We start from the raw sequence: 288,358 nt of genomic DNA, 5'->3' as shown, positions 1-288,358 counted from the left end.
CACTTCATCATGAGTTTATTCAGCAAGTTGATTTAGAGAACAAATTCACATTAGGAACTGTTGACTAGAAGTGGTTAGGTTGACTTCTTTTGGGCAGCAGAACCTGCACCATCTCAAAATTGTGTATGAAAATATGGTATAGTTTTGCTAACTAGGGTACTTATTGAAGATAAGAAAGTCCCGTGCTTTCCTTGACCCTGTGCTCTTTCACTGTGACTACTGAAAATACGTCTCCAGTGTAATAAGTCATAATTCTGTAAGCTACTTAATATATGTAGTAGCACCTAATGATACAGAAATTCTGAGCCCATTAGAGTAAAAGAGAGTTTTGAAATTAATTTAAATGAAACTAGAATTTCATATGGAGTATCAGTGTCAATGAAAGACATAAGATAATAATAACTATAAATTCTGCTAGAAAGTGGTGAAATCTGAAAATCCGACTCAGTATTTAAGGTAATATGCATTTTTGCCTGAGTATGATTTGCAAGATTTGACTTAAAGAAGCATGTTAGCTTGCAGTGTTGCTGTCGGTATATATTCATGGTCTTACATTATACAATCATATATTTTTCTCTTTAACTTCTTTACATCTTTTGCATATTTTGTATTTGAGCCTATAAAAATATTCCTTCTCTCTTTCCTTTGTCTTTCTTTTCCTTTCTTCTCATCTTCCTTAATCTCATCCTCTCCTTATTCTTCTCTGCTTCCATCTGGTGCTGCTATAACACGCCCACTTGTATGTTAAACCCAGTGCCATTTCCAAAATCTGAGCAACTGCATTGACTCTGAATGGTGAGCTTCTACACAGCTTGGATGTGTTCTGAGAACAGCCACACCTATACAAACCACACTGAGAAATGCAATTTTTTAGACATTGGTTTATCAGTGTCTGTGAAGCCTCAAAGACTGCAAAGCACTGAGCATCTTCTCCAAGTTGCTAGCATTACATAATCCCATCAGTGTTGAAAAAGACACACAGAATATCTGAGTCATCCAAAACTCCCTTCCAGTCCTAATCAGGGTGATGTATGAATTATGAGAATGATGACGCTCTTATCAACTCCAGTAGATCTATCACATTCAAATCATAATGCAACTGTAAATTTCTTTGTATTTGTTTGTTAAAAAAAACTAGTCTGTGAAGTTTGGAGTACTCTTTGTAGGAAATTAAAATGACAGGTGATTTTTGGATATGTTTGATTTCAGTTTAATAATACATGCATATTTTCTTCACCAGTTCTGTTTTATATTCTTCTAACACATTTCACTAGCATTCTTCTGTTTCTCAATCTGGCTCCACAGTGCATTGACAATGAGCACTAAACGCTGAAAGAAGGCTGTGATTACTGCTTGCACAAGTTACATTCAACCAAGACTGATTTTAAAGTGAGAAAGAGGCTTTTAAGATGACAAATAACTACAGCTTGGCCTCTGAACTCTTTGAGTGCTTCCTAGTGTTTTGTGTCATATTTGGAAGTGAAGTAAGGCTGTGAAATGGTATCAATAGCACCACAGGGGCAAGAGGTGAAGGGAATGAGGGTTTCACTTTGTGGCTGGGAAAGGAGATGTATCAACATTGGAATTTCACAGCCAGATTAAAGTTATGAAAGGCAAGTTTTGGGATCAGAAACTTTTGTCCACTGCTTGGGCAAATCAACAAACTCTTTTTAGACAGTTGCAGACAATGACTGAGGATGACAAAACTGTGCACAGTAATGATGAAATTAAACTATTTCATCTGAGCCCTGTCAAATTAAACATAATTTTTGTGGAATAAACATATTTTTGTGGAACCAAGAATACATAGCATAATAAATATCTTTCTAGAGTCTTTGAACTTACTAAAATAAATGAATATCTAAATTTTGGACAGTGTCAGGCAAATTATACCAATATTAGTTTCTGAAGTGCTGATTATATTAGAGTGTAGATTTTCTACTAAGATTAGAACTGAATCCTAGTTTTACTGTTGGGGATCCCAGAAGACACCAAAATAAACATGAATCAGCAAAGTTGCATTGCAGAAAACAAGGGAAATGGTGTCTGGGGCTGCACTAGGAGTGTTGGAGTGTTGCCAGCAGATTGGCAGGGATGATTCTTTCCCTTCATTCAGCCCTGGTAAGGCCACTTTCTGGAAAGCTGTGTCCAGTTTGGACTCCCCAATACAAAAGACAGGTGTGTGCACTGAAGCCCAGCAAAGGGTAACAAAGATGTTCAAGCATTTGGACCACCTTTTCTGTGATGAAAGAGTGAGAAAAATGGGCTTGTGCAGCCTAGAGAAGTCTCATTAATGTGGATAAATATATGAAGGGGATGATGCACAAGAGATGGAGTCCGGCTCTTTCCAGTGGTACCTGTGACAGGACCAGAGGTGAAGGACACACACTGAAACACAGGCAGTTCCCTCTGAACATGGAAGACACACATTTTTACTGTGAGGGTATATCCATCTCCTATTCGAAAAGCCATCTGGACTTGATCCTGAGCCACCAAATTCTAGGTGATCCTGTTTACGGCAGATGTTGGACATAGTAACCTCAAGAGTTCTCTTCCAACCTCAGCCATATTGTGCTTTGATGTGGACTTCCCATAGAGTTCTAATAATTGCATTGGACCTTTACAAGTGAGAGAAGAGCATGAGCTAGTTAAGATACCCATATTTAATTACTCATATCTCATGCCATGCTTGTATTTTTAAGTTTTTGGAAAGAGTTAGCTAAATCATTAGACTCATAGGTGCTGGAGAAAAATATTATAGAATGTTAGAAACACTAAATTGCTCTGCCTTCTTTTCCCTTCTCTCATTTTTTCCAACGATTTTGTGATTGCTGTCTGGATTCTCTCATTACATCATATTTACAGATGAATGGTGAAAACTTTTAAAATTAATTTTGGATTAAGGGCCTATAATGCATGTTTTTTGCAAAAAAACCTTTTGCTGGTGGCTAGCAGGAACTTTGAAAAGTGGTCTAACACATCACAGTGCACTTGCAGAAAACTGCCAGCAGTGGAGTTTTGGGGATTCAATTTTGGTTGAATCTTTTGTTTGAAGAGAAATCATGCTCTTGTCAAAGCCAAGGGTTGGCCAAGTATTTTCAGTCGGGAAAGGCCTGCCCTTTCCTTTACTTGTTACTTTCTGTGCAACTACAGACAAGTAGTTTGGTTTCTCTTCTCCAGAGGGCAAATGAGGAGCTAAATATCTCTGCTGCACAGGTGGGTCATGAAGACCCTTAGTGAAACATATTGTGTAAATACATCCAATTTAATATTTTGTTTTTCCGTATCATGGAAATGCCTGTGACTTGAAACTGAGATCAGAATCTGTTCTACAGAACACAATGATCAAGGCAATCAGTCCTTAGGAACTGAAATAATGAATCTTGATGATTGGTCCTGACTCCTGGCAATACTGTATTCTGCCTCGTCAAGATGAAAAAATCAAACCGCAAGTGCTTGGACGTAGACCAGTTTATCCTGGTCTTCTCCTGAAGAACTTAATGAAAATTTCTTCATATATATAATCAAAAAGACCAACCAATTGAACCAGACAAACAAATTCTTCAGATAAAGGACAGAAAACACATCTTTCTCCTCTCATTTGTATGCTTGCATGGCTTCCTTATGATTACTCAACCTGCTTCCTTTAGGTGAATAACAGTCTTTTATTTGCAAGGGTTTTGCTTGAACATATTCCAGCTCAAGAGGAACATGTTCTTATGCTTCTGGTAAAAAAAAATCCTGAAACCCAAGACTTTAGTGTAGGGACAATCTGTCAATATGCACCAGATGTGTTGACCATAAAGCTGATTTAGTATTCTGCATCCATATTTTCTCATGAGGCAGACTAATGAGAAAGGAATATAGATAAGGGAAATGTCAAGGAGAATTGCAGTGAAAATTCAGATTGTTTTCTAGATAGGTAAATAGAAATGGGGATAAAAAGCAGGAACTTTCATTCTGCCACAATTGCTTCTGTTGTACAATACCAGTTTGAAAAACAGGATTTCAGAACTAAAAAAGCCCTTCATTATAGAAGCCTGGCTGCCTGCATCAAATATGTAGCTAAACATATTTTTACACTATGTCTGACAGGAGAGGTAATCACAGATATGACTTGTAGCCAATAAATGTTATTGCCTAGTATATTCTAGTTCACTTATGAAGAAAGGCATCTGCGAGAACTTGCACAGTTTTAAATATATTGTTGAAGCCAAATTCTGTCTTTTTTAAACACTAATCCTGTAGGAAATGATGCTATCTTCAACGATAGAAAAAAGAAATGTAACATGTGCAGGGTCCTGTATGTTGGCTGATGTCCAAATATCTTTATTAATCATCATTCAAAAGAACTCATCTACTCAGGTTGTGCTGATAGAAGTATTTGTTGTGCCAAGGACACCTATATAATTTATCCCCTGCTTCTTCTTTTCTCTACTTGTTTAAAACTATTTATTTGAAAAAAAATTGTTTTCCACCCTTATTATAAGAAGATGGTGTACAACAAAGGAGAGAGACATGAGCTAGGATGCAGGAGAACTGGTTCTTGTGTTAAGATTTTCCACTAATCTGGTGACCTCTGCCAAGTCAGATGTCCTTTCTTAATCTTTTTTTTTTCTGTTCCAAAGTTGATGATAATAATGCTGGCCTCCTTCTATAAAGTGCCTTAATATTTACTTGCTCAGGGTATGAGCTACATGAAAGTCAGGCATTTCCGCAATTAATGCAAGGCAGAGGGTCTCCTCCTGCTGTATTCTGTACTCTTCCTTATAAATTTAGATAAAAATAGGTGACAGTAGCGGATAAGCAGTTGCCTTCTTCATGCATATATACATAGATAATCTCAACCAGATGGGAACAAGGAACAGATGTTCTCAAACCTATGTGCAAACAAAAAAAAAATTACAAGTGCAAATGTTCATAAGCGATGAATAAAAGTGGAGGAAAGAACAAAGTATGATTTCAGGACTCAAGTATTTGTGAGGCCTGAACTGGGAATTTTCATCTAGTTCTAGAAACAGTGCATTTAAGAAAATGAAAGGATTTAGGGATATTTATTCTTTTCGACACTGAGACATGAAGGCATTAATCTAAGTGTCCTCAGTCTTTTCTGAAGAAGAATATGATGGCTAACTGGATGTTGTGACAGGACATGCATCTGTTTGTATTTAAGCGTCTCTCCATGTGGTTGGATTTGTAATGTAGACAAAGAATTACCTTTCCCTTCCATGTTCTTTCTGTGCTTATGCTAATTTTCTCATGATTCAGTTTCAACGTCCCAGGACTTCTGTATTTGTCAAAGGGAGCATTAAAGTGAGCATTAGCAGTAAGTCTACTGAAAACTGAATTGTTATACTAGTGCTGTATTTACCTTCCTTCTAACAATCTGGCTACATTTCACTTAACTTCCTCTTATCCAAATTTTACATTATTACAACAAAATGCCTATTATTTCAGTGCAGATCTACAGCACATTACAGAAGAAAGCTAAGTTGAAGTAAAACCTCTAATTGTAAAGGTAATTTTCCACTGCCTGACAAGCAACTCATTATCAGGATTACAAATACAAGATAACTTGTTAAGCTTAGATTAAGCATCTAAAGTCTGTTTTCCCTTTTTTTTTTTTTTTTTTTTTTTTTTCTCCTGTAAGTGCAGTTATGTTTTCAGTGTTAGGATGTTGATCTTGTTCAGACCAAGTTCTTTCAGAGATATTGTTGTAGGTTTTTTTTTTCTAGAAATGTAGAAGCAGATATGAAATATGTTGGGGTTTTTTTCAGCATATGCACATCTAAAATGTCATGAAAATATGACTCTTCTTAAAAGCTTTTGGAGATATGGGTGAGAAGTGTGTTAAATGCATATAGTTCTTCAAATCTTCTCACACTATATTTTTTCCATTTGGTTGTAGAAGTCCCAGATTCCATGCCAAATGGAAGATCTACAAGTGTTTTTCTTTGATGTATGCTCTTTTAAAATATATTTCACCCTTGAGGAAATACCCGTATGATCAAGTTTTTATAACAGTAGCAATTCATCTTAGTGAAGATTATTTTCTCTCCTTTGAAATCTTCACATTTATAGATGAAAGCTGCTTCATAAGGTCAAAGACATGAGTTATCTTTTTCATACTAACTTGAGCAAAGCAATGGTGAAAGCTGTAAAATACCTTCAAGCTCGCTTGGCACCTGATCAGCTCTGATTTACAAGGATGTTCATATTCCTGGTATTGAATTAATACATTTGCACTAGCCTGCATTAATTTAGATATGTTTCCAGTCCAGTTAGCTGGAAGAAGCAAATAGTTTTTTAGCATTTAATATATATGATTATCATTTTTATTTCACTTATCAATAAAGCTGAGTAACAAATGATTGCTTCAGCCTCTGAAGTGTTTGGAATTTAAGAAGAGTACTCCTATGCCACACAAGGAAAATATTACATATTCTCAAAGTTTTGATGTCTGTGTGTCTGTGCACACACCTAGTAAAAAAAGATGATGGCAAGATTCTTGCTGTGTAGTCTGCTGGTGTGAATATTCAATGAGAAATATAAGCCAAAAAGAAATTAGCTGAACTTAAGTAACTTTTATGCCTGCAATACTAGGTTGTGTGCAGCGAGTCTCTTATCTGCTCAGGAGGTCTGCACTGTGCCTGTGGGCATCTATTAGAAACAGTCTTTTGTGAAAATTTTCATTTCTATGAATCAGTGAATCACAGAGAAAGCATCTTGTTGAAAAATTCCCAGTCTTTCTGTTTAGGCATTTTGGTGTGTTTTCTTCTTGTGTCTTCCATTCTTTATTCTCTCTCATTTCAGAGCTTATTTTTCAAAAATGGCTGCTTTCAGATAAATCTGTTGAAATTTTAACAACAGTGATTCTTCAGACATCTGTCACAATATCTGGAGTTGAAGTCCTGAGAATAACTAGCATACTCTCTCCTGTCCTCATGATTCATACTTAAAAATCAGAATGGGTATGTAATGTTTTCTCTGCTACCTCTGCTAGTATGTAACTATGAGGATCTCCATAGGAAAAGAGATCTCTTAGAGAAGGTGAGTACACAGGTCTCAAGGGTGTAAAGTGTGGCAAGCAGTAGAACCTGGGATATTGGATCCTGCCTCTGCCTCTTCGGTAGCACAGTTTTCGGCCCTTGCTTTCGCTTCCTTCCTGCTGTCTTGTTCCATCCACTTCTTTCCTGTCTCCACAATTGCAGCTGACTCTTGTGCTTATATTCAGATGCTTTTCAGCACTGATTCCTTAAAGTGGCTTCAAGGCCCTGTTTCTCTTTCTTTCAGCTTCTAATGCTGGGCAGCTACAGGACATGGACAGGACAGTCCAGGTTGCCAGAAGTGCCAAAGCAGAATTTGTCCCAATAGATATTTTTTTATGGTCAATCTGAACTGATGGGGTGCTGGAGTCAAGGCTAGCTCCCAGAACCACACCAAGAGTGGGCTGCTCCCCAAATGCAATTAGGGATACAGCTTAGAATTGATGCTCTATGGCACAGATATAACAGACACAAGTGCAGGCAAGGATGAGGGAGAAATCTTCCATATGGTTCCCAAGCAGCCTTTACTCCAGGGAAGGGTTAGCAACAAAAGACAAGAAACTGGCTGTGCAGGGACTTTTAAACAGGGGAGGTTCTAGGAGAGGGTTCAAATCTTTCACCAATTGGTGATATCCTGGGGAGGAGCAAAAGGCAGGGTTTACATAAGCAAGAACCAATGAGGGAAGAAGGGGGAGGAGAATGAGTCACATGGGCCAATGGGATCTGGAGGTTTAGGAGATTTCCAAAGAGGATGTCCAAGCAAGGGGAGGTACCGGGTGGATTGACATCAGGGGTAGGAGGAACAAGGAACATTCTACAAGAGTAGGAGGGTACAACTCGGGTTAAACCATTAACATAGGGGACAACGGAACAAAGCATTAACAAAACATAAAAACCCAGCACAACACTGAACTAGCTATGCTTTTTTCCCCCAGGCATTTCAGCTCTCTGGCTAGACTGGGTTTTGTATGGTACGCTGTAATGAACTCACTGAAAACTTCAGGCTGGTTCATCATACCTAATTTAGCTAACTTTGCATTCATTACTCTGCAGACAATGCTGCACTGTCCTAAACTGATGATTGCTGCTTTTCTAATCTAAACATTCAAGACTACTTGCATAGAACAAGCAAAATACTTTTCTAAATATCTTTATTATTCTGATTTTGTCTTCAAAATAAGGTGCATGGTTAGCTGAAAGAATACTGTTCATAATTTCTGCAACTTAATTTCTTTATCTGAAATAATCACAAGAATTTCCAATATATTGTCAAAGTTTTTGTGAGTAAATTCAGAAATGGAATATAAGTTTGGTGAGGAGGCAAAGAACAGCACAAATAGAACAAACTGCATCTCTCACAAACTTGAGTGTTGGCCCTTCAGGTTCCATGTACACTCTTCTTCCTAACCTAACCAAGCCCAGAACCTCGTATAGCCAACATGTTACCAGAAGACACTTGCATACAGCTTGTGCATTACCAGCTTGTGCGTCTTAATGGAGGAATATACTTGTGTGTGCATTTTTTGTTGTAATGTACACTGGCTACATCTTGAAAGAGGTATTTCAATGCTGAGCACCCAGCAAAAGTTTTATCTAAGTTTTACCACGCTACTGTAGAGGCCAAAGCCCATTCTGTCAACTAGCTATCTTGAAACCACATTTAAAACATCTTAAGGAAAAGCTGGAATAAGATTTTACTTATTTAGTGAGTAAAATAGACTTCAAAGTTACTAAGGTTTATAAAGTTGCAAGATGTTCAAATAGTTTGGCTTTTTGTTAGTGTTTGTTTGTTTGTTTTTGCTTAGTTTTTTTAAGAAGAGGTCTAACATTTCATCCCACACTCAACTGGCAGAACATATTTTTACAAGCTCTTCATCGAGGATTTATTCTTAAGAACATTTACTACATTCATGAGAGAGGTGTTTGAGCTGGGGACACAGTTTCTTGTTTCTGACCTTCTCAACTGTTACCCCCTCTCATCTAGTTGGAAAACGAAAGGCAAACAAGGGCAAATCATGTCATGCACTTAGTTAAACTATTAATGAGCAGCACCTTAGGGATAAAGCATCCTTGTCAATCTGGTGCAGCAAGGAGCAAGTTCCAGTGAGGAGCCTATCCATATCCTTCATTTTATATTTCACATGAGGGAACTGATAGTCAACTTCTGCACTTATGTGCAAGGCTGACCCATGGTACCATGACACTGCCCATTTGACAAATTTGTTGAAAAGCAGTGTCACACATCCTCCACAGGAAGGACAAAATTTGAAGTTTTCTATGCAGATCTTTAAAAAGATATATCTTTTGAAAAATCTTGTTAGGTCCTGGTGTCTTCTGGCCTCTGATTACTCCTATGTTCATTGCTCCCTTGTACTTTCCCCATGTGATTGCCTGTGAACTATTAGATTTAATTATATTATTGAGGGTAAAATATCTTCACTACTCTTTTTTGCATGATTAATAACCATATCAGAATTCTAGGTACTAACCTACAAGTGTGTAGGGATGTATTTTATCTTGACACCGCAGGTCTGGAAGAAGATGTTCAAATGTGTTCTATTGCATTCCAGCCGTCTCCTGGATGCTGTCTACAGTGGAAAACATGATTTAGAGTTTTGAGATTCCAGTGGCTTTTTAGACACCACGCCGACCCAACCACAAGAGCTCCATGTCCCATTTTTTTTAAGCCATTTGGCCTCAGCAACTCTGTCATCACTCAGTGAAGATATGGTGTGCAGATAAAACACATTAACATAATACCTGTCCCAAATCCCAAGGCAGCTGACACATCTTGCTGGTGTTTATTGCTGAATGGATAGGAGGAGAAAAGGGCATGAATGGAGAATTGTGAGCTGTCCAGATCTCAGAACCAGAGATTTTTAAATCAGTGTTCTAATGTCTTCCTCTGGCTTCTGAAATGCCTACTGACAATGGCAGTGAAAAGAGTATATAGAGACTTGCCATTAATGCATGCTTTATGAAGGTAAAGGAGTTGCCTTAATTAACATAGCAGAAGTGTGACGAAATGTTGCTCTCTCTTGACCTCCTGTAGTTCGCTTGCCTCTGTGTTTTAAATACCTGAGGACCTTTCTGTACTGCACATTGTACTTTATAAAGAAGTAAGCTTCTTCTTAGGCCGTCAGGCCAACTGCTGGTGCCAGGTTCTCTTTGTCAGATGTCACAAGGCTTGTCTTCTCCCTCCATGGAAAGATCAGAGATGATCTGCATGTCTCATCTGCATGGCAATGCCATGCCCCCCTGCTCTGCCACCACTCTGTTCTGTTCCACCACCTGGTGCAATGTGCTAGCTTTGCCCTGGGGCTTAGCAGAAGGCTGGAGTCATGTCCAGTTGAACACTATCTGGGGCTGGGCCCTGCTCCTGCCTTGTGGTTCTTGTGTTTGGTGGCTGCCAGTGGCATCAAGGTGTGCACCTCACAGGTGCACCCCTCAGTCATGGGTGTTATCTCCTCCATGGTCTGCCTCACTGATGCAAGCCCCCTTGCTCCATGCCCCATAGTCTGCAATCCCCATACCTACTACTTCTTCCTAAGCAGTCTTGTGTAGGAAAAATCGTGGATTCCACAGCTGACACTTCATACACTGTTTTTCAGGGTCTTTAAGAAAAAAATAACAGATAAAGGTTGCCTGTTGCTACAGTTTCTCTTTTAATGATGTGCTCCTTTAGTGCCCTCTAATAGTAATCAATGAGTGCTAGCTATTCCTAAGAGAGAAGTAGCATGAAGAGGGGGTGAAAATACCACTGTTTGGTAGCACAGAATTGCTCATTGCTGGAACTGTAAACATGGATCAGTTATTTTTCTTTTTGTTTAATATGGGACCACTTCAGATTTTCTAGAAAATAGGTTGCATTTCCTTTCCCCTTGGATGCATATAGCGTGTGCTGGTCTCAAGCATACTTAAGAAAAACATACTTCTCTTTAGCCTATTGTAATCATCTCATGAGGATAGTCTTCATGCTTGTATTACCAGTTAAAAGGGTTACCCTGAGAAATCCCAAATAGTTTATACATCCCATATCTTAACCCATTTCCAATAATATTCCCTTCAGAACACTTTTGTCTCATTTCAAAAGAGATAAGTTGTCTAAAAATAGGATATTTTTAAAAAAATCTAGTATTTTACTGATAAAATCTATAAGAGCAGAAATGAGAGATGCAGGGCTCTAGGTGGCTCTTTAAAATGCTGTTTATTGTATTCAAATTATATAGCAATTCATGGGTTGTGGGTGACAAGAGCTGAGCCCACAGCCTTCCCAGTCACAGCTGTGGGTTTGTCTGAAGCCAATTTTAATTCTGGGTACAATGCATTATACACTTTTCATTGCAGAGCATCTTAAGACATAACAACCAATCAATACTTTTACTATTACCTATAACTTATCTTAATTACTAACATTGCTGTATTTATGTTACTATTTTCCAGTCACAAAAAAATTAGTATGTTACAGTTTAAGCTAGAAGTTCTTTTTCAGTTTCCTTGCAGTGGAAAATTCTGAGATTTTTTCTCTACTTACAACATTGGCTTTCTTGTTTGGCTGTAAAAATCTTTTTGCTTGATAAAAACATCTTTTGTTTGAGGTGGATTTATCCTCTGCTCATAGTCATAAAAACCCCTTCCAACTCACTCTTTGCCTCCTACTTACCCAATAAGACTGCCTCAGCAATTCTTTTCTTCTATATCAATATTTACTATGTTTCTATTCTTTCTTCAAAATCTACATTCAAAGATCTTTCTGTTATACATTCATATTGTGAGACCTTCCTGTAAAATCCTTATTTTTGCCATCAAAATTCCAGTACATGACAACCTCTGTTTTACTGGGACCTGGTCCTAATGATGAATCCATCAGAACCAGTAGAAGCGACTAATGGATTGGGTCACATTTTTCTCTTGTCTAGCAACATCACCTTATCAGGAATAAACTTGTGCTCAAACACTCTACCAAAATGGAGCTAAAATCAGTGACCCTGTACTTCTCCTATGCTTTGGCCACTCACTGCAATCCTATTGCAGGTTCTGAAAATCTGAAGAGGAGAAGGTGAGGTGAATGTAAAGAATAAACAGCAACAAAGAGCAGAACAAAGTGAGGAGACAGTGAGATTTCAGGTCACGATGTTGGAGGTGGCCTTTCATACCTGGATCTAGAGGGATCTTCAGGCAACTAAACTCAAGCCAGTGGCTAAAGGATCTGCCAAAATGTTTTCAAGGCAGGTTAAGCCCAACTGAAGCATTTCCATACATGTTAATTATGACTGCAGTGAGGATACCTCTTGTAATAAATCCAATTCACATGGCACACAACAAGGCAAGTCCAGATTATCATTATATCTTTTAAAATCCAGTATTGACAATATTGAGTCCCACAATTGCAGTCATAAGGACTGCCCATGCTGAATTAGAGACCGTCTCGCTTAAAAGCCCTTGTACTGAACAAATCAGTAGGAAACAATATGCATATGCTGTGTTCTGTGCTCCTGACAGAAACCAGAGAGCATGTCTTCAAAGTGTAATTAGTACAACATGTACACTGCCTCCTGTGGACCAATAAATATAGTATTGCATAGCAACCAGACCAAACTTACATGTATGCATATATACACTATTTTTTCCACAGTAAAAAATATATTTGTCTGGATATGCTGAAGAAATTCAAACTTTAGGCATTATAACTGCTGGGTTTGTCAAAGTTTTTCTTTCAGTAGGATTGTAGTTTGGTGCTCATATGGCATTTTGTATTTAAATATGTGGAGACCATGAGACCAGATAGTCCCCTAAATTGTATTTTCCTGGAGTATTTCAACCCCTGTCTAATGTTGCACTTAATTTCTCACAGACAGCATAACATATATTAACAGGGCATAGCACTATAGGTGCAAAAAATCAGTTCTATCAGTTCTTATTTTAATTAGAAATTCCTCTGGACATTTAGAAGGGCTCTTAAGAGAGGCTTTGTCTTTTGGGTCTTTTGATGTCAAATCCATTCTTTCATGCTATTTTCAGCTATGGAGAGGAAATCATCCTGGTTTAAACACTGATGGTATGTCAGAGGTATTTCCAGGGAAACATTTGAGATAGCCAAATCTGTTGAAAAGGAATCAAAAGAAAATGGGTAACAAAACAGAAGAAAATAAGTTGAAAGGAACAGAGTCTAAAAATGAGCAAGGAGTAGGATAAAAGGCCAGTTGAAAGATGGCTGAAATACTTTGAAAGACAGAAGAAAAAAAAAAATGAACAAAAATATAGAGGGGAAACAATGCAAAGCATTCAGCAATAAAGAGAATTGAGCAAAATAAAAAAAAAAAAAAGAGGAAGAAGAAAAAACATTAAAGGTAGAAAAGAAGAAATAATTAAAACCATGAGAGAAAGCATATGAATGGATTCACAGGGAAAAGATGATAATAAGAAGTGGATGGTTATAGAAATTTATTTGGAAAGAGATAATGTCAACATTATCATGTGGGCATTATCTGAGTTTTGCTGACAACTTCAAAGTGAGCAAGGGGTAAAAATGAAATACAGATTCTTTATTTGGACATCAAAGATGTATGAATATTTGTGAATAATAAACTGTAGGTAAACCTGTGTGTTTCAGACCTGACAATGTCACTTTTTTGGAATGGGCTTGTGAGATATTGTTTGTGTCAAGTGGAAAATAAATACATTGGCTTTTAGTTTTGATGGAGTGAATCCATACTTCCTGCTGCTCTGATGAGTCAATGCTTATAGTCTTAGCTGGCCTTTCTTTAATAATTTTTTTTAAAAGGAATGAGGTACAAAATCGGTACTGTTTTGAGTATGAGAAGATTTGTGCTTCTTCAAAGGTGCACCTCAAGTAATCCAGGCCTTACTCAGACTCAATGAACCTTAAAAATTAAGCTGGAAAAATTATGTGAAGGCTGAGATCAGTGTACTTATCAGAAAATTTTGTAGCCAATATTAGAGTAGCAAATCTGATGTACAAGATCAGTATTACCCAATATCTCAAGGTGTTTGCATCTTCTGTATCACTCTTCATGAGGTCTGAAAGTCCGTTTGAAATGGCCCTGTGGGTGAACTTCCTTTCATCACAGGACAATCATATTTACCCAGAAAGTTCTGGCACAACTCTTAACAGTGAGTCTAACAAAGGCATGCCACTCCTTGGAAAAGGATATCCTTTCTTGAGGAAGGAAATTCTGAAATTTTAGATGTCAGAGCTCAGTGTCAAACATTTGAAGGTATCTTAAATTAGAAGTGCTGAGTTATTCCTAAATGACTCAGCTTATTTACCTGGTTTAATATATGTCTTATATCTGAATTTTGGTCTTCTTCAGTGTAAATTTAGGCCAAAATTTATCATCAATTCTCCATACTTTCAAAAGTCTATTTAAAATAATGTAAAAAACTTTACAGTATTTATTTTTACACAGTTTATGATGTAAACAAACCATGCTTGTCTACTAAAAAAGAACCATTATCCCCTTTTGGAAAAGTCAGATTTGAGGTTTTGCTGATTTCTGGAGAACAAGAGATGCAAAAAAATATTAATTTTAAAATATAAAAAAATTCCCATTTTCTTAAATCCATAAGGAATGGAATAGAGCATATTTCATTGCCAACATCTTTTAGATTTAATTCTGCCCAGATGGTTCTCTTTCTAGGATATTCTTCAGAGCTCCACTCCTTTTTTAGTCCGTTACCTTCATTTTATCTTTTGTTTGTGCTTTCCTATTACTTCTGCTGCTTGTGTAAGCTACTCTACTAAAAATATTTGTTCTAGAACCTTTTTGTATATGTTCCTGGCATGCACTTCACTGTGGGCCAGAACCTCACATTTTGGAAGCTGCAATTTTTTCCCCATCTTTTTGCAACATTAAAGGATTTCTTATGTTTGTTCCTTTTCAAATGAAGGACACTTGTGCTTTCAGTAGGATTTTAGCAAATTGTGCCAATGCAATAAGGATCACTGTTAAGGGTTACTTGGTCATCTTGCAAGGGGTTCTCTATGAATATTTGTTGCCAGTTTTTCAATAGCTTCTCTCAACTCTTTCTACTGAAAGAATGAGAAAGAAAAGACTGAGCTTTGCAAGGAAGTTGTGAATTAACACTGGTTAAAGCACTGGTCTGGTGGCAGGTAGCATCAGATCAAGAATCAGGTCTCTAAGTCGCTGAATTCTTTCATGCTTCAGCTCACAAGATAAAAATGCAAACAATTGTTTTCTCCTGTTATTTACATTGGCCTTTTAAAGAGTTTGCCTTTCCCATAAACATTTGGGCTGTGTAAACCCTGGTATGTCTTTGGTTATCTTTTGCCCATATCTGAAAGCAAACTTGTCACACACATATCAAGGCCATTCTCCTTGTGCTACTGTAATATAACGATGCAGGATAAAGTTTGGAAGTTACTGAAGGAGAGTGAAGCACTGAGAAGTTCAGGAACAGACATAAGTCTCTTGAGAATATCTCATCTGCCTGCAGTTTACTTAAGAACAGGCATGAGGTAACCTTTCCTGCTAGAGACCTATGTGGAAATGCCACAAAACCAGCCTGTTTCTGACATGTGAGGATTTCAGTTGTTTATGCAGGTTGGAATTCATTGGGAATAAAATGCAATATACCAGTAAAAGAAATAAATCACTAGTGTAACTTAATTCAGTGTTCTACTCTCTACCTACCTTAGAATAGGGTTATTATTTTTACAGTTAATACACTTCAATTAATATTGGGCATATTTGTGCAGTGAATATGTGCTCCATGGCTACCATCACTTTAATGTTTTTATGCTTTTATTTCTATTACAGAGTCATTGTTCTTGTTGAGAAATGGAAAAGAGCTTTATAACGTGTCTGTGCAAAGTACTTAGCTTGTAAGATCTTCAAAATTCTTTTCTCTAAATCTCTACAGCTTTTAAAGGATTCCACATGCTGCTGGATAGGAGAAGTACTGCTTTTTTTTTTTCTTTAAACAGACATTAGCCGTCATACTTTTGAATAACAAGTGGTTGATCATGTACCTTAATTGCAAGAGCAAGTTGAAGAAAATTGTCCTATTCATCAAAATAAATCACATATTAGTTAACTAATGAAAAAGTCATCAGGCAGAAGAAAAATACCAGAGCAGTGTTAGCACACATGGGGGCAAAACATTTAGCTGGTATAAATCAGCATGGCTCTAATCTCTTCAACTGGGTTGTGTCAGAAAATACCAGGTAATTATCTGACCTTTTTTGGGTAAATGTGTGAAGAATTACGCACACTAATTTTCTTTTGAGAAATCAGGGGTGTTACTAATTCGTGCCTTTAGATGTTGCTTTGTATCTGTCCTTTTAGATAAAATAATTATGTTGCTCATATAATGGGAGATTTTGACTTCTCTTCTGGAGAATGTGACTTGCAATTCTCATTTTCCAAGCCATCTTGACATGCTTACACATGGAGATTAAATATCTGGGATCAGAAAGTTCAGTGACTAGGTAAAGAGCTGTGATGCCCCAGATACAGCATTTTCAGATTTAGATTAAAGATGAAAAATCAGAATTAATCAATGTACAAGAGGAAACACATTTCACACATGAGGGTAAAAATTTCTGTTAGGGAGGGAGTGAAATAGCTGTTGAAGGTGCAGTGCTGGCTCTCAGAAACCAGAATGTTTTCTCTAAACACTGTTTTTATTGTGGAGATTTTGTTACTGAGAATCTCTGCTGTGAGTGCTTTCCAGATGTACAAACTTCCCATCCCTCCAAATATTGTCAATGAACAGGGGTCAGAGGAAGGAAGTAACAACATGAATTTTCTAATTGAATCAATACATTTTCCTATAAAGGCAGCAAAGCATAAAAATGATTTTGAAGCAGGGAAAAAGAGCAAGCTTCAAGACAAATTAGTAATGGCCAGCTGATGCAGAGAGGGACTGCAGAAGTGTGTGAGAAGGTAGCTTTTTGATTTGTGATAAAAGGGCAGGAAGAGTTCAAAAATGGGGCAGAGCAGAGGTAATAGGAAGGGCAAGTCTCCTGCTGAAGGGCACTGTCCACATTACTTTAAGAGGACCTACACTGCATTTGACTATAAGAGTATTATATCAGCACTTGCTATGAGATCATTATTTGGAGGGGGGAAAAAAAAGGCTAAGTGATAGATGATTGGGAAATGTCCAATTTCTGGGAGCTGTGTTGCTTTGAGACTGTTCCCCTGTGCTGTCATGCTAGCTATAGTATAATGTAAGGGCCCAGTAAAAAGGGATGGGTAGGAATCATGTGTAGTGTTTAAGGAAACAAAAGCCATTAAATAAAAATACCCTAAATCACTGTTACAGAAGGAAATACAGAGTGAACAAAAAGAATTACTTCATAGGTTGTTCTGAGGGTTTGTCTGACCCAGGACTTTATACATACTAATATATAGAACACTCCCTTCTGTGAATTCTTTAATTTTTCTGTAGGATAAAATGGGCTTCATAAGCTTTTCCTTTTTTTACAGAACCCTTACAGAAGTGTAGCAACTTTGTAAGGGTTAAGAAGAGGGATTAATGGGGAAGAACAGGGAAGAAACTTCTATTCAGCATTCAGATCCCTCATGCATGATCTTTTGTTTAAACAATGGATTTCTTTAAAAAAGATATACTTGGTTGTTCTGATCACTTTTTCTTAAGACCTTCTGATTTCAGTGCATGCCACTGTCAGTGGGTAGCTGTCAATACTTGGTGAACAATATTAACTTGCTTATAAAGGAAATAATCTACAAAAGAACATGAATTTAGGGTGGTTTAGTTTTAGATCTGAGCCAAACCACTGACCAAGTCTTAAAGATGACATTTCCTCTGAAGATCTCCTATATGCCAAATTATTTTGATGTATGTGCAAATGAGTGTCAAATAATTTCAAAGATTGTTCCTGGATGAGTGCTGCATAATTGTGAAAACTTCTACAGGGGAGAAGTAGCAAGCTCATTAAATTATCCTTTTCCCTTTGCTTTATATGTCAAAAAGCCTTGGCTTTGTTTATATAATAATTTTTCTTTTGCAGAAAGGGGAAATATTTTAGATGCTGGTAATAACTGATGCTTATGTGAAGAACAGTTCTGAGGGTGTTTGTCCATCTTGAAATCTCCTTGGTTGTAGGACTTCTCCACTCCTGGAATAGAAACAATACCCTGAGTCTTAGACAATGAATAGACAGCATGAATAATGAGAAATCCCTCAAAGCAGCAGTCAAATTTGCATAAACTATTCATTTAGTTTATTTGAATATCCCCCAAATTAATGAAAATCAAAAAGAATACATGGGTCATTTACAACCAGGAAGGAGGGCTGAAACCATTGGATAGATTACTTCATGGCTCTGTATTTCTAGAACAAAAAGGACAGGTTGGAGCAAAAACTACCAGGAAAGTAGCTTTATCTTGCCCAGCCTGAGAAGGTTTCTTTTCATAAAGGTCCTCAGCATCACACTATTTCTTCCTCTGGCTGTTGTTTTCAAGAGGGTTTGGAGGGAGAGAGAGGAAATCTGAGAACCCCAGCTTGCAACAATGGCTGGGGGGAAAGTGGTTAAAAACATGGTTTTAATTGATTTTTATAAAGAGGAGGACCAGAGGTAAACATTTTCAAGAAATGTTAGTTTCTGGAGATGCCTGTACTAATAATTTTTCTAATGGTATGCTACATGCCTGGGAAAATCAGTTACGTGAGGGTCTTTTGAGATACATTCAAAATAGGACCGTTTTGAAAGAAACTCAGAAAGATGTGTGCTTGAATTCTGTCTGTTCCATTTCTCTTATTTTTCTCTTACTTGTAGAAGGTGCTGACAATCATCTGCTGTGAGTCTATATTCAATTTCAAGAGAGTAAACTCTTCCAGCTGTCATACCTAAGGGCAAAACCTAAAATCAACAAAGAGTTTATCAGGAGGTGCTTTTCACTTCTTTGCTCTTGCCACTGCTCAGGCTTCCTATTTTTTGGGAACCTTTTCTCAGAAAAGAAAAAAAAGCCAAAACATATGCATCATTCAAATGTGGATGAAAATAATTTCATTAGGAAATTCTGTAGTCCTGATGTAGGAACAATTCTGTATAGGATAGAAGATCAAATAATGTGTCTCCTTCAATATTTAAATTAAAGAAGCATGTCTCTGTCTAGTTACTGACTATTGCGCTCTATTTTACAACAAAAAAACTTCCACCTGTTCTTCATAGTTTGGCAATATGATATCAACAGAAATTTCATGCATGCCAAAATAATGACCCAAATTAAAAGATAAATATTTATTGCTTTGGTAACTCCCACAAGTAAGGAGAGAGCACAGTGTACTTTGGTTAAATCAATCCCTATCAGACATGGCTCTACCAGACAGGTTGGTGGTCTATGTCTTTGTGCAATTCTTCAGCCTGGGCTCTTTCAAATGTCAATATTTGACACTCATCATTGCTTTAAGCACATGCTGATGCTCCTGCCAGATGATTCCCTTCTTGCAGGACAGGAATGATCAGTGTGCTGTTCAGAGTCTCCCAGACAGACCCTTTAACTAAAGGCCTGTGTCAGCAGGTTAAACGGATGGTTCTGTTCAACAGCCAGCATCCTGCACAGCAGTCCCTGTGAAGATACTAAGCCTAAGAGCTGACAAAATCTGCCAGTTCCACAGGGAATCCCTTTTGGGAGAGACAGGAAGGAAGAACCTCATTCAGGAAGCAGCTTGCTCACTCCTAGAGCAGTCCAATCTTTTTAGGTCTTCTTCATTGCTTCTACGCTTCTTCTGGCATCTGTTTTATTGGGTGGTTTTTTTCAGGATTATGGATGGAAATACATAATACCTGCTTCTCATGGAGCTTACTTATCCTACAGGGTTTGAAATATAGGTGCTGTGTTAGTTGAATGAAATGTGTCTGTCCTGTTTCATGCTCACAGAAGGGTCCTTATGTTTAGAGTTGTAATTACTCTTCCTCACTGGTTACTGGTTCTTTCTATACCTAAATCTTTGCAGAGTAAGTCCCTGAAATCATTAACTCCTCTTTCCAAAAGAAAACAAACAAACAAACAAACAAACAACAGCTCTTAATATCTTTTGTGTATTATTTTAACAATAGCCATCTGATGCAATGTCTAGTTCCAGGAACACAGAAAGTAGATGGCATAAGATGCACAGATTTCTGATTTTCAGCTTGAAGAGCACAGACCACTTTTGCCTTCTCTGAAGGCAAATCAAAGCCACAGTGACCTAACTGTAATTTCTCTTTTCTTATTTCATTATATTCAGAGAGCAAAAATTGTGCTATCCAAATACCAATTATGCTTTTTATTTTTTAAACTAGATCACAAATTAGCAATTTATTTTTTTCTTTTGTCTTTATACTGAAAAAAAACCTGCTGATGTCTGTCTCTGTTCTGTATGACTTTATTTCTCATACCTGCATTTGTCATGGCTTATCACATGCCTGACTGCTACTTCTGTTGATTTATTGTGCAATTTTACACGATAAATTGTTTTTATATTCTTTGTTCTCCCATCTCTTTCTCAGTTGTCTCAAAGGATTCAACTTCTAAGTGGTTCCTCTCTTAATTGCACCTCCTATAGCAGAAAGACAGAAAGCCTTTGCTTACAATTTGCAGATATGCATGCACTTAAAAAGCTTTACGTCATCAAAAGTGAACTGTCATTTTCATGTATATTTCTTCTCCTTCTGAAGCAGGGGATCTCATCAATCCATCTTCTTTTTTTCCTCCCAGAACTCACAAGTGTTTAAATCAGCAAGGCACAAATGAGAACATTATGGTAGAAATCAACAGGAGAGCAAGAAGAGGAGTATCAGTAAAAGAAATAAAAGTAAATGAGTCACGAGGGGAACGGCAGCTCCAGAGAAGATTCCAATCCCCTGAAGTCATACCCACTTTTTCCTCACAAAGTCTCCCTCCCAGCTGCAGAAGATTGGATTTACAGCTCTCCTCTGTCTTCTCTCCACCAGCTCAGTGCCTACTGAAAAGATCTTAATTAATGCTGGCTTTCTTGCCTACTTTTTAAACTGCAACCTCCCTTGCTGTCTTTACCTTTTATTAATCAGAATTTTCCTGACAAAATTTGTTTTCTTTTGCTGATATATCCATCAGCATCATTGTTTTGCCAGTTTAATATGCCCTGACACTCTATTGCTTGTGAGACCAGTTTGTTTTGATGGAGCTGCTCTCCACATTTTTCAGTGTCTTTCACTGCTTCTGAAGGTCAGACAAACTCAGCCTCCAGCTTCCCTATCAAACCTATCAGTTAGCTTTTAATGGCAATCCTCCAACACTCTCAGCTTGCTTGATTTATCCTTATCAAAGTCAATACTCATGTTAAAAGAAAATAAATGCTTCTGGTTTTAAAGCCAAAGCATTACAGAGTAAAGTACATAGTAAAACACATTGCTACATCAACTATACTCTTCAACTTTTAGCTTCTCATGTGCTCATCACATTCTGATTTAAGTCCTAGAGCTGACAAAATTTGGTGTCTGCATGAAAATTCAGAGAAGCCATAATGATGATAAGACTCTGAATGGCATGTAGAACCACCCCCCTTAGGGCACCAGTATTGCTAAGAAAGGACTGTCCTACTAGTAAATTTAGAAAAGGAATGTAGTCATAATTTTGTGAAGAAATGCTCAGAAATCCAGAATAATGCAAAGAATTTTCACTAATCTTCAGGTTGCTTTCAGATGGACCTGCTCAACACCATGCCTGCCCTTGTTCCAACCTTCCAACTCCTTTTTTAACCACTTCAGTGCATTTTTCTGTGTTCTTGGAAGCTGGACAGATGTTAAAATCACCCAGCTGTATTTGCTCTCTCCCTAGCAAGATATTTATCTGAATCTTTTATAACCATCTGCTACTTCCTCAGACAGGTAATGGAGCAGAACACCAGCAAAAAACCAAACCAAACCAAAACAAAACAAAACAAAACACCCCCAAAAACAACAAAAAACCCCAAAACACCACAAAAGAAAAAGTGCCTAACTTAGAGATTTCAGTTTTATCCTAAGCTTAATGAATAGTATTATAATGTATGATTTTTTTTTTTTTTAGTTTAGCACCATGAGAGCTAAGCCTAAGCTTAATGAATAGTATTATAATGTATGATTTTTTTTTTTAGTTTAGCACCATGAGAGCTAAAGGGCATGCTATCAATGGAGATTTCTTCCCCCTGCTAAAAGTAATACTTCTAAATATTCATGACATCAGTTTATCAAATCCAAAGCTTTTAATTTAGTGCATGTCTCAGTCATGTATCACTTGTAGCCAGAAGCAGCTTTTATTTCTTTTAACATTTGAATCCAGTGTATGCAGAATGGATAGACTGTGAATTTTAAGCTCCACTTCTCTCTCCTCAGATTCTTTAATTTGAAGTATTTGTTTTGATTTCTTAAATAGGTTTTGGTTTTGAGTGACTAATCAGTGCAACTCAACAAGATATAATGGGAAAGCAGTTCCTGACTGTTACTTTCCTTTTTGCACATCTGTAGTGTAATTCATGAAAATAAAATCTCCAGGCTTGAATGATAGTCTGTTTAGGGCATGAGAGAGGTACTCACCTTTGGAGGGAGGAGGGCCCATCACAAGACCTCCCTGGAGAGCTATTCCCTAGATAAGAACTGCTTAGTCATTGTGACTGGGATAAGAGAGCCTTCTCCTGCTTTGGTACCCTGCTTTATCTCCTTGTAAAACTATTGGCCATATTTCCTCAGCCCCAAATCATGATATGAATATGAAGATAGGCAGCCACAGAAACCCCATTACTGTTTTCCCTTGAACCACAATAGCAAAACTTACAAGAATATAGGGGATAGGAATACACTTTTTGTGTCCCATAGACTCCAGCTATGTTTGTCTCAGTTTACTTTTGACTAAATAGTCTGGGAATGTGAAAAGTAGGGACTTTCTAAGAAGAAATTGATGTAACAAGTTAAGGAAGAATAAAACTGGAAGGCGTAATAATCATGAGATTTATTCTCTTTGGAGAATAACAGGAACTCCACTTTCCAGCTGTGTTTTGGTAAGTAGACAAAGGTTAAGAGAAGTATTTAGAGGGGATCTGTGGTATGATGTTATTTGTCTGCTTGCCTAATTTAACATCAATATTACTTGAATACCTTAATCTGAAATCAAGTGCTTAAATGAAGGGATGTCCATTGTCCATTTGTCTAAAAGGACAAGGCAGGAAAATGGAATTAGAAAAGATATATTAATATTACAGATAAAGAACAAAAGCATAGAAGTTGTTGAATTGTGCAGACAAAAGGCCAGACATGGCTTCCAGTGACTGAGAAGTAGAAGCCAAAAGAGACATCGCATGCAAAACAAATTGTGGGGTAGCCACTTATAACACAACTGCTGACCAAGACTGAAATTGTAACACTACCATGTTAAAAACATCAAATAAGAGTGTAAAATCAGCCAAACTGGGCCCATTGGAAAGTCCAAAGAGACACTGGTTGTTTATTAGGAAGGGGGTGAAGGTGGCAAGGGAAAACAGTTTGGGAGGGAACAAAGGTGTAAAAAGAGAATATAAGGGGTAACAAATCTCGTGATCTGATCTGACTGGGATACAATTTTAAGGATTTTAATACTACGAATGTTAGACATTTTTTATTAGATTATGTTTTGTTGCAATTGGTCACTAATCCTTTGTTTCTGTGACAACTGTTTCTATTCTGCAAAATACAGATAAATCTGCATTGCATCAGATCATCAGCGTTGTGTTAGGTCATCAGCATTGCCTCAGACTGCTTTTCATCAGCAGAAATTTTATTTCTTAGTTCTCTAGGATCTTCTTAAAAAAAATTAAGCTATAGCATATGGATTTCTGTATTATTGTTGATGGCTGTTGCTTTCTGTAGTCTGACTCTAGAAATTGCAGTGGTTTTTATTTGGTGAAGTAGTGACAAACATGTTTCAAGATGCCTTGTCCAGTTAGAGAGAGAATGATCCGTCCCACTACCTCAGCTGCTTTCAGGCTTTCTAAGGTTTAACATGTATTCTTGCTGTTGAGTGTGACCTTTCTTTGGCACAGATGCTTTGTCTCCACTTTAAATACAATTGCCTGCTCTTTTGGTAGGGCTGCCATGCAGCGCAAAGACCTCTGAAGTCCCTTTGCAATCCATTTAGAGATTGGTTTATTTACTGTCTGCTATTGATTATGACTTAATCTTAGACTTCTTCTCTCAAGGAAAAGAAAATTATCTTTGTGCAGTTTCAGGTTTGCTCTGTTACCAGAGAGAAGGAAAAGCTCTGATGCAGCTGACTGCAGACTGTTCAGCATTGAATCAAAGTGCAATTATTTTCATTTTCTAGCCAGGTTTCTAGCCAAAAGATTTATCTTGAAAATTGCCATGTTATTGATGTCCCTAGGGGTAACTTATCTTATTTACTTGTAGGGCAGATGCAACCAAGTTAGCCCTGGCACATGTTTCCTAGACCTGTTACTGCAGTTATAAAGAAGACTTGAGCCCCCATTAGAGAATCAGGACCACTGTTGTTGACTGCTCTCCACTAAAGCCATATCTGTGGCTCCCAGGCTGCTATTTTTTTGATTGCCACTTAGTCCTAATGGTAGGGTTGGTGTAAGCAACATGCAAGCCATGCACAGAAGCAACATTTTGTTTTGTCCCACTGAGTTGAACAGCCAATGAATGACACATACACAAAACCCACACCTGTCTGTGTCCTGCACCACTTAAAAAGGAGTGAGAGACCTCAAATAGGAAAGAAATGTCTTTTTAAGCAGCAGGACAAACCTCCCGAACAACAGTCAGGTTAGTTCCTGAGGAGCAAAACTAGGAATGCCAACTTTTCTGTGCCTTTACACACTAACCCTTGTATTCCTACCCACTGCAGGGGATCCTCCCTGTCTTCTTATGGCTCTGCTCTCTCGGTTTACTCTCATGTTCCCTGACCACCCACTGAGGAAGAAAACCTGTAGGTATGGGGTACAGAGCTGAGAGGTTCATATGCTGGCAAGCCACTTAGTAGGTAAACTGCTGCATGGATATTAGGAGGTCACACCCTGATAATGGTTCAGTTCATGCTGAAGCCCTTTTCCTCCTGTGAAGAACTCACTTTGTCTCTTTTCTCAATCCACCCAGACATAATTTTCATAAAATTTTCAGGAACATAATTATTGTTATGGTTTCTGCTACTTTGTCAAATTTGCATTGAGCTAGTGAAGAATAGACAGAGATGGATCAAGTTTTTATATCTTTCAAAAGAGACTTTCAAAAACAACAACAAAAAAATAGAGGGGAAACTAGCCAACTAAAAGTACTGATTTAATTAATTAAGTATACTTTTTGACCAATATTAATTTTTAGCTGCACATCGTATTTAATTATGACAAGGAATTTGAGAAAAGAAATAATTTTAATTATTTCCTATAGATTTTGTACAAAGTTTGTTATCAAACTGTATCTTCTATTCCCAGAGAAAGATAAAAGCAAAGCTTAACAGTGTGATGCAGTATTGTAGTCTCATAAATATGAAAAACTAATCATTACCCATAATTGTGAACTACAATAAAGAATAACAAATATTTCAATTTCTATAGCTGAGGTTTTATTTTTCACAATTTTCTGTGTTGAGGTGTTTAATTTTATTTTATTTTTTTTTTTTTTTAGATAAATGATGGGTCTAAAGGGCTTTTAATCACATACTTTTAACGTACACTAAGAAAGAGCTCCCTTGCATCTAGCAGCATCCCATATAGAGCTGCAAACTTTTAAAGGAGCCTTTCTTTCCTTCCCCAGTCTTTAAGAGGCAAATTTGGTAGACCTTCTATCTGACATTTCTAGAGCTTGAAATCCTTTATTTCCTGACAGAGAGGTCAATCCTCTTATCCTGTCCTGTTTCCATGCCCTCTCCTGGGCAAGTGGGAATTGCAGAAGTGCTTAGTGCTGTCCTAGCTTTGCTCCCTCTAACAGCTAAGAAGGATTGCTGATGTCAAAGGCTGTAGCTGAACTTAACAGTCTCGAAAACCCCATCCCTTACCATCAGCCCTGTATTTCCTGTATGTGTATAGAAGGAAGCAGGGAAATTCTTCTGGCCAGAAGCTCTAATAATATATTACAGCAAAACCCATGTGGATAAAGTTCCAAATATTTCCCCAATCCCGACTAAGGCTTTAACCTCTCCTGGTTTTATTTCAGTTTTATATAGTTGAGGTCATAGGATTTCTGCCAGTGGAAAGTAGAGGGAACTGACCCTGTAGCTCTTGCTGTGGGAGTGATTTGTTGATCAAGACATATGAGCAGCAAACATACCCATTTCCCCTTTAATTCAGTTACTTATTAATATTTGATTCTCTTTCAGTATTGAATATTAATAAGCAAAAAGCTGCAAGACATTTGCCTAGGAAATTCCACCAATGTCCACATCTGCTTTTCTCTGCAAGTTATTAAACATAACTATCAGTAAAAGATTGATAGTGATTCTTTCGTGCAGAATTTACAATCCCTCTCTATTATCCAGATGCACTGCCTTTAGAAGGGTGCTGTGCCTCTGCAGTGGTGCCTGGAACCAGCAGGGCTCTTCTGATATAGCCAGTGAAACCTTCAGCAACATCATGAATTAGGTGCACATTTGAGTAAGAAGTGTATTTACTGCAGTGGAACAAGGACCTGAAGACAGGTCTTTCTTTTCTGCTGGAGTACATGAACTTCAGATGATGTGCTAGAAAAGGAATCATCTGGCTGCTCAACCCATTCCCATCTCCCCCTTTTTTCTCAGTATTCACAGCACCTGTACTTCCAGCTGTAAAAGTGAGTAATTGTGTCAGTCCAGCTAAGATTCTTGTTGGCATTACATGTGTTGTTATTGCATTTCTCTGTTTGTTTTGGGGTTTTTTTTTTGGTGGAGAAGGGGATAGAAAGACAATTTCATGTGTACTTGATTTACAAGTCCTCACTTTTCTTGCAGCAGAGAAGTTTCTAAGCAGATCTTTTTAACCATTTCACTCAGTTTAGCAAGACACTTTCACAGCCATCTCTCCAGCAATGGTACCATGTAATTTTAAATGTGCCTGAACTCTCCGAGTCCCTCGTGCTTAATGTGAATGTTCCTAGGCTTGCTGTGACCCAGCACTGATTTGGGATGTCCTGCTAGGTTGCAGGATAACAGGGAGCCTGATGTGGGAGGCAGCCTCTGAGTGAATAATAATCTGGTTCCACAACACAGCTGGAGCTCTGTGTGCACAGGTGATCTTCTATAAGAAAGGAAGTTCTGGAGACAACTCTCTCTGACTTAAAGCCAGAAAACCTGACAGGAATGTGAAAACCTTCTCTGTCAACCCAACATCCAGGTCAATCCCAAGCAAAAGATGCTGTAATGTAGCATATTAATACACTAATATAGAGCTTAAAGCCTGATTATGCTACTAGTTCCTGTTTTACCCTGTACTCATCTTTTTTGAGAGCAGAGGGTACTACTTAAAATCTCTGTATGCAGTTTTTGTGGTTTGAATGTTAGATATCTAGTTCACTATGTGTAGTGAGGAAGGTGAGAGAGAGCAAAAATCAAGAGTGTAAATGTAGGTGGACTATATCTCAAGATATTCCACCTATATTTAAATTAATGCAAATACTTAAAGTGTCTTGCCAAGTATAGCTCACCTTTTAGATCTACTGACTATGTATAGATACCTCTCAAGCTTAGAGATGTCTAAAATGATGGTAGATCCTTAAATATAGCCATTTGGATCCCACTGTGGATGTTTCTATCTCTGTTCTGGCTTTTGCTTCAGTGATCTAAATTCTAATTTACTGGGATTGGTGAGCAACTCTGCATACCTTTCTTGGGTAAAGCCTTTAGTGGTAAGTATTAGTAGTGCCAATAAGGGTAGAATATCCCTTGAATAATTCAGGTTTAGTCCAGAGAAGCTCCTGTTGGTAGGAGTGATTATATTTCTCATTTAATAAAAATATTCAACTAGCAGTCAAGAAAAAAAACAAACCTGAGTTAAATGTCGTGCACTAGTGCCTCCAGCAGCTACTTGCTTTGTGATCTCAGTTGCATCTCTAACCAGCTCTCCCTCTTAGAACTATTTCTGTCATGATTTTCTTGGAGGGAAAAGGTGGTTTGGGCTTTTCCTCCTATGGGAATCCCTAACCCAAGAGGACCTGCTGAGTTAGGAAGAGGAATTTCTAAAAAGTACCATGAGAAGCACAATGACTAACCAAGGAAAAATGCTCAACATGATAAAGCAAAGAGAGGTTGGGCAAACTTCAAACTCAATAAAAAATGGAGGTCTAAGCACTAGTTAAAGACCCTGTCCAAAGAAAAAAGAGCATTCATTCAAGGAGGAGATCCCTGGTGTATCTCTACTGGGAAATACTGGTTTACAACTCAAAGATAGAAGCAGATTTCTGGACTTCACCCTCTGTTTTCCTGCCAGCTTTTGCTCAGTTAAAGCTCAGAGTGCAGCAAATTTGCGTCCTGTAACAGTTGCTGCATTGTCTTTCCTTATGTTATCTGTCTTCATGAGGCACAAAGAGCTCATTCCTTTTCTCCAGTTAGTTGAAATGTTTGTTGTTGATACCTGGAAAACGGGATTGCATTCAAAAGAGAGCAAATCAAAGGGTTAGGGCAACCTGTTCTTCCCTCCTTTGCTTCTCCAGTATGGATTAGTTAAGGAAAACTATTCCCACATGATTTTGTACCACATAGAACAAGCAGGAAGAGTGATACAGGTTTAGCTTTTGAAGGCATGAGAATAAATGTACTATTCCTCTATGGCAAAAAAGTAGGATAAAGAACATTTTAGCAGTTTGACAGACTGGTACAATACACTTTATTTTCTCCTTTCTTTTGATCCAGTGCAAAAAAAAGAAAAAATTAAGCTGTGTGAGACAGAAGGGGAAGTTCTGACAAAAATCTTCTGAAACTAATCACAAACTGTTCCCCTCATCTTTTCTTCCAGAGTTTATTTAGGAAAAAAATTAAGTTTGCAGTGGCCATAGCATAGAATATCTACTCAAGTTCAGCCAGCTTTACTTTGTATTCTTGTGGCATTTCTGGTGGGAAGCAACTCAAAGATTCCATTTCTTCCCTTTCATTTACTGAGCAGATCCTGCATCTGACAGCCAAATTAATTGTAAACCAACAGACTTTAGGGAGGTTTGATACCATGATCAATGTGTTTTTCAGCAATTCCAGTGCAATGAGTTCTTTTTGCCATCCTAAAAGTTTGTTGTGTTAGTGCAGTACTCAGGACTTGTGCAACTAAAGGGAGTGATATAGGTACTTAAGAGTCATATTAACCATTTTAACTTAATTCAGAGCATGATATATACAGCTGACATCAAAAGCCTTTCATAACTGTTCTTTAATTTGAGTTCCAGTAATTAATATGGATCCAATTATAAGGGAGCTGATACATGATGAAAAGAATTAGCAATACCCCTAATTTTCACACTGAAGTAATGACTGCTATTATAGACTTCTTGATTTTAATCAGATATTCTCAAAAATGATAGTGGATTTGGACTCATAATGCTCAGCTGATGCTGCCAGTCACACTCTCACATTCTCTGTTTCTCTGTATTTAAAAAAAAAAAAAAATACATCATACAAGCATACAAGATTACATCATACAAGCATAGACCAAAAGCTTCTTCCATGTGTTATGTATATTTTTTGCACAACAATGTCTATCTAAGAAGCAGATCATAAACAGCATATCACTGGTTGTGGAGATTTGCAGTAGCAGACCCTGGTACATGAGACAAAAGTTGAGTCAGGGTTATTGTGAGTCTGATACAGTTTTTGAAGGCTGTATGGCACTATCTTCAGATCAGACTAGGAGCTCTTGATTCAAAGAATTTTGTCTTCATGGTATAGAAAGGAATACTGGAGCAACTGCCACAACTTAATATCATGATAATTTCTCCAGTTTTACATCACAATCTACACAGACTGCAGGGGGGGAAATGCCCCTGTGAGTGGTCTTTTTTAGCAAGCGATAATGCACCTCTTTCACAAATACATGGTGAGCTAAACTGGATGAAAGCCTGTCAGTGATACAGGATTACTTTGTGTCTGCTATGTGAAGCTGTGTCAGAAATTGCTCTGTCTCCAGGATTCTCTAACTTCTATTCCTTATGCCAGTAAAAGAGGGAAAAAAAATTGTGTACATGCAATACACGGGGAATGAATCTATTTATGCAGGTTTTAATCTCATCCATCTACCATCATAGTAAGATCTGAGCATGCTTCTGATAATGCCTGTATTGACTGTGCTTTACCTGTGCCTTTCTATAACCATAAAGATTTGGTACTGAAGGAAGCCAAACCAGCAGTTGCCAATGTACATTTTGATATGGGCAACATATTTAGGTAATGATGTGAGGTCTCTTCAATTTGTCTTGCTTTCCTGACATTTTTCAGTTGGTCTGTACCTCAGGGTTCGGTACCTGTGGGAGCAGGTGGGATATGTGGTATCTTTTGTAGAGACACTGGAGAATATTATATTTTCTGAAGCAATAAAGTCAAAGAGTTTAAGTGGAAAATAAAGCTATTTGGAGAAATTGAAAGTGCATTGCTTTGTTGTCACTGAAGAAAAACTTCCCAAACAGACTCACTTTTAATAAGTTCTTGACTGAAACGCAAGCTCAAAATGGGAGCTATTGCTAGTGTATGGAAACAACATCTATAATGCAATATAGATACATCTATCCAAATCTGCTTTGAAAGATACCTTGCATGCAGTTGAGTTGCTAATCCAAGCCTGTATTAATCACACTTTAATCAAGTAGCTTGAGTTAGGAAATTTTATCAGCAATCCTTAAATTGAAAGAGGAATTGCATTCTGCTAAATGGAGGTTTTTTGTTTTGTTTTTTTTTTTTTGGTACAGATTTGGCTCAATTTACGAGCAACTTTGGGATAGGCTGTGTTTATTCCAGTTATGAAGCATATATGGGCTCTTCCTGGAATGTGCTTTCTTCCTCTTAGCAGGTGTTGTACCATATAAATAATGCTGCCTAGCCAGTGTTAGTATTCTTGCTTCTTTCTATATTATTGCTGGAGAAACTCATACAAAGAAGCCTCTGTTTGTTATCTGAGGTGGTGAAGAGATGGCCTGGCATGTGTCTTGGTCCAGAGCTAGCCCTGAAACTATATTACATGTAGAACAGAGGGTAGAAGAGACATGTGGATGTCAGAAAACAAAGTTGGGAAGTGGCAGCTGAATTCTGAAGAAGCGTTAGGAAAGCAAGTATTAAAAGTGTCTTTCTGTTTAATAATACTCATGCATGATCCTACATCTCTGGTACTTAGCAACAATGAGAGTTCTATATGCAATATGTTTGCTGTAATAGACTAATGTAACTTCATCATATCTACTGTTGCCTGAGATACGTATGGGAGAGAAAATATTAAATGAAGTATTTCTGAAAAAGGGCTTGGTTGGGGTTTTCTTATTGGTTGGGTTTTTTTTGTTTTTTTTTTTTTTTTATTTAACAGTGTATACACTTGAGAGCAAAATTTCTGAAAGAAGATAAATCCTTGATATGTGATGATATAAGCCTGTAATGGAAACTCTTAATTCCTTAATATGCTTCCTTACTCTCAGTCCCTTATTTCATACTGCAGTGTGCACAGCAACAATTCAATTGTGTTTCAGTAAGTTTCTACTTAACCACTTCTCAGCTGCTATGAATTCAAAACTTCTTCTTTTTTTTCCAGGAGCTGTTGTCCAGTTCAAAACTGCTTTGTTGTTACTTAAATCATTTGCCTAGAAAATATTAAAATTAAATCTAGGTGGTTCGGGGGGTTTTTGTCCCCAAAGTCCTTGAAGAAAGAATGTTTGAGTATTAATACATTTGAGGGATTTATTTAGCTTGCCAGCAAATTCTCTTAGTTTGTATTTTGCTACTTATTCAAAAAGTAAAAAATCAATGCTGGTTTGAAGAGGTTTAACAAATATTTGGAAAGAGTTAATGAATATTAGTTCATGTTTAAATGCATGAAAATGTAATTAATTTTTGCATTTAAAGGTTTGCATCTCAGGTCTTGTTTATAGCATGATTTATAAATGTATGTTTACATTGTGAGTTGGTGATCTGTTCCTCCTGCCATTGTGACTGCAATGTGTGGGCAGGTCATCTATTACAACTGTTCCAAATATTTAAAAACTTGCTTTCTGTATAAGGAGAAACTCCATAGCCATCATTTTTTAGTAATTTTTCTTGTTCACTATTGGTGGTTCTAGTCTCACCATAATAATTTATTTAGTAACCCAAGACTGCAGGAGAAAAAAAGATAAGTGGATGGAAGCACCAAGATCACAGATGAAAAAGCAGCATTAAAATCCTATCTTAGCCAGGAAGGCTGGGAAGACTGAGAAGCCTGGCTGTGGAACTACCAAATTGGTGAACACATAGAATTAAAAAAGGTTAATATCTATTGCCAATCCATTTCATGCCTAAATCTCTGGCCATTCCTTTTTTAGGCACCTCTGATAGTGCTGGGCTATGACAGGCATTTGATAGTGACTGTATCTCCTGAAATGCCACATCTGAAGTGAGGGACAGAGCTTGTGGCCATTTCCATCATCCCCCCTGTGGTTGCTGTCTCTGAGATACTGTCTGGCTCATAGACCACTACAAACAGACTTGCCAAGACCCAGCTGAGCCCATGTCATATCACCTGAAGCACCAGTAAGTGCACAGTGTAGATGGATAGAAAGATTATATAAAGCCTGCTCTATCAGTTCATGTGGGGCAAACCCTTTACTTGAAAAAATATGTAGAAGGCATTTTCTCTAAAAAAAGGCAAACCAAAAAACCCAAACCCAGACTTGGAATAGATATAAGCAGTAGGAAATGTAAATGCAGACTTGAATAGTTGTACTAGAAATGAGACTTTAGAAGCTGCAAGTACCCATTGTGTGTACACAAATGCTGTGATTCAGGTCAATTTTAGGGGTTTACCCTCAGAACTCATGTAAGAAAGCTCATTGCCCTAGCCTTCATTGAAAGAAAGTGAACTGAGACAAAACAGAATGAGTCTGGGCCTACCAGTTCTATTAGGTCAATCTATCCTGAACTCTTCAACTTGAAAATGTTGTGATCATTGGAGTATTAATATTTGAGCCATTTTTCCAGTGATAATGTCTTCTTTTCTCCTCAGCCAGAGAGAAAAGCAAGACCTTTCTTAGAGGGGTTTTCTACTTTTCCCCTGCTTCTTTTCTCTTCTCCACTCAGCAAATAGAGTGGAGACTGAAGATGGTATTTGTTTCAGATGTGTGCTTTTGAAATGATGATACATGGTTTAATTTTTCTATGATGCAGCCTCACTGAATCCTGAAGAAATTACTTATGGTAGGTAAGTGCAGACCAATAAAGCCTTGCAGGATCAGGGGCTCTCTCTTCTTTAGTCTGAAGGGTTTGTCATTACATTCGTTTTGTGTTACTGATAATTGATCTGCCTCAAAAGTATTTTCTTTTTTGCTTTTAATGTACCAAACATTTATACAAGACCTATTGCTGTGCTTTTCTCTCCTAATGCATAGGAGCCCAGAACATTAGGTTGTATTAAATGTAAGTATTAAATGCTCTAACCAAGCAAATTGGCATTCTGATGGTGTTGCACAATAAGCAATTAAGCTTTGCTGCTGTGCCCAAGCAGGCAGTTCAATTCAAACTTAGCAGGTTTTGTGGTTTCCTGGATCAAGGGCTCCCTGTGAATGCTCTGGTGCAAATTACTGTCCTGTGCCTGCTGGACTAACTGTATTGTATTATTCCTTAACCACTCTCAGCACCTTTCTTGGTCTTTGCAGTTTATCTACACGTTGTCTCTCTCAGGCACTGTCATATGATGTGTCTCTCATGTGGAAGGAGGATGTTTTTCTTAGGTGGAAACTTCTCTGCTCCCTTCTCAGTGAAGAGAAAAAGGGGCTCATTTAAAATACAAGTGTTAAAATGTACTTTATCTGACTTAGTGCTGCATTTAAAGACAATGAAGAAATATATGATCAGATGGTTTCTAAACAAAGGAAATGCTGAAACTGCCAGTAGGCAAATTATGTCAAATGATGATAAGCAGCCGTCCAGTAAGTAAAAACACTGATTTCTTTGGGGCGTAGTAATACTAGGTGTTACAGCAGCAATAAGTTTTGGGGTTTCTTTCATTAAGCAATCTCAATCAAAAATTCATGCCCTCTCTAAGTCAGCTGTATCTAGCTCCAGATTTACTGCTTCAACACAGATGGTAAAAATGAGAATGTAGATATACTGTTCTTTTTCAATTTACTTGTACTTTTAAGGGGTAAAATACTTCAGGCAACAACTAGTTCAGAGGTCTTGGATTTGGATGACTTTGTGGTTGGTTGGTTTGGGGTTTTTTAAGTAGATTATCTTTGAAGTATGCTTCCCTTACTATTAGTGGTACTGCAACTAACAGATATATGGTACAATTATTGAAATGTCCTATAGATAAAACAGAATAATTTCACAGACCCTGTAAAGTAGTAATTGTTTATGCAGACAAATTGCCAGCTAAGAATTTCTTATGAGTATTTTCAATTTTTAATATCATGTAAATGATTCGTACACTAACATACACAGGAAAGCAGGCTCTGATTTTCACAGCCTTTTGAATAACATTTGTTCACATTTGTTTCTTTCCTTCTGTATTTTCATTGTACCACCCAATAGTGCTTTCCCTCTCTTTCCCGCCCTGCTCATCCATTAAGGCTCAGATAATGACCTCCTTGCATTTCTGCGAAATATGCTTATGACTGGGATTCATTATTCTATCATAACAAGGCTATTTTTAGCCTAGACTCCAGATGGAAACTGAGAAGAAACAAAGGAAGGGAAATTGCCTCAGGTGTTATTAATGTTATCTAGTTGACTGTAGTGTCTACAGTTTAATGTGAAGTGTCCTGGAGTGCATGGCTCCAGAATTTTTTTTTTTTTTGTTTTTTTTTTTTTTTTTTTTTTTTGTTATTTCCTTAGCCTAAGAAGAAATATTCCAGTCTAGGGGGGAGAGACATTAAAATAAAATAGAAATTAATACATGGCTTTGAAGAGGAGTACTTCAAAGCTGATCAATAAAGCAGGTAGAAAAACATACAGCAGCCAGAGTTAGGATTAAATTTGTTCCTTTTGAATCATTCACTTTGAGCCTTAGGTATGCTGAGCAGAAGCTAACCTCATGTTGACATGTCCAGAAGGCTGGGGATGTTCGTCTAGAAACTGGTGCTTGTGAGTTACAGATAAAAAACACATTTCCACTTTTGCACAGCACAAAATGTTGAGAGGTTTAAGGACTTACCAGAAAACAAAGACTTCTGGAGCTTTTCCTGCTGGTTTCACTGCGTTGCTGATCATTTTAATGTACTGTCCTATGTGTAGAAAGGAAGTTGAAAAAATTTTCCAACTCCCCTCTCTAGACTGAAGGCTTCAAATGGGCCCATTTAATGTAACAATAAAATATTTCAAGAGGTACTAACTTGTGGAGTAGAAAAAAAGAGTGAAACTTGCTATTCTATGTCTAGTGGTCTTGCCTTCGGGAATGGGATTTTAAGGGAACACTCCAGCTCACATTGCACAGATTTATGCATCAAAATTTACCAGTTTTGATAGAGAAACTAAATGAGTGTGAAACATGAGCTACACTGGAGAGATGACCCTTGGGTTTAAGCAAATATTTTGGAGTGTGGACCATCTTTCATTGCTTAGATGCCAGCACCTAGCTTGGCCTACCACAGTCCAGGACTCCACCTCCTGTGCAAATAGACTTGCATATTTAAGGTTTTATTCTGATTCCATACATTGTTAAGACGATTGATAAAACTGATTTTGAGACAAGTTCAAAATCTCAATTAGAAGAAGTACCTTATTTTCTGCACGTTAATGTGTGGTGCGTGGTGTCTCTGTAAAATATTAATGGAAAGTCATTATTTTACTACAAGCCAAATACAGTTTATGAAAGCATGCTTTAAGTGGAAAGTATATGTGTTGGAAACCTTTACATTAAGACTAGTATATAAAAAATAATTCCTCTTAACTTCACTAGAGCTTGAGGTATAACAACCCCACCCTGATCCTCTTTGTTACCAGACTGAGCTGGTGAGAGCACCTGTTGAAAATCCATAAAACAGCAGTAAGTCTTCATGGAAATAAGCTGTTTGATTCTGGATGAAATTCACCTCTAGATCTTTTAAACAGCTATGGTTGATCCACGTGACTAACTCAATTGATGTGGCTAGAACCTGTGATGGGAGCTACATGCCTTTGGGAACATTATGCTAGCATAAAATGATTTCAAGGCATGTTGTTTAATAAAGGAGAAAGATAAGCTCTTACAAAATGCAACTTTATGCTGCTGAGAGGCATGGCACCCAAGAAATTAAAAAGTGTAGCTAGGGGGTAGAGGGGAGGAGAAGGGAATAGCAAGTTATTTCTGAAAACTGGGATAGCAATGGGATCCATTTTCAATTGCCATTACCAACATTTGTATGTTTAGCTGAGTTAAGCAGAAGTCCATGCTTGGCTTCAGGTGTCATTACTTCGAAGTGATTCTAAAATGACTATAATATTCTCCATTCTATCCTTAATTAAGCATCACAGGACAAAGAAGCTTTGCAAACAAAGAACATTTCTATGTGAATTGCTGTGAAGAGGGAATTGTTGTGCATGACATCCCTTCATGGTTCTGGTAAAGCTTGATGGAAAAAAAACCCTTTTGTTATTTTTGTAATATGTTTAATCAAATTATGAGTTGTGAACCTGTGACTGGAAAATGACTTTACAGTGACTTGAATACTAAGGCGATAATGAAAATAAGTTAAAGAACATAAATATAAAACAACTACTATATGTATAAATCTATTATCTTTGTTCCAGGAATACTAAATCATTGGATTGGTGAAACGTGAACATTTTCTTGCTTTTAAAGCTACTAGAAATCTCATTTAGCACCAGCTGAAGTGAGGGACAAATTATTTTTAAACTTTAGAACATTTAAGAATCACAAGATATTAACTTGGCAAAGAAAACATAAATTAGTGTGATGAATAGAAATATTCTGACTGGCTTGGAAAATAATCCTTTTCTTGAAGACACTTGGAAACCAGTATTTTCATTCAACAGAAAAATCTAATTAAATTAAGCTCAAAATATGTTAGTCTTCAAGTAGCTGAAATGCCACCATATTCTCTGTGCCCTTAAAAAGCTCTCTTCTAAATTACAGTGGCTGCACATCTTCATTCATATTCCTTTGGGTGGCATCCATGATAATAACACCTAGAGATGCCAGCTGAACTGATTCCTTGGTATCAGGCAAGAGGCTTATGCCCAAAATCTGAGGCACCCCATGCTGAAGAACACATGGAATTATGGCACTTGAGAGGCAAAGGACTGAGAGGCATATATAAATGTATGAGAAAGTATAAAGGCAAAGAAGAAATAACAGCACTTCCTGAGCCTAGAATGGATGAAACCTCTCTGAAAATAGAAAAACATCTCATTTTGCAGCTGTGATCATGTGGTCTAAAGGACTCCTGACATGGGATGTTTCTGGAGTGACTAAAAGAGCTAGCTAAAGAAATAGAGGCAGCTAAAAATTTGTGGAAATTCAGCAAACCCCACAGCAATTCCTCCTTCATTTAGAGTTCAAATATTTTTTAGAAATTTAAATAAGAGGGATAAAAATAACAGCACAGTTCTTCAGGGATAAAATAAAAATAAGAAAAAAAATCAGTGGCCTTTGCTAATTCAGAGCAGAGTTCTGTTATTGAAAAAAAATGTTACGACCAACCCCCACAGCTGCAGCTAATAAACAGTTACATTTAACTAGTAAATTTCTACTAAATGAGTGGAATATTACTTATGGAAACCCAACATTTCCAAGTGGTTTGTTTTTCTCAAAAAGGGTTAGAACTGCTTGACACTTTATCTTTGGTTTAAAGCAGGTGAGTGGAGGTATTTGAAGACTGTGTGCATGTAAACACTTGAGGTGAAATCTGTGTGGTCCTGAAGAAGAGCTGCTGAGAGGGCTGTGGTGCAGGGTACTGTATTGATCCCAGGCTGCAGAACAAAACGCAGGCTCTTCTAAGACCTTGTATGGAAGGAAAAACCAGCCAGTTTAATTCATGAAAACTGTGGAACAGTTTAAGCTATGTAGAGGTATGTCCAGCCTGGTTGCAGACACTGACATGAAATTAAAGATATAAGATCAATTTTCACTGACTATTACCATCCTGTGTTGATGCAAGAACTAAGCTAAAAATGGCTGTAGCTCACTGATGGTTTTAGAGATCATTTTTGCATGGTTTTACAATTAGAAGCATTGTTTTTTTCTGAAAATCTTTTAAGCTTTCACTACCTTTAAAAAACACAAGGATATCTCAAAAATAGGAAAATTAGCATCTTTAATTCTGAGGTGTGTGGAACAGCTTGTCCTGCATCACATTTCTGATGTTAGCAGCTGGTATCTTTATGGCAAAGGAGGTCTTTTACAATGCGATGATCTTCTATTTATATTGTGTTGGTTGCCTCTGACTGGACTTTTGTGTCTTGTGTTGTTTTTTCTGTCTCAAAACAGATGAAAATAACTCCAACTCCGTGAGTTTGTCCCAGAAGGAGCTTCCTGTGGTGCCTGCCTCCCAATTGAGTTTTCTCCATTGTTTGCTTAAAATTATTTGCAAGTAGGTCTTAAGAATTAATATATTTTCTGGAATCACTGAGAAAAATGAATGCAACATGCAGCTTGAATAAACTGTCTCTCTTACTTCCATGACTGCTCTGTGCATACGTATTTTTTCCAAATATTCAGGGTGCATAATGTAGCTATTGTGATTGTTTAAGCCCCTAGCAGTTTGTACAGTACGGTAATATTTCAGAAAACCAGTAACTCACATCACAAAGAATAAATATAATTGTTTTTATTCCTCCATTTTTCATTTTTGTCCAGTTGATTGAGTCTCCATGGTTCTTCCTCATTGCAGCAAAGATCAAATGGCAAATAATTGTTTGCTTTTCTTTCCTAGCATTTCTAGCATTTCCTTTCTTCCATTCTGAATGATACCTTGAGGTGTTATAACCAGACTTTTACTATCTAATATCTAATATCTATAATCTAATTAATATAAATATCTAAAGTTTCCTTTGAAAAATTCACAACAACATATATGTATTTTGGAATTATATTTAGTCCATTATATTTAAGGACAGGCTAGGATTAAGGGGAGTGGAGAAAAAGCCATGTTGCAGATCTGCTGCTTTCAAATAACTTCCAGTACACTTTGGTGTAGTTAAGAAGTCTTCTTCCCTTAATAAATCTTAGGTCCTTGCTTTTTTTTTTTTTTTCCTCCCTATTTCATTTCAAATTTGCCTGAATTGAAATGCTGATGCAGCATTTACTGAAGGGGTGGGACTTCTGTTTTGGAGTTCCGGTTTTTTTGGTTTTGTTTAATCAAGGTGACAATACTTGAAATTTTATTTTTCATACCAAAAATAAAATGTTTAAAAGAAAGAAAGAAAATACATATCCTCGTAATATGAAAATTTGAAAATTTCAGTGATAAGTAAGGTGATTTATTGTTGTACCTGACTGTGGGATGAGGAGAACTGTTATATCAGTACCTAATGTACCAGGCACTCATTAATGTGAGTAATGGGCCTTCTGCATAAAGTGCATTTGTTTTGTTCCTATAGTGACAGATGCAAGGAATTAATTGCTCTTAGCAAGAAATGTTCATTGAAGATAAGGCCTGAAATGAACACTGACACACAACTGTGAAATGCCCTGAAACTGTTTCATGGTGACAAATTACTGCCGAGGTATATAGACCTTTCCACAAAAGTCACACCTATTGAATTTATTAGACAGATTATATAGAGAGGACAGAATAATTTTTTGTCCTGTTTGTAGAGCTGACATTTATCAGCTTCTTCAAATGAATTGGATATGGGCTACTGAAAACAAAATTCACATGGTTATGAAATCTCTTGCACTGTGGATCATGCAGCCACTGACGGTGTTTGTGCAGTAGCATTTTTTCTATGGAGGTGGAAAGACTCTGAGTTTCAGGCATAGGTTTTTCCTCTTTTCCTGGGATATTGTTGCAGTCAGAGATGTGAAGCATCAATGAACACATGCAGAGCATTTGTACGTTGCACAAGCTAAGGCTGGATGTGATAACCAGCTTTCAGTAACCGAGGAACCTGAAGGGTTGAAAGTCATGAAGCAGACCTAGTGTCAAAAATCAAATTTCCCAAGTGAAGGAGCCAGTGCAGTGTAGTGCAAGCATTTCAAAGCTTTTTGTAGGGGAATATATGCTTCAGTAAATTTATTTTGTGGATGTTTATCTTTAGAGACTTTTTAAAATACTGTATTTGGTCACCGGTTTGCCTGAATGTGGGCTAATCTTAAATTACGTCACTTCTTTACATGTAGCCAGAGAAAATTTTATCAGTATTTTGCATAATAAACTAATATAATGAGCTCCAGTTTACACAGAGTGAAGCGGAGATGCAGGAAAATGACTGATTTAGTAATTGCCTGTTGACAGAAACAGCAACAAAAGCAGATCTGGAGATCACAACCCTGTCTTGCTTTCTACAGTCCAGTTGATATAGCTACAGCTCATTTTAGTCCCCTAATTTTGTTAGTTTGGGTTTTGAGACCAGATTGCTGAGGCATGGGGAGCAATGGTTGTATCTCCTGTATCAACAGGTCACCAGTCACTCAAGAATCCAGGAGTGTGGCAGTCCATGGGGCTCAGTGTGCAAAGTTCACTGCGTTGGTGTGCATTTAATCCCGCACTTAAAATGCAAGTGAGCAAGCTTGTAACTAAAGACTCCTTTATAATTTGCAAAAGCAGAACTGTAAAGAATTTCCCTGTTGCACCTCCATCTAAATTATTATTCGTGATCTCTTAAGAGCTAAACAGAGAAGTAATCCTTCCTCAAGGTATTCTGAAGGAGAAGAGAATAAAGTATTTTTCAGCAGCTTAGTCTCAAAGCAGCCATGAGGCTTCTCAAAAATAGGCTGTGTTACTGAACATTTACTATAGGTGAGCATCACATGACCTGGCTCCATGTAGTTGTTTCACAAGGCTTCGATCAACCCTTGCCCAGAATGTTGTAAAAACCCAATGCACTGCTTTGATCCTGCTCTGCTCCCTGGTTTGCTGGATGCCAATACACAGCTTACTTTGCCCTAACACCACAGATGAAGATAGAGTGAAAAAAACATTACAAAGAAGTGTAACCCAGCACTTTCTTTCCTTTTGTCCACTACAGGGCTGCCTCTGAAAAGAAATAAACTGCTGATTTTAGTTCAGCATGGGAAGTTTACCTCACTTCCAGGCTTCCAAATGATTCCCCACAAATGTGTAAATGGAGCAAATGTATCTGAGTAGCAGATCCCAGCTCTGTTTGGCCTCATTAATGTGAAGACAATCCAAGGCTATCATGTTTACGTAGTGAAATGTTAAAAGAAATTCTTGACTGTGTTAGCCGAAAACACAAAACAAAAAAAAACCCCAACTCTCATCCTTGTTTTATTCCCTTCGATCCTCCCTTCTCTAATATCAGGGCTCAGCTAGACATTTGACTCTGTCAGTCCTTTCTTTTTGCCTATTCCAAAATACCACCTGCATCAGGGAGTGGCAGAAATCTTTCTCTATATAGCTTTAAAGCTTTCTGAATCCTAGACTTCTCTGTCCCAGAGGAGCGAGCTATGGGGATGTTCTAGCCAATGAATTCTGCACTATTGCACTTCAGCAAGATTGTGCACATAGAGTGTGATATGAAGAAGGAAATTTCAGCCTAGCAATGACAGCCCATAAGTACTTTGGATTTGGGGAAAAATTATTTTGATATTCTGCTATATGTGTGATTATAGTATTTATTTATCCCCAGTGATTTAAATGAATTTGAATCAAATCATTAGGCCCCAGACGGGTATTGAACATAATGACTCATCCCTAAATTAATATTGTCTATCCTGAACAACTCCTGTCTAAATGACTGGACGATTCATGCTTCTCACAAAGTCAACTGCATTCAAATGAGTTCTGCAACTGTTCATTAGATAATGGTGTAATTTATATGTCTAGGTCAGCAAGTGTTTTCTGCTTTGACTTAAATTGGACAGTGCAAGTAACTAAACAGGTGTTCTGCAATTTTTTGTATTTTTCTGAGTGGGGAAAAAGAGGGGTGAAAAAAAAGAATAGCAAGAAGAGCTTGAATCAGGACAAAATGTGTACAGTATTGCAGGTATTTCCAGTTCCTGCCCCATTTCTTCCTTGTACAGAGTGGCATTATAAAATAAATTTCAGCAAATTCTGTCTTAAATTATGTGCTTGACACCAGCACTTGAAAACTTCAATGCTAAAAGGATCTGTTATTCGGAAGAATAAATGTGCATAATTAGTCTGAGTTCAGTGGTAGGTGAAACCTCTGTACAACTGAAGTCAGTCATTCCAGATGCTTCCTGTATGTTGGACATCCTGCCTCCCTGCATCTCTGTGCCAAGTGCTGTATTTCAATCACGGGAGGAGAGACTGGCAACAGCACAGCAAGAGCCTCCTACAAATGCTTTTCTGTGGTTGTGGAGTCCACATGCTAAATGGTCTGCAGGCTATGCATAAGACAATTTATCATCTGAAGGACTTAAATAGCATATCCTTCATGAAACAAATGGAGAATTATTACAGACTTTTTATCAATTGAGCACCAAACCTTGTTTGTTGCTTTTTGTTTTGTTTTGTTTGTTGTTTTTTTAAAACTGATTATCAACTTTGGATAGTTGATAGGGTATGGCATTTCAGATTTAAGTAATCTTGGTCTCCTTAGGGAAAGAATCTGTCAGTTGTTCCCTGTAATGAATGATGGGTTTATGGTATGAGGGACTTCCTGTAGTATTAGTAGCAAAGAGAGCATGGCTGTCTACATTGTACAGTGCTGGTTTCTCGCTATGGTAGTTGCAGTAATGAATTAATAAATTATATGAGTTGACAATATTTTTAAAACATAATATTATTTTTACTTAATTTCTGTGTTACTGTGAACAGCAAAAACTTCCTATTTCATCCCACAAATAACTGGTGATAGAAAATGAGATAATAATTCACCTTCTTTTCCCTTTACTGGCACAAGGTGATTATCTAGCTATTGAATCCTTTAGCATGAGTCTCTTCCAAAGCAATCTTGCAGTGAATTTATATGACTGACCTTGCTGGCATCAGTTACTTTTGTAACCTGAATATGCTGGATGCAGCACATTTATTTCATTGTATTGTTGGGCTTAGAGGAAGTGAAGGAATAATGCTGAAAATGAGTGACCAAGCTTATGGAAATGACATTTGAGATGGCAGTTTGGAAGGGCTCAGAATAATTCAAGTATAATGAGTGTGAATCATACCCACACCAGCAGATTTAATATCTGGAAGGCAGTTTACCAAAACTTTATCGAGTTGTGTCTCTGTAGCTTCCAGGTTGTTGGTGATTGCTCAGTCCCCAGGTGTCTGGGGATGGGCTTACAGACAGCTTTTCAACTGGCTGCTCTAACTGCTCACTATTAGTCATCCCATCTTGCTGCTATCTTTTCCAGGGATTTGAAGCATAGAAATTTCTACCATACCAAGGCACAATCCTGGGGCTATTAGTGACAGTTATTTTTATAATAAATGGAATCTGTAAGCAGTCTAAATCCTTAAAAAATATTTAAAGTAGTTTTTACTGTTTTGGTTCTACTTTTTGCTAAGGTTCCTCCATTTCCTCCTTGTGTTTGGTCTTGTGTTTGCTTTGGATTTACTTTTTTTTTCCCAGAACAAATGTATGGTGGAACTCAAAATGATCAGGAAAAAATTTAAAAGAACATTTTAAATTATGCAATAAAAGGTAGCTTTGTGTATTATCTATCAAAAGTGAAGAATTACTTTTTAAAATTTGTTTTTTACAGGAATTCCTAAACTATATGTGATCAGACAAATTGTTGGGTATATCATAATTAAGTCAGTGACTAAATTTTTAAACAAAACACTGAACAAATTAATTAGTGAAATACTTAACTTTGATTCCATAAAAGTTGTTTTACAATGGTGTAATTTTCTCCTTTGGCAGATTTTCAAAGTTTTCAAAATATCAATTGTTCTGTAATTTTAGTCCCCACAGCTGTGGCATAAAGTTAATTTCCTTACTAGAGAAGCCAATTTGCATAATCAAGATCTGAAACAATGGTACGTTTTCTGCTTTTCCTGTTGAGTGTTTGCCTGAAGAAATTCTTGTCCTACCATAAAATACTTTAAGGAATATAGAGTGTCCCAGTCTGGGGTTTCTCCTTTGCCCCGAGATCACCCCAGAGGGACACGAAGGGTGGTTCAAACCCTGGTTTTCCCCGAAGCCGCCAAAGAGAGACTGCTGGAGACGGTTTTCTCTTTTCCCAAGGATTGTTTATTATTTCTTATCTCTGGGACCTTTTGCCTGGCCAGCAGCGGTCTGCTCAGCCTGGCATCCATGGTGGAATCTGCCTGGTGAAGGCAGGGCTTATCTTATATAGTTAGTACTACGCATTACATGTTTACAAAATTTTACCAATACAATACAATTTTATTAAATGGTCCAGCCCTGACCCCAACCAATCCAAGAGTGCCAACGTGTCACCCAACATAGATGACATGGAGAAGAAGGAGGAAAAGGTGTCCACCCCCCAAATTCTCCATCTTGGCCACGTGTCCCTTATCATAAACATTCAAGAAAACCTATTTATCTACGTTCTAACATTCTAATTTACACTCTAGTCATCATTATTTTCTGTGTCTCTTCTCTCAATGTGGGCAGATTCTCCCAAGGAGCCAAATCCAGCCCCTGCAGCTCCTGGGCAGCACTCGGGGGTCTCTGAGGGGTCTGCCAGGGGGGTTTTTGCACCCCCAAAGGAGCCAGGGAAAAATCCTGGACTCCCACAATAGAGCATAATATGTAACACAGAAGTTTCACATAAAAAATAATGCAGTGAATGATTTAATGCTCCTGCAAAGGGATTGTTAGCCTAAATGTATGTACTTCTAGTGTGACTGGAAGAATAATTTCCAGCCTTCCCACTTTCTGGGGTGCTGTTCTTTATATGTACATTTCTCTTCTGCTTGAAAATCCATGCACCCTTCATTTCCTACAGATGGCCCAAGGAAGACTCCAATTTTCCCAGAGGTGTGGAAAGAATTATATTTATTCAGATGCCCACATAAAGTCTTTTCTAGAATATGTCAAAACAATGACAGTTTAGAGAGCTGAGAGGTGCATGAAGCAGTGAGCCTCTGAGAGGTTTCAAACACGTCAGCTGATGAAAGCTAAGTAGTAACTGGGCAAGAAAAAGCAGGGATAACAAAAGAACTTGAATAATAAATACTCCTGCACATGTGAGTTGCTGTGCAACATCCGTGGGGACTAAAAAGATACAAAGGGTTGGAAAATAAGAGTTTCTGCAGTGTTGCTGACTGCTGGGCAGTCTCTTGCAACATAAGTCAAAGTTTCTCATGCTAAAATTGGTGGGTTTTTCCAACTTACACATTTCATGCTGAACCTTTTGTTCTGTTGCAGGGACCCAATCAGCTCCACCAAAGGAGACTACCACCAGCTCACTGTGGCTTCCTTCTAAGGGAAAAGAGAGAGGATACTGTGCAAATAGGCCATTTGTCCACCACTTACCTTGTCATCAAAATTGAGATCTGTGCCTGTGAGAGGCCTTGTATTTAAGAATATTTTAAGTCATCTCTTATTCCTTAAGAAACAGGCTAAGCTTCTTCCAGTTTATATATCTGTCTAGTGTCACACATCCGATGACATCTGCAAGGATGATGGGAATTACTTAGCCACTCCCTCAAACAACACTTTTAACAACTCCCCTGTTTTGTCTTTAAGTACTAGAGAGCATTGCCAGTTGTGATAAGTCACATGGCTGATCTGCATGTTTATTTCTCAAGAAGCTACAGCAGTCTTAAGAGAAGTTTGCCCCTCTAGACCACTGCTTTGAATTCATACCACACATAGCAAGCCAAGTCTACAAAACAGAAGAGGACCAAAATGCTGGTACTTAGAAGGAAAAGGCACTCTCTTTCAGTGAGAAGAAAAAAATTACTTGAAAAGTAATAGTAATCTCTGTTCATTAAATATAAGTTGGAGGAGTTTGCACACTGGTTATTGGAGCAGAGGGTGGATAAAAACTGAATGGGAGCTCACACTGGTCTTTCAGAGCTCAGTGCTGTACTCTTCTGCCTGCCAACAGCTTCCACGTTGGATTGCAGAAGTTATTGGGGTTTAGGAAATGCTGAGCTTAACATTAAATTATGCATTTATAAGCCTGAATGCCTTACAGAATCAAAGGTCTATCTTTCCTACTGCACAGCTGGGGAAACTGAGTCACAGAGTCCTATTTAAAGAGTGATGGTGAGTCTGTGATAGAATGAAGAGTAGCATTCAGTTCCTCCCTTATCATAATCTAGGGTCTATATCACCCTATAGATGGTAAGGAGCAGTTGAGTGAGCTGGGGTGTTTATCCTGGAGAAAAAGAAGTTGAAGGGAGACCTTCTTGATCTCTACAATTTCCCAAAAGGAGGTTGTAGTGAGGTGGGAGTTGATTTCTTCTCCCAGGTAACAAGTAACAGAATGAGAGAAAATTGCCTCAAGTTGTTTCAGGGAAAGTTTAGTTTAGATATTAGGAAAATTTTCCTCACTGACAGAGTGGTCAGGCACTGGAAGAAGCTGCTTAGGGAAGTAGTGGAATAGCAGTCCCTGGAAGGGTTCAAAAGGAATGTGAATGCAGCACCTAGGGATATGGTTTAGTGGTGAAAACAGTGCTGCAGGGTTAATGGTTAGACTCAACGATCTTAGAGGTCTTTTCAAACCTTTATGATTCTATGTTTCTGTGATGATTTACACTGGATTTTTCCCAAAATGCATCTGGTTCAGAGTCATGCTGACACCCCAGTCCAGTTTTTTCCTTTGTTGTTAATTGTTAAATTACTTTAACTCAGGGATTTTAATTTGGCTTTTTCTCCGTTGAGACTGAGACTTGTTTATTTAATTTAAGAAACTAAGCAAAACAGCCTTCTAACTATTGTTGCCTTTTTAAATAGGCATTAAATCCAAGGACCTCCTTTCCAGTTTTAATTGTTTCTTGTAATTTTATTTCACTTCTGAATGTTCTATTTACTTTTATCAAAGTTTAGGTTTTTCCTTCATGAAGGTATGAAGCTGTGCTACTTGACTTTCAAGTTATTTTAATATATTATTTTAATTGTCCTAACTCATTGAATTGTTTTGCACACAGAAATGCCAATTAATTGGTTAATTTCTGTGAAGATTTTGGGAAAGTTCTATGATAATTGAGATGGAGATAAAACAGTGTTAGTTAGAGATGATAAAAGTTGAAGTCTCTCTCTCTTCTTTCCAAGCCTAATGTGGTTGGAGCATTACTCATTAATTTCAGATTTCTGATGAATTTAAATATTGAGTGTCATGATTTTATCTATATCTCCTGCTGCTCTCTGCTGTCTCACTTCTGAAGCAACAGGGATCAGATAGTGCCACTGTTATCAAGAACAAAATGTGTTTCACTCAGTGAGATACCTTAGCCATTCCTATGAACAAACAAGCAAACTAATGTAGCTGAAGTACTTGGGAATCACTTTACCTTCCAGGAGAACATTCTCCATCCTGCTTACTCTGTTTTTTTCAAGGCTGTAACTCTAAATGGTCTTTCAAGGTTCTTTTAACACAACTTTGTGATTATTTGGACTGTACCTGTCATTCACAGGAAACTAAATTTGCTTAAGTCTCTTAGCATCTCCTGAGAGGCCAGGAAACCTCCTGGAGGCTTTTCTCCTCATGAAGAGTTGATGTCAAAATACAATGCATGGGAAAGAAAGAAAATTTCATTTTGTTAGAAGAGCACTGCTGTCCACACATTTTTTGCAAGAAATGCCATTTGATGAGTTCAGGTCAGGATTCCTATCTGCTGTGCCAACAGTCATGACACTGTCTTTACCTAATCCTCAGAAAACTATGCCTTCACTAAATGTCTGTATAAAACCTGATCTTTAGATGTGATTTCCCAGCTTGGGTGTGCATAAGGGAAGGTTAATGATATATACAAGTATATTACATTAATACTTAAGAGTGATTTTTTTTTAAGCCTCTGTATGTATGTGTGTGTGTGATGTAAGACTGTGAGGATGGCGGTGACCCCTGTTGATGTCATTGGGAAGTTTTGGCATTGGAAAAAGGCATGAGGAAAGGAGGTGATCAGTGGTGGGACCTATTGAGTCAGCCACAAAAACTGAGCTTAGTTGTGATATCCAAGAGTTTTAGATGCTAAACAGATTTGCTGCTGCATAGGGCTGATTTAAAGGAAGAGTATGACAAAACTTTAGAGGTATCCAACTAAAGCTTGACACTGAGCATTGATTCTTGGCTTTTTGGAAGTGAGGGGCTCCAGATGACACCAGTGATTTTGCACATCTAAGAATGAGAGTGCACCTGAGTTGCACATCTGCCCTCTCAGCCCTGCAGCATAGTTTTGTCTTTGAGCATAACGTAGAAAATACGGAGGATCTTGGGCTACAGAAATAGGTCCAAAAACCTGTTGAATGAGCATTTTATTTGGTTGTGGTGCCATGTTCAAATCCCTAAACATGAGTCCCTGCCGGCAGTTTTTACAACCCAGGAGCCTATTCCTGTGAAAAAGCCTGCCCATGGGCTCACAGACCCTCCCTCTCCAGCTCCTCCTGGCCCTGCCCACACTGGCCATCCACTGCACCAGGACGAGGCAGCCTGAGAGGAAGACACTCAGCACCGTGAGCCCTGCTTTCACTTTCTCCTCGCTCCCTCTTCCACACACATTACCGCTGGCCAGGGTCCACCAGCTCCCTTTCCATTTTTCAACGCTGGGTTCTTTCTCTGTCTTCCTTAGTTCCTTAGTTGCTTTTGTGTGTGTGTGTGTGTGTGTGTGTTTGTTTTGTTTTCTTTGGGGGTTTTTTTATTTGTTTGTTTTTTGGGGTTTTGTTTTTGTTTTTGTTTTGTTCCATGAGGTCTTAGGGGTTGGTTAGGAGGCATTAAAACCACTGAAGGGACATGGTAGAGAATCTATGCAGTTTGCCAGCATAAAGCTTTTTGTCTCACTAAAATCACAGCTAAATCACAGGTGTGCTTTCTGTGAGAGAATGAATTTTCCTTCTTTTCCTCCTTTCTCTACCGGTGAGAAAGGAACCACTACTCCTTCTTTTCAGTGCCACTGTAGGATTTTTTTTTTTCTTATTCATAACATTCCCTCTACCTCATTCCATACATCCCAGGAAGCATCAGACCATCACTATACCAATGAAGCTTCAAGTCATGCTGTTTCTTTCATCTTCCACTGCCTGCCTGGCTGTGAAGGCATCCTAACAACTCCCACAGCCTCTGAGTGCAGCAGGACAGGCAGAGCTACTGGCAAGAGCGTGCTTTTAGCTCTCCATGCTGAAGCAATTGACAGATGTTCAGAAGATTTCTTGTCTCGGGACCAACACTTTATCTGTTCCAAGTTATGCAAAACACAAACAGTGGGTTGGCAGGAGTGAAATATGTTCAGAACCAGGATGTCAAAACAGAAATATATTTCTAAAAGACAAGTGTAAAAAAAAAAAAAAATAGAGGGAAGGAGGAAGGTGTTCATGCAGTTTGTAAGAAAATGTATTTAAATAGTTGAGATTTTCTTCTTTTAACCCCTTGAGTTCCCATCTGATGTGCTATTCCACTATGTCTGTTGTGGTTTTCTTGCTTAAATGTTAACAAGGGCATTTTGGGTCATGGGTCCTTGATTTGCTGGTGGATGGATTTACCACATTTGCAAGGAGTTTGGACTACCAGCTAGCAGCATAATTTGTGACCATCGTGTCAAGCATACTGTTGTAAAATGGAAGTGAGATCCTGCAAATGCGTTGGTGGTACTGTTGAACAGAGTGGTGGAAGAGACATTTAGTGGGAAAGTATTCAAAAAAATAGGAGTTGGGCAGAGAGAGAGAGGAGAGCATAAAAGAGGTAAAAGATGGCTCAAATTTAGAGGCAGCTCTGCTTATTTCAATTCATAGTCAGTATAGAAATAAGAGTTTCAGTGTCCTGTAGCAGATACAGCTTGTCTGCAGCTTCCTTTGGCTGCATGTGTATAGTAATACAGGGGTGGTAGCTGACAGCAAAATGAGTCAGCACCAGAGCTCTCTGAAAAGTGCTGTGTTGCTTTGGCTGAGTTACTGACAACAGGGTGTTAGTGACTCCAGTAGCAGGTAGGAAAAGATTCCTCTGCAAAACAGTTGTAATAAAATTTGACAGAAAAGATAGGAAGCAAGTTTTTAAATAGGCAATGGAAACAAAGTCCAAAAACAGAAGAGAAAAGCGAAATTATCTCAGTTATGATTTGTCTTACTTAGCAAAAGAGAGGAAAAATATATTAAAAACCAACAGTCCGAGATTTTTGAAAGTTTTCATGTCCTATCAAAATGGTTTTTGGTCAGCAAGAGATCTGTCACTATTAAAATGAGGGTGTCATAAGATAAGGATATAATCCCATTATTGTTCTGCACTAATAAATCAGCAAAGAGCTGCTTTACTGGCTTTCCCCAGATGGATAAATAATTCTTCCTTCAGCTTTTGATGTTCTAGTTGTAATTCTTGTTGTCAGGACAAAGTCATGCAGTAACATTACCCAATCCAATGATAATATTTGACCTAAAAATTAATCTGTTGCAATGCTTTATTTTGAGAACACTTTGGATGACAGTGGATGCTTGCTGTCTTATTGGTGCTCATTGTCATGACAATGTGCTTGGTAGGAACACTTCAGGGTTTTTAGAAGCTTTCTGTTCTCATGGCAAATTGTACTGATGCTCTGGTATTCTCCATTTTTTTTGACATTTGATGTGAAACTGAAAGCTCCAAATGTACATGCATGGTGGATTTATGAATTCTAGTCTTGAGCTTGCAGAACTTTTATTACCTTTATGACAGTCTGGACTGTGGCTTAGTGCCCATTCCTTTGTCTTTCCAATAGATAGATGGCTGTGTGGCTAGTTAAAAGTGAGGGAACTGCTTTTCTTTTTATATTTGTGCAATTCTGCTTGCTTCAGCCCAGCTGTATCTGACTGATATTAATGCCCATGAAGAAATGAGCAAAATCTTTCTGCTTTCAGTAGATGTTTTACACATTTCTTCCACATCCTTTTTTTTTTTTTTTTTTTTTTTAATGTTAATGTAAGCAGATTTTGTGAATTCTTACTCATGAAGACAGCACAGAGCCAGGGAAGGTGCTGCATTTTTATCTGAAATTAAAATTATTATATTTACCCATGTTAGATTCATAATAAATGTCAGGTTTGATCTGTTTCTGTGCATTTGTGGGTGGACAATACTTAAACATTCATACTTAGGGCACTAAAACACATTGCAAACTATTGCAGCCAAGGGCATTGCGACACCTACCTATCTTGTGCAAGAATCATCAAGTGGGTGTGGAGAGGAAAGGACAGAAAAAGATAAAAAAGCCAGCCTGGGAGATATGTATTTCACATAATTTAATCTAAACAATGATATTCCTTTTTTCTCTCTAACCCCTGGGCTTAAGATGTAATTGCTTTCTGTCTCTGGAGGCATTTTGGCTTGCTGTGTTGTAAATCTGAGGGAGAGATGTTCTGTGACTAGCTAAGCTGCCTGTCTGCTGGATGATCCTAGAAGCATCCTGCTGCCTCCATCTCCTCCTGCTTTTGTTGGTGGACAGTTTTTGAGGCAGACCCAGTAGGCTGAATCCTAGACCTGAGTCCAAGTATGGAATATGAACCCATAATGCTGGGCAAGACTTTTGATTTGGGAAGTCAGAAGACATGCTTACTGTGCAAGGACAGTTAGGAGAGCCCAGATACAAAACCCCTGCTCTGCCATAGACCAGAGACTGGAAGTTTTTAATTTCTGTCTTGATGGCCAGTCGAAAACAGCTGAAAAGTCATGGCCTACACTTAAAAAGCATTCTGATTTGTTTTTGTTTTTGTTTTTGTTTTTGTTTTTGTTTTTGTTTTTGTTTTTGTTTTTGTTTTTGTTTTTGTTTTTGTTTTTGTTTTTGTTTTTGTTGAGGGGGGGGGGGTTTTGTTGGTTTTTTTATGGTATTTTTTTTCTTTTTCTCCCCTTTTCATTCCTTTGTTTTCAGAAGACTTTATTTGAAATTGATTTTGTTGTTAGTGGATCTGCTCAGAGGTAGTGCACGTGTTACATATATTGAGAACTTCACTAGCTGAACTAGACTTCAGCTAGTGTGAATGACAGTTTTAAATTAAGCTGTGCTCCCTCTAACTATATTTTTTTTCTTTATCTCCTCTCCCAGACATAAAAAACCAGGCAGCAGAAGGCAGGTAGTGTTATAAATTGTCAGGCTATACAATTGCTTCATGGTTTGCATTCTTCCCCTGTTATCATCCATTTCTAACTAAAAGTTCATCCATTTGTGATTCTGCCATGAGAAGATGTCAAATAAATTGATATTGTAGTGTTTAAAAAGTATTAAAGAATACAAATATATATCAATACATTGATAATGCTCAGCAACTACAACTGTAGTGTTTTATTACTGACATTTAAAGACCAAGAGAAGTAAAGTCAAATGTAGGGAAGAGTGATTATCTCTCACAGTGTCTAATTTAAAAGTTGAGTGCTGGTTTTACTTCCCAGTAGGCCCATGATCTATTTATTAGTCCTCTGTTTCTCTTATATAGTAGGTGTTCCTCTAATAAAGAGTTTGCTATTTGCTTCTAAAACATCACTATGTCATCCATCCCAGGTCTTCACGGTGGTCCTGCTAAACATTTGCTGTCAGGAATTGTAATGAGATGTGGCCCTCTTGCTTTCCTAAATGCTTAGCCAGAAACACAAGGCACAGTGTCAGCCAGGCAGTCAAGGCAGCTGGTGGGGGCAGCAGCCTCAGAGAGCCTGGCTGCCTCTCTGGGCTTTTTGCATCATGGCATTTAAGGCTGCCTCACTCTATTCCACTCCCCTCTGTCTGGTGCTTGGCTGTATTTCTAGTAGCACCACAACAATGTAAACTGGTATGCATTGCAGTTACTCTCTTAAACATGGCCTCTGCTGTTGTGCAGCGTACAAGGACCAGGTCTGAGTTGCAGAAATGTGCTTACATCATACCTAGAGCTTGTTGCCTCCTCTGGGGCTGTGAGGGGATTGTGACTTCTCAGGGGCACTAATCCCACAGTGCTCCAGGCTGTCACATGCATGCAGAAAAGACTATTCCAGTTCTTCACGTCAGCCCTAAGTTTTTGTCTTAATTTATTAAAACATGGAAGGGTGTGCTTCAGTTCAGCTCAGAGAATTCTTGAAAGAATGAGCAGAGTAATATCTACTCCTGTCTGGACTACGATGGGAATATCTCATTCATGTCTCATAGGTGCAAGAAGACAAAAAGAGCGGCAGGACATGCTGTTGGCCTTAAAGGCCCTAACACATCAACTATACTAATGTCCCAGTTCGTAGGGGAAGGAGACTTTAGGAGAGAAGGTGGGTGGAGATTGCTTCTTGGTTTTCGTGTTTTGTTTTAGTTTTTCTATTTTCTTTAATCCATAGCACTTTCTAAAATGTCTAGTCAGGCACTAGGAAATAAAACCTTATCTGTGTTCCCAGTTTCCTCATCAATTTGAATATTTCCCATTCTGTATAACCTTCAAATGTTATGGAGAACCCCACAGACTATCTGGCTATCAGTTTTAGAGCTGAACTCCCCTCCCATTGTTACTAACATGTAGATGGGGGAGGAGGGCTGCATAAGAAGCAATGACACATGATTTTGTTTTAAAAAATCATACTGACTTGCCAGATAGGTTTCTACTGTTGAGAGCAGACAATGCAATACTTGTGTCTGATTTTTGGAACTCTGGGGAAACCAAAAGTGCTGTGATTGAAAGTTCTCTGCCACTGGTCAACCTCCCTTCCCTTTTCACTCTTCTGGAAACCTTTAGAATTGTATTTTTGACAGTCAGTATCAAAAAAAAAAAAAAAAAAGAAAGAAAAAAAGACATCTACATTCTTCAACCAATTTTTTTGGATTTTTTTTTGTACAGTGCCAATCTAAAAAAAAAAAAAATGCAGTGTTGTTGAGAAAGATCAGAAGGTCTAGAAATTAATAACATCTGGGAGAGGGCATGAGCCATAAACTACTTTTCGTGTTTCTCCTTTTTCTTGTGATTTCAGTGGTTAAATCTTCAGATGGGGTTTTCATAGAAATAGCGACTAAGATAACCAGTTTCAGCAGGAGGATAACAATAAGCTTTATTATATTTATGCTGTCAGCTTCCAGGAGAATACAGGACTGTTTAAGTATATGGTGTGATTCCATGTAAGGAATCACTTGCTGTGAGATATGAACACCAGAGTAACAGCAGTGATGTATTCCAGGCTGAAGACTAATCAGGAGAATAATATGTGTTTGTACAGTTGGTTTTAGTCTTGCAAATTAAGCTGATTATTGACAGATATAGATAGGGATAGGGCAGTGATTTGTTATCTGCTATATCAAATCAGTCTAAAAATAAACATATGACAAAATAAGCACCACAAATCAGGGAAACTTGTTTTTATTTCAGAGAGATAAGAATGTCTTATTTTATCCAAAACTGGAGTCACGCTAATGAGTGGGAGATGATTGTGATATATCGGAAACAGGGACTGGAGGTAGTACTAATATTTGTTTGCTCTGTTTTTTTCTTTGCAAGTAGGAAGCTTTCTAAGAGGGGAACTTGGTGGTAGAATGTAAGTTGGCCTTGGTAAGTGATGCTAGGGATGGAATTGGCAACAGAGTGGGATGAGCCTCGTAGTTTGGGGGTGGAAGGGGGAGCTTGAGTGAGTGAAATATAACTATGGCTTTCCTGGCTGGTAATGCTGCCTTGAAGTTGCTCTCCTCCCTGTATTGTGAAGACATTATCAGTGCAGCTGGAAATGTGTTGCTACTCAACACACAAATCTGAACACTATGAATATAAAACCATTGGCATTTTTAAGAGAAAATATAAAGGCTTTTCATGTGGACTATATTTGTACTTGCAAATAGCTTCTGACGGTGATAAATTTATAAGCAGTGTCATTTCATAAATGAGAGGTTAAAATTCTGAAAGATTTCTCCAAACATGAACCCATGGTCTTTTTTAGGTTCCTGTGAGTGAAAAAGTGTAGCCTGGTTTGACTTGTCATCCAAACATGGACTTATTGATTTCATTGCATATCTTCCTTTTCTTCTGCTTTGAACTGAGGATTTAAAAAAAGAAAAAGAAAAAAAAAAGAAAAAGAAAAAGAAAAAGAAAAAGAAAAAGAAAAAAAGAAAAAAAAAAAGAAAAAAAAAGTTATTTCAGGAAAATACGTCTTTCTTATAAAGACAGGAATTGCTGGACTAGCCATAATGATGCATCTATTCAACTATCTTTAATAAGCTCCTGCTGCCCTGGTTCATTTCTGCCTGCCAGCAATTCAAGGTGGGTGTTAGAAATTAAAGTTGTCTTTCAGAGCTGGACCTGCAAGCCAAAGATAGATGTCATTTCACCAGCATGTTCTGCCAAATGACCCATGATGTGCAGAGGCACCACCTCTGCAGTGGAACCTTATTTCTTTCTACCTTGCTAGACCTCAGTGTCACCTTGCCCCTCATGATTTACAGAAACTCATTCTGTGTTACCAAAACTGGAGTCTATTGCAGTATGTGGACATCTGAAGAGCAATTGGAGATATATGTATTCCTTTTTTTAGTGTTGTTTTCTAGACCTCTCTTTTATGGTGAGACAGGAAAGTCTCATTCCCCCCAAATCATCTTTGAAACCACTCAAACATGTTTTTCCAAGAGATGGAGAATTAACTAGGATTGAAACATGTTTTTGTAAGAGACAGAGAATGAAATAGGATTAAACTAGGCTTGGCTTGAAGTTTTTTTATCTCAGTCAGAATAGCTTTTTTTGTGTGTTCCTTTGTGTCAAGAATATGTGTAAGTAAAGAAAAAAAAGACAGATAAATGTATTCAGATAATGATAGAATTCTGTTTCCTACCAGGCATGTTTCAGATGTACCTTTTCTAGTTAATCTCTAATCATTAGTGTCCCATCCTTTGACATTCTGGCTTTGCTAGCAGCTTGTATCTGTCAAGTGTTGAGACCAGCATCTTTCACTGAGCTTTTTCTCCCTGCTCCCTCTGCTTATCTCTGCTTCCTCTTCTTCTAAGATGGTGCAGTTCAACACACTCCTTCCTCTTGCTGGTAGGGCTGCAGTAGTCATGAAACCAAATGGCAATCTGGGATAGCATCACAGTGCCTGTAGGGAGTAAAACCAAGTGGTCTTTCCCAAAACCTCTGCACCTGCAGCCAGCCTGCCTGTGTGCTGGGTGAGCTGCTTTGTGAATGGGCTGGTGCTGGTGCAGAGCAGGGAGGCTGGATGCGGACGGTGGGATGTGTGTGTGTATGTGTGAAGGAATATCCACTTAGGCACCTGCAAGAGGGATTGTGTGTCCTGATCTCTGCTCATTAGGAATTTTTAATTCTGCTTCTTACCTCAGCTAGGCTCTTGCATCATCCAAGGGCATTTTTGGGTATCTGCTGAATGCCAAGCTGCCATCTGATTTTTTTTTTTTTATAATTTTTAATATTTTCTGTTTGGGGGAAAAACAAGCTGTGTTCAAGCACTGCTTCACATCTCTAAAAATATAAGTTGGCTTTGTAAGTGCACAGCATACTCCCTCCCTTTCTGCCTCTCCATCACCCCCCTCTTCCCTCTCCCTGCTTCTTTCTGCCTGAGAGACTGGGAGGGGGTCATTCTTGGCAACCACTGAAGATGGATTCTGAGTGGTGCACAAGCACACATATAGCAATTTGGCACACAGCAGGGGCTGGGGGCGGGAGGCATTTTGGATTTGTCAGCTCATCAGCACAACTAGATTCTTGTCAAATGGCAGAAGTTGTACAAGTCCCTGGTGACTGAAATGCAATTGGTGAAGCTGTGTTGGTCTGGAAAAGCAAAGATATGAGGTCACAGAATCATTTTCTCCCTCATGCTGCAGCACAGTTGAAAAATTAGCTCATAAACCAGCATTCCTTCCACAACTCCCATTCCCTTTCCTGTCTTGTGTGCTCCAAATTTTATATCAGTTCTGATATCTATTCTTTGCCTCATATCTTAATTTCCTTGTCTTTATGTATCAGCAATTCTGTTAATTTGGATTCAATGAATAGCTCAGAAATTTTAGAGACTTTATTGTGGTCAGCACAAGCTTGTGCCCAGGAAGGATTTTGTCAAGCCTAGGGATTTCTAAAAAGTGATACACATACTGAGGGAGTTACACAAGCTGCTGCAAAGCAGTACCCAATACAGGGCTGAATCAGGGGTTGTTTTTTGCTGATATTGCTGCTGCCACTGATGTGCTATTAATGGCCTGTCAAGAAGTATATAAAAATTGAAAGTGTATTACGTTCCTGGTCTAGGAGCTGAATATAGTCAGCATAGCATGACACAGATTTCCTTTGATGAGATGCCTCACACTTTCCTAAATTCATTTTCTGAGTTAAATTATTCTTTTCACTGTATTTTTGTATGACTCAGAGTTGCCTTTTCTATTTGTACTTGCTAGCAAAAAGCATTGAAGCTTTTTACATCTGTGCTGTTTGGGAGACGTGTTTTCATCTGCAGGTAAATATACAGTGTAGTTTTGAATATGCTTGAGTTCCTTCCTTGACTCTGTCAGTTGCTTCAATACATAGTATCTGAATTTCTTTAAGGTATCTCAGTGAGAGGTCCATGTAACTGTGTGGATTAGGCTCCTGCCTTGACCTCTACTGCCGTCGATGTTGAGCTTTAATGAATGGAGGATGCTGACAAATCCCTGCTTTTGTGTGTTCACAGTCCAACCCCTGGTGCAGCTCTGCACTCTGATATGGTAAGGGGCTGCTTCTCTGTGAGCAGGTGCAATAAGGTCCTCAGAAATTATTTTAGAAAACATTAATCCAATTTGTCACATAAGGCTTGGCCTGGAATTAATCTTGGAGTAACCTGATGATCAATCCACCCTTCCCTGGTGCGGTAGAGACCGTATAATTAGACTTCTGCTAGGAGGTTCTGGAAATCTCATTTTAGGAGCAGTGTAGAGGAGCTGCTGCTCAGCCTTATCTCCCTCAACACAGCCCTGCACATCACACAAACTGTTCTGTACACTGGATGTATATTGCTATTTTTCAGATGAACTGATATTCTTAAAAAACTGAAACAGACAGAAATGTAATGATTATTAAGTGAACAAAGATAAGAGTACATCCAGATCCATGTACATCAAAACATTCATATTTTTGTTTGGGTAATTAAAGGGTGGTTGGACAGAGTTCAAACTAAGCCTCTAGTCTAGTGATCAAGTCATTCTGACAAGTTAAAGTCCTGTTGCAGAAATATGTGACTATTCCCTTGTATAAACAGACAAGCTGGAAACTTGCATATTGCTTTTAGTTTATAAGAATTTATGGTACTTACTCCTCTAGAATAGCAACAGTTTTAAATTGCAGACATCTCCCTCAGAGTGCTTTTGCTTTAGCTTGGTGGGTAGTTTCTCCTAGATGGGGAAAGGGACATAATTTATTTCTTTCATATACTATCACAGCTCTAACTAACAGGTGTTTTTGAAAAAAAAAAAAATCTATGACTTTGATTGGCCTAATTGGCCTAATCCTCAATATAACCTACAGCTCTTCAGTTTTGCTGTGACAAAGTACAAATGAGTAAATTCAATAGCACATATTTGGAACAGTTGTATTGAAAACTTGAGGCAATTCTTAACAATGAAAGAACATTATTCTACCACAACAAGGCAGAAGACAAATGTTTTTTTTTCGGCATCCAGCTCTTGTGCATCTGATTGTATCTATTTTTGTCCTCTTATACCCTTGGGAGTATATTTAAAAATACAGGGATTGGAGGCACTGGACTAAAAACATGCTTTTCTTCTCATTATTGTAATTTTGATTCTTCTGATAATGCATAGCAAGCTAGGTCAGCAACATCACGGGAGACCATACACTCACTAGAAATTCTATGATACCATAAAAAGCAAAAATCAACATATACATGAGAGAGCTCGAAAGAAGGGCAAAATCTCATGTGAGAATTGCATGCAGGCATATCCAGCTCCAACACTAGCCTGCTGACAGTGCCTGAACAGCTTGTTTTGTGTTGTAAGGGCTTGTGCAATATTGAGTGATGACACCAGCTGTGCTCAGGTTCTTGAATTACAGCTCGAAGGATGGTGGCCATCAGGGGACACACTGGGCGTGCAGGAGTAATTGGCTTGCTGCTAGACTGAAAAGCAGAGGGTTGGGAGCTGAGGCTGAGAAAGAAATAAGTAGTTTCCTGAGTCTCTCTGGTTTTTACTATAGTACTGTTGTAGAATATGGCTTTGCATGGCAAATTTTTTGTTCTGCTACGCTTACCTTCTAGCAGTATGTGCCGGCATGTTGTTCTGCAATAGATGGTTGAAGGAAACAGTTACATCCCAATGCTCTCGGAGGTGAGATGTCTCCGACCTGCACTCAAGCTTTGCAGCTAGATTTGGTTTTCATTTGGCTTGAATTATTTGTGATGAGTATTCAAGCTCTTGATTTCGTCAGCTAGGGAAGGAGGAACCTGCTCAGATCATGGCCAGCTTTATATATTACTATCAAAAGCGAGACTTAGCTGCGGAAATGAAACAAGTTTCTTTTCTCCAAAAAGGGAGGGGATCAAAGAGGTTACTCAGAGGATGCAGAAGAAATGTAGGGATTCAGCTGTGTCACATTTTCTCTCTAATTGAGCTATTAGGGAGCCTCCCACATTTTGCAGAAGTGGAAACATTCAGTTTCATTTTATATTTCTCAGACTGCAGCAGCTCTCTTCTTCCGTAGCCAATGTTGCACTATGTTTAGTTTTGGTGTTTGTCTCTTTAATTCTCCTACAGTTTCACAAATGCTTCTGGTGTATTTTTAAATTTTAGCTTATAATCACTTTTTTGGTTTTTTTGGCTTTTTTTTGTTTGTTTGTTTGGTTTTTTGTTTGTTTGTTTTTTGTTTTTGTTTTTTTAAGGCACCATTTGGTTCCTGATATGGTTTAAAATAACAATCTAGCCAGGACACAACAGCAGAAGGACTTTTCACAACCTGGTATGAGAGCTTCCTCACCTGTATTTCTCCACAGGCACTGTCACCATCAGATCCTATTCCCTCTAGACAGGTCTTGCAGAAAGCAGGGTCTTAACAGCTCTTGCTTTTTTTCCCTTTCATCTGGTGCATAGTCATTTCATGGAAACAAAATGGATACACTAGAGAAGCTTACAACTAGGAATGTGGGAGGTCTGCTGTAAACAGCTCAGTCAGAGACTTTGTAGTTGGATCTCATGTTTGCATTTAAGCTGCCCTCTGGTGCTTACCACTTCTGCAGTGCATGCCTTCATTGTGTCCCCTGGTGCCTGGAGACATCTGCAATATCCAGGGGGAAGAGGAAATCAAGCATCACAAAAAATCCTCTTAAAAAAAAAAAAGTGGCCCCATTCTGTAGGTATTTTGTCTTAAGCAGGACATTAATGTGCTATATTATCATTGTAGGTTGTGCTGGGCAGGAAGGGTTTTTAATTTTAATTTTTATGAGTCACAGCATAGTTTATTTTATCTTCTTGCTGTGTGCAGCAGCACATGGTGCTTTCCCAGCAGCCACAAATCAAAGCATGCCACTTAAGTAGAGTGATCGTGTGACTGTCACCCTCAGCACAGCTGAGGCTCAACCTGTTGTTTCTTCTCTGGCTGTTAGAGGACCCGAGGTTATTAATGCCAAGGTAGCTCAGACAATAACTAGATATGAATGTACCTTTTTCTACTTACAACCAGAAATTCTGAAAGGACCTATACCATTGCTGAAGACAAAAGCAGGCTAATATAATGAACGGGAAAGAACCGTGAACAACTCTGGGACTTCTGTGTAGGTTATCTGTCTGGCAGGATATTCACTGGTCTTTTTGGTTTGCTTTCCTATTAACTAAAGGCAAAACTGAACAATTATTTCCCTACGTGTTGCTCTGTGCCTGAATCATGCTCCTGTGCCTACTGCACTCCGTGGTGCTGGCAGCACGGGTGGTTAATATTAGCCACACAGCTGATTGTCCCGCTTGGTGCCCTGCAACAGCTGCGGGACGGCCGCCCATGCTGGAATCCCGCCCGGACCGATGCTGGTGCTGGCACAAGCCCTTCCCATTATATCAGGAAGGACCATGTCCCGTTGCCACGATGCGTCGGCACCCCAGGCTGGCCCCAGCTGTCTGCGGGACGTGGAGCAGAACGACAAACACCCAGTGAGGCTGCTGCAGGAACAAGCACACTGTGATTCCTCTGGAGTGGGAAGACGGGAGATTCCTGGATGGGACTTAGAGCTGTCTCTGTGGGGTAAGGAGAAGGTTTCTGCAGAGCCCCAGGACTGTGTTTTTTTGGCATTGCTCTTAGAGGAGGGACACACAAACGAATAATAGTAAAAATCAAGTATCAGCACTCTGAAATGAGCAAATATGGATTGCATTTGTTCATCATGCTGGCCGTAGTTCCTTTACAGCACAGTACTTTGGGTTTGCACTAATTTTAATTGGCACTCTCTAATTATAGAATACTCCTGTGAAAAGTTACTTTCAATTCCAGTGGTGATTAGATGGTGATGACATGTTTTAATAATAAACATGGGACAGATACTGAAAAATAAAACAAATATGCTGGCTGCACTTCTGGGGAGGGGAAGAAGTACTATTGCTCTGCTCTAAAATTGCCTAATCTGTCTGCTCTCACGTTATATCTTAAAGGCTCCCATCTCTCTTTATTTAATTTTTCTTTTTTTTTTTTTTTAATTTTTTATTCTTTTTTACAACACCTTTTTTCTTTTTTTTTCTTAAACCATAATAGCATCTTTTGGTAAGAACAACAAAATATCTAAGTGATGTTTACGTAGACTAAATGCTGGAGTTGCAAGGTTTTACAGGATCACTTCTAATATCCTGTTCCCTTAATGTGACCCCTCTCCATTGACTGTGTGAACAAAGGCAGAGCTTTCAGGCAGGTCAGAAGGGATCTGTGTGGCAGTATGACTTGGGTGTGCTGGTGCTGTGCCTACATGCATGCTCAGGGATGAAGCCAGCCAGGCTTCCTTAGGGGCTCAAGCAGGCTCTGGCTGCTGTGTGGAAGTCTGCTTTGTGCTAGAAAACAGATGCTGCTGCTACTACTTCTAAATTAAGGAAAAAAGCAAAAATAAAAGAGGGGCTCATCTCTAAATGCAGTGATTTCTGCTCTGAATTAGTCCACAACTCAGGGCAGTAGGTCAGCCTGAAGTAATGCTCCTGGAGACTTCGGCTGATGCAAGAGACTGTAATCAGCGGGAATATCTCCTTTCTATGGTAGGTTTTGGGTCAGCACAGTCCTCACTATTTATATTTCTACGTATGTGTAGCTGTGAAACTACATTTTTAGGGAGTTGTGGAATAAATAAGCTATATCTGGGCCAAATAATTAAAATAGGGAACTGATGAGAAAGGTCCAGCTTCGTAAGTGTTATGTGTCTCTACACACAGTGTAGGTTTAAGTTCCTTCCAGGAGAGGTTTTTGATTGAAGCCATTAAAATTTGGACATTGTTCTGACATGAAAGAGAGAAAATGCTTTTTCTCAATGATGCATGTGGGGTTGTGCCTCAAAGCAGGGGCTCTTTGCTATGGGAACCATAATGTCTTACGGGATTGTGAGATCATTCCTGGACTAGTGCCTCTGGCTGTGTGCTCACACTGCTATTGTAATGCTACTACTGTCCTGCAGCTCCTGACCACTCACAGGCAGCACTGCACTGGAGGTTTGGCGATGAGGACACTATGTAAACTGTGAGAAACCCGTGCATCTCACAGTGCCCTGACTCATGGTTCCAGCGGAACCTTTCTCCAGCTCCCTCTCTATTTCCCACCATCCACCCACACTGGTTTCTATTTGTCTTATTTTGATACGTGAAGCAGCAGAATTTGCTGCACCTCAAACTAGTGCTTCAGCCATGCTGTCGGGGGATTGGGTTTTGTTCTCTTACTGTCCCAGTTTAAAGAATTTTTCCCATTATTTTGCTAAGGGAGCCTGCCAGGTTACTCCCAGGCTCTTCTCAGGACTCTAGAACGAGTAGGTGGGGGCTGCCTGCCGGGGGTGGCTCTCTCATCGGCAAGCTCGGAGGGGAAGGAATTCCGCCTCCAGCCCACGCGATCGGAACCCCGGGGAGCCAGGCTGTCTGCTGTGGGACATTGTTCTGCATCTGCCCCGCTCCAGCCTATCATATCTGAAACCACAGTTGACCACCAGGACCCACACGGTGAGCGAGGAACCGTCCCTCCAGCCGCTCCCCCGTGAGGCACAGCGCGGCCGCAGCCGCCCCCGCCCCTTCGCTCCCGCCCGCTCTCCGCAGCTGCGCGGGCTCTGCCACATCACCGGGAACAGACAGGCCGAGTGTGTCCGCGGCCAAAGGAAGGACTGGAACTGAGTTATCTGTTCTGTTTTGTTGGTAGTTTTAATAACTGCTGTTGTGTCTGCTTGTACGGTTAGATATATTAGTAAAGAGCTGTTACTCCTACCCCCTTATCTCTGTCTGAGAGTTCCTGAGTCAAAAATTATAATACTCGGGAGGGAGAGGACTTGCATTCTCTATTTCAAAAAGGAGCTTCTGCCTTTATTGGCAGACACCTGTCCTTCAAACTAGGACACGTGCCTGAGCAGGAGCTTCTACTGGGATAGGCCAGGGCCAAGCCTTGGTGTTGTGCCGAAGGCACAGGGAAGATACATTACTATGTCCATTTGAAAGGACTCTGTAACTTTGAAACTGCCTCTATAAGCAGCTCACAGAGAAGCCATTTGCAAATTTGATGCCAATTTTTAAGTGCAAGATGAAGGTGGGTTTTGCTGCCACTAAAATCAGCAGCTCCGAGTCCCTCAGGAGAGGTGCAGCAGTCTGTGTAACTGGAGAGCCAGTTACACAGTTAACTGTCGCCTTGCAAAAGATCTTGTATCCAGGTAGGAAAGCATAAACGAACATGTGGATCTCCAGCACTGCTGGGTACAGAACAGCATGTTACTAAAAATGTTATTTATTTTTTAACCGTATGGTAAAAGAGTTGCAGAAGTTTGAGAAGAATGAAATGTTTATCCCACTTTGTACACAAGTTGTTAATCTTGGACAGAAATTAGAGGGCATATCCAAATAATTTTACAACAACCTTTTATAACCAAGTAGGTCATGCAGTCATTAGCATACCTAGAAATTTTTAATATATTTTTTATTAAAATTATTCATCAATTTCATAGAAAACTGACATTATGGGTTTATGGGCTTCTCTATTGCATTAGTAGTACATCTATAATAACTTACCTCCCATCATTCTTCTAATTTCTTGGAAATTTAGCTTATAATTTCACTACAATGTATTCCAAGAAAATCCAGTTACATTTAGAAGTATTATGGGAATCCTCTCTTGTGCTGTAGACACATTACTTGGTCAGATTTATTTAAATTTGCCATTAAGGAAATAGAAGAATATACTCTAATGACCTACTCATCTAGGTAGTGAGAAAAACAATCCCTTTTATTTTTTCAACTATTGCAAACATTTGCCTTTTCCTATGCCCTAAGAGTGTATACACATATATGCATTTGAGAATATCTTTTCTATAATATAAAGAACATATGATAACTACTCAAAAAATTGAACTTGTTAGGGTCCTTACAGCACTGTTGGTGAAGCTGATAGCCAAGCATGCAAGCCAGGTATTATAGACTGGCAATCTTTACTTCTGTGAATTTATAAAGGAACACTTAATTCTTCTTCTGGCGCAGAAAATGGGATGATGGCCTGTTCCCTCCTCACCGAGGTCTAGAGACAAAGAGCAAGGGAGAAAGGATGTTTGGCAGAGAAGAGAAAACTGGGTATTTTCTACTAGATGCCCTCCAGAGCAAAGGCAATATGCAGATGGATTTGTCAACAGCTATAATTGTGTATTATTGAGAAAATGTCACCTCCTAAAAGTCAAAAGAGATAAGGGAAATTACTGGAAATACAGAAAAAGGATGCATGAACAATCTTACTGGAGGCTGCAGAGGTACATCAGTGGAACTACATGATCCATCCCTTAGGGAGGTCTGAGGAGGACATAGCCCTGTGGAGCTGAGTCTGTTGCTGTCCTGTTCTTACCTGACTCTTTATTGACAAACTTCACTAGAAAACTAGGGTAAATGATTACATTTATATGTCTTTGACTTGCATCTAGATCTGTCTCAGATCTATCTAATCATGGTTTTCCTGTTACTTTCCTGGCAAGTTAAGCCACTTCTCCCTGGCTGCTATGATGGTTACTGCATCCTTACTTACTCCTTCATCTCTTCCCTGCTGCAATTAAGAAAGGTTAGGTGAAAATCTGTGTATCCCTAGGCTAAAACTATCCATATGTGTGCAGGAGAGAGCAGTCAGGGACCACAATTATTCACAGGGAAGGAAACCTGCATCCATTTCTCCTTCAAAGAAGAAGGAGGTCAGTTGCTCATGAAGCATGCAGGCAGGTTGGCTTCTATATTAAGAGGAGGTTATAGAAAAGGCTCATAAAGATGCCCTCTCAATCCTTAGCAACATGCTGGCTACTCCAGGCAGGTAAAGTGTTAGGGAAAGAATGAGAAAATGGAAAACAGCAGCAGCCCAGGCCCCTGGCCCCTGCAATGGTGAATCCCTGTGCAGTGCAAAAGCTCAGGGAGGTGACTACCAGTGATGGATGATGTTGAGACCTCAGACAGAAACTGTATGATAAATGGTTGGCCTGACACTGTAGGACATGTTTGCATAGTGAAGTGACGGGTAATAAATAAGATTATGTTGCTATAGGTCCTTCAGGCACTGATGGAGCAAAAATAGTTTCTGATTTTCTTCCTCTAAGGAAAAAAGTACAGAGGCAAGGACCCTTATTTGTAAAAGCCAGGCATGAATAAAACCATGTTTGCTGCATACAGTCGATGTAATCTAAGACTGATGCAGATCCAAGCCAAGTGTTGTTGTAACTGTAGATTCTCAGTTGTCATAGTTAAGGTTACAAAACAACTTCTCTCACAGGCTGTCTAATATCACTGTATGGAGCTAAGGACCCACCACTGTATCCATGGTTAAAACATCATCTTTTGCACTTTTATCAGGGCTGCCACTAATATTGGAACAGTCAGACAGTTTGTCCTAGGCATTGACTTATTATATATGACACAATAATACATAGAGGGATACAGACTCAACTTCTCCCCTGAAATTTCCAGATATTGTTGTTTATTATTTACAATAGCATTTTTCTGGGCAGGTTTTTTTTGGGTTTTACTTGGTTGATTGGCAATTTTTTTGGTAGGAATGTTCCTCTTTTGTTTATTTTTATTTAAAAAGCAAAAACAGACCTCTACTACTGCTGCTGAAGTGGTCCATTAGTTAAGTTCTCTGTGCTAGTTTTTGCTAGGTAGACAAATACTGCCTGGATGCAGTGTTTCCAATTAATAAATAATTTGATTATGAAATCTATTCATTGCTTTAGCTGTCTGGAAGGAATTATGCAAGAAACAGCTCTTGGTTTTGTTTTTTTTCTAATAGGAATGGGGAGACTACACTGGGTATATTTTTATTATTTTGAGCTAGCTTCAACAGTCTTGCCCTCAACTCCCTCAAAATAGTTTAAGAAAGTTTCCTCTCTTCTATTCTGCCTTATAAACACCTAAGGAATGCATAATTTTTATGTTAAAGTTTTCTTTTAGTGTTTATCTGAGGGTTAGTGAGGAGCAAGGGAATGAGAGTACTGAAATGATCTGCCTAGCTGCAATGTTTAAGGTCTCCTATGATGCATTTCAGAATACATTCTGTGGAAAATTTTTGATGGCTTTCTCCCCCTTGAGAATCTTACTTCATGCAATGTCAGCTCTCCTGCTATCCATGTTTAAAAGACAACCATCCTGTGAAAGAAATAAACTCACTAAAAATTAAATTTTACACCATTGAGTTTCAGTTTCCAAAGTTTACCCTGCTGAAACTATGAGTTTTTGTGAGCCACTGATAATTAGTTAGTGAATAAGGACCAGAAAAGTCTGAAGGACTGAAGTTTTTTCATACATTTGTAATTTTAGAAGCTTTGTCATTTCAATACCTTCCTGTGCACCTGATTGCATATCTCCTGTTTTTTCCCTTTTTTTTTCATGATAAGGGTTTCTGGGACTTAGGACTTGGCAGGGTGAGAGGACTATTTTGGAATAGGCATGTAGTGACCTATGTTTTAACTTACAATATTAGTCAAAGACCAAACAGTTGCTGCATAGACCTAGTGAGTGCCAGCATTTGGAAATTGAGATCTGCAAAACAAAACAAAACATTTTTTCCTGAACCTATCCTTTAACTATGGTAATTCAAAGTGACTGGATAGATCCTTGCTCTTTTCTGTGTTTCTGCAGTACACTAAGCCCGAGTTAAATGAATTTCAGGATTACTTGCTGTTCAGTGCAGCATTGACACCACAGGATTGTAAGGCAGGACTTTCCAGCCACTGGAATATGCAATATTAAATCCTGCAATATAGTTTCCATAGTATTGCATTACATTCTCTCCTCATTAGTCCGATGTTCCCTAAACCCTGTGTTTTGAATGACCAAAAAATTTTTCTACTACAGATAACTCTAATAGGGTCAAACCTATTTGGTAAAAAAGACTACATGGCTTTACATAGGTGAAAAATAGGGGTGGAGGAAATAGGTGTGTGGCAAGTTGATAATTATATACAGCACAGATTGGTTCCAACATCATATTTCTCTTAATTATGAGTATGTTTGGAGATAAAGTTTCTCTAGAAACTTTAGAAAGTTCCCTAGCTAAATAACAACAATGGTTTTATCTGGCTGCTCTTTTTATTTGCAGATTTCATATACTTTACAGAATAGTTGTCTATATGGTTATCCCCATTTTACAAATGAGGCATCCAATTTCTTGAAAATGAGAAATGGTAGAGGGCAGCATCAGTTTCCAGCCATGCTGTGTCCTCTTTGACTTTCCAAAGAACGTTTTTACAGTCACCCATAACACTGCTGCCATTGCATGCTCCAAACAGCGCTTGCATGTCTGGGGATTGGATTTCAGCCCTATTGCTCTCTTTGCTGACACTGCAGTAATGAGCTGAAATATAACATTATTCCCAGGGCTATGTGGACATTGCTAATGCCAATGACTAAGTAAAACTTACTTGTTGTGACAAGGTGATACTTGTGTATTACGCCAGATCTTAAGCTGTCAAACAAGAAAATCTCTACTGATTCTCATTTCATACAGGGAATAAATACTGAAGAGGAAAAAAAAAAGAGTCAATATGTTTAAACTGGGAATGTATGTTTATCAGATTTCTAAGAGAGACTATGGAAAAAATACAAAGTCTTACATAATAATTAAGGTTGAATAATTTTTCCTTGGAATTAGAATTGGTTTCCCTTTTCACATTTTCATTATATTGAGAATATAAAAGCAATGTCAAGTCAGTAAGTTTCAGAAGGGTAGGGAGCTGAGCTGTTCATTACCTTCCCAACTGCTTGTCAAGACCCCAACAACATCCTGAACTTAAAGCCCCAGTGGCTGCGTGAGAAGACAATATGCAGAGGGGTAAGAGTTGTTGCTTTGGTTGGCATCAATTGTGATGGTGGTGTTGGCAGGAGACAATGACAAAAGTTTAATGCCCCATCTTGCTGAGATGAGCAAACAGGCATGAACACCATTCAATGACTTCATTGTGAACCAGTAAAATACAGCCATAGTCCTTTGGTAAGACAGACTGCCAACAGATGAGAAGCATAGCTGAAATGATTTTTAGAGAAGGATATGTCTGAGTAAGCGTATATTAGAAGCTCAGGAGTGCTCTGTGGATGTTTGAGCTGTGTTTGATTACAGGACTGATAGGAGATCTTGGCATGGACCCTTCTTTTCCTTTGCTAGCAGCTCAGGAGATGAAGAAGGGCCCTGAGAAGCTGCAGTACTTCAACCATGTGCTGTTAGAGCCTGAACTCAAGTTCCAGGACCATACAGCATATTTGGATTATTAACACTTCTATTACTATTTTTACTTATGTAGCATTATTTACACCATATTCTTGACAAACTGCAGAAGAGATCTCTTTGTCTGTTTTATAGGCAGGCTGATCACTGAGGCAGCTTTAATCTAACTCCTCCTCATAAAGCCGCCTTCTGCATTGCAAGAAGGCTTCAGTGAACATCACAGCTGAGACGAGGATGGTTTTGAATGACAGATTATAGGACAAAATCTTCCAGCCAGAGCTTTCATGAACAGCATGTGGACATCTCCAGATTTGGCTCCCAGAAAGGATGATAAATAAGTCTTAAATGAGCAATTTTATTGACAAATACCTCAGTCTGTGATGTGTGAAAGTATCTGGTGCTTTTCACTGAGTGAAAACTGATCTGTGCCATAGTAGCTAGATGACTCATCACACAGGGATCGGAAAATGCTTTGTGACAAATGGTCAAATGCAGCACAGGACTGATCCCATTGGTGTTCTGGGTATTCTTCTCAAGATAGTTAACTTCTTAAGAGGAGTCTTTGCACTGCTCAGACTCCACCAGCACCACAGCACATATAATTTTTTCTGTTTGTTATGCAGAGGAGGTGGGAGACTACATACTAATCCAGAATGGGATCCTGTGGAGCAACAGGGACCAAACCCTCTTTTCCCTTCTACAGCTCTTCACCTTCAGGCATTGAGAAGTCTAGGAGGGTCTTCCTGAATGGTGTGGCATCCCAGCCATGCTATGTGTTAGATACGTCCTTCATGAATTTGTCTAATCATGGCAAAGGCTTATTTTATTTTTTATGGCCTCTGCAGCATCCTGTGGCAGTGAGTCACAACTTAATTACACCTTGTGTGAACAGGTTCAATGCCTCACTGGAACCAGCAATTAGTACTTGCAAAGAGACATTTTCTGTGTGAAATGTACTTTTCATCAGTGCTACCCTATGAGAGGAGCTGCCTGTTGAAGCTCCCAGGAGATAACAGTTTCAGGGGGAGAAGGGGCCCGTGCCAGCAGTTATGTTACCGATGAGCCAGAGGAGAAAGTCAGGTACTGTCAGTGTGGTGTTACACACCTTGCACTACCCAGCACTGGAACAATTAAAAAACCCATGTTACTTACTGAACCCCACTGCTTATTTGGTTCACTGTGGCCATGGAAACATCTGACCAATTTACACCTTCAGCAGAGTGAGTGGTGGCTGGTGGAAGAGAGGTTGAAAAAGGGGAATGCTTTGAATTTGGATTTTGGAGACTTTTAATTAAGATGGTTTCATACGCATGTGTGCTGGCAAGGGAGAGTCAGATGAACATGGCCTGAGCAGGCCAGGGGTTCCTGCTTTAGTGCAGCATAGAGTGGCGTAGAGTCCTCCTTGAGCAAACATAAATTACCCAGAGCCTCTGCTTTGCATACATAAAATGACACCTACCATTTCCAAAGGTCTTAAGGAAATTTCTTCTTCTGTCACTTTGTCAGCAAAGCACTTTGCACTGTCTCTGCAGCATTCCTTTCTGAAAAGGCCCCAGTAGGTGGGAATCAGCTTGTTCTACCAAGGAAGGAAGGGAGTTAAGCCTCATTCTGCATGAAGCTTGCATGTGCACCTTACAACACTCTCCTTGCCTATTTCTCAGTACAGAAGGGATAATGGGAAAGAGGAAGGTGAAGTCATTTTGGCACATCAGATGGAGCAGGAGACTTCCCTTAGTTTCAGCAGCGGCAGTTACCTAGGCTGCAGATGCCCATGACAAGATAATGCCATGTAAACTATCAGACCAAGGGCAGAGTACACAGACTGAGCCTCCAAATCCTGTTCTTCTGAGGGCATGTATTATTACAAATGAGCATAGTAGCTTTTAGATAGCAGTTACCTGAAATGGTAATTGCTGAAAGGAGATCTAGCTGGAGAGGGAAAATTATTAAACTCTTGGTGTAAAAAAGACTTGTGCAGATACAACATAATCACAGTGAGTATTAAGAATGAAAGGAACTTCAAGACTTTAAAGATCTGTTGGAAAATCTTGAGGAAGAAAGAATGTTCACTTTTCATATTAGTGAGAGAGTGTCTTTAGTTATCCCCAAGACATGCAATTGATAACCATAGCATTAGACCTCAGGAATGCAAATTTGGTAGCTCTTTAAGATGAAAGCTCCTTCTCTGAATGGTTTGTTGTTTGTTTGGTTTTTTATTGCACATTTCAAAACTATTCATATTCTGTCGGGTAGCAGTTTTTTATCCTGAAAGTAAGGGTTAACTGAGGAACAAACTGTGCAAATTGTGTTCTCAAACACCAAAATTAGAGAGAAAATACCATCTGTTTTCTCTACAGCCTACTTTCCCTGGTTCCTGTGATATCTTCTCATGGAAAAACAGTCATGAAGCTAACAACAGGACACATAACAATGCACCATAATGCAATGGTTGGTTTGTGTGGAGGGACCATTGTTCCTCCCTAGAGGAGGCAGCTGGAGGCCCTATTCCCAGCTGAATGGGGAAGATATTCATAGTGCCCTGTGCTGCTGGGCCCCTGCCTGACTTGGCCGGATTCGTCTTCCACAGCGAAGATTTTCAGGTGGCATTCCTGAGAGTTTTCTCCTCGACCTGCAACAGCAAATTGATGGAGCTTTGACAGCAGCTGTGACTCATTTCAGAAAGAAATCCACTTGAGTGCTCATTATCACTTCAGCATAATTTAGATGTTTCCCAATCAGGGTGAATATTTTGTAGTCACAGGGCACAGGCTGTTTCCTTTGTCCTAGGAAGCCCACACAAGCAGACCTTCTACCTGTAATTCTTGCCAGAAACTTTGCAGCTGGATGTCTTTTGTTTCTGTTTTTTTTTTTTTTTCCGTCCTTCTTGTCCTTTGTGGATGAGTTACACAACACTGTTTTTCCTCCTCCAGAATCACTGAGCAAATTTCAAGGCTGCGAAGGAGGGGAAGGAGAGACTGATGCACCAAGCCACCTTTGCCCATCCACTTGTGACTAGAGTATAATAGGTGCAGTTGATTTGAGGCTGCCAAGAGTTTGCTGCCAAATTGAATTTTTCATAAACTGATTACTGCAAAGTGGTCTTGGCAGAAGAAAGTTAACACCTTTCTAACAGTCTCAGCTCAGCATAGCTCATAAAGAGGGATACTGTAATAATAATCCTCTTCTGGATCCTTGGCCAGGATTTTGGATTTTCTGAGAAACTGTTTCCACCCCCTTTCCCTCACACATGAATAAATCCACTTAAGGCTTTTTTTCATAGCTGTTAGTGAAGGCATAGGAAGACTTCTCTGCTGGTGTAAAGCAGCCAACCTCCATTGATTGCAGTGCTCTGAGTTACTTTAGAACTGTGGGGGTGATAGTATGATTCAGACATGGTTGATAAAGTTAATGGTAATCTACCCTAAGTAACTTAAGCTTTTAGCATTTTCAGCTTTTTTTCTCTAAGGAGAACTATGGAGCCAGGGAAAGGCCCTGGCTGAACTACTCAAACAATTTACCTGACAATTTCTGCCTTGTGTTTTCTCCTTGCAAAACACTCCTCCAGAAAGTTTTTTGTTCATAAGGGATTTTATTCTTCATCTTGTGTCAGTGGGTTATAAAATAGGGAGGTAAATTTAATTCCTCAAGTTGCAATGTTGTCCTTGTTGCCAGATGACTGTCACCCCACAGGGCGAGAGGCCACTTCCAAGGAAGAAGGACAGAGTCCTACCTACAGGCAAGAGTACCTTTGCTCATTCAGAGACATTTGCTAAGAGTTCCCCAGAATTTATTTAATTTTCATGAGCATTCACGAAAACTGAAACAGAAAACAGATTTTAAATGCATCAAAGCTGCTATTTGCTATTAGCCCAAATCACATTTAGAGACAAAAAAATACACACCAAGAGTATTATTTTGGACAGACTGCATCCCTTTAGTTTAGCTATTGGAGGCCATGCCCACTCAGTCACAATGTAGGATCTGGTTTGTGGTGGTGCTTTGATGTGAACTCTAGTTAGATATTTCAGTGGGTGGGCAGGGATCCTACAGTGTAAAACATCTGCTTCACGAAACAGATGCTGGGTGTAAGCATGTCTTAAAATAATGATAAAAATAATAATTTCAAATCTCCCACCCCTCAGATGACGTTTCTAGCAGGTGCTCCTAAGTTAAAATAAAATGTGCTTTAGCAGTAGCAACAGGGAGAGAGCATGTCTTTGTTAATTATTCTCATTGCTATGCTTTTCCTCCCTATCTATACGATTTAAACATGGCAGGGCTCCACACTTGCCACTGACATAGATGCAACAGAAAGCTTTTACTACTCAAAAGTGGAAGCATTTATAGAAGTCCAAGGAGTGGACAACAAAGACCCAATGTGTTGCTAGGTCCATCACCAGCAAGAGCTTCTGTGGAATAATCCGTGTAGTGTATGGACCATACGTGGACCACGTGGTTACGATTTAAAGTCATGCAATCTGTTTAGGAGATCTGAATGGTTTTGATCTGCTTTGAAACAAACAAGAAAAAAAGATGTAGGAGTACTGGAGCTTTGATTCTCTTTGGTGGTGTAAACAGGTAAGATGTTTCCAAGACTCCAAGAAGATCTTCTTCTACTTGGTAAGAGGGGTGGCTGTGCTGGACCACGGAGCAGGCAGGGAAAATAGGATCATGTTTACAAAAATTACAAACTCTCAATTTACAAAAATTGAGAGTTAATTTAGGTAATGTAAATATGTTGATATTTATAGTTCAATTTTTTTCCACTGTAGTTTTTTTCAAATATTGCATCACTTAAATAATTTTGTGGACCAAAAATCTACAAAAGCTACAGGTGGATGAAGTCAAGTAAGAGATTATTATTTTTATTTTACTCCAGGAAAATTCCTTTTTGCTACCATTAAATGAAAAGTCATTTTTATTTGGAAAATGAAGCTTTGAAATTAAAAAGAATTTCAGTTAGTATTTTAAATCATGTTAAATATTTACTGAAAATTGCCTAAACCAATGCCAAATCCTCTCAAAAAAATGCTTCCTCAAGTGGCTTGAACTAGCTCCTCTCATCACAGAGACATTATCTATAGCAGTAAGACTTCTGGTGTTAAAACAGAAAGGGCATATAATGAAAAACTGCCATTTCAGCCAGATAATCCATAAATATTAAGGAAAATTTTTTTACATGATAAACTATATTGAAAACCACTATGTGGGAGAGAAAAAATGGCAGCTTTGATTGTGCTATAATTAAATGTCAAAAGAATTTGGTGATATAAAATAATGTATTTGTTGTTTTAATAAGAAAAACTATGTTTTATTGTGGTTTTAACATTTCAGAAATGGACTAGCTTGCCAGTAAGGAAAAGTTTTAAATAAGAATGTCAAAATATTTTTTTTTCTGATTTTTCTCTTTCAATCAGCTAAGGAGTTGAAGGAAAGATGAACTGCAGTTGCAAAGTTCAGTTGCTTTGTTAAAAAAAAAAAAAAAAATTGAAAAATTCCTTTATTTCTTCATAAAACTACTCCTAAAGAGGAGTATATGAAGCTGACCCACAAACACTAGCCCTTTTCTTGCTTCTCTGCAAAACCACTTGTCTCTACAACACAGCTTTAGTGTCTTACAGACACAGTTTAGTGTCTGTCCATCTAAACATCTTTGAGTTGGGATTCTGTTACTTTTGGTGAGTGCTGAACCAGGAAGATTATGGCACATTTTTCTTCTTGTCGTAGCTCCTTCCTAAGTCTTCCATTATTATATATATACTAAATGCATTTTCCTCCAGAAGAGACACCAGTGTCAGGATCTGCCCCTTCTGGTATATATGTGTCATTCAGTTCTTGTGTTGGAGGAGAGACTGATGCCAAAGACCCAGATGCTCTTTCCCTTCACCCACAAAACTCCTTGCAGTGGGGGCATTGCCAGAGCAGGAGACACCAGGTTTGTGAAAGGGAGTGCAACTGCAGCGATTTCTCTCTAACCTCACTGCTGTCTCCCAGCAAGTCTGTTCCCTCACCATCCCCAATAGGAATGGGGGCACAGTACCTCTCTGGATTCACTCAGGCACAAGTCAGGTGTAGCAAGGGCCTTTTGAGTTTTCCTACTCTGCCTCCATTAGGCAGAAGAGAAGACAGTGATTTGTTTCTAGTCCTTTCACCTTTGTTAAAACAGATGCCAGGTTTGGTGGGGTGAAACAATTCTACATTTATTTTACAGAAAAAGCTGAAGTGTTGTTTTGATTCTGAACTGGGAGCTAAAATTCTCTTGTCTTTCTCAAGGCATAGAATTCTAAAAATTCACTTAATGTCCTATTTTACTGGTTTTTCAGTTCTGAATTTGTTTTCTGTGTTTTCCTCTGATATGTCAATAGTGCACAGTGCTAGTTTTCATCTTTCATTTGGTCTTGTTTGCAATAGCTGAAATACTTATTTTAATCTATTCTTTTTTTAAACATTAAGAGCAGCTGCTACTTGGTGTTGACTAACACATCTAAACATGGTAGATAACAGGGTTTCTTTTTCAAATTGTAGTTGAAAATGTTTTTCACTTGGTTTAATCTAGATGTTTAGATACCGTGCTTTTGAATTATTATTTTTTAAAAATAGACTCTTCTTTCCTAATTTGCATGGTATTGTTTGGTTAGACCACGTAATTCAGCATCAGGCACTTATTTGGACACACACCTTGTTCAACTTGGAGACATCAGGCAGAGCCCTTGAACAATTTGTTTCCAGTTGAGAGATATTAATATTTCTGTGTGATAAAATGTTGCTTTCTTCAGTTTCATCTTCCTGTGGCAATAACACTGCAAAGGCAGCAAATGTTGGTAAACAAGCTGCACAAAGAGCTAAACAGCAAACCCGCAGTAGTGAAAGCATAGTGACATGAATTAGAGGCAAGAGCCATATTTTGATCCACTAATACATACTTTGTGTACACATCTAGGTTGCTGTACAGTGCTGTAATTTATTCACTGGCTATATGACAGATGCGGTGTCCTTGTCATGTCTGACCTGTGCCTAAGGAAAATGAGCTTTTAAAGCTATGATCTTGTGTATATATATTGCACAGTTTGCTGCAAGAGAATGTTGCATATATATATGGTATCATCATCTGGTAAACAAATTGTATTTGCAGTTTGGTCAGCATCATTAGTTAATTAGACCCTAGCTGTTTAGGCACCTGGAACAAGCAGAGGGAATTTAAATTCTTCTGATGAAAGTATTTATTTATAATGAGCTTCTCCCCATAATGAGTTCCAGCCAAGGGAGACTGACCATTAGTAGATGTAATGCAGACTCACAGCATTACCATAAGGATCAGAGTCACAAATTCAATTTTATATGGCTTACATGCACTCATCTAGAGCACAGATTCTAAAAACAAGTCTTTTGGCTCCATTTTTTCAATTGTGTCAAATTTGATGCAGTCCTCCTATGCTTGAAAATAAACAGGCAGGATACAGCAGACTATTTATTTTATTTCATTTATTTTATTGCTCTTCCTCTATACAGTTTCAGCAGGAAAAGAAGCTGAGTTTTTAATGTTGTGAGAATGTCCATCCCTTTTCAGCTGGGAGATGTCAGAAGCAGCTGCAGACCTAAATGAAAGGAGCTCATCTCTGAAAATTTGCTATGCTGTAATAAATGCAGGGTTCTGCTGGAGAGCTGTGGATGGCCTTTTAATGTCTTTAACAGTACTCCAAGGCACTGTGGATCCTCCCGATCCCTTCCCCCCCTCCCTGCCCACCCAGGCTCAGGATTTCATTGTGTGAAGGCAAAGATTTCACTGCAACACTCAAGGGCCATGCTGAATTTGAAGAAAGGGGTCATGCCTGGTTTTATCATCCAGCAGCTTCCCCTCAGCACAGATTGATATTTAGTGGCATATTAGCTTTAAACATTTGGCTCCCTGAGTCATGTTCATATAATGGGAATTGTTGGTATGTAGCAACACAGGGGTTGTTATCTATTTATTTTATCTAAGTAACATATGCTGTGCAAGGAAAAATATGGTTTTTTAGCATCCTTGTGACATATTTTCATGATAGTTACAAAGCACAGTTAAATGAAATCGAAAAACTATCTTCCAGCCTCCAGGTCCCTGCTCCTCCTTTGTTAATCTTTAATCATGGGCATCTGCCAGTCTGGAGATGGGAAAAGTGCTAAGAACATGACAGACTCCAAAAAAACCCACTTTTACAGCTGGGAAGTGAGCATAGCATATGTGGATCTTGGTAAAAGGATCTCAGAGTTTGAAGAAGGCACTGGGAAACCATTTGGGCACAGTGTAACCTGAAGTTTAGAAACCTTAGAAAGCCTTTTCTCTTTGAGATTTGAGAGATGTTGAGTCTTATTGTGCTGTATTTGATTGTGGGGTACATGAGGCACAGTACTTTGGTGGGTACAATCCCAAGGAAATGGGAAAGCTGGGCAAACCAAACACTGCTTCGAGCAGCTCTGGGCAGTGTAGACGAGCTACTAGATACTTGTCTTGGTCAAGAGAATAATTTTGAGGCAAATGGGCATATGCAGACAGATGATAAAACCACAGGATAGTTTGGATTATTTGGAGATTATCACAACTGAAGGGCAAGAATACTTTCACTGCTGGGTAGAAATAGGACTAAACTCAGCATAAACCCCAAAACCTCTCTGACAGAAGAAAAGAGGCCAATTGTTGGGATCCTTCTCAGCCTGAGAGGGACATTTCTAGGCATTGATAAACACATGGCTTGAAAAAAAACCACATGGGATTTATGAGACTGTAGCAAATGTGGTGCTTGGAGCCCTGCAGGAGGCACTGAAGCTTGCAGGACTCTCTTTGTGGGTTGTCACCATAGTCACTAAAGCTCCATGGTTAAAGACAGCAGTCCCCACTGCAGCAGGAGTCTGGATGTCATGGTTTCCAGAACAGCAAAGCATATTGTGGCAAAAGCAACTGAAGATTTATAGCAGTCTCCATAATTTGTCCTGACTCAAGAGGGCTTGAGTGAGAACACACTTGGGGGAGAGAGTACCATGTGAATGAATGCCAGCTACAGTACAAAAGAAGCATCAGATAACCCAATGGTGATAATCCCCATTTCCCTCAAGAAAGTAATGCTCTGGTAACCTCTCACCCTGCAATTCAGCCCATGCCTGCATGTCAGACCAAGCAACAACCACTGAAGTCAGAAGTGCTCTCTGGCATCTGGAGGAAAGGACATCAGTGATAAGACCACCCACATCCCCATGGCCAGGAGGTCTAAAGGTGTCTTCTACTTCATGGGAAAAGATGTGCTGGTAAAAAGCTCATTTTGTTTTGTAAGCCTAGAGTCCTAACCTGATCTTACTCAGCACTCAGCTGGCATTTGTAGTGCTATAAGGAAATGAATCAGCAATGATCATTATAATGAAACATCAGTTTTCCATAGCTTGAAATATTGCAGTAAAATAGCACCAGAAAGCAAGTTGCTTTGAGTGACATGGTAAGTATTAACATTGGGAATTTTATTTTTTTTTCCTTAAATTTCCCTCACTTTTTAATTTCAGATGATACTTTTACATTAGTTTGAAGTTTTTTTCAGACATAAATAGTCCATTATATAGACTTTAGCTGTCCCTTTTCTTCTAAAGTTGCTCATTTGTTCTTCCATTGCAGGAAATCTGTTTGTAGCTAGGATATGCCAAGAAAATGAAATGGTCCTTTGCTCCTTTTTCCCAGCATGCTACCCAGTTGTCCCAAAATATCTCTGCTCTGTGATAGTGAATACTTCAAGGCAGAGGAAGATAAACAGAAAGAGACCAAAAGTACCTTTTTATGGGACAGTTTGCCATATGGCATAAGCCTGTGTGAGTCAGAGTTCAGTTGTATTTGTTGATCATAGTTTTGGACTGGATGTTTTAAATTGGATGTTATCTGTTGGAAAAAAAAAAAAAAAGGGTGAAAGAGAGGCAATTTCGCATTTTAAGGTGTCTGTATGCTTTTAAGCTCTTTTCCCCCCCTTTTTGAAATAAACAGCCTAGGAATCTGAGAACATGCGCATTATATTAAATGTATATAGAGACTTGCGAGTTCTAGTTTACCAAATATGTGCAAAATTCAGTATAATTAGTCCCTAATGTTGCAGCCAGGATGAATTAATTCCAGGATTTATAAGGAAGCCTTTAATTCCCTGGTTTGACAAAGACTAGCCATATTATATTAAATATTCAAAGCATTGAGGCTGTGGTTTTTTTTTTTTGCCTAAAGTGCCTCCAGTGCCCCCATTGTTGTCAAGTCATTCCAGTGGCATTGCATGCATGAGCAGCCAACATAGTTCATCCAGCCTAAAATACCACAGCCATTAGCTAATAGTGACAAGTATGAGGGGCGTTTTTTCAGTTGGTTTTGGGGAAGAGGGGATTGTACTCACTTATCCAGTGAACCTACAATTTCAAATTCCTCTGCTTTATAACCTTATTGTGAGAATAAGTCGTAAGTCTGTAAATTGGAAGCTGAGCTATTGGAAAAAAGAAATATTTCAGGGCTGTCTTTATATAGTTTCTTAAGGGAGTAAAGCTGCATTACTCAACTTGTGTGGAAGCATCCTGTGAACCACAGTGGAGTGCAGGGAGGGCAGGTGCAAAGGCGGGTGCTCCCACCTCCACACTGTCCGGGAAGCAAGCACAACACTCTCAAATTTTGTCAGGTGAAGTGCAACTCCCAGCAACCTAAAGTTTCTTACTGGCATAACTCCTCTCCTCCATCGGGGGTCCCATGCAGGTGTATCCCACTTGATCAGAACAAGAATCTGGCTCTCTGTGGCTAAACTGTTTCCAGGTGCAGGCAACAAACTTCATGTTTGTCTCCTCACGCTCTGCCTTCCCCAGAGCATTCTGCAGCAGCTGTCAAAAGGTATTACCAGTCAAAAAAGAAATCCTGTCCTTTTTCATAGCTCATTTTATTTTAGCAGAGATTACAGTTGTTTTTAATTACTACTGAAAAAAAAAAAAACAACCAAAAAACCAAAAAACAAAAAAACCCCAACCACCAAAAAACCATACAAAATGCCCTCAAAAAAATCAACCCTGACCACTGACCTGATTTGGGGTGGAGTTTGTCATGGCTATGGACTGAGATGGGAGCAGAACATCAAATCTATGTTCTGTGTGTGCATTTTCCATGATAGCTTTTCCCTCTGAGAGTGATTCCTAGGTTTTATTTTCAAACTTAGCCTCCAAAGAAAGTATGAGAAATTGAATAGATCATGTATAAAGTGCCCAGATGGTGTGTCACTGGTTTAGGTCTTTCATCCTTTAAAATGTGAAGAATGTTTTGAGTTTCATAAAACCTGAAGGATACATCTGTGTTCCTCCGGCATGGCAATAATAAAATCAGCAAAGGCTGATGCTCCTGAGTGGCTCCATCACTCACAATAAATATTTGAAAGGCATTACAGCTCTACAGTAAATGAAGCTATCAAAGAAGACCACTTCATACTAATTTAGATCATACTAAATTATGGCATGGGAAAAGTACTGCAGATTAGTGGCTCTTTCTTCATTCAGCACTTAATGGCCAGTCTTGAATGGCAGTCAAGGAAAGGGAAGCTGGTGGCATTCAGTGATGTGTTGTCTATGTAAATACAGGGGTGATGTCTTGAACCCGGTTCTGCTGCCTGCCCTGAACCTTTCAAATGCCATGGAGCTTCAGCATCTCTGAGAAGGTTGGCAGCAAGAGCTTGGAGCAGACTCCTGTGAATCTGCACATTGTGCTACCCGCTGCACATTTTCCTACCACTGCACTCTCTTTTTGTGGAGTATTTTCCTCTTCCCTGATGTCACTGAAGCCATTCAGGTTGAAAATGTGTTTGGCTCTCTGTATCTGCAGTACAAACAACATCAATGTCTCCCCACTCTTCATGACTAGAAATAACCCATCCTTGCCTGCCCTGCCTGCCTCTGCCACATACCCACTCTTCCACCAGCTCTCCATGCAGTCTTGGTCAAATCAGCTCCCTCTTTCTGCTTGCAGCAAGCACCAAATGGCACTCTCAATGCTTGTTTCCATTTTTGTGTGGATTAGATGGATAAAAAGCTTTATAGAAGGGGATTAATAATAATTGTGAATTATTAGTATTTACTGTGCCTCTGGCAAACTCTGCCTTTTTAAAGGAAGTACAAATAATTAGTTGTGGTGTTTTAATTAAAAGGAGCTATCTATAATTAACAAAGGGATGCTGCACTTTATATCTTCTACCATTTCTATTAATAAGCAGTACTTCACAGACGTTATATTTTGAATTGTGCGTACTGCTCTTTTGCATATTTTTTCCCTACTTTAAGGTGCACTAATTGAAATATTTTCATCAGGATTTAAAACACAGTCAACCTGACAGGGGGACGCTGTTCATGCCATACTGATGCTTGTGTCAGTGTTGTACAAGTTACTCCACACACTCTTCAGAGAATGTAAATTTAAGTTCTTGTGCTTTAGTTTCAATGCTTTGCTTCTTCCATGGTGTAAGTAAGTCACCTGCTGAACTTAAAGCATATTTAGAATTTAGAAACTTAGTTTCCTACCCAGCTTCTTCTCTTCATATTAGTGGTCATTTCTATTAACTGTGTGGTTAGGTATCATTGTTCAGTATTTAGATAAAAATATCATTGGCCATAGAAAAAATACTTTTCAGTTGTTCTTTTTATTTCTAAAATTTAGCTATGTGGTGAACTCAGACATTCTTCATTCAACATGTATATCCCAAATGGCCAGTTTGACTGTGAAATAGATTTTTTTTCTAGTAAATTATTGTTCCTCATGTGGTCTTTTTTTTTTTTATTTTTTTTATTTTTTTTGTTCTTCATCTGGATAGCTGAAATTGGTATTAAAACCTAGTAAAGACATGGGAATGATACCTGAGCAACTTTCAAAGGGCTTGTATTTTTCTGTATTTTGCTTTGGAGACATATGCATTCAGTTTTAAGTGTCTAGCTGAGAATGACCATAGACATTAATTTCCTACAAGATGTGTATGACCATTCATCAGTTTGTGTGTTCTTTAGAGACATCAAGAGGCACAGTCTCCAGGATTGTATGCTCCTTAAATAGGTTGCTGTGTCGCAAAAGCTGGCAGAAAAATTCCTGAACAGCTTCTCACTGCTGGCATTAGCAGTTAACACCTTTCTTGTATATGACAGGCCATGTGAAAGAGGTGCGTGGTCACCTAAGCTCACAGTGAAAAGCACAGTAAAATGGTTCAGAGCTGTCAGTACTACAAGATTTATATTTATTCCTTGCTGTAATGTTCTGAGTACACTGTGCAACCTCTAAGCTGATAGCCTCCTGATTTTAATTTTCAGGCTACATCCCTTGACATGCTTGCAGTCCTCACAGCTTTGGTGGCAGAGCTGTTTCTGCAAGATGTAGCCTGATCAAAGGATTCTAACTGCAGGTTTCATCTGAATGCTAATGAATGTGGAACTGATGTAGGAGGTGAGGGGGAGGAAGATATTTTCTTTCCAAACAGAGCCAGGTGAAATTGGTGTGATGCCACCAGTTTCCTGCTTACAAGGCTCCTGCTGGGGCTGGCAGAAACGGTAATGTGGCCCGTGCCTTGAAGTGAGGGACACGTACACATGTATTCATCTAGGCTTTGAGTGGGGGCAAAAAGATGAGCTTTTTTCCTCGTTTCTCCCTCCTCTTGTGTCTTTCCTCCCGCCTGAAGCTCTAGGTCTAGAGGTAACCGCTGTTGTTTGTTTTGAAATCATTTAGGAAAGAAAGAAGCTTAGCATATTGCTATCTTGCATCAGTCTTATTTTCCTTATTTATCCTTAAAGATACCTTTTAGAAAGAGTGACCAGGATTTAGGATGCCCAAACTGACTATAAGTTGAATCTTCTCAGATATCCAGTCACTTTTCCTCCTAGCCCTCCTCCTAACTAATGTCTAAAATAAGAGAGACCTTCCTTGAGATGAGAGTTTATCTGTGTTTAGTTAGAGATTTCCTTTTCCAAACAGGAATCATCAAGCGAATCACAGACTTGTAAAAATCCCTGGCAGGGAAATGTTAGTTCTGGGACTTCCAGATGCTTAACCATGCCCTTGTTTTCAATTCCACTAAGAGTGCACGAAAAGACTCATTGCTAGAAATGCTAAGGTTTACATTTATTTATTTATTTATTTATTTATTTTATTTTGGTTATATTCCCATGAACACAAGTTCATGATCTTCTTGAAATGAAAGTTGGAGAATGTTGCTATTTACTAAAATGGAAATGTTTTCTTGTGCCAATGTGTGCATGAGCTAATACAGTTTTCTAGGGACGTGGAGTGAATAACTTGCAGGAGAAAGTCACTCTTCCTTATTGTTGCTGAAGGAAAGGAAGAGGGAAAAGCGCAAAAGATGGAAGGGAAAAGAAAAAGAAAGAATTAAGAAGCTAATAACAGTGAAAGCTCCCTGGCCAGGACATGTCTCTTTCTGTGTTTGAATGATTTTTCTTTGTAGACAGCTTTGTATGGCACTATTTTTAGGATCTCTTTAATAATTGAGCTCTAGTGATTGTACCCAGCAGTTGGAACAGGCAGGAAAAATAGCAACTCAAAGAAAGTGTGCACCAGGGTAATAATTTAAATCAAACTACATTAGGCTATGCTCCCCTTTGTTCCCTCCCCCTGAAAGGTGAAATGCTGCAGAGCACTGAGCACAGGGGAAAAATGAAAATTTGTTAAGTTTACAGCATGTAATAAAATCCATCAAGAGAGTTTATGCTTTAGAGATGGAGCACAGCAAGAGGTGATCTGGTCAGCTGTTAATGAATTGCTGTGATGAGTTTCGTAGTTTACAAGGGGAGCACCTCAAGTTCACACCGTCAGTAGTGAATTAGGAGAGAACAGCATGCCTCTAGGTTGCAAGGAGAGAATTGTCACAGAGGAAAAATACGTGTTAAACCACTCAGAAAGACGCACAAAGCAGAAGTCCAGTGATGTGCAGGAAGCTCTGTGGTACTGTCACTGTTTGGTATGTTTGGTTTTTGCATGTCTGCAAAGCCGTCCATAGCAGTCCTGGCACCCACCACAGAGTGGGTGCCCACTCTGCTCCTACCAGCTGTCTCATACAGGCAGGTTTGCCCATCCTGACTGAAAAGTATTGTCCCTAACACCTCTTCTTCCAAGGAGCAAACTCGGGGCTCCCGTAGGAAAATGGCTGAGGTGTGTACTGTAAATCCACGATCAATAAATCGCTGTCTAACTTATCTTGAAATTACAGAGACAGAAGCAACTATTGAAATTTGTAGATTATTACCACACTTTGATTTTTTGTGAACTCCATTCATCCTAACACTGCTATGTCAAATACCATTTTATAGTATTTTTGTTTTTAATTCCACTGTGATAATGTTTTTTTAATGATATGTCCAGACCTGATGACATCATTAAGTCATCTTTAAGAATTTCAGATATTTACCTTGCAGTTCCATGTTGGTTGCCTTTTTGTAGATTAACATGTTTCATTACTATACAGATTGAAAACATTTTGAAACATAAAAAGAATATGAAGTGTTATGATTAGCACAAAGTAGTGACTGGGTCTAAAGATACAAAAATTAGAAAAATTCTGTTACTGTCTCGCAGTGTAATATTATAACACAGTAAGAACTTATGCTAACTAACGCTAACTAACTTAGAATCAATTTTTTATTAAACCCACATAGACTGGTAACAAATTCATAATTTTAAAACTGAAATCACAAGATTCAAGCTTCTATTCTCTAGAATTTTTGTTTTAATTCCATAGTTGCTTTTGTTTTGTTTGCCTTGTTAAACATACTAGTATGTTATTCGTATCCTCATATCTTTGCCTGAGAGCCCCTTAATTTCAACATTATACTAATTTAGAGGGAGGGAGTTCACTTTCTCCAGTCCAAGGGAGGGCCCTGCCTTCCCTAGGAAACACCTGTCTTTCAAACAAGGACAATTCCCTTTGAAATTCAAGAAGAATATTAAAATTAATTGACTTCTTGCTGTTATCTTTGTTAGCAATTTTGCTTGTAATAAGACTAATTGGCTTTGTTTGTAATAAGACTAATTTTTAAAGAAATTTACTTGCAACTAAATTTTAAGTTCCTTGCTCATGAATTGTATACTAGCTGGAATACTTAGCTTAATCTGCAAGTTGTCAAGCAAAACAAAAAGTATGGAAGTTTATTTCCCATGATAAGTTATTTTTCAATAAACTTGCAGATAAATAGATCCAAATTGTTAGCACTGAAGTGTGTATTGCCTGTCTGCAGGCAAACTAATTAAAAAATTTAAATAAGAATATCACATAATAAATAATAAAGAAATCCTGCATGCCTGTAGAAGGTATTGTGACAAAAACTGGTAGTTTGGAGACCAAGCTGAGACTGTGATCACTGGAGCAACTAGTGCAGGCTTGCCTGGGCTATGACAAGGCAGGAAGAGGCATAGAAGGCCAACGTGTACCTGAAGACAGATTATATATTTTCCAGTTGTGTATAACTGATGACTTTGGTACTGAGAGGTGACTGAGGGACTCTGTGTTAAACATATGATCCATACTTTTCTGACCTGTCATCATGGGAAGATTAGCCTGAGAAACTCTGAGTTCTGCACCCTGTTGGTGTCTGGAGATGAGGTGTGAGCAACATGAGGTGTGGAAAATGCTTAAGACAGTCTGCTGCAGCCTAAAGGATCCACACAGAGAAAGCCCAGGAGGAGTGTGAGCTGTACATGACAGATGTCCAAGGCATCAAGTCCCAGGGCTGAGACTGGGGCTGGTGACTGCACCCTTGGTGGGACAGAATGGGGGGGAAAGGGCAGAAGTGCTTAGGGCCAGTACTCTGATCTCCCTCCCTGGGAGGGCAGATTAGATTTCGACTACAGTACAACCCCTCTTGGAAAACATGCACTAATTTCTCTCCAACAGCACCTGTAATAATCCAAAACAGAAAGATTGAGCCTAAAGTATTTGGTATCACAGCAAATTCCTTAGTCCCTGAAGAACAGAATGCCTTTGCTCGGGATTTCTTCATTGATCCTCTGTTGGCTTGTCTTGTTCCCAAAGTGCCTGCTCTGTCCTCCCTGTGTCCTCTTCTGACATGGAAGAAAGATGTGTTTGGGGCTAGTTGAGAGCTTTCACACACAGTTTGGCTGCTTGGCCACTTCCCAAAATTTCTGGCAACAGACAATGTTTACCTGTGTTTTCCTCAATAAAAATAGTGTTTTGGGATCTGCCTACCTGCCCTTGTCTATAAAATTTGTAGGACCCTAAAAGTCCTCATGAGAGCTCTGTCCCAGTGGCCAGGAGGAATTTCTCAGTTATGTGGGGAGAAGAAAGAGAATGCCACTAGGCAGTGTACAGGCAGTACCATCACTTTATTGAGTTGGTCTCACAAGTACACTGAAAGAGAAGTCTAGCCTTCAGTTTGAAAATAAGCTATTTTAAGTTTTTAATGTCATATGTACGAGAATATTTATAGCATTACCTAAATCCTAAAGAGAGGGACATAGCATTGCCAGTTAGTGGGCTTTTATATGAATGAAAGAAGAATAAAACTTTTATTCAGACACTTATCAACTGATAAGAAAAAGTTACTGATGGAATAACAGAGGGATAGAGCTATATTAATAAGCAATAAAAGATTAATTATATTGTTTTCTTTTCAGCCTCATATTTGATTTTATGCCTACTGATTGTTGGTTTCTATTTATTGGGGAACTTAATGTTGGAGTTATATCAAAATATGAAATAGAAAATTAAAAAACAAAACAAAACAAAACAAAAGTCCAGAAGCATGAATTCCATAGACCAAAAATTCATTGTTTATGGTTTTCAGGTTGGCCGATATGCAAAGAATATGTGTGAAAATATCTCTCTGCAGAGAAGTAGGAATATACATATATATCCGTGATACTGAAAAGGAGCTCAGGTTGGTTTGAAGGGATTAGAGCTACAAAGAATATCCACAGAATGGTGAACTTGGCCTCTCTGAATTATGTGAATCCAACTTCAGAAATTCTAGTTGGAAACTTCATTTGATGGAATTTGCAGTGTGCTGGAGAGCATCAAGTGGACCTGTGGTTCCAGAGATGGTTTTGTGGCTTAAATGTAGTGGACTCTCAGCTCAAACCTGATTCCCCTGAAGCTACTTAGTATTTGAGGGTATTGAGGTGGATTATATGTCAGCTGGAAAGCCTATGAGTCCTAACTGTTCATATAAGCTTGTAACTCTACTTCTGTTCCTCTTAACCTTTTTTTTTTTTTTCTGAACTAGGAGTGATGGGAATTAGTGTTGAATTTAATAATTTTGCTTTCAGTGGTGGGAGAAAAAGAGGAATTTAAAATCTAATTACTCCTAAACTTTTTTTTTATGAGAGAAAGAGCTAATAGTAAAATATCTGGAAAATCCTTCATGCTTCACCTCATTAGCATCTCCAGTGTTCTCTGTATAAATACAAAGACATCTTTCACCATATATTCCTAAGATAATAGTAATGATAGTTCCTGCTTTTGCTGCATCCCAGTGTCCCAGCATTATGGAGATTAAAGTGAGCCCATATCTTCAATAAGAGCTGGGGTGGCTGAAACACCTGTACTGGTAACAGAAATAAAAGCTATCTACTGTAGGGAAGGCACCCGTTTTCTTTTACTGCATGTGACATTCTCATCTCCTCAGTGTTCAGCCATTAAGATGCAATGAACTTCTTAATATGCAATTTGTTTACAGAGACAACTGACAGAGGGATCATTTAATTTGGTCTTCAGTGTATTTTCTTGAAAGTAAAAGCCTATTACTTCTGCTGTTGAGATCTTTTCTATGTGCAGGTAACAAAGGATGCTGTTCTAGAGAGAAAAAGAACTTTTACATGTTCTTAAGATCACTTGATGCACCAGTAGTTTTTTTAATTATGACTGACAGAAATTTCATCAAAGTAGAACTCTAGTCACAGACTCATTGCACCACCTGCACATTTGATAAAAGACATGTTCATTTATGGATATGGTGAAAGGGAGGTAGATGAAGAAATTAAAGACTCCTATATTCATGGACACTAGACTGCAGTACAGTGCAAAGGTGTCCTTGTATATAATTTCTACAAAATTATAAAATCTTGTCATCAGCAGTTTTATTTTTATAACTAAGATTTAACGATAAAATATATAAAAATCTTTTCCACACATAGCTAAATATCTATCTTCCTGCAGAGACTGATGCTTTGTTATTTGCTTGTGTTTTCTCCCCTCTGGAAACTTGAGAGAAGCTCCTGTTTTCACCATAGCATATTCATGCCATTGTTCTTAACCAGATTGTCCTCAGCTAACATGCTATCATTATTCTTTATTAAGAAACCCATTCCAAAATGACCATTTCTTTCTGTGTCAATCTAGAGAGACTGATTACTGCGTGTCTTTTAGTAGTCTCATGGTGAAAAATTAACCCTTAGTAATGGAGAGTAAGGGAAAGCAAATTACCATTACATACTAATCAGGTAGACACAGCAGAAGACATCTGAGTATTAGTTATGTAGAAAACACAAAGCCTGCCCATTGTTACATAATCAAAATCACTAGGGACAAGGCGGCAGGCAATTGTGAGATGCTAAGTTGACTGAAGGATCCATTTCATATGATATATTCATTTAGAAACTAATTAACAAATTTAGTTGTAAACACATGGAAATATTGATTATATTATGAAAGTATAAGTACATCAACATTAAGTGGCTGAGTGCTGTCCTTCTTACATGGCAATGTAGTTAAATCTGTCTGGAGGAGCAAAAGTAATTTCAAACTTAACAAGGGGACATGCACGTTATCTATACATATAAATATATATATTTGCTGAATATATGCTAGTGGTCTATTCTGGTATTTTATGCATTCATTCCTCTATTCTAAAATGTTTTTTTTTGCAATGAGAGTGTTTTAATTAGACTAGTAAGTAATTTAAGGCTTTGCATTACATTTGGGCAAGTATGTATTTCTAACTTATTTATTTTCATTAGATACTGAGATGTATAAATGCACTTACAGCAAACTTACAAAGCTCCCAGGAAGCAAATATTGTCTTACGTTGAAGAAATTTTATGGTACTATTAAGGCTGACTCTAGATAACTGGATAGGAAAGTTTTATGCTATCACTGCACCATTCAAGGTAAAGTGCTAACTTGGCATTATTATGGCTTCTGAAGTTGGGTTTCCTGATAGATATGAGCAGCTGCTTTACAGTATTTATTCATTGATATGTACAGATTTTGTATGCTTTACTGTCATTACTTCAAAAAGGAACCAAAATAAGAGTTTTAAGAGCACTGTAAATATCCAGTGTTGGCATATTACAGTTCTAATACCCTGTAAACCAGATTTTAAAAAATATTTGATGTTCTGCCTGACTTTTTAAATGAACCTAGATTGCAATTTTGTAGTTCAGTCAAACAGCAAAGCTGCAGGTGAAATCCTTCTCCATTTACTATTCTGGGGTGAAAACCAGTTAATGGAACTGAACACAGTATACCACCCCAGCACACTGACCAAAAGCATCACTGTCCAGCCTCGGGATGAGGGAGGAGCATGCAATCATGGAGCACAAGGGCCACTGATGTTTCTTCATTTTGCTAAGATTAAAAGCACCTGTTTCCAAACCCTCAAGGCTGAAGAACAATGACAAATTAGTAAGTTTCAAACATCATATTAAGTATTCGGCTGCAATTGCTTTCTAATTCAGCAGATTCTGGAAGTTTGCAGATTATGAGGCTTTGGACTTCACTGCCATTTTGAAAAAAAAAATCTTTAGACAGTGCTTGAGATAGATCAAGAATATGGCAGGATGGAAGGAAATATAGTAGAAAGACTTCTACATCCCTGAACTAGATTTTTGTCTATATACAAATTCATGGAATATAAGTGGCGAACATGTTTATATTTGCATCACTTTCATCTGCAACAAACAGAAAAAGATAGCAGAAATCAAACTTTTAATATCTGCAACACCTTCTCTAGTACAGCCCTCAAAGCACTGGCCTAAAATGGTCACATCATTTCTTCAGAATCTACATTTCTTGCACCGTGAGGACTACAATCCCTAAAGCTGATGCATGGCCACTGGCATCCAGATACTGCTGTGGGTGGAGCAGGTAGCACAGCCATATACTACCCTTTAAAAAACAACAGCAACTGTAAATAAAACCCTCTCTTATTTCAGTTATTTATAGTTCTACCAAATCCTCTGCCATTCTCTCAACATAGACTTTCCAAAGTGTATGCTTTGGGTTAAATTTCATTGGAATTTCATTCAATGCCATCTAGCTGTTTCTAAGAACAAACCTAGACAAAAGTTATGTCTGGTTTTCCCTTATTAAAGCTAAGCAAGTAGCAGAACCATTCTGACAGACTTTCCTTCAAAGCCTCATTTCCCTGAAGACCTGAATTAGATCTTTCAAAATGGCCATTGTTTTAGAGATGTGCATTTTTATTCTTCCCATGAGTAAAATTACATATTTTATAACTACTGTTCATACATGTGCAGAAGAGATTTCTTTTCATTTCAGTAGAGTTTTTTTTTCTAATTTTCCTCATGTTTTTACAACATTTTAAAAATTCTCCAAAAGGTTGAGTTGTCTGAAGCTTCAGCTGTACAGTGAGTTCAAGCAGCCAGTCTTTGCAGTGTTGTGGATCTGTTTAGGAAATAGCATTGGACTATTTATTTTCCACCCCTTGAATCTGTTTTTTTTTATGTGTAATATGCTGTTCAGAGGTTTTGGCTCACAATGTTAATATCTGACAATATCTGACATGCACAGATCATATGTGCCTCATTTCTCATGAGGACTTTTGGAAGGTCACAGCTTTCTCACTAACATGATATGTGTGTTTTATGAGCTCTTTAGCATGTGGTTCTGCACGTAACATATTTAATTAACCACAGAGATTTGCAGTTGGTCTTAATTTCATTGAAATGGTTGATCAGTCAAGTCACTGACAAGTAAACAGCTGTGTTTACTTCTGTTGGTACTTTGACCAATTTACTTTGAACCCTCTGACAAAGAAAAAGCAATTTATTCTGTTTTATACTCAGCAGAAAATGAGTTTGATATACACAGGCCTCTATCCTAAGTAGAGTTCTGCTTCTGCAGGCAATGGTGAGGAGGGTGGGTTTCAGTCCCATCCTAGTAAAGGTGTGAGGGGAGCTAAGTGGGATTCTCTAAATCACTAGCAGTGACAGAAGGGGAGACAGTGAGGGAGCAGTGTGGATAATAAGAAATCACTCTGCAGGCCAGTCTGAAAACGAGATGTAGAGAAAATAGGAAAAGGCCAGAAAGAACTATATAAATGATATTGGTGTGTGTACCTTAAGAGTAGTCAGGATAAGCTCGCTACACTTGGGTTTTGATGAACATTAGGATACTAAGGAAGAGCAATGGATCTGTGATAAGTCTCAGGTTTGGAGGCTGTGATTAGCTGTGCATGGAGAATGATCATGGAACAAAGAGTGCAAATGAATGAAGGAAGTCAAGGTCACCATCAGGAACTTTCAACAAAGCATGACACTTGAATTCATGCACATGCACTATTTTCAAAACCTGAAGAGGGTCTTCAAGGCCCTTTGATACAAGCTTTGCTTTTTTGAAACTTCTGTGGAGTTCCTCCCATCCCAGCCAAGCGTTTAATCACTTTTAGTGTTGCTGCACCTAACAATAGTAACCTACAAGACTTCCAGTATGAAGTGACAGAATTAGTTTTGCCTGTGTCACTTTAATTAGCCTCTCCCTGCTCTGCACATGAATAATTTACTCTTTGCAAAATAGACTTCAACTGCATGATGAAATTTTTCCCTCTGGACTCATGCTTTGTTCATTGCAAAGAACAGTTGTGCTACAGCAACAAATAAACTGTGCAGTTAAGGATGCTGTATCTCCACTGATGCCTTGAGTTGGAAAACTGGAGACTGTACAGAGGAACTGAAAATAGAGGTAGAACATTATCACAGCGAAATGTTTTCCAGAAAGCTTTTTTTTTCCTTACTCGTGCCATGTTGTTTTGATGCAATATTAAAACCAGAGAAAGACAGTGAAGCTTTTACAAGTCCCACCTGAACAGTATCACAAAATGTTGTACTAAATGTCTCCTTAACAGAGGTTCAGTCACCAACCATGTGAAAGTTACAGTAGTGTGACACTGGTTGCTTCTGTAATGGATTTAAAAGCCTTTTCTATCTTGCAGTGAACAGGAGCCATACTACTCATGTGGCCACTTATTCCCTCTCGGTTAAGGAGCAGTAGCTTCCATGTAAGCTGCAGTAACTGTGAGGGGAGAGGCACAAAGACTGTCAAATTAAACTGCAGCAGCACCTGAAACCATTCTTTCAACTGGGAGCAAAAGGTTCATTTCAACAGAAATTTGAGGGTCTAATCTCTGTGAGCATTTGAAGGACTCAGCATCAAATGAAATCTGGGAGAAATGTATTTTGAATATAAATGATGCCATTGAATACTAGGAACATTCAAACTCTCCAAGCAAGTAGAATGTCTCTTTAGCTTTTTTTTCCAATCTGAGCCTCAATTCATGTAATTTAAAATGGAGGTAGTATAGCTTTTTAACCCCACATATGTTTGAAAAGAAAAAGTAGTATTTTGATAACTGCTTGAATGCTTCAGTGATACATGCCAAAATGTCTGTAAGTAAATTGGTATGTTGAGAGCAAGGTGTAAAGTGTGAAGCTGAACCATTATCGCTGATGAGAAACTAAATACTGAGCAGCTTCTCATAGCATGGATACTATCCATCCCTGGTGCTGTATGGTTTGAGGAACCTGCAAAGCAAACAATGTGCTTAGAAACTCCTTGCTAATGCATTCTCATCAAGGGAGTAAATTGCAGCTGCACTGGCTAATAAAAATAGGAGCTTAGGAGTAGCCTTGAGAGTGAAGTGAGCAATAGGATGGAGTTGAGCATGCTATATACCAGACTGAAGTTTATTGCATGGTTGTCATCATGCAGAATTTTCTGAATTACAGAAGAGTTTTCCATAAAAACAAGTCTCCTTTCATATACGAATGACTGTGATTTATCTTGTTTATAGGTTTTTGTTAATTGGAACTTTTCATGGAGAGTTTTTAATGTGTTTCTTCTCAGCATCACTCATTTTTTTCTAAATGAAATTTACTGTCATATTTGGAAGAGAAATAGTATGAATTTACCTTTCTTCTAAACACAAAGACTAGAACCTGTTCCATCTCTGCTGGAGGCAGTTTTGTAACAAAGTGTTTTAATTACAAGTAGTCTTGCTATCCATTATAAAAATGCGTAATCCTGCTCTACTGTGAGCTGTGACTGATACCTCTGCCTCCTTCTTTCCCTGAATTTGTCTTTCCCTGAACTGCACTTTTGGCAAAAATACTATATATACTTTCATTTAGTCACTTGGATATACTGATCAGCTGGTACTCATTAGAAATAGTTAAGTAATTTATCTAGGGAGTGGGTTTGTTCATTTGGTTTTGGAGTTCGGTTTGCAGGGCAACACAAAGGTACATGCGGTAGGTGGGGGAAAGAAAAATTCATTATGTAAAATAAAAGGCATAAAGTGGAGCAGATGTGCAATGTGGAGGTTCTCCTTTGCCTCCTGTGTCAAGTCAGAGTTAAGAAGACAGTCTTGGAGGATCTGCTACTGACTGGAGAGTAGCCAGATAAACAGATTAATAAATTTATAAAGTGCTTAAGCTGAGGAAGAACTAATTTTCTTCACAGTGTCTGGTGTAGGGCTGTGTTTTGGATTTTTGCTGAACACATGATTGATAATATAGAGAGGTTTAGTTATTGCTGAGCTGGGCTCACACAGAGTCAAGAGGCTTTTCTGCTTTTCCTACTGCCATGCTGGACAGGAGGTTTGGGATGCATGAGAGATTGGGAGGAGACACAGCTAGGGCGGGTAACCCACACTGACCAAAGGGACATTCCAGACCATCTGACATTATGCTCAGTCTATGAAGTAGTGAGAAGAAGGAGGAAGAGGTGGATGTATGGAGTCATGGCATTTGTCTTCCCAAGTCACTGCTGTATGTGATGGGGCTCTGCTCTGCTGGAGATGGCTTAACACCTGCCTGTCCATAGGAAACACTGAATGAATCCCCTGTTTTGCTTTGCTTCTGTGCACAGCTTTTTCTCTCCCTATTAAAAATTCTTTATTTCAATCCATGTGTTTTCTGTCTTTTACTCTTCTATCCTCTCCCTGATCCTGTGGGTAGGAAGGGGAGTGAGTTAGTGGCTGTGTATGGCTGGGTTACTGGCTAGGGTGAAAACATGACAGTTTATCTCCCATTATAAGCTCAAAATCTTGTTTAGCCCCTTTGAACTCTGAAGGGCCCTCTACATTTATTAAACAACAGAAAGCATATTGCAGAATGCTGAGTTTGTATAACCAGATGTGTCTACATTACTATAGTTATTGAGTAATCTAAAGTTTTTGTTTTTCCTAGCAAACAGTAAATCCAAACACATTATAAATCAGTGAACAAAGTTATTCCACATTTTTACATGAAGTTTCTGAATCCTCTCTAATTTCTTTTGTAGAAATACATCTGAACTTAATAAAAAGGCTAGTAGCATTCCAAGTTTGTTTGTGATCTGGGGATATGAGAAAAGAGGGGGTTGATGATGTGTCAGCCCATCCCTTGAAGGATATCTCTCCTACAAGTGAGATATATGTTTGATTTAATTCCCAGCCAAGACCACTTGAGTATTTTCTGCCAGTGGGTCTAGCAATAACAGGGAAAGGCAAACCAGTCAACAAGAAACAGCAGGAACTATATGGGTATCACTGGTAAGCCAAAGCTCCCTCTAGGTGGTTTCTCCCCCGCAATAACTGTCTTTTCTCATGATACAGAAAGTCATCTTTCATCACATGAAGAATGTTTTAGAAGCCAAGCCAAAGAAAGGCAGAGCCAGGGTTTTGCAATGAATTTTTTGGCAACTGAAAACACTTGAGAAGAAAAAAGGATTTAACAAGGAGTATATATATATAAAAGCACTTGTTAAAATTAAGTTGTTTTAGTTTCAATTAGCACACCTTCTGAGAAACTATTTCTTTGCATAAGACCTCGTAGTTTAGATAGTTCAGGTATCTTACACTCTGGTAGTCTGCTATTGCCCATAGTACAATTTTTCATTAATATGATTGCATTTTAATTATGTTTCAAAGTTCATTGTAATCATATTGCGATCATAGACTATCTTGAGTTGGAAAGGACCCACAAGGATCACTGAGTCCGATTCCCTTCTCCTTGAAGGGAGTACCTAAAAGTAAACAAAGAGCAACATCCAAATACTCCTTCAACTATGTAGTACTCATTTATCTTGGAACTAAGGGAGAATGCATGCTAAAGATTCAAAGTGGTCAGTTTAAAAGATACACTTGATTTTTTTCTAGCATATTTTTATAATTTTGATGCTACTAATAGGAGTAAAGTAAAAACAGGAAAACAAACAACCCGTTACTTTTCCATTTTAGTTAAATATCTGAGTAATTTAGACAACAAGTCCTAGTTTCAGTGAACCTAAATTGCTTACCATCATAACAGAATCCAGCATCTCTCATTATGGAGTCACTTTCACAACCAAGCCTGGTTTGAAATGTGGTCTTTCAGCACCTCTCTGAGAGACTCCACATGTGATTGGAAGCAGCGCTTTTTAACAGCAGGAATCCCATACTGCAAAGGAAGTAACAGGATTTGGATTTTCTGTTAAATATCTTTAAAACCTGGCCTTTAGCAATGAGTCCTTATCACAACCTGAGGATAGTCTAGGATCTCTCATTTCTCTGATTTCACAGCCATAGAGGTTGCTATCAATAGCAGACCACAAAATTTGGCTCATTCCCACTCCTTTTGCGTTGGCCCACCCTTCCCTGTCGGCCTCAGATTAGGTCTCTGTATGGCAATACTTGGGAACTCCACTGGAAAACCTGGCCTGTATAGAAGACAGCTTTGGCTTCCCAAAGTAGTAGTGTGAGACAGCAAGCAATTATGATCTGTTAGTGTTTGCAGGCCTTACTTACCAACTGCTGACTGTATTTAGGCTGTCAAGGGCATTCTGCAAGGCACTGAGACAGTTTAGAGCAACAATTTATGTGGAATCACCTTTCATTCTTCATTTTTCCACAATTCAGATAATTTGTTACTTTCTTGGACATTTTCTTGGCAGTGCAATTCACGTGTAGCAAGTTTCCCCCTGCTCTTTTCAACTGGAACAGCATTCAGGGAGGCTGTTCTGTTCTAGAGCATCTTTAATGCTGTCTCCTTTCACATGGGGCTTACTTTTCTTGCCAAGACTGATGAGCTACATCAAGTAACCTTTAGATCACTACTCAAGGCACATTTTTGTCCGTTTCTGTTTTTTTTTCATTGAGAATTTGAAACCAGCATATGTAATTCATGTAGCAAGTGCAATTTCTCATTGTGATTATGCTTCAGTATGGCATGTGGTACTGATCAGTAAATTTAAAAAAAAATATTATACTGGAAATTGAGAGGCCGTGACAAGAAGTAAAAAATATATGGATACACTTAGTTGGTAAGCTGGAAATTAAGTGCTGCAATTGTACACTACTACTGCCATTCACAGTGCGCTCTCTGCTTCATTTTTCCTGTGTATAATGCTTTGAGAGCCATCTTCATCAATTAGAAGTTTAACTGGAACTGGAAAGGTCATGAAATAGAGTTACAAGTTTAAGTTAGTCACAAATGAAAAGACAGGCTTAAAAATAAAAACAAGAAAGTAAGAGAGCATATCACAGCACAAGATGCTTTTTAGTTGCTCAGGGAGATGAACCAGTTTTGTAGTATTAATTAACATTTTAGGGCATGCTATATCTAAAGCAAGAGACTGTGTATATGTGTGGCAGTGTCATTTCACCACAAAAAGATACAAATAAATAAGAAGTGGCCACTTCCTGAAAGTAATACTTTACTTATGTGGTACAATAAAAAGTTAAAGAGCACATTTTTACTATCAAATTAAGAATTTTGGTGTTTTGGCAAAAGCCTAGCACTAAAAATATTGAGGAAAAATATGAAGTGCGCACGCACATTTTCTGAAAAGATTGTGGACAGATGTGATGGCAATATACCATGGAATCTTTTAAATACCTAATTACCCTTCAATGCACAGTTACCACCTCACTACATTTATTTGTATACATCCCTTTCATGTGTGTCCTGGTTTGAATGACAGGTGTCTGCCAACAAAGGCAGAAGCTTCTCTTTCAAATGAAGAATGTAAGCCCCCTCCCTCCTAATTATTGTAATTTTGGATTTAAGAGGCTCTCAGGCAAATATATGGGAATTAGGAATAGCTGTTCTTTACTAGGAAAATTAAAATAGAAATACAGTATTACAAAGAAAAATCCCAACCCTGACAGAGTCAGAATACAACCTGACACCCCGTCAGTCAGGGTGTTGGTAACAGTCCAATTAAATGGTGGCTACAGTCTTCCTGCAGTGGCAGATGAGGTTCAGCTGAAGCAGTGCTCCTGTAGAAGGTGCAGTTTTCCTTTGAAGGTCTAGAGATGAAGTGGAAGGGTCCAGTGTTTTTTTGGAATCCAGTGGAAAGAAGATACCTTGCTGTTCAAAATCTCAGCTTTTATGTAGGTAGGAAAGGCTTTGCTCCTCCCCCTGGCTGGAGCATCTCCCAATAGGATGATGTAATTTTATCAGTCATACAGTGGGAGTTAAAAGCCCAGCAGCGGATGATATCTTCCTGAAGGGAGGATGGCTTGTGGAAAAGATAAAGATGATTGCCCCACCTGGTCTTAAAGATGGCCCATTAGCAGATAATATGTGCCACAGAGATAGGGGTCACTGCCCCACCCGGCTTCAACAGATGATGATAGAATACACATTTCTGACCACATCCTGTATTGCAACCCAATATAATGTGGTTTTGAGCCCTTGTTTTTCATTATGCTGGCACAGTGATTTCCTACATTAAAAAATATTTAGTAGGTGTTTCCTAATTGAGGGTGTTGATATTTTAGCCTCTGGCTGGTGTAATAAGCCCACTGAGGCAAATAAAAGGAATTTAGCACAAACTGGAAAAAAAGCTGTGACTAATAAAACATCAGTAACAATGAACAATTGAAAAAAATTGATAGTAAAGACTTGTAAGGAAATTTGTCCTGCTGGAAAAAAAGAAAAGAATGAAGCTAACTCCCCAGGAAGTATTAGGTAAATATTAAAACTAAATAGTGGATATAATAAGTACTGAATAAAATGCCTGAAGAAAAATCCTGGTATCAGTAGCAATTACATATTAACAATACATTATCTGTAAGGTAATGGAAATTATTAAGACATGGGTCCAGTTTTATATTATGTTTTAAATTAAGCTTATACTTGATATAATTTTTAAACTAGAAGTAGAAATTGAAGAACACAGCAGTATTTTTTTTGTAGAAGCCTATTCTTTGTGCATCTCTGTGGCCAATGTTGTATTGATATCTACAGTTTTGTTATTGAAGAAATCATCAGTCAGTCATTATGATACAATGCTAGATTGTACTTCAGCCTTACATACTGACTACTGATGGCCAAAATATTGAGATTTATTTTCTAAGGTTATGTGTTATACAAGTTAAATAACTCAGCAGTATCCTTAAAGATAGCTTCTTTATATTGTTTTGCTCTCTCAAAGCAAAATGGAAGGGGAGAAAAACCCAGCTGAGATGCACAGTTTCAGAGAGTTTTTCTGCTATTTTCAGGAAATTACCCAGAGAAATGTGTTAAAGGCTGAAATATAGATCTCATCAACTTATCAATTCTTGGCTCTGCCATTTTTTTGTGGTAGATTTGGGTATGAAATAAATTTTTCAGCTTTTCACAATTGTTTAAAAAATAGTTGTAATTTAACTGAAAATATATGCATATGACTATCTATTATAGCTGCATTGGACATATGAAAAAAATAAAGCTTCAAGTCAGATTGCACATTTTAAATTCAGAAATCTGAACACATTTTAATTCTGGAAAGTAAAGGAAGTGGGTTTTGACTTAAGACTGCTTAAAGACAAAGAAGCTTACTGCTTTTTATCTTCTTTTTCTCTTTAGTCAGAGTCAGGATTAAAAGCACAAGAGATGAAATTTTGTGTTTGGACCCAGTTGTTTATTAATTTTTATTTATGTTACAATGAGTGCTACAGTATTTCTAGCTAACAAGCTAAAAATGAAGAAATGGCAGTGTATTTTTTCCTTAGAAGGTCCTTTAAAACTAAACAGTTCACTTAAAAACTAATACCTAAACTATTTTTACTTTTTACCCAATAACCAAACACTTGTGACCTGCTATGTGGCATTTTTTATCCATTTAAAAAGTATTACCTAGACCGAAGAAGAAAGAAAACTGCTGCCCTTAAATCTCCTTATTACTATATTCTAAAATCCCAATTTTTTAATCTTTCACCACGTGACATTACACACTTTTACTCAAACTAGACACCAGTGATTCTAGTTTTATTATTAAATTTTGGAAGCCTTCTCCAAGGCTTCAGATCAAAAGCAGTGTTCTTTTGAGGGTCAGTACCTGGCAGTACCAAAAGTTCAAAACTCCCAGTTTCCAGGATTCCAACATCAGCTAATTTAAAAGATATGAAAAGCTGTTGTCATTATCTTTAACATTTCTGATGTTCTGAACTTTTTACGAATTATGAAAACTAATGCTCTTGTAAAGTTTGACAAATGGCAAATATTTTCTTCAAAAGATAAATAATATATGAGGAGGCTATCAAAAAGCAGACCCAGAAATACTTCTCATCAGCAGACTCAGAACCTAAATCTCATTCCATGTGTGATACACGAACACGTGCTACCCTATATAAGCCTGTGGAATGCTTTCCATTAAAAAAAGAAATAAGACATTTCAGATGGGAGATATTTGTATTACCAACTGCCTTATCTGAAGAATACGTTATAAAATTGATCATATAAATGAGTAGAGATCCACACCAAGTTTTTCTCCTACACTATTTCACATGTTCCTCCAGCCTTAAATGGAGGTTACCTCATACATGATTGCACATGCAAGATTTTAAAATGTCATTTAGCAATTAGTTTTCATGAAATGAAAGCCAGTTAGTGAGAGCTTTCTCACTAACACTCTCCAGAGACAATCAACTTCTTCACTAGAGCTCAATCTTTGACATTAATTCATTTTCCTTCCATCTTTTGTTTTACAAACTGAAACAAAAATTTGAAAAATATAGAAAACTGTAATGTGAAAAAAGTTACAAAGTGAGGAACAGAGCATACAACCAGATTATAGGAAAGGGTATTGACTTCAGGCTAAGAATGTCACTGATTTCTAAATATTCAAAACAAACTGTTTCAAGAAAAGGCCATTTTGGCTTTTTCACTTAAAATTGTGTTTTGTATGAAGGTTAAAGTCAAATCCTACTGCATTATGAACTTTCCTATGTTTGATATTAATGTATATGTACGGTTATATAGACAAAGAAAACATTTGTTCCAAATGTTTGTGTCGAAAATACATTATTTTTGCCTCATAATAAAATAGTAGAAGGTCTGCAAAAAGAGTTCAGCTGTTCTTGAAAAAGAAAATTGCATCTTAATCATCTGCTGGTCTTTATCACAGAAGAGGGAGGGAAAGGAAATCAGAGGGCTTTGCTAGATTCAGGCTATGATCCTCCACAAATGAACTACTTGTCACTGGGAGACTGTGAAGATCCCAAGGAGAGCAGTCAAGATTTTTTTGTGCGAAATGTCCACACTTTCTCTCATGTCTGTTTCTCCTTTTCCTTGAAATATTTGTGAACCTTGGTTTGAAGTAGAGCATTGAAACCTTGGCATTCTTTCAAAAAATGTCTCTTGCTTCCTAGACAGACCTCAGAGGATTTTTGCATTAATACCAGTAAGATGGCAAAAGGGACATGAATATACAGGTTTATTATTACTATACAGACAAGGTGCATTTGTGGCTAAAAATATTAATTATGAATCATTAGGTACTTGTGAACAGTAAAGGCACGTGTTGATATATTGTTATGTGACTCACAAATACTTGGGCACCTGGAGTGACCTGTATAGAACTGTAGGTCACTTTCTTTAAGAGAGCCTTCTATGGGTTTAGAGGGTATTTCAGAAAGGAATAATGACAATGAAAAAAGCAGAGGAAAGCTCTCATATGAAGTGAAAAGTGATTATCTTAGGAATAAGACTCAGATTTGACATAAAAGTACAAAAAGTACTGAGTGCTGGCAAACAGTTGAGCCTCTATTGCAATGCCGGTTCAAATGGGGATGTTTAACACTAGAAAATGAATACTCCTCACCATGGCATCAAAATTCTATGGGGTATTATTAGCAAAATTCTTACACTTGAATCTTGATTATTTGCATGGATAAAGAAAAATATCTCAAGTTTAGTGTGAGGAAAGAGCTTATAAAGAATTATTTCATTATTTATTTAGTGCACTTCAGGATCAGAAGTGGGCTTCTGGTAGAATCAGATCCACTCCACTGACTTCTACACATGTATGTGTGCACATTTCTCAAATGACCCCACCTTTACAGGAAATTTAAGTGCAGTGAAATAAAAAATTCCATCACCTCACCCCTCAACCCTTGCACAGTAAGCCTCAGGAGATATCTTATTTTTGTAGAATTTTATCTAGTGGGAGAAGAAACTTCTCAGGGAATGCATAGCTGAACTTTGTCCTGGAGGGAAGTAGTTAATTCACTCCAGGATGAAGTCATCCTTGCTTCCAGCCCAGCAGAAAAGGGCTTCCTGGTTTTAGTGATGGAAGTGAAGTATGATTCCTTCTATTTCCCAGTTCCTTTGGACAGATAAATAGAAAAAAAAAGGAGATGAAAGTTCATGGCAGGGCCCTTGCAAAATTGAACAGATAGGGGAAAGCTTTCTTATGGCAACTGATATCAAGCACTAACAACAAATCCTTTCAGGAAGGCCTGATACACATGTGGAAAATAGCCAATGTTTCCTCTTACCAAAAAATGTATAGTCTTATACCCCAGTAATATTGTGACCCTCTTAGAGCATTAGAAAGAAGAATATGAGACACAAATATTTCTTTTTTTTTTTTCCTGCAGAATTACATGGAAAATACTAGGATTTCCCACCAATGTGCTTATAGGGGGCACATGAAATTCCAACACATCATTTTTTTTTGTTCTCAAATTGGTCTTTTTTCTCAGCAAATCTTGGGCTAACAACAGTAACTTATCATTCATCTGAAAACACTTTCTAATTTCATTATTGATTTTTTTTGTCTTTGATCAAATTCCATTATTGATTAAATTATATGTTAAAACATACTTTCATGTGGACTTTGTTAATTTTTCCAACTGCCATTCTTGTCTCATCAGCCAGCTGAGGCTATTTTTTATTAGGAATTAATTCTCTCAACACCTATCGCATAGTTAAAAAAGCAATACTAAAGAGAATCTAATTCACTCAAGTAAATAATCCTGGAAGAATACCTACTACTGAGCCCGAATAATATAACAGTATTTCAGAAAAAAGAAAATAAATTAATTTCTTCATTCCTGGCCTCCTGTTTGCAGGACATCACTGGAACAGCTGGGACTCAAAGTTTCTGACTCCATCAAAAACTGGGGTTTGTGTGCAAAACAGACAGTTCTTCCGTTAAAAAAATGATAGCACCTCTTATTCTAGCTGTTGGGTACTGATCTGAGAAAAGCAAATTTTTTTTTTCTCCCAGTCCACCTCCATGGACATTGTGTTGTATCGTTGGAACCCAGCAATAGTTTTGGCCTGTGATCCATTGCTTCTCTTTCTTTTATTTTCCCTTTGGGCTCTGAGAGAGGCCGGCAGAAACATCTGTTAGAATTAAGATACACTGTAACAACTCAGCTGATACGGGAGCCCTGTAGCACCTTGGCTGTGCAGGAGCAAGGAGATAGGCTCTTCTGTCTGCATGATCTATAACACTGTGCAGCTAATTCAAGAAGACTGAACTATTTCTGGTGGTTACCCAATGACTCAGAATAAAGAAACAATCGTATAACAGATGCAAAACTGAACATTCATATTATCTGTCTGTTAAAAAACTGCAAGAAAGCAACCTAAATTTATTTCAGCTGCAGGGAGTAGGTTTCTTTAACAGTATCCAAAGTTAATTTAGAGCATGCTCCTCCTTTGCAATCAAGAGCCACAGATGCTTTAAAAATGAAAAAAACCTTTTATACTCTTCTGAGTTCTAGTGCAAGAGATTTAACCTAGTGTTTGATGTTGACTGCATTGCACCTAGAGTGTTAAATCCCATTATAAAATGCATTTCTTATTAAATGAGTAGTTTAATAGTTTGCTTGTATAGTTGATGGTCAAAACAAGATCAGTAGTGTTTTCACAGAATAGGAAAAATAATAAAAATTATGATGACTGAGTATGTACTAAATATCAGCTCTGTCAGGATCATAGGCTTGAGATATAAATTTTAATATAATATTTCTCAAACCTTATTGATGATCTCTACTTAAAATTCACAGATTTCTCTTATAATGCTTCAGGAACATTGCAAATGTCACTACAAATTCAACACCTGGAAAGTTTTACACTTGATTAAAAAAAAAATTACTGCAATATTTACCCTTAAAAACTGAGACAACCACATAGCCTTAATGTATTATCTGTTTCCTAAGGCAGTGTATTAGATACAGTGCATGAGATTAAGACAGTATATAACAGGAAATAAGCAGTTTTAAAACTTAGCTACTGTTGTATAACCCTCATATAAAGGTGAGTTGTAAAAATTAGGCTCAGGTGAAATCAGTGGCATGAATTCAGTAGAGAATTGATTTCATCCCTGCTGCCAAAATTCTACTTTCTTTAACCAGATCCTGGGCTTAGCGGAAATATTAGTAGTGAAGTGACTCTTACTGTACTGTAAGATAGGGTAACCTGATGTGAACATGCTAAAGGATGGAGTCAGCAGTGATTTATCTTTACATATGGAGCTTTGAGGAGAAAAAAACCCACATACACAGAATGAATAAGAAACATGGGCAGACTGATGGAGGACATACCCTGTTTTGGCCTACATGAGGGCTGTCAGCAAATTAGCACTGGTTGAGTAGACAGGTGGAGTTTTACCTGCTGTGTTGGATTTTTCAGGTTAATATGGTGGAACTCCTTACTGTTTCTGTGCTGAAGGCTGGATGTTAGAGAAAGTAAACCTTGCAGGGCTGTGGGGAAGAGACAGAGCTGTGTCAGCCACTAGAGCCAATCTTAGTGTATGCTTCTTATACTTTTGACACCTACGCACAGAGAAAACTCTGCTTACAAAGAGGAAACAAATTCAGTCCCACTCTGCTTTTTTCTGCTAGGCTCTCCAACTCTAAAGAATGAAAATTAATCTGGAGAAACACTAATTGGGTTTGACACCACAAACACGCAAGTAGCAGGAGCAGGTTTCTCATCTATGCAATCTGATGATCGAACAAGCTATGTCAATGAAAATAGCTAGTTTAAGGTCTTGTGACATTATTAATTAGCTTTCTAACACCAATCTTTACAGTACATTTCCCAATTTGATGTTGTATCTCCTTCTCTAACTATAGGCTCTGTTCTTTTACACCCAAAATAATGCTTCTTGCTAATTCACTGACAATCACCAGCAAACAATTATCATCCCCAGCACTTCACCATTCTCACAATGCTGCTGAGGATGCTTGTTTCACATCAATGTCATTTTACCATCAGTGGCAAGGTGACCAAAGGAGTTGATCAAGGAGGTGTCAGTAAGTATTTATAAATGCATATCTGGGAAATTTGTTAATGCTGAAATTAGTTTTGTGCAAGAGATGGTCAAATACTATTGTGTTTTTAGGAATGGTAAAACTGTGGTAGTGTAATAGTAGATTACCCAGAGAAAGTATCAAAATCCTGTGATTACCCAGTTCTTTGTTCATTTCAGTGCAGGAATTTGAAAAAGGCAAATGGGTGAGAATGTTTGTAATTTCATGAGCTTAGAAAGAAGAAGAAGAAGAGAAAAATATAACTAAGATATATGTCTTTAAATAATACTGGACTGGCATCATTAGGCTAGCAGCAAAGCATCCTCTGTATCTTGTCACACTTTAAAATAATCTACAATTCTCTTTGTACATCCTACATTCTTACTGCTTTCTGTGGTAATTCTTATTAGGGTAAAAAATTCTTTTTATTGAAAGGTGTGTTTTTTTCCATGTCAATCTAAAATAAAGCTAATTTGCTATTATAGAAAAACTGCATTTAACTGAAAAGACAAATATTAGCTTCATTTTCAGGGAAATGCGCTGTTCCATTCCTTAGCTCATCACAAAATTTTATTGGGGAGGGGAAAGTATTTTGTATGCATACATAAAAATCAACAAACACAGTGCATCTAACTATTTGTCTTGGAAGTTTCACATGTTTCTTTTATTATTAATCATAACATGAATGTAAATATCAATTGCAATCTTCCAAAAAGTAGAAAGTTTCAGCTACTATTTTTGGTCACTCACTGTGCAAATAAACACTTTAAATATCATAGAAAAACACTGTTCATAAATGGAGCATTTCTCAGTTTAGAAATATTTTGTTCCAAACTATTTTATTTAGGCTATACCTATAAATAGAAATCAGCTGCTGAGAAATGAGTTTATTATGCTAAATCATTCTGTTTTATTTTGCTATACAGCTACTCCTGGCAAGGCTAAAAAATAGTTAATAGGCAGTCTGTAAGATCTTATAAGATGACATTTGGAAATCCTGCAGTCATATTAGTCATTTGCCATGGCAATATTCTGCTATAAGGCAATGAGTCAGATAATTGATTAGAGAACCAACCTCATCATGATATACCCACCCGCATGAATATGGAGAGAGGGAAAGGAAAATGAGAAAAGGAGAGTCCATGGGACACAGCATAGTAACATGGAGAAATAGAAGGGCAAAGAAAGTCTGAAACAGTTTATTTTTTGGAGACAAAGGGTAATGGAGAAGAGGCAAACAGCATAAATCATGGATCTTGGGGACCCACAAGGTGGGTCATCATAATTTGTGAGTGAAATCCTGTATCACTAGAAAATCTAAATTTTCATCACTCCTGACATGGCATTTTGCTCTAGACATGAGGCAGCTGTTGGCTACCTCCCTTACAGCTGTTCACTAAAGGTCTTGGAGAAGACTGGCATTGAAATGCTGTCTGCTTTTAATTCTGCGTGCTCTCTCAAATGGATGTGTAGATATATATGGCTTTACCAGCTAACAACGTGTGTGCTAAGGAGCATCAGCAAAACAGTCCACAGAAGCTGACAAAAGGCCTACAGGGAACACTGGACAAATACTCACAAATTGAAAAAAAATGTTAGGCACTGCAATTAAAAGGAAAGATCTCTGCTATTTAGGAGTTTGTGATGCTTTTACTGGTGGCCCTACTATGACCCCCCAGCTGCTGTTTTGGAAATTATCACTTTTGGCTGTGATACTCAGCTATGCAAGGCTCAGTACCTGCCCCATCTTTGCAGTCAAGCTTAAAAGCTGCCACTTCTAGTAGGAGGAAGGCACTACACAGAAAATATAGGTTGCCATACAAACTATTGTACAAACAATGAGAATGAGAGATGCATCTAAGTACAGCTAGGGTTTTACTGCAGCACTTATTTTTTAAAATTCATCTCGCTAATGTATGCTATCCTCCATAGCAGGGCATGATTTGCAGTATTTTCAAATGACTGGGCCTGTCTTGGTTTTGTCCTAGGTCCTCAAGTGATGTGCAATTCTATCAAAAATTGGTGAGCATTGTAATTTTACTGCTGCAGATTAAGTACAATTTGTTCAATATAATCATACGATAAACAGTCAGAGGTGCTTGTGCATTCAATGCAGGGGAGCCAACAGTAACATATTCTCCATAAAGGTGCTGCCTTTTATGATGTTCACTGGATTTCCTGGTTTGCTGGGCTAATTTCTTTCCTGAGGCATTTCAGGAAAGAGCTTCCTAGTTTTGTTTATGATTATAGAAAAGATGTTACATTTACAATACAGGGACATGTTGATTTGTTGGGGATTTATTTAGCTTATTTTCTAAGTATTCTGATTTTTATGAAACTACTCCCTTACTACAACTACTTTATAAATAAAAATGAATAATTTATTATTTGTGCTTTTTAAAACAGTGTTAATCAATACAAAACATTTTAAAAGAATGATATTATTGGCAAACAAGATTACTGCCAAGATCAATGTAATAATACCATCATGTTCAACGAGACTGTTTTCAGACAGGGATGTAGGAAGTTACATTTTTGCAGACTGCCATGACAGAAGTTCATCATGACGGATAGTACTTTCCTTGGAATTACAATAGCCAGAAGAAAGATCAGAAGAAGCAGTTGTGAAGAACAAACAAAGGCACCAGGAAATGGTTTTAATTTCTCAAAATGATCAATTCATTAAAAGGTAAAATCAGGATCAGAGCTCTGATTTTTGAAGTCAGTACCTGGTTTCTGCCTAATGATGTTGCTTCGCATGCAGCTTTCTCAGGTGATGCACAGCTCATCTTTTGTGGGTTCATATAGAGATCTTATACAGCATGCAACAATAAAATCAGTTGTAAGAACAAGAAGTAATCTTCTTCAGAAGATTACTCTCCACCGCCACTAATTAGCTTTCATAGTGTCATCTTGCCTTTCTTTCTGCCCTATCCCCACTCTTACACTTCTGTAAGCTGTGAAACTCTCCTGACTTAGACAGAAAAGGCAAATGGGAAGAAAGCTTCATGTCTCACATGCTCATATAAGCAATGGATCACAGGGCCAGGTAACAGAGTTACAGATTTGAAAAAAGATTAATGTTTGCCATGCCTATCTCACTTTCAATTTATTAAATATAATAAATCTTTTCTTCTTCATAAGAAATCTTGAGGGCCTATGTCAAATTCATCTTTGGGGGAATATGGTGATATAAACATATTTAATTATCTTAAACAGCTAGAATTTCATGATGCAAGTATTACAACTTTTGAAATACAAAAAAATTTCAAAAATACTTTTGAAGTACAGCATAAGGATAACGCCATATGCCATTAAAATATATTTATCCTAATTGTCATATTAATTGGTAGATCCTGTGGGCTGTAAATTTATCACAACTTTGGCATGCATTAAGAATGGATGATAAGATTGTAACTGCAGATCCTCATGCCATATCATAGGTAAAATTAGGTGTCCCATTAGTCACAGTTGTGACTAATTTCACCTATTCTGACATTATTATGAACATTATGCAGTAGTTGTAATATTTTTGTATAAAGATTAGCCTAGATGTTTTATTATGTTTGTCTTACTCTGTGATGTCTCATTCCTTTTGTGTAACTGCTATTACTAATAGTACATGAAGGTGTCCAGGGACTACACTCTTTTGAGTACAATTATTCCCGTATAACATTGGAAAACTATGAAGGTGTCTAACATAGAAACTATTTTACATGGAAAAAGTAATCAAGATTAGCAGCTACTGTGGTTCATTAATGCTAAAATTTAAGGAAGATTGTCTGCAATAGAAAACACCAACAAATAAAACAGAAGTTAGGTCACGGTCCAATTTTTCAAGAGCACACAGGACATCTCCTATGCCAATCAAAGACTTTTTGAGTGCATTCTGAAATTTCTTTATGGGTGTGTAAAGGTGACAGGATCATAATTTGGCCCTCTATGACAGCCTCACATTCTCTGCCCAAAATAACAGGAGGTTTTGAATACAAAAGACATATCCTACAGATATCTTAGTCCAGGACTCTTCACTCCAGAGTAAAAAAAATAAGATGAACTGCAAGAGCCACAGAAAGCACACGAATCTTGAGAAACACAGGTTTCTCTTTACACAGAGCAGCTGTACAATATCTGAGGAAAAATAGTGAATCCCTGAATCACATGTTGATTAAAGCTGGAATAGTCACCTTTTTTTTCTGATTGCTAAACAAAATAATTTTATTAGAATCGGAAAACTAATTTTATTCTGAGACCTACTCTCTTTCTGCATCTGTGTCTCTTTCTTCTGATACTTGTTAAATTTCTGCCAGGAGCCTGCCTGCCCTCTAAAGCTCAGCTTCTAGGTATGGATTTTAAGAAAAAAACATGAACGTATTATACTTTTTGCTTCATAATGTACTCCTAATATTTTTTTTTTAACATACACAGCATGCAAAGCAACGTTAAAAAGAATGGAAGGACAGATTTTCAATTAATCTGAATTTGGTTTTTGTTTTTAAACTACAGAACATTCTATGATGTTAGGAAGCTTCATAATTCAAATTGCTGATGAGTAGCAGCATAGAAATGAGAGCTTAAATGAAGATAGTAAGAGGACCATGTAACTTACTCTGTGGACCTTGGATCAGGCTCTGAGAAAATTTCAAGTTATTTGCTGTGTAGGACCATACAGACCAAAGTATAGTTACCATCCCTCAGAGTTTTCACAAGGCTGAAGTTACATTGTATAGTTGTATTGTACTGAACTTCCATGGAATTATTTAATGCAATATGCTTCCTAAGTTTTCCATGACACTATCAAACATTTAAAGTGTATGGTATTAAAAAGAAAACAACCCAAATTTTGGAAAGAAAAGGCTTTTCTCACAACATATCAAATTTTCTTATCTGCAGCAGATTAGCAATAGGGGTTAATATAAAAACAACACATAGGTAAATGGCTCTGACAAGTAAATCTTCATCATTCTAGGTGTCCCATGCTTGCTTTAAATGAGTATGTCATTCATAGCTAGATATCCATGAATTAATTTATGACAGGATGGACTCTTGTCCCATTAGGAACTATATTCCTTGTACGTATTTGCATCAATACTGTCTCCTGCTTTACTAACTTGGGAGAGGTATGAAAGGGAACTTCCTTGGAATGGCAGGAAATAAATTTTTTAAATGTACAGGTTTCCCCCAGTCTTATGGTAGGTATACTAGCCAGCAAATGGAGTAAGAGTTACCACACTTTTTAACTAACCCTTTCTTTCTCCCATCACCTTTGGAGGTGAGAAATTTACCTTTGGCTGCCAGAAACCAATTTCTCTCGGCATTACAGGCATTGAGACGTATGGCTTGTGTAGATTACAGTCTGGATCAGTATTTAGAGAGCTCTGAATTTCATTGCTAGACTGTTCAGTGCCTCCACAATGTCTTTCAAAGTCTTCTAGGCTCTGGTTTATTGTATTACCTTTGGCAGTCTTAAGTGCAATAATTTATATTTGTCACAACTGCCCTCCAACTGGTGCGGTGCTGGTACAACCTTGGGCTTTTTGTCTTGTCTTTTTTTTATCAGTGAGGGAGTCCAGTATTGTAAATAATTAAAACCACATAAATAGCTGATCTTGGTGATACTGCATACCATACTAAATGTCTTACGTAACAAACATGTATTTTTACTTCTACCCTCTCATTTGCTTGAACTGTATTAAAAAAAATCTCATCATGAAAAATTAAAGATGATAAGAATAACCATTATTATCCTGTTTACTACATGCAGCTGATGTAGAGATATTTAGTTTTCTCCTGAGGAATGATTTGATGCATATTTGTTTTCAATTAAATTTGCATATGCATTTTAAAGAGAAAGATATTAATTTATTTCTATTTGCTTTCACTAAGGTGGGAATAAAAGTTCCACACTTCCCTCCCCTTTCCTGCATCACTACAGGAGAGTTCTATATTGTGCATCACAAAGAGATTGGGAAGCTGGGTAATTAATCACAGGCCTTTATGTAATAAAAAGTTTAAAATTCATTAGCTTTATATTGGAGCAAGTGTTATGAGGGAGAGCATGTTGAGAATGAGAGGGAGAGCCTTATAATTAAGAAAGTGTGTAAATAATAATGAAAGTCATTAGTGCCATTCAGTGTCTAAGAATGTCATAATGTAATTGGACCATAAAAGCGAAATTTGCGATGACAAACATTAACAATACAAAAGAGAGAAAATGTGGTTATCTTTAGTTTGACAGATAATGTCAGCTTTCTTGCAAGGCCCAGATGGTGTACAGGAAAATGTTATGAACAGTTTTAATATTTTTATGATGTGATATTTAGGGCTATAATGTCACAAACACACAAGGAGACTTACATTTGTGAACCAATAGTGCCTTTGAGTACAGTCCAATGCTGAAGCAATATACAGGGAAGTCTCATGACTGATGTAAGACTGTTGTTGCAATAAGACTGAGTTGCAGTGTAGCCTGTTATTATGTGGCAGTGAAGTTTTCTGTCTGTCTCTCTCCCTGAATGTGCACTTTAAATCTTTCTCTCCTCTATATTAAAAAGGGGGGAAAAAGAAACAGAAAAGGAGAGAGGGAGGGAGAAAAAGAAGAAAATTATTTAACAATTATGCAGGAAATTATATGATGCTAAAATTCTACCATGTACTTCTCTTTCAATGAAGGAACTTTCTACAGTTATTGCACATTGCAAAGGCTATAATTTTAGGGTGTGAAAAAACGTAGATTCCAAACAAAGGAAATTTTAAAAATGTCTAGTGAATAAGGGAAGGCAAAACAAAAGGAAGGCAGCTGGAGAAAATTTGAGAGAAGAGTATTATTTTAAGGGCAGTGACTTAGAAATAACTATGCTTAAGACTCCAAGACCTGAAAGATCCAGGACCTCGAACTGCTGGAAGCTTAAGCATCTGTCTGTATTCTGTCCATGAAGGACAGTGCTGTGGGATTTCCTACTACCCCCATCAATTTGTGTCAAAAGATCCTAATTTGTATGTAAGCAGTCATTCATTCTTTACCGTGTCTTTTCTGCAGACCAATAGCCAACACAAAAGTTGATTCCAAGTGTTGAAGATGAAGCACTGAAAATTGCCAAATTAATGCTAATTAATCTCAGTTTTAAATTTTAAGAAAAGGAACACTGGTCCAAATGAGTGAGAGTGGAGAGGTGAGGGTGATTACTTCAATAGATTTTAATACATAGCTCCTTGAAAAAACTCTAAGACTTCCAACTGTATGACAAAGGCCACATTTTTTTCACCACTGAAAGAACTTGAAAGGTTTTTTAAATGACATAGCAATAATTATTCTCTGCATACTATACGGCTGCTGCTACTTTTGGGATCTTTGAGTAGGATGGTTCAATGTAGAGTTACACTGACTACCAAATTGTGGTTACATATCTGCCTTTTCTTGTCATTTCTACTGTGGATGAACAAAACCAGTGTGATGATACATAAGCTGTGAAAAGAGGTTGCTTCCAGTAATTTGCAAAGGGTCGATTTTGGAAAGTGTAATTTAGCACTGGTTAGGCTTTTTTGTTCAGTTTGATTCATTTAGTTTAGGTTGTTTTTTTTGTTGTTGTTGCTTTTTTTTTTTTCTTTTGGCACATCTGCACACAGTTTTGCATGGCCTTAAAGGGGGAAGTACTTAATATCATTGTGAGGGGAACTGATATGCCAGAAAATTCTGTAACTCTCCTGACTCTCTCTATTGTGGAGGGCACCCTCACTTCCTCTTGAAAAAGGCTTCTCTCACTGGACAAGTAAAACAAGGTGGCCAGTGTGAGCCTCAGAGCATACACTACAGTGAGGTAGGGTGAGCAGCAGAAAACCAACACATCCAGGATACATAGACACTGTGTCAGCAGGAAAGACACATCCAGGTTACATAGACACTGTGGCCAGGATTCTTTCTAGAGATTCAGATGGGAGAAGATAAATATTATTCTTAAAAATTTTAAAGGAAAACTGAAAAATGGTATCTGATTGAAGAGTGCCAACATGTTAGTGTAGTATCAAATTACTTGTGAAAAATACCTGGCCTCATGTAAATTGGGAGCCTTCAGTTAAACTCTTACATTTAAAACAGAATTTTCCAGACAAGACTAGATATTCTAGAAGCAAAAGTTAAGAGGGCACTATGTTCAGGGGAATTTCAAATTGAGAAGTTGCTATTAGTAAGTATTCAGAATTACATGGGCTGATTGTCATAGCAAATCTTCCTTTTTCACTTCCAAATAATTTGCCAACTTCATTCTCTAGGTTTTCATATGATATCCAATCTATATTTGAGGTGATGGTCTTCTCAAAAATATACATGATTTGAGGTTAAACCAAGACTACAACTCCACAAGTATTTTTTTCTGTTATTCTTAATATTGTTCTGGCAGAATTTCTGTAAGATAAGTGGGGATTCCTGTCAAAATTGTTTTTCTCTTATTTCCCCTCTCTGTAATTACTCAATCCACTTGCTTGCACATGAAGTACCCTGGTCCCTCAGCTTCCCTTCTTCCAGGACACGTTAAGGGCAGATGTAGGTCCGCAATGTTTCAGCAGTGAGAAAGACACCATGTACCTGTGTTGAAAGTTTGTTATTACCTACATCTAATGTGGTAGCTGAAAACTGCCACCAAAACTTGTCTGCTGGTCAAGTGTGCTGGGAGGTAACCTATGCTTTACTTTGCTTTAAGACAAAGAGCAGCAATAAATACTTTTCTTGTTAAGATCTTGATGGGAAGCAGCTTTGTGCCAGTTGAAGTTGTTTGTAACTCTTATGGCTCCTATACCAAGGGCTGGCAGATGCTGTGTTTGTCATATGTCTCTTTAGAGCCACTCGTATTTGTGAGCCAAGCAGTTCCTGGGCTCTTAGGCAACTCTGAGCCATTGGATTGTTAAAGCTCATAAATTCTATTAAAAGAGTTTGGAATTTCCTCAGCCTGATTTCTTCCCTACAGTACTCTAATATGTGTAGATAGTGTACATTCTCTACAATGAATCACAGATCTCAAGATAACCAACTCACTGCATTCCCTGCCTGAGACTCTCCCTCCTCCTCTTTTTCTCACCATTTTATCTCTGGCCCGTTCTAACACCACAGTTCACAACACTCTAGCTGACTCTCTTCTTACTACTCTCTTACTCATCACTTCATGTTTTGTATCTTTGTCCTATCATGCATGCCACACATACATATTATAAAAAGTACTACTATGCTAAGTTTCTGTATCAGAGATGTGTTTCTGTCCAGTGCAACTGAGAGCTGCCCACCATCTGAATATCTCACACTGTCACAGCTCTTTAAATGCTGTCAGCAATGTGACTGAGTCACATTGGATGAGCTCTTTTTGAGGTCACTGGATTACTTTAGAACATCCTTTTTTGAGCTGCCACTCATCAGCTCGTGAAACAGACCACTACCCCTCCTACACTGTGACCTGAAAGTTCGCTAGTCCTCCTGCCTGTAAACATAAAATGAAGCAGAGACTACAACACGAGAGACAATATGCACAAAAGCTAGCTGTCAACTCCAGAGTTAAAATCTTCTGAAAGTCACAGCTGAGCCATGCTGCAGGAGCTAGAATTTCTAGTCTTGGGGGGGATCAGGCGACTTTTTTGTGTGGGTTAAGGAACTCCACACTGTAATATCCTTTTTGAGATACACATCAAACACATCGGGTTTTCTGAAAGAAACTAAGAGGAGATTTGAAATGTCAAATACAAAGAAATGATTCTTTGCTTTCAGTGGGGAAAAAAAAGCTGCCTCAGCCTCTCTAGCAACAGGTTATATTTTTAAAGGGTTTTAAACAGATCTTTCTCCAAAGAAAGAATCTGAGATTGAAGTACCTGATCTTAATCTTAATGCAAAATTCTTAATGAGTTCATTGGGAAGAGAATAAAGCTGCTTTTTTTTTTTTTTTTTTTCTTGTTTTTTTGTCAAATCTGAACTATCAGCACATGCTTTACACAAATTGCTTGGGCAGTTTTCCTTTACTTGAGGTGTTGCAGCTGGAAAATATTTCAGCTCTTCTTGAGAAGTATTTAAAACTGGAGCAATTTGGCTATATTTACATACTGTAAAATGCCATTTTTTACAGATGCATGATATTTTTTAGTGCATCTGCAAATTATGCATTATTAATTTGTTTGTAACACGTAGGACATAAAAGTGGAAAGAAGTTTAAAAATAATTAAAACCCCTGAAACTGATCTCTGTCACATAAGATTATGATAAAGTACGTCAACAATATAGCTTTGTGCCTCAAAATTGAATCATTCCATAACTCCAAAACACAACAGACTTTATGTTAAGAGTTTTTTTTCACTGAGAAATGACTAGAAGCAGCAGAAATGTGCAATCAGTTGTGCAAAATTTTATTAATGTATTTAGTAACACTATGTGCCTTCTCTCACAGGAATTAGTGATTGCAGAACTGCAAGAAGCTCTGTATGTTTTTCTGACATCTCATACTTCCAGTTTGATACTAGGTATCAGCCCAGTAAGGTTTTCTTGATTTCTAAGTGAAATTGAGATATCGTAGCTAGAAAGTATGCTTGCATTGAACAAATAATACAATCTGTTGTCATGCTTTGGACATACCTTGAGCTGAGGTGTTTGGTATTGTCTGTAGGAATTTTGTGTACATAGAGTTCACATGTGCTTCACCTCTACATGTTGGCTCTGTTGCATAAGGGAACTTGGCAATACCAGAGTCCTAGAAAGCATGTGCTGCTGTTTAATTAGATGTTATGCTCAAGAAAGTACTTGGTGAAATAGGTCTTGTGTCTTTTTTTTTTCTCATTACCATCGAAATTTGGTCACATAACAGACAAAAAAAAAAGTGTCAGAGGTCTGAAGAGCTGATCAAGTTCTGTTTCTGCTTAAAAATATAGTTTCTGCTGACTTTCATGAAGATTAAACGGACAATTATCCTTGTCCTTGTTTAGAGATGAGAACAGGGACAGATATCAGCAAATCATTGCCATGGTTTGCCATCTCTTCAATATTATGATCATGCAATGGTTGCGATTTTTCTTTCTACAAAGAAAATTCCTAAAGAAAGGGGTGTAGGCTGCATATTCTGTCAGATTAGTATCTGACTGAGAAGGTCTGAGGTGACTTCTTAACAAAGGAAGGCCTTTTCACTTATTTGCCCATGCTATGTTTGATGCTACTCAACATTCTGAGTTGAAAAACTACATTGTGTACATGCAATACTGGAGTGATACTGGAATTTATTCTGATTATTTCCACTGGTGTTACTGTAGATGGCATTTTTTAGCATTTGGTAACTTGCTCCAGGCACATCCAGCCTCATAGAAGAGGGTGGAATGAACTGCCAGACTACAGCTTGGATTAATTTTTATCTTTTTAGAGATCTGACATATAGTTTTGGCTCTTCCCACACTGAAGAATTCCCACTCTGAAATATCTTAACAGTGGGAGGTAAGCTGTTTTACATGTGCATTGTGTCTAGTGATTGGAGCAAGGTTCCGAAACATTCACTATTTTCATTCCCTTCCCCTCTGGAGGTGAGTTGCAATGCATTCAGTGAAAACTCGAATACTGCTTTTGTGTTCTGGTGTAGTGTGCATTTTCTCTCTTCTCTGGGTACTCTGCTTGGGAGGAATGATGGGCAGCCACCAGGTGAGGCTCTCTCCATTTCACTGTATATTCAGAATAGTTTTGATAACCATCTTGAAAAATTAACTTTGGTCCATTGTTGAGATGGTTGCACCAATAAATGGTGAAAAGAAAAGAACTGGTCCTTGCCCCATCACCAAGTGTAGCAAACAAGTGCCATTTATTGCCTCTCTGCTGGTCCTCTTGCTTTCAGATGGAACCTGTAGCACAGTGTGGGAGTATGTTAGAGAATGAAATTAAAAGCAGATAGAGCCACACGTGACCATCCTAGGAGGAAACCACATCAGGAGGTGCATTAGCAGAACAGTTTTGGTGTGCCTGGCTGAATGCCTCTGATCACTTGAATGTGCACCGAGAGCCGGCTAATGCATACCCTGTTGTGGCTCATAAAAAAACACTGTATTTTTCCAGTCTGATTCCATTCAGCAGTCCTCAGTAAAAGCAAGTGTTTGCTTCTGAGTGGAAAGAGGGGTTCCAGGGATGCAAGGATAACAGCTAGTAAAGCAAACATTTTCCTGCATCTCTCCCCTAGCCTTCTGTACATTTGACCACATTTACTGGTACACAAGTTCTGCTACATTCATTAACCATGGCAAACTGTCTTCTCCAACTAGGGCTTTCTGAAAGCACATCATGAAAGGAGTGCATCTTTAACTGTGTATTTTAAATAAGAATTGTCTGTCTGTGGCAGTTGGGCTATTTGTATCACTGCAGACAGAAATTATCTCTGTACTTCATAGGACCTTGCTGCTTTGTACTTATTGTTTATTTTTCATCCAAGGGATTACTAATTGCAGCTAGTACCAGATGCTTCTGTCTCCTTTCAGGTTATTGTAGTAGAGGGCATTGTACCAGATGCATGGTTATTCACAGACACGCATTTCCAGCAACTGAATTGCTGGATCTGCTCTAAATGATCTATGGCAATTACATTTGGCATTGTACAGCTATAATTTTACTGCATATTAATAGCCACCTAGCAAAGAGGTAAATGCCCTTTTCTTGGCTGGGTGTGGAATGAATGCCTGGATGTATTCAATTGGGTGAAACAAGGTCTGGGTTTTAAATGCATAGCAGCGATTATATGTATTGGAAATGCGTGTATTGGTGAATTGTCTGTTTCCCTCTGCTTTGATGGTGTGTAGCAAGGATCTGAGAGAAATATCATCAAGCCAGATCCTAGACAGAGACATGCTACAGGTAGGGGAGGGGGAAGGGGATCATGTGCCCCATTTTTAATGGCTCATCTGCTACCACCCAAAATCTGCTGCAGTCTTTTTCTTGTATTTTTTTTTTTTTTACTCCTTTCAGGAGCTCAGCCGATCAGCCTGAAGGCTGTCAGGTTTCACCAGCAAAAATAGTAACTAAAACTGCCCTCCCTAGACCTTTCACTTAAAGATGTCCTTAAAGATGGCCCATTTCCTTCCCTCTATTTTTCTTGGGGGTCGTGTGGCGGGGGCGACAGGGAGTGGGTGGGAGCAAATAACAAGGAATCGAAGGGGATTAACGAGCTTTCTAGTTATTAGCTCCGCTCGGGTGCTTTGTCTCTGCTCCTGGCTGAGCGCGGGCTGACGGGGAGGTCTTAAGGGAGGGGGGGAAGCAATATGACTGGAGGGGTCGGCGTGCGGGAAGCCACAGCCACACGGGAGGGCAGGCGGGCAGACAGCTAGACAGACACACAGAGCTACCCCACACCACAGACAGACACCGACCCGGCGGGGCATCTCCGGGCCGCTCGAGGGGCTGGGTGGGGTGCGGGCGGGCAGCGAAATGGCGCCGGGCCCAGCGAGTCCTGTGCGGCAGCCGGGGCAGCGGCAGCCGGAGCAGCGGCGCTGAGCGCAGCAAGCGCGGAGCCGGCGAGCTGCGGAGCTGGAGCGCGGCGCTGCCTGCGGTCCGGGGCGCACCACGCTGCGTGGGCGGGGAGAGAGAGAAAGGCAGAGGGAGAGACTCGCAGACAGACACTGCAGCCCGGGAGTGCGGCAGATAAAGGACGAGGACAGGGAGAGAGAAGCGACCCAGAAAGGGATCCAGACAGGCGCCGAAAGCGAACAGGCAGAGGCGGGCGGAGCGGCGGAGCGGACGGGGCCGGAACAGGAGGCAGCCGGCGGGTCGGGCGGTGCCGCCGCGGCCAGTGCGTTCGGCCAGCATCGCGGCGCGGCGGCGGATCTCCTCCCGCGGCGGAGGCGGAGGAAGAGACGATGTCTTTCAGGAAGACAGTCACTGTACTGTAACAGCAGCGTATCCGCAGCAAAATAAACAAACCGGCAAACCAAAAATACCAAACAAACAAAAATAGCCCGAGCCGCCAAGACGCTGGGGGCAGATCCCGTTTGCAGGCAAGGTAAAAAGAAAAAAAACAAAAACAAAAACAAAATCCAAAAATCAAAACAGCAACAAAAAAAGCCAACAAACCCCAAGGAAGCCAAAGGAGAATCTGTCGACATTTGTGTGGCGTGATGTTCTTTGTTGTCGCGATTTTTTTCTTGTCTATTTTTATTTCTTCCAGCATGTGTGTTCTGTCATTTCGTCGGAGTCTTTCCCCCATCCCTCCCACCCCTCCCTGTGATCTTTTAATTTTTGAGGTCAGGGCGGCTGGAGCATGTGGAGGAGAGAGAGAGGGAAACAGGAGCTGTTTATGGATCCGGGGCTTGCCTTTTATTGCGTGCGATGGGCAATTATTAATATCGGCTGCAGGATTCTGGCTCTAAGATGTGATATTTACTAGAGGGGGAGGGAAAAGAAAAGGAAAAAAAAGGTGTCGCTCGTAGTGCGGTGGGGCAGGATGCTGTCGGTGCTGGAGCCGGCGCCTTTCACGGGACTGCGGAGCGGCAGCGTAGCGGCGATGACAGCCAGGTAGGGCGGGAAGGGCTCGGCGCGGCCGCGGAGCCGCCTGCCCTGCGGAGGGCGGCGGCTTCCTAAAGTTTTGGCCGCCCGCAGGTCATCGCCAGAGGCGCTGCTGGCGGGAGCAGAGGCGGGTCGGGATCGGGTGTGGAGGTGAGGTGGCCGGTGGCCGTGAATCGGACTGGGGCGGCGGAGACGAGCGCCAGGGAGGGGGTCTGCGCGGGGAGATCGTCCTCCTCCTAGCCGTCATTATAGCTAAAATGGATCAAACTCTTAAGAAAATCTCAACTTTTACTCACTGATTTGTGAACAGCATCGCAGGATCCGCTTTCAAAGCCATATTTGCTGGAGGGCAAGCCTGGGCTGTTTGGACATTGCATTGTTCTTAAGGGTGGCTATGTGAGGGCGACAGATTTAATTGATACTTCCTTAGCACCTCTTTTTGCATGAAGTGGAGGAGGATGACAGTCCAGGAGTTACAGCCGTATTGTTAGGTGTCCTGTTTTCACAAAAAGCAGTTCATGTTACTTCTCTTGGTGTATTCTGCCTACTTGCCTGTGCGTCTCAAATGATATCGCTTGTAAATCTAACCCCGACGTGCTCATCTAGCGCAGCCATTGCGTAGCCTGGTTTAATTGCTGTTATTTATTTTGCCATCATTTACCGTGTCAGCTAGCGGGGGAACACGATCAGATTACGGGTGCATTTTTACGTGCTAGGTGTGTTTCTGCACTTCCAGGTGTGTGCGGTTTTGCTTAAAGCTCATCCCGCCGCGTGTGACATCGCTGAAGATGTGCCGGGAGGGGAAACAAAAGCATTAGAGGGCGACACAAGTGTCTGTGTATCACCTGTTTGACTTCTCTGCCGTTGCAATGCTGAGCCAGATGCATGCCCTGTGCGCGTTTTTTAGGCAAGTACAAAGAAATCGGAGCTGAGGATGATGGGGAGGGAGTGAAAAAAAAAAACCAACCAAACCAAAACCATACTGTAAACTGATCTGCAACTTTTAAGTCGCATAATTTAACTGAACGCTGATTTTGTTCTAGCCGTCCTCATCATGGATGGAGGCAAGTTTGTGTGCACAATTGGGTTTACAAATTGTTAATCTCGCACTGACTTTGCCTCTTAGTTTCCAGCTGGGCATGGTTACTTTGAGAGCTGAGGTATCAGCACTGTCAGAGCATGCTCCGGTGGGGAGATCGGGTGTGTTCTATTTTTAATACTATTTAATGAAGATGCTTCTCACTCTGCAATATATGAGGCATAATGGAAGAGCAGAGCGATGATTGGTTATGGATACTGGAAAAGGAAAAATGCAAAGGTAAAAACGGAAATCCCTCAAATAATTCTGTTACATTCATGAAAGAAAATGCAGCTGTGCAGAAAGGTGATTGATTAGCTCATTTTAAGCTGAAGAGTTTTGTGGTGTCGAGAATTTTTTTTTTAAGTTCCTTTAAAAAGTTGCATGGAGCAAACTAGATAGATTATTTTGTGCTATTGGTAAATTCTTTGTGGGAATGCTTAAATTGAAGAATATGCCATTTTATTTTTTTTAAATAGTGAAGTATTTTACAGTGGAGTAGTACTAAGGAACATCTTAAATATGTATTCTTTTTCTTGTGATAACCAATTTTAATCATTAGCTCTATTTACATCGTTATTGGTAGCCTCCTGAAGCAGGAGTTTTGAGTTTTATTCCTTGCAGTTAAGAGGTAATTCAGTTTATATTAAAAATCATTGTTGCATGCAATGCTCACAGAATGCAAGCAGCTGTAAATCTCTTGTGAATTGTAAAGGAAAATACCTATAGATAACTACTAGTTATAGATAACTACCTATAGATAACTACATCTTGCCGCTTGGCAAGATGAATGGGTATACTTTTGAAACTGCCCTGTTGCATTCAGTGTATTTGTAGTCCTAAATGTGTTTATTAGCTATTTGAAAGAATCCACACTTAGAATCACATAGAGAAACTCGCCTTGATAAAAGATGTCTTCTGTAAAACAACTGTATTTTCTCTCTGTTGTCTGCAGTTTTACAGGATGGTGGTCTAAGAAACAGCTGAGTACCCCTCCTGCAAAATCCTTTCTCAAGCAATTATTTCTTTCTGCTATGTGCTAGTCATTTTGACTGCCCCAGGGCTAAGCATGCAAGTGAAGATTGCTCAGATGAGTGTTGCACCACATCGTACCCACAAAGGAAAAATTACGTAATGTTGATAGAGGAAACGCAAAGAAATTTTTAACACAGGCGTAATTATAGTTCTCAGAGAGGGAGAAAACAAGGCAGAAGTAGCTTTGAAACTTCATTCTGTTGCTGTAAAACTGTGGGCCAAATAATATTTTCCTGATGGTGCTTCTTTTCCTGTGGGCTTTACTGGGTTTATTTGCATGATTACAGTAACTGTACTTGGCCTGAAAAATCACTGTTATTAAACAGAATTTCAAGGAGTACATGAAAGAAACCTAAGAAGTTTTAATATCTGCTGTACTCTTAACTTTCTCCAAGGTTATTATTTTGAATAATTATCTTTAAACTTGGAATGAATAGGAGGGAATAAAAGTGTATTAATTCTGAGATGGCATACAGTCTGCCTTGCATCCTGTAGCCATTGGTCTCACTGGAGTCAGTGGGAGCTTTAAAGTTGGTTCCATAGTTTAATCAGTGCTAAAGATGGACACTGGGACAAATTTTCAGCAGCTGTGAATTGATACAGTTTAAAAATAGTCTTAAAAATAGTGTGGACTTAGACCAGCTGATGATAACACCTCTCTGCTTAGAACATACAAGATCTGTAATTTGCATTGAATGGTATTACCAGTTTTGAAGGCATTAATTTCAGAGCAGGAAAATTATTTTGGCAGCCTGGCAAATCCTTGTTTATAGGGACTACTCACAAATGAGTGGCTTGATCCAGTGAGTGCTCCCAGCTTAATTTCCTTGATAAGTTTTAAAGAGAGTTTTTGTAAGCTATGTGATTATTTAAAGGAAATGCTATTCATGTTAAGTAATCCCTTTTCAAAAATATCATTAAAGGGTGGCTAGTTGAGAAGTAATGTAACTATCATGCAATAAACTCACAAAACACATTTGTCCCCTGCTTATTCGTTTATTAGATTTGAAGTTCTGTATTAATGTCCTTAGCAGGTGGTAAGTCAAGCAAATGGGTCCCTTTTTCTTCTAGAATATTGAAACACTCATCAAGCGTAATACACTGTATGTTCCAATGGGAGAGCATTTGGTTCTGAAGATTTAAAATACTGTGTATGAATATCTGTGTGGTAGCATGCATTTCTAGGACACATTCTATTTTGATGACAAACTGCAATCCAGGTAAGTTAGATTTTTCCCTAATTAAGGCTGGGTAAATTGAATTGCAGATAAATTATGCAAACCATGTGAGGTCATGCATCTAGTTTTTGACAGTCATCAAATGAGACCTCTTCTGGTCTCCAGGCTTGTAACTGGGTCACCCCTGGGTTGTAAGTTTCCCTGATTAATTGTTGGTGCTTGTTTTGTTTTCTAATTTTTCCACTTGATACATGAAATGCTGACTTTCAGAAACATGTAGATGTAAATAAGTTTATGTTTTTGTTTGTAACTATCTAAGTATTTAATTTTTACATAGTAATATAATGGTAAGCCCTTCTAACAAGGAAGTAACTTCGAAACAAGTAAAAATAATGACTCATCTCTGGTTTGTTTTGTTTTTAATAAAATAAACCTGCATGTAGACGTACTGCTTACTATTTGTAGACAGAATGTGTTTCTTGGGGTCTTTCTTAAGAAGGAGGCTTAAACCCAAATCGGAGCAATAGCCACTATGGCTTCCATCAGTATGCTCGTGTTCTCACATACAGAAACACACAGTTTATTGGAGAAATGAAAAAGACATTATGCCATGAAACTACAATACTTTCAGTTTTAATTAAAACTGAATTTTTTTAGGAAATAACATCTACCATGGATTATTGCCAAGTCCTCTTGTCACTGAAGGTCTGGATTGCTTAGTTGTAGGAATTTACAGCTGCTTAGATGTTTGAAGTGACTCTAGTTTTAGCCTTCATGCTTTCTCATGTATTGGTTTTACAGCAGGCAAGTGGAGGATGGGTAAATTGAATTTCCTTAGCTTATCTTAGTTTATGAGAACATATAAATTATGTGTATTAGCACTTATTGTGTGACATAGACTGTCCAAAGTTACAAATTGGATTGATTCCAAGGGAAGAGCACTGGAGCTCTCTGTCCCCTTTAGTGAAAATACCCCAAGCAAACACTTGATGATGTCCTGCCGCAGCTGCCCTCTTCTACGTGGTAATAATGTTGCAGGTATTTACTATTTCGTCCTTTTTTCACTGTTGTAGTTTCCAGACTTCCAGGAAATCCACCATCCATACATTTCTTTTTAGTTTCTTGGAAAAAGTTGTGGAAAAGGTTTCCTTTCATTCAGATGTATAATTTTTTAATCACATGGGATCTTTAAACTGTGTTCAATCATTCTAGAATCCTAAATAGGTATTGAGCTGTTATATGAAAATGATGCATAGCAATTTTTTGTCCTTTTTTTTCCCCCCGGCTATTACATGTAAATTCCCTGTTAGTGAGAGAAAAAAGCAGACTAAATACAGAGAGAAATACATAAACAAAAAGTAAGCAAAATTGCTTTTTACAAGAGTGAGTTCATGATGACTGTTTAGATCAACTAATTGCAGCTGTGTTAATCACAGTCAGAAGAAATACTAAATACGTTGTTTGGTTAGTACTGAAGGAAGATGGAAGTGTGAGAGCAATAATGACATATATCATGACTAAACTGAAATGCAGAAGGCATAGTTAGGCAGTGATAGCTGGGAATTTGAAATCTGTGATTTGGATATCCAATGACTTTATGAAGCAAAGGTTTTAGAGTACTTTCTAGTTACTGGCATTGTATGGAGGCAGTAACCATGTAAGGTTGTTTTTAGGGCAGGCATTCATGTAGCATATGCTGATGTATGTAAGGTGAGAAGTGCATTTTTATATGTGAGAGAACATTTTCACAGGGAAATTTGGACACTTACAGATGAGGTCAGATGTCTGATCTTGATCTTTTAAGGCCAAGAGTCACAGATTACAATAAGTAGTACCAGGAAAAAGTAAAGTCATATAAAAGTGTTTTTTGTAATTTAATTATTTATGCTATATTCATAATTTAGTGTTGGACAATACTGATTTATTTATGAGCTGTTTATACAGCAGCTGTATTAAAATTCTAGAAGCTTAGTAACAACTTCTAGCTAATAAAACTGCCTTTTTCCAAAATTGGACGCCTTCAAGTCAAAGGAAAGCTTAAATGGTTGGCAGGATGGTGTGACAAAAAAATAGCAATTAAGAAAAACCCCAGAAAATAATCCCACACCCCCTCCCCCACAATTAAATGCTCTGGGTTTTGATTTCTCAAAGTTTTTGTCTTCTGTTTGCAATGTGTGCTAAAACATAAAAAGCAAATCACCTCCTTTCAAGTTTCTGTTTATCCCAGTTCTTACAGCCATGCAGCAGTGATTTTTACTGGATTCATAAAATCATCAGAGCCAGTTTTATGTTCTAGGATTTGAACTCTGTCATCAAAAGCATGCCTGAACAGCTAATAATTTTGTGAGTAATGAATCCTGTTGCAGTATTTGTATTTTATTGCCTCATGAGTTGAAGTCTTCCTGTGCTTTCAATACAGAAAACATTTTGTAACTTTTCATTATTAAATATCAGTCAGATTGTTCTGCTTTTTTTCACAGGGAGTGCATGCATCTTGGGTTTGGTGACCTACGGAGCGTCTTGTGGTCTAATGCTTTTTTTACTGTGAAGAAAGTTATCTCAATTTGTTCCTGTGAAAAGAGGGATTGCAAAGCTTCTCAGTAGAATGAAGCCAGTGAAGATAAACCACAGATTAGAATAATTTTATAAATATAATTAAATTGTTATTAATTTGCATTAAGTGTTCAACTATATATTTGATTAAATTGGAAGTGTTTCTGGGGAGCAAAACTCAGTGGTGTTGATGCTCCCATGTGAAATAGGTACAGCATGATGGTCTTCTGAAGAATATGCCTACTTTGTACTTTTTGGATGTTTGTGCCATTGAACTTTTTTACTTTGCCTGAAAGTAAATCATAAATTGTGGTTGTAGAAACTGTACCTTGAGGTTTTTCCATTTTAAAGTTACTATTCCAGTTTTAAAGACATTGCCATTGGCTTAACATTTAAAACAGTTTAAATGAGGCTCCTTAATGCATTATAAATTATTTGTCATGGAGACAGAAATGTTTATGGTGTCATAAAAGCTTTAAGGGAAATACATCAGATAAATTGGTCCACTCTGAAAGGTCACTACAGATTTTAACGTAAGCCCAGGAAATGTCTGATAGCTTAATAATTTGTGTTCTTTATAAACCATGATATCTGAAGTGAGAAGGTCTGACTTTCATGCTTGCAGTTTTAGGAACAATTCAGAGCTTTCTTCTACAAAACAAAACACACACACAAAAAAGGAAATTTTGAACTTTGATCTGTAAGGAAAGCCTAATGAGTGACTTGGATCATCTTAAAGTGCCGTATTTCATAATGCATACTACTGTTAGCATCTAGAAATGCTGATGAAACTATGTTTGATCCAGGTATGATTTTTGGGGAAGCTTTAACTCATCAAAAATGAGTATAAGTTGGAAAACACTAGTAATGTATTTACTAGCTTTTTGTGTCTTGATATGCCTTTCTACTGTAGTGTAGCAGTCTGTTCTGCAGCTGACCAGCAAAATGGAGTGAATTCTAGTGACAAGAACTATGGCAGGCAGCATAAGAATCCTGTTAGATATGGAAGACAATGAATTATTACTGAGAGAAAATGCAACTTTTGTTTAATGTATGTACTGTTGAAAATGACTGCATTTGAAATAAGTCCTTGAATGATATGCTTCTTAAAGTAGCCCTCTGTAGTGGTTTTGGTTGGCCAATTTGAGATTTCCTGGCTCATGCACTAATTTATGTTATGGCTTTAGCATTGGCCAAATTGACAGTGCGCCCCCTAGAATTATTTACTCATTTCCTGCTGTGGGATAGGATTAGGAGGACGGCAAAACAGGCTCAAACTTTAAAGGGTACAAAGAAAATCTTTGTTACTATAAACTATTAGAAAAAATAATAAAAATCAGAATAAAACATTCAGAACACTTCTCTCCCACCACAACTTCTTTTCATTGACACTGACAACGTACAGAAACACATCAGTCAGTTTACCATCTCTAAAAATGCTCTTTCACACTCTACTTGGGAGAGGAGACTTCTCTTTAGTCTATAGAGATTTTCTCTACAAGAAACAGTTTTATTGTGGCCTCAATGTCACAGTGAATCAGACGCCCAGGAGAATGGAAATCTCCTTGACTAACAGTCTTTTCACAATTGTTATTGAGGACCACATCAACTTATGGGGTACACTTTAAGGATTTAAACAGGTCAAACAAAAGCTCCCTTCATCTTTGAAAGCAGAGGTCTTCCTTCTCTTCCCTCGGGAGCAGGAGAGATCTTCATCTCTCCTCTTTATTCAAACTTCTCATAGATTCACAACCATTTTTATATCTACTTACTTTAGCACACATGCCTCTGCTCATGTCTACATTTCATCCACCCCACAATGCATTTCTATGAGTTATAGGGAAATATGAGTCTCTTCTCCACAGCTTAGAAAAAGAGAAATTTCAGTCCAAGAATGAGGCCTCTTCATCATTCCTATCTGGGACTCGACTTCTTTTTGTCTGACCTTGGTGCTTTCATGCTGTTTCTGTGCATATCTTCATCTCGATCCTTTTCTTTCACTCAGGAGAGAGAACAAAGTGTCTGCAAGTCTCATTCTACGCACTAAAAGAGTTAATATCTTGCCGGGGCAGCAGCTGGAGCAGTTAGGGTGGATTATTTCAGGCCACACTGGGGGTTGGGCCAGGACAGCAGGGGCCCAGCAAAAAATGGTGGTGGCTGGTCTGGCTGCATGACTGCCCCTGCAACGTTTGCTGCATTCAGCTCCAGCCACAGGTTGATGGTCTTCCCTCCCTCTGCCCATCAGGCAAAAAGCTGGGGGAGCCCTACTGGAACAGGGACTGGCCATCTGTCCCCCAGTGGCCATCTGTCCCCCAGGCTGCGTGAGCTGCAGTGGTGTGGGCCTGGCCACCTAGAGCCACCCCCGGGGCCCTGCGGAGCCCCTGGCTCGGCCGGAAGCAGGGCCACGTTTTAATGTTAACTAGATGTTCTGTCAAGCTGCGGGCTCCCCGGCCCCACCAGTGGCGGGGAAAAGCTTGGATCTTGGCAGCCCTTTCTATTGGGCATCCCAGCCAAAAACGGGGCCCTGTGTCAGAGCCCACCTGCCCCTGACCAGTCCGGCCCAGGAGGGGCCCAGTCTGGTGTTGCCTTCTGAGAGACTGGAAGCAAAATATAGAGCTTCCCAGGGTTTTTTCATCTTTACATGTGTGTTTCACAAAGGTGCATAAATTTTCTTACTGGTATAATAATATGTCAATATTAAAAATCAGATTGGTCCTTGTCAGGTCGAAAGCAAGCTGTCCAGGTCCTGACAGGGAACTGTTTCAGGAAATTTTTACAAACCACCCTCTCAGAACTGGAGGCTGAGATAAGGGAGTGGTAGGGTAAGGCCATAGTGGAGGATTACTGCTAGTAGTACTGATTGTGGTGTGAAATCAGGTTAGGGGGCATCAGAAGCAGGAGGAGAACAAAGGGAGGTAGAACTTCCAGGAGATATTCTCTGAAGATTAAGTAATTGGAATTTTGGACAATGTAGATAAAATATATAGATGTATATCCCCTTTTCAATATTATTTGTTTTCTGATTAAAAAAACCCAAAAAACCAAAAACCAAAACGTTGTACATGTGTTGTGATGTCTGTCTTTGCATAGAGGATCAGGACAAAATGACTACTTCTCTGCACTCACACCTAACTTCACTACATCTGATGTTACAGGGATTGTAAATGGTCAACATCTGCTGATTTTTGCTGTTTGAAAATTGCTCCTCTCTGCCACCTGTCTGGCAGGGGAGAAAGGAAGATAGCAAAATTGTTTCCAAAGTCTGAGGGCAGCTCCACTGCAGTGTTGGCTAAAATGGGACTTTTTAGCTTGGCTTAATGTCAATGTAAGAAACTGGTGGGTGTGTCTTGAGGAGATATGCAAAATCCTGGATTCTCTGAAATGTAGTCGTTTTTCTATGAAAATAAATTGTTTTCTATCTGTGGTACTTCTCTTGGCACAGCACTACCTCATAAGTTAGTCAGGTATTTGCTGGAATAGTGCCCTGTGATTACATAAATCCCTATCTTTCCATAAAGTGCTTTCTGTTAATGGGGAAGGATTGGTAAGAAAGCAAATTGAGACGCAAATCTTGAAGCAGCATTTTAGCTGCCCATGGTTCTGCTCCCAGTTACCCTGTAGGCATGGTTATGGGGATGTGGTTCCACAGCCACCCTGTCCACTTGTTCTTTTGTTGTAATGGTTTCCGCAGTGCAGGAGGAATATGCGGCAGGCACCTACCTCTTTCAAAGCCCACGTATTTCTTTGATGTGTTTGTTATTCCTCAGGGGTTTTTCTGTTTCTGTTTTTGTTTGGTTTTTTTGTAGGTTTTTTTTTTTTTTTGTTTTTTTTTTTTTCTGTATTTTTTTCAGGAGGTACACCAGAGACCATAATTCATACTCATGAGGCTAATTGCAATTTTTTCTCTGCAAATAATTTCTTAGAGAGCTGTGTGTTCAAAAAACTGCTGCTAACTATTTTCTGTGTTTCAGTTATGTTCAATTACCAGGCAGTGAGTGCCGAAATGTAGAGTCTTTTGGCACCTGTTCCTGTTTTGTTTGTTTGATAAGATGCATTTGTGTCACATCCTTATTAATGTTGTCAGTCACGTCAAAGCCATCTGTAATAAAATAGAAGCATGAATAGAAGAGCATGTCAGAAAATGTGGCAGTAAAATATCAGCACTTCTTAACAAAGCTATTTTATTGATTAAACAGCACAATTTCAATATGTGGAAAAATTAAATCAGTTCTAATTATTTAAGAACTTTGAGAGCAACTCCAGTAAGCCCCGAGTCTTTGGCTTGCTTATAAAATGACATCAGACTAAGCAATTTATTGGTATTTTATGAGAAAATTCTATGGCATAGGAATGCATTTGCTAACTTTACCTTGACTGAGATGGTAACAAAAGGGGAGCATAAGTGACCTGTGTACTTCTGGTGCGTAGTTGAATATTCTTTTGGGATCTGTCATTTGTTACCTGTATTCAGTAGCTGGAATGAGGCTGGCATGTGATGTAACATACCAGTGGTCCTCAGAACATCAGCTGCATGTACAAGTAATTTCAATGTCTATTAACTGCCAAACAGATTATTTTGATAAAAGGAATTCAGGGGCTCTGTTTTTGACCTAAGATGGTTTCTTTTGGGACTTGTAATTTGACATACTATTTTATTATAAAATTGGAAAAACAAAGGTAATTTCAAGCAGCTTTGCCAGCTCAGCAGAGAAAATAAAAAATATGGAGGGGAACTAATGTTACATATTTTTGTCAAAGCTGAGTGTGTGAAGTAAAGCATGCTTAAGTTAGGAGACTTACTACAGCCCTAGGTGTAACATAAATAGAAATTTTCCTAAAAAATCAGTCCATGGCCCTGATTCTAAGCTTGCTGAAAGTGCAGGAAGATAAATATTGAAGGAATTCACCACAGTCCAATATAAACTCTTTTCTTGTTCTTCTTCTTGATACACGAATGCCAGCAGTAACTGGCATGGATGTCACTGCCTCTTTTTTGGCCGTTTCAACACTTTGATCAGTTGTCTCTATTTGGCTCCATATATTCTCTGGCCATTTGTCATGCTGAGCCTTTGCTTCTTTTGCAAGTTGTGGCCCTTATGCAAACTTCACTTTGTTAAACTGACCCTTTTGGCTTTTCATGGATTTTCATAATTTGCTCACATTTTCCAGCCTTTTTTTCCTATGTCTGTTACTTGCTCCTGTTCAAAGGAGTTGAAGCCTTTGATTTAATAGTCATATGGTACGGCAATTTTTTAAACAGCCTTTCATAGTAGATTTTTTTGACATTTAGTTTATTATAAACATGTTTTATAAAGCATACTATCATTAATCAGAATATGCCAGTTCCCAGATCTCTTGGACTCTGTTCTGGTATCTCTTAAGGAGAGAGTGCCAACAGGTCTGATTGCATTTGTGAAACCAAAAGTTTTATGCTGAAAGCCAGAAGACCCCATGCTTTTGAACTTGATGTGTGGAGCTCATGTTGATATATCTGGGTCCCTTTGGAGCCTCCATTCAAATTCAGTAGGCTCCACAGAATTGTGTGTGTTTCATACTCCTGGAAAATGTTGTGTCCTGTACTCTCTATCTGTTTATTTAGATGATTTTGGTTTTTGGGGGTTAGTAGTATTTTCAAAAATTTTTTGTCTGTTGCCTAGAAAATAAAACGTAATGGAAATGACCCACACTAAATACCTTTGACAGTATTTATGTTGTCAAAGACTTATGTGTTGGCTCTCTGACCTTTCAGATGGACTTCTATGTTGTGAGCACCACTGCACCTAAAAATATTATGTTGGATGCAATTTACTGTGTTACTGTGTTATACAATGAAAAAAGGGGAAAATGACAGGAGTTTTTACGTATGGAGAATTATTTTCTATTTCATGCCTGTAAACTTGTTGAATAAGCTTCCAAACTGCACCAAAAGTTGGAGGTTATATATTACTCTTGCACCTCTGATTATCATGATGGCATGGCCACAGATCGTGGAGGAAACTGGAGGAAACTGATTGTAAAGGTTGTTACCAACTGAGGTAACAATTTGAGACCTATACTCAATGCTTAATCCATATATATATTTTGTGAAATGCATATGTAATAGCTCCTTCTAAAGACAGAAGTAAAGGAACTGTTGGCTGAATTTTCTCACTGTTGTGTTTGAAGGAACATGGTTTGCTGCCATCATCTGAAAGCAGAAATTAATTTTTTCGTATATTTTGTTTCTTTTTTTTTTCTTGCTGCTGAGATGTAGCAGGAGAATTGCCTGTGTTCAGCTGCCAGTTATGGATTTAATTCAGTTATTTGTTTTTCAGTAATCTGATTGCCACTAATGCCTAGTTCACTAATTGGTCACTGTACTTTGTCAGTTTATTATCAAAGTAACATTCTGAAATGAAACCTAATAGAGAAATGATGGCAACATTCTGAACAGATGATGTATAGTAGTTATGACCTGATTTTTTGTTTCCTTTAATGGGTTAATTTCCAGACTGGTGGGCAGTCAACTCAATTATCTCTCAAGGAGCATGAAGAAATCTCTTACCATTTAAACACAAAATTCTTTTGTGGAGTCATTCCATTTTTTAGAGGGTTGTCATGTTAACATGCTGTTTATTCCACAGAAAATATGCTTTTCTCAATGTCCTTGGTGGTAATTTAATTATTGAATTCAGTTGTTTGCCAGGGAGATGGTTTGTGATTTTTAAAAACATGAGTGCAAATGTCTGTAGTACCAAAGACTTGGGATGCAGAGGAACATTTTTTTTTCCACATAGCCTAAGTTTAAATTGGTTGACCCTTTTTATGGACTTGATTCTCTAATCTTAATCCTTATAAATAAAGGGATTAAAATATTAGCCCATATAACCCTATGGCTGCAACTCAGACAAATATGCAGCAGGATCCTGTTTCTATAGCAGGAAGCTGGTATGGCAGAAGATTCTTCCAAAATATGCATCCACATATTTTGTAGACTCATAATTTCAATATCTAGCATTTATATTTCTGAGCAAACTAAGTTGGAATTTTCCCCAAATGACTGCATTATCAGTCTGTTGCTCAGCTGCCTTTCCAGTGCAGTGGATAGGAAACAACAGTATTGCATTTGGAAAACAGAAGCATAACATTTGCTTTCATCTTTCTGCTAAATTCAGACATTGAAACAGGTGAACTCCTGGTATATGGTAGAGGAAGGTGCTGTAAAAGTAATATTAATTGTGTTAAAAGTTTGTGTTCTTCAGCCCAGTAGAATGACGGTAGATGTAACATTCAGTCTTGACCACCCCCACTCTTGTGCTCACTAGTGTCAATGAAGAAGAACTTTATTGTTGAATTTTTTTTTGCCTTCTGGCATTTCTGATAAAACAAGAAATGTGAAAAACCAGCTAGTAAATTCTCAATCTTAAGACAAGGAAGATGGCACTGGGCTACTGCTGATGCCTGGCTGTGAAGTATGTGCATGTGGAAATGGGCTGGGAGTGGACATAGGCCACTGGATACCTGTTCCTCTGAGTCTTGCATGGGCTATAGGTGATGGGTGTGATGGTCATAAAATGCCTGTTTATTTCAAGAAGCAAAAGGGGACCCTTTTATAAACTGGCTCACTAGTCTTCGAAGAAAGGATGTGTTCACTAAATCCAAAGTGGAAAAACAGGGCTGTGGCCTTTTGAAGTATTTTGTGGTAATGTCAGTGAAATGCTATTACATGTTTGGTGGGGTTTTGTTGGGATTTATTTCAGGAAGGGACAGATTTTCAGTACTTCCAAAATCCTGTCTGAAGGGTTGTTCTTTTGTAGTGAAGGCTTTTAGTAATCTTTATGTCTTTAAAAGGGATCTTTCTGATTGGTGGGAATAGCTGCAAATTCAAATGCTACAGATAGTGTAAGTTGACGAGTTGAATGGTATACTATTGTTCTCAGAAAAAACAGCAGCTTTCCCCAAAAATACATTTTCTAATAGGAAAAGCAGATAAATGGGAGTGTTTTGGGTGAATAGCATGAAGATTTTCCAAGAGGAGAGTGGTCTGCCATGAAACACTAAGTTGGAGAAAGATATGAGAACAATGAAAATTCCTGCTGTTCAAGGTTTTTTTGGTTGATTTTTTTTTTTTTTTGTCCATTTTTTGGGGGGGGCGGGGGGGGTTAGTTTTGGTTTTTTATTGGGGCTTTATTTTTGGTTTGTTTGGTTTGGGGTTTTTTTTGGGCTTGTTTTTTTTTTTTTTTTTTTTTTTTTTTTTTTTTTTTTTTTCTGCTTTTCTTCCAAACTTAGTCCAGAAATCCAGCACTGGATTTCCCTTCTTCGCGTTCAGCTTTAAAAAGCATAGATGTCCCACTGGAAGGAGAATAGGCAACTGGCCATCTGTCATTGTGAAACTTTGTAAGAAAGATTGAGGAGTGAATAGAGGAAGAAAACAATACAAAAGGAACTGCTTTTAAACAAAAGATACCCTTTCCTCATCATTTGCGTTGCTCAATGGAAACTAAGCTATCCAACTTCTGTGATGACCCAAAATGTCTGTACAATATGCTGGCAGCTGTATAATGTGGTAGGCAGCGAGGATAAATCCGGTGGTATAAATGAATAGTCCCAGAAAGGCTTTGGAAAGCACTGGGAATGAGTTGTAAGCTGGGTAATGAAAGCAGATGTGAAGTGAAATTGAACTGCTTGCACTTCCTGATTGCTGTGTTCAGCTTGCATTGATACCCCACAATGTCCTGCAGTAGGGATGTGGCTGAGGTATTCAAGCCTCAAGATACCCCAGAGTAATGCTTCTCCTTGTGAGACATGAAGAGGTGGTTTGAGGAGTGTAGCCATTGCTAATCAGGATAGTAAAAGAAATGTGAAAAATTTGTTGTAAATAGCTAAAATGCCATCACTTTACTGTTTAGATGCTGATGTGGTTACCTGTTTTTCCCTATCTCTATGGTCAGTTTTATGATGCTGGCTTACATGCTGCTGATTTTTAGTTATTTCTCTTAGGAGATAGTGAATCTGAGACATTATCATAAATGGCTTGTAGGTGGTGTTTCAGGCTAGTTAGATTTATAACTAAATGGAGCTATAGACAGAGTTTTGCATAAATAAAATAATTTGTCTTGCTCTTTCACTTTCCTACCTACTATCTTGTAGTAGTAGTTTCTGAAAAAATTTCATCTAGAGGCTCTAGTTAATTCTAAAGTGATTCAGAAGGTCATATGAAAGAAGCACGGAAAGCTTTTCCTGGTTGTTATTACTCTTGTTAAAAATGCTGATGGTCAAGGTTTCTTATGTGCCCTGCATCTTTATGTATATAGGCAAAATAACTTTAAAAAATATTCTTCAGTTTCATTAGTGTGTTATTTTCATGCACAAGCATTCGCTGCCTGACAAAGAAGTGTCTATTACAAAGGGGGCACTGGAGAAGGGAAGGTCCTGGAGCATGATGGCCGTGTATCTGGGAAAAGGGTGCTGGTTACCCATCTAGCTCTTCTTTTGACCAACTTCATTGCTTATTTAACCTCTGTATTCCTCAGTGTCCTCGCCTGGAAGGAAATACTCACTTTTTGTACTTACATTTCCTTGGTTTTTTCCCTCCATGAATTAGAGATGGTGAAATTTTAGAGCCTTTTGTTATAAAGAGGAATAATAGAAATATTCACTTTGCCTCTCTTGAGTTTATATTGGCATATACAATCAAATTATGATACCTTTCATAAGTTAGCTCAGTCACCGTTATTTGTGTGCAGTCCTGCAATCTGCAGCAAATTTGAAGACTCTCACTTTCCTTTGGGTATTACAGACTTTACTTATTGGTTCTTTTCCAGACAAACAATGTGATAGCGTGTTTTTGTTTCAGCAGGTGATGATCTTAAAGAATTTAAACAAGTACAAATAAATATAATTTGACAAATAAAGTCTCAACTATGTGAAAATTTAAGAATTTTAGTACTTGAGACATAGCTTGAAAAAATTAATAGATTTCTTTCTGCTGGTTTATTTTATATTTCAGGTCTGGAAACATGCTTATATATAGTATATATTCAGGAATAGCTCTAGCCAGGATCGATTAATATATATATATATTATATCTATTAATTATATATTAATAAAAACCAGAAAAAACAACACCCATCATTGTTTGAACCTGATGATAAGTATAAGTAATTAGAACACATCCAAAACCACCAGATTTAAGTACTGCAGGCAGCTGTTACTTATGTAGGTGCTTTTTATTTTGCAGGTGAAAGTTCAGTAGACAAAACATTTTGAGGTGGAAGATTTTGAAAAAGTTACAAAGTAAACATGACCTGTTTTGTCCTAGGCATGTGAATCCCCCTCTAGTTCCTTTATTTTTATTTTGTGTAGAATGTATAAAAGATCATCCCCTTTTAGTAAGCAATAATAAAAACCACTAGCTCTTCTGATACAGTTGTGATTCTAAAATAATCAGTATTGAAACTGGAGTCTTTATTTATCTGTTTTATTTTTCAAATGTAAATATTTTTTGCAACAGATTTTTCAGAATATCATGGAAATGTATATTGTAATGGTTGTGTAGGCATGGATAAGAATTTAATTGCCTTCTGCATCTATGTTTGGATTTTGTAACTTTTATTTTGAGACTATTACTTTGCATTAGAAACAATTTTTCACTTGATAGGGTTTTTCAGGAATATAGAAATGACTTTAAACCAGCTGTCATCTGGTTTACTGGCCTCTGTCTGTGAGTGGTCCTGGCTTTTGCCTTTAAACCTTCCACTGACTTCCACTATGGCATCACAGTTTCACTCTTGGATGTTGCCTGGACATCACTGAAGTTTGTGGCTGTGACAACCACTGTCATTGTTACTGACTTGTACATGTAGCTTTTGCTTAAATCAATGGCTTTTAGATAGAAATTTAATTTTGCTTTTTCCTTACTAAAGTTTTTCTATAACTGCTATAACTAGTTTTTCTATAACTGCTCCATGCTATAAGTTTGTCTTTTTTACAATCTTTCTCTCATGCTGCTCTAGGTTGATTCTGAGGAGTACTTGTAGAACAGGTACCCTCCTTTTTGCCAGTTTGCATCCCATTTCCTGCCTATCCAAAGAGGTACCAGCCATGTATGAATGGCTAGGACAAGTGTGTCAAATGTTTTTCCAATTTTGTGCTCAGCATAAAAGGAGGGTTTAATTTAAAACAGCAGTTGCCGTTTTTCTTTTCCAGTTGCCCTGGAGCATTGTGCTTCTCTGATCTCCAAATTTTCTCATGCTACTGGATACTTTACAGTTTCTTCTAGCTGAAGCTAGCTCCAGCCAGTCTTTTTGTTTTCAGTAATACCCTGTTTCTCTGTTCCTGAGTCCCTTTGAATTTTCTGATGCTCTTGATGCCATAAGATTACCTATTTCTCATACCTTTGTGAACCAGGGAGCATCCTTATCCCTGTCTGCACAAGAGCAGCTTTCTGGTTATACAGAGATCTTTGTTCACATCTTTAGTAGTTTCTTATGTTGTTGAAAATGTGTAATGCATTTTGAATTTTGAAAAAAACAGGTTAGCTAGAGGCGTAAATTTCAAAGCTAGATTTGTTAATAAAATAAGCCTATGGTAGCAGTAAACCATTATTGTATTTAGCATTGCTTTGCTCGTTTAGAGGGAAGAATTCCTGATAAAACCTATTACATTGGCCTGAAGAGCTTAAAGACAGTTTTTTCCTACTGTGGTAAAGTATAGATTGAGCTACAGACTGTTGGTCTGTTGATTTATTTTGACAAGAATATATATCCATTGTCTGAGCAATTGAAAATAAACATGCATTCAGTAAATTTATACAGTGCGTCAGAAGCATAAACAGTCTTCCATGTGTGTCACTACCAGTCAGCACAAGTGCTTCTTTGGGACTTCATGCTGCAAAAAAATTTCGGTCTGATCTGTTAAAACAATTGTGAATATTTAAGTGTTAAATTACATGTATTTGTCAGTGCTGAAAGTATGTCACTATTCATTTACCCCAGATGGATGGTATTCACCTGACCTTTGTTTCCACAAAACCATATTAAAATAGATGCAACTCTGGTCTAGGCAAAAAGAAAAGTTGTTTTACCTTGTTTTACTTATACGCAGGTTTCTTGTATGGATACACAAGTATTTTTACACAAGTAAACTTAGCTGTACTTTCCTGCAATTAAAGTTTTGCATTCTTGGTGGTCATGAGTAGTAAAATACAATGAAAAGAGAAGGAAACCATAAAAATGATTAGGTTAAATTTAACCAAATAAACTGATAGCATTTCTATTTCTTAAAATATATGTGTACCCACCAGTTGCAGACATATAATATTACTGTTTACAGAAAAAATCACTCCCCTCCCCCAAAAGAGTGTTGCAATGCCACTTTTCACTTAAAAAGAAGGCCCCAGCAGGTTGTTTCTTTATTTTCTAAAGATAGTCAAAGACTCCAAACTATCAAGTAAACATTCAGTCATTTCACAAAGTCAGAAGTGTCCACATTTTGGAAGAGAAAGAGGTCTGTAAGTTTTATGGTTAATTCTTCTGATCAGGCTTCCCCAAGGGACAGGGAGCACATGAAAAACTGATTCCCTTCAGTTCCCATAGAATCTCCTAAATGACCAAGAAAACAAAAATGTGGTGGTTGTAAGGTTTTTTACCATCCCCAGTTCACATCTGGAACCTATAATCTATAATATAGGAGCAAACCCAGAAACAACAAAAGAAAGCTCCAACCTGAGATACTCTTCTGGGAGGTAATTTTGAGTTTGGAACATGCTCAGAGAAGGGCTTGACAGAAGAACTAAAGATTATTGAAAGAAGTTTTATGTCGTGTATCTTGAATAAATAAATTTAATGTACTTAAATTATCCCTTCAGACCTTAAGGTCTGTATTACTATGTAATTCTTTTCTCTCTCTCTTTTTTTTTTTCCTCCTTATTGTGGATTGCCAGAGATTCCAACTAAGTGTATGAAATTTGTTCTTGTACTGGCTCACATGCTTAGACTGATACAACTATTTATCATATGAAGTCAACAAGCTTTTTTCATAAGGGATTATAGAAACTGAAGAAGTGGATGTTAAGGACAATTATGTGAACGTTTTTACTTTGAGAGAATTCAAAAAAGTTGTTAAAATGCTTTGTTATATTTTGGTTAGTTTTATCAGGTCATTCATGCAAAATCTTCAGTGTTGTTTTTAAATGAGAAGAGCTTTGATTTCAGTAGAAGAAGGTCGAGCATTTTTAGAATAGAAGGAGGTAAGCTGAGGCCCCTAATACAATCTGTGTAATACATGGGTGGAATTACACATACAGCCACACAGGACTGTGGAATGGGAGGATTGCATCAGTAGCTTTGCCAATCACAGATTCAGCTGGAATGCTGTAAATTCTGCTGTGGCAAGGAGTCAGTGCAGTCTGATATTTGAATCGATTGTTACAAGATACTACATGTTCATATAGTGAGAAAATTACTTCCACTGAAATTGAAGCAGGTTCCTCCTGCTGCATTTGAACTCTTGGCAAGCCCCCAGAAAGTGGCTCTCCAGAAGTTAAAAACTTTTGGTATGTTTTTATAGCTTAGAGGGTAATAGTGAGGCATGTTGATAATGAACAGAAGGGAAAAGAATATCCTCTAGAGGAGGTCTTCTAGCAGCTTGTTCTTTACCAATGGTATGCAAGTTATTTTCAAGTGCTCTATGAATGATGCTTGGAGTTCCAATTTATTGTCATTTTCCATGGATTAGGCTATTAATTGCACTAATGCTAGTGGTGGTACTCAAAAAGAAACAGGGGAACTGACTCTCTTAATTATCCCTGCTCTTAGACTTCATGCTTCAAAAGTTTTTTATGCTGAAAAGCCTCTTTAGGAGGAAAACAAGTGTTAGAAATTGTTTTAAAATACTTCTTCTAACCTCCCTTATGAAACGTCCATAAGAGTTATATTTTGCAGTTGTGCTTAGGGTTTACACCAAGATCCAACTCTTCCCTTCTTAGTCCCACGCACTGAAAAAAGGGTCCTTTACATTGATGGGAGGCAAATTGAGAAATAGAGGCAGAGATCCACATTCACGTAGCCAAACAGAGCGTGGGAGGCATGCCTTTGTATCATCAGAGTTTTATTGTTTAAAGAAGGTAAGTTGCATTCTTCCTAACAGTGAGTGAGAAAGCATTTCCCACTGAATGCATGTCTTTGGGTTCATATGGTTTTTAGGAAATTTATGCCTTTGTTATGATATTGATAAACCTAAACATAGTTCATTGATTTTATAGAAAGTTACAGGATTAAAAATACCTTTCAAATGCCTGCTTACTTCGTGTTTTCTTTCCTGATTTGTGTTTTTAATACTGCATAATATTCTTGCCAATACTCTTATTTCTATATATCAAGACTGGTTTTGGGCAGCCATGTAAATAGCAAACCAATGTGTCCTGTTTATGCACATGCAATGTATTGGAATGTCAGCATACTTCACTTCTTAGGCTGTCCTAAGAATGAATATATTTATCTATATGCCATGGCCTTCAAAACAGTAATATTTTTATCATGCTCTGATTATAGCCAGAACATGAGAGATGGAAGATTTTTAGATAGCCAAAAATCAGGCCAGTCCTGATAATGTATGGAAATTTTCATTGTGACCTTCTGGTCTCAAAAACTTGAAAGAGTGTAGAGCAGAATTGCACACAGCAGGCAGAATACTTACTAGTGTTTGGCTTATCTTTCGCTGTTGGTTTTAAAGCCATTGTTGGAAAGATCCGTCATTTACTTTCTTTTGCTGCAGCTGTTCTTTCTTTGATTTTATAAAATCAGCAACAAGCCTCTTGCAGTGAATGAAGTTTGATTTTATTAATATTTTTGGTTAGGTAGAAATATTTTGGGACATGTTGCTTTTCTAGAAGTAGTAGTTGTATTAGTTAAAGGCAGAGGAGGTTTCAGAGGATGGTGTTTTTGCTAGTATAGGATGACTGGATCAGGTTTCACTCAGCTGGCACTCAAGTCCTGCCCAATTTGTTCTGTTTCATTCTGAGTTGTCAAGCCACCAGTATGAATGCTGGAGGCTACTTGTATATCTCAGTGTTTTTCTATTTTGTAAGTAAGTGCCTTGGTATTTTGATCTTGTAGTGTCTTAATGTTTCCCAGAACAAAGATTTCCAAGAAACAATGATCTTTGTTGAACCTAGCAGTTGAAATTGGGCAGTTCTATCAGATAATACAGTTTAGGAGACCTTTAATCTTTCAAATTCTAACCATTGGTTGAATAGGAAAAAATCGACATTAGCCATAAGATCATATGTGAGCAATTAGAATTGGCAATCTTTGCACCTGTCTTTGGCTACAGTCATATACAAATGTAAACAGTCTCAGATTTTTTATTCCTGTATATTCTATCAGACTACAAGCAGACTAAAATTTGTCTGACTTTAAGATGGTAATGGTTAAGATAAGATTTGAAGAAGGCCACAAAGGAAAAAGGGAAAAAATGAAACAGCAGTTAACTTCTTCTCTACTCCTTGTTCTTCAAATACACTTCGAAAATAAAATCATGGATTTTTTTATCCTTTTGTGGCTTTGAAATTTGAATTTTCAGAAGCAATAATGTGTTTGGATACTTCTACAGCAGAAATCAGGCAAAGAAAGAGTAGTCCAATGGCAAGAATTTCTTGCTCTTTAGTAATTGCTCTGTCTCTAAATGGGTGGGAAACTCAGTGTTGGGGGATTAAGTTAAAGATGTAAATACAAAGCTCTTTTTAAACAGGAAGTGTGCGGGGAAACGTGGGTTTGGGGGATTAGCTTGCTTTTTTAATGATAATGATCATCAAAGTTAGAAGTTATGATTATTAGTATTCAGATTTGTAGTACTACTTAAAAGGTTGGTCTAGTCCCACTGGTTTAATTGTTCTGGAGTTTCTCAGGCCTTGTCTGTGTCGAGAAGATGAAGTGGGAATGGGAAAGTAATAAACACACAAACTTAAACCCACAGCAGCAAATGTTTCAAGAATTACAAAATAATGTGGCTTGGTATGTTTTAGGAAGGTGGGTTAGGCCATAGACCTCTTATCTCTCTCTTGGAGATAAAGAAAGAGGGAGCATTGATTCCCTTTAGATTGAATTTCACAGATCACAGAACAAGCTGAGTTAGAAGGGACTCACAAGGATTGTTGAGCCCAACTCCTGACTGTGCACAGGCCTTGTCCATCTTCAGACCCTATTGTCACTTGGTATTTTTTGGGGATCATATTGTTGTAGGTTGAAGAAGACTAGAGAAGATCTGGTTACTCTTAATGAAAAATTTAAGGTCTTTTAGCTGTCCAGCAGTTACAGGCCTTTTCTTGGCTGGCTGCATTCATAACTGAGGACACAAAAAGGGGGATAAATGGTGTTGGTGTTACTGCCCATAGCAGGGTGATACATTCCAGGAATAACAGATTTGCCTGCATGGTGTGTTAAAAGTGGATTAGTTTAAGACCTGATTTTCCTAATAGTTCATGCTCTCAGCTCTTTTTAAATACCAAATTCACCATGGACTTAAATAACTAGAATGCAAAGAAATTACTTGTTCTTGTGCTGTTTCCGCATATCTTTTCCTCCCTCATTTTTGAAGCAAACAGGGAATGAAGTACCAAATCGCCATTAGTGCAACATTGCAGTTGATAATTAAGTTGTCAGGATGGCTTCTTAGGGTTCCTACAATCACAATAACTAGAATAAATTGCATAAAACATAGAATATAGCAATACAGAATGTTTCTTACTGCACATTATGTATGCTGTGGGAATCATCACTTTGAAAATCTTGACTTGTGTCTTTAAAATATCTTTGAAATGTAGCATGAATGTATTTTTTTTCCTTTTGCATGAATTTTTTTTTTTTCTGTGCCCACTGGTGGTAAAAATCAGTCGTATGCCATCCTTATATCCCTGTGAAAGAAACATAACAACCAGGCCTTCCCCTTTATTTAATGAAAACTCTTAAAAGAAGAAATAAATTACAGTATGCAGTGAAATGAGAAGGCTAAACAGTGGGCTCCATTACAGCTTCATTGCATCTCAGTATATTCTTTTAAATTATCTTGGATAAATGTTTTAGAAAAACAGTTTGAAATATTACTTCCTTGGCTTACAGAAAACTGAAGGGATGCTTAAATTGCATTTGTATTCTGTTGACTCACAATTGTCATACCATTTTTCAGTCTAGGAAGCCTTTGATTTTTGTACTGCTGTACAATTAACAGTTACTGTGCCAAGGATGCATCATGTAGATATCAGGATGTCCTTCCTGAGCAGAAGTGAACTCACAGTGATTGATGAAGCTAACCTCTGCAAGGTGCTATGGCAGCACAGCAAGTCTTGCTCTGTTCACTAGTCAGTGAACTAGTCACTTGGGACTCCTGAGCTGTGGTCATCTCCTTTTAGTCTGCTTTTGGTCTCATCCTTCTTTTAATCTGTTTGATTTGGTTCTAATGACTGAATGTTTTAGCTGTCAGACAGTGAAGGTTTCATATATAACTTCCAGGACCAGGAACATGGTTCTGAGACTGGCCATTCTGATTATTTCTGTTTAGTTCAAGAAGACAGCTTCATTTTCAGTGTCAACATTACTGTCATTCTTCAGATTTTCCCCCATCCTCCTCCTCTTATGACTCTCATTTAAATCAAGAGGAGTTTGTATGGAGCAGCAGGATTGTTTATAATCAACAGCAGGGTATTGCATTTACAATCATTTTGTTTAATTTGCTATAATTGGACTTCAAGTGCAGAAATTCTGTTTGTTTTTATCCTATTATTATAAGAAATTGGAAATTTTGTAGGTGTCTGTGATATTTTGGTGTCCAGCTGTCCTTGGAGGTTTATGAAAGTTTAAGTATCTTCATATTTATTGGTATTCGTTATTTTATATTCTGATTAACAGAATCATGATAAGTGTTTTACATTTTTAGTTGAGATTTGGCTTTTCCCCTAAACATCCCTACCACATTCTTGTCTCATTTTGGTAGATTTGCTTCCCATATTATGGTAGCTCCAAGCAGCTCCTGTCAAAATGTGGAGGATTCTGGATAAACACAGTTTAAAAAGTATTTCCCTCATCAAACAGGACTTTAAAAGCACAGTGTTATCTGAAATGCTTTAAAAACAGTTACAACTTTATATGGCTTCACAGGTGTTACCTTTGCAGCTGCTGACAATCTTGAACTGGTGTTGGAAGGTGTACTGTGTGAGTAGAAGCTCTGACAGCCACAGCTTCGAGACTCCTTGTCCATAAGTCAAGATGGGGTTTACTGTTAGTATACCCAACTATTTTATGGTCCTATACTAGCATGGAGGTAGTAACTTATACATTTGTTTTCCGTCAGCTGGCTGTCTAACTCAGAAGCTCTTTTAGGAGAATAAAGACTCAGAAGAGGGGTAGAAAGGAGAAATATTACTGTTCATTGTAGGTTTATCCATTTCATTTTTCTCTGATGCAAGAAGTATCCCTTGGATTCAACAATGAGATCACAGGCCCGAGGTTGGTTCAGGTCTCCATGCATGCAGGAGCTTCTGAGGATCAGGGCTTTTGTGGCCCAATTCTCAGCTTGAATCAAATGTAGCTTTTTGGGTGCTGTTGAGTCTTTAACATATTGGACTGCATGGTGCAACTGCACGAATTGCTGATGGACCTGGGCTTGGTCCCTCCTAAATAATGGATATTTTCTGAAGATGTTACTTTGCTATTTAGTGTATTTATAGTGTGCCCACGAGTCCTCTGACTGGAGACAGCTATGGATCTCATTAAAAATAAATTCCAGAACTGAACTTACTGCTAGATACTTTTTTTAAAGGTATGCAACAGTTTTATTAGTTTTCTTTTCTGTTGGATTTCTAAGGGAAGAAAATTAAACTTGTCAGATTATTATGTGTATATAGTACATGTTGATAAAAGCCAATGCTCATCTGTAAGAGCAGTGAAAAATCACCTGTGCAGCATAGAAGACTAGGCAATAGCAAAAGGAAAAAAAACTTCAGCCCAGTTAATTTTGATCAGCATAGAGAAGATCAGCTGGCAGTTGAAGTGTGAGGTCTTAATGAAAAAAGAGAGATGGTTGCTCAGAGATACAACTATTTTAATTGACTTGTTTTGGAAAATAGCTAAAATACCTAGCAGGTAAAGTTAATATTAAATATATGTTGTAGTAAAATTAGTTTTTCAAGTACTCTCATGTTTGTTTTTTTTTACAATATAGCCATAACTTATATTTCTTATGGTAGTAAATGTTTTGATATTTTAGACTGGGATTTTTCAATTGCCATAATGGAGTGAAAATTTTCACTCAATCATACGGATTTTTTTAAAGTCATGCATTATTGAAAGTTCTGTGATTGTCTAGCAGAGTTTCTAGAGTGTGGTTATTTACACTTTCTTCTGATGGTGTCTGCTAAAATTTGGAATATTGGTGAGCTTGCTTATAGTCAGCGTCTGTATGTAAGAAGCCCCTGGCTGTTTTAACGCTATTTTGAAACAGAGCATATTTATTAGGGATTTGGGACAGAGGGGGAAGGAGGGTGTGTTTGATTATTTATTTATTTGTTTGTTTGTTTGTTGAAAGTAATGCTTATAAACTGGATGTCATAATTGTGTGATCTTGAGGTAGTGTAGCAGTTACAATACTGTTTATAGAATAGTTTATTTGTTTTATTCTTCTGTATGAAACTGCAGTTCTCTTTCTCTCCTCTCAGTGTCTCAAATTGTACAGCAGATAAAGGTTTTTAATCAGTATTTGGTCAGGAAATTTGTTTAGATGTAGAGTGTGTCATAATTAAGCAAAGTATACAGTAAATTGCTTCTGTTGTCTCTCGCATAAAGTTCCCAGGCACATAAATTTTAACATCAGAAGAAAAAGACCTAAATTCTTGTCATTGCACTTTGACATGTTACAATAAAGGATGCAAAGGTTAAAGTCTTTTATTTCTTCAGGAAGAGTGATTGCAAGGATCACAGTTCTGAGGAGAACTGGGTTTACAGCGACAGAAACAGTTATTGACTTGCCCTTTCTCTTAGTTATGTTTCATCAGACTTTGAAAATCTTGAAGGTATTGAAATAAACCTAAGGCTCAAATAACATAGTGTTACATATGAAGAACTAATAAACCATAAAGACGTGTTTTATACAACAGGATGGTTTTAGTTCTTGGAAGGGCAAGGTCAGCTGAGACTCTAAACACAGGTACATAGATGAAGAAGCCTTAATTCACAGGTGAATTTTATAAAATGTTTAGAGGGAGAAAAAAGAGAGTCACTGGATTATGTTGTTCCATGCCACCAAAATATACATAAACAGCCAATATGAAATTTTAGCTAAATAATTTAGGGCAACTGAAGTTCCAAAGTACTCATTAAATTCTGAAATCTTAGAAATACCTTCTTGAATTATTATAAATGTCTTCTTAAAAAAAAAAAAAAACAAAAAAAAAAAAAACAAGAAAAACCGAAAACAATTTTTAAGGGAAAGTCCCATTTAACAGTCTTATTTAAGGGCCAGGCTGGAACTCAAGCCTGGAAATATGTCTTTACTTTAAAGAATTTTTAGTATAGAGTTGTCTCTAATATATATGATAGTGAATTCCTACCACCTACATTTTTCTTCTTCAAATTTCATTCAATCTATTCTCCTTTGTGATTTTGGGGTGTTGCTTGATAATCATATTTTTGTTTTTTCTGTTACTGATCACAACAATGAAAAATTGTGATAATATATTCTGCAGTGGAAGTCAATTGTATTACAGGCTGTAGAGTTTTGGTCCCACACCTCTCTCCTGTAATTTAAAATCTCAGTATTTTTAGGTCATTGATGTAGTTAGTGGTTCCTAGTGCCAAGTAAGACAGATTGGTTCACCACAGGTAAACACAATTTTTGATATTATAGGAGTTTTTTTAAATCATATTTGAACTTCTGGAGACTTCAATCTGTATAACGAGATTTAAAGTACTGGAAGAGCTCACTATTTTTCTGATTTTTTTTTTTTTTAATGTCCTTTTGGATTAAATATATTATTTTTCAGTTTAAATTAAATAGAACATATTCCTTGGAGACATTGCCTTGAATATTTGATTTTTTCTGTGTATTCATTGCTCTTTTATTAGTTTATGGATCATAAAGCTTTCTGGCTGGGTGTATGTGGGGTGGCCAATTATGCTTATAACAAAACTGCTTATCTCTCTCATAAATATGTCATAATATCTTTCCTGAAAGACACAATCAGACATTGAAACACATTTTTTGCCTTTTCTTTTTTTCACAATATTACAGGAAGCCTGGAATTACCCACTGGAAAAGGCAAACATAATGTTGAAACCACAGGGTTTCTGGCAAGATCTTTTCAGAAGCCAAAGCTGCAAATCTATGAACTGACATTGCCTTTTCTCTAAACCTGAGCTTCTGCCTTTTCTCTCTTGACTACTGTAACTGTTTCTGAAGAGGATTTCTTTCTCTTGCTGGCCATAAGGGTGATGTTGTAAATACCTGACTGGTATTTCATAATCTTCCTTTGTTTCTTCAGCAGCTGATTGCAATGTGTGACACCTTGTCCTGATGCTGTTAAGGAGGAAATTTGGTGTTTATCAGTACATATTATGGGATGGGTTTTAATCTCTTTTTCACATGACAGAGGAAGTGACAAAAGTTATAAAGCTTGATTAGCTTGTTATTTCTACAGGTGAGCATAAATTGAGGTTATTTGGCAGTCTGGTACTTGGAGAATTATGCAAAAAAGTGTAATGATTTCATTGGCTTTTATAATGTGTTTAAGCATTAGGCCTTTTGCTTCTAATTTATAATTGGCATTTTTCTTAATTTCATTTTGAAACCATGGCAACATAGAGTATTGAATATAATCCATAGCATACTTAAGGCTTCTTTTTGCAATGTGTTGTATTTATTACTTAATTGTGTTGCTTGAGACCAGACAATATATTTTAATAAAGTACAAATATGCCATATTCAGATAGAAATATATATAGATTAAATATGTAACAATATATTTTCATATAACTATTTATATCTGTTATATGTATTTGTAGTTTCTCTGTAGTATTAAAACAGAAATATAATGCTTCTGCCTTAATTTTCTTTTTCTTCAGAAGGACCTCCAATAATGAAAAAAGGGGCATGTGGATCTCATTTGAAAAAGATAGCCATTCTTTAGAGAATCAGAGTTAAAAACAGGCCATCTCCAGACCTGATTGAAAACTGTGAAAGTCTTGTCCATACATCTTGCTAGATTTTAGACAGATGAGCAGTTTATAGCAGAATGAGTGTACTTGGTAAGACTTTGTCTATGTAAACTGTTCTCAGTCAATGTTTCTCTCCTAAGTCTACTAATGCACAAAAGAAGTCATCAACACAGCATTTGTATTCCAGTATATTCTCTGATAAACACAATCAGAGAAACTTTAGGAATGTTCCATTGTTGGTAAAGAAAAACTAATAAAATTATATATTAAAAAGTATAAAATCATCTGGTTCTGGGAACTCTCATAGGATATACATAGCCTTTGTGGATCTTGATAGAGGAGATGTTTGAAACATGAGCTTAAAAAACTTGTTCAGCATTATAACAAGCTTGATATGAATTGTCTCTAATTTGGAAAGTATAATTGCTTTTTGTGAGCAGCAGAGTATGTGGGGGAATGTCTTATGGTGGTACTTTTCTGACTTTGTTTTATAATCTTTATTGCTTTTGTTTTGTTTTCTGATATGAAGAATTTTACTTCAGATGCAGGCTAGTTTTTTTTCATAAAATGGCCTTAGGAAAGCAGGAATAGCTGCTATGTTTCATTCAGGTAATCAAAAGAGAACTTTCGGAGAAAAAGGAAGTATTTTTTTCTGTCAATTCCTATATTAAAGATTTTGCTGTTTGTCTGCTAAGGCAATTCTAGTTGTTAAGCTCAGGTCTGTTTAATCAGTATAATGCTGCTTTGCTCTTAGCAATTACTTTCTTTCAGGATTTCCCAGTTAAGCTAGTGCTAGTGAAAATGCACCTAATTTGTCAAGAAAGGAAGGATGAAATATAGGGGCTATTATAGAAATTGGGAAAGGAAAAAATCAGAACAAGTACATGTGAAACTCTGTGATACTTGGTCAGTTCCTGATGTATTTTCATCTGTTTATGCCTCCATCTCCTGGTGATGTTGAAAGAAGTATAAAGCAATTGCTCATAAGTTATGGGCTATCTATTTCCTGAGTGTTGCGTATTTTAAAATACTGTGCTAGTAGTAGCAAAATTGTTTGTTTCTTTTGTTTAAAGATGTGGGGTTTTTTCCCCCATTGACTCAACTGCTTTGTGTTTGGTTACTAGTGAATGATGATAGATGGCTTAGCTGGCTGCTTGTTTATTACCTGCAGTCTACTTACACTGAATTCATCAAAAGCATGTATGCTCAAAATGCAGATGCACAGTGCTTGGGTTTTCTAGTCAAATCCTTATGCTTTAGGAGGGTAAGGAAATAAGTTGATACTGGAGTTCTGTGTATAAAGCAAAATGGACGTAATCTGTAGCTACCTAAGTGAAATGGCAAAGAGAAGGTACTGAAGGAAGAAAAAAGTAGGGATGGCTTGACTTAGAGAAACAAGAAATATTTGTAGAACTTCTGCATTAAACTCATATTCTATAAAAATAAAAAATAGTGTAAACTGTATGTTCTGCCAGATTGCATTATGCATAAAAGTGTATCATGACATCACCCCAGCAACTTTAATTATTTTTTTAAACCTGAGCTTGTGCTAGGTATCTATAGCCTCATCAGTTCAGTCCTCAGTGGCTCCCATGCTCTGTTTCTCTGCAGTAGCTGTGATTTGCCCTCAGCACTGCTGAGACCCCTCTGTGGGGAGCCCAGGTTCATTGATAATGTGCTGCTGATCAGGGTTTCATATTGAAATGATAGTATTCTTTCTGGAATGTCCTTGTGTTATTCATTGTCCTTATACTGGTTTTAGATTTTGTGGAAACAGAGCTCCTCTAGTGCATTCACCACTATGTGTTGATGGGTGGAGGAACATCTGTGTCCAGAGTGTAGTCTGGGTGAGAAGTGAGGAAATGATGAAAGCAGGCTGTCAACTGACAAAAAAATACAGACTAGAGGTGGATAGTAATGGAAATAATGCAGATCTGTTTAACTGACAACTAAAAGGAATTGGCTTCTTTAAACCTAACAACAAATGATGAGGTGATTTACAGTTATTTTCTGCAGGAAACCAAAACTATTGTGAAATCAAAAAAGCTAATCAAACTGGAGGGCAGTTATTGGCACAGTAAGAAAAATGTACTAAGTATTTGATGTGTACAGTGGGGTAATGGAGATAATGTCCTGGCAAAGCAGTGACATTCTTGAACACCCTTACAGCAAGATTTCTAAAGCATTCTCCCTAGGCATCTTCTAGTCATAAAATAAAGGCTGTTGGTCTCTAAAGAGGACTTTGTGATATAATTATTTTTGATAACTGAGAAATAGACCTGATTATTGGGGAAGATGAGTTTCAGTCCCTCTTTCCATTTATATTTGCCCATGCTGGCTATTGTTTTAATTAGGGGATTTGAAGAAAATTACTTCGGTGTATTTCATGGAGACGTGTGTGCATTGAGGATGGCTAAGAACCTCGCTATCTTTCTCTTTGGACTCATAAGTGTTGTGCTGTTCTCCACCTCCCAACAGTGAGACCAGCTAATTTAATGACTTTAATTTTAGGGATATTTGTCAGGTTTTGTTGGGTAATGAGAAGATTTGGCATATGCGTTTGAAATGCATGAAGCGATGTTGAAGGCTGTTCTAAAGCAAACAACTCATTCCAGGAGTGCTGATTTGTACATTTGATTAGCTTGTTAAAAGTTTGGGTGTTACTCAGTTCCTACTGAAGTTGTGTGATTGACATTTATTAGCCAGATCACTCAGCCTCATATCAAATGATCATTGTGACAGATAAAAGAGCTTTTTTTTTCCCCCCAAGCCTTTTCTTAAGTATTAAAAAAAAAGCGGACTCTCCCTATAGGTCATCTATATTTATTTTTCTGGGTAAAGTTTCTAGCTTTGCAGAAATATAACAAGCTGGAAGGAACATCATTATTACTTGGCTGAAGACTATGACATTGACATGAGGTCATCTGACAGGGGATTAAAGTGGAAAAATATTTGTGGCAATCAGTTAGAAACAAGAGTATCTCTTTGAAAAAATGAATCAGATGTAAACCACAAAAATCTGACTTGCTTTTGGGATTTTTCTTTGGTTGTTAAACTGTTCTCGAGAATCCTTGCTGTTATTTGTAAATACTGGCTTTCACATGCAGATTGGGATGAAAGCCATTGCCATTACAAGATAGATGTTTCAGCTGGAAGGCTACTCCATGTCATCTAGCTCCCTCTTTTATGAGACAATTGTTTTTTGTATAGGATTTGAAATCTAGTTCAGTGTGTTTCAAGCTGCCCTATTTTCATCAAATTTGGCTACCACTGCCACTGATTTCTGGCCTGTTTAAGCTTGGTCAGGGGTCTCTGCACCATTGTTTGCATGCAGATGCTCATGGTTTTTGAACTCATGGGAAAAAATGGTGTCTGCTGACAGTCTCTGGTTGAGTGCCATCAGTTAATGAGTGTAAATAACCTTTTATTTGCAAAGGTGTTTGGCATCTAGGAGCAGAAAATTTAGGCAAAAGTTATTTTAGTGATGATGAAGAGGTGACAATGTGAGGAGGAGGAGGTGGGAAATAAAATATGGCATCGAAAACTTTGATTAAAATATTTTTCCACTGTTTTTTTAAAGTTTAGTCTTCACTCTTTTCACAACCAATGAGCTTGCAGGATTCCATGCATTTCACAACTTTAAGATTGGGAGGTTTTTTCATTTTGATATGAGAACTGGTATCGACTGTTGTGCTGCTATGCTAATACAGTGCAGCAAGCTTGGATTCCAAGTGTGTTTGTGTATTTCTTTGTGAGATATGGGAGAACAGTAAAAAGGAGCATGCAGCCTAATGATGTGGAGACTGGGACTAGGACTAGTCCTAAAGACTGGAAGATGGACAACTGAGTAGTAGCGTGTTTGATCTAAAACTGCAGGATTTATTTTACTTGCCTTTTTTGTGTTTGGTGATGGTGTTGTTTGGAGTTTTTTGTTGATTTCGTTGCTGGGGTTTTTTGTTTTGTTTTTATTATTAAACAAACGTTTTATATCATGAATGCTTTCTTTGAAGCCTCCAATTAATTGAATTTTTTTTTTCATTACAAAACCTGAGTTTTTCTTTGATTTTCTTAATAAATAGAAACCAGAATATTTTAGTAAATGTCAATTAACAGGAAGTTTACGATTTAGGACATGAGAATCTCGCAAAATTGAGGGTTGTTTCTACTGATAATCTTAGGATAATGCTGCAGTCCATTTCCAGAACTTTCCAGGGGTCTGATGAGTGAGTCAGCAATAATGAGTCAAACCAATCTTGATACATATAAATGAAGTTTGTATCACATAGTGGAAATCTCAACTGACACTCTTCTTCCAGCTCATGGAGTCCTACCTGCAAACCATTCATGAGAGTAGAAAATCATTATGGCATGAGAAGGATCCTGGCTTATAGATACAGCCAGTATCAGCAGATTTTCAGTAGCAGGATCTAGTCAGGCTTTGAAATGACTTTTACCTTTATGCTTGGCAGATTTGTTTGAAAAAACCCCTTGGATTTCACTCTGTCAGAGTTCTGTCCTGTCTGCTGCTGTCTGCTTGCAGTTAAGTGTATGCTCTTTGGCCTTAAAGCCTGCTCATCTCCTCTTTGAGAGTGGGCTTGTGTGATACTGGGAGTATAATGATCTTGAAATACCTGCATCACCATGCATACCTATGAGGTCATCAAAACACCTTATACATAATACAGGAGGGGTTTGCTCACCTGCAGTGGCCTCTGAGGGTTTTGTCAGATGTCTCTCTTGAATTTCACTTGATGGTAAGCTCGCAGGTGCTCTAACATCTAACATCTTTGCTTGCTTTTCTGTTCTGTTTTTTTTTTGACAGATCTTCTTCTGGGTATAGTTTTTAAACTCTTGCATTAAATTAATTGTATTCCTTCCCACAAACTTTTCTTGGAATTTGCGTGGTATGTGTTGTATGTGACCATCCACGCCTTCTTCCATCCCTTTCTCTTCAAACTGACTGTAGCTGTTCAAGCTCAATAGTACCTTCAGCTTCTAAAATGAAAATCCTGTTAAAAGGAAAAGAATTCAAGAAAAAACCTCAGCATTCCTACCCCATGGTGTATGCTGAGCAGTTGGCGTTTATAAATCCTATACAAACAGATTATATTTCCATTAAAGTGGATCTACAAGTGATTTGGTGGATCCCTTTATTTTTCTGTTGTATTGCTGTGTGCAATACTCAAGTTGCTTTGAGGAATTAGGGGCTGAAATTTTGCTGCAAGCTCCTGTAGACTGCTAAGATCCCAACCCTATGAAATTTTGCTCACTTGCATATCAAGAAGGTGCTTTTTGCCTAGCAACAAGCTTTATGGTTTCTACCTGAGGATCAGAAACAGAAATGCGTTTGTTCAGACTTTTGCGTCACTTTGGTACTGACGGTTTTGACAGTCAAATCATCCCTGACATTTTTGTTGATGTGCAAGAAAGAAAATAATCCAGTATGTTTTTCCATAGCAGTGCTGTCATTGCAGCACTGACAATAGTAAAAAGTACATTCATCACTGAGTAACGAGATATCCTGGAAACATACGGGAAAGAGAGACATATTTCCAACAAAAATGTCTCACTTTTAATGGCAATTTTCTGACTGATTTATTTTTACTATTTATACTATCCCTGAAATATTTTATGGAAACCTGAGTCCCACTGAAAACTCACCAACCAACCAAAAGTGTATTTTACGTATTGTAGTAAGTAAATGATTAGTCATCACTAGTAAATTGTTTAATAAAGGAGGAGGAAATCTATATTAAGGGAAGGTGAAGAGCTTGATTTGATTGCTATATGTCTCACTCCTTCTTGTCTTCTTTTTGTTTCCCAGAAGATAATTATGAGGAATTTCTTTAAAAAATCATCCTAACAGACATTGCTCTGTGTTTGAGGATGGTAGCTGTATGTTGTAAGATTATTTTCTACTTGCTTATGTTTTCTTGAAGAAATTAATGGATAGTTTTTTTAATTTTAACTCAAGATTCTGTGGTATTCTTGTACATTGCCTGTGAAAAATTATATTGTCTTCAGAGATCTTAAGTGTAATAGTACGGGAACTCATTTTATAATGGAATTTGTGTTGGGTAAAGGATGATAAGCATCTGTGCACAAGACCAAGTCTTGACAGATCTCTTCACTTGCTGCATATGATGCCCTTTGGTTGGTAGGTTTGTTGTCTGGTTGTTGGTTTGCTCAGTTTGTTTCTTATGAGTAGTTAATTCACAACAAATGGTCACACTGGAGGGTTCTGAAATAAATTTTGTGTGTATTCTGATTTTGGTACAGGTATAGGTGTCTCTGTTAGTTTTGGAGGATTTTGATTACAACAGTCTGTTTCCTGGATGGCTGTTTTCTAGGTGAAACCTTCATGTACTGTACTTCCTTGGGATTTTTAGTTTGTAATTGATTTTGGCTGATTCCCTCTCCTAACCCCTTCCCCCTCTCTCATTTGAAAGTGTGAGTGAAACAGTTAATTGAAGATGGTTATGAGAAAAGGATTTTAAGTCAGTTGTTTATTCACTCTTTGCTTGCTGAGTATTGGCTCCATGAGATACTTTTGCATATGCTTGAGTACTTGGGCATAATTTTCTATAGTGTTCTTTCACTCCCATTGTAAGTGTATGTTTGCAATAAGCTAGAATTTCCAAAAATATCCTGCAAGAAATGAAAAAACCTAGTGGGAAGACCTATTTTGTATTTCTCTTTATAAATTATTAAATGGTTTGAGGAAAATAAATAGTTGTGTTTATAAATTTGCAGGATGATGGTGATAGGTTTCAGAACTGCCTGCTGGTCTCCTCTACCTGCCAGAGCTCCCGGAGAAAGCAAGACTGGAACATTGTGAAAGGCTAAAAGCCACTTCTGGTGCAGCAAATTCAGCTCTTTTCACATGGCAAGTTCCAGTGTGGTGATATGTGCTGTATGCCCATTGCAGCCATGCACAATGTAGAACACACTGGAGAAACTAGGAGTCTAATAAAATAAAAAAAACAGAAAATCATCTCCCTTTATTGTTGCTTAGCTTCCTCCCCCCTCCCCAGTAGAATGATATGTACTTTCTTTTTGCTGGTTTTGTGTGTCTGCACTGACTGCGTCTTGAGAAGAGATGACTGTTTTATCAAGACAGTTCAGCACATGACCATGGCCTGTAAATCAGCCTGATTCATCATAAAATGCTTCTTTTCTGTTAAATCAGCTATTCAGCTGGCAAACGCAACCTAGATGAACAGAAAAAATTGCATTGCTGGGGCAACTCTTTCTTTAGGTTTATTTCTCAAACCATAACCTGGAGATCTCATTTTTTCTTCTCAAATATTGTTTCAGAAGAATTTTTTTGGTGAATGTTTTTCAGGGAATAGGATTTCTTCCTTCTCTTCCTCTTCCCATTCTGGATCATTTCACCTTTTATTCAGCTTATTAAATTACCATCTCAATTCACTACGTGGTAAAGCAGGTCACTTTCTAAAAGCACCCACCTAGCTATTTTTTCCAATAGTGTTTGACTGTTGAAGTTTTAATTGGAGCAGAAGCCATAATTAAAAAGCAGGCAAATCTTTTCTCCTCATACCCTCACTGATTTCTGTTGAAGCAACCAGATGAGCTTATATATAAATATGTATATATGCTTTTTTTTTAATGAAAAGTGTTGGAATTCACTAAAAAAGGTTAAAATTGAAATGAGTAATCTTCAGTGCATAATGCAATTGTTAATTTTAGTTTCTTGCGTAGGAGCTGTTATGACTTGAACAGCCAGCTCTAGCCTTCATTAGAGAAGAAGCAGGCAGTTTTGAGACAGGTGGAGCTGGATCAAGCTGTGAAAGAGACTTGCTGGGAACTGGTCATTAGTGTTAGAAATCTGGTCCTATCTATTGCATCCCTCACTTGTGCCGTGATCACTTGCCAGTGTTATTTATTTTTCATCTTTTCCAGGTTAACTATGATGCATCAAGCTCTCTGAAGGACCAGCATGGAGATTGGCACTCTGAACTGTTAATGGGGACATGGGACTCACGTTGCTGTTGATCATTTACGTGGACTTAACCAGCAAAGGCCAACAGAAGACACTAGAAAGGCAGTTGGAATTTTAGCAAGCAGTTTTTCAGGTAAACGGCTTCTTTGGTGCAGCTGATCCCAGTGTAATCATTTCTGTGAGCACTGTGTAAGCATGTAGATGAGCTGCAGGCTGATCTGCTCCTGACGAGTTTGTGCATGCAGGTGCATTTCTTGATGAAAATCCTTATCAAATTAAGAGTTATTTAACAGACAAGTTAAAGGACTTGCCACTCATCGTATTTTGAATTTTCATCAAAGTGGTTCAAGTTTCAGTTGTAACTGCAGAATAGCCAAAATCATCGGCCTTCTTGGGAAGAGCGGTAGGAGAAAGGAGAGTCACAAATTAGCTCACAGTAAGGCAAGTCAGGCTTCAGGTTAGTTTCATATTCCATTCAGTTTGTTTATGAACCTTATAGCTTGATTTCTTGTGAAATTCACAGTCCTCAAACAGGAAGATTATATAGGAAATTTTATTTGCTTACAGTGAACACAAACAAAAACTGGAAGATGTGTTTATAACTCACTATGCCTTAGATTTTTTCACTTAAAACATGGCTTAAAAAAAAAAAAAAAGATAAGTTGTACTGGTTCTGTTGAACATTTAATTTCAAACTATAAAAGGAAAGATGGCAAAGTGTGATTTTGCTGCTGTTTCACTGTTGAGAAGTGGTCATGTGTTGCAAAAGACCCTTCCTGAAATAACTTCATATTTCAAATACAGTTGTTTCTTTTTGAAGATGCTTAAGTCAAATGGATGGGGAAAGAAAAGTTAAATTATTCATGAGTCTTCTTTGATAATTGATCAGTGGGGGCGTCTTCAGAAGGGAGCTGAGGGCAGAGAAAGAAAGAAAAAATAATAATAGGCTTGAACTCTGAAAGCCTTTAAAGGTTCTGTACAACAACCCCATAGTAAGCTGAGAGTAAATGCAGTTCAGTTGAGATTTCTTTATTAGAATTACCTGCCAAGGGCTTTCTGTACAGTTTGCCTAGTACTGAAGAGTGACATAGGTTTTGGGAAGAGGCTTAAGGTTTTAATGTTGGAGCTGTTGGTTTGATATCTGAAAATGTGACCCTGAAGGCTTTATTGCCAAATTTAAAGTTCATACTTATCTTCAATTATCACCTCTTAAAAATTATATAAATATGTATTTATAGTAGTAGTGAACACCACAGCTTCTGCTATACATAAATCCACGTCTGAATACTTAAAACAGTGTTGTTGCTCATGCTTGGTTTTTATTCTTGTTTGTTTGGCTGTTACTTTTTCTTAAAAGAAAAGAAGAGAAAAGGAAATGGAAATGGAAAATTAGAGGAGGGGAAAATCAAGATGCCAGAGACCTATAATGGGTCTTTTTATCTGGTATGATTGAGCTTTGTTGTAGATAGTCCTTCACTGTCCCTGCCTGACTCCTGGCAGTCCTGGGGCTGGGCTGGAGAGTCACAGAACCTTACCTTAAATCTGCTCTCCACAAAGACTGCTCAGATTTGCTTGCTTAACCTGACACAATTCTGCTGTTACCTAATATTGTTGATTCAGTACATGTCTTCAGCTGGGACATGCATAGTTTTCCACTCCTGAGCTGCAGATTTTGGTTTGTTTATCAAAGGAACTGAAATTGGGAATTAAAAGAAAAAAATAAATTTTACCCCCAATGTTTCTTTTGTGTGTGTATCATGGTATCTTGACTTTTCAGGTCACCAAATCTTGTTATTTTAATTTCTGTCTGGAAGAATGTCTGAGCAAGGTAAATTGAACCAGGAGACAGCAGAGGAAACTGCAAAAGAGCAGGAGACTGCCATCTCTGAAGCCAACCCAGACAACTGTGCTCTTAATAAATCTGAAAGCTCAGAAGTAGAGGAGGAAAAGCTTAGTGATTCCAAGACAGAGCTGCAGGTAAGACAGGAGTAGTGAACGGGCATGTTAAATATCAATCTGATACAATTGCTTTTCCATTTCTGTGAGTTCTTTCATTGTTTACACTTCCCCTATTTTTTCTTATGATTTTGAGACTGTTTCTGCTTTTTCCTTTTAAAATTATTTATTTATTTATTTATTTATTAGGATTCTTTTATTTTACTATAATATAAATGCTATTATTTGTTTTACCTTTCATGCTGTTTAGGCTGCTTTCCTTTTTTTTTTTTTTTTTTTTTTTTGAGAAGTTAATTTCTAGACATCTATTTTAAAGCTTGGTGAGATATTTGACTGTTTTCCCTCTTTGGGAACTTAGAAAATTACCTTGACCTCATGAATTTGCAGGTAATACTAATGAATAATTACTTAATGTGTGGTTTGGTTTGTAGGTGTTACTGCCAACAAAAAGTTGTTATGCAAAGCCTAAGAAGGTAATTTGATAAGCACACTTTATCGGATGAGGGGGTTTTTAGTCCTCTTTGCTCAATCAAATAAAAAAATAAAGGGGGAGACCACAATTTAAGAGGAATTTGGAGAGGGGGAGCATTTACTTAAGTATACCTTTTCTTACATTTTATTATAAGCAAAATTACAGAACATTGTGTAGTTTTTTTCTTGTTTATACCTCTTTGTAAAATGAATGAAAACGAGCAGAGATTATGCTTGGTTTTCCCTGCTTTCCAGACTGGGTTTGGGGAAGTTGCTTTTGCAGTCAGCAACTAATTTAAAACAACAGCTAGAAGTGATTTAGTCTGTTTATTGGTAATGCTCTCATCATGCCCACTGTCCAGTGAAGTGATAAATGCTTCTCTTTTTTTTGCTATACCCAGAAACGAGGTGCAAATCAGCAGAAAAAGAGATCCAAGGTAAGGGCCCATCTCTGTTGGAATTGCATGCCACAATAGGATGAAGAATTTCAGTTAAATGCCTGTCTACAATCAAAATTGCAGTCTTTCTGCACTTACCTGGTTGAGTTTTTTGTTTGTGGTGCAGGTTTTTCTTGCCCCCTACCCCATGGTCCTTTTACACAGGCTTCCTTTTATCCATCATAATTTTGTGCTGCTGGACTTGCTGTGTCCATATGTTGACAGTATGTGTGCTTCTGTGCATCACTGGAAAACGTTCACTCTTTTTGCATTAAAAACTAATGTTTCTGTTGGAATTTTATTTTAATGAAAAAACCTTACCATAATGAAACAGAGATTGACTAGCTCCCTATGGAGGGAATGGGTGAGGACAGATGTGGGAAGGAGCTTCTAGAAACAAATAAAACCCTAAAAAACTTCTTTTAATTTTTCAAGTGCTGATCTGTAATACACACACATTTTATTATCCATGTTTCTTGGCTATAATACTGCTAGAATAAGGGGAGGAACTCCCAGAACAAACAAAAAAAAACCCAAACCAAATGACAAAAGGAGCCCTTTATGTCAAATTACTTTCAGTATTGGACTATCTCTTCTTTGCTGTTACAATTTTTTGGTGTCAGTGAGTGAACTGTAGCTAAAACCTGCCACCTTCCCTGTGTAGCAAATATCTTGCTGCTTAGAATCCGTTTATATCCATGTCCAAGGCAAATGCACTTGGGAGGGTGATAGTTATCTGGGATATTTGGGACCAGCTTATGCAGGCAGTTTATGTGACTTGGAGTCAGTAGTAGTGCTTTCTGTTTTGTTCTCTCTCTCTCTTATTCAGTCAGGAGCTAAGGGAAAACTAGTGCGGAGTCTTGCTGTGTGTGAAGAGTCATCCCCTCGCCCAGGAGCAGAAAATCTTCATGACAACCAGGTACACTTGCAATCATTGCTGTTAGCTGCATGGTTGAGCTCTGTCTTCAGTTGCATGATTGTGTTTCTTAATTGGGCGTTTAACAATGTCTTTCTTGGGGGAAAAATTACATCCGACAATGAACATGTTTTTATGGAACTTCTGGTTTAGCGTGAACTTTAATTTGAAATACTAGTTTTATACTATATCACAGGGTGTTGTTTGCTTTTTTTTCCAGACCCCCTGAAAATTTCAGCAAATGGAAAAGAATTCAAAAGAATTCAGATTTTAAAATTTAAAAAATTAGTAACAATCAAAAAGAATATTAATATGCTCTTTTCTCTGAGGCTATCTCTTTTGAGGCTGGACCAAATACAGTTACAAATATGCTCTGATTTGTGGTTCCTCTAAGACTTCAGTTCATATCAATGTCCCCCTTCACATAAAATTTAAATGTCCTTCACTCTCTAAAATACCTTGGTAGAGCCAAGGATGCCTCCTACTGAGCGGCATTCTTATTTTAAACTCTTGGTGTAAATTAAACTATATCAAAAAGCGTGTATTTGAGCTTGTATTTATCTGTACTGGTAGTGTTGTATTCCCAGCAGCTGGTAGAGTTCTGTCCTCTGCACTCCTCACCTTGGAAAATAACCCTGGTGCCAGTCTTTGTAGACTAACTTCTTAAAGTACTCCAAAAGAAAAATTAAGCCTCAATTACTCCTCTTTGCTAGCCTAGTGAGAGCAAGGCTTAAAAAAACCCAGCTAACTAAACCCGAATGTGATGAACACTGCCTATAATTTATGAGATATTTATGTGCAACTGAAATCAGCCATTGAGAGAGCTAAGTGGCTTCTTGTGAGCTTAGCACAAAAATTAGAAATGGCATTTAAGTGTACTTTCTCACTGTTTCCTCTATTGACTTGAAATGAAACAAATCTGTCTCTCCTCTTAGCTCATAATTAAGGAGAGGTTTTTCTGTTTTTTTTAAAATTATATTGAAAGACCAAAAATGAACTTGCTTAGCAGCAGGACATTTACATGTTCTACTGCTCTACAATGATGCTTATGCAGTAGACGGGCAGGTTATTTATCAGTTGTTCTGTTGTAGGTAGACACTTTCTGCTTCAAAATGCGTGGCTTTTGTTCCCATTTTGTTTGTATTTTCTATTGTTTAATGGAGAATGAAAAGGAGAACAATATAAAGAGATTGTGAACCACCATCGCTGCTGGTTTATAGTGTACGACACAGAACCTGTAGTAAACTACAGAGACACTGGCAGTGTTGAGGCAAAATCTCTATCCTTACACCAGGCAGAGGAGGGGTTCCTGTTTCACATAGCCTTTAGTCTTACCTGACTGACCAGCCTCAGCAAAGATTTCTTTGACCATCTTAAAATATTTATGGGAGATGAAATGTCTCCCATGACTCCAGCATGTTTTCTAAGGAAACAGTTGGCTTGGTGTAATTAATTTGATGAGAATTGCCCTTTCTTGTTGACCTATTACTAATGAATGTGGCTCAACTTTGCCATGGAAAGCTGGACCTGCAGGCTCCTCCCTGGGCTGGCTGAAGGATACAGGAAGTTTTGTGCCAACCAAATTGTTTTGCGCTTACTTCAGAGGAGAAGTAGCTTATTTTTTGTTTGGAGTTATTTTAAAATAATTTTTATTTTATTCTAATGGTTTATAAACCACAGGGAATTAATTATCAGAGAATGTACAGTACTTTGCCAGAACTACTGAGTATGGATTGTACTGCAGACTTGATGTTTGTACGTATATTTGAATACTTGCCTTCATTTTCCTGTATAAGGAAAAAACTTGTTTACCTGTATTACTTGATCTTGAGTGCTTATCCAATGGTTCACTATGTCCTTACTTAAAAGAAATGTTGCCTTTAATGTTATGCTATAGACCAAGAAGTGTATTACTACAATTTGAAAATCTATTTTGTTGTTCACTATACTTGTATTAATGTATTTATTAACATTGTATTTTATTATTGAGAAAAATCAATAAAAATCAAAGAAAATATACAGTAGCTTGCTTTCACGACTCTACAGCCCTTTTGTGTGTTTTTTCTAGTGCAAATACATCAGTATTATGTTACATGTAAAGGAGTATTTACTGTATGTTCACATATGTGCTTTTCTGTGAAGTTCATTTTCATAAGTGCATTTTTAAGAATCACTGTGAAGTTTAGGATTAATAGCCTAGGAACATTACCAGTTACATTTTTCTCCTGTTGAAAAGCTAGCAGCACAGTCACTCTGCTCTGGGCAAGGCAGGAAATCAAGTTATCCTTTGGGTTTATTTGGCAGTGGTTGATCCAAATTTTGTTTGAATGAGAAATCAAACTGCCATTTGAAGTGAAAGAAAGCAGGCACAGCATTAGTTCTCTGAGCACAACTGAGCAATTTAGGAAACATTTCTCAATGTATCCTTACTTCAAATGACCAGGAATTCCCACTCTTTCCCTCTGTAGGTTCAGATTTTGGCTAAGACTGTCAGCCAAAACTAACACAAGTTTTAACAGGGATTAAGGGTGATAGATCAGGTTAAATTTTGGGTCCAGGTCTTTGTTTCTCTTCTACAACACTTTTCATCTTAAGTCTTTTGTGCCACATTCAGATTTCACAAAAAGCCAATAATGATTAAGCTGAGAAGTTATCAATTTCTGTCTTACTGAGGCATGGTTATGCTGATACTTTGTTTTGTTAGGATCTTGTTCTTACATGTCTTGTGATGGCTGATTCATAGTTCTGTAAAGAATTCAGAAACATAGAATTTGTAATAATTACTGGAAACATCTTTTGAATTCATAATGGTTGCTTAAAAACACACTGCTTACTTAAAAGTTTTCTATCGATATTTTGGTATGCTATATTTGAAAAATAGTGAAGGAAGGAAATTTACTAGCATTCAAGAAACTCCAAAATTCTTGAGTGTTGATGAATTAGGTTTTCATTAACACCATGTAAAGAAATTATCGAGCATGCAGGACTCTCTTCTATTAAAGAAAACTTCTTTACCAGGGAGTTTTGTGACAGCTTTCTTCAAATGTGCTTTTTTACACTACTTAAGCATATCGTTTTCTTGGGTGTTTTTGTTTTTTTTTCTTTAAAAGACGAAACACAGAAGTATGCTTTTTTCAATTTTTTCTGATCAGATTAGGATTTCTTGAAATATGTAAATTATGCCATGGTAACTCAAAAAGAAAACAATTTGGGTTTTGTTAAAACAAAGCCAGTATAAAGTAATGTTGTAAGCAGGGAAAGCAAATTCTTTCAAGAATATTATTAAATGCAAACCAGCTTGAATTCACAGTTTTTATTAACTTTTTAAAGCTGAAGTATGTTTCAAAGGGATTCATAGTCTCTGAAATACTGAATTTTTAGGGTAAAATTTGTGGTGCGTTAGAGAAGTTCACTTACTGAAGCTTTTTTTTAGTCAAGGATGTGTTTAGTTCAAGGGTTTGTCTTTGAAAAATCACAGGGCACATTTCTCCCCTTTTCAAAAGACACATCTGCATATGCCTTTAAAGATGAGTTACCTGATAGGTTAGTAAGCCCTCCTGTATACAATGGAGTATAAAATTTGCTGGCACACTTCTATTAGAGCCAGAAAACTCCATCTACCTGATACTGCGCTTATGTGTGCAAAACAATTCATATCAACCTGTAGACTTTCTAGTGGAAGGAAAAGAAGTTTTATTTTTTAGATATCTATCCATTGATCATCATTGAATGTATGCAGAATTAAATTATAGAATTAATTAAGAAAGGCCATATAAAATGTATTTATTTATTCTGTAAAGCCTTAAGGGAGAACTACTCAAGTATAGCATAATATAGCCCCTTTAATAGAGGTAGCCTAAATTTATAATATTCAAAATATTAAAGAAGAAATACCTACTTACCATTAGAATTTGGCCTCTAAGATGTCGTCATTCATCTGGCTAAAAAATGCTATGTTTCAAATGGGAAGAAATGTATCTGGCTTCAACTTGTCTAGCTACACATAGTTAAATGCCAACATCTGCAGGTTGGTAGCTGTGGGAAGTGTACTGAATCTGGCCCATAATTTATCTGTCTTTTTTCCTCAACAGGAATCAATCCAACTACAGCTTTCAAGTTTTCCTAGCTTGCAAGAAGATAAATCTAGTAAAGATGACTCTGAGAAAGAAAAAGAGAAGGATAAAAATAAAGATAAAAACAGTGAAAAAAGCAAGATCAGAATGTTATCAAAAGGTGAACTTAATCTTTAAAAAATTATATTTACCATTGTATAAAGGATTCTACATTTTTACAAGGATTTATTTTTTTTGTTTTTATATATATGTACAGTAGAAGTGTTTTCATACACTGAGAAAATTCAGAACCTAAAATGTATATGCATAAGAATATTTTTCATACAAACATTGGGCTTTAAAGTGAAGAAACCTTCCAAACTGAGGCCTTTGATTATATTTTATTTGTTTTCTTTGATGTAAAATCAATCTTTTGAATGCTTAACTGTGTTGGTATAAACACAAAAATATATATGTGTGGTTGCATAAGTGTATATAGTGCATAAGATATTAATACTATTTTGTCTGTGTTAATATATTGGCATGTAACTTGTGCAGTGTAGGCAGTAGAGAGTGTCATCTTCACTGTTGCTTATCTCTCATGGAGAATTTATCTTAAATGCAGCAAGGAAATTAATCCATGGCATTTAACCTGCATTGTAACCTTCTATTATCACCTATCAAGAATTCTTCAGGAAAGATGTTTTATCTAAATTTGGTTTCGCTTTTTAAAATATCTTTATCAATCCACAGTATAAAGTTGCATTGTAATCTCCCAAAAATAATTATTGCCTACCTGCAGCTGGTGTGAATTGTCATTTGGCTTCAGTGGAGCTCTCACAGTTCACGCCAACTTGAGGATCTATGTGTACATTTGAGTCAGGAGATAATGCTGAAAAAATAATTTTGGCTACTGTCACACATCCTTATTACCTGCCTACTCCCAGGTGTCATAAGATTTCAGCCTTTTAATGCAAATAGAGTTCCCACTGGCATGATTCCTTATTTGTTGAGTGTACAGCATTTATTAAGTGACACAAAGAGACATTGATGAATAAAACTTTTCTTTCCTCATTTTAATTTTTTTAATTATTTAAAGGAAGAACTTGGCAGGTCCTTGAAGGGCATTGAAGGTTTTCTGTGTTTTTAAATGACCAGCAGTTTCTGTCAATATTTAGTTTTGATGCTGTGTTCTCATTGGAGTTGTACAGAGGAACAATGAATGTCCACCTGATGCTTTAGAATGTATATTTTTCTTGGTTGAATTCTGAATGACTATTTTCTTTCAGAGCATATTCTTTCAGATTGTTACTGGAAAATGGATTTTGATTTATAGCATAGTTAATCAGAACCATTGAAAAGACATAAATAAGTAGAGACTGTTTATTTTTATTTTTCAGATTGCAGTCAAGAGTATACAGACTCAACAGGCATAGATTTGCATGAGTTTCTCATCAACACTTTAAAGAATAACCCCAGGTAGGTATTTTCTGTGTTCAGCTGATATTCCTGAAATTATAGTTTGCAGTCTTTGACTTCTTGTAACTGTACACTGTGTTTTATTTGTTCTGGAAATGGCTATGAGGGAAAATGTAAAGGAGGCAGGCTGTTAACTGAGAAAAATGCAATAAAAAAGTCATCAACTTCTACTCTCCCTCCCATCCAGTCACCCATTGCTTAAATTCAATGTCAGTAACATCTGGTCTTTGTCCTTACCTTCTTTTATACAGCTCTACATGGTAATTGCAATAATATATTATAACTGATGTGGTTGGAGATGTGTATTCATGTATATGAATATAAATGTATATGAATATAAAATTAGCTTTCTTTGAGCAATGCTGCACACAATTAAAATCCTGTGCTCAGTGCCAGATTCTGCTCTCAGTATTCCCATAGTTTTCATTTGAAGCTACAAGCCCATCTCATCATTAAATCTGCCTCTAAACATCCAAGGAAAGATCTGTAACATTTTTATACACTGTGATTTTCAATGATATTTCAGTTGGATGTGTTAAATAGGTACTATGTAATTCTGCAATTATTCCCAGGAGAACTGGGAATAATTGGGTTCCCAACAGTTTGCATAACCCCTTGTACAGATTATGGAAGGTCCTTCAAATGCTTTATCTGGGCAGAATGAGAAAGTTCAAAAAAACTAAGGAATGATGGTACTCTGTTCAGTTTAGAAATGTGTGGAAATACACATTTTAACTTTTAACTGTTTTTGACAAGGGAGGAGAGGGAAAAAGAACATCTGAGACATTCCAGTGAAAACCAGAGCATTTTGCCTGAGAAATACTGTGACACTGCCTCCTGGGAGCCAAAGTTCAAAGGTGGTGTTCTCCATTGTGCTCTTTAACTAGATAAGATGTGTCCAGCTTCCTTGCAGCAAATCAATGCCTTGTGGAAAATATGTCTCAGGAAAAATGTTGAAAATTTCTGTGGGTAGCAGCTCTTCTTGTGAAAGGTCTAGCTTAGGTCGAAATCTCATTTTCCATCAAAAAGGGTGAAAAAAAAGATCAGAGCTATCCATAGCAGGGAGAGTCTACGAAATGCATTGATTGCAGCCTGTTGTGGCTGGAAGTGCTCTCAGACCACAGTTGAGCTCATAGAAGAGTGGAATCTGTATGTCAGTGAAAGTGCAGAAAGACAGGCTTCAGTCTTTTGCAGATGATCCAGGGTAAAAAAAACATGTTTCATTTTTAATCAAGATGACAGACAATGCTTGCAAAATAGCCTTACAAACATTGCTATATGAATATTTTCCTCTAAAATGTCTTTTCATAGTTGATGGTGCAAATCCTTGTGTTTCTTTTTGACAGGGACAGAATGATACTCTTGAAAATGGAACAGGAAATTATTGATTTTATTAGTGACAACAAGTAAGTTGAGTTCCACACTTTGTTTATTAAGTCACTTGCATGTGTTCCAGCATGAATTGTGAGAGGGATACACTCATATGGACTGCAGTGCTCCTGAGGGCTGTTACTGGCACAGTGCAAGAGTAGGCTTCTATTTCCAGCTATGTGATGCTCAAAATAAGTAGATGTAAATGAAAACCTTTTGCCTTTCATTGTGCTGCAATTCCACTAGCTCTGCTCATTTAGATCCAGAAGTATAATTAAAGCTTTTAGTGTAGAGGATAATCAAATATGGTATTTCATGGCTTTTCCTTTGTGCTATATTATTCCAATGTGTTGGAAAGTGAAACTGAACTTAGGTGGAGGGATTCTTGCTTCTATGTGGTCTTTATAATAAAATATTCCTGCAGCTTTAAAAATGGAGAATCAGAATAGAAGCTGAGGAAAAAATTATATTGATGGGAAGTAACCATTTTTTCAGTAGTAGAGGCAAAAAGGAGTGTTTGCCAAACTAGATCTTTCCAGAATTGCCCTGAATCTTACCTTTGGAAGAAAGACAGAAAACTGTTGCCAGCGTCTCAGCAAATCTATAGGATTGGTTGTGCAGGGAATGTGAGTGCATGTGGGGGATTGAGGGATGAGTTTCTTCCCAGCACACAGAATGTTGACTAGGTACCGTGAAGTGGTAATTAATTCCTTTTCTTTTTTTCTTTCAGCCTTCTGTAGGAAACTTTTATATGTAAATGCATAACAGAGTTTTCAGTGACATTTTTGTTCACTGAATAGTCAAATGTATTGCTGTTTTCATTTATTTACAGCTTAGATGGAAATTATTAATGCTGTTTGTTTCCTTTGTTTCTAGTAATCACTACAAAAAGTTCCCACAGATGTCATCATATCAGAGGATGCTAGTGCACAGAGTGGCAGCTTATTTTGGAATGGATCACAATGTGGATCAGACTGGAAAATCTGTAATTATCAACAAGACCAGCAATACAAGAATGTAAGTAACAACACTGTTGTGTTTTTATTTGTTCTTTTTCTCAAGACATGAGCTGGTTTGTACCATGACTTCATAGTGTAATTTATATACATATACATATATATATATATAAAAATAAATTTTAATTTGTTTTTGTAGCAGCAGTGAGTGCTGTTTATTGTGTTCTGGGTTGGGAAGGGAGGACAGGGCTCTCATGGTGAGGTTATCTAAGGCTATAAAGATACATGAGGAGAAATCAACCTGATTGGTCTCTTGCAAGAAAGCACAGTATCTTGAAATGTTACTTTTCCTGATTCCTTAGCGCCAGCACTTTGCTACAGAAGTAAGCTTCTTGCTTTACAAGTCACCTGATACCATACAGCTACATCCTAAACAGCCCAAATGTATTTTCTCTTCTCTTGTTCTGGCTCTCGCTGCTTCAAGCGTCATTTTATGTCCAGCCTGATTATTTTGGATTTGGTTTCCCTCTACTGCCTGCCACTATTCGTTCTCTTTTCTTCTCCTCTCATCTTGATTCCACTTCATTTTCCCTTCAAATCTCACTGTTTGACTACAGTATTACTGTGTAATACAAATTTCTTCTGGTGGTTCAAATGCATTGCAAAATTCCTGCTGGGTTAAACCTGTGCTGGTGTAAGTTCTGTGCTTTTCCATGTACTGGTTAAAGCTGTATAAGCTAAAACTGTGTAAAGCTAACCAAAACTTGATATGAGCTGTGGTAATGCTTAATCATGCTTAATCACTATCACTTTTCCTGACAAGTTCCACGTGTATTAAACATAGCCTTCCTTTCTCTCTCTACCTATAAACTACATAATGAAGAGGAAGTAATTACAACTGAGTAATGAAGTTTTGTTATCTGGTATTGGAACAGGAAAGCCCCATTTGAAAATTGTGTACTTCCTGTATTCAATTAGTAGGAGAAATCTAAACATTTGTTTTGATTCATCCATTACAGTTTCATTTATATATCCAGTAGACAGATGATTTATTTATATCCAGCTGCAGAGAGCATTTTTAAAATGTTATTAGCTTCTCCTGTCGAAGGGTGGAAGGACTTGGGAATGGTGCTGTGCAGGACTAGGAGATGGACTCAGTGATCCTCATGAGTCCCTTCCAACTCAACTTATTCTATGATTGCAAAATTTTGCAAGATCAATACACATTGATATTTGCTATTTCACTGAGCCCTAAAAGTCTTCCATGTGAATGTGGTAAATTTAAGATAATGGGCAATTTGTTTTAGAGCCTTTTCCTGGGCTGTCCCTGAGATACTTGGACATCTGTGAAACATCACTTGGCATTAATGTTTTTAAAGGTTTGAGTAAAGCATGTGCTAACAGTTTGGTTTTCAGATGTCAAGGGAATTACAGTAGCTCAATAAAACACTCAGGCTGCAAAGGTTTAGCCCCAGGGTATGATGATGCCTGCCGACTGCAAGGGTTACCTTTGGTTTTGAATAAGAAAAAGCTTGGTATGCAGCAATCTGGTGTTCAGTTTTGTATTGAAAATTAGTCCCTTCTTAAACAAAACACAGTCAATCATATCTGAATTCCCTTTAGCATTCCTCTCTCTTTTACAGTCCTCCCTTTTCCCATCATATCTATGTCACTTGTGTAGTGTACCACCTGCTGCAGATCTTTCCTTGAAGCATTGCCTTCTCCTGGTTGACTTGATAATAGAGTAATACTAACACATTAATATCTGTAAATACCTTGCTCTGTTGTGTGGCTTTTATCTCAGAGATGGGTAGCACTTGGAAATGCTTATGTGATGCTTCTGGAGAGGTCACTGAAACCTTCTCCAACAGTTAGAGATTTATCTGAGTGCTCTGGTGAAGCTGTGGCTTCATGCATGGTGGGACTGAGCAAGCAAGGCCGTTTCCCAAGTAGGAACAGCCCTTCTTGAAAGCTCTGTTGTAGGGATATAACAGATCAAATAGCCTTTTCAGCTGTGGTCTTGCAGACTGGAGGTGAGGCCATTAAATTTGCTGATGGCACAATTCCTGCCTAGATATTCAGAAATAAATGCAGGGCTTTTCCCCTCTGTCGACTATAAGTAAAGCTGTTTTGTAAGCAACACATAAGGCACAAGCTGCTGATTTCTTCCCTCTTCAGTGATGCGGTAGGTAACTGGATTATATGAAGCTCATATTATCTTGTGGTTATTTAAATTATTTTGATATTTGCATAAAGTAAAGCTTTTGTGAAGTGGCTGCTTCATGCTTCTTTTTGTAACTAGAGGAGATGGCGTGTTTTTTTTTAAATGTCCCTGGTTGTGACAGAAAATAGTTTATTATCTAGCATGAATAACGGCTGATGAGATTATATTATGCTCAGCAAATATTGTGTAAGTTCCACATCTGTAAGCATCCAATATGATTTCGTATGTTCTTCATTTCAGTGCTGTCAGAGGAGACAGTTTTGTGCAGCTTCTAATAAACAGCAAATACTGGGAATGTGTTAACTGTATTAATTACTATTTGGACAATATCCAGAATAACAGGGAATCTGAAGAGCATCTGAAATGCTGTTTAATATAGTTATGTTGTGCTGGAAACCTAAGTCTTGATGGCTTTATGTGAATTTATAGAAAGGCCCCACAGATAGATGTTCTGAAGATTTGCATTTTGGCAATAAATTATCTCTTTATGGCATATTGTTTCCCAACTACTTTAGCTACTACTGTGGAGAGAGAAGAATATTCTTGCATATTCATTCTGCACTGGCTGTGACTTCTATCTATGTATGCTTCTTTGAGAGGAGCATATGACATCACAGTGTCGCCCTGTGGGATTGAATAAGCACCTTGTGTTTATTTCTTTGGCTGAGTGAGGGTTCATGTCACATCTCTACTCCCCCTTGCAGGCAATGAGTTCTTCCCTGGCTCCAGGCAGTGACGTGTGTTTATCCTGTTCAGCAGAGACCTCCTGTACTTGCTGCTTGCAGGCGCTTGGAGGTACAGGTGTCAAAAGAATTAATGATTTTGAGATGATAGGGCTGGTTGGAAAACTGTGGTACCAACACTCCTTATGGGTGCCTTGGAAAGGATGTGTCAATCAGGGGATGAGTGTATGAATGGAGCAGATTGGGGCATTTCTGTGCTTTCTTCATTTGGATGTCTTAGGGCAATGTGGATCCATTTTTATGTACCTGTTTTTATGGCTGTAGAGTGCCTACTTTATGTAGGTTTGGAATATGAGAAGGTGTTTATTGAAGAAGTTGTAGCCCATAACAAGGGCTGCAACTTCTCTGTTCATCCATGCTGCTTTACATAGAGGGGAAAAAAGGTGGTAAAAAGTTCCTTAGGATCTGAATCTCTGGGAGTGCAATCCTGCTGCTTTCATGAATTCTCAGTGAAGTCTCTCTCAAAAATGCAGTCAGACAATAATGGCAATTTTTCAGACTGAAGAGTATTTATAATTAAGAGCTTACTCTAGAATCTAAGATGAATTTTTATTTTTTAGTTTTATTGGAATGTTAATGAGGCCTGCTGTTTTCAAGCTTTTTCTTAAGAAATGAAATTTTAAAAGACAGTGAGGACCTCAACCACCTAAGTGTTTGTTGACTTTAATAAAGTTAAGTCTGTATTCTAGCTCTCATTAGAAAATAGTGGATTTTAAAAACCAATTTTCATTTCATATGATTTTTGAAATTAAAAGTTCTTACAAAGCCCTGCCTAATTAAACCTCCAGACTTTGAAATCTTACTCTCAGCAGTATACATGAGAAAAATTGATTAGAAAATGAAGGAGGATTTTGATGTTACTTTGATTCTATAGTCAAAGAACTCAAATACTCCTTAAAATGGAAAGTCTGCCTTGCTCATTATGAAGCTGCTCTTGTGTCACCATTCTAATGTATATTTGTCTGTCATCTGTGTCTGTCTGTCATCTATCTAAAGATACACATAAATGTATGGGGAAGTGAAATACGATATAAAGAAAAGTTTGGGTTTGAGACAATATGTTAGATAGAACATCTGTTGTTTGGAGCCAAAAAATGTGTACATGCCACCTTCTGTTCTGCATATTCCCCATAATTCTTATCAAACAACTGTAAGTACTTCAGGGGTTTTTTGCAGAACTATTCCTATTGTGAGATGTATCAGTTCAATTAGATTCATTGATTTGGTTATCTGTAGCTTGGTGGAGAAATGTAGTGGAAACATGTTTGGTGTGCTTGGTAAATTGAAAGGGTTTTCATTTGGTTGAGATCATCAGCCATGTCACAAGCATGTCTGTACCACAGCCCACACATGCATTCATGTACTTTTCTTATATAAATGTGAGTGGCAGGGCTCATCAGAACCAAGAAGGTAGAATCCTTATGATATATAATGCTGTGTTTAGACATTTTCATATATTCTGAGGGTGTAACATAACTATTATGAACTTCATACCAATTCTCACATCCTCAGTTGGAAGGTGTTTTGGTGCCTTTGAGATACTTCAAAAACTTGAGGCAATATTAAGCCGTTAGGTGCATTACAGGGGGTCCTTATAATCTGGAAATTAACTGTATCAGCAGAAGGAGACATAATGTTCAGGTTGTACTTTGAAAAAGCTTTTGTAGTTTGGCATACAATTTGTGTTATTCTGCCTTCTCTGTGTAAGAGTGATTTGAATCAAAAGCAAGGAAGAAAAGTTCTCATTGGATTTCTATTATGTATTGACTCAGTGATCTTGCTGTAGATAACATCTATATTAGTAGAGGTGTGCTGTGACCATTCCACCATCTTCAGAGTCTGAACTTTTGTACACGATCCTACAGGCATTCTTAAATAGATTCTTAAAATCTGTGTTCAATAAAATAGCATTCACTGAATGGAAATTTCAATGAAGAATAGATTCTAGAATTTCTTTTACCCAAGGCTGAAGTGCCAAGATTTCCTTGAGATATGAAGTGTTAGAGCCTTTAGAGCATGCAGAAAAGTATGCCTTTCCCCTTAAGGTATTCAATGTAAATTACTTTTTTTAAGCCATTTTTTGGAAGGGGCATTTTAGTGATACAGGAGTAGTGACAAACATACCTGAATGGAAAACCCTTTTTTGTAAAATCTCAGTCAAAGCAATTTGATGTTTGCCAGTGCATTGAAGAAAAGATTTGTTACGCTCCCTGTTATAAACCAGAATAGTTGCCTTGCAAATGATTTGCTTCATGGTGTTTTTCCATCTGCATTTAAGTGCCTTATGCTATTCCTAATTATCATATATGTACTGAGAGGACTGATCTCATGAGAGCAGAATTGCTTTTATGAGCCACATGACACATGAAAATGTACATGAACACCCTTATTTCTGGTTTTGTTATTTTCATTGGAGTCTGGCATTATATTTTTTTCTTCAAGGGACTGTGGAGTCAGAGGACCTTTGTTTCCTTTGTAGTTACCTCTTTTCCATCTTTTTTACAGAACCGTTAGTCCTTGGCTACTAAGAAATAAACAGGAACTGGTGATAACCAGATGTCCTCTCTGATTTACAATTGCTGTTGCTCAGTCAGTATTATGACATTCTCTGGTACAAATGTGTAGAGAAATAAAAGGGTGCCTAGTAGATATATGCAACTAAAATGAAGAAACTGTGTAGCTGAGAAATAATACTGTAATTGGCTGACGCATTTTGGTGTAAGATGAACTAATACGTTATGTGACTAATAATTTAGTAAGAACATCAATAAAAGAGTAATATTAAATAAAAATTTTGCGGTTATGTTGCTACATTGTAACATGTATATTTAAATAAGAAATTACATTCGTTTTAATAGATTTTAGGTTTTTTCATGCAAAAATAGTCTGTTGACTTCAGTCAGGGATTCAATTATTAATATTATTAAAAAAACCCTTAATGCTTATTTTTTTAATGATAGTTGAATTAGGACAGCCTTTTATTTTCAGCATGTATTTTGTCATTTAGTCATATTTCTCTTTTGCATGAAAGATACATAGTACAGTTGAAGTTGAGTTGAATTTGACCCTTAAATACTGGCTTCATTCTTTCTCCAGTGTAAGCTGTATATTGAACCCTTAAGAAATTGCTTATTCTGTAAATGAGATGTTAGGGTTAATGAACCATTTCTAATAGCTCCCATATTAAATTTTCGTCTAATGTAATTTATTAAATTAAATTGTTTATAATGAAGGTGGACATGTGCTTTTTACAGCTGTTCTATACTGTTATGAAATACTTGCTGAGTGTTAATCAGAAGATATCCATGGTATTTCTTCTTCTATTCTTTTTTCTTTTAAATCTTTTTAATCCACACCGCTTAATAGTGTAAGTTTTATTAAACCTAGAAGGTTACTGTCACTGCTTTGTAGATGGAAGTTTGCCCAGGAAGAGAGTGCTGTGGAATAGCAAGTAGGTGATTTGGTTGAAGGAAGCTCTTTCTTGCATGAGTAATTAATCTTTGTTTTCATTCAAGCTGTAGTAAGAAAGTGCTCATTAATTGCGATGCTGTTTGGTCACTTATACTTTTTTATCACTGGGGAGACATCTGGAAATTTGTGATCACCCCTGTGCTTTCCTCAGAGGTAACAGTGCATCAGTGATTGGTGCAGTAATGGATTTATGAGCATTTCAGAAATAAGGTGTGAGCAATGTCTGAGCATTTCAGAAATAAGGTGTTAAACTTCGAGGCAGTAAATTTTAGAGATGGTTCAGATTGGTTATATAATTGCCTTTTGCTCTTTTGTTGCCTGCCTCATTTTTAACACAGGAAATAGGACTCATAGAAATGTTAAAAGTATTATGGGTTTTGAGAAGTCTTTGTCCATTGTTTCAGCTTGCTGCTTCCAGGGTGGCCTTGTGAGGCTGTCTCTGACAGTTTATTAAAAACAGACCCTCTTCTTCAGGCCAGTGATTGTTCAGAGTATGACTTCTGATCCATGAGTCTTCCTGCTAGAGATAGCAAAATGCTTGTGGTATGACAAAGAAGTCAGAACACAAACAAGAATTTGTTATGGTCTTAATGTGTATATATGAGGCATTTCAAGAGGACAGGTAGTTTCTTTGTTATCCTGCTAGTTTTTGGTGAACCATCCTCAAATCTTCAGTAGTCTTCAAATCTTAACTTTGCTTCCTTTTTCTCTCCCTCTTACGTGTTAATTTTTGAGCTTCTGAAATAGAAAAGTGTAATTTTAAATATATCGCAGCAGTTATGCAACACTGTAATTTTCAGCCACTTACAGAATATGCCACATCCTTAAAATCAGATATTCATTAATTCCATAATAAACTGTGCTACCATTTTGAGCCTCTATTAGCTGGAAATAAATTGGTGCTGTGCAAGATGTTCCATCTCAATAGACACTCTGAATATCAAGAATTAAATCCAGCTGGGGAGGGAGCAGCAGAAGCAGGTCCCTCAGTAAAGAAATAATCTTAGTTTGAACACAGGAGGACAGCAGAGCATTTTGAAGCTCTTAAAATGCTGCCTGCCTGAGAGAGATGTCGTGCTTCTGCCCCATCTATCAGAAGAGCTGGTTACATATGCTCTTGGCCTGTTGGCTGCTTCTCTGTTAAAAGCCCGTGTTCTGGCCCCAGGATAGTGAACAAAATATTGAAGTTTGTACTCAAGCAGATGCTCAGGGAGCCAAGAGGTACTGTTTTTTGCATCCATGTCTTAAAAGAGAGTGATTTTCTGGAAATAAGTTTTAGGAAAGCTTGTGAGGGTCATGAGTTGTGCAATGGAACCTCAACATTGGATCAGGGTTTTTAAGTACTGTATCTCTGAAATGCCTCAGGATCTGGCCTCCTGCTTGGTCAACACACAGCATGATTTGATGAAAAAGATGAAAAGATGAAATAATAAAACCTCATAGTCACTGAAAGATAAATGCTTCCATGAGGCATTCCTGCCTTTTTTTCAGTCCTGCCAGATTTAATTACAACCCAAATTAGAGAGGAGGAATGCCTGTGAAAATAACTTGTGATTTTCCATATCCCAGTTTAGTAATTGCTGAACATGTTTAGAGGCCGGCTGCTGTTCTGAAAAAAAAAAATAGATAATATATGGTGTCCAAGTTTGGGACAAATTTTAGGAAAAAAGACCTCCAAAGGGTCCCCTCCCCCCCTTACAATTCCTTCCTTCACCAAGCTCGGAAAGAATTTCCTTCAGGGGAAAGTGGAAAAAACTTTTTATTAACAAAATACAAAAGAAACACTTCCCAGCACAGACCCAGATTGAGATGAACTCGGCAGATCTTCGCCGGGAAGGGCAGCAGAGCTTCTTTGGCAGACTTCCAGAGGTGGTCTCCGAAGTTCAGATCCGTTTCCTCTGGAGCCGGTGCAAATCTTAGGGATGGGGGGGGGGGGAAGGGAGAGGGGCAGTTTAGGCAGCCGGGGGGGGGAAAAGCAGATGAAGCAGCGGAGGGGAGGGGGGCAGCAGAAGCAGCGGCAAGCAGCAGCAGCGAAAGCAGCAGCCAAAAAGCAGCGGCAAAAAGCCCCAAAAGCTGAAAAAACACCCGGCTAGATAAAACAGCCCGGGGGAGGGGCTGGCAGCTCCATGGTGGGGGGTAGGGAGAGGAGCTAGTCAAAACATAACCCATAACATTCCACCCCTTATCCCATATCGTGATCATTGACACACGATTTGGATACACACTTACTAGGCACAAACTTTCTCTGACTTGCTCAAAACCTTCAACACTTACACATCTCCTCCTTCTCACTTGCTCAGGCCTTTGTCACTTACACATTTCCTTCTATTCATAAAATCTGGCATACAATGGTAGTGGCACTCAACAATAATATTTGTGTACAACTTTATCCTATAATCAGATCACCCTGAGGTACATAGCAGGTTGTTCCATCCTTCTGCACAATCCACCAAGTACATCCTGGTCCTTGAGCAAAGGCAATCCCACGAATGGGTTTGCCTGTACTCGAGGCAGGATGAATCCATACTGTCTTTCCTAGCAACCCTCTAACATGGGCCACTGGGACTTTGTCTCCGTCTACTACATTAAGGCCTTCAGACTGGGCGGGACCTGCTCGGTTGGTGGAACCTCGAGTGTTAACTAACCAAGTGGCTTTTGCCAGGTGCTGCTCCCAGTTTTTTAGAGATCCCCCACCCAATGCCTTTAATGTGGTCTTCAACAATCCATTGTACCTCTCCACTTTACCTGCAGCTGGTGCATGGTAAGGGATATGGTACACCCACTCAATACCATGTTCCTTAGCCCAGGTGTTGACAAGCTTATTTTTGTAATGAGTCCCATTGTCTGACTCAATTCTCTCAGGGGTACCATGCCTCCAAAGGACCTGCTTTTCCAGGCCCAGGATGGTGTTGCGAGCAGTGGCATGGGGTCTCCAACCATCCGGTGGTGGCTTCTACCATGGTCAGCACATAACGTTTTCCCTGGCGGGTCTGAGGCAGTGTGATGTAATCAATCTGCCAGGCCTCCCCATACTTGTATTTGGACCACCGTCCACTATACAAGAGGGGTTTTACCCGCTTGGCCTGCTTGATGGCAGCGCAAGTGTCACAGTCATGAATGACTTGGGTAATGCTGTCCATGGTAAGATCCACCCCTCGGTCTCGTGCCCACTTATAGGTGGCATCCCTACCCTGATGGCCTGAGGCATCATGGGCCCATCGAGCCAGGAACAACTGTCCCTTATGTTCCCAATCTAAGTCTATCTTTGAGACCTCTATCTGAGCAGCCTGATCTACCTGCTCGTTGTACCTGTGTTCTTCATTAGCCCGACTCTTGGGAACATAGGCATCCACATGACGGACTTTCACGGGGAGCTTCTCTACCCGAGTGGCAATGTCTTTCCACTCATCAGCAGCCCAGATTGGTTTTCCTCTATGTTGCCAGTCAGCCTTTTTCCAGCTTTCAAGCCAACCCCACAGAGCATTGGCTACCATCCACGAATCAGTGTAAAGGTAGAGCTTTGGCCATTTCTCTCTCTCAGCAATGTCCAAGGCCAGCTGAACAGCTTTGAGTTCAGCAAGTTGACTCGATCCACCTTCTCCTTCGGTAGCTTGTGCAGCCTGTTTTGTGGGGCTCCATACGGCACCTTTCCACTTCTGGTTCATCCCCACAATGCGGCAGGAACCATCGGTGAAAAGGGCGTAGCGTGTTTCATCTGCTGGCAGCTGGTTGTACGGTGGAGCTTCTTCAGCCTGGGTCACTTGCTTCTGCTCCTCCTCATCAGCGAGACCAAAATCTTCACCTTCTGGCCAGTTCGTGATTATCTCCAAAATCCCAGGGCGACTCGGGTTACCAATGCGGGCGCGCTGCGTGATGAGGGCAATCCACTTGCTCCATGTGGCGTCGGTGGCATGGTGAGTAGAGGGAACCTTTCCTTTAAACATCCACCCCAGCACTGGCAGTTGAGGTGCCAGAAGTTGTGCTTCTGTGCCAATCACCTCTGAAGCAGCTTGAACTCCTTCATAGGCAGCCAAGATTTCCTTCTCTGTGGGAGTGTAGTTGGCTTCGGACCCTCTGTAGCTTCTGCTCCAGAATCCCAGGGGTCGGCCTCGGGTCTCACCAGGCACCTTCTGCCACAGGCTCCAAGACAAACCATGGCTCCCAGCTGCTGAGTAAAGTATGTTCTTCACATCTGGTCCCCTCCTAACTGGGCCAAGGGCTACTGCATGGGCAATCTCCTGTTTAATCTGAGCAAAGGCTTGCTGCTGTTCAGGGCCCCAATGGAAATCATTCTTCTTGCGGGTAATAAGATAAAGAGGGCTCACAATCTGGCTGTACTCAGGAATGTGCATTCTCCAAAAACCGATGGCACCTAGAAAAGCTTGTGTCTCCTTCTTGTTAGTAGGTGGGGACATAGCTGTAATCTTGTTAATAACATCAGTAGGAATCTGACGCCGTCCATCTTGCCACTTCACTCCTAGGAACTGAATCTCCCGAGTAGGTCCTTTAACTTTACTCTTCTTGATGGCGAAGCCGGCTTCCAGGAGAATTTGAATAATTTTTTTCTCCTTTCTCAAACACTTCCGCTGCTGTGTTTCCCCATACGATGATATCATCAATATATTGTAGATGTTCCGGAGCTTCACCCTTTTCCAGTGCAGTCTGGATCAGTCCATGACAGATGGTAGGACTGTGCTTCCACCCCTGGGGTAGTCGGTTCCAGGTGTACTGCACGCCCCTCCAGGTGAAAGCAAATTGAGGCCTGCACTCTGATGCCAAAGAAATGGAGAAAAATGCATTTGCTATGTCAATGGTGGCATACCACCTTGCTGCCTTGGACTCCAGCTCATACTGGAGTTCCAGCATGTCCGGCACGGCAGCGCTCAGCGGTGGAGTCACTTCATTCAATGCCCAATAGTCCACAGTCAGTCTCCATTCCCCATCAGATTTACGCACAGGCCAAATGGGGCTGTTGAAGGGTGAGTGGGTTTTACTAACCACCCCTTGGCTCTCCAGCTCTCGGATCATCTTATGAATAGGAATCACAGCATCTCGCGTTGTTCTGTACTGCCGGCGGTGTACTATTGAAGTGGCAATTGGTACTCGTTGTTCTTCTCCCTGCAGAAGTCCTACTGTAATTGGATTCTCAGATAGTCCAGGCAAGGTGTTCAATTGTCGAATACGCTCTGCCATCATAGTTGCAATTCCAAATGCCCATCTTAGTCCTTTTGGGTCCTTAAAATACCCACTCCGAAGGTAATCTATGCCCAAAATACATGGGGCCTCTGGACCAGTCACAATAAGATGTTTCTTCCAATCCTTTCCAGTTAAACTTACTTCCGCTTCCACCAGGGTGAAGTCATGCGATCCACCTGTCACACCAGCAATTGAAACAGATTCTGCTCCCATGTGTCTTGATGGAAGTATCATACACTGTGCACCTGTATCCACTAAAGCTTCATATTTCCATGGTTTCGAAGTGCCAGGCCATCGAATCCACACAGTCCAAAAAACACGATTTTCCCTCGCCTCACCCTGGCTAGAGGCAGGGCCCCTCTAAGCCTGTTTCTCCTTCTTTTCTGGGGCATACATCTTAGAAGTTCCCTCAAGAGGATCAGACATGTCATTATCAGTATCACGTTCAGCACTTTGGCTGCGAGAGACAGGAGCGGCTTTCCTTCTGGTGGAACTTCCTCTTTCAATCTTTCCTTCCTTCAAATCCCGCACTCGTTTTGCCAGAGCAGCCGTAGGCTTCCCATCCCATCTTCTCATGTTCTCTCCAGAATCTCGCAAGAAAAACCACAATTCAGCTCGGGGAGTGTACCTCCTCTCCCAACTGGGGGAATGTCTGCGTTGGGTACCAGGATTTCTAATCTGTACAGCTGAAATTTGGAGGAGGTCCTCCTTAATCTCCTCCCTGAGATGCTATGAAGCATGAAAATAATGTTATTGTTTAAATAAATTAGTAATTGGAGGAGACATTTTTCAATTTTTTTTCAAGCTTATTGTCCAAGTTTAGGACAAATTTGGGGAAAAAGAGCTCCAAAGGGCCCCCCCCCCTTTTTTCTTTTTCACAATTCCTTCCTTCACTGAGCTCAGAGAGAATTGTTCTTCAGGTGAAAATGGAAAAAACTTTTTTATTAACAAAAATACAAAAGAAACACTCTCCAACCCAAACCCAGATGAGATGAACCCAGCCGGTCCTCGCCGGGGAGAGCGGCAGAGCCTCCCAAGCCGACCTCCAGCAGCGGCCCCCGAAGTCCAGATCCTCGTCCTCCGGAGTCGGTGCAAATCCCTGGAGCAGGGAGAAGGGAGAGAGAGGGAGGGGCAGCCGGGAGCAGGCCAAAGCAAGCCCAAGACAATCCAAAGCGAGCCCAAGACATGCAAAAGCAAACCCAAGACAAGCCAAAACAGGGGCACCGGCAAAACAGCTGGGGGAAAGGGGAAAAAAACCGGCCAAAGCAGCCAGGGGAGGGGGTTGCAGCTGAGCAGACGGCCAGAGCAAGACACAGCCCACAACCGAAGCGCAGCAAGAGAGAGCCGGAAAACACCAGCCTAGATAAAACAGCCCGAGGGAGGGACCGGCAGCTGCACGGGGGAAGCAAGGAGAGGAGCCAGTCCAAACATCAGCCCATAACACTTATTTTCTCTCTAATAACTTCTTTCCTGAGTTTTGAAATCTAATTAATTTATTTTTCTTTGCATATAATTTATTAGATGCTCAGTAGATCATTTACAGATCTAAATTTTACACTGATGGTGCAGAAATTTTGTTTGTGACTTAAGGATGTAAAACTAGAAAAATAGCAATTCTCAGATAGTCCTGTGAAAGCACAATATTTGAGTGAATGACTTTTCATTTCTGGCTGAGCAGGAGTAGTGCTCATTAATGGGAGCAAAGAGAGCAACCTACCTAGCAATCTATTAATGGGGCTTGGTAGCCTTTCCGTTTATGAGGAAACATAATGAATGACCTATTAGATTATGAACCTACTATGTGGAGAGCCATGGTCCTCTGGGCTTTTCCTAAGCAAGGCTGGTAGGACATCCAGAGAATCTAGTGGCTTGGGCTCTGTAGATATGGATGGTGGTCAGAGATTTCTTCAATTGTCAAAATCTGTGGAAATTGGGATAGTGTGTTTTGTTGCTTTATCACAAAAATGCAAACTGTGAGCAGAAGTAGAAGTGCTCAAAATTCATACAGAAAGAGAGGCGGGATAGCTGGTGTGTCTTGGATTTCTTTTTTAAAAATTTCTTACAGTTTATAACAAATGTTTGCTGTGTATCTGTCAATGAATTGTTATGGACAGCAATTATGGTGTGAATATGTGCTGTATTTTGATTTGAAATTCATAATGCTGTAACAACAAAATGGTTGCCAATTTATGCATCTGATTTAATTTTCTATTGTAGAATAAAATGAAGCTGAGAGGTTTTTCTAAAGTTTGTAGAGGACTCTTATTTGCAAAAGCACTGATTTCTTTAAATTCTGCCTTTTGATTTTTTCACCATTGCTTCTGTTGATGTCAGTGGAAGTTTTGTGGCTTGTTTGTATAGGTATCAGATGTGAGCATCTCCTACCACCACTGCTGATAGCAGCTCTTTCAGCACTGAGCACATGGTTTGTGTTCCCTGAGAAATCTCACAGCATATTGCTGCTTTTAAAACACAGTTTGCGCAATAATAGCCCACTCAGTCAGGTGATAGCAGCATATGAATGTGAGCTCAGTTCTGGAGGCCATTTGTCACCCTGTTGATGTGGTTGGGCTTAGGACACTGCAGGTTTAAAAACTGCAAGCTTACAATATTACCACTCTGGAAGTGCTGCAGGCTGGAGTGTTATTTATTGACAGCTAAGAGGCATTGGCAGTGACCAACTTGGTCACAAAAACTGCTTCTTAAAGTTCTCTTTTTGCACCAGGTGAGGTGATAGAAGATACTGCTTTTTGCACAAGGTGAGAAGATGGAATGGCATCAAACAGCTTATAAACCTGAAAATGTTGAGCTGAAACCCTGGGGTTTGGCTTTTAAAATAAAAAAAATAATAAGAGCTAAAATAGTGAACTAATTGATGATAGTTTTGGAATATTTTTCCTACTTGGTGGTGATGAGATAAAGTTTCATTTAAGCCAAATATCATCAAAACCTTTACTGGTTTTGCATACTAGGAATGAGGAAACTCTTGGGTGCCTGGTTTTGGTTTTGTGGTTTTTGTGATTTCTACCAGTTTTTCCTTGCTTTTCAAGATGGATAGGCTTAACGAAGCAGCAGAGTAGCCAGAGATTCCAGCTAGTGAAGGAAGCAAATTAGCATACAATATGGTAATTTGTTTTCCCTGTCCTTCAGTCTCAGTGAGGAGAGTCTAAATATTTCAGTGACTGAGACTTTGGATTCCCATTCCTTGCTACACAACAACAAAAGCTATTTATAGCAATAACACTGAGCAGCAATACAGCAGACTCAGACAGCTACAGGCACTATCTCACAAATGTTAACTGCTTTTGCACTGAATACTTCTGTGAAAACAAAGAGCACTGAGAAATGAAGATCAAAGCAAAACCAAAAGAAAGATTTTTTTATTGCTATGTTTTACTTTGCTGGCAGACCAGAGCAAAGGTTTTCTGAACATTTAAAAGATGAAAAAGGTGAAGAATCCCAGAAGCGATTTATCTTGAAGCGAGATAACTCTAGTATTGATAAAGAAGACAATCAGGTTGGTTCTTGGTTCGAGAGTTGCTGAAATTTGTTCTGTTTTTGAAGGTGGGCTGACTGATGTTATTGTTGTTCTTTTGTTGTTGCTCTCCTCCTGCCCTGCCCTCTTGCCCCTCCCCGCCTCCTTTGGCACACATGGCATCGAGCCCCAGCGTGGCTGCTTCAGCCGTGGCAGTGTGTGGATTTGCATGGGTGGTTTGCTTGGCACAGGGCTTGCTGCATGCCCACGGGAGGGGGAATGCCGGTGCCTCCAGGCTGCGTTAAAGGCTGTGTCAGTTGCGTTCCTCAATGTCTCGCCTAACTATGGCAGTTGTTAATGCTCCCTGTAGCTTCCTTCCTCCTTTGTAGCCATTCAGAGTTGGATTTCAGTATGGACCAGTGATGAACTGATGTAGCCCAAAAAGGAGAGGGGAGAAAAAAATGTTAAAAAAAAAAAATAAAAAGCCACAAAATTGTGATGGTGATGCCAGATTGATTTTCTTTTTTTTTTTTAATCATCCTAAATTACGTTTTGACCAAAAGTAAATGAGGTTCATCTTTTACTTCCCTTCCTCCTTCTGTGCCCTTACCACCTTTAACTGTCTGTGTAACTTGCTTGTGCATGTATTTTGGCAGATGTTCTCCCCTGTATTGCCTGTGCCATAGTGCCATAACACTTCTTTAACTTAGGTGAGTAGGGGAACACCAGGGAAATGTGTGTATTTGTGCTGCCTTTAAAAGCAGATGTTGTGCTGTTTCAATCCAGTGCAAGCTGTGTATGTGGAATAGATTAACAAAAAAAAAAAAAAAAAAAAAGAAACGGTTATGATGTAATTTACTTTTATGAGAATTCTCACAGGTAAGAGAACAGCATATGCTTTCTTTGCTAGAGTTATGTTTGTGGAGGAACCAGCCAGTGAGTTTCTTGGTGCCACTTCCCTTCATGTTTTCAGTAAAGGGCTGTTTTTTTTCTTTCCTTTTATCACGCTTTTGTCCTTGACTTTCAGTTGTACATGGCAGCCTTGTCAGTTGTGCTGCATTCGAGTTGGCTTTGAAAACAAACCCCAAGCAATTTCACGGTGTGGTGACCATGGGGGTCGATCAAAGGAAGGCAGCATGACCTATCTCACCCAGTGCACTGGTGCAGGGGAGAGAAGGACCAGTCCTTGAAACCCACTTATCAATGAAGCATTTCCCAATGGGGCTCATCTCCTCTGTTCCTTCCCATGGCACAGCAATTTCCCATACTGTCATTTACTAAGATGCAAAAATGGCCCATCTTTTCCCAGCAAAACTTCAGCAGAGGGCTCCATACAGTGTGAAAATTGTTAAAACTGTTGTGCTGAATATCTGGGACTTCTTGCACACACAGACTTTTTGGCCTTCTTCTAGGGTTTATAGTTCAGCTCTTGCAGCCTAGTTATCCTTTTTCTTCCTTGATTTCTCAGGTAGCCCACCACTGCCTGCCCTCCTGCTCCTCACAGCTGGTAGGAGAACCAAGAAATGTTAGCAGTTGACAACAATGACACTTAGACTTGGGGTGAGAGCACACAGTTTTAGGATGGCGGGTCCACAAAAGCTGTACAGAAGGCCTCCTTTTGGCCACCTGCTCTTTGAACCCATATGCAATATCTAACTGGAAATCCTCAAGCACCCAATCTCACAGGGTTCTTTGTGCAGGAACGAGCTATCATTTTCATGTTTCATTTGTTTAAGTGAACATTTATTATTCTCAGCTGACAGTTACTTAATGGCAGTTTTTAACAGCTCAACTTATATAACCCTCCTGGTTTTCTTTCTGCTCAGCAAAACAGAATTCTTCCATTTAGAGATGACAGACGAAGTAAATCAATTGAAGAGAGAGAAGAGGAGTATCAGAGAGTGAGGGAGAGAATATTTGCACAAGATGTGAGTAGTTATTTTAATTGCCTCTTTAGTGCCATACCTTTGCCGGTAGTCAGACAGTTTTGCTCCCTCCTATAACACTGCAGCTGGACTTGCCCTATGGAGCTGGAGGTGACAGCAAAAGCAGATTGTTGGAGAGGGTCTCAGAGGAGCATTAGAGGTGTGGAGGTTGGCTTCTGGAGAGTGAGGTGATGGGAGTTGCAGGGAGAAGGGTAGAGGAGAGATCAGGCCCAGTATGTTGTCTGGGGAGTGCCTATCCTGTTTCTTGGAATGTTCATGTTCACATGGCCTAGATTTGCTTCTTTTTTCCTTGTCTTTTGCTAGCCAAGAGCAGTGATTTAAGTAGACACTCTCAATATTTTCAAATAGCTGTGTTATTTTATATTTCTTTCAAGGTGGATCAAATCTTTATAAGTGTCCTTCTGTAGAGACTCCTCATGGTTTTGGTATTTTGGGCCAGTGCTGCACCATCAAGAGAAACAAAGAAACAAAGAAACAAAGAAACAAAGAAAAGGCAGTGGTTAAACATGGAGTTGAATAATTTTTTTTAAATGACTGATTAAACTGTACTTCTACCAGCAGAAAGAGTCAGTCATGCTGTTGATGATTATATTCTGAAAGGAATAAAATGAAGCAGGCATTAAAATTCTTGCCCTTACCAAAAAAATCAGAATTTGCATGACAAGATATATTGCTAAGGAAAATATTTAAATCTGAAACATCTGTGAGCAATGCCTTATATTCCTGCAAGGAAAAAAAAAAAAAAAAAAAAAAAAAAAAAGGAAGAAAATCACAATTTGCTATAATACTGTATTGATGAGATAATAGAAGGGGGAAAAAAAAAGAAAAAAGTCACCATTTTAATGTTATATCTCATATCTCAGTGGGAGTTTTTCCATTTTGGAGGAATATGAGTATAAACCAAATTAAAACTATTTTTGAATATCATATATGTCCTTTTAAATTAGAACTCTTCTTATGTTTCTGGGCTCATAGTACTATTATCTGGTTTAGGAATTGCATGTGTCCAAGTTGGGTTTTTTTGGCAGAATACGCTGTATAGTTTTAAGATGTCTCACTTCTTAATAAATAGCCTCACTTCTTTCTTGGCTGAGATGATTTCAGTAAAAGCCCTTCAGTTTCTGTTTTTCCTTCAGCATGTTTGTCTGATGTAAATACTGTCACAGGCTCTACATGGTGGAGTTGCCAAATTGTTCAAGAGCTGCAAGAGCCTCTTTGCAACAAGTTTCTTTTAGGACATATATGAGGTTTTTGGTACATATCAAAAGAGCTTGTGCAAAACCAAAAAAATCTTTGGGTTTTGAAGCAGAATTCAAATGGGGCAAAATGCTAAAAATTACCAAAAAAAAGTTATTACCAAATAGTCCAGTTTCTATCACAAGCTGCACCTAGAAATGCCAGGCAGGGAAACAGGTGTGACTGGAAAAGTGTGATGAAAGTGACTCTATGGTGTATTGCTGCTGTTAACTTTAGGTATTTGAGTTCTGAAAACAGGCAAGTGGTGAGGATTTGAATTGCCCACAGCAGGAGGCTGTTATGGTTCATTGAGTTAGCATTTTCAAGTGGCAAGTCCTAACTAAAAGTGTGCTTTGTGGCAGGCATTTTAAATGTAATTGGGAGGGAGCATTTTTAATGATCTGCAATGTTAGGTATCTGTCCCTTTCTCCTATCCACTCCTTTGCTCTCTCTCTTCTATTATAGGTGTTAGTGAGCATCACAGTGCAGTGAATTTCAGCAATCTATGTTTTAGCTGAGCTTTTTTTGGGTGGAACACCCCTTGCCAGATACAAGGTGTTTTTAGTATGATGCCAGTGATTGTGGTGGTGGACAATATTTTTTTTCAAGTTTAGGAAAGAGAGAAACGGCTTTCTTTTAAATAGTCTTATTGTAAGACTGAATTTTTAAGGCCCTCTGCAGTCATTCATTAATCTAATTCTCCCCAGGTTTGTGTGAGGTAAGTACCTAAACCTTGTTAGTCTGCAAATTACAGATATAGGAGAGTTGAAGATGGATTAATCATGTGGTATTTTTATTACCTCTATACTATTTACACTGCTGTAGTCAAGCCTTTATCAGTGCCTTGCTTGTGAATCTTAGCAAATGGATCACATATACATCACTTCTAATTAGAATATGCATGAAGAGAGCTTGCATGGGAGGTCTTCAAAGGACAGCCATAAAAGTCAAGAGTACTGTTGTAACTTGTTGCACCCAGCAACAACCCCCAGTCCCCCCCACACGTTTTAGGTAGCCAAACCCCTTTAGATAACTGCCCAAGAGTCATGAAATTAAATAAAATATATGAGAAAAAGGCAGTCTGGTTGCCAGGACAAAAAAATTCATGCATGTTTCAAGTGCTATGAAAAATGTCTTAACCCAGGCCCCATGTAACAATATAAAGCTTGCCTGTCCATCCTTTGATCTTGCAGGACTCTAGTGCACCACATCACTTCATCTCCAAGTGGGAAAGTTTTAACAAAATAAGTATGTTCATGAGTAATGCCATCTTATGACAGTCTTTATGATGATTAGTCTGGTATTAGTCAGTTTAAATTATACTTTCTCTCAAGTTTTTCCATCTGCTGTGTTGGCTATTACAAATTTTGACAAGGAGAGCTGGAAGTTCTAATGACTCCTGTCTCAGCAAATGGCAGGGATCGAGAAGCATGTTAGTTTTGTATTTTAATAAGAAGGATTGGTGAATAAATAAATAGTTAATAAGCATGATTATTCCAGCTCACTGAAATAAGAACTGCAAAGTGCATCTCAAATTTTTCAGGCAGCTAACAGTAAAAAAGTGCAGACTGAGCTCTGTTATGCTCAAAACTGTTTTCAAGGGGTTTTTTTATTACAAAACAATTTTAAAACAATTTGTGAATTTTACAGCCAAGTACACTGGAGCAGAGGACCTGCACTATTTGGGTCTTCCAGAGAAGTGCCTTGTCTGAACTGCTTTAGTTGTGTTTGGGAAGTTGAAAAGTTAATTGTCCAAGAAAGACAAAGAACAACATACAGGAATAAAAGAGTTGTTATTTCCCTCTGTGTAGATTTAACAGAGAATGCCAAATGCATGCATAAATGATACATGATGTTTGGCTTTTAAACATGCAGAAAATTGATTGTAAAGACTAGCAATCCAATTACCTGGGGGAAATTTCATTCTTCAGGGTTAGAGCAATGTATAACCTCATGAGCCAGAGTCACTCTAGGACCTTTCAGTGTTCATAAATGCATTCTCTGGCAATCATTCTGTATTCATTGAAAAATGTAGATTTTTTTTTTTTTCCTACTTACACAAATGCTAGAATTGCCCATGGTACACATGAAACTTATTACAGGTAATACACCATGTTGTTTATTTTCTGTTGTCAACTGTAGTGTCTATTTTTCACCAAGGAGCGTACTCTAAAGAACCAGATCCTTTAGGTGCAGTAAGTCATGATTCCTGTAGTTAAGAAAACTCAGAGAATGTTTATCTTAATCTCTGACTAAAAGATAAACAAAATAAATATATGTGGACATGGTTTTAGCCTGTTCTATCATTCTAGTATGAAAAGATTAGGAAGAAGAGGGCTTAAAATTAGTAAAAACTAATCAAAGGCACACCTCGTGCTAGCCACCATAAACCTGTAGGTAATAAAATCCTGTACTGGTGTCCAGAGACTTTCTTTGTGGCTGCAGGTCAAATAAGCATTAGTTGGAAGCCTCAGATGTATCACATCTTGTTAACTGACATGAAAATGATTACCTGATAGCATCCACTGAAGGATATTGCTGCATATTAATAGTTATCTGTGTTTGATAATGTAATTAAAAACAGGAGCAGCAACTCCCAGTATATCTAGTGCACTGGCATCACTGACGCACATTTTCCATTTGAGACTTTGGAAGGTTCTTGGAAATTGGAAAAGTGAAATACTAATTTCATAAATAACAATTAGTTATATAGAGCACCCTAATATAAATCTTGCATGCAGAGATCTCCAAGGACACTAACTTGTGGGTATTCTTATATAATTTTTTGATCTGGTAGGTTTGTTGCCAGTATGTTTAAAGGGTAAACAAGAGTCAAGTGTTTTAAGGATTTTTTTTATAACAGCTGTGCTGTGTCTTTAAACTTTCCTAGAGCTTTAAATCGAGCAGCACTGATGCTATACATCAGGAAAGTGAGTCCTTACTTTGTAGTAGCTAAATTTCTACCCAGAGCTGCTTAGCCATTTGATTTTTAACAGTAAGAATAAAATAAAGTGCCTGTCTTCTCTGCCTCTCAGCCTCACACGTGTCTGAAGAATAATTTCCAGGGATTATGTGGCACTGTGCCAACATCATCAACCAAGAAGAAAAATGGAGTTATTATGGACCCAGATTAAAGTCTATAATACACTTGATAGTCGTTCCCATCAAGACACTAAGAAGGAAGCAGACTTTTCTGTTTGCTTGATAAAATAGAAATCCCGGATATTTATTCTCCTTTATGCCCCAGTCTCTTTAAAAACGTTAATAAAATAAAATAAATATAGACATGTGCATTACAGGCCCCTTTGTTTTTGTAACTTTATGGGTACACAGTCCAGTACTCTGGTCTAAGCAAAGGTTTTTATGTAAGAGTAGCTGTAATCCTGTGGTTTGCAATGTGACTGCACAGAAGTCAATGCACAGATGTCCATCATGAAGCTCGAGATGAAGACACGACCCCACAGCTGTGGTTGTACGAGTCCATGGGGTGACTGCAGTATGCTTTTCTGGGGCTTTTTACTTCAGCATAGTTACATTATGCTGAAGTCTGCACATTTGTTAATGAAACCTGGTACCTGAGCAAGGTGCATAAAATGAGAAAAGACACAGTGTTGCAATTGTACAAAGGATCCTAGGATCCTAAAAAGGTGAAACACTCTGTATCTTCTCTCAGCCTGGAGTGAAACTCTAGGTCTGCTATAGCTGGTGGGAATTTGGTTCCTGGCAATGGAAAACTTGCTCCTGATATCCTGAGGCTTGATGTTAAGGAAAAACATACTTGCCCCTGATTCAGCCCAGTGCCTTGAAAATCTAGCAGGAGTGCAGTGTGGGAGCTCACCTGGGAAACCACAGAATGTTAATGTTAAATGTTCCCTAATGTGGATTCTGAGTGGATGAATTGCACTCTAATGAGAAATTGTGTGGCCATCTCAGGGATAAATTTCTTCCTTTTTCAGATTGATGGGGTAGCACTAGCTGTTGTGCCAAGGCATCAGCTGGAACATTAAGAATAAGCAGAGTGTTGCTTCTGGTGTGGGCAGCACTCTTTTGAGTGGGTCATTAGCTCACCCTTTTCAAAACAGAAACATCCAAAATCTCTGCTTATTCCATACTGATTAAATTTGACACAGTTAATGATGGCATTTGGCATTTTATTATTCTTTGGGCTGAGTCCTGTTTTTACAGAAGTAATGGCCATGATCTCTGGTGTCCTCCTCCCTTTGCCTGCCTTTTGTTTAAAGTGCAAGTGCTGACTGTCCTTTCTTCTGCACCTGATTGAGATATAATCCAGTGACAGCTCTGAGGCATTTTGTGTAGTGAACATGAAATAGGAGGGAAATTTAAAAAATCAAAGAGGGACAATTATTCATGGGTAATTGAGTGCAGCTTTATTTCTTTGCATTAAAAAATCAAGAAATTCTGAAAGAATTATACACTTGCCCATAGGATTTATTTCTTCTGAGCTCTTCACCTTTTTTGGGACTCTAAGTCCTCCAGCAGAGAGCTTTTTTGCTATGGTTATTAAGAAGGTTATTATCATTTTATATCTCAATGTTCCCTCTTCAACCATAAAATATGATGTTACACTCTTAAGTACTGCAGTATCTTCTCTCCCTTTGACGAAGCTCATCAATTCTGCATGCTTTCCTTCTGTTTGTCCTTCCTACCTATAGCTTGGTGCTATCCTGCAGTTTTATTTTGAGGTGATAGGCCAGACCAGTGGAACCTTATATTATGCAGGGAAAACATTTTTCCCCTTCAAATTGCCAGTATTTTGCACGTAGTGCCTTCTTCAGATGTCTCAACTGAGAAGTTTCAGTTTGTTCCCAAACTGAGAATCCTCATTGGCAATGTGTTGTAATGCATGGAATTCATTTTACTGGCCTGACCTTATTCTTGACCTTTTTTCCCCTCTTGTCTTCTGCAAATGCAAATGATGCATGAATTGAAATCCCCTTCAGCCTGAGCAGGGGTGGTAATTGTAGAATCAAGGAAGAAATTTGAACAGCAGAACATATCTAGAACATCTGATACAATGCCTTTTTTATTTTTCAGTCAGTTTGCTCCCAGGAAAACCTTTTTGTGGAAAACAGGTAAAAAATAGCTTTATTTTGTGTGTGTGTGTGTTAAACTTAGCTGTTTCTCGGATTTTTTTTTTTTTTTTGTCTATCTGTAGTTCTATAGGCATTTATCCTAATAAATGTAAACAATAAATACTGTTGAACAAATGTGCAGTCCATATTATCTGCAGTGGTTTTGTGCTTTAAGAAGGGATAATAGAGCTTGCCTTGCAGTGTAGTGTTTGACCAGATAAAGTATTACTGCTGCTTTCCTGAGGCTTTTGCGTTTCAGTTTCAAAAGCAGATTGTGGGAGAGAGGGGGAGCCACCTAACCTTTCATTTCAAGTGACCATTCTGTCTCTGGAGTGCCTTTAGAATTTAACTTACGGATTTTTGAAAAGCACTCTAGCAGTGCCTGGATGCCAGTATTTATGAAACAACACACTTGGGTGTCTGTTGTTTAATCTGCTGTTCTGTGGGACTGAGCAGCAGCATTGGCATCACTTGTGCTTGTGAAGGCTTACAAGTTCCATACAAGTTCCTGCTTTACTGCTGCTGTGTAGTAATGCGATGATGATATTTGAGCTCAATGTTACTTTGCATTACTGCATGATAGTTCTTGTGAATGTTATTTTTATTATGTTAAATCCACTCAAAGCAAAACGGAACAGGAAGCTGTATTTGAGATCTACAAAATATGAAGTGTTGGCTCCATAACAGCTGTAAAGTAGCTTAACTCTGTTGAAAATCTTAGAAATTGTGTACCTTTATGGCAGATGAGGATTTTAACCGAAAGTGAGAATTCAATTGGTGTTTGAGCAGTGCCGACCCAAGTCTGTTCTGCACAGGTTTAGAGCTGTTTATGGCTGAGAGGCTCTCTATCACAGTAATTTTGTTCTCTATCCATCCTTAAGTCTGTCAGATGCATTTACGGGTGACGCTTTTCCCATAGAAAATGACTCCACAATAATGGTACAAACCAACTTTTCTGATGGGCATTTCTGTAAGTAGAATGAAGGAAAGCCCTGAGGAGATCATGACCACTGTCATCTGACCACCTCATATTCTGAGGGCCAAGGATATTTCCTCAGCTGCTGCTTCTGTGTAGTGACTACGGAGATATGTTTTATCACAATAAATCAAAACTGCAACAGAGGAACCCATAGAGCAAAAAGCAGATGTTCCCATAAACCTGTTTTCCCTCTCAGGGGAGACTGAGGCATAAAGATGACACCGTTGCTCATATTTCCAAGTCAGCATGGAAAGCACTTGAGGCTGCACTGCTAAGTGTAGGATGCGTACCTTTATGGGATAAATCATTAACTCCATAGCCAGGCCTCCCCTGGTTGATGCATTCAGTCCCATACCTGTGTGAAGGAGAATGTGGTCAGTTCTGGTATTTGCACATGGTTTTCTGTCCTTGAATCTGGGTGCTGATCAGCCCAGTGTGAGGATTGCATACCCAAGTGGAGATCACTAAAAGGCCAGGTTGGAAATTGTACTGCCTGCACTGTTGCTGTCCTGAGGGAGACTTCAGCTGCGTTCTGCAGAACACTGCTTTTTCTTGCTGCATGCCCTACAGCCTTTGATCAGGTGAAGCAATTAAACTTGTACTTAGCTCCATGCACATGAGCTATCTGGTTGATTGGCTATGTTGAAAGTTAGGTGTGTGTTTAAGTGCTTTGCCTTTCTTTTTTGTCAGAGTATCTGAGCATTTCTCTGAGCTGTAAAGACTTCCAAGTGACTTAGCAAATACTTAAAATTACATATGTGGTATTTTACTGGCTTGCAGTTTTTTATCTTCTTGTTAGGTGATTTTTTAATGAATATTCCTTTGGATGTAGATGTATGGTTCCTTAGCTTCTGAGAATTACTTTGCTTGGTAACAGGAAATGCTAAATGGCCCTCAGCCTCCCTGGGTTGAGGGAGGAGGGAGCAATTTTAGCCTTGTTTCATTAAACTGAATCTAGCATAAATTGAAAAATGTATCTAGAAATCAAATAAAACTTTACAAATCAGATAAATTTGAATTACCATGGTTTTTAGCATAATCTTTGTTTTCATTTTTCAGTAGGCTGTTGGAAGACAATAGCATTTGCAATGATATGCATAAGAAAAGACAGCTGTTTAGGTTTGTATGCATTTTATTTAATATTTATTTCCCAATGCATCTCATTTGTGATTCCATCTGTGTCATTTGCAAGGCACACCTTGACATGTGTGTTCGTGTCAATTTTCTGGTTGGAAAGGAGCATGGAGAACAGAGTTCTACCCCACTCTTCCCATGTTCTCTGAATGCAGAGGTAACAACAGAACCCTTTTCTTTGCTTCAGTCCCTCAAGGAACCACATGAGATTTTCAGCTGCCTGGCTGCTCAGACTGTGACTGTGGTGGTAGCTCATTTTTCCTGGAGCGTATATGACAAGCACGTTTCATAGACTTGTGCCCAGATGGACCTTTTTTCTTTTGTTGGTTTGTCAAAAGCTGAAATAAAAGTATATTGAGACAAAACTGATTGAAGTTCCCTTATCTGAAGTATCTGTGTTTTGAAACTTTTTCCTGTTAACTTTGTCTTCCCAACTCCCATTCCTTACACACAGAGAACATTCAGATGCATCCCATATCCCAAAGAGCATCCCAAGCCAACAGGAAATCAGTAACAGTCAGTCCCTATTTTCATGGAGAGCTGTTCTACCAATTGACACACTGGATCAATGGAAGACTGAATCTGGTGGTGGCATTGTTCTTCTGAGAGTTTTAGAAAGGTTGTCTTCCACCACCATCAGTTCTCACACGTTCAGATCAACAAGGCTGTTTTAAAAGTGAGTCAGCTGCCACAAGTCTTAAGCAGAGGAGGCAGAAGGAATGGATGCTTTCAGGAGTGTGCCCTTCATCTGTTGAGGCACATGGACAGCAAGGCAGATATGCTCAGATGTCTGTATGCATTTGGGTTTGTATATGTCACTTCAAACCCATATCATTTATATTATGTAATTTTTCACTACGAGGAGAAATGGATGTGTGTAGAGAAAATTTGATCTCTGATTGCTGAGTCTGTATGTCATCACAGAACCCACAGAGAGGTGAATAGATTGCACCAGATAAGGAGCAGTGCTGGAGCATCTCCTTCTGCACCCCATGACCATAGGCCGCAGGCAAAAAACTTCCTCCTTGCTTTGGATTAGCCTTGATGATCTGTGAGTCTTGGATTGGGCATGCAGTACTTAGAAGATGTCCACACACACACTCTTAATAGCTAATGTCTGTTTGGGTAAAAAAGAAATTTTTTGTAACCCAAAGCCACAGAAAACAGGGATACAATAGCATTCTGTTTCTCTCCCTCTTTTTCATTAGCATATAAATAGAAGATAATTGTTAATTTCTAAGCACAAGAGTACAAAGGAGTCAGTAAATAATATACTTCAGGGATTTTTTTTTTCTTTCTGATTAAATCTTAAAGGATGATTTCTTTTTAAATTGTTTTTCCTTTTTTTTTCTGTTGTTGCTTCTGTGTTGTTTCTCTTCATACTTTCCCACTATGTGGGTCTAGTAATCGTCAACAGGTTTACACTGCTGATCATATCTGAGAGGCTCTGTTACAGGCAAGGAATGCAACAGCCTGATCCCATCTTTGACATGCTTCCTCCTTCATGTTCCAAGAGACACAGCTCTGCAAATTCTCCAAATAAAAAGCAGGAACCAAGTCCACAAAGTAAAAGGGGATAAAAAAAATTAAATAGCTACAGTCCCACCCTTTTTATTTGTAGAAAGAGCTTTGAGTCTGCCAGCTATTTTACTATAATATACAACAGAGAAGTGGAAAATGTCTTTTAAAATCCTTTCAAATACCGTATTATGAGCATCACTTGGGATAACAGTCATAGTGCACTAAGCCATGGTAGTCATTTTGGTTTTGTCATTTTAGCAGTACAGTGTAAGTAGTTTACATAAATAAGCCAAATTCTTCTCCAAATTCTGTGATCAGAATTTACTGTGTTATTATTCACAGTACACTGGGTACTCTGCAACTGTTCAAGGACAGGCAGCCTCTACCCAGAGAATTTCATGGCTATTCTATGCAGAAGGGAAACAAAATAAACTGACTTGTGGGTCTCAAAGTGAAGCATTAGCAGCGAAGAGATTGGTGTCACACTGAGAGGACACATGTTTAGGCAAGGACTTGGATGAGCTCACAAAGCTGATAATCACTGGGAGCAAGCTGCTATAGAAATAAGGACATGAAGACAAAGGTAGAATGCAGGTGAAGTTGGTGAGAAAATCACAGGGGATAGGCAGCAAAGTGAGAAGTGATGCGGGGCTTGCTGAGGGAAGAGAACACAATGAACAACAGAAATGCTACATCAGTGCTGCATAATACTACTGTGTCAGCCCCATCTGGTAAAGTGCTCAGAGGAGATATCCAAAAGGGAAGGGTGGTAAGTGCAGTGCATGTAAAAAGAGTATAGCAGTGGTAACATGCTGAAAACAGATAAATACAGAGATGAAATCCCATTTCAGACTTTCTTTTGTAAAGGCAGAATATTTCCTTGTTCTGTATAAAGGTCGATGTATGATACCTCAAATAGACTCTTCCTTGACATGGTTTTATTTGTGTATAAATCTTTGTTTTATGATATCTGTAGGGGTAACAGAGACAGCATTGGGAAGACATCTAGCAGTCGGCAGAGCAGTACGGAGAATGAATCAAAGTGGGCAGACCACCAGAGGCCATGGAGCAGCACAGACTCGGACAGCTCCAATCGAAATTTGAAGCCAGCCATAACAAAGACAGCTAGTTTTGGTGGGATAACTGTCCTGACAAGAGGAGATAGCTCATCAAGTAACAGAAGTACCGGCAAACTGTCTAAAACAGGTAGCTAGTACTGTATTGGGTTCACAGTGCTTCTTGTTGTGTGATGATAAATGGCTGTGCTGGTGCTGATCTGAGTATGGTCTGGCACAGAGTGGTTTGGGTTGGAAGGAACCTACAGAGACCAAATAGTTTGACCCTCTTCATTGGACTAGATGGCAAAATGCATAAACAGTTGTGTTTCCTGTACACAAGAGATGTTTATGTCCCTGTGTGGATGCTAGTATCTGGGCACCTGCTCTTGAGTTTTAGGAATCAAGAAAAAAATGTGGTGCATGAGGTTTTTAAAATCATAGGAGAGGTAGACTTTCCCTGGAGTATAGTATGTGCACACAATATTTGAACACTGTCTGCACTTGTAGCCTGAAAAGGCAGTACTCCTTTCAGAGAAAGCACAGATTTTACCTTTTTATTAATCTTAATATTTTTGAGTTGTGAATAATTAAATGTCAGATATCTGAGGAGAAATCCAAGAACATTTTTTGTCATTGCTAAAGTGCACTCCATCTGTATTTTGGAGTACAGTCTCTGCCTTGGTGGTAGCAGTTGAGGGTGTGGTGGAAGCAGGCAGACCTGGTGGATTCACAGAAGTTCTACCATCTCTCCATTTTCTTGTTTGTTTCCCATTAAACAAAAGCATTCTTTAAATAGACAATGAATCTGGTTGGAATTCTGCATTTATTTACATTAACTTTATGAGTACATTAATATATGAGTGAGTCACGGGGTCTGGATCTAAGTAACCTCAAGCTATGCCATTTAGGTATTCTATTATACTTCAGATTGAAAGTGCATAATAAATTATGAGGTCATCAGATGATTCCATCAGATTGGTTCATTTGATACTTATAGTACAGGACAAATGGTAATCAATACATAGCACTTAGTGCTCTTCCAGCTTGAGCGTGTTTTATGGATGGTACTTAATTTACACCCAGTTTATCAAACCTGAGTTGGTCAGATTTCACTCCTATTCCCCAAAATTTACAGTAGCTTTTGTGTGGTTCAGGATTCTGGGGAATGGAGTTTTCAGAATAAATAAATAAAACCATTGACATAGTAATTACATTTTAGATCTCTGGATGGCAAATGTAGTTTAAAATTCTAGACAAACATAAAGTCACTTGAGTTGAAAAGACCTTTGAGGTCATCAAGTCCAACCATTAACATAACATGGTCAAGTGCACCCCTAAACCATGTTTCCAAGGTTCACATTTGCATGTGTTTCCAATGCCTGTAGGAATGGGACTCGGCCACTTCCCCTGGACAGTGTTAAAATGCTTAACAATCTTTTCAGTGAAGAAGTTTTTTCCTGGTATTCAGCCTAAGCCTCCTCTCATGAAACTTGAGACCATTACGTCTCATCCTGTTGCATGTTGCCTGGAAGAAGAGAACAACCCCCACTTTGCTACAACCTCCTTTAGGGAGCAAAGAGAACTCTGAGCTAGTTCTCTCAGCCACTCCTCATCAGACTTGTGCTCCAGACCCATCACCAGCTCCATTGCCCTTCTCTAGACATGCTCCAAGCATCTCAGTGTCCTTCCTTTATTGAGGGATCCAGAACTGGACACAGGATTCAAGATACAGCTTCACCACTGCTGAGTGCAAGGGGACAATCACTGCCCTGGTCCTGCTGATCACACTATTGCTAATACAGGCCAGGATGCCATTGGCCTACTTGGCCACTATGCTGACTTATATCCAGCTGGATGATGGCCAACACCTTCAGGTCGTTTTCCACTGGCCATTCTTTCCCAAGTCTATAGCACTAAATGGGATTGTTGTGACACAAGGGTATGATCTGGCACTTTGTCGTATTGTATGACAAAATTAGCCTCAACCCATTGTCCAGATCTCTCTGTAAAGCCTTTTTACCTTCCAGCAGATCAACACTCCCTCCCAGCTTGGTATCATCTGAAGATGATAATGATGATTAATGATGATGCTTGAAGATGCATTTGATCCCCTTGTCTAGATCATTAAACAGGACTAGCCCTAGGGAACATCACTTGTGATCAATTTCCAACTGTGTGTAACTCCATTCACCCCTACTCTGGACCTGGCCATCAGCCAGGGTGAGCTGTATACCCATCTGGGTAATGAGCAGCTAGATTTTCCAGGAAAGTGTTGTAAAAGACAGTGTTGAAAAACAGCTTTTCTAAAGTCTGGGTAGACAACATCCAAAGCCTTTCCCTCGTACTCAAAGTGGGTCACCTTGTCATAGGAGATTGAGTTGGTTTGGTAGAACCTTCTTTTCATAAACTCATGTTGGCTGGGTGCTTTTGCCTTGTTGTCCTGTACATGCCACATAATGGCACTGGAGATTATCTGCTCCGTAAGTTTTCTCATACCAAAGTCAGACTGACAGGCCTTTAGTTCCCAGAGCCTCCTTCCAGCTTTTCTATTGGGTGAGTGTCACATTTGCTAGCTTCCACTAGACTGGGACATCCCACTGGGGATAAATGATGAAAAGTGGCTCAGTGAGCACTTCTACCTCTCCCTCAGAACCCTTGGGAGAATCCCATCTCAGACTTGTGTGTGTCTAAGTGATGTAGCATATCACTAATTTTGTCCTTGGATTGTGGGGGCCTTGTTCTGCTCCCTGTCTCTGTCTTCTGGCTCTGGGGACTGGGTACCCAGAGAACAGGTCTGGATATTACAGACTGAGGCAAAAAGGGCATTAAATACCTCAATCTTTTTCTCAACCTTTGTGACTATGTTTCCCCCTCCAGCAGATAAAGGATGGGGATCATATTTAGCCTTCCTTTTCTTGCTAATGTGTTTATAAAAACATTTTTGTTATCTCTTACAACAGTACCCAAATTAAATTCTAGCTGAGGTTTGGCCTTTCTAATGTTCTCCCTGCTTAACCTTTTTTTTTTTTTTTCCCCTGAGACAGGATGGCTGTGTTCCATGCTAGCTTGTCTTTTAGCACATGGTTGCAATCTGCTCCTGTGCCTTTAAGATTTCCTTCTTGCAGAATATCCAGCATTCTTGGACCCCTTTGTCCTTCAGGACTGCCTCCCAAGCCCAAAATATCCCTCTGAAAGTCCAAGGTAGCTAGACTGCAGACCCCTCTCCCTACTTCTCTGAGAGTTGAAAACTGTCTTTTTGTGATCACTGTGCCAAATAAAACTCTAACCATCACATCACCCTCAAGTCCTTTTCTGTTCACAAAATAAAAACCCAGTGGGGTACCTTCCCTAGCTGGGTCCCTCACCAGCTGCACCTGGAAGTTATCCACACAGTCCGGGAACCTCTTAGACATTTTTCTCACTGCAGTGTTCCATTTCCAGCAGTTATCTGCTAAGTCAAAGTAGTGTACAAGAACAAGGGCCAGTGACTGTGAGACTTCTCCTGTCTCCTTATAGAATATTGCATCTGCTTCTTCATCTTGCCCAGGTGGTCTATAGCAAATTCCCACCATGATGTCTGTTTATTGGCATTTTCTCTGATTTCTACAAATAAATACACAACCCTTTCATCACCACTGTCAAGCTCTAAACAATCAAAACACTCTCTAACATACAAGGTGTATCCCACCATCTATCCTTCTTGGTGTATGCCTTCAGAGGCATTTCCAGCCATCCACTGCAGCACTCCACTTGTGTGATGTTTCCACCATGTGATGGTAACTGTGTCACAGCTATCCTGCCATGCAGTTTACTTCCAGCTCCTCCTGTTTTGTTTCCCATGCTGTGTGCATTCGTGTAGGTGCCCTTAAATTGAGTCACTGATCCTGCCCCCTTTTTGTGGGAAGATGCTGTAATTCCTACTGATTATTCTCAGGCACTTCTGTCATTTCTAACACATTAGTAAACTTTGAGTCTTCACTGCCACATGCATCTCCATTCCCTGCATCCACTAGGTTGTCAGACCAAAGATCCTCACTAGCACACGATCTCTTAAGCACTGGCATGCTGCATTACATCCTTTTCACTTTTCAAATCTAGTTTAAAGACCTGATAACTCCTGTGCAAAGATACTTTTCCCCTTTGAGACAGGTGTAGGCAGACCTGTCTGCCACCAGCAGGTTTGGTCTTCTATAAACCAACCCGTGGTTAAAACCCCAAAAATTCTGTCAATGACACCAGGCTCAGAGTCTGTTCTTAATCTGCTGGCTCTTTCTTCATCAGTCCCTGCAACTGGAAGGGCAGAGGAGAACACTGCTTTTTCTCCTGATCCCTTAACCAATTCTCCCAAGGCCTTGAAGTCTCTTACTTGCCTATGGGTTTCTTGTTGGGACTTCATTGCTGCCTACCTGAAAAATCATTAATAGATAATGATCTGAGAGCTGTATCAGGGTAAAAAGTTTTCACATCTTTAACTCAGGCACCAAGGAGACACCCGCAAGAAGTGAGTCAAATCAGCCCATTGGGCCTTCTGCTCCCTTCAGAAGCAAGTCTCCCGTGACCATGACCCATCCTTTTTTCTTTGTGGAAACAATTTTGATGCAGGGAGCAGTCTGAATTAACCTCCAACCAAGTGAACCGCCATCCTTGCTGTTGTTTGTTTACACTTGCAGAACCTCACATCTGTTATCCCAGGGTGCCTGAGACAGTGAGATAACCACACAGGAGACCTGACTGCTGTGCTGGGCAGGATCTTGTTGCCATTGCCCCTGTCCCTTCATCTCTGTGTTCAGCCAGGTGAAGAGATGACAGAATCCTCCCCATTACGTATTCTGTCTGCCTATGGGGTCTGTCCCAGGGAATGCAAGGTGCAATTTCAGTGTGTATGTAGTGTATACATTCTTATGTAATTTTAATTTGAATATAGACTGAATAGGCTATACAGTGGGGCCTGAAGTATGGAATAGACTATGGTTTCACTTCCAGATTTCTTTGCCTCCCATGAATATTTCCATAGCATCAGAACTGAATTTGATGTGCAAGAATTAAGGAAGAGGCACAGGCTCCTGCTATACTATTTTTTGTATCATTCTACCTTAAGCAGAGTGCAGGTAAATGTATTTCTCTGCAGCATTGTGTTGCAGAGGTGCAGAGCCTTTAAAATGATCAGGGAAGCCCAGTTTGGGGGAGACATCGAATTGCAAGGGCGATATTTTTAAGAAGCCATTTTAGTGTTAAAATCAAGCATAGTAAAAAGGAGGCACCTAGCAAATGTATTAAGGAAGAGACTTGTGAAGCATGCCAATACTTGTAAATGAATCTGCACCCCGTAGGCACCAAACCCCAAATTGCTATCAAATGAAATCTCCTATAAGACATTTTAAAAATATCAGTGATATTAAAATTCTGTGGTCTTTGTAAAATGCTTTGACTTTTTGTAAGGAATGCATTTAAACTGGAGAACTAGCCAAGGCACAGAAAAAGAGAAGTAAGATCAAATGAAGAGGTGGGGAAGAAGAGCAAGACTGGATGTCAAAACAGACACTTTCAAAGCCAGGACACAAACTCAGTCAGCCTGAAAAAAATCATAAGAACTACTATCCTAATCACTATTTCTATTCTTCTCTCTAAAATGCTGTTGAATGGCATTAAAGCAGAAAGCAATAACAATTCAAAAAGCTATGGGAAAATATGTCTTGATAAAGTGTTTTCCCTTTACCAAAAAAATGCTAAGTGAATTCCTGCAGTAGTCAAATACCCCATGTGCTATTTGCATTTTCTAAGGTGCATTAAGTATGCGTGTTTTGCAATACTATATTTATTACTTTCTATTTTGTCATAGGCAGCCCTGGTGTTCTGTAGTTCAGTAGACATTTAGAGGTTGATCATGTTTTTTTTTGGTTGATTTTTTTTTTTCTTGTCTTCACTGCAGTAGTTGAAGTAGAATTACAGAGGTGTTGCTACCCATGCATGCTGCTCTGATAGCGTGGCAGACTCTGCTAAGCACCAATTCTGTCCCAGTTCTTGTACAGAAAGACTTTTCTCTGAATAACTTTATGTTTCACATTAATAAATTCAAAATGTTTTTGTCTTGCATTTGTATCATCATAAATTTGTATGAAATCAGTGTGAAATCATTAGTTGGTCAAAATGTTCTTCATTGGTTAAAGGATGGAAAATATTTATGGTCTCTTTAAATGTGAAAATTATTCTCTCTATATATGGCAGTCATCCAGAAGTATTGTTAAACACTCTTCATGTGCATAGGAGCATTAAAATTGTCAGGATTTTACAGAAAGCTCACAGCTGCCTTCAACAGGGTATACAGTGATGTAATATTAGCATTGTAGCCTCTCTGGATCACTTTTTATATGATTACCAAAATTAAATGTTCTGCCCCTAACCTGTGATACATCTGTAATTAATGGTACATAGCGAACAGTTGGGAACAAAAGCAGAGAAAGATGTTAATTTCCCCTTAGGCTCACAGAGACATCACAGAACATGCTGTTCTCTGCAGTAGAGTCCAGTAGTGTCAATTAGTCTTAGACTTTATTGCATTGAGCTGCACAGGAATTGGAGCTTACAAAGGAATTATGTTACTTCATTTTTGCAAACTTCACAAAAGAGGCTGTTTGAAACCCATTACATTGTTATCTTATTGATTCTGGTAGTTATTTCACCTGTTGATAATTTAGAAAACCTTGTTCTACTGAAAAGCACAGATTGCACACTGGAAATAAAATTTCCTTCTCTGTTATTCTGGTGTTCAGTAGGTACAAAGAGATGTTCTAAGCTATAATTCAATATGAGTTGGGGAATTAATAATTTAACAAATTTCAATCACCTTGCATTCCTGCTACTTAGGACATCATACAAAGTGTTGGTTTGTTCAGCTTTCTAGTAATACAGTAAATTTCCAGGGTTTCCATACCTAAGCATGAAAAGTGAAATAGTTGTCCCATTGTAGGGGCACAATGATGAACATGTTCAGTCTTAACACCCAAAAAGTGAAAATCTAGCGTATCAACAGCCATGTTATTGTCACTGACACATTACAACAGGTTTTATCATGACAGAAGATGTGTTTCAAATAAATGTTCTATGTGCATCTACATATCTAGTTAAATAATTGTTAGGAGGCTTTAAAGTTTTAATTATTGCACGTTTAGCATCTCTTAATGCATTTTCCATTCAGTGGAATGCACATCTGTCAGAGTTTCTTTCTTTCCCCCTTAGCTGGCTGCATTGGGTATTAGATGTGTTGATACAGATCTGTAGGGATCATTAGCTTCCTTGGCAGAGCTCCAGGTAATCAGAGTCGCAGTCTAATCTCTCCTGTTAGGTGCTTAATGCTACTCCCATTGGGAAAGGCATTTCAATATGTTACTGCAGGCGTTTTTCATACATTAAACTTCCTTTGCTGTTTTGTTTGTTTTGTTGTTTAGGTTTTGGGTTTTTTTTTTTTAATAAAGTGTCCTGTATATTATATCTTTTCAGTTTTTGAACTGGATTTCTCCTTCTTTATAATTCACTTGAATCTTGTAAATCCAATAAAAGCTGTCAGAATATTGACTTATGGGCAGCAGGTCATAAGCCAACTGTTTCTAGTCATAATCTTCTCACCAACTGTGCTGAAACACGAGTTTTATTTTTAGAAGTGCAACTTAGAGAGAAATAATAATGTTCACATGAGAACATGCCATTTTCATTACAAAATCGCTAAATATGTCTTTGCATAGAGAAAGGCAAGTGACTCACAAAAGTAGAAAATAAATATTTTTAATCCAAGAACCTATATTCAAGACAAAAATACAATAGCGTCCTATTGTTCCTGAAAATGATGGTCTAGAGCATGCAGTGGTAGTGGATAGATCTTGAGATCATATAAGTTGATAAGAAAGGAGAAATTTGCCTTGGACTTGAAAGGTGAGATGAGCAGAGATATTCAAAGTCATCAGATACTGAATGCTGATCCAAGGAAAATAGAGCAGGACATGTTGCATCTCTCACTAATGCTTAGAGTATTGGAAAATTAATGGTACTTCCACGCTCTCCCTCTGCAAACGCTCTAAGCTATTAAGCATTTTTGGTGGGTTTTTCCTATCTCTTTTTTTTTTACAGCTCTTTGAACTTCTGTATCCTTCAGAATACTTTAAAAATATATTAATGGAAAGTGATGAGAATGTGAAGGTTATTATTGTCTTAACTGAAGCAGCAAGAAAATTACAGAATAATCTAGAAGTATCCATCCTTATATATTGAAAAAAAGAGCTTAGATTGTGTAAGGAGGGCAAAAATCTCATTTAGTCCAAATTCCTTTCAGAAGTCTTTAGCAACACATATTTTAATATGAATCTGAATAAAGTCAGTTTATTTTTCCTCTTTTCTACAGTACTGAATTCATTATAAAATGATTTCCCATTTCAGATTCAGGCAGGATGAAAACAGCTAATCAGAGCAACAAAGACAAGATTAATTGGTTTTAATTTCCAAACATTAGTGTTGGAATTTACTTGGCTTAAAATGATAGAAAATAAGTTACAATCACAGAACTAAATAAAGTAGATCATTCTTATACACTATAAATGGAGGCAAAATTGGTACAGCAGTAACTTCTGGATTTTTTTTTTCTTTTTTCTTTTTAAATTCAAAATATCCTCTGTATGGTTTTGTGATTTATTTGTCTTATTTCAAAGTTACTGACTTGATCTACTGACATGGGAGAACAGATCTCGGATATTTTAAGGCAGACATTTCAAAGCTATCAGCTTGACCAATGTGTGGTGATAGCCTCAAAGTATTTTCCACTGCTTCTATGTGATGAGTCCACCTGAATTAATGTCAGTCCTCTGGCTTTTATTCATTCAGAAGCTAGTGTAGACCAATACATAATTCTGTCATAAAAACAGCAGAAAGAAAAACCAAAACAATTGAATGTCACAGTTGCAATCTTCTTTTGTGCCAATAGTGTTTTGTTGGAATAGTGCAAAAAGTGGAGAGTCTGAACTCAGGCTTGATATTAGTCACACGCTTGAAAATAATGGGAGGTTTAAGAAATCTCATCACCACTACCATCTCCAGGTAGCTTTCTGACCTGTTGAATTTAAAAGGTGAAGGAAAAGAGGAGAAAGTAAAGTGAGAACTCAAAGAAACAACATGAAGTGCATGTAGAAAGGCCACGGAAATACAGCAAAGGACCTTGTAACTGATGTGGAAGGAAAATTGAACTCCAGCATTTACATTTACAATTGCAAGGAAGATGTCAAATACTATTTGCATCTTGATTAGGATGACCTCCAGGACTAACTCTGCAATTTGTAAAAACACAGGAATCTGAAATTATCTAATAAATAAAACTGTTTCTTCAGAAATAATATTTCTAAATTTCTAATCTCAGTCTACAAAGAGAGGAAAAATATAGCAACTAATGCAACTTTGAAATGTATTTAATGAAACTAAAAAATTATTTGGAAATCTCTATTACTTTCTTGATTAGATACTGGAGAAGAAGATGTAGGGTCCAACTGATGGAAAATAGTGCACAGCTCATAGAGAGGACTGTGTCTGTAGTGGTTGCTATATGAATACAAAGTTTGAAGAAGGTGAGTAAAAAATGTTACACAGCAACCTGCTGTGATCTGGATAAAAATCCTCTGTTAAGTAACAGGATGCTGATGTGATTTCTTCAGAAGAAACTTCTTCTGCTCCAATTTCTCTAAATATGAGAAAATAAATTAATTTCAAATGCATTTGACTGAAAATTAATTTGAGGCCCTAAGCAGTCTATTCCAGGGTCCACCTGCAGTATCCCATATCTAAAAGGATGTCATTTGCTTCAAAGGGGTTTGCTAAATCGAAGCCTGAATTCTGTCCTTGCTTTTAGTCTATACCTGCAGATGAACATTGTGGAGTTTAGATGCATAGACAGTGCACTCACGTAAAATGAAAGAAGTTGCAATTAAAAGATACTTTGCTCTGTAAAGCAAGCATCCGTACCATCCTGCTTTAGGGAAGCTGATCACCTGAGACTTACGCTGTCAGAGGTTCTTGTCCTTTTTCTGTGAAGCAAATTAAAATCTAATCATGTAGTAACTCAGAAGTTTGAGAATTATATTTAGGGATTAAAATAATGTGTCTTCCCATTCTTCCAGCACAAATGTGCTTTAGCACAGTTGATTTATCTTGATTGATCAATATTAATAGGTTTGGTGCTGAAAAACAAAAGTGACAAAGTCTTAGGTAGCATTTTAAGTAGCTTTAAATTATTATGGATGTTGAACAGCTATCTTGTGACTAGACTGATAACTCAGTTACTGTTGCTTTTTCCTTACAGAGAATATTTGGTGATTTTTTTTTGTTGTTACATTTTTGTTAGTTTTGCTCATTTTTTTTCATTTATAAACACTATGTTTAGTTTTTATACCTTATGAAATGATACCTTGATATTAGAAATACATGCTGAGGATTTTGTTTTCTTCTTTGGTAAATCTGTTTATTGTCTGGGGGGAAGCCAATGTTGCATGAGGAAAGTGGGCTTTTGGATTGTAAAAATTACCACCATGTGCTGGGTTCAGTGGGGAGTGAAAATCCTGCTTCTACTAGCTGGGCATGGAGTGGTGATGCCTTTGCAGTCTGTGAAGGCTGTCCTTGTGTGTATGCCCTATCTGATGGGAACTGGCATCCCTTGTAACCCCCCCTTCCTGCTGTGGTTGTGTCTCCCTGTTAGGCTCAGAGTCTTCCAGCAGTGCTGGCTCCTCAGGATCACTGTCACGAATACATCAGCCTCTCCAAAGTGCATCTCTTGTCCCTGGGGTAACGGCCAATTCTTCAGGCTGTGTGTCCTACCCTGAGAATGGGATGAGTGGCCAGGTGGCCCCAAACAACACCAGCTATATCATTCTTCCACTTGAAGCTGCAGGGATACCGCCTGGCAGTATCCTTCTCAACCCACACACAGGTCAGTACAGTTCCCTCCTGCCTGATTCTGCTCTTTGGTGTTTCTGAGATCATCTGGTGAATCAGCAAATTTCTTGTTTCTAGACATACTTTTCTGAAGGTGCTTTATGTGCAAATATACCTTGAAATTACATTTGGCAAATTATTGTATTCAAATGTGCAAGCAAAGCTAGATTCAGTTTCTGAGGCTGTTGTAGCATAGCTGGTGGGAAGTGATGCAAGACACTCTTGCTCCATCTCAGACACCATATTCATCATTCAGCAGTCCTGGTGCTCCCTGGCTCTAAGGGAATCCTCAAAGTTCCCATTATCATCAATAAGGACAGATGCTCTTCTATATCAAGCATGCTGAGATATAGTACAAATAAAATATAACATCACATTTTTAGAGATTGTTCTTAAGAGTAGAATTTCAAAAGGCTTAAAAGCTGCATATGAATTTGGGCTTCAGAATTAATTTTATGTGAGCTGTATGATTAGCAGTTGTATTTAAATTGTGAAGTTTGTGATGAGAGAAAGATGTAACTCTTAAATTCCTGATAGTTTTCCTCACTGCAGCTCACAAAAGAGGCACTTGCAAGCATGCAAGTGCTGTGGGCACTTCAGAAACTCTTCAGTTTGAATTTGAGTACTTGATGAAAGCTTAAGGCAATTTGTTACCTCTTTGGTCTGGATCATCTTATGCTGCTACTCCGCAATGTATTGTACTATCAGTGCTAAGAAGATTCAGGGAGTTTGAGACTGTGGTGCTTCTTTGGTAATTTGGACTATTCCAGTGTCCATGACTAGTTGTGCTGTCAAGCTTAGCTGAGTTATGCTGGGTTCAAAACAAGAAAGTCGGTAGTAAAATGTGTCTTCCATTATACTGAGAGAGGACGGTTAAACTCCAAAATATTTTTTTCAAAGTCCTTAAAAGAACATTCAGGAGCTTCCTCTTTGGGGATTTTTGTTTATAACTTGCATTTTATGTGGACCATGTCCCTGTGTTCCACTATTTTGGTGGAAATGCTTAAAGCACTACTAAGAATATTTTTTTGGTCATAGGTCAGTCGAGAAAACTGCAGCATTTAAAAAAATGCAGCCTTGGTAAACTCTTAAGCCAATCTTACCACAGGTATTTATAGATGGTAGTATCTGGGGCTGATCAATATTGTCAGCATATTTAAAATCAAGGAAGAATTCTTATTTGTTTAGATTCAGTAAGTTTGGTAAGTTCTGTCCAGAGAGATGACTTAGTAACTTGCATAAGCCTTTACTCTTCTAAAGCCTTTGCTCTTTGCGTGTACTTTTTTCCAAGCTATTGCATTACTGACATGAGAGCCTAATACTGTCAGCAAGGAAAAGATCCATCACTATAATAATTTGCTTATTTCTGTTCTGGTAGTTGACCGTTCTGTCTGCAATACTGAAATTTTTTGGTCAATACAGAAGACAACATTTTGTGTTCCACCATATGGTCCATTTTCATGCAAAACTCATCAGGCCTGAGCAGGAGTCAACCATAATTCAGGTGACAGGACTGAGAAACAAATGAAAGGAATTGATGCTACTTGGAACCCACAAACAGCTGAGAGATCTTGCTTGTTCCTGGCCAGCCTTGTTCCTTGGCTTGTTCCTGCAGGGACAGAGACTGAAGTTCATCACCTTTGAAAGCCTGAAGAGCCATGTAAAAGGAGCATCTGTCTTTTCAATTTAGCAAATTGCAACAGCTAGTTCATATTTTTGCCTGGTACGTAGATAGTAATTTTTTTTCTGCTAGAGGTATAATGCCTTTCAATACTGTCACCAGGGCACCTTCCCTCCCTGTGAGCCTCTGTCCACAGATGCATCGTTGGGAAACCCATGCATGTTTGTATGTTTAACATTCAGGGAGCAATCATTTTTGTGTATTTATTATTTTGTGTTTCTTTCAAACCTAGTGTTTTGTTTCTATGGCTCCCATGTAAATATATATATTATAAAGTAATGGAGGGAGCAGATTCTTTAAAAACCTAAAATTCTTGTCTCACTTCTAGCTTCATGCTGCTCTCTTGTGCTAGAAGCCAGGCTTAACTTTGACATCTGCTGTGTTTTTCACATGCAGCAAAATACATGCTGCAAAAGTGCCACTCTTTGGGCTCAGAGTTTTTGCATCTTATTAGGGAAACATTACAAAAGAAGCTCCATGGGGAGGAGATTTAGATTGCTCTGTGATTGACTGTCAAAGTGATGGATGCTGTCGGAAACAGAAATGAAGACAGTTGAAAGGAAAGGAAAAAGGATCATTGTTTCTTGTAATGAATAGATTTTCTTTCCCTATGTAATACCATTCTTTAGCTCTTTCTTCTCCTTTTGCAGAGTGGCTACTTCCAGTCCTTTTCTCTCTTCTTATCATAACACTGTGTCCTTTAAAGATCTCTCCTTCCTTTCACACTACATAGTCACTGATTGTATAAGCCTCTAATGACATCCAGAGATGCTGTCAATTTCTTCCTGCCCTAATGATGTCTGCTCCTTCCCAGGTGTTGAGAATCCATGCTTTCTTTTCCATATCTGTAGTTTCCTTTAGTTTCTCTTCTTGCTTTACTCTTCTCCTTCCCCAGATAGTCGAGCTTCTTACTTGCTTTTGCAAAGAACCATGTATATGTCTGTACTCTCCATGTCACTTACTTCATCCCCGTGCTTTACCCTTTAAAGAATTCCTCTTGACACATTCTTCTTTAACCCCTCTGACAATTTAAAAGCATTTACTTTTCATTCATACTACTTGAAATGACATTGCAGTCTTTGCCCTTCTATGAGGGTCACAGTTCATAACTTAAAAATGTCTTCCCTGTTACCTTCTGATCTCTCCTTTTCATTTCTGATTTCAAGATTTCTTCATGAGAAGTCATCTCTTTTTTCATATTTAAAAGTGTTGCTGGGACCTTACACTTTCAATTCTGTCATCTTTCATTAAGCTGCAGGAAATGCTCCTTATTAGTTTGCCTTTAAGCATCTGACACAGGCTTTGGGAGCATGTTAACCCTGCTCACTCAGTCTTCTTAAGTACTTCTGGGCTTGAGATTCCCAAAGTTTGGGACTCCATGCCATAGTCACCCAGCAGGTTCACAGCAAGAATCAGGAAATCAGTAGACAGGATTGCCCCATGCTTCTTTTTCACTCACTCATTACTTTTGTCAGCATGAATGTGGTGTTGAGTTCATCCAGAAACTTGATGCTTTAGAGAGAGAGAAGGCAAGGCTCTTTAGCCAGTGCTCTTCATGCATTTCTGACCATGATTCATTGGAGGGAGAAACTAGAAGGCTGAGGAGTAGAAGAACAGGTAGAGATGCTTTGTAGGGTACAAATTGTTTTTTCACTATTTCTCCAAGTCCCTGAACTCCTCCAGATCTCCCTTTTTATCTCAAATATTCATACTTTAGTTACCTACTTTAAAGGCTATCACATCATTGCTAAAATTGCTCTTCCTTTTCTCATTAAAGCATTTATAACTCCTTTGGTTTACAGATTGATGCTGGAAGTGAAAAGAGAACTGAGGTAATGAAAAATATTTTTCCTACTGAGAAATGTAATTCCTTTTTTGTTTCCAAGACAATTACTTGGGTAAACTTTTTATTTTAAACAAACATTGTTTTTGCAAGGTTATTTCCCCCAGCTTAATTATCTGAAGCAAAATGGGTTCAATAACTTAGTAGAACTCAGAACAGAATTTGTATATAAGATATTCTTAAATATACCTTAGGTGTTGCTTCCTTGAAAATTGGAGTGCTAGCTCCTCTAGGTATATAGGGCACAGCTCTCAAAAGTACAGCTCTGTGTTATTAGAATGTGTAAGTAATTAGTAACAAGTGTGGGTTTGTATTTTTCCCCTTTCCTACAAACTATATTGTAGTGAAGTAGTTGTGCACATTTGACTGCTGTTGTGTGAGAGGAAAATGTAAGGGAACATTCTCTACCTTCAGTGTTCACTCCAAAGTTCAATTTTAATGTTAATTGATTCTTCATTGCATGATTTCAAGTAACCATAGCATTTGAATCATCTTATAGCCATGGTAACTTTCCACCCATTCCTTGGAAAATCTTACTGCTGAAACAAATATCTGCTGTCTTGCCTGAAAGAAAATAAAAGCTGTCTGATACTGTAATTACACTAATGAGATATTGAGAATGATGAACACTTTACTCTTGTAGCAGGTTGGCTAAATAGCGATCAGTTATAGCAAAATTGTTTGCTTTCACACAGAAAACAGTCTGTTCTTAAAAATTTCCAGCAAGAGCCATGTGTTTTATTTCAGGTCAACCATTTGTAAATCCTGATGGAACTCCGGCAATATACAATCCTCCCAGTGGCCAGCAGACAATGAGGAGCCAAGTGGTGGGACAGTCTCAGCAGCAGCCTTCACCCCAGCAGCCTCAACAGGTTCAACAGCCACAGCACCAAATAGCAAGTCATCTTGTCACACAGGTACGTGTGATGTCACTGCAAAAAAGAAGGAGCTCTTTCCTCTTTTCTAGAGAAAAGTAGGGAGAAATGTGGCTAGACCAAATATCAGGATGTTCTTTTCAATATGGATAAAACAGATGGAGAGGGAAGATTACATCTTCAATTTTATCTTAAGGATAATTTCTTTTTCAAAAGTGCTGTTAAGTGTGTTGGTGCATGTCTACATAAAATTAGTTTGCAAAATCCATTCATTAGAGGAAGATGAAGCATTCATTCTCAAACCAGTGCAGTCTGTAATTGTCTCCAAAAAGCTGGGGCATTTCTCTTTTGAGAAAAGTGGGTTCAAGTCAAAGAATAAAGTACAAAAATAACTCTACAAACCCTTTCATATCTGGTTGTATTGGGCCCAATCCATGGATGCTTTCTAAGCACTTTTGCTCCAGATCGGTGGTTTTCTGTGTGCACCAATATTCTGGCCATGATCCTGCTCTGAGCTAGAAGTTCTGGAGCTACAGCAGGAAGAGCAATTTTGTCTGAGCATAGTGCAATGGTATGTTGGCTCTCTGATCCCTGTGCTGGCTGTGGCATATAGCCAGATGTGGCTGAGCATGGGCAGCAGAGTTTGGGTCTGGTTCAAACATAATTTTGTGGATTGCATGCCTGTTCTCCCAGTGCAGAGCAGGCAGAGGCAACTATCCTAGCAAGAATCCTATATACTGCTCAGTCACAGAGCAGCCAAGATCTGCTGTGGTTCTTGTCTAGCTTTATAATTTGGCACAGCTTCATCCCAGGTTACGCAGAAATAGAGTGTTTGAATTCAGTGAAGTTGCTGTGGTTTTGCTGGGTTTGGACTTATATGGTATGGCTCTTATTTCTTGACCTGATCTTTGCAGTTTTAGAAGACAGACATAGTACCAAACTTGCAAGAAGTTATATGAGAGGCTAAAATGAAAGTAGTACTAAAGGTATTCCAAGGTAATAGTGCTGTGAAAAACTGTTTTTTTAACTTTGCTAAACATCTGCTCCAAGCCGATGGCCTGTCTGTTGGTAATTCACAGCCTGTTCTTTGGTTTTTAATTTTTTTAAACTCTTGTGTTCTCCCAAAGCAGCTTTACAATCATTATTTCCTTGCCTGTGACATACTTGGAGTTTAATCAGTCACTAACAGCGAAATTCAAATATACACCTACACTATGCTGCTTTCCATTTTTGTATTTGTAAATTAAATGTAGAATCATAAATTGGCTTTGCCTCACATTACAAGTAAGAAGGTATAGCTGTGGCTATGTTTAATCTAATAGCCATTAAATCCATGAAAAGAGACAGAAATATCAGTAATAAATAATTATTTGGTATAAGGATAAAATGAAGACTAAAATCACAATACTCGACTATTGTACTCAGGCTGGTGATGAGTCACTCGTATTTTCAGATCTGTGTTTGAGATCTTTGTTCACAGTAACAGAGGTGGTGGTGGTGGTGGTGTTATCTTTCTCTGGATATTTATTCTCTTTCTCTTTGCTTGTTTTGCAGCCTGTTCAGACAATGCAGCCATCTTCTCAGTCAGTCCAATATCCAGCAGTTTCTTATCCTCCCCAGCATCTCCTGCCAGTCTCCCCAACGCAGCAGTTTTCTGTGGTACTAAAGATTTCTTATTTCTTTTTCTTTCCTTGAAGTTGGAGGCGTGAATATGTGTGTCTAAAAGCCTCTGGGGAGCACTGCAACAGGTGTCCCACGTGAGAACCTTGTCTAAATACCTGTTCACCTTTATGCTTTGCTACTGACAGGCATTTTGTATGAGCATTCCCACTGATTCTGGTTACCTAACCTGAAGAGTAAAGTTAGAGCAGTGCTCTCTACCTGCTTGGCAGATCCTCCAGAAAAGTATTTTGTTGTGCCTGCTGGTAGGAGCTTATGTCTCCTCACTTAATGCCAAGTGACCTTGAATTGCTAAATTGAATAGTTGAGATTTTGGTTATCCCTCTTTCATGTCCACCAAGATAAAAGAAGAGACATCTAGAAATCATTGTTTTTCATTTTATATTATTTTATCCATGTACTAAATCCACTACCTGGATTTATTCCTTGGTAATATCAGAGGCTTTAGGAAGGAGAGTAGCAGTGAAAGAGCTGCAGAAGGTGTGGTGTGCCTCATAACAATGCACCAATGGATGTATATAATGAAAATAAATAGAGTGTTCTGGAGTCTCATTCTGGCTTGGTGCTTACAGGGCTAGGATTATACTGTTCTAAAATGAAGCTGACATTTTAAAGAGGCACTACAAGATTTTTTTGTTGTTGTTGTTTTTCTCTCTTGCTCTAGTTATCTTGTTTATGATTGATTTTTTTTTCCCCAATGTCACATAGTTATAGTGAGATATGGAAACAAAGCTGAATGGATCCTTGCAGATAAAATAATGTTACTAAAGACTAGTAGATGCTTGATATCATTTAAAGGAAAATAAATATTCTATGCTGAACAAAAATTGCATATCTTAATGCTAATTCTCTTGAACAGTCTGCAGCAGGAATATCAGGTTGCCCTAGTGACAGTCACATGAAGGCTATTATTTTTATTGGTTAATTTAAAAGTGAAACTTCAGCTGAATTACTATCTTCAGTATACATTACATTATACAAATACTATATCGATCGTATGTATTTGAAAATGTTTTTCTCTTTTGTGGAAATCTAGAGGCATTCCTGGTTCAGTTTCTTGTAGAATCTGGTTCAGAAGTTTCTTGTAGAATGTTTGCAGTCATTTGCCATTCTGGTAATGAATATCCTAGCTTTTAAAAGGAAGTGTCACAGAGACAACTCATGTATCTGAATATGAATGTAGGATGATGTTAAAGTTAACAGCATTACTTCTGTATACCATGTGATGGTCTGTCAGTAGTGTTTAAAACGTTGATCCATGACATCTGCTGTCAGTGGTGAGGGTGAGTCTCTAGGTGAGTGTGAGTCCCAGCAGTGCTTTCCACAAGCGAACTTTTTATTTTGTTTTATTTTGCTTCATTTTTAACACATTTTGAAGTTTCTGAACATCAAATGCATTGTGCAGGATGGTTTGGAGAGTAAATACCACAGAGCTGCTAACAATATTAAGAGACTGTCTTGGTTTGAAGGACAGTTATCTGCCAATAAAGGCAGAAGCTTCTCTTTGAAATGGAGAATGTAAACCCCCTCCCTCCAAATTATTATAAATTCGAAATTAAGGGGCTCTCAGGCAAAGATATGGGAATTAGGAATAACAGTTCTTTGCTGGGAAAATTAAAATAGGAAGATAGTATTACAAAAAACAATCCCAACCCTGACAGAGTCAGAATACAACCTGACACCCCGTCAGTCAGGGTGTTGGTAGCAGTCCGATCAAATGGTGGTTATAGTCCCCCTGCAGTGGCAGGTGTGGTTCAGCTGAAGCAGTGCTCCTGTAGAAGGGTGCAGCCTTCTTCCAAAAGTCGTGGGATGATGTAGAAAGGTCTGGCTTCTCCTCTGGAATCCAGTAGAAAGAAGGTAACTTGCTGTCCAAAAGCTCCATTTTTATCTATGTAGGAAAGGCTTGGGTTCTCCCCCTGGCTGGAGCATCTCCCAGTGGGATGATGTAATTTTGTCATTCATACAGTGGGACTTAATGGGCCAGAAGCACATGATATCTTCCTGGAGGGAGGATGGGTTGTGGAAAAGATAAAGATGATTGCCCCATCTTGTCTTAAAGATGGACCATTAGCAAATGGTATGTGCCATGGAGATAAGGAATCACTACCCCACCCACTTATTACAGATGGTGATAGAATACACTTTTCTGGCCACATTAACCCAACACAGAGACTTCTCTTAAAAAATAGTATGAATGTTCTGAGCAAAAAGCATTTTTATGGTCCTTATTTCCTATCTGTAATCGGCATATTAGCACACAATGGAGTTTTATGTTGATTATTTAAAGGTCTCGGAATATGAGCACAAATGAAGATGCCTTGAACCACACCCACACTTGTAAATCTTTGACCTTCACAGAATCAATTGAGAGCATTTATTAGTATGAATCTTTTTTCAAGAACTAACAGACACAGTTGAGAATGCCTCCATTATTACTAGCATGTAATGAAACTTAAGTCCATTCACTTTATATGGTATGTTTATCCTACCACAGATACATGTTTTTTCTTTCCTCCTTCCGTCAAATAGTCAAAAATCTGTTTCTCACCAACACAGAAAAAAACCCCTTGAAATACCTACATTAGGATTAGCTCTTTTTTTTACATTCTCTATGTTTACAACCTTGGTTTTTCAAGCAGTCCAGAAAGGGAAAAATCTGCAGCTGAATCCTACTGAATTCCTCTTGGGATCAATTTGAAACACAGGTGAAATTACCAGCATCTGTTTGGCTGACAAATTCTGTATTTGAGGATATAGGTATCTATAATGTTATTTTAATGTCCTTTATATTTAAAATACCTTCTTTTGAACACTGTAAAGTTCACTTCTCATTTTTAAAGGTGAGGGTGACAGGAGAGAGCCAAAATAATTGGGTTTTTTTTCCAAATGATGACATTCACCTTTCAGTCTAGAAGTCTTTGTCAAAGCATTTATAGTGATTTTCATTTTAATTGCGCTCATTTTGTAGATCTCTTTGCTAAGTTTGGCATAGATTGGAGATTGGAGCTGAGTGATTCCTTCCCCCCCTCATGCTCTGGACCTATTTTATTTTGCTAATTCATGTGCCTGCTGCAGGCATCATGGCTATATCCTCTTCTCCTGCCTTCTGCCCCACAGCGAGATGACATGACAGCACAGTTTAGCCAGATGAGCTTAAGTCGTCAATCATCAGGGGACAACCCCGAGTCGCCTTCTGGCCCCATGTACCCCTCACCGATCCTGCAGCAGCCTGCCCAGCAGACAGGTTACATCATGGCCTCCCCAAACCAGCAGCTTCCCCCAGGAGGCTTCACGGGTTCAGGACCGCCAGTGTCCCAGCAGGTGCTGCAGCCACCACCTCCGCCCCAGGGCTTCGTGCAACAGCCACCACCACCTACTCAGGTAGGCAAAACCTTCCCTGCCACTTTAGCACGGTGCCCTTTATAACATCAGGAAGGGAATATAATATAAATTCCAGATATTTTTTCTTTATTCCCCTGGTAAAAGTTTAGCAGATCTTTAGGTAACAGGATACTTGCAAAACCTCTGTCATTTCCTGTGTTTCATCGTTTCCTTCCCTCTCCTTAAAACATTTTCCAAACATATGTTTGTACTCCATGATGCATCTGCACATGAATATGAAGGAGGAGGGTGAGTAAATGCCCACGCTCCTTTTTTCCTGTGCATGTATCAAAAGAGCAAAATGCACATCAGCCCAGGTAGTTGTTAATCATATTTAATTGACTTGAACATGTGAGGTGTCACAGATCAGTAATTTTAACTGTCTTCCTGGAGAGTGGTTATGTTTTACTGTTCATTACCAAACATCTCTGCTTGTCTCTTGGGTACATTTACAGAATATTGAAAGTGATTACTGTCAAGAAGTAAAATGCACAGATGACTTTCTGGCCAATTTTCAAGGCATACACAATAAAAAGACAAATTTCTTTATCCAATTATAAATAACTTCATTTAAATTCTACTTTAAATGGTATGTATAGCATTTCTCTTGTTTTCATTTATCCTTTGGAAGAAAGATATTTTAGAAAGTACAAAACTTCACCATTTTTTTAATGTGACTATTGTCAACCCTGTTGGAAGTGGTTGTTTGGTTGGTTGGTTTTTGCTTACTGCTTCTCACTGAAAATCTCCATATGTGTTTATTAAAGGAATTTGATATTGACATAGGAATGAAGGATTTTTTTTTACTGTTACAGTGTTCTAAGTGTGCTAAGGATCTAGTTAATTATATCACTAATTAGCAATAAAAGAAATCTGAGGACTACTAGATGCTGACATCTCATAGAGGACTGTGCAATCCATAATTTCTGTGGTTAAAAATGTGCAGCTATTTTTACTGAAAGAGCGCTTGCCAAAAATAAGTTTGAAGAAGCTGAAGTTCACTGAAATGTAATTTATTTTACAAAAAAAATTTAAAATATTGTTAGAAAAGTATTTCACAGTTTGCCAAATGTAGCAGGTTTGGTGTTTTTTAAAATTTGGGAGAAAAAACTTACCTAAAGAGCAGAATTCCTGGATGAATCCATCTTCCCATCTAGTTTGTATCTCCTAAGTAGAGGCTGTCCAGGCTTTAGTCCTCATGTACAATTCTCAGGCGCCCTCAGTTTTTTCCAGCATCATTTAATTCAACCTCACAACACTTCTAGTGAACCAGATAAATGTGAGCACCTCCATTTTACAGGCTGCCACCACAGCAGACACTGACTGATGTTTCCCAGCTCTGCCAGCCAGGGTTTGCTGTGGGAGTGGAGTGAACTGCAGGATGGTGCTGCCTGTTCTGACAGGGACCACGCACCACCTCCTCACCCCCTTGGGTGAGACCAGACATTCAGCTCGCCCTGGAGTCTTCTAGACCCACCGTCGGCTGCTTGGCGTGGGTTTGCCCACTGGCTGAGCCCTGCTGTGGGTGTGCTGAATTTCACCCCTGTGGGCGCAGCAGGGCGCAGGATTTTCACTCAGCATGGTGTAATGTTACTTGGTGAAGGTCTTTTCCAAGTTAATCCTTGTAGTGATACTATTGAGAGGCAGATTAAGTTCTTCACAGGCCAAATGTTGAGAAGGTGCCTTTCCACATACAGGCTGCTGTAGGACCCGTACAGTAGAATTGTGTCTAATGGTCACTGTGTCTCTGTCCATACCCGAACTGCTTTCCTGCTATATTTTAACAAAGTGGAAAGTTAGTGAGAGCAGAAAAATATCTTTTTGCTTAGCAACAATTTCAGTTATTTCACTGGGGTATGGTTTGTCCTTGGTGGGAGGTGTAGAAAGGTGAGAAATTCAGTGATGTTAGCTTCCTCTGATTCTGCAGATAACACCCATCTCCAGCTTTTTGCTGTTACAAAAAATCCTTGTCAGATACCTGGAAGAGGGCAAGGCAGAATTTAGTGTCTATAATATCCCTTGAAAGCATAGTGGCCTTGGTCTGCCAGAAGGGAAAGAGGGCAACAGCTCTCCGCATCTGCATGCACAGATGGAAGGTTTTAATTGACATTTCAAGTTTTAATTCATTCACTAGAAAGTGAAAGTGAAATGAAGTTTTAATTCATCCTAGAAAGTTGTTTGGATACTACATGCAGTACATGTATGGCAAATAGGGGATCCCTCTTATAAAGAAATAAGAGTGAATCCTTGGGAAATAGTAGTTTTTCTGCCCTGAAAGCTTAGTTTTCTGTACACAGCAGATGGATTCCAAATCCTTGTCCTACCTGTGGCACAGCTTCACTGTGGTAGTGGCTATTGTCAGTCTGAGTCAGCTATTATTGCTCTTTGGGGCTTAGATGCAATAGTAAGGCTGCTCTCAGGCACTGTAGCAGGTGGTCTGAGGCAGGCTCTGGGGAAAAAAGAAAGCAATAAAGATGGTAATGGAAGCAAAACATTATGTGATGCATTAATCAATGCAATGCAATCAATTTAAAAGCACTTTTGTATCTTAAATGTTGCTATTGAATTTATACCAGTATAAAAGAGGTATGAGTTTAATGGCTAATTAGTTCCTGTAAATGCACTGCTGATAAGGGTGGATGTGATATCCTGTCTGCTGTTGGAAAACAGCAGTGAAAACTTAGGTGGAGATCCTGTGAGTATGATCATTTCCTTTGGAAGCTGAAAGAAAGAAGTGTTTCAAACCTACACACCCAATGGTACTGCATTTAAATTGCTAGCTTTTCTATTAAAATTCAGTTAAATGTGGCTCTACAGCTGCTCTCCAAGATTCTTTCTCCAAGTCTCTATTAAAGCAGAAGCAGACTGAGTTTGAAGTGACATGCCTATGTAGTGGTGAAAGAAACCTTTGGGTTTCTTTTTGCTTCTTCTTTTATCACAGGTATTCCCCAGCTTGACAACAAAGTCATCATTTAATAAACTGAAAATGAGGATTTCTCTTTATTCAGCCAATTAGAAAAAAAGAAAACAAAACCAGAAAAACCAACCCATATTTTAAATGCTACCTGTGGTTTTCTGAAAGGGATTTTTAGCAGCAAATGCCTATTTGCTTTCTATCATGAATATCAAACATATATATCTTTGCTTCCCTTATTTTCAATTTTCTTCTCTTTCTGATAGTTTTTCTGGACCAGACACTTATGGACCAAACACTTTAACAGAAGTCTACATTCTGCTTTGTAGTGGAAAAAACTTTCCACCATTATTTTATCAATGGCGCTGTCTTTGCAAATAAAGAAGTGGAAAAAATTATTATGTCCATGGGAAAGGATATCCTCCCTTAAAAGTTATTTTCACCTCTGACTCATTTTTCTGGAAGGTATAGTGGCAAAATTATATCCAAAAGTGAGATAGCATGAATTCTTGGAGAGGCCTGGAGATATAATCAACATGTTGAGGGATTTTTTGCCTGAATTAACTTAGTGTCATCATTAATTTTGTGTCATCTTTAATCATCCAACTCTGCAGAAACCCTCTCCTTTAGAGTCTGTAATGACCCTAAGACAAAATTTTTACTCATAGCATATCTCCTCTAGAAAACTTGTTATGAAGAAGGCTGGGGAGTCATTGCAAATGGGCAGGGCTTTTCTTGATGATCTTTGAATATTATATTCGAGGACATCTTACAAGGCATTAATTTATGTTACCTGCTACTGTAATTATTATGGAGGGGGCAGGGATGACTGATCCCTGTCAGTTAGATATTAGGAAGAAATGGCACAGTCATATGTTCATGTATCACTGGGGTTTCTCTTGTCTTCTTCACTCCCATTTATGTGCCTGTATCAGTTGCATTACCAATGTTGTCAGCATCTGGATGAAGTGCTAGTCTAAACCTTTCTGGATATCAGCAGTGTTAAGACAAGGTAGAGTACCAGTCAAATGGCTGAATCAAGTAGGGAGGCAGTTTATGAAAGTAAAATCATCCTGAAATATGTGTAGACTCCTGATCCTGCCATGAGGAAATGAATAATGTCCCAGTGCATTTCATGCTGGAGAGGACCCAGAGAGACACCCAGCCTCATAATGGGTTCCAGACTGTATGTTCACAGAACAAAGCAGAAAGTCCATGCTGCAGTGAGTGTCTGCATATCATCTAGGGACAGAGCACATTAGAAAGAGGAAAATGTAATGTCTGAGTCTTCCGTTTCATGAGTGTTGCTGACATGGCATGCCCAGTCCTGTTACAATTTAAGTTAAAGTGTTGTATTGGAGAAAAAAAAAATAGAATGCAGAGGAATGGTCAGCCTAAAAACAAGGTAATTGTTAAAAATAATACAAAATTTTTTTTTTTTCACAGCATCAAGGATTAAGAACAAAAAAACTGTGCTTTTATACTAAAGAGGGTGGTCTTAGGTGCACTTTTTTCTTTGTAAATTTATTTTATTTTTTGGGTAATTGTATAGCTTCATTGGCATGCTTGTTAGTTCCTCGGTTCCTGGTTCTGTAAATAAAATGTTTTACAAGCAAAAGCTTGAGGGTTGGACTGTCCATTTCACATGGGAATGCAACTCAAGTATAATTTGGCATGTTGGTTGACTGCTACGGTAATCTAAGATTTTTTGTTGAAGAGCACATAAGTAAATATTTTAGTAACGCTGATGTGATGAGAAACTAAAAACTTTTCAGGATCATAGTAGACAATGCGATACTCATTATCTCTGATCCCTCTAATTCCACTATTCACCAAAGTAGAATCAGAAGGGAAAAATAACATTTCAACTACTGACACAGAGATGTTCTCAAGATAAATCAGAATGGATTCTTACAAGCCCCTCAAGCATGTAAGACCTATTTTAGACCATGTCTACATTTTTCACCAAGCCTTTCTTTTAATGTGCGAGCTTTTAAAAGAACTAAACCTGACCTCCCCACCAAACAAAAAATGAACAAGCAAAACCAAAAATAACAACAAAATACACACACATACACAAAATCAAACCACAAAACCAAAAAATCTAAAAGCCAAACCTCTTGTTTTCATGTCATGTGTGCATGATTACTATCTAATTCTTCCATTAATCTTTATAAGTGAATTTTTTTTTACCCTTCTGCTACAAACTTTTTTTTTTCATGCTGATAGACTGCACCCTCATAAACTTTTAAGTGGGTTGCATAACAAATGTACTCCAATGAATTGAGGAAATGAGAGCAAGGGAGACAGCCCTGTGATGAACACTGAGGTTTTATGTGTGTGGTAAAAATAAGAAAGTCTGTACTTCAGTTTATATATTTGTGCTCATCATGTTCAACTATAAACCTGACTTCAAAACTTAGATTCATCAGGTGATGTTTCAAGATTAATACCTACAGAATAATTTCCCAAGGGATGATTCTCATAGTTGTCAAATGCTCATGTATTTTTAAGTATCTAGGGGCTTGTCTACACAGGAAAATTAGAAAGTTGAGGGTAGATCACATGAATCCTTTAACTGAGATTAAGCTGCTGGCAAGATAAGTGAGAGTATTTCCACAGGGGTTTAATACTCTTTAGTTTGTAGAATATGTTAATAGAAAATAAAGAATATTTAAAAGAATGTCTGTTCTGTTCCCCTGACCCAAGGCTGGATCAACTATTTGCATTGACTTGACTTGGAGTGGGTCTCCTCATTTCTTTCAAGCCTCCTGTTGAGTGTTGCTGTGTCAAGAGTGTTCCTGAGAACAATCAGCTGTGCACGGCATGAGTTTATCACCATAAACTTTCCCGATCCAGAGTTTATACTGCTTAAATAATGATTTTGTGCCTTAAATGTGTAGGACCACTTTCCTATTCCTCATGGCTTTTCTTTACAGAGAGACAAATTCATAATGGTGGTGTCCATTCTACAAAGGCATTTTGTTTTTGTTACATTAGTCACTAACAAAACAAATGGCTTGAGGGCAGGCAGTAGCCATTAGGTGTCACTTGGTATTGTCTGGAGGGAGGGTAGTTTACAGCATTTTCCAGTCAAAACCTTGAGTTTTTCTATGAGTTTTTCTCATACTTGTCCGAATCAGGTTGATATAAGCAGAGAGAGGGGGAAAAAATCAATTGGTTGAAAAGAAGATTAATAGAGCTTGAAGAATGAATGAGTGTTCAGCCTCTTGACTGACAGTTATTCATGAAGTTAACTTCACCAACACCACCCAGTCCAGCTTGGTTAATCCTTAATCCTTTTCCCACCACAGTTACACATTCAGTAGGCTTCTACTTGCTTAAGTAGCAATCCATAGCCTAGTCTTGCCAGGACTTTTGTGTCAATGCCATTTTTTCCTGATCTCTCTTATGATATCCTAGCTGTAGTTACCTTTACTCTGTAAACTTTATGGATGATCAAGTTGAATGATCTGTATTAAGAATATTTCTTCCATGCAAATAAAACTGGAAAAAATAGTTCTCGATTTGCAAAAAAAAAAAAAAAAAGCACTTGATCTGACTCTGTTCATATGTCTATGTAGGATTAATACTACACACAAAATGAAAAAAAAGTTCTATGATTTATTAAGAAATGCTGACAACTGTGGCAGAAGTGAGAGAAACAATGTTCTCCCAAGCCTGTGTGCCTCTGCAGTCTGTTCATAACATACATTGCCAAACTCTGTCAGATGCCTACAGTATCCCTGACAGCTGAAAATGAAAATTTTGAGTGCTTTGAACTTGTGAAGGGTCAGTTGAAAACTGTTTAGCTCAAATGTCTCAGTAACAGTGGTGTGGCCTGTATAGGAAAAATCTTTTACTCCAGTCACCCTCAAACATTCATGTTCACCTATGTAATAAGGAGCTGTAGTACACATTTCTATGTAATGAAAGTAATAATAGAAAATAAAGAAGCACATCTAGCAAAACTTGCTGACTTAATGCCTGCCCTCAGCTCCTGCAAGAAAACAGCTATGATTATTTTTTGCACTGTAATTGTTTTCACACCAAGAGCAAAAAAGGCTTTAGAGGGAAATGTTCATATAAGGAGGGATGTACCTGTTAAACAGAAGCATCAATCTGATAATTACCTTACAATTGTTAAGGGTTCATACACTCCATCTGGCTGTCCCCCTTGTTTCTACATATTTGTACTCCAGGCCATTCCTTGCTTTGATGGGACCGTTTTCTACAGAGTTCCTTTAATGGTTCAACATGCTGTCTGTATGTGTTATTTTGATATGGACAGCATTGTTTGCATTCATTTTTCTGCATTTTTTTTTAATATTTTTCTGTGATAAAGATAAAAAGTTACTCTGATTTTGGTATATGCATGTAGCTTTTTATGAATCCTCTGGGTTTTTTCTCTTTCAATTAATTTTTTTCCCTGTTTCCTAAAGTATTTTAAAATAAATATGGGCACTGATAGCCCTTTTCCTAGCACAGCTGAAAGCAAGCAGCAGTTCTTGAAGAGACAGGAGGCAAACCGCTTATCTTGATTGCCAAGATGCTTGCTTAATATGCTTGATTTGAACTCTTGCTCCCCCTCCCTGTTTTGTTCTATTTTATATATTTTGATCTCTAGAGGTTACTGTTCTCTTTCTTGGCAGATGCCAGTGTATTATTACCCATCTGGTCAGTACCCTACCTCAACAACTCAGCAGTACAGACCCATTGCCTCAGTCCAGTACAACACACAGCGGAGTCAACAGATCCCCCAGACTGCCCAGCAAGCAGGTATGTACATCTGGTACTCATTTCTTCAGCTGGTGAAACCTATTGGTTGTGCTCAAATTGAACAGAGGAAAAAGCTGTTGGATGTTCTGTTTGAAAATACAGTAAAAATTACAAATTGAGAAACCTCTTGCTTGGACATCCCAAGCGATGGAAGAGCAGAGGTTGCATCCCCCATCCCTGCTGTCCTGCAGGCAATGCTGCTGTGTCCTCAGTGTCCATGCTCCAAATGGCTGGGCACAGAGGGAGCTGAGAAGGAGCTGGTGTGAGCAGTCATACTGCACGTTCAAGCCAATCATTGTGGTTGTCGTCTGTCATGGAAACTCCTCAAGTGTTTGTATCACCCTATGTGGTAGGCAGGTCTGCAGTGATGCAGAAGGGGCTAATTGTGCTCCACCACCTTGTGCTGTTCCTGGCCCAGAGGAGCAGCAAGGCTGTGTGGTTGGTGGCCATCAGGACCAGCTCCCCACAGCGCTGTGCAGCTGGAAGGGGGGCCGTTACACTGTAAGAGAGTGAGTAGCAGGTCTCACAGTGAACCGGTCTCTTTTCCTGCTGTGTCGTGCCACTCCAGATGATACCAGAGTAAGACGGACAGAGGGACGGCTGGGCTGATGTGTGTTGGGAGAGAGCAGGAACAGTGGTTGTAAAGGAGTCATTGTATTTCAAGGGAATAAGCGATTTTGGTGTTTGAGAATTTTTTTATTTATTTCCTGACTGTTTCTTTAGTGCGCACCTTCCCTCATAGAGTATCTCAAACCGTAACTCCAGGCACAGGGGGAGGAGGTGGAGGGATGGGTTTTGTTCTTCCAGATGTGCCAGGTGGAACAAAGCATTCATTATTCAATCTCAGTTTGGCAGAAGCTCTTTAGAACGACAAAGAAGATTCCTTGCAAAAGCTGTGATATGAAAGTCGTTTAAGCTGCAAGTCAAGAGCCCAGACATGAGATGTGAGCAAGAATTACAGGGTCATCCAGCTTGTCAACCTATTTCTGTAATGTGACTGCTGGCAATTTTGTTCCGCTCTCAGGTACTCAGGGAGACAAAGACAAAGCAAACACAGCTATAACTAAGCAATTCATTACTTTTTTTTGCTTTATGCTGTTCCATGTTCTAATAAAATTGGTGACATTTTGGTCAGTGTCAGCAGAAACTCATTGTATCTGCTTTCATAACTTCATATTATACATTCCTGAGAGAGAAAAGGGTGAACTATTTCACAAAGGTCATCTGTCTCTTCTGGCTTCTCCTCCCAGACAGTCTGGTACCATATTTATTATCTCTGTATAGTGGATCCTTGGAACAAAATGCAAATCAACTTAGATGACATAGATCTACTATGTTGTTATAAAACCATATTTATCAGTTTAATGCTATATCTATAGCGAGTGTTGGTTATGCCAAGTCATATGCATAAGGGATGGTCTGAAGTATGAGTGATGTTCTGGAGAAGATCCAGCTGTGGGAAAGATAGTTTTAAAGATACATTGTAACACAGGAGCTGTTCTGTGTGAGTGCAGACAATGCAGAGATGCAAATGCTAATTTTCTTTCAGTGTTTACTGCATCATTTTCCTTACATGTTGGAAAATCATGAGTCAAGGAGTTTGTGTAAAATCTCTAGCACATCAGTCTTTCCCTGCAATTCACTCTCTCAGTTGCCTGCTCACTTGGAGGCATTATTTCTATCTCTTGTTTAAAAATTAAAACATTTTATCTACAGTTTAGACTCCTGCTGTGGCAATAATTTTAAGTGTTTAGCTATTTTCAGATATTGAGATATGTCTGAGAACAATTTTGCAGTCTGGTTCATCCCTTTGGCCTGTGAAACGTCCTTTCTCCTATTAATGTTCCTAGCGTGTGGGAAGTGTGACAGGAAGCAGATTGCAATTCTCTATAGATCTTGTCTTAGAGGTGGTGTAAGAATCAGATAGTAAATCTCTTAGTATTTGGGAAACAAATAGCTGTGTATGACAAGAAAATAGCAATCCGCAAGCATTTCAGACTTCCGTTTTACTTCCCACATAGACTTAGCTTCAGATCAGCACACGAGGAGCCAGGGATAACAAGGAGCCAGAACAAGAAGATATGGTGGAAAATAGTGTTGGTGAAACAGAGTGTTGGTGTAACAGGAATACTGCAGATGGAAGGGTGAACAGATGAGAAGGAGGCAGGTGAAAAGATGATTTCTGAAATGGTTTCCTCAAAGACCTCACATCACTTGCTACTGCTTTGGAGAGAGGACGGCTGCGGTGCAGGCAGGCCCATGAGAGCCCAGCTGCCTGCCTGGACCTGCCGGCTGACTCCTACAGCAGGATGAGCAAGGAGGCAACCTCAGTCTGGCAGCTCATGAAATATTCTATTAAAATTGAAAGGTTGCCTGCCTGGAGGAGCTTTTGGAAGCTTTCAAAACCAACAACAAGGAGTTTAAATCTTACTTCCTCTACCTTGGGAAGCAGAGGTCAAAGTTTGATTTCATATTAGAAATTTGTTTTTGATAGAAAAGGTCTCTTCAAGATGAAGCAATATCAATGACTTTTACAGCAAACAGCTTAAGTAAAATGTCTGCACAGTATTTGTGGTGGCTGAGAGAGCCTGTACACTCTCATGGCTCTGGAAGGAGAGCAGTGTTGAGTTAAAATGGCTCCAGGGCAGAAAAAAGGATGAGCTCACCCAAAATTAGATTAGAGCTCTGGGATCCATAAATCATTTGGAGAGAAGTCTGAAAACGATTTGTGTGCTTATTTACCTTTCTTATTTTTATTTGCCCACCTAAGTGCTGGCTTATGTGAGAACCTAAGTGACCCATTTCTTGCAGAAGCCTTGTGCAGTGTCCTCTATGAAGATATTTGTAGAAACATCTGCCATTTGAATTATGTTCATTCCTGTTCAAGCCAAAATGTGGTGTAATTGTAAACAGAAATACTTTTGTTTCACTCATGTCATTGTTGCTCTTCTTTATTACGCTTTTTCTGCACCATTTTTGTGTTCGGAGCTCCTCAGTGCAAGTTTTTCAAAGTGTTGCCATTGGGTGGGGCCAGGATTGAGCTGGTGTCTGTTGCACTATGGCACACATAGGATGTCACAGCTGGATTCTTAAGGTGTGTTCAGGCAGGTATTCTCAAAAACAGTATGCTCATTTTTCAAATCATTGAGGGATGTTCCTGCTATCCATTTCTATGCTCTGTAATAGGTGATACTGTGAAGTGCCCATTTTTGTAAGCATGTGGAAGAAAATATTATTTCTATATTTGCATCTAGCAGTACTCAGCAAATTGCATGTCTGGCATCATCAGTATTTCATTCTTTAGTAATTATGTCTATTTTGATAGACTGATCCTAATTACTGTCTAAGTAGAAAAATAGAGATGTGTTGATGATAAATCAGTAATTATTTGCTCATGATAGAAGAAGTCAGCAATGTGTTATTTTATATCTAGGTTCTATTTTCTTCTATTTTAGCAATGCTGAGCAGTTAGAGATTTTTCATCTCTGAAGTTCTTCATAAGTATGAGCTGGATAAATATCTGAGTATTATCCTCAGATTTGCAACTGCTCTTATTGCTGTTTACAAATGAACAAGCTGCAACAAATTGCATGATTTTTTTCCTTCTCTGGCTCATTGTTGTATGTTTGCCTCATATTCTAGATAATTTCAGAGTACAACAGAAATGTTATGGATAAAACAATATCTTCTTGCTTGGGCTTAGTTCTAAGAGGCTGTTATCTTGATTTATCACGCAGATGCAAGGTAAAAGTTTGTGGAGTGTGTTTTGCATCAGCAGTGAAAATAATCTTTTGAGGAGATTAAAGCTAATATCTATAGTACTTTAACAGTAAGTTTTCCTGCCAAATGTTTGCTCTATATTTCCAGACAAGATGCTATTTCACGTAATTTGTTGTTCTGTAATTCTGGAAATTAATGTAATGATTTTAGGATTTCTCATACATTTAAGAACAAACAAATAATGCCCTTATAACCTGTTTCAGGGTCCAGGTGTCCTGAGAAGACTCACAGAGCATAGAAAATCTATTTTTTTTTTCCTAAAATCAATATATTTGTTTGCATACAGTAGGCAAAGAAAGTCCCTATGTGAGAAAGGTATATATCTGAACAGTCTGGATGTACAATCCTTTCTTAATCAGTATTCATGGATCTTCTGTAAACAACAAGTGTTTATCTTGAAGAAAAGGTTCCTGATGGACAACAGTATTATAAACATTTACAATTTACAGTAAAGTACAAGAGGTAATTGTCTCTTTAATGGATCTCTGAAACTAATTTTCAGTGAAGACAAAATGTACCTTAACAGAGGCCATATATTTGTTTAGGTACAAATCAGAGTCAAATGGACAACGAAATACTGAATTTTTGCTTAATTTAATCCTTTCAGTGTCAGCATAATTGACGAGTGTTAACTTCAAGGCTCCTTTATCGTCTTTGTCTTCTGAAAACATTTGTCACTATAAACTGATACTTAGTGGGGAAAAAATGGGGGAAAGGAAATGTACTGCACTAAAAAAAAAAGATGTTTATTACCATGGTCATTAGAGAACCTTATAAAGAAAGATTGCTGCTTTCTACTTTCATTAGCAACCTGACAGGAGCTCATGGTCCATGATGGATTTGTTTGCATAATTCTGTCTATAATTTCACTGCTTATATAAACATAACTTCAATTTTTAAGTATCTAATTATCTGAAGAAAATATTTCTGTAGTAATTGCTTATTGGGCTAAACAGATTTGTATGGAAGGTGTCCATCTGTGTACAATGCTATTTTTTTCAGCAGATACTGCTGCTCCTCAAAAGCATTGCAAGGGGGATGCAGCTTATTTTCACAGAGGCTTGACGGGAATGGGAGGGACAGAGCCTTACTTTACTAGATACTTAAGTGTATTGCCATGCTCATTGGTATTGATGGAAGGCTTTGAAATGTAAAATAATTTTGTGAAACAGTAGGACCAGCTCAAGAAGGAGCTTGCAGGAATTTCAGTTGGACTAAGTTTCAAATTGTGATCTTGAAGTGATCCACACAGATATTATTGGTTTCTGTTCAAGTATTTTATGTTTAAATTGTCCAGAAGCTTAGAGTTTTACCTACAAGCATGCTTCCATTTAGACAGGATGTCTCAGCACATGCTACATGAAGTTCTATCCTTTAGATTTCATTCTTCCTACTGCCTGAGGAGGATGCTGTGACCAAATAGTTAATTCAAGACTTTTTAAGAAGATTTCTGAAAGAGTCAGGACTGGGGCTTAAATTATTTTGAATTTCTAGTCTTAAAAATATTAAATCCTAAATCTTTCTGACATTATGCAATAGTGCTGCACCAGTACTGAACCAGCATTCAACTTTACAGAATATCCGTAATTTAAATTAAAAGCAGAATTAATACTGTCACACTTCCTACAGCATACCTGACTCTGAAAATTAAAAGGTGGAATCACTTTTATCAAAAACCTTTGTTCTTCCTCAAATGACTTGTTTAATTATTCAGCATTAACACCAGAAGAGAGCAAATATTGAGGGAAGAGAACACTGGTAGGTTCAGCAGCTAGAATACTCTAAAGACAGGCACTTATTTCTGGTTTTCTTTCAAGTCACAAGTTGTATTCAACTTCTCTAATACTAATTAGAATTTAAGCCTTTTCTAACAGAATTTCTAGAGTTTGAAAGTAAAATACAAATTTTTTAAATTTTAATTTTGTTCTAGAGAATGTGTTAGTCTCAATAAATGTACAGGAACAACAGAGAGAAGATTTCTAACAGTGTTGTACAATAGACAGAGCTTCAAAATAGGCTGTAAAAATTACAGAGGCCACATGAAAATGAAGGTAACACACTAATGTAATCAACAATATCTACAAATAATCTTTGTATTTCAGTCTTTTCTTTGCCGAAAAGAGTCATACATCATCTCTATTACTAATTCTATGTTGGATCAATGTGCAGCGCTCCCACTTCTTGCAGTGGAATTTTCCAGCATCGAATAATTGAGAGGTTTAAATTGTAGCCCTTGAGAGCAAAGGCAGATTTAATATTTTTGTTTTTATCCTCTTTTTTTTTCCTTTCCTTTTGTTTTGTTTTGTTTTGTTTTTCTGATACCATCCTGCCATTGGTAGAACTAGTGGAGCCCCACCATTGACAGAAATGCTAAAAAGCCTTTCTCGAGAGGCAGAGGCCATCTCCAACTCTGCTTCAGGCTGCTCACAGTAGGTCTGTAGACTTTGGGGCTCAGTTCTCTGTAACTACTCTGCAGATGAAAGCGTGTGACAGAATGCAGAAGTGGAGGAATTTTGGGTCTCAGCTAATTACGGAAAAAATATTCTGAACGTGTACCAGAGATCTGCACTGCGTTTTGCCTCACAGTTGCTATTGATTTAAGAATTGAAGCACACTTCACAGTTGTAAAACTCCATAGAAAAGGACACGTGTTTAGATTGGGATGCAGTAGAATAATTGTGTGTGAGTATGCTGGAGGAAGGGCCCACAGTGTGTGTTCAGTGTTAGGGCAGAGGAATTCAAGAATGATGTCACAGTAACTGAAGCAGTGCTCTGCTAACCAGTCTGTGTCTTTACCTGAATTTTGTTCAGCCTTTGTCACAGGCCTAAACTACCTAGAAGAACAGCATTGTTCTGCAGTTTTTTTTAAAACTCACCAATAGTAGTTATATAGAATGTATGAATTTATATAGGAAGTGTTCATTTGTTTAAAGTTCTCCTTTGTTTGCAAGTGAATTCATGCTGATAGAATGGGTGTGTGAAGGAGGCAGCCCTTGAGTCTTCCCAAAGAAAGCAGCCAGTTTCCTTAGCAACTGGTAAGAATGTGTGATACTCCTCCAAAAAATTCTTCACCTTTTCCCTAGATCCTCCTCTCTTTTGTAGCTCACTCATTATGCACCCGAGCAGAATGCACTCCTGCGGCATGAGCTAATTGTAATGCAAGGTGGCTGGTAGCTGTCATTGGTATTGAACAGAAAATATTAAAAAAATGTAATCTGCTGTCTGAGTGTCTGGTTCTAACAACAGTTTGATTATTTCTGTTATTACTAGTGATACATAGCCCCTGCTGAGGTTTCACTTCCAGTGGCATCTCTGGGATTTGTCATTATGAATGATAAGGATAAACACAGGTTTTCTTGCTGCAGACCCTCGTGAGGCTTTTCATGCCTGATAGAATGTAGATTGACAAAGGAAAGAGGTGTTTATCTGGCCTTGGTTGCCAATCTTAAGACTTGGATGTAAATGCGAGTCATTTTATGTTAATTCACTCCAGAGCAGACAAATAGAGCTGCTGTTTCTGTTTCTGTGTTGGTGGCAAGACATGACTATGGCCAAACCAGGAATTTTGTTTTCAGGATGGAGAGACAAACAAGCAACACTACTCAATATATTGAACTGCAGTTCCTAGTTCCACAGTGCCTATTTTAGAAGTTTGAATCCCCAGTGCTATGAGTAATGGGAAGTTAGATGAGCTTTTACCCCGGTTTCTCTGGGAAGAGCTGAGATTAGAAGTACTTCAACACAGATTTTAATTCTGATTTTTTACATATTGAATTTAGCTTTTCAGTGCAGTTTCCAGGATCTTAGTGCCTTGGTTACCAATGTAGTATTTTGATTACAAAGTTTTTTTTTTTTGCTATCATGTAAATGCTTAAGGACAAGGAAAGGAAACCAACCTGTGAAATAATGATTTTTGTGCCATAATCATACCAAAGTGTCATAGTCATACACAGTCATACATGACTAGCAGCAGCTAGTCTTAAGACACCTCTTTGCTAAGAACTAGGTGTATATATATGAAGAAAGAAGAGAGCTTGCATCCAGGGTTAAAGAGCGTTAAGGTAGCTACCATGGGGCTGTCCGGTTCAGGAACTTTTTTCCACCTCTAAAAAAGTTCCTTAGCTTAGGTAAATCAGAAAAAGAAAGAAAAAGCTTTTGCTGTGGCAGCTGTTTATTCATTCACACCTGTAAAAAGTTGAGCATCCAAAGCTCCCACTGAGTACTGAAAACAGAAAGTGTATTTTTGGTATTGTACATGTAGAATCTCTGAGTGTGTTTTCATAAATATTAGTGTTTGCAATAATTTGTGGATTGGCAACTGTTTGAATTTCTCATTGTCTTCATTCTCAGTGTTCTTTAGATTTGCTTATACAATGAAAACCCACAACCATCATGAGATATGAGTAGGGGATTTTGTCTGTGAATACCAGTAATCTTTTTCTTTTTGCAAATAATTTCTTTCTGAAGGACCTTGGCCCTGTGGCATTGCTTAAGGAAAAACAAAATGAAGAAAAAAGCAAAAAAAGCCACCCATTCATTTCTAAGCAAGCAAATATTTAGGCTGTATATATGTATATGTATGTATATATATGTACATATATGCGTGTATATATATGTATATATGTGTATATATATGTATCCTTGCTCTTTTTTTTCAGTCTGTGTAACCAAAACAATTTGTTATGTTCTTCAGGATTGTCCTCAGGGCTTCCAAGTATCATGCTGGTAAAACAGAACATCTTCAATAGCATCTGCTCAATGGTGCTGCATTTTCAGCTTTGTCTTTCTTGAGAGCTACTTTTCATCAGGTACTAAGTCTGAAGGAGTGCAAAAGACTAGATTTTTACAGGTCCTACAAAGGAAACCCACAAATTGAATTTGTAAGGTTCCCAAGGGACACTTTGTAGAAAAAGAAAAAGAGGGGAAATGTATTAAATTATAAGAAGCAATGTGCTACTTCAAAATGATTGCTGGTATAATAGTTTGTACCAACTGGCAATTTTAATTCTCTCTCAATTGGAGAAATAGAAAGCAATTAATCTTCTGTAGCACATTGAAAAAAATAAGGGCTTATACAGAATCTCAGTGAAGCTGTTCCTTCACTTAACCTTCATCTGAGCAATAAATAATTATAAATGCAGTTACATAGTAAGTCAAAAGTAATTTGGTGAAATAGAATTATCATCTAATGCAGGAATAAGAAATTTGAATTAGATTTCCTGATGTTCTTTGTTCTAGAAAAGTATGAATTTGATTGTGATTTGCTCATGAAAGAGTGGAACTGGGTTTTACAAGACGGATTGTGTACCCAAACTATCACTAGATTATTTATATTGAAGTGTTGACATAGGCTCTTGTGCTCTTTCAGCTATAACTCACATAGGGCCTCTGATGAGAGGACTTGTTTTACAGAGGGAGAAGTTGGTATCTGAGGTGCATGGGTGCATTAACATCTGTCAAATAATTTCCTGCTCTTCAGTAAGGGCACCATACTGTCAGTACTGCTTTCCACAAAATTTTCAGTGTGTCCATCATATAAAGTTTCTGTTCCACTATGGCATACTGCTGAGGAGACTAAGGATACAACTAAGAGCTGCTTCATCCTGAGCTTCTTTCCTGCCCACAGGGCTTTACATGACATCAGCTTTTCCCCTCAGTGCCACACTGTCATTCCTTACAGCTCTCATGAATGCCTTGCAGATCCCAAAGCAGTGCTGTTAACCTCGCTTCACCTTGGGACTTTCAGCCAACTCAGTGGGAACTGGCCAGTGAAAGGATCAATGAAGCATGTATGAATGGGTCATCAGTTCATATCATGGAGCAGTGCACAGGATATTCTGATAAGGACAGGCAAAGGATGTGTGAAAAAAAAATATAGAAGTGATGAGAAGAGCTGTATGTTTTCTACTGCAGAAATATGCCTCAGCATACTGCTCCATTAGAGCAATAGGCAGGAGCTGTTCAAGCCCTGGACAAACTCCATAAAAATGGGTATCTCTGAATTTGTTATGTCAGTTTCTGTTCAGGAAGAAACATTCATAAATATAATAAAACAAATATTATTCTGTTTTTCTTGAACTGCTCATCTCTATTTTCCAGAAATCTGTCTTTACAATATAAGGAACAATAAATTTGTCCCCAGGAAATACAGCTAGCAATGACAATGGATTTGGAGGACGTTGTTGAGTCTGCACACTAATTTCATGGAGATAATATATGTCTGCAGTGAGCCATATTTATATTTCCCTGATGGACACTCCACAATGATAAAGACTCATCTACTTTTACCCATTTTGTCTACGTCTTGATGGTGTGCTGTGAAGCATTTACAAACTAAACTGAATATTTCTTTCTTTTATACAATTTAAATAAATGTGATGTGCAATTGCCTATACATTCTTCATTTCTTTTGTGGAAATTTGAGACTAACCAAATGGCTACAAAGGCTGATGTGAAATGTCAAAAGTTATGGAACTAAAGAAGGTATGGAATAGAAGTTACAGAATTAACATTTGTACTTTCCCTCCCCCCTCCCCACTTTTTTATTTGTTCCATTTATAAGGAAGAATGTAGAAGTGCAAAGCTAATAATTTTTTATTAAGATTTTTTACTCAGACTATGTGTGGTCTTAAATCAATTTGCTGACCAATGTGGAACTTGGAGGAGGGGAACAGTTAGTTCAGTTTCTGTCTGCTCAATCTACTTAGTCCTGACTACTACATTGCATAATTTTAGAGTGGTGTTTAGAATGCATTAGACTGCCATTTTTGCTATAATGTCGCCCATTGTGAATTTAGAAAGGTATGATTTATTGGAGAAACAGGTGTGGGCACATGGAAAAGCAGTCTGTCTTAGAGTTATTTTTTGATGACTAGTATAATGTTGAGTCCAAGTAGGCCATAATTAATCAGCAAGAGCTCTTATACTGAGTTTCTTCCTGTAGGCAAACAGATTCAGGACATCCATCAAATTGAAACTGAGAGAATGAGAGGGGAACCACCTGAATCTCTAGTTAGCAAAGCAATTGTATTTCTTTGAAGTAATTCCAGCAGGGTGCTTTGCTGAGTGATTGCAACATTGGCTTTGAAAACAAATCCCAAATTTCCTATTTCTCATAGGTTTCTTAAAGTTCTAATGTACTTCTGCTGGCTGCTGCATGCCAAGAAGGTGAACAATGGCACAGAAAATGGGCTGATAAACCAAAATCTTTCTCTGATTTCCCCTGAAGTGGCCTCACACCTTTTCTTTCATCTTCTTTTCATTATATTGTGATGTGCAAGTATATCAGTAGTTAATTACTGAGCTCTAATTATGCTGAGCTCACTAAGCACAAAAGTAAATGTCAAAAACTTGTTATTGTGTTTTAAAGCATCTTTGTCACATTGCTTTCAAAAGCCTTAGGTGTGTAGATGTCTGATCTGGAGATGAAACAAGTAGTAGCCTAGTTTTTATGCTATACTGTAGTAATCTGGAAATCTCAATAAGTTTTGTTAACTGCAAATGTGATTTCACTTGATTTATGTCTCTTTTGTGTTGTGAGAGATCTAGAATGTCAAGAGGTAGGACTTTACACTGCATGTTGTGCTGGCCATGGAGCAGGGGTGGATATTGGTGGATATGCCATACAGGTGGTTGATTTTTGATTTTGCTTAGTAGATGCAAGAATATGTCATTCATCTGCTTGTACTGCAGTTTGAGAATTAGAGTCACTTTTTAATACCTAAAAGTCGAAGAACTCCCAGCTATCTTTTGTTTAAGGTAAGGTTCATGGAGCTTAGTGATTAGAGAATCTGCAGGGAAGGTGGAAGCTTTCTGGATGTGGAAAAGGGGGGAAGGTTTGGGTGTCCATGACAGGGATCAGCCCTCAGAAAACCATCTGCTTAATTTGCAAGAGTTGACTTCTTTTCAAAAATGCAAAGACCTTGCTTGAATGAATCCCAGAAGTCCAACAGTTAGGTGATGTCATGTATGTAGTTTCATGATTAGGTTGTGCTGTAAATGAAGAAAAGCTATAATCAAAATTGTTGTTCAGTTACTTAGGTAAAGGTCATGTGTAATATCTTTCCAGTGGTTTTGAAACTAGGTATAACTTTAGATTAATTTTCCAAAAATGCTTGTGAATTGCTTAAGAAATTCGCTTGGTCTTGATGCACAATGAAGGTAGTAAAAGCACTGTTTCAGTATTCAGTATATTAGCTGAATGCTTACCTTTATTCAAAAATTGGCTATCCAAGCATTTTCTACTGCTTTCTAGAGTCTAATGAAGGACAGAATTAAGATGCTGAATGTCTTTTTAAAACACAGTTTATTTGAACATCTGTAATTTCTTCATCTCTCTATATCTGTCCCACTAGAAACATGACCTGTAGTTTGCTGGTGTCCTTGGAAAGAATTGTGCTGGGCCCAAGAGCTATCCTTTATTGCATGAATATTGTTGTCTTCCTAGGCAGAACTGAGTGATTTGTTCCCTTAGAACAGTGAATTCTTCTTGGATCCCAATTGGCCAGCAGCTGATTTTTAACACTTTTAATATGAATGCTTTGCGATGATCCCAAGACAAGCTTGTGTGCAGGTTTTTTTCCAATTTTTTTTCTTCAGTCTGCCTTGTTGTCCATCTGTTTCTCTCCAAAGATGAACCTCTATATATAATTCACAAAAGCCCTACATGTGTGCCTTCTGAGTATGAGGAGAATGTGCTTAGGTACGTCTGTTCTCCCCCATGTGATTAAACAAGGAGGGAAGAAAACTTGTGGCTTCCAGCACCGGTTCTCTCCAGGCAGGAGGTTAACATTTGACAAGATGACTGCCCTTTTGAAGAGTCCCAAGAAAAGCAGATGCAGATTTCATCAAGGCTTGATATTTTGAATTTCACTTTACCTGCTTAGCCTACTTCTCACAGGATTTTTCCCACAGCTCAGAAAGGATCCATCAGGAGAAAACTGATAAACAATGTTTTAGCAGTCCTTCTGTGCTCTCAAATGTCTAGACCTGTGTAAGGGCTGACGTAAAGTCTTTATAAGGTGTCATGCTGAAAATAATTTTAAAGTCCTCCTGTGGTTTGCAACATAGGAAATGTAAAGATTAGAAATTCTGCTGAGGCATTTTTCACATCCATTCCAATTCATCAGCAATTTGTAGGGCAAATTCTGTTGTAGTATATATGATTATTAGGCAATTAAATGCTGCATCTCATTCATATTTGCCTGTGTCACTGGAATGAAGGTTGTAGGGACTATTTCTGCATTGCCTTTTTTCTGATTTCTGAATATTTAACCTTGCTGCCTGGTGCTCTCCAAGGCCATTCAGACACAAATGCATTGACTTGTATTCACATTTTTGAAAGCTGGAAATATGACCTCTAAAGAGAATGCAGCTATAGCCAATCAATGACAAATTTCTTCCAGTTTTCAGTTCTTAGTTTTCATTTCAGGGATCTGTCTCTAGAGTTGTCAATGTGTGTGGTTTGCTGCAAATTTATTTATCAAGCTTTTTTTTTTTACAGTTCTTGCATCCCTAACTTTAGGTATAATGCAGTTCTCTGCTGATGTGTCCTTCAGCAGTGAAACTGCTGTGATCACACTGTGGAAGAGCAGGATTGGTGTGAAGGGAATCTTGGGGAGTGTAAGATTTCTCTTATCCTTGGACCTTTACTTTCTGCTGGTGTGAACTGATGTTTGGACAGGTGCATCTGTTCAGACCATCCTGCACCATCAGAATTCTTATTTGCTTGCAGGGCTGGGAAAGAATGGTGTTGCATACTACTATATGTGTAGGTTTTTCATCCTGGCTACTTCAAACTTTGGTCTTGAAAAGCAGGTTATCTATTGAGTTAGAATTGTATTTGTATTTTGGCAATATGTTAAAATAGAGCCTTAGCAAAGAGACACCAGTTGCCCTTGCCTGAGAAGTAATATTGATTACAAGAAGATGAAGAAGCTTTGGTCTTCTACAAAATATTGTAATATTGATATAAAAGAAACTGAAAAACCAGATATAATATGGTAGGAAGTTTCCTTTTTATTTGAAGGACAACATTGCAAAAAGATGCTTTATACTTACTAGGCTGTAAAAGTATGTGTCAAAATACTCTCAGCTTTTATACTGTATTTACCTTTTATGACAGCTTTCCAGAACCACTGTCTTAGTCTTGGGAATCTGCTACTATTTTCCTTGGACACCTAAGGAATCTGACATGTATGGAGCATTTCTAGTTAAGTTCTTTGTGTTGCTGAGCCCACGAGTAAAGCCATGGCTAGGATATTATTGAATACCTAGTAAAAGGGAAGGGGGTGGTGAGGACAATATACCTCAGCAACTTTCAGAGACCATATTCTCCCCTTTCCTTTTGATCGTGCTTTCTGTGGAATCTTTCCTTGCAAAGATAATAATGAAATCGTAAGTGCATCACACTGTTAAAATATGCTAGGTTCTGTTCTGTAATGAGATCTCAGAGGCCCAGGACACCATTTCTGCTCTCCATTTGGAAGAAAAATGAGCTGCAGCTGCAGCAGCTTCACTGGCTGCTGTGGCCAGAGAGGCTGGGAAGCTCTCAGAGGAGTGGAGATGGAACAATAAGTTTCCAGTAGATTTGGCTTTTGACAAAATAACATCTGTGCCCATGCAGAGAAGTTATCCTTCCAGGGAAGTGTCCTGAAAGATATTTCAAAGACTACAACATATAAATGGGATTTTGGGAAGGAGTTAGATTTGGAACATATTTTAGAGTGAAATCTTCAGGGAAAGGGATAAAGTGAAGGATTTCTTGGTTAGAGAATGTGGGAGAAATATAAATAAATGTTTTCTGGTCACTTTTACTGTGACTACTGGAATGTTGTGAGTGTTATTTCATTGCTTCAGGACAAGAAGTCACAAGCAGTCATGGGACAGGGAGGAGTATTGCTGTTTCTTCTAAATAAAGACAACTGGCCATAGCAATGACTGTTGCCTCCTACCCAATTTACAGCAGAGGGGGAGAATCCTTCCCCTGCTCAGAATAAAGTTTAGCAGAATATTTCTGGTCTTTTGTTAAGGTATAATTTGAGGAATGCTGCAAACATTCCTTTATTTAAAGTGAAAAACATTAATCTGAAAGGTATAGACAGGAAAAAGAATGGGGGAGGGAGTGCATTCCTTATTACATTTTCCATATCCAAGTTGTTGTTGAAGAAACAAAAAGGCTCTCATTCCTCTTCCTTGTTCGAAGTAATCTATTTATGCCCTGTATTTCTATGAAGTGCTGTAGAAAAAAAATCATAATTACACTGTATGAAATTAATTCTTCCATGCTGCATTAAATTTAAAGTAATGTTGAATCCATATATTCATTAACAAGCAATGAAAAAGCTATTAAGACTAAGACCTAACACACAATCAGTTCAATTCCTGCAAATATTTCTGCAGAAGCATGGTACTGCAGAGCTATAAATAAATGGAAGTGATAGCCTGAAATGTGCTGTAGTATATGTACTACCCAAAATGTCAATTCAAGAAAAAATGTTTTTTCTTCTAAGTATTAGATTAGAAATACAGAGGGGGCAAGTTGAAAGAGGTACTGAATTCTTCTTTCCTAGAAAAGAAGAAATTTTTTTAGGAAAATAAGGAAAATTAGTCAAATCACTTTTGGATTATCTCCAAGCTCCTGTCTATAGAGGAAGCATTTAGCTGTCTTACTTTTAAAGTATTAATCTGTGTATAGGTGTTTTATACCATTTCAGTTACAGTGTCACTGGGCCATTTTTCATCCAGAACCTGTAAATACAGAAACAATTCTCAGACATTTACTGGCATCAACTCCATAAGTGTCCAACTTCTACTAAAAAGTTACTCATTCTGTGACTCATTCTGTGAGTATGCCTGAGGTCCTCAAGTTTTGCATTAATGGGTATCATGGAAATAGGATAGATATTCATTATCACTTCCCAAGGGACTGTTTTGGATTAAGTTAAAAATTCCCACCAGGCAGAAAGTCTTTGTTCAATGTGCTTTATTTTTTGCAGATGAGCTCATTACAGTATAACTGCTGATAAACTTATTTTGATTTGTGGCAAGATGTAACTGCTTTGGCCTAGTCATTAATTCAGGACACAAAGTTGTGCTTACTAGTGTGTCAGAATGGGAGGACTGTAATTTTTGGAGGCAGATAGAATTTATTAAACTTTCCCTAGTAATATGAGAAAAGCCTGGCACATGGCTCTTCATAGCACTGCCCAGGGATGTGTGCTCTTCAAAGGACATCCCCTGAAGTACAGGTTGACTCTGAATTCAGTCTTCATCTATGCTAGTACATCAGAGAGCAGAATTTACCCAAAGTGTCTTAAAATACTTTTCCAATGCTTTACATTAGTAAAACCCTGCTGTGGTTTAAGTCACTGTCATCATGCTTTTTCTGTGCTTCTTGTCCAGTGCTGCTCTGAGCCATGGGAAGAGTGTGTCTTTTTCTGTGAGATTGAACTGGTGTGATCAGTGAACAAGTGTGCCCAGTAACTTGATTCCCAAGCAGAAGGGGTGTTGCAGGTGTTGACTGCAATGTCCCCATCCCATTCTGGGTATTAGCAGAGCTAAACCACAGCAGCTCTTGGATCCCTTTGCCCACCATGATGAAACCATTTGGTGGTTGTACTATAGATCCACAGCCTGCAGCTTGCTTCAGTGCTTACAGCTTGGAAACAGCAGGCAATTATTTTCCAGCTTCCACCCAAGAGGTAGCATCTAATTGTGACCTTTTTTTGCCAAATTCTGTTGCAGTGCCAATTTGTAAATTCTTTGTATGTCAGCTTTAGCTGGGAAGTCCCAACCACTCTCATAATTTTAACAATATCTTCCAAAGGGTCAACAGAATACAGCTTTGATGTGTTTCTTTTAGTGCTTAGATGCCATTTCATGTGAGTTATTATCATGAAAACCATATTATCAGAGTAACCCAGGGCCTTCAGGCATCTGATGTCGCCAAATGCCTTCACTTCTAGCTGGTATGTAATTTATCACCAGAGTGGCATACCCTGCTAATATGTGCCATTTGTGGGCATAGACTAAGCTAATATACTTTCAAAGTGTATTTGAATTGCTTCCATAAATCACAGCTGTCACTGTGAGCAGTTTTATCACTTGCCAGAACAATATGTTATGCTCATGCTTGATAGTCTTGGTACTATTCTGAACTTTTATTTGTGTAAATTGGAATGCATCATAATTTATTTTATCAAACAAATTTGAGCAGCCTCAGATTTTTTAATTATTATTCTTTATTTACATGGAAACTCTCTAAAGAAGAGCATTTTTATGAGACATGCTTTATAGTTGCAATTATTACTTTTTATTAGTAATTAGCTCTAAGAACACCTGCAGTTTACTTTCTATTTGTTAATTTTCATTCTTCTAAGAAGTTAATGAAGCTGGGGCAGCCCTGTCTTTGTAGCTCATTTCCTCTCCTACTCTGCTGTGTGGCAGGAAGAGAAGCTACATGGCAGTCATGAGCCATGGAGTTGGAGATGGGGAGGAGGAGCCTCCTTGCCTCATAGATTTTATTTGTTATCTGTGCTGGATATCCACCAAATTAATCAATTGAGTGGATTTAAAATAAAATCCCTTGTGAAATCCAGAAATCACTTGCAGATGAGCCATCCTGAGAAATCAAGGATAGTGTAGCAGCAAGGTCATGAGTAGGCATAAGCCTAAGGCATAATTAATGCCTTCATCTGGGAGTCCTTCCCCTGAATTGTAGAAGGCAGCTGGGAGCATGAACAGCATGAGTATTCAGAGCTGTGTTGCAGTGCCAGGCATGGGCTGGAGAGGAGGACAGTTGTACCTCAGCAGCCAGAGCTAATCACCGGGGCAAGGACCAGCTGTGCTCACACTGCCTGCCCACCCTCTCCCTGTCCCAGTCCCAGGCATATGGAGTGGGGCTGTTCCCATCTGCCAGCTCAGCCTTCCCACCTGGTAACATCACTGAAAACTCTGCACAGACACAAGCTGTGTCCGTCCATCATATTTTTCTTCTGCCATAGTTGTAGATCTGTTTAGGAGTGTGACCTGTGGCTGGTTTAGGACTTCATTGCAATAAAAGACTTCCTCTTCTTTCTCAGAGGAGCTCTGACATTAAATGCACTGTTTCCAGAACAGTCAGTAAAATATCTCCTTTTTTTATAGCCAGGCCTAAAATACCAGTGATTATTTATGAACTAATTTGCCATGGCTTCTACTGTGATGGAGCACCTTTTTTAATTGATGCAATAGCTCATTCCAGAATATGAAAACAAGGTCTATAAAGTAGTCAGTTTTATAATTAGAAAAATTTTATATGCAGCAGATATATTTGCTAAAATATGAAGATTGTAATCCTCTGTTTTTTTAATGTGAGAAATATATGCTAAATGTTGAAAATTGAGCAGTGTCTCTAATGGAATTTTTTTAGGTGTAGATCAAGTTCCTTGTTATGATCAGTAGTCTAAAGGGATGACTTAGGTTTGTACTTTTACAGAAGTTAGTGTTAATTCTCAAGATTTGAACTCTGAATGAGCAGAAGTTGTTAAAGAATGTTCTGCAGATGTGTTTGTAGATCCTGTGATTTTCTCTTTTCAAAAATTTTAGGTACACAAACATTTTCAGCAGATTGGCTAGGCACATCAGCTACCACTTCAGAAATGCATGTTGTAAATTTTACATGAAGAGACAATTTTGGCAGCTGCTTTGTGGTTTGACTTTGAGCAGCCCCAGAAAGGGTATGTGAAATCAGCTACCCCACCCAGACCATGTAAACAAGAAACAAATATTTTAGCCTAAGGATAACTTGGAGGATGGTACTGCATTAAATTCAATGATTGCACATAGAGGAATTAATATATACGTCTGCCCATGTACATAGATTGTTTCATAGGATCAGAGGAACTAAGGGTAGAGGATACTTCTGATTTATGTGGGAAAAAAGCCAAAACAGTAAGAAACCTGGTTTTCCCACAGAAAAAATCTCTACCACCTCAGCTGAGCCCAGGAAGCTGGCAGATGCCTTTTAGAAAACATTGTAAAGCCTCTGTAAACCTTTACAGTTTAATTTGAAAACATCCATTTGTATTGCTTTTCTGACAAATTTCTGATTCACAGAGACCTGTAGTTAAGATTTTGCTTTGGCAGCTGACTCTTACTATGCCCTCTTCCTCACATTCCTGCTAGTATCGACAGACCTAGAGCTCTGGGAATGTGGCCCTACCCTTTGCAGACACTGCCAGATAAAAAAATCCAGATGTCTTTTTTTGGGGTCAAAGAAGCATTTTTTCATATAACTGAAAGTTTTGCAAAGCTCTGTGCATAACTCTTAGCTAATTCAGCACTTAAAGGTCTCTTCTTATTATAGATTATATTGAAGATAGATGTTTTTCCCTTGACTTTACCAACTGAATATATAAGACTGCTCAACTCTGCTGGATTTCAAAATGTTTTATGACGATACCGCCCCTCGAAACAGTATTTTACAGATGAGAAAAGTAATATGCAGAAAGAAGTAGTAATGGACTCAGAGTGTACTAGGTCCCAGCAAGCAAAAAGCTATCAAAATTTATAATGTATGCAAGGAAAAATTCTGCTGGCTCTCAAATCTACCGTGCCAACACACCCAGGTTGATCTTCAGTATTTATGTTGAGTTGAAGACTGCATATATTAATGGTCTTTATTGTGCATTTTCCATCACTCTGATTGCTTAGCTGGCATCCATCAGGAATTCAGACTTTGCAAATACTTTTGGCCATGAAGAATGTAAACACAGCCTTGCTGGGGTTGCAAAATACTAAGTGTGCTGTGTGACAGCAAATGCGCTGTGGCAGGTCTGCCCCAGTGATTTCTGAGGGCAGACATCACCCTGGAGAGACCCACAGCAGACAAACCACAAATATTCGGACTTTCCTACATTTAAATTTGTGCTGTGCTTTGAGGTTTTTTTGTTAATGAAAGGGAATTTTGCATCATTTACAGTTGCACAGTTGCAGATACCTTAAGGGGAGATAAGGGGATGAAGACTAATCCTATGGATTTTGCGGAACAAGTCTGCATAAAATGCTCTTGCTTGGCAGATCAGCTTTCTCAGGTGTTGTTCTGGCTAAGTTAACTAGCATCCTCTTCTGCAGCTATAAAGCTGGACCAGCTATAATGGGAGTTTTCCAACTAATATGCTGTGCAGTGAAAGCTGGGGATGAGCAAGAACATAGAGGGGAGATTTTCTTTCATGTAGATGAACTGAACCATGTTCTGGCTGGACATTTTGACATATGTTGACCACAGCCCTGATTCCAGGCTTTCTCAAGCCTGCAGAAAGACTGCCCCTAGCATGAGTGAGGCAGGGACAGGGGGACTGATGCGTGCCCCTTTCCCAAGCACTGCTGTAAGCCTGTTGTCCAGCTTGGTAGGGGCTTGGGAATTAATGCAGAAAATAAGTGATGTCTTCTGAGGTAATCTTTATCCTCCCTCTCCTTTTCTCTTTCTTCAACTTTCTTTGAGCCAATATTTCTCAGTACACCTGTTCAGAAAAGCTTGCTGCTGACTGTCATATTAATTTCTTTTGTGAATTACACAATGAATTTGTGACTCCAGGTCTCAATCCTCTTGTTTTCAAAAGTGACACTAAACCCTTTCTAGAAAAGGCAAAGGGGAAAGTTCACATCCACAATGCATTCCCTGTTTCCTTTTTTCTTTCTATCTTTTTTTTTTTTGGATGTTTATATTACTCTGCAAACGTTGAAAATGCATTTGCATGGGATGTGGAGATAGGCAGGCTTTGTGAATTTAGCTGCCCGATTCATCTAAAGAGTTTGCAAAACTGTATGAAAATGTTATTTTGCACATTCCTTGGCCAATTGAAACAAAAACTCAAATTCCTGTAAAATGAGACTCATACCCCACACATCCTCTGCACCCAAGGCAAACTAAAAGTTTGCACCCAAGGCAAACTAAAAGTTAAAACAAAATTGCTTATAGATAGTAAATCAAACAAGAAAAAAAGAGTTTTGGAAATTAGTGGTGTTCTATTTGGGATGTCAAAGGGAAATTTTTTTGACTTTTCCAGATGTTTTTTCTTTTACTCGTTTATTTCCTTCTTTTTAAGATCCACAGTTTGGCCACAGGATGGGCACTGGGATGACCACACCTGTAGATTCCACCCTTCACCTCCTTCCAAGAAGAGGCTTTGGCGGGAAGATATGGCTCAGTTGGAGTGCAGTAATCAAATGTATTGCTTCTGTACCTATGTCAGAATTGCAATTAGTGTTTACATTTCTGCAATGGTATGGAATGGATTGGGTGCCCAGAACAGAAACTGATTAAAATTACTTATAGTCACTTTATAGGTCTTTTACCTCATGCTTCAAAGGCTATAGGAAAGGGAGGGTCTCAATCATAGCAATTGCTTTAGCAAAGGTTTAACTCAGTTTCATTAATGGACTTTTAATCAAGAAAGATGGGAAATGTAAACTAGTGTCTGCAGTAAACTAGAAGGGTTGGTAATTGAAAGGCAAACATGAGTGGGAGCTCCCTGTGTGTGTACCACAGAAGTGAAGTAGACTCATCCTTGATTGCCATTTGGTTTATTATTTGCCATTATCTCTTGGTACATAGCCACTGTTTGGTCTAGTGGCTCTTTATTATAGGCACATACAATTGCAAGGGCCAAGCATAAATGCAGGCTCAGTCCCACCTTGCCCCGTTTTTTCTCCTGCAGGTTAAGCAGTGGTTGTGTAGAAGGATTTGAGAAATTAATTTGTTTCATATATTGTATAATTTAATTTTATTGGAACAGACCTCTCTTTCCTTAATTTGATTGCTACCTGCCTGATCAAGTTTCTCAGAAACATTTTAAAGTAATGATAAGAATATAGTGTGAATAAATGTGCCCATATATTTCCCATTGGAGATCTTCTCCTTCAAGGGGTTGAGTTCCCTGGTGCAGAAGTGTATTCAAGCCTGAAAAATCATTGCTCTGAAATGAAGAAATTACTTTACATGCTTAAAAGTTAAGCAAATTCTCAAGGTCACTGGTGTATAGTGGCTGGAGTAATCACTGTGTTGCAGGTGAGTGGTGTAGGTGCTTCTTTTGTGGTACAGAGCTGGTTAAGGTCAATTGCTAACTCCAGTAGTCTTTGGATTGCATTCTGCTTGGGTGCACTTGATGAGATTTTTGCAGTTGGACCCATATGGGCAGACATATGCTCTATCAAAGTCCTGTTGGCTTCAGGATCATCCCTACACCTGTTTGCATCAAGCTGGGGGCTGTAGTCTACAACTTGCTGTGTCCTTATGTTATAGGTAAACAAGCTCTAGGCTTTTTGCTCTGTGATTTGGTGCCAGTAGGTGTACACAGAAGCTGTGGGGAGGAAGAGTGCCATCAGTCAGTGTCTCTGTCTTTGTTGAAGGCAGTATTTACAGCTGATGTTGTGTTTATGAAAACTCTTCCTGAGGCTGAGACACAAAACAAAGCCCAGCTTGAGAAGGTGAAAAAGCAGGATTTGTTATTGATATGGTTCTAGCAGTTGTTTACTCCAGTCTGCCCACAGTAAAATGGAGCATGGTGCAGTGAACAGTATCATCAGAACACTGGAGTCTTCTTCCAATAGAGAGGATGTGGGCAGGGTAGGAACCTGTACCTGGAGATGTGTGGAAAAAAAACAGCCTGGCAGAAGCAGTGAGAGCCTAGGGAGCATCCATCTCTGCAACCATGCTGGTGAGCAGCAGCCTGCCTGAGCAGTCCCTGCTCAGAATAGGGCTCTTAGCAGTCAGTACACATATTTTGGTGTACTTTCCAGAAAATTATTGTGCAGTTGTTCTCCCTTTCTCTGGGCAAATTATTTCCCTTGGGTGCTTATTTTTCTACCTTCAGTTGTCTTTTCTCTTCAGGAATGCATTCATCTTCACTGTAGGGACTACAGCTATTCCTTGAAGTTTGCACATTATCTGGCAGAATCTGGAGATTCACCCTGAGCTTAGATATACCAGTATCAAGAGCTGATGCCAAGATAACAAGCTGATATCATGAGCAAAGTTATAGATAGTTCAATATGCAGAGATTAGCAAGTTTTTTACTCGGGCCTGACATTATTTATTAGGCGTCAGTCCAAAAATTCAAACCAAAACAATCTGCTGAAATTCAATGAATCTATGGTTTGCAGCTGGCACAGAAAATTTGATCCTGCTGGTTTTGTATTTGTGCTCTTTTTGAATCATACTGAATTTTGTTTGGTTAGCTGTCCCATTGCTCAGTTCCTTAGGGATTTACTAAGAAAAACAAGAGATACTGTATATAGCAGTTATTCTATGGCCATGAACTGTTTTATCTAACACAATGTATAGAAACAGGTACATACAGGGAATATTGCAGCTGCTCTTCATCTAATGAGCATGTTGTATGCCAAACGAGTCTTTCTGTCAACACTAATGGGTTCTCAACATTGGGTTTTAGTTGTACATTAGCTATTCAGAAACCTCCTAAAGAGGAATTGCAGCAGACCTCATTAATGTGTCTGTGGCTGCAGTAAGGGCTACTACCAGATTTGATCTGTTTTGGTCTTTAGGCAGTAAATCTCCCTTAAGCATAACCTACATTTTCTCCAAAATTATCTATTTGCCTGCATGGGTCTCGGTTGACTGTCCTTATGGTCGTTGGGATTGATGGGCAAGGGCTGAGAGCAGGATTATTCCTGGATGTTCCTTAGCACTATTTTGGATCTCTGTTGTCATGAGAACTGTGCACCAGCTTGTAATACATGTGTCCAGTGGCTTATCTCTATTGGGATGAGAAGGCTTCACCCCTCTCAGAAAAATGTAGCATACTTCCAGGTCCTGTAGTACCCTCCCTGCAGACACCTCAGCTGGCTTTGGACATCTGCAACACTCCAATGTAAACCCTTACTCATGGTATTGGCCAGAGGGAAATGCTGTCTGAAGCTCATTTCTCCAAAGCTGTTGAGCCCATTCATGTGGCTCCATGGATTAACTTAGTTCAGAAGCATAAAATACTGGTGGGTGCTTTTATTAGGGTTTTTTTTCCCTCAGCCTCTAATAAAATGCAGAAGCCTCAGATTACAAAAACAGCTGCACATGCTTTGGGTTAATGTATTTAAGTCAGGCTTCAGGGCCTGAGCTAGTGCAAAGATTCTGCATCAGCTGTTTTACCAGAATTAGGCTGCTGTAAAGGAGCCCTGCATTATGGTGTTGCAATTATTTTGGATTGCAGCTGGCGCTTCCCTCTATTTTTTTTTACTGAAGTGAGTTGGAAGTATTTGTCTTAAAAACAGAATTTTCTTTTCTGAATCTTACAGAAGCTTTGAGTTATGTGCCATGTCTGTAAGAGGTGTCCCCTGTTTATCTTTAGATTTATCTTAAAGGAGAAGAGCAAGAAATATTTTTCATAGTTTTTGAAGAGTAAGTAGAGTACTAAAAGGTCTGAAAACATAAAATAAATGTGTTTTGGAAAGGAAATAAAATAAGTAAATAAAGTGTCATATAATTACATGCCATTCAGTTCTCAGCAAGAGCAGGTTTGTTTTCAGCATCAAGCCACTTACTAGTAGCAAGTTCTTCTTAAAACTGTCCCTATAATTAGAAAATCCTTTGTATAGGGACGTAAAGGAATGGATCCAGATTTTGACTTGAAGAGGAAACATTTCTCCAGCCCTGAGTCTCCTGTATTTGTATCCATTCAAGCTCTTTGTGATGCCTGTTTATATACATTTCTTGTCAAATAACAGCTCTCTCGGGTTCTCCAAATGATAGCAAAAAGTAAACTGAATGCAATCATTTATCTTTGAACTGTTCAACTGTGCCCTTCTTCATGTTCTTGTTAATAATGCCAGGTCTCCTAGGAGTTCTCTCATGCAATTTCATCACATAAGCTTTTTGCTTGACCTTACCTGCTTTTCCCCTGGAACATAAGGGGGGCAAAAAAAGAGCCAAAATGCTAGCCTGCCTTAATTACAATTCTAGTCTCAGAAGATGTTAGAGTATGTGATTTCATTAGGTATATAATTAAAGTATTTAATCATACCTCTTACTTGTTTGGGCCTTTGTAGTCAATAATGAAGTCACCAAGTTTTAAACCAATTCTGTTCAGGTGTGGAAAAGTAACTGAGGGGTGGAGATGCATCTTTAAGTGATTTATAAAATCAGTTTACCCAGGATTTTGTTTATTTGCTCTGAAGGTAGTTGCTTGGATGACAAAGTAGAAGGCACTAAATAAATGCACCCTTTGCAAAAAAAAAATTTCACCCATGGCACAGAGAGTATGCATAAAAATATTTTTTAAAAGATAATGGTATTCTTCATTTCCAGGTTGGAACTTAGCATCATAGAGAAAAGGTAAAAGAATGGGTAAAAGGTAAAGGATATTTCTTTGACATGTAATAAGTGCTAAATCTTACATTGCGATATGTAGTTACTTCTGTAATTTCTCTTTGCCATAATTTAAATCATCCCAACAGGAGTTTTTGTACCTCCCAGGTGAACTAATTTGTTTTATGCAGTGTTTATTCTCAAGTAAAAGTCTGTGCAAAAAGCAGTCTATCTTGGCTTTTGTAAAAATGTACCTTATTTTAATTTATATAGGAAAAGCAGAGTTTAAAAGTATATTTTTGAGGCTCTGGTCCTGCACAGCTTCTGGACCAGGAGGGTTTGTTTTGCCAGGGAAATTGTGCTATTCTCCTAACTTTTTTTTTCCATTTTGTTTGCAGTGCCATGAAACTATCCATGTTTCAGATGCTCTGTGCTTTGGGTTCTTCCAACCATTGAGGTTGCAAAACAAATAAAAACCAAGGTGTCACAGAGCTTTTTGAGAAAGAATAAATCAAGAGGACAAGATAGGGCAGTTCACCTGGGTAGATCCTGTTCTAGCACTCTAGAGGAACTTGCCACATGGGCAATTTCAGAGCAGTTACCCACAAAAAAAAACAAAACGAAACAAAATGAAACAAAACAAAACAAAGCAAACCACAAAAATAACCAGCTACTGTAGCTCTGGAATAATTCAAAATTGCAGGAAATTTCCCAGTTTTATTTCTTCTTTTAAAGCTGTATAAAGATATTTTTGCAGTTTTGCTTTCATGGGATTTGTAGCTTTGTAAACCAGAGAGAGAAAGAGTGGTGGAGAAGACAGTCTTTTCTTTTATCCAGGATTTTTGTTCTTTCTCTTGTGATAATAAATCTTACTGGCTCATATCTCTGATGCATATACATCTTGTTGAGTTTCTTAATGCAGTTGAACACAGCTTTTTTTTTGTGTGAGTCTGACAACAAATGTGGCTATTGGTCTGTACCAGGTTTAAGAAGCATTAATGTGGTTTTTGCAAAGCTATGGCAATTTTAGGGACTCAGAGTTATGATTCTGGCAGCAATTATCTTTCAAGATTCAGAGTTCAACATCCTGCAGTTTTATAACCTCATCTCTGCAGAGAATTATTCGAGTCACTATCAACTGTAATCACTTTGTGAATACATTTGCTATGTTGTGTGTTTCCAGTGAATGTAGCTGGAGTGCCATTAGCTAAAAATTGTTTTGATCTCACACAACTTAAAAGAATCAATGCCATTAGTTTAAAATTTTGAAAACAATCTAACGTAATAACTCATGGTTTCCCCTGCAAGCTGTACTGCTGGAGTGGGATGTGCTTTTACATTAAATGAAAGAGGCTAAACTGTGAGTCACCTGTGTTAAAAGGCTTTTCTTGGAGGGTCTGAACTTGCTGAGTGCTGTGGGCAAAATGAGTCTGTGTTCTGCTGTGGTTTTTAACATGTGCTGTTTTACGTGCTATCTCATGCCTCTATACTTTTTCTGTTGCTTCTTAAGACTTTCTTATTTCAGGCATAGGTATCTTGTTTGTTTCTCCCCCCCCTTTGTATGTGTGTGATAACTAAATAATTGCATGGTCTTGTGTTTTGAGGGGAAAGGAATGGAATTTTAGCATTCAGCTATCATGTACTTATCCTTCTAGCTCACATGGTGTCCAGTTCACACCCATAAATTATCTGTCATGTCTTCAAGTAGAATATAAACCTCAAATGTCTTGTCAAGACATTTTTATGTGTATTGCAGGGAGAAAGCAGACATGGTAGAAATGGATAGATCAACTGCAGCAGATTTGCTTTGCAGTGTGCTTTGGATTTTAGATCCAAGCTTGAACTATAAAATTGTTTACAAAGTGGTTTGAATTCCAGCTGCACAAGATGCAGTTTAAATCTTCAGATTCACACAGAAAATAACACCAGGAGGGAGCTATTAATGCGCCTTCTGTGGGAATCTTCAAAACTGCAGACACTTTGGGGTGAGGCTAAAATCAAAATTAGCTTAAATTTATAGATTAATTTTACATTCCACAAGAATTTATTGTTTGGAGTGAAACTTGCCAGATAATGGTCAACTGCATAATTAAAAATAAACCCAAACCATTTCCTCAGGTGATTGGGCACCCAATTCTAACACATCACACCTGGACATGAGAATACTGCAAGAACACAGAGCCTTGGAGCAGCACTCCTTTAGAGGAAGCAGTACATAGGGATGGTGTTATGTCCACATAGGAGGTGAAACACCTGGTTGCAGTCCATTTCTTGAGTATCCCACACAAAGTCATGAAGGACTGATGGATCTTGGAACAAGAAGAGTTTTGTTCTGGCTGGCAAAACCCCTTGCCTCAAATTCCTGTTCTAACTTGTGCTCAGAATGGATCTCACTTGTTATGTGGCTTCCACAACTTGGCCAACTGTCCTATGGAAGGTTCCCTAATTAGGCTGCTTTTCCTCCTGCTTTACAGATAACCTGTAGGGCTCATTTGAGAATCAAAAGTTTCTTTAGGGCTTAGGGACGTGGTTTAGTGGTGGATGTGGCACTGTTAGAGCTATGGGTGGACTTGATGATTTTAGAGGTCTTTTTCACACTAAGGAATTCTGTGATTCAATTCTGTAATTCTATTCTGTTATTCTAAGACAGTGTTCGATCTTGCTGAACAGCTTGCTTGAGTTTTTTTCCTCCTTCCAGTTTTGCAAATACTTTGGGATGGATCAGCTCAGAGCTTTTGGTAAAAAAGAAACTTGTCACAAACTTTACCAAATATACTGATGTGTCTTTGAGTGAATTTTAGTTCTACAAGGATGTTTTTTCTTCTCTGATTATAACGTAATCATGGGCATTATAAATTTGTCATTATAAATTAAAAGCTACATCAATCCAGTTTAATACTTTGTCCATAGCTTATTTAAAAATGTAAAGGAAGAATGTAGCCTAGTAAAATTGTGGGAATAGTTACCAACCATATTCTTTAGTCCACGAAGCCTACTGAACACTGCTCCAGCCAGGGCAAAGTAAACTAAAATAGGCCAGAAATATCCCTTAGAATATCCACAGTACACAGGTGAACTCTGTTTGTGGAATGAACTGAGTGGTATTGCTATTGCCAACATATGATTAAAGGGAGGAGTGCCTGGTGAGAGGATCCTATCTCATACACAAAAGAATTGTCCTTTTCCTTGAGAAACAGGACAACTGTTAAGAGCTTACTGGCTAGCATTCCTAAGTATTTCAAATCTGGAATATATAATTTCATGATCTGATTAATACTGGACAATGAGCGCATTCTAATAATTTTTATTATCAGAACTACTTCTTAAATGGATTAATATCTTCTAACAAGATGTCATCCTCATTTTAGAGGTTTTAAGTGATAGAAACATCCTTCCACTAATTGCTTTCAGTAAATTGCCTCCTTGTTGATTAAAGGGTCTGTTTAAACTTCGAATCTGAAAAGTTCTAGGTTTATCTTCCAGACATGTAATTTTTTAATACCCTTTTCTGGTCTGTTCAATAACTATTGTTATGGTTCAACCTCAGCCAGCAACTCAGCCCCATGCAGCTGCTTACTCACTTGCCCCAGCTGCAAAGAGAAGAGAATCAGAAAATTAAAAATGAGCAAACTCATAGGTTGAGACAAACAGTTTAATAGGGAAATCAAAAGCCATATGTGCAAGCAAAGCAAAACAAAGAATCCATTCACCACTTCCCATGGGCAGGCAGGTGTTCAGCCATTCCCAGGAAAGCAGGGCTCCTTTACACCTAAGAGTTACTCAGGAAGAAAAATGCCCACTCTCGGCATTCCCCACTCCCTCCTTGCCTCAGCTTTATATTCTGAGCATGTTGTCATATGGTGTGGGTTATTCCTTTGTTCACCTGTCTCCTCCCAAATTCTTTGCTCACTGACAGAGTCATTGCTGATGGGATGGTGTGAGAAGCAGGAAGTGCTGAGTAAGCCCTTCTTAGCAGTAACTTCCCTGAATTATCAATACTGTTTTCAGCACCAATCCAAAACTTAATCCCATACTAGGTACTAGAAAGGAGTTTAATTCTGTCCTGGCCAAAACCAGCACAACTATCTTATTTGCAGATACTTCATCTTTTGAATAAGTCAAGCAGAGTAAGCTCATTAAGTCTTTCAGAAAGAGGCATGCTTCCCGACTTTGGGTCATGTTTTTAGCTTGCTTCTCAGCTCTTATCAGTTTTGGGGAATCTTCTGCAAATGTAAGCACCTTCTGTGTGCAGAATTTGGTGTTAAAATATTTTCAAAGTCTTCACAGAGTCCATACCAAGAGTTGGTGCTTGTTTTCCTTGGCTTTTCCATGTGAGCTCAAGTGCAATCTCTCCCCAGTGCGCCTGGCAGCTGAGTTGTTGCTGGAGTTGAGCTGGTCTATGCTGGGGGAAGGAGGGGAAAGTAGGAAAGAGAGGGTGGCATATGGCACCAGAAAGGCACTGCACTAGTTGCAGAGCAGTCAGGAGCACGACCAGATTCTGTGTAGCATTCCATCCTGCCCAGTTACCTCTGCTTGAGGTTTCCCTTTTGACTTTTTTTTTGGACTTTGCTTGCCTAAGCCACTGCAGTGTGTTGTTGAGGTACCTGAATTTTAGGTGACACTACACAGAGTAAAGCATAAAGGGAGCAGGCGAGCTCTCAAATAATTTTACATCAGAAGCACTATGAGTTTGTGTTTGCATTGGATGGGCATGTTCAAGTGGAAAGAGTACAATAAAGTTTGCAGTTCAGGGACTATCACCTGCACTTATCAGACACCCTTTGCCACAGTGCTGACAAACATGTTCCAAATGTTGATAACACATGCTTCAAACCTAAACTGAGCAATAAAACAGTCCCTCCCAACATGAATGTGCCATTCATGAAAGATGTATGCTGAGGCCAGGAGAGCAGCAAACATACTCTAATTGCAACTCTGGGTGACACTTTCAGCAGAGGTGTAAAACTGCTGCATTTTGTCTTTTGAGCTGCATAGCCTCATTAGGAAGTTGAAACATTTGTGAATCTTTCATGCATTCTTTCTCCTCTAGGATGTTTAAGTTAGATGACTTTTAGCATGGTGAGGCAGGCTGTAAAAGTTCAGAGAATTACCTTGATGATATGATGACCTCTTTCATTTCAGCTGGAATCCAAGGCTCATCTTTCCTCTGAGGTATTCATTTAAATTCTGTGCATGATTTGTTCCTCTGGTTGTTTAACAATGTCACTCATGTTTGCCCTGATTTAAAAATTCCTCCTTTGTAGCTGCTGCGTAGATAACATAGAGCAGAATGATATAATTGCAGTAAAGAGGCCCTGGAGCTTGCAGTAATAGGATAGTTCATCTGATATATACTGCTATTAGAAAATAGCATATGTATGTATGTTCTCAGGAGACAGTAAAGAGGCTTTTATGGATTACTCTTCATGTAGTATGAAAGCTAATGAGCAAAAGAGCAAGTGCGAAGAAAACTATTGCTGCATAAAAATGTTGCCACTTCCTGTTCTCATTTTCCTTACACCTGTGTGTAGCTCCAAAACATCCACCTCTGCCCAGAAATGCCTGGTTTCTTATGCACTGCATTCAGTTTTCAAGACTTTTGAGAATACAGTATTATTTGCATGCCACTGAAAAATAAATTGCACATGAAAAGCATGGCATAGTTTACGACTGTGCTGTGTGTGTGCAAATTAGGTAATTTTGGTGGAATGACATTCTCTGAAAGTCTGTGCCTGAGGTAACAAAAAACAAAAAACAAACAAACAAAAAAAAGATATATTTTCCCTGATCAGAGTGCAGAAACATACAAAGATATACAAAGATACAGACATACAAAGATATCAACATCCAGTAAACGCTGTTTCAAATATTACATGGAGAATTTGGGCTGCAGTGATAGGAAATTCAGAGCAGCTAGTTTCTGATATTAACAACTTCTTGTCCAAGTGGATTGCCCCTTAGAGTGCCAAATGTTCTACTTTCATCTGTGCTGAAACAGAAGCCATTTAGCAGAGCAGTATTAGCACTTCTTTTTTGTCTCAGCATTTTTCTTCTTGCTTATAAAGCTTGTTGTAAACAAAAAAAAAAAATTCACTTTTTAAAATTCTGTACTTTTTCTATAATGTTGGAATATACTTTTGTCACGTTTTTGTGTTCAATAGAATGAACAAACCTGCATCTTTCTTCATGTATTTAGCATAATAAAGAGTCATGCTTTGCTCTCAGGTGAAATGAAGTGGCTTTATTGAGATCCAGAACCTTGAAGATGCTGGATTTTGACTAAATGCTGTACTGGGTTCTACAGCATGGTCTGACATCCACAGCTTCAATTGATTCCAAAGGCTACTGATTATTTTTTAAAAAGTCCATGAAAATTAAGTAAGTAAGAGATGAAAGCCAGGATCATTGCAAAGATACACACAGGCCAGTAAAATTCTTAAACATTCCCATTTCTACTTACAAGTCAGGGCGTTAAATTTTCTGAACAAAGAAGTTACTTATTTTCCCATAAAGTCTAAGAGGATTCAGGATACAAGCTATTTGCTCCCATCTAATCAAATTGAAAGTATGTTAGCGTGCATGTGAAGTATTTGTGTTGAGGCTTTTCTGTGTGGTCAGAGCATTGTAAAAGACTTACACAAGGAGTAGGGGAAAGGTCTTATTCTCATTTTCAGGGATGTAATTGATGTACTCTGCAGGTTGGGACAGGGGTGAGGGGTGGACATGTCCTGTGGTCAGGAAAAATCGCTAATGTCCTTGGAGAGTGTTAGAATAAGATTGTTAAAATAATAATGCATAGCTCAGTGGACCTCAGCTCTTCAGCCCGTCTCCTTTTCATATTTCTGTACCTAAAACTGGAGTGGTTATGTCATGTACTAAGCTGCGCTTACTAGTACAGAGACGATTTTCAGGGCTGTGTGTTTATGTCTGTGTGTGTCATTGGAAATAGATGGTCTTTAAGGTCTGTTCCTACCAAACTCATTCTGTGACTCAATGTTTTGTACTACCCCAGGTGATCACACCTATATGTCCATTATAAGGACAGCTACTTCAACTTTTCCATGATATTTTTGTTTCAGTTTGATAATCATGTCTGCACTGGGTCATAAATCTGTCATATTTGGAGAATATGGAACACAAAGCTTAGGTGAAGAGACACACAGCAGGGCATTAGTGGTAATCTCACAAAAGCAATGTTAATGCAATCATATCTACTAGAGATAACAGAAGAGCTGCTTTCTGCTTGACCCATCTGGTGTCTGTCTGTCTCTGCGGAGCACCAGTCTGCCACCCTGTGCCAGTGCATTAAAATCCAGTTCTCTGAGCCTAAATCCAGTGTTGGATTACATTCCCCAAAAGTGTAATTTGATCCCTGGCTCACTATCTATCTATGGTTCTTTACACATCTGGGACTTAACTTTACAACCAGAGGTGACAGATGAATTTCCTGTTGCTGCTTCTGCTGCCAGTTGACACCCCTCTACTTAAACTTCCAGTCCTCCTTCCTATCCTTTATACCCTCCCCCCATAATTGGTGTACTGGAGCAGAAGAGGACTTGTAATTTTATTATTGCTGTATCAGTCTTCTGTAAACTCAGTTACAGCAGTTCAGATGTTGTTAATTTTTATGACTAAAAAATATGCTGACAGCATTTGGGCATAGGGAAAGAGCAAATCTCAATGTAAGATAATCTGGTGAGTTTGGGAGATGTTTAGTGCTATATCCCAGCAAAGTTAATCACTCATGGAATTTTTTTTTATTTTTATTTTGCTCAGTTGACTGGAGACATTAATCTCTGGAATGGCATTTTTAATGCCAAATACTCGACCAGAAATCTCAATATTTCCCTTGCATATGAACAATTTTAGAAGGAAAGCTATCAATTGCCAATAGACCAGCAGAAACAGAGACATTTGTATTTCTCTTACATAATGAAGAAATATCCAGATTATGGTTTTCACTTTGTGAAGTATATAGAATCAGGTACTGTATTCATGAATATAAATTGAGCAGACATGAAATGATTTTTTCATAGAAAGATGACATGGAGTTGCTCCTTCTGGTAGCTCTTCTTGTCTGAAATATGCTTCTTGTAAAAACATCACTACAGAGTTGATAGTGCACTGTATAACTGCATGTTTAAAATATGAGTGCTAAAGAACACAGAATGTGTTAAGGAGAAATTATTCATGGATTTATAATACCTATGTCTGGCCACATTTTTCAAGGCCAGAATCTTTCTGCATCTTCCTTTCCTTTTCTGCTTTTTCTGCAAAGTTCTTAATTGCAAAATATCAGCATCCCAGCTGCCCAGTTCAATCTGTCTATTCTCATTCCCAGGCAAAATTGCATTGCTGCTGAGCATATTTTATTTGTGCTTGTTTTCCCATCCACACTGCTGCCTCATTAGTGGCTTGGCTCTCTAGATCATCCAGTCTTTGCCTGATTCTCAATTAGTCCTAAAGGAGCCATCCCAGCAGAAAAACTGCAATTTTATGGTAACTTTGAACAGAGTTAATCACAGGTTAAAATAGAAGCATCAGTTTTTCATCCTTGTGCAGGCACTGGTATGTTAGCAGTGTTCCTACCAAACAATGGGGAGGATACTCCCTAATTTATTATTTTCCTGCTTTGACACACTTGAAAATAGTACTGTGGATAATGACCCTTAATATGCTCTAATTACATTTAAAACCTTGCCAAGTGAGAGCCAGTGTGTATAGAGATGTTTTTGATTAAATAAAGGCTTCTCTGTTTATATCATGCTAAGGAGCTGCATTACAAGGAAGGTAAGAGGGTAAGAAAGAAATTGTCAGGTTAGACCATGAAGGCCAAATGCTGGTATCCTTTAAGTGTTGAGAGTTTTGCATCTGAGGAAACAGCCAAAAGACCTGCACCCTGTGTCTCTTTAGGGCTTTACAGCCCTGTGCTGCAGTCAGACATTCCTCCAGGTGGTCTCCTCCACAGTGTTAAAGAGCATAACAAAGGCATGCTGCCCGCTCAGGTCAGACTGCCAGGGCTGCCAGCTCATGGCACTTGTTCATTGCACTTCAGTTTTTGTTTCCAGTAACATTTCTCCAGGAACAAATAAATTTTTGACTAATGCAGGTATAAATTATGGGATCATTTGCTGTACCTTATAACTGTTGTAATTTTGCCCCTACAAGCAACAGGGCATTTTAAGACCTCTTTCTTCTTCCAGGTTACCAGCCTGTCCTGCCGAACCAGCAGCAGGGGTTCCAGGGTCTCATGGGAATGCAGCAGCCACCCCAAAGCCAGAACCTGATGAATAATCAACAGGGAAATCAGGTGCAAGGCATGATGGTTCAGTATCCAGCCATGTCATCTTATCAGGTATTAAGGAGCTGTAAGGAAAGACTTTTTCCTTGGAGAATGCTTAATTGAATTAAGTTTTTGCATTACACAGTGTTCTTATAACTTCATTTGGATAGTGTGTGGCAGGAAGTCTTCTGATGAGTACACTTCTAAGTCAAATTGGTGTCTTTCCTTCCTATTTACATGGTCAATATTCCTCATTTTCGTTCTGATTTTAGAATGCTTCAGATGGAATATTTATTACAGCCTGCAGTGAGGGTAATGTCACAAAGAACAAAGGAATTAGACCTCTTCCTCTGAAGAAAATTAATTTTAAAAAATATAAGAACATTGTTCATTTCTTCTCTTTTTTTTTTTGCCAGTGCAGTACTGTTTCCTGTAATGAAGTTGAGGGCTTTGCCTGATCCAGTTAAAAATTACTCATCTGTGGAGACTCCTGCCAAGGATCTCACCATGTCTTCTATAGCACGCTGTAGCAAGAATTGTTTATTGGGTTCTGGGGAGAGGGAAGGCAGTGACTTGATTTTTACCAAGTCTGTAAGTTACCCAGACTTATTTCCCCACCTTTATACCTAGTTTCTGTGAGTTATGCCAAGCGCATGTGAGAGATGACCTGTGATTACACTTCCTACTGCTTCCTCTGGAAAGTTAAACTAGATGAAATCTAATTCATTTTAATAGATAGCACTGATTAAGTAGCCATTCCCTCAGCTTCTTTGAAAACACTTCAGCGACACAAATGGAAATGGGGGAATTGCTTATGGGTAAAATTTTCCCCTTACATCTTCAGAATTACTCTATTGAAAATGTGTTTTAAAGGTTAATGATCAAGTTAAAGGTTTAGACCTTTTAGATGGCCTAGATATACCAGGGTTGAGTCTTCTGTTTGCACTGATTCCAGTAAGGTGTATTCTTCTAGGTCATGACAGAGACACTTTCTAGGCCTAAAAGCTGAGGGAATTCTCTTTAAAACCTTCTGTAACAAAAAAATCCTCAGAGATGAGAACAGTTCTGAGCAGCAGAAAATAGCACATTTTGGCAGAACATACAGTATACGCAAATTCAGCTAGAAGGAATATAGGGATACTGAAAGCCTACTTCAACTTACTTAGTAATTGCTATCTTTTTTTCCCTACATCTTTCCATGTTCCTACCTAGGTGCCAATGACCCAGGGTTCTCAAGGATTGCCACAACAATCATATCAACAACCAATCTTGCTACCTAATCAATCAGGTCAAGGAACAATTACAGCCACTGGAATGCCTGTCTACTGTAATGTCATACCTCCTGCCCCACAGAACAACCTCCGGTTGATTGCCCCACACTGCCCCTCCAATAACGTTCCAGTTATTTCTGCCAGCTGCAGGACAAACTGTGCAAGCATCAACAATGCAGGGTGGCAGGTCAAGTACTGACACTGTGGCTTAGATTCATGAGGATAGAGGTGCATTATTTGACAAAAAAATCACGGCCTTCAAATGAAGAGGAACACAAGAGAATAGTCAGTTGAGGACACAAGTAATGACTATGCTGAAGTGATGTGCTGCTGGAAAAATCTGTAAAAAAAAAAACAAAATTAATTTGGAAAAAAAATGTTTGCTGGTTAATGGTGCATATTTTTGTCATGTCTGCTAGGTATGCCTTTATAGCTTAACTAGTGACATGAATTCATTGAGGTAAGATTTTTTCCTACCACTAAACACCACTGTGTAGATTGTAATATCCCCAATTTGGATTAGTTTTGTACTTTGTGTGAGTTTGTGAAGCTAAAAGTATTTAAAAATATGATAAAATTACCAAAGTTGTAATGGAAATGGAAAACAAAAACAAAAACAAAACAAAATAAAGCAAAAAACAAAAAAAATACCCCAAAAAACAAAAAATAAAAAATCAGAAAGAGAATTGCTGAATGGAAGGAATAATTTATATACACTATAGAGTTTTTTTATCGATATATACTGTATTGTAGTGCTTAATCACAATAAAGCTATTTGACCTCATGAAGGAAGGTCATGTTTCTACCACCTGCTTGGTCTCCTCTGTTTCTGAGTGAATTTCCTTTAGTTTCTGCATTATCTTTTTTTCAGGTGAAGGTTATGGGGGAATAGTGCTTAATGGGCTTAGAGGAGTTTGATGAGAAGGCAACGTGACTGTGTCTCAGCATAACAGCTAGGACCACTTTGGAATTGTAGCATAGCCACCCAGCAAGTATTGAGTGAATAACATATGAGTTCACCTTAAACTGAGTTTCCACTTCACCAATTCCTAGGGCCAGGAATGTTGCAAACATTGCAAACCTCTACTAAGTCACACCTCTTCAAGAGACCATGAAACAATCGTACATGAGAAGACGTAGTTGTCCCATGATATTCCATCCACTGATGAAGCAGCCACAATATCCAGGAATTCTGCTACATAGAGATGTTCTACTCAATTATTGGTGTTCCAGCTGTAAAGCCATTTTGACAAAAGAAGATGATCCAAGAATCAGGTCTGTCATTTTCAAGTAAGTGAGGATGAACAATACATTTGATAGGTTCGCTTGTAAAACACAGTGCTTTGCCAGAAAGTTCCAGAAGTTTTTTTAGTTCCTGTGGTGTTTTATTTATTATTTATGTCCATCTTCACTCAAATTCCCATCTTGTTCTGATAAATTGTTCTTGATTCATAAATGCTGAATGGAGTTCTTAATTTTGCTTCAATAATGACAACATTTGAGACAAAAGTCTGAGTAATTTTTCACTTACACTGCATTTTTGATCAATTTTGAGCATCTTTATGATAGTTAAAATTGAGGACTCCAGAATTATTCATACACATGAAAAAAAACAAGATCCTTCTGTGTGTAAAATCTGTATGTGACATATGATTTTAGGTACTCAAGATTACAGCAGCCTACATTGATCAATATTAATCTGAATGTGAAACAGCTTTAATGTTACCTTTAGCATATGTGGCCTTTCCTTTGGTTTCTACTTAGCTGTGGAAACAGGAACTGGGGAGGCTACAATCTGTATTTGAAAGGAACATTTTTCTTTTCTATACAATGAACAGATATCTTTCAGAGTTCAGTCCTTTTTTATATGTGTGTCTTAAAGCGCAGAATCCACTCTTGTGGGATCATAAGAAAGCCAAAAACTGAATTTTATGTAGTGTAATCATGATTAATTTGCTGAGAGACAGTCAAGAACATGAGCAGTTAAATAAACACAATTCACTCATCAGTTAGAGGTGAAATGGCTTGGGAGAGCCTGCTGATTGATTTTTTTTTTTTTTAATCAAGATACTGTATTTTAATTTTGCCTGTGACCCTGAGCTCTCATTTCTGATTCTCTGCATTGTAAGCTTAATTTCCTTTTAGTGTTTCATATACAACAGAGGTTTCTGTCCTAGCATGGTTATAATTACATGTAATTAATGCTGAGTTTGCCACCGTGGCATCACTGATAGCTGAACAAATGGGTGTCCTTCTCTGTCAAGGATTCACAGTCCTGCAGGAAGGTCTCCCTCTGTAGTGACCTTGTGCGGGACAGGTTCACAGGTTGAAGGAGGGGGCAGGGAGGGGCAATCTCTGGAATTAAAAGACCCTTTGGTCATCACAATATTTAAGTCCCATTTCTTCTCTGAAGCACTGCTGTTACCTTATTAATCTTCCCTCTTGTCAGGGAACAATGAATGAATTTCCTGGTAAAAAAAATCTGCCCTCAGCATTATACATTGATGGCAAGCTGGGCTCTAGATGCTCTCAATGGAAATGGGGAAGGGAGTCAAAAAGGAAAGCCTAGGAATCTTGCTTCTGCAGACAGAATTTCCTCATATTCTTAGGCCGCTCTAAGTCATGTCCCCTTGGCAAACAGCATATCCCATGCCTGACCATGGTCATGTTTTCCCATTATTTACCTTTCTGCTAGCACAATGACCAGCCGGTACGAAACACCTACTTAGCTGTGGGAGCAGGGATCCCACTGACTGACTTCTCTGTGGCAGCAGCAGCTACCTGCATATTAATGTACCTTCCAGCTGATATGAGACTTGAAATTTTCACATAAAATTTAGCAGTTTCAGATAAGCAATCACAACCACCAACCCCAAAGTAGCCTACATCCTCTGATTGTCTCACTCCCCAAACAGTTCAAGTTTCCTTAGGCATATGAGGAAACTGAATCTGTTCTCCCTCAGCTATGGAGAATGTCCTAATCATTACAGTATCATGTACGTGGGGGAGTGTCCTGGTTTGAAAGACAGCTATTTGCCAAGAAAGGCCCCTCCCTGAGATAGAAATCCCCCTCCCTGTAATTTATCATGGCGTTAGGAATAACTGCTCTTTACTGGTGTGTGTGGTATGTATGTGTCTGTACATATATATATATATATACAACAAGCCAAACAAAACATCAACAACTATTAAATTAACAACAGACAGAACAGGAAGCCAGTAGCAGTTCTTTGGGCTGTGGACACCATTTCCTTATGGTGCAGTTACCGTCCTAGGTGGCAGGCAGTGCCGACAGTGCCGACCAGCTCCCGGTGAGCAGGGGGAGGTGTGGTGATCCCGCGTAGCTGGAGAGAGGCTGGCAGGGATGGCGTCTGTGTCCCGAATGGAAGGGTGGAGGAGAGACATTGCTTATGGATCTCGGTGCAGTGTCAGTGCCGGTGCTCTAACAGGATGCGTGCAAGTGGAGGTGGGAGGGCGTCTGAGCAGAGGTGTTATAAATTTCTCACCAAAATCTGGTAGGTCAATCAATAAGGCAATTTATTATTTCATTGATAAGGAATAGGTAACGCAGCGCTCGGGACATGGGGTGTCTGTGCTCTGCCAACACATCCACCCTACCCCTGGTCACTGTCCCTTTTATAGGCAGGTTCTTGGTGGGCTGTGACATGCCCACTGTGCTGGGATACAAGTTCAAGCAGACCCAAACCCGTTAGCTAGGGCCCAAGTGGCAATGGCTGGAAGCCCCTACCAGGTCTGGACAAGGCTTGAACATGTTCTCAGGTTACACTCTTACAAAGCATGTAACAGCAGGGACAAGCCTGCTCATGTCCAAACAAGTTCACATTTTCCTTATACATAAAAATGGGTACAATTCATTATTATAGTGAAAAATAATAAAACCAAAAAATTAACAATTTACAACAAAGTGATTTAAACAAATTTAATTAATAATTAAATATTCTTATTATTATTCTTATTAAATATTCTTAAATATTCTTAGGTCCATGCTTTACTTTGGATTCAATATTCTTGTTTATATTGATTCCATCGTGTATTTTCATAATGACACGAATCACTATGTAACATCTCACAGGGGGGTTGTGGGATCTCACTGCCAAAGAAGGCAGCTCCCAGCATCGGTGTGTCAGGGCAAGGTTTTCCAGCAACCATTTTTTCCAAGCTAAACGAGCATGAGAGAGAGAGCACAGCTATCCCTCCTTTACCCCTCCCCTTCTCCCCCCATCCCCCATCACTAGCCATCTTTGCTAGCATGTAGCCAACACCTAAGTTGGCTAGTTTCTTAACATCACAATAGGAAAAATTCCACAGAAAGAAAAGGGAAAATAAAACCAACTCCCAACAGGGAGCCATCTCACATGGTAATGCACTGTATTTGCTTTATGCTGGAAGAATTTATATTTGAAGACAATTAAGTCATTTTTCTATATCAAGTGAAGCAAAAAAATATTCCCTAGTGAAGCAAAAAAATTCCCTAAATTTAATTTTTAATCATACTATATTTTCAAATCTTTATCCTATTTTTGCTCATTAGTAAAATATTCTGAGCTGGGTTGCTTAGCACTTTTTTGCTTTTGAAAAAGAGATGTTTCAGCATTATCAGAAGGAGAGTGAATGAGGAGGAAAAAATAAGTAATGTAAGTACATATAACAAAAATGCAAAATATGGAGCTCAGTGCTTTTTTCTCAGTCCTTTGAAATATTTGTGGGCAATCTCTGTAAAAGGAGTGCTGTTCGATTCATGTGGTCAGATTTAGCAACTCAGGAACTGGTCACCCTGAGTTCAGAGTCCAGCTTACAGTAGTGAAATTATTCACAGGACACATATCTCTCCTATGGGGATGCTCTGTCTTCGTGGCCTTGTTTTTCTCTAGTCTTCCCTTGGAATTTGGCAGACAGCCAGCTGCTCTGTGGCAGCCCTGTTGTGGTGCTAAGGACTGTTTATTGCATTTTCTCTTTGCCTGCTTCATACTTGCCTTGTTAATTGAATATTGCCTTATACTCTTTTTTTATATGCTATAGGTCATGGAAAGTTCTGTCAATGCCCCTTACATATTTAATTTGCCACCTTGTTTTTTTGTTTATCTAATTTGTATTGCAATGAGAAACCAAAAAGGCATATCCTGAATTAAGTTGCATCCATCAGATGACACTGATCAGCCTTTTGGATGGCTCTAATTCATTTGGGCTATAATTTGCAGAGGATGTATAACCTAACAGAAGCCAGATACCATTTGCTATTTTTTTTGCCATTTTTGCTGCCCAATAAGTCAATTATTTCCTTCTAAAACTGCATTCCCTTATGTTTCTGTTTAACTTTGTGTGGAAAACTTCTGGTATTGAAGGAAGACAGCACAAATTATCCCAGTGGCAAGGAATGGGAATGTGCAGGGGGCATGTAGAGTAGCCAAAGAATCTTGTTCTCTGCCCTCTTAGCTGCTTCACAGTGTGAGAACCTGCACTGACATGGCCACTCAATGCTTCAATACAATTGTTTCACTTGGTGTCCCTGAAATGTGCAGAGGTCAATGTTCTTTCAGCCCCTGTTTACCAGTCTGTTGAGTTATGGCCTGTGTTCCCCTTTTGGTCCAGCTGCAGAGAAACAAGTTTCTTCCCTTAATGTTCAGTGAAGAGGCTCTGATGGAGGATGATGCCCAGTCCAGGCTTGGGATTTTGGTATGTTGTCCTTCAGAGCTTTTCTTGACGGGCAAGGGAGATAGAGAGTAGTCCTTAGTTTTCAAAAGTGTCCCACTTGTGCTTAGCCCAGAGACTGTGCTTCAGAAATGCTCACAGCTTCAACACCTGCTTAGCTCATGTTGTCTAAAACCACATTTCTAGTGTAGGACATCATCATAATTTTGGGCAGTGACCAGCTTAGGGCAAAAATTGAGGGAAGCACAGACTGTGCTTCAACAGCAATCTTACAAGCTTCAAGAAAGTTGTAGCAAGGTGGGGGTTGATTGCTTTTCCAAGGTAACAATCTATAGGATAAGAGGAAATGGCCTCAAATTGCACCAAAGTTTAGACTGGATATTAGGAAAAGTTTCTTCATTGAAAGGTCAGTCAGACATTAAAATTGGCTGCCCAGGGAACTGGGGGAATGACAATCCCTAAAAGTATTCAAAAGGCATATGGATATGACCTTAGGAGTAGGATTTAGTGGTGAATATGGTGCTGCTAGATTAATGGTTGGACTCAACAATCTTAAAAGTCTTTTCCAACCTTGATGATCCTATGATTCTTATCTATGTAGCAGGATATAGAAATTCCTTGAGTGTTTTGGAGGAGAAGAAGCCTCACTGAATGCACATTGCGGGCACTTGACACACTGTGAGTGATGCAGCTGTTTGGGGTGTCTCTGCTCCCAAATCAGGGCAAAAGAAGACCATTTGCAGCTGGATTTGTACCCCTGGTTTGCTTTAGGAATTGACTGTATTCCCTGCTGATTCCTTTAATTCTTAAGGAAACTGCTTACAATGACCCTTTGGGGCAGTGGATTGATAGTCAGATATTTAATGCTGTGGGGTGTTTCTGAGGACAATAGGCCCTGCATTTGGAGAGGGATGTGAACTATTGCTGTACTCCTGTATGGTTTGCAGACTTTGGCTTACACAGTCCTGCAAATGCAGCTTTCCAGTACAAACCAGAAGGGGGAATCAACCCCCAGGCTTCTGGCTCTATTTACAATATCTCACCAGCTGTGGAAGGCGATGACTCCTCATCTTCTCTCCTGGTATAAGGACAAGAGGACATAAAAGAAATTTTGCCTACCAGAACTCTCCAAACAAAGGAAAAATGAAAAGAGCTCTTTCTTTCCTGATAGAGTATTTAGGCAGCCTGTGGCATTCCTCACAGTAGGATGCTAGGTGCCATTTCAGAGATGGGTGGACATGGTCAGAAAGTCATGTTGTGCTGAAAGCTGCTAAGTATAGCCAGCCAGTGTTTAGTCCACAGGGGCAGAAATGTCACCATATTATTGCCCTATCTCTAAATCCTTTCTCCAGACACTGTCAGAGATGAATATTAGACTGGGAATGAAGCTTTTCCTGATGGAATGTGTAGTTCCATAAAGCAACATTTGTTGTATTATTATTATTATTTTATTTTTATTTTTATTTGTAGTAATAATAATAATAATAATAATAATAATAATAATAATAATAATAGTTGGCAACCCCTGGCAGAGTCCATCCTGTAACAAAACTAAGGAAGAGAAGGAAGGGATGAGGCTAATCTTAGGTTAATTTTCTTCATTTGTTTAGTGTCATATGGCCCCATATATCCCCATATAGTCACTGCATAAGTGACTAGTCACAGAATTCCAGAATGACTAGGTTGGTAGAGACCTTCAAGACCATCAAGTCCAACTCAAACCCTAACACCTCTACTAGACCATGGCACCAAGTGTCGCATCCAGTCTTTTTTAAATACATCCAGGGGTGGTGACTCCACCACCTCCCTGGGCAGATGATTCCAGTACTTTATCACTCTTTCTGTGCAAAACTTTTTCCTAATATCCAAGCTAATTTTCCCTTGATGCAGCTTGAGACTGTGTTCTCTTGTTCTGTTAGTTGCTCCTTGGAGAAAGAGACTGACCCCCACCTGAATACAGCCATCTTTCTGGAAATTGTAGAGAGTGATAAGATCACCTCTGAGTCTCTTGTTCTCCCCAGCTCCCTTAGCTGTTCCTCATAGGGCTTGTGTTCCAATCCCCTCACCAGGCTTTTTGCCCTTCTTTGGACACACTCAAGCATCTCAATGTCCTTTCTAAATGGAAGGGCCCAGAACTGGACACAGTACTCAAGATGCAGCCTCACCTGTGCCAAATGTAGGAGAATAATGACCTCCCTGCTCCTGCTGGCTACAGTATTACTAATCCAGGCCAGGACGTCATTGGCCTTCTTGGCCACCAGGGCACACTGCTGGCTCATGTTCATTAAGCTGTTGACCAGTACCCTCAGGTCCCTTTCTGCCTGGGTACTGTCCAGCCATACCATTCCCAGAAGGGATGCTATTTTAGGGGGTTATATGCAGGGGGTTATTGTGGCCAAAATGAAGGACTCAGCACTTGGACTTATTAAACTTCATCTTATTGGACTCTGCCCATCCATCTAACCATTCTAGGTCTCTCTGCAGAGCCCTCCTACCTTCCAACATATTGACACATAGTCCCAGCTCAGTGTAGTCTGCAAATTTACTAATGAAAGACTCAATACCCTCGTTCATATCAATAAAAATATTCAACAGAACTGACCCCAGCACATGGACACTACTATGACATAGTTGCATGTTCTGCTCTTCAGAGCAGATGTATTACTACACTGAGCAGGAAATAAAGCTTACAGAGGAAGTGCTTCATGATCTTTTCCCCATCTTTCATTTCTTCTTTGTAGCATATTGTTGTTGAAAATGTTAAGTATTCACAAGCAATGCCTTTGTGCTGAGTGGTGTGCTTCACTTTACAATAATTTTATTTTTTTACGTTTCTTTTGGTATATAATCTCTGAGCATCAGTGTAATTGCTACTAAGAATTGGTTGGACAGTATTTTTTCATTGACTTAAGAGGGCTTAATTAATGTAGGAATTACAGGAAAAAACTGGAAGAGAGTAACTGTGATGAGCTTTCAAGCTGAAGAACAACAGGTGTTCAGCGTAGACTTACGGACTGCTTGTTGAAAAGCAATATTGAATTCTTCCCTGGCTTTCATTTGTAGAGATCAACTGCAAAACTACACTTTATGAAACACTACCTTCCAGTTTATCCTTGTGTTGTTAAGAAACAGTTTTGGAAAATAGATTAAAAAAAATTTGCTTTTTTTGCTATGGGTACAGTTTTACAAAAGGCACTTGAGAAATGGAAATGTAAAACCATGTATGGCATTGTATACCCATTGAATTCTACTAGATATATCCCTAAACAAATGTTTAAAAAAAGATCGTCTCAAAGAGTATTGTGTATCTTCAGATAAAAAACAGGTTTCACAGATTCCAAGCCTACATGATTTTTTTTTCAACCCTAAGGATAAATCATACAGTTGTGAATGAAAACATTTGCCATAGCCAGGCTTTGCTTGCAAATTTGTACCAGATCATCTCTGACACCAGGAAAAACATGAAGTCCTTTGGTATGTCTTTTTTTTTTTTTTTTTTTTTTTTCCCTTAGGCAGTGTATTCTTAGTATGATTGAAAGAACAAGTCAATTGATAGTAAACAAGACTGGAAAATTTCTACTTAGCTCCCATTAACTTTGATCTCACTAGGTGTGCAGGTTTTGCATGGCAGTCATCTAGGAGAAGGACACAAAGGGCACACACACACACAGGGGGTTTTTTCTCTATGAGAACTTCCTCTGTGAATTGCTGGTACCAATTGGAAAGCTGATGTAATAATTGACAGCCTGGGAAACCAATTAAAAAGTTACTTCACCTCCATGAATCATATCAGTAAAAGTGAAAACTTCGCCCTTTGACTTCCAGCTCTTGAGGAGGTAAGGACAGCCAGACCGGACTGGCCCAGACCAGCCCCCTCCCCATAAGGCCTGGCTGGGCAGGGGTGGGGGAGCCACCAAGGTTCTGTAGGAGTTGGTCCGAAGTTTCTCTGATCTGCCTCACGACTATCATCAGAGACTGAGACCCCAGGATCCCACCACTCACTCTGGACCTGAGTTCTGGCCTGCCTGAGGTGGATGCTTGCCAAGGGACTGTTTGTAGGTGTGCCTGGTGCTTGCCACGGTACACTGCTCTCGAGCAGGGTACTGGTTATAGCGCCCTATTCCTGCACCTGTTTGTTGATCTCTACACACAATAGTCCATAAATCTTCCCACCTTTTGCCCAGAGGCCACTCTCTTTGGAAAAGGACTATAAAAAGGGACTTTCTTAAAGAGACTCTGAGATCTCTTTCTCCCCAGATGGAAGACACGTCTATTGTTGGACAACTCGAGGACGACGTCCCTTCTGTTGGTAGCTGTATTCCCCATCCTTTCTCTCTCTCTCTCTCCCCTCTTTTACTTTGTTTCCTTTACCTCTTTCTCTCTCTCTCTCTCTCTCTCTCTCTCTCTCTCTCTCTCTCTCTTTCTCTTCTATCACAAAATTGAATTGTTGTCATGCAATAAACTGCATTGCTGCTTGCTGCTGAATAAAACTGGACTCTCTTGCCTTTTGTCTTTTGCATCCTGGGGTCAAACGAACCATCATGACTCCCGCTAGGGTTGAGCGGATCGTGACATTAAATTGGCATCATGGACAGAATCTGAACCTGTGTGGGGAAAAAAAAGATCCCGAAAGTGGGATCCTTTTAAGAAACGAATGACAAGAGACATAACCGCTGTTCTGGGAACAGGATTGGGAATTTTGAATAGCATTGATTTAGAAGTATTAATGAATAAATTGGCTAACATTTCTTTAGTTCTCTGCTGTATCCAGGCTCAATTGTGGATCCAGTCAGTTGCTGCATCAATTATAAGAGAAGGCGAGGAAGGCACTTTTCCTTCTGAAATTCGGAGAATAATCTGGGATAGACCCACTGATTTTGAAAGAGAATTCCAATCCTGGTGGAAGTTCGTAAATTTTACCTACGGCCCCCAGCACAAACACAGCCACAGCCTTTGTAGTGATCGAATGTAATGCTTCAGTACATTCAATACTCCCTATCATTGCATTAGGGCTGAATCATGACAGAGGCATTCTCTATCCTTTCGAGCATAGAGAATGGGCCCATCAAATTGGTAAAAAGTAACAAACTATTAATTTGGAAGCTTGCATTCTCCGGGAACAAGAAGGGTTTATCTGTGAAAGTAATGCAATCAGAGCTCAAGATATTTGCTTAGACACAGAACAAAATGTCTGTAATTTTGAAATTCATCCAAATGAGATTCCTGAAACAGTACTAGTGTATATAGCAATGGCTGTGCATACTTAAGAACTGCTTGTAATAGTGTTTTTATAGAAGATTTGGTAATTTAAATAATTTGGTAATTTAAATAATTAAAAATTATTTAAATATTCGTAACGAAAATTGCAGGATATGATTTTTACCTCTCATCACTTTCTACAGATCAGCAATCCTCTACATTATGTACATAAATCAGTCACTGATGACATCCCTAAGGTTATTGACACAAGGCGAAATGTATGATTTAAAATAAGATACAACATGGTTTTGATTAAAAATCGTTTATCTTTGTTGTGTCACATCATGAATATTGGTCAAAATTGCTTATTTTTAGTTATCTTATTGATTTAAATTGTTTGTTTTAATTATGCTGCATTTTAAAATGTTGATTCAAATTGCTTATTTTAGTGATGTATTTTAACTAAAAAAATTGATTATCTTTTTGTAATCAGAAATTGAAATTGAAAATTGATTATTAAATTGATTATTTGTTTTGTTTTCTTTCTCCCTTTTACTTTCCCTTATCTTTTTTCTACTTTTCTATTCTGTCCAACTTTCTGTCTCTGTTTATTCTGGGATATGCTACCAACTCGGACAAGTCCTGAGCACTTCACAACAACACGCAAAACTGAATTGTTGGCATGCAATAAACTGCAGCTGCTTGCTGCTGAATAAAACTTGAGTCTCTTGCTTTTTCTCTTTTGCATCCTGGGGTTTCAATGAACCATCACAACTCCCACTCAGATTGAACAGATTGTGACAAGTTCCCCCTGTTTTCAACGGGGGGCCCTGATAACCAGGGGAAAGAGAAACCTTTGCTAAAATCCTAGCTTCTCCCCCCCTCCAGTGTGGCCACAGCTCGACTGGAGCCCTGCTGCCATCTTGGAGCAGCCATGGGGAGGAGAAGCCTCCAGCTGCCCACACAACTTGGGGGAAATGCAGCTGGGCTCTGTTCCAGCTGAGCTCCCTTGCCGCACCCCCCCCCCCCCATTCACTTGCTGGGCTTTGCAGCTTCATGCAGCTTCTCCCACATGTGAAACCCTGGCAAGGCTCCAGCATGGCCTCGCCAGCTCCCTTCACCTTCTGTGTGCAATTTTAACCCTTCCAATGCTCAGATAAGACTGCAGATCTCCTGACCTCCCTTGAATGAGAGGAATAAAGCAGAAAGTATACTAAAGTTAGTGAAGTAAGAGTAAGAGCCAAGTTTCCAGATGGGAAGAAATTGAGGAGACACCGTGAATAGATTAGCTAAAAAACCTTTTTTGTAAGCTATGGGGTGTACTGGATTACACTGAAAATTCGTAGAAATTATGGAGAAATACATGGGGGGGTTTGAGGTGTTTGAGAAAAGGATCCTTTGCCCCAAGGGAATGGGGGCCTCTGTTCTGGAGAATGGAAAGATGAACAGAAATATTTGATGGGAAAAAAAATAAAAAGAAGAGAACTTTTGCCTTTGAACAGCTTGTCCTTAAAAGTAATACCCGATGAATTTGACATGACCCATAACACAGCTCTGGAAAGATTGTGAAGATGGGAGGAGTTTCACAATTTGCAGATATTCCCGGGTGGATGCGAATTGTGAAAGTGAAGACATAAGAGAACTTTATTCTTCTCTTTAAAAAGACTCTATAGCCAAAACAATAAGGAACCCTCTAAAGGCAACTGAAATTATTATTACTTAAATAATGACTGAAATGTCTTTGTATGTCATTAAGAAATGTGCAAGGTGGGGCGTGGGGGAGGGAGTGATCTGGAAATCTTATTCTGAATTTCTTATTTTGTCTGTGTTATTAATAAATTTCTTCTTTATACCCTTTTAAGTTTTAGGCCTGCCTTGTTTTTGCTCCTAAATCCTACCTCAAAGAGAAATTGTGTATATTAAAATTGGCAAACCTAAATTCAACCAAGATACTAGGTCAGAGCCAGGTGGAGACTATAGGGAAAAAAGGGATTCTGTGCATGTATGTGCATGTAAGTAAAAATTTTTGTGATTAAGAAAATGGAATTGTTTGGATTTTTCTAAAGCCTTTCAATTGAAACAATATTTTTAAAAAAATTCTTATGAACTGTGTTCCTGTCTTCCAAGCTAAGTGTTATGGATTCTTTGAGGACATGATTTAGACATGGGACAATGGACATGGACAATGTCAGGAGGTGATTAGTTACAGTATAGTCCTTTTATATGAGATATTTTGTGCAGATGCTAGCAGGAAAAAAATGATCTTATCTAGGAATCAAGGAGGAAACAAATTGACATTGAGATCAAGCCTTAATTAGAAAATATGGTGAAATTCTGCCTTTGAGATAAAATCTTCTAAAATACATTAGAGAATGTATTAGAGAATATCTCCACAGGCTAAAAAAAAAATTCCTTTCAATATCTCAATGCCTATTGTAAAGGCCAGGAAGTCAGACCTTAAAGAAGAATGCTGGATATTTCTCACCTTCCTATAAATAACAGTTTAGAGCAATTTGCACATACATTCTCAGCTAATCTCATTAACAGTAAGTAAAATGGAGGCCAGCAATTATCCAGAATCTCCCTGGCCCAAATATTCAGTGAGGGTCAAGTCTTGGCTACACTTAAGCTTGAGGCAAGGTTTCTTTCATGGGAAACAAGCAGAGTTGTTTTTGCATGAAGCTCACATGTGGCACTTAAACCAAGCTCCTGTGTGTGTTAATGGACAGCTTTTCATTTTGTTTTGTCTCTGCAGATGAAACACTGTGGCTGACAGCATACTATAGTTCAGAACTGCTTCAGGCATCCACACTCCTGCTTCCTACTGGGTGTGTGAGACTGTTGGGCAACATACTCCCATGACTATGGGTTATGCACAGCTTGATGCCTTTTTTATTGGCATGAATACCAGAAAACCACATAGCATGGGGCTTGCTGTCATTTTCCACGAGGCTGAAATTATCAGGGAGTGTTTCAGAAACTACAAAGGGGACCAAATTATATGGAAAACACTTGGGTAAATCTGGATGCATGGATAAATCTGGATCCTGTCCCAGAGATAGACAGGATGATAATAAAAGACTATTTTAAGTATTTATTGAACGTATTATATCTTCCTAGTCCACTGGGATTGAAGATTACATGTAGTTGGCATGAGGTGGAAGGAGGCTACTGTTGATGTGTGAATAAAGATGTTGTAGACATCAGAGCTGTCACACAGCAGTGAAATGAGCTCTGGACATGAAGCATTCATACAGCACAGGAAAAAAAATTGATCTGAATGTTGTTCTATTATTTATTCATGTCCTTCTGTGTTCCCCTGGTCTGGGGCTGTATTTTTTAGAGAGCTGTCTTGCACTGCAGAAGATATTCTATGGTTCAGGGCTAGAAGCATTGCCCCTCTTTGCTTAAGGAAAAACCTGGTGTTTGGATCAATTTTTAGTTTGGTTGGTTTTTGTGGGGCTTTTGTTTGTTTTGCTTGTTTTGGTTTTGTCTCGAGTTTTTAGTGGAGAGGCGAATTTTCTGAACAGATGTAAGTATCTCTTTAGCAAAAAAGGTCTGTTAGTCAGAGTAGCATTGTCCAAATACAAGTATGTAAAGAGAAGCTGCATTTTTTTAAAAACTACCCATCCAATACAGGACCCTGCTGGTATAACACTCTTCTGACCTATAAAGCATGGGATTTTTATAAAAGAGAATGTTTAACTACGAAGTTACCACTGATTTTTAAGCACATTTTTGTGCAAATAAATAAGCTTTTTTGTTATTGTTTTTTGAGAACTGATAATTTATTCTGCATCAGAAATAGCTAACAGCATGCTGCAGTGGCAGGGCCATTTTACTTAGCTCTATGTGATATGCTGTTTGGATGCTGTGAGACAGGTACCACTGTCTAAAACAGAATATTTACCACATTTTTTTTCTCCTTTTCCTTTTTTTGGTGCCCAACTTTGTTCTGGGTAAATAAGCTCATAGTGCTGGGAGCAGGATGTAGTCTCTGAAACATCTTGCAAAGGAAACAAATGGCTTGCCGATTCAGTGAGAGGTGGGATGGCAGCTGTTTTTTTGGGAGCACATGAGGAGGTTCAGAGCAGATACAATGCTGCTGTGTGCTTCACGAATATGAGATAAGGCACTGGAGCTTAGCATGGTGAAGTCTCTGAAGCTGCTGGCCAAAATGAGGAGCCTGCATCCGTGATGGTTGGTGAGGATGCATCAGCACAAGGGTGAGAAACGTGTGTGACCTGATGCCAATGTGGTTTGCAAATGAAGTCATACCATGCCTGCATATGGTTCCCTGTGCATATTGTGGACAGTGTGATAGTGGTCTTTGAACAGCAGAAGCATGAAAAAGCCACCTGTGGCCATACACAAAGTGCCAGTGAAGGCATTTCTAACATCAGCAATATGTATAGTATTATTAGAAAACAGATGCCTAATGCTCTGGCACCCTTGAGATCCAGAGAGGAGATGAAACAGATACTAATAACCACACTACAGAACTGTCCCATGGCAGAGGACTGATCTTTTGAGTTCACAGAGAAATGCAGGCAGAAAAGGCACTATTTGAGATTCCCAAAGTGTGATAGCAACAAAGAATAATCCTTTTGCCGATGCTGCTTTCATTTAAAAGAAGGGTTATTATCCTCAGTTTTTCAGGATAAAGACACATACTTTACAGAGATCTGTGAGGATGCAATGTTCTAGGGTGGCATGAATGTGTAAGTTCCCATTCCTCTCTGTAGGGAAGCCAAGGTAATCAGTGCAGCTTGACATCTAACTCCTAGACAGCAAGATGTGAGGAAAATGATTCCCAGGGCACAGAAATCATTCCAGGTACACCAATGACAACTTCTGGATTGCCAGTGCCCTGTGATGACTGTTGTTAGAATATACACTTCACCACCAACTGGAGCACAGCCTTTCTAAAATGAATTAGTGCAATAGTAGTAGCTGGAGAAAAAGCCTGAAAGTATGGGATACTCTCTTGCAGAAATAGTCACTTCTTCAGAAACAGTAACATCTTGAGCTGAGGAAAGACCAAGGGGAAGTGCCATATGTGATCTTTGCTACTGACAGATAGTGGAGCAAGGGCTTTCCATTCAGTGCTGTGTGTCTGTGAGTCCCACAGCTGCTCTGGCTCTCAGCCTATTACCCACTGTATTTCTTATAAGAGTCATTTATCTGTGTCTGGCTTCTCAGCTGGTACATTTGAGATTGAAATGGTGGCTTGTAAGAGAAATGGGGTCCTGTAGGAGTTAAAACCCTGACAGCAGAGATCTACATTGTTGGTGGCTTTCAGATAACAATGGATATCATCTGCTGGCCCAACTGCCTCAACAGATGCACATTCCTGTCAGTCAGCTTTGATTCACATCCACATTTAGCTTGCCAATTGTGGCTAATGCTGATGGCCCCAGACATGCAGCTATATGACCTTCTGGTCACTTGTGTGGATCAAGTCATCCTGGTATCTGTGAAGCTCAGAGTCACAATAAAACAAGCATCCCACTCAGTAATCTGCTGCCACACCTAGTCCCACGTTTGTTTCTTGCTTATTTACAGCAGCCAAAGTGGCATTAAGAGCACCCTGTGTCAGTGGCACTGGAGTCTGGAACTGGGCTTTGGAAGGCAGCAGTGCTGTCTCCTCCCAGCCAGCACTTAAAACTGGGCAAAGTCCACCACTGAAATGAGCAGATATGACCAGTACAAATATTGCACATGCTCTACTTTTAGGAGAGGAAGAGCACTCCAGGGAATGGAAAGCCAGCTTTGCCAGTGTTATTTTTCCAATCTCAGGCAGGGTAGATGCATTCTCCCCTAAAATGTATATTCTCCTGGAAACTTGAGCAGCATTTTGATGTGTAGGTGGTGGGGCAAGCCTGATAATCTCCTGCACAGGCACACTGCTGGAGTCCAGTCCAGCATCTCTTTGCTTTTAAACATAACCTCAGAACCACCTTTCAGAGAACACTGACTTTACTTCCCCTCAGAAATGTTAGACTCTGAGTTAGGGGGCTAAGAGTGGTGCTGGTACATGCTTGAGTTTAATGCACTGGATGGTACTCTATGAGGTAGCAGATATTTTTATCCTTGTAGATTCCATCAAGATTCTATAGAAAGAGGTAGAACACATGGAATTTGGTTTATTACCAACATTAAATCCTTCTGAAAACCTAGCTAATTAAAATTGTGTTGTGTTCAGTTTTGTTTGGTCTCTGGTACCACATGAGATAATGGCAAACACTGAAAGCAACATAAACAAGTGCAATTAATTAGCTAATTTATTAGTACACTTTAAAGCTTTTTATTTATTCACTGATTTTTATTTGCTCCTTCTGAGTGCTTTCACAGTTGTGTATTTTTCTTAAAATGCCATTTACCATTGCACATTGATTAGAAGAAAAAGGAGGATGCATTTTTAAACATTGCCACCTTCTCTGACCTTCTTGAATTTTGTATATTTTAGATTCACAATCTTCTAAGCTTAATTTTTTATTTTTTCTTTAAAACAGTCTTCATAGCTACAAAATGCTCTAGGAAACAGAATGTGGTATTAAGAGTATAGAAACAGCCAATACACTGAAAATTAGTTTTCCCCATAAAATAGATTATCTTATCTGCTGTTGGCACTCTTGCTAGCTTTCAGCTAAAATATACAATATACCAAATATGATTTTAACTGGCACATCTCTTTAAAAGAACATTCGGGTTGAATGTGTGCAGTGGAGGTCTCCATTACAAAGCAGAGATGGACAGGAAAACTGCCATCTCAAGGACTAGATTTGCAAAGTCCTTACAATTCCGTTTTACCTAAGGTAGTACTAGTGTAAGTGCCGTGAACTTTCACTAAGGTGTCACCGGTTTGCACTTCTGTCACCACCCATTTGCACAGATTCAACCTCTAGTGCCTGCTGGTATCTAGAAATAACAGCAGTGGCAATGATATATAGGAAAATGAGGATAGTTTCAGATGTTGATAATGTGGGGCTTCTTGACTGAAACATGCTTTTTCCTGTTCCCTTGCATTAAAAGTCTTAACATTTCTACCCTCTTTAAAGAGAGGTGTTGATCCTATAAGAAACCCTCTCCAATTGTACCAAACTCTTTATAATTTCCCCCATATGTTTCATTGTATACTCCCTGAGCAAGGATATTAGGTTCATCATTTCTTAGCAGATGGAGCCACTTGGATGAAGGGGTCTGACCAAGATAATGGAGAAAATTAGCCGACAGCAAAGTAAAACAACCAGAAAAAAAAAAAAAGAGTGCAAGAGTTCAAGAGAAACACTAAGTTCCTCCATGTAGCTGAAGTTAAAACTACGAGACATCAGCATGGTAACACTCTAGGCTGTAATGAATTCCTTATCCCCAGTGTTGCAAAGGAAGGTGCAGCGTGAGTCCCAGAGATAGGATTCATGTCCCAAAGGTAGGATTCATGCCTTGCTCATTCAGAGCAGCTTAACTTCAAAGGCAAGGAGTAAAACCTCTGTAGTTCCATCCCTGACTTCTCATACCATTCTTTATCGTTCAGTTCAATTCAGGTGGATAACAAGTGGTTGATATATTGGCAACAGGAAAAATCCAATGTGGGCAGATTATACAACTATAGAATCTGACTTTTCAAGGTGTCAGAGGCATACATATACATATATATATATGTATACACATATTCTTTTGGTTTTCACTGAAATAAAGTTGTCCAAAGTTGGTCACATAGAGGACCTGAGAAAGCTGACAAATCTCAAAAAGAAATGGATAGATTTGATTTTGTTTTTAACTACCAAGCTCTAGTGAAACAAATCAAATACAGCTTTAAAACTACCCTTCCTGAACTTTTCCTCTTCCCCATCCCTCTCCCTGGGGTTTGTTTTAGAGGTCTTGAACTGATTTGTTGAAACAGATCAAAGTATAAGATATTTCTCAGCTGGTCTTATTTCTTTCACTGGATTGTAGTGGCAGGAGACAGACAGCTCATTACAACTGGGAGAATGCTTCTATGAAACCAACTGCATTACAGCTGGTAAGAAAAAAGATTCTGCCGAAGCTATAGTTCAGTCTCACCATCACAGAAAGAAATTGTTTTAGAATACATAAAAAATGTCACACTTCACCTCTTTAAAGTATAAGGTTGTGTAGTAACATGTTAAATACATCTGAACTGTACTGCTTCCATCTAGCATTGTGAAGACTTCAAAGTACATCTTGGGTTTGTCCAATTTTATCATGTTTGCCCTATGCTTATTCAATATCCCCCTCTTCAACAATGCTTCAGTAAACGGGAAGGATGGGAGCAAGTTATGTACCTCAATAGCCTGTCAGCCTTCTCCAGCTGCTGTGTTTAGTAAGACACACAAAATTATTGGGTAAGGGTATGTTTTCAGAGTGCTTTCTGAACACAGATGTGGCTCCTTAATTTTTCCAAGAGTGCATAATATATAAATCATGTAGTGCAGGGCTGTTGCCAGTTTGAGAGCAGCTCAGAACAGGCAGGTTATGAAGCTGCTTCTTTCTACAGATCATGTATGTGATCTGTCTTTTCACAAGCTGTCAGTCAAGGGGCAGGACAAGTTTTCTGCCTTTTTCCTTCTACTCTTGCTGTTGTTATTTCTCCCAGCACACCCTCTTACTTGGTCCCAGCACTACCCCTTAGTAGTCCCAAAAATAGAAGAAAGCCTCATTCTTTTCACCCAGCTCAATGCTGCAGTTTGCTCACAACTATACAGATTTTTTGGGTAAGGCAAGGGAGAATAATGGCTCCATTCAGCAGCAGAGCTGGTTTGTGAAATTATTCCTCAAAAGGATTTTAATCTTAGAAAGAAGTGAAAAGAGGAGAAGAAAGACAAAAGAAACGAACCACCTAAGGCCTTGATTCAATGGCAGGGATAGGAGCAGATTTCAGGGCTCCTGACTCCCTTGAAATCACAGGAATTCTGAATTCATGAAATTCTGAAATGCAATTGAGGTGCACATGGTCAGTTGAGACATGACATGCAGAAAGCAGAAAGGCACTAGCCTAGGACTCTCCACATGAGTGTTTCTGCTTATGTTTATGCTTAAATGCAGCATGGTAGATTGCAGTTGTGATCTGGAGCTTCCCTCCGGCTACTAGAAAGAAGCCCAGAGCCCTGCAGGAAGGAGGTAAAAGAAACAAAAGAGGCTCCTTCTCCCGGTGGTGTTCACAGGTTTATTCCGGATGTGGTGCTGGGAGAAAGAGGAAGTGGGAATGCCTGGACCTTGGATTTTAAACCTCCCGCCAGGGGCAGAGTAAAACCAGAGCCTAGCCAATCAGCTGAGGGGGGAGGGGAAAGGAGAGGGGAACCACAGGACAGGGTACAGGGGCAGTTAGGGAGATACCATTTTCAATGCTACACACTGCAGTATATGAAATGCAACATTAGATGTTGCAGGCTCTTTTGACTTTCTTTCCCTTCACATAAGAGAAAAGAGAGACAGAGAAAGAGATGTTTGTGTAGGAAAGTATAACTATATTACATGTCAGCTGGCTATAATTTTTAGACCAGCAGGACTGGTATTTTGGACAGGTATGGCTGGAGTACAGAAGCACATCCTGGGCAGTGAGGTAAGAGGTGCTAATGCTGGCAGAGGAACTAATCCAACCTGTGGGCATGTGGCTCTGCAGAAAGTTCTCTAGCAGAGTAAAGCCAGATGTGGCATGGAAGTGAGGTCAGATCCAGAGTTTGCTTGCTAAAGGAAAAGGTTGAGTGTGGACAAGAAACAGTAAAATGCTAAGACATATTTCCAAAGCAGGACTTGCTGCCCCTTTTATGGTGTCTGGAGAGTGGGAAAAGAACTGGTGGATCCAAGTCCATGACTCAATAACTTTTTCTCTGTATGCCCCAGTGTTCATCTCAGCAGCAGCCGCTGCCTGGGTTCCTAGTTTTGCAGAAAAAAAAGAAAAAGCAGTCTGTGACTTAACAGGATTGAAAACGAAACATGGCTTCCTGCTTTACCTGTACTGTGTTGGAGATTTTCATAGGCGTACCATAAATGGGGCAATTTTTGGCCTGGTTCTTGCAAGACATAGCAAAATAAGTCTGTTTTTTGTGAGCCCAGATGTAGTGCGCTCTACTCTGGAAAGAAAAGACCAAGAAGGATGTGACATGAATGTGGACTCCTGAGGAAGGGATAAAAAGATCTCAGGTTTCCTCCCCACCCCTGTCTGCATCAGACCTACTGTGAAACTAAATTTCCTCAACAAGGCAAGATCTGAAGAATATAAAGCACATGAAGTCTCCTGGGTGTGAGAGAATGGTGACCTTTTTGTTCGTTGTAAGATAGGTTATCTTGAAACCCGGACATACGGGCTTAGATAAGCAATCTTGAAGCCCGGATATGCGGGCTGGTCTGTGGGTATGTGATTACTGATTGCTTAGGCTAGCACAATAACCAAACGTCTTAGTAACATTTTTTAGATAAACAAAGGGTACTGCAAGGATCAGCGCTGACAACGGAAGACCCCCTAGCAACCGGAGAAACGTGCACACCCGGAAATCAGGGGACTTAAAAGAGAACGAACTTTGGGGGAAAGCGTGGCAGTTTTGTGGAGCGGAGTCTCCCTGCCACCCAGCGCTGCAATTTGCTTTTGCCGTCTGTACTCAATAAATTTTTCAAATTGGTTTTGAGTATGGCCCTTTGTGCTCATTTATAACACTGGGGAGGCTGCATTTGAGAATTGTGTTCTTAGTTTGCTGTAAACAGCATGAGAATGGGCTTATTGGGATTTCCTGTATGCTAATACCAGTCTTTGACAGCTCATTCATCTTACCTTTCCATGGTGTTTCCACCTGGACACACACATTGTGTCTCTGTGGGGCCTGTGACCAAAGTCAATGTCTTTGTGGAACATTTTAAGCCAGTGGGATAGCTAAGAATCATGATGTATCAGTGTTTTCTTGTGTAAAAACCAACCTAAGCATGAAAACAGAGAAAATACAGCCCAAAAGGGACTTCCATGTCAAGGAATCGTGTCCAAACAACTGTGCCAGCCTGTTGCTTTAATTAATGGGTGACTGTAAAATTATATAGAAATATTGACCCCCTGCCTCTGTGTGCATGGTTTGGAGTCATGCCCATCAAGGCCCTTCAGAACCCCTGTTCTCCAAACATTTGGAAAGATTTTCTGAGATGGCTGCCGTATAGAGAGATTTGGGCTGGTATTATACACATGTGGTGGGCCCCCTGTAGTAATAGGGATTGATCCAGATTTGTTTTTCTGCTTCGCAGCTGGTGTTTCAGATACATACAGGGTACCATTTTATGTAACTGAGCTGACAAGTTTGAGGCCTGAAAGAGGGTCAGGAATCTGTAATTATTTCATGTGATTTTGTTTGTCCAAACCCATTCTTTTTAATCTTTCCACAAGTCACAACCCCTTTCCCAACCCTTTCCCTTCATCAACCACCGTCCCACTTCTGTCATTGATAAAGACCTCAAGTAATTGTGCTCTTTGGCATAACAAGTGCCAACCTGTCATCACCTATGCCCTGCTAGCTCATGCCTTTGCTGTTGGAGAATGTAAGCTTTTTTGGATGGACACAAGCTTCTGTAGTGAAACAGTGCAAAGCTAATGTCAGAGATGGCATCTCAGCCAAGAGCAGCAGAGATAATGTTGCTTAAGAGAGCTGGCTGCTTCCTCTGCACATTAGAATTCATGAAGCGTTACATGATTGAGACTGCAAATCTATATTCATTTATTCTTGCACATGTGCTGTTGTGACATGGGATGGCTTGTTCTGCTGCCATGTATCTATGGATTGATTATATAATTCCTGCATGTTTCAGTGTCTCATAGGAAAGTACCAGTAAAAGATATCAAGTACATATAAATAGGAAGTATTTTGGCAACAGTTTTGTTAATATTGTCTTTTCTTTCTAGTATTGCAATTAGTAATTTCTTTACACAGCATAAAATTTTGTACCTCTATTATGTAGTGGGAGGCTGATGGTAAACAGCTTCCTGTCTAAGAATAATTTTTGGAGGTTCCTTCCTTGGTTTATTTCTGGTCCAGAAAGATTGTTTTTTAAATCATATTAATTGAAACACTGGAATTCTTTGCCACATGCTCGTCTTGATAGTCCTAATTTATAGGCAAAATTCTGGAAGAAAAATTTGATAATATTTAGCTAAAGGCATTTTCTGGCTAGAAAAGTCCTCTGAGCCTTAGATACTGAGGCTTGAAGATTATTGTGGCGAAAGGAACAGGATATGTTTTCCCTGTCTTTGACTCTTCCTAAAATGTTGTTTTTTTGCTCGGTCAGAGAGAAAATTTAGTGCTGGACTGACTTTGCTGTGATTCAGTACAGCCTATTTTCTCCTTTGGTCTCTGCAGGTAATTGTTTAACTGTCAGTAAGATCTTTGTTCTAGGTGTGATAATATTATTATTGATATATTCTTATTTTTGATAATGTATAATTTTGAGACTTTATTTTCTTCTTATATGTATTTTTAAACATTTAAACATTTCATACTGCGTCCTTTCAAAAGTGTCTATTTACAAATTATGAATCTGAAAGTTGTTCTCCCAATAATACAGAATATTCAGTTTAGATAAAATAACCATAGAGATGGTTAAGAACTTCACACATCCAGACTGATTAAAACAGCAGCTGATAAAACAGGATTTATTTCACACCTCGCTGGATTTTTGCCCTGGGTAGCAAGCAAAAGTAGTTTAGTTTAAATTCATATTGCCTTTTTTTTAACATCACTTCTAGCCCTTATGCTCTAACCAAATCACACTAAAAAAGATCCTTTTAAAACAGTGACCTTGCACTTCAGTGCTATTCAGATTGTTTTAATAAGTCAAGAAATTTTTAATTTTAACAGTTTTAACTCTGTGCTCGCAATAGCCAGGGGGAGTAGCTCAAGAAGCTCAGAAGCAAGCTCAAGTCATCTTTATACATGTTGGTACTGGATGGAACTAATATGTAGGATCTTTGTCATTTTTTGGGACTTGTTTTAAAGCAAGTTGGCTTGTCATAAACCGTTTCCTAAAATACTACTGAACTTAAGCTTTGTAAACGCCTCAAGTAAAAGATGTATAGGTGTGTCATTTAGGGATGTGGTTTGGTGGTGGACTTGGCAGGGTTAGGTCAATGCTTGAACCTGATGGCCTTAAAAGGCCACTTCCAACTGAAATAATTTTTTGAGGTACATCCAGCTAGAAATTTCCCAACAAACTGTTCCTTCATTCAAAAATACCAATTAATCCAGAGGTTGAACTAAGCCCAGTTTGCATTGGATTAATAAAACCCCCAAAACAAACGCTACAATCATCCTTCCAAAGCCTCAACAGAGCCCTGTTGAAAACGTGAGTAAAGAGCACACTTTGAATTTTGTCTTCAGATTCATGTGGCCTGAAAATTTCAAATTGTGGTTTATGATTGAGGAAGTTGAAATTGCAATTTTGTACTCAGCTATTTTGAACTGAACAGTTTGGTCTGTACCTTTTATGATGAGGTATTTGGGTACTTTGGTTATTATTAATTTTATTACTTTTTTGATTTTGCTATCAGTGTAGACATCTTTTGGGGTGGGTTTTTTTCTGAATTTAAATCAGAGGGGGTTTGTGAAGGAGAGACAAAATGTAGATCCTGGAGTTCTTTGTGAAAAGAAGACCTGTATTTCTGCCTAGAATGCAGAGAGACATACCTATCTAGGACATCAAAGAGAAGGTGTCACCAAAATGAATGGCATTCTGCTGGCTCTTCTGTAGCAATAAGTTTTTTCTTGTGCAAGCAAAGCAGTGAAGATAAACTGGGACAGATATAGTTTACATGGGTGGGAAGAAAGAGTAGAAAATGTGGAGTTTGTAGCTGTGCATGATTGTATCCCAACCTTCTTAGCCAGGAAATCTATATCTGGGTGACATAGTTCAAGGACAAACTCTTATGATTTTGCTGATTTTTAGAAAAGTAGATTCACTTTTGCTGTCTTTTTTTTACAAGGCTACCAGGGGGTTCTCCTGGTTGTACCTTTGTAAGCATGGTGAGAACTGGAGCTCCCTGTCACATTCTGACCTATACGAAGTGTTGTATTCTGTGACTCATCCATGCTGTGACCATAGGTATTCTACACAGCAGTCATAAAGCAGAAAATTATGGTCTATTTCTTATCTAACTGTCTGCCTTATAGAAAATGACTGTCTGTAATTGGGCATGAAGTATTTTAAATTGGGCCATCAACCAGACTGCATCTGCTGTTCTCTTTATTATTATTCATTACACATCACAAACACTGATGTTGTGTTTTCAATAATTTTTCTATTAACTTTTCCCCATCAACGTGATTAAAGATTCATAATTCTGAAGCACAGTAAAGCAACCTGCCACAAATTCCCAAATCTGAGATTAAATCAAAACCACCCTGCATACGACATTAGACAAAAACTGATTCAGCCTTATAAAAATGAGTTAATATCTCTGAGAATAGATATGTTAGCAAAGGATTAGCTGTTCAAATGGTCAAGTCAAACAAGTTGCAATCAGAGTTAAGTTTACAGCTCCTCCCATTTCACTTCTCCTAACTGTGATTTAAGAGTCCTTTAGATGGGAGTTTAACTTAGTACCAATTATCTTGTACCAATTATCTATGTATTTAATTTGGCCATGTAATTGGCAGACATTTCCAACTTAGCTAGATTTTTTTTTATATGCTATGTATTTAATGGAGCTGAAGGATTTTTTATTCCCTCTTATGACCTTTTAATATGTGAGTTCTCCTACCTTCTCTCTTCTTCTGATGGTTATAAGCAATATTGCTTAGATGTGGTGGATTCATGTGAACTAGCAAATGTAAAGAAACCTATTGATAACTGTAGTTTCATCACTGTTATTATCTTAATAAAAATGCAGGCCTCAGTGTTTCTACAATATAAGCCCTTTTGCTCCCATCTTAATAAATGGCTAGTGAATACCTTAACAATGTCCATTAAGGACACATTCCACATTTTGGAAAAGCACATAAAACCTGTGGATTAAATAGCTTGTTTCAACCTGTATGGAACATAGTGGGTGTGAGTCTGTGTGTGTATATGGGTTGTCCCTTATTTTGAGACCTATGAGAGTACAATGCTTCTTTCTGTTCTCTTCTCTTGAGAAATAAAGCTATAAACTTATAGCATTAATCTGAAATGGAAATGTGCTGGGGAGAAGAAAAATTTTGTTTGGGCTGTGGCTGTATAAGAAAGCTGAAAGGAAGAAGCTGTCCCAAGGTTGCATTGAATTAGGAAATCAATCCATCTAGGTGTTGCATAGCCCCTGTGCCCCAACTTAGAGCTTTACGTCTAGACAAATATTTTGCACGTGTGTAGTGGTGACATGCTTTCAGGGAAAAAAAGTTTAGCCAGATCTTAATGCAGATGTGCTTCTATTACAGCTCCCTTTCTTTGCCGAGTCAGATTTTGAAGCCATTATTTTCAAAGGAGTTGCTAAAAAGGACTCTAATGATAACCTGCTGCTATCAGTAATAGCCTGATAACATTGTCCCGTACCAATTTTCAGATATCTCAGTACACAAAGTGGTCAGGAGCTGCTCAATGAAATAGCTATGGCATGTCCTTGATGCTTATGAAACATGTGAATTGCGACTTCAGCCTCTGTATGGATCACCCTTCCTGGGAACAGAGACATCCCTCCAGGTCCTGTGGTTGATCCAGCTCTTTTGTAACAACATATTAAGGGGGTAAACATCATAGTTCTAGAGAAGAAAAAAATTTAATTTACTGTAAGGCAAAATTGACAAAACTTAGGTCTGCAGGCAGACACCAATGAGAAACAGGCAGGCTTGATACCAAAATGGTTCTGCAAGTTATCCTCAGTTTCACCCATCTCTCTGGTCAAGATCCATGTTACTTGCAAAACTTCAAATATTGTTTTAGATAATATGACCATGTTTGGGGAGAAGCCTCTGCTGTTTTATCCTTGAAAATTCTTTAGAGGTATCTTAGGTAATATTAATATTACACTTCAAGTGAGCTCCAGGGTTCCATTGTTATACATAAATTTTTCATTCCAATTTTTTTCAGACATGAATGAAATGCATGTACTAGAAGTACTCAATTGAAATTTATTCAGTATTCTTGAGACAATTGAGTACAGTAGAAGTGGAGGAAAGACAGATCTGAGGAATGACCTAAAAGTGTATCAGGAGACCTGAGGTTGGATATTAAAAACTTTCTTCATCCAGAGGGTGATTGGGCACTGGAACAGGCTCCCCAGGGAAGTGGTCACAGCTCCAAGCCTGACAGAGTTCAAAAAGTGTTTGGACAATGCTCTCAGGCACATGGTGTGATTCTTGGCGCTGTCCTGTACAGGGCAAGGAATTGGACTTTGATCCTTGTAAGTCCTTTCCAGCTCAGTATTTTCTATGATTCTGTGATAGTGTCATTTTAATTTACAGTTCTGCTAATGATGAAGGAGGAGAATTGCCTGGAAACTTCTCAGTTTAATCATAATCGAGTACTGGATAAAAGGCTACATGGACTAGCTCTGGTCAAGTAGAAATGGCAGAGCAGCTGATTTACATGTATATATATATGTGTGTGTATATATATCTTTAAGGTTTTGGTTGATCTGATGCATGTGATTACATTTGGCACACAAACAGTACACGTTAAAGTGATATGCTATTTAATTGGAAAGAATTACAATTTCAGACATGTGGGAGTCCAGGGTTTTTCCCTGGCTCCTTTGGGGGTGCAAAAACCCCCCTGGCAAACCCCTCAGAGACCCCCGAGTGCTGCCCAGGAGCTGCAGGGGCTGGATTTGGCTCCTTGGGAGAATCTGCCCACATTGAGAGAAGAGACACAGAAAATAATGATGACTAGAGTGTAAATTAGAATGTTAGAATGTAGATAAATAGGTTTTCTTGAATGTTTATGATAAGGGACACGTGGCCAAGATGGAGAATTTGGGGGGTGGACACCTTTTCCTCCTTCTTCTCCATGTCATCCATGTTGGGTGACACATTGGCACTCTTGGATTGGATGGGGTCAGAGCTGGACCATTTAATAAAATTGTATTGTATTGGTAAAATTTTGTAAACATGTAATACGTAGTACTATCTATATAAGATAAGCCCTGCCTTCACCAGGCAGATTCCACCATGGATGCCAGGCTGAGCAGACCGCTGCTGGCCAGGCAAAAGGTCCCAGAGATAAGAAATAATAAACAATCCTTGGAAAAAGAGAAAACCGTCTCCGGCAGTCTCTCTTTGGCGGCTTCGGGGAAAACCAGGTTTTGAACCACCTTCGTGTCCCTCTGGGGTGATCTCGGGGCAGAGGAGGAACCCCAGACTGGGACAAAGACAGAATTGAAGAGATAAGATGCAAGCAAAGTTCTTTACAACTCTAAGAAAAAGTCTGGCATTTGGATGATGAAAAGTTAAATCATGAATTATGAGTAAATATTGCAGTCAAGAGAGGTATTGCTTCCCCTGGAGACAGGCCAGTAGGAGTTACGTGTATTGCTCTTCAGAGATGTTATCTTTTTATTCTCTTTTTTTCCTTGTGAGGAAAATGCATTGTTTGAAAATGTCACGTCCAGCTGTGACCCTTTTAACATGACTAATTGCCAGAAATTGTGCGCTGTCTAAAACTTGACTGTACCTTTTGTGTCTCATGCTTATTGTAACTATGCAAATGCTGTGTGATACAAGATGGCTGCATTGGAGTTTGATACACAGTGATGAAGAACCCCACCTCCAGGAGCAAAGAGACAGGGAGGGCAGAGCAGTTGGCTACAAGAGGTGTGTTGATGAGAGATGTGGTGCAAGATAAAGTCTGAAAGTTCAAACTGACTAGGAATGATCTTGTCTTCAAGTTAAAGGGGCTTGAATCCAGTATCCAACTGTTGGTGTGTATGATGTTGCTTGGATTTATAGCTTTTTGATGTGGACCTACAAATGTAAAAAGAAAATGTTGGTGCCTGACTGATTGCAGTGTTTTAACAGATGGTAAAAAGCAACCTGGAATATGCTGCATCATTGATGTCCACAAACTCACCTCCACTCGTCCATGCTTATCCACTTCATTTCTTAGTGCTTTAGCAATCCAGTACTTAAACAATTCTGTAATTTCAAAGTGCATCATAAATTATCTATTTTACAGCTTATAAAGAGGAACACAGAAGGGCTCATGAATTCACAAGAATTATTTTTGTATTTTCATAATTTGAAAGCAAATTGATTAAACAATTTATCCAACTCATTAAATGAATTGACCTCTGAAGGATAATGTAGACTTTCAGAAAGTGCCCAAGCAATTAAGCCAGAGCAGTATCAGAATGACTGTGACATGTACAACAATTTATTGCCTCTGTGGAGAGAGGGCTGTAGGGTGGGAATCAGTGGAATGACTTTTTTTTTTTTTAACCTCACTTTCTGAACAGCAGAACAGCTTGTTCTTCAAAATATACTCCTGGTGGTAGTAAGCATCTTCTCCCACTGTCCTGGTTTGAAGGACAGGTGTCTGCCAATAAAGGCAGGAGTTTTCCTTTGAAATAGAGACTTTAATTCCACTCCCCCCAAGTATTATAATTGTTTGAATCAAGGACTCTGAAGCAGAGATAAGGGGGTAGGAATAACAGCTCTTTTCCTAATATA

The 288,358-nt window shown here is 38.5% G+C and overlaps 1 protein-coding gene across 40 annotated transcripts; it reads left to right on the top strand.

Annotated features, from left to right (window-relative positions):
- Positions 1–61,307: 61,307 nt before the first annotated feature.
- Positions 61,308–259,464, top strand: ARPP21 (cAMP regulated phosphoprotein 21). Of its 40 annotated transcripts, none has more exons than XM_079302577.1 (22): positions 61,310–61,504; positions 116,301–116,369; positions 155,360–155,532; positions 157,214–157,376; positions 158,228–158,263; positions 159,093–159,182; positions 163,271–163,412; positions 164,632–164,710; positions 166,057–166,116; positions 166,958–167,098; positions 182,080–182,188; positions 183,973–184,074; positions 190,384–190,421; positions 192,460–192,519; positions 195,032–195,261; positions 205,840–206,070; positions 210,347–210,516; positions 212,029–212,133; positions 215,272–215,535; positions 223,102–223,228; positions 257,513–257,664; positions 258,805–259,464. In XM_079302577.1, exons 4-22 carry the CDS (start codon positions 157,215–157,217, stop codon positions 259,060–259,062), a joined length of 2,556 nt encoding a protein of 851 aa, XP_079158703.1. In that variant the 5' UTR covers positions 61,310–61,504; positions 116,301–116,369; positions 155,360–155,532; position 157,214; the 3' UTR covers positions 259,063–259,464. The 40 variants fall into 40 exon arrangements, with proteins under 40 accessions (XP_079158721.1, XP_079158730.1, XP_079158725.1 ...); XM_079302613.1 differs by having other exon boundaries at positions 157,177–157,376; XM_079302611.1 differs by having other exon boundaries at positions 195,032–195,264; positions 258,805–259,438.
- The last annotated feature ends 28,894 nt before the right edge of the window (positions 259,465–288,358 follow it).

Source organism: Erithacus rubecula (genome assembly GCF_903797595.1).
Source record: "Erithacus rubecula genome assembly, chromosome: 3".
Lineage (NCBI taxonomy): Eukaryota > Metazoa > Chordata > Aves > Passeriformes > Muscicapidae > Erithacus > Erithacus rubecula.
Note: the sequence above shows the minus strand (reverse complement) of the source record. Positions and strands in the feature narration are given on the sequence as shown.

Coding starts and splice junctions, on each gene's coding strand:
- ARPP21 (XM_079302587.1), top strand. CDS start 157,215: ATGTCTGAGCAAGGTAAATTGAACCAGGAGACAGCAGAGGAAACTGCA. Junction 164,711..166,056: donor ACTTTAAAGAATAACCCCAG/GTAGGTATTTTC, acceptor TCTTTTTGACAG/GGACAGAATGATACTCTTGA. Junction 192,520..195,031: donor AAGAAAAGACAGCTGTTTAG/GTTTGTATGCAT, acceptor TGATATCTGTAG/GGGTAACAGAGACAGCATTG.